Genomic DNA, 288,358 nt, shown 5'->3' with positions numbered 1-288,358 from the left:
GGTAGAGGAGTGTAAGAATTGTGCACTAGTGATCCTGATCTTGCCAGCTTGTGCCCTGCTGAGTCAGTGCCCCCATCCCCTGCAACATGGTGTGCAGAGTGCGCTGCTCAAGGCTACCTGTGTCCCCTGGCTTGTGAATCAGAGCGTGCAAGCAATGTGTCAGCGGTGCAATAATCGGGGATTCTTCCTGTGTGGCAATCGCTGTGTCTCATGTCTATGATGTCATCTAGTGCTGTCTTGAGACACAGCTGTATGATCCTGGGGAACATCTGGGGAGAGGCCAGGGGATGACTTGTACTGGAGGCACATCTAACTACTGTGGAGGGGGCTATACTGGGCCGGGAGTTTATACGCGAGTCAATCACTTTTTCCTGGTTCCTGAGGGGAAAGTGGGTACTTCGGCTTATACGTGGGTCGGCTTATATGCGAGTATATACAGTATATATTTATTTTAGTAGATTATCACTAAAAAAACGACAACTCAGGAGCACCACAAAAAATAATCAAAAGGAATGGTGTGCCTGGTCCTCACCCCTGTACCAGGGGGTCAAACAATAAAGAACCACAAAGGACCGGCACCACACAAGGTTTAAATAGCTCAGTGGATGTTTATTGCAGCATCTAGCAATAAAAGGGCAACGACATCCCGCTCTTTCGGCCTGTAAGGCCTTTGTCAAGTTGCACAAAAACACAGTGAAAAACACATGTATATATATATATACAATAACCCCGCCCCCTTAGGACATGAGCCAATCCAGTCTGAAGGAGATAGCGGACCTGATGGGAAACACTCTCCAAAAACATGCACCAATAGGCATATGGCGTATAAACATTTGAAAAGGAGAACTCACCAATCAGGGAGCACTGCACCGCCGATGTGACCCGTGCACGAGCGGCTACAGATGGCGTATCAAGCCCACGCCGCCATCCCTGTCATTGGGAAGCAGCAGTGATGACATCAGAGTCATGTGCATAAAGCACATGACTCAAGGGTCCAATCACGCGTGTTGTCCGGCCGCTCTGCATATAACACAAACGGCACTGGACAGTCAGCGGTGGGTGGAGCGGCAGGTGTTGCCAAGCAACATACAAACATAAACAGAGCCGCATACTCACAGTACCGCCGGCTGTCAAAGAAAAGATTAGCAGCACTCGCTCCTCATCACAGGCTGGATCTGTGAAAATAAAAACAAAAGTAGATGCATTAAAAAACTAGCACTAGGTATAAACCATATACATACAAATATGTATAATACATACAGATCGAAAGTGGTGGACATAACAAAAATGGACTGGTACATCATGACACACACTGTCATTTTTTGATCCAACGTCTTAGCATTGTATCGAAATACAATTACTTTGAGTTTGGGGAACGATACCATGGACAATGCCGTGGCACTGCCATGGGTTCGAAGTGGCCCCCTCCTACGCAAACCTATATATGGGATTATATGAGGAGTCATTTGTTTATCCCAATTCTCTGTTTCGCCGCCATGCGATTTGCTGGTAGCGATACATAGACGACATTTTCTGCGTTTGTGGGGGGCCGCGTTCGACATTGGATCAATTTATACAACAGGTCCACTCTCAGTTTCCCCCCATCAAGCTCACTGTGAATTGGAGTTTAAATACTATTTATTTTCTTGATGTGCTTGTGTGTAGACGTGATGGTACCATATTCATGGACTTATATACCAAGCCCACAGACAAAAACTCCACCCTACATTACCGGAGTTTCCATCCAGCAGGGGTCAGGGACAGCATCCCGAGTAGTCAATTTAAGAGGATAGATTCCATTGTTAGTGAGCCTGGGTTGTGTCAAACGCGCAAGATAGAACTTGCTCACAAATTTCGTTTGCGAGGTTATCTGGAGGGGACGCTGAATATGGAATCTGTCGCACGACGTGATAGACCCAGGAGGAACTTTAATCGGCTTCCTTTTGTGACTACATACAATGTCTGCAGTGACATGATATCTAGAAGTTTACGCAGACATTGGCATCTTCTCCGTGATGGCCTTCCACTAGTACTTGAATTTCGCTATCCTCCCCTCATGTCATTTAGACATGCACCTACGGTTAGAGACAAATTGTGTGGTCGAGCTGTTTCCACGACCCAGGCTCCACCCTCTAAGTGTGGTATATTCCCATGCATGTCGTGCCACATGTGTGGCAACGTCATGCGCGGGAATACATTTCGACATTCTTCCTTGGGCACTACATACCACATACGGGGTAGATTCACTTGTGATTCTGCCTATGTGGTTTACCTTATTAAGTGTCCATGTAGCTATATTCATGTGGTCATGACCACAAAGAATTTGAGGGTACGCATTTCTGGACACAAAACAGCAATTCGCAATAAAACTGCAGGTCCCAAGCTGTGGCTGAGCATTTTACTCTCTGTCATCATAGTGTGGCTCAGCTACGAGTGATGGCCATAGATGGAGTGCCATCTTCTTGGAGGGGTAGCGATCGCACTAAAGAATTATTAAGGAGGGAGGCGGGGTGGATCAGGCGCCTTTGACGCCATGGGTAGAGTTGGCCTTAACAGGGAATACGACTTGAATTTTTGTATCTGATATGGTTGATTATTACATAGAGTAATTTTTGTTATGTCCACCACTTTCGATCTCTATGGGTTACAGTATATATATATATATATATGTATGTATATGGTTTATACCTAGTACTTGTTTTTTAATGCATCTACTTTTGTTTTTATTTTCACAGATCCAGCCTGTGATGAGGAGCGAGCGCTGCTAATCTTTTCTTTGACAGCCGGCGGTACTGTGAGTATGCGGCTCTGTTTATGTTTGTATGTTGCTTGGCAACACCTGCCGCTCCACCCATCGCTGACTGTCCAGTGCCGTTTGTGTTACGTGCAGAGCGGCCGGACGACGCGCGTGATTGGACCCTTGAGTCATGTGCTTTATGCACATGACTCTGATGTCATCACTGCTGCTTCCCAATGACAGGGATGGCGGCGTGGGCTTGATGCGCCGTCTGTAGCCGCTCGTGCATGGGTCACATCGGCGGTGCAGAGCTCCCTGATTGGTGAGTTCTCCTTTTCAAATGTTTATACGCCATATGCCTATTGGTGCATGTTTTTGGAGACTGTTTCCCATCAGGTCCGCTTTCTCCTCCAGACTGGATTGGCTCATGTCCTAAGGGGGCGGGGTTATTGTGTATATATACATGTTTTTTTCACTGTGTTTTTGTGCAAACGAGATAAACAGAGGAACACCAAGAGCCCCAATAGTGTAGTATGTATTGACAAAGGGGGTAATGACAAAGAGTAATAGTTGTTATACTCACAAGTCAGGGTCACCAATAGGCAACCACTGTAAAGGCAGGTGGGGAGATTATCCTGACCCCACTCAGGAATAAGAAGTCGCTCTCTGTAGATAGTAGAAAAGGGTCGCAACCCTCCACCCATGGTGGATACAATTCTATATAAGAGAGAACAGAGGCGCCACAAGGATAAAAGGGGTTTTAAATGAGCTTAAAAGCCAAAAATTTGGTAATTAGAGGAGGCAGTGGTGGACTTACCTCCTCCAAGGAGACACAACACGACTGTACATTCAGTCTATTTATTAACGTCAGAGGTGCCGAGTGCTAGATGCTGTAACTCCTTTTTCTATTGCCTGAGGAAGCGGGCACTGACCCGTGAAACGCGTTGCTTTGTTTTATCTGGAGTTCGTTAATAAATAGACTGAATGTACAGTCGTGTTGTGTCTGCTTGGAGGAGGTAAGTCCACCACTGCCTCCTCTAATTACCAAATTTTTGGCTTTTAAGCTCATTTAAAACCCCTTTTATCCTTTTGGCGCCTCTGTTCTCTCCTATATAAAGTGTTTTTGTGCAACTTGACAAAGGCCTTACAGGCCGAAACAGCGGGCTGTCGTTGCCCTTTTATTACTAGATGCTGCAATAAACATCCACTGAGCTATTTAAACCTTGTGTGGTGCCGGTCCTTTGGGGTTCTTTAGTAGATTAACACTATATTGGATATTGTAAGGGATTGCGGAGATGCCGCCGCATCAGAGAGTGGCATGGCGGCTATCTCCGCGTCTCAGCCGGCGGTTTCCGCCGCGCAGATACATGATGGAAATATGCCTGAGATTGTGGGGAATGAGGAGGAAGCCGCCGCAGCGCTGAGTGGCATGGCAGCTGTCTCCGCGACTCAGCCAGCGGCTTTCGCCGCATGGTCGCATGGTGGAACTTTGCCTGCTCCTTCAGTCGCATATAGACAGGATCTTTATGCAAGCAGAAGGGGAGTCAGCTGATCTGCCGGTCAGCTGACTCCAGCACTGATCCTGATTGGCTGAGTGACAGGGGCGGGGCTCAGGAGCGCTCCCAGTATATATAGAACAGGCCTGTCAGTTGTTCCTCGTCTGCTGTTGCATATGCTACGTGTTAGCACTCAGACCCATAGTCAGATCCGAAAGTGTGCCTAGAACCAGCAGGAGCTGGGGATACACACTTAGACAGATTCTGTTGATAGCTTAAAGTACTAATTGAATTGTATTATTTGTTATGACCCTCTGCAAGCCTTGACTACTCTTCTGTCTTGTGATTCTGTGCCTTGCCTATCTGATCCGGTTGCCGACTTGGCTATCCCTTACTCTGATTCTGTCTTCCGCCTCTGTACCGTATCTGTCCGTGTGTTGCCGAACCTGCTTGTCTGACTCTTCTGCCCTCACCAGGGAGCTAGTCCTGGTGAGGGGTTCTCAGTTTAGTTATCACCTGCTCCTCAGGTTGATAGCTGCAGTATAGTCTGAATCACCTGCTACTCAGGTTGATAGCTGCAGTATAGTCTGAATCACCTGCTCCTCAGGTTGATAGCTGCAGTATAGTCTGAATCACCTGCTCCTCAGGTAGATAGCTGCAGTATAGTCAGAGTCACCTGCTCCTCAGGTTGATAGCTGCAGTACAGTCTTAATCACCTGCTCCTCAGGTGACTAGCTATCATTATATGCTGTCTGCGTCTCCTGCCCCTCAGGGGATCACCTGTTGCAGTACAGTCTGAATCACTCGCTCCTCGAGTGATCTCGCTACATTGTCTTACTGTGCATCACCCGCTCCTCGGGTGAACCTATCATTACTCCTCAGAGTCTCCAGCTTGCTGGAATACTGATTACTGTGTTGGTCAGAGATACCCCCTTCACCAGCTCCTCTGGACAGTGGGTATCTCCATCTATATTTACTGTTGCACCAAACACCATCTTACATCTTTGTATCCTGTGTGTCTTGCTATACTTGTATTATTGGTGATTCTGCAGATCACCACATAATCAGGTATAACATGTGTATTATTGGTGATACTGCAGATCACCAATAATCAGAAAATCTGTTCTGGCTGACACCGATCGTTACAGATATGGGGCTATTCAGCTAAGTGGTGTACCAATAGTTGTATTGATGACTGATGTGAGAATTATTGATCCTTAGGTTGATCATATATGTAGATGTGTTTCAACGTGAAATTCTATAGGGTTTATTAACACAAGTGTTCGTCATATGTATGCAACCTCAGTGGGCTTTTTGCTATCAATAAATCAATGTTGGCAGTTGAACGGCAAATAATGTTAGTGTGGTATCATTGGTGTTAGGTAGAAGGTGATGGAGTATAAAATAAACTTTCAGATTGAATTATACATTTTTTATGTACATAAATTAGGTTAATTTTTGGCCAGTGATGAACACTTTACCTTCAGGGCCTGTTTAGATTCATATAAAAAATCACTCTTTAAAGGTTTCTAGCAGCTTGTTATTCTAACTAGTAAAACTGCCCCGGAAGGCTCACATAACAGAGTGCAGCGGAGATTTGCTGGAAGGAGGCAGAGTTGGCAGGCTGGACGCAGATCGAATGAGGCGCCCCAATCTGCCTCTCTCCCCCCGGGCCCCCACCCCGCCGGCCCGCTGTCTTAACACGGCCCCTCACATCCCGCGGCTGAATAAAGACTGGATTCTCCAAAGTAAATGGGCTGCGGATATGGCGGATGGGCGATTGCGGACCTGTGATTCTGGGAACGCTCGCGTTCCGCTCGAGGTAACGTCTGCTGCTCCGAGAGACAAATATTATCACATTAAATATTGAGCTTCTTAATTGAACTTGGGAGATTTACAGTGTGATACCAAAACCTCCAAGTTTTAAACTTTAAAGGCTGAAAACTTCTCAAAACATGATGGAATTTTTATGAGGTTTTGTAGCCCCGGCCCAAAGAGGCCCCTCATGTGGGGGGAGGAGGGGGGCTATGGCGTTTTTTGTGGCCTGCGAGATAAATACAGACTCTGTGATTGGGACTGGATGGCAAAAGGTCATCACAGTCCAGAGATTGCCCTGATCTGGATGGAGGCACCTGGTAGTCCATATTTAGTGTAAAAATTCACTTCAAGCCCTCAGTACAGGTAGAGTTTTTTCATATTTACAGAGGCCCTGTAGTGACATATAGTAGAATGCAATATATATGTTCAGGATACCCACTTTTTCCTTATTTCAGCATCAGAAACACTTCCTATATCTATATATTGCTGTATATTAGTAGGAAGCCCCGCCATCCCAGTGAGGCTTAATGGGAAGGTCCGAGCAACCTAAAAATAAAAAATCCACTTACCTGGGGCTTCCTCCAGCCCCTAGCAGCCATCCTGTGCCCTCGCCGCAGCTCAGTACTGGCAGGGGCTGGAGAAAGCCCCAGGTAAGTAGATTTTTTTTATTTTTCGGTCGCTCGGATGTATCCTTTAACCACTTTACCCCCCGTGGTACGAATTTCTCCGTCCCTTTTATCCCCCCTAAAAAACCAGGGACGGAGAAATATGTACCTTTAGCGCTACCACCATTGTCCGCGCTCCTGCCGCTCGTGCACGACGCCGCCCGCTCGCCCGGAGATTAATGAACGGGAAAATCCATTCTGGACGCTTACAGGTCGCATGTAAACAAACACACTGTGGCCATCTTGTGGCAAAATAGTAAAACTACACCCTAAAGCATTTTACATATACAAACACATTAGTTTTACACAATAAATTAACTCATTACCTCCCACACTCTCCGAATTTTTTTTTTTTGTAATTAAAAAAAAAATACAATTAAAAAAAAACATAAATAGTTACCTTAGGGACTGAAATTTTTAAATATTTATGTCAAGAGGGTATAACACTGTTACTTTATAAACTACGGGCTTGTAATTAGGGATGGATGCAAAACTGAAAAAAATGCACCTTTATTTCCAAATAAAATATTGGCGCCAAACATTGTGATAGGGACATAATTTAAATGGTTTTATAAAGGGGACAAATGGGCAAATACATTTCATGGGTTTTAAGTACAGTAGCATGCATTATTTAAAAACTATAATGGCCGAAAACTGAAAAATAATAATTTTTCCCCACATTTTTTCCTATTTTCCCATTAAAATACATTTAGAATAAAATAATTCTTGGCATAATGTCCCACCTAAAGAAAGCCTAATTGGTGGCGAAAAAAACAAGATATAGTTCATTTCATTGCGATAAGTAATAATAAAGTTATAGATGAATGAATGGAAGGAGCGCTGAAAGGTGAAAATTGCTCTGGTGCTCAAGGGGTAAAACCCCTCAGTGGTGAAGTGGTTAAAGGATACCAGATGCGAAAGGCTCTGGTAAAAACTGAAACTGTACTGGGTAGGGGGCATAATCAAATACTCACCGTGCCTCCTGTTCCCCTCCATCCCCCGCTGCTCTTCTCTGGTCCGTCCCGTTGTCGTGGGCAACTTCTGCGACTCCAAAACCGGACATACTGCTCCGCTCTTTGTTACAGCTGATACAAATCCTGCAATAAATATGCAATATGTCCACTTCCTGCCTTTATGGAAGCAGACAAAGGGTTATCATCCTTTGTTTACATATTAGCTGTACCTGCCAAGGACTGCTGAATTTCTGTGCTGACACAGCTGAGAGATCAAATTACACTTGTGATTACTTACAGATGAGGGGGAATTAGATCGGCTCTTCTCTCTAAAAACGCACAGGGCACATTTCTCTCTGTTTTCCTTGGGTCCTGTGCAAGAGTTCACCTCCACTTTAGTTCCACTTATTACTGAATGCTGTAGGAATGTTCCCATGTTCACCTGAAAATGCCCTCAGAGTAAGATAAACTGAGGCGTTCCCCGCCCATCGCTGATGAGTTCCCTGAAACTTGTAAAAAAAAGGTCACTGCCTCTTCCGGACGAGCATAAATACTGGAAGCACCGCCAACGGCCAAGCCTCGGACTCAATGGCTGAAATTGACCGTAGATCGCCGGTCCCTCCCCCTCCTTCGTGTTAATGAGCTGAACGGGAGTTAAGTAGGAGAGATTTTCCACCTGGTTTATTTTTATGCCCCTTTTAAATTTTTACTATTGAAAATGTGTTCTTAGGATTTGGAAAATATATCATTTGTAATGCCTGGCTTCTTTTATGGAGCTCTGGCACCTTGGCCAACGGCCTGTCAGCGTGGAGAGGAATAATACGGCTAAAGGCATTGGCCCGCGTATCGCCGGGGCCCGTATTTTCACACCTGCTTCACGAAAAAAAACACAACAAAAACCAACTTTGATAAATGAGCCTTTTGCTTTGAGTACGGCCTGGTCGAAAAAAAAAAGAGAAAAAAACCCAGCAGAGTTTGATTTGTTTCGTTTGGCTGTCACCCTCGGACTCTCTCCTTGTAACAAAAATATATAATTTGGGGCACAGCGGGCCGCCTTCTGGTTTTCTCTCTGTCAAACACACGCAGGTATGTTTAATCGCTGTGCTCCGATGGCGAGGCACAAAGTCGGCCCTGTGCAGAGTCTTCAATTTCCTGTTGTGTCTTAATCTGTAATTAAAGTGTGCCACGGGTGGAGGTGCCAACAGGATGTCCCCCTCCTCCTTACCCCTCCAGATGTTTCACAGAATCAGCAAGAAAACTGGCCCGGGCAGTAATAATTCAACCATCAATCAGGGAGTGTTTTTGCGCATAATTGGAGTGTTTGTGTTGCGTTGCCCTGCTCTCCACAGGATGTGGCGGCGAGGGGCACCCAGTAGGTACAAGAAAGGCCCCAGTATTTCTGAGGAATACAGCCGTGCCGGGCAGATCGTGAAGATGCTTGTGGTGGACTCAGAAGCTTCTGGCCAGGGGGTATCCACATCAAAGTCCTTCGACATGTTCTCCTTGAATGGTCAGTATTGCCTGACTGTGCCAATCATCACCTCACGGCTAGAGGAATGTGCGTTTTTATACCAAGACCAGCATTAGCATTAAATCACAGTGCACATTGCAGATACTGCATGAAGCCTCCATTTGGACCATTGTAAATTTCCTTCCACAACACAATGTTGTTTTCATATCGAAGCTACATTTAAAAATATCAAGATGATAAAGCTAGCTCTGGCTTGGTGGCCATTTGGACAGTTTAGTAGAAGCAGAGGACCTAGCATGTACCCGAAAGTTGTAGCATTAGTTGTGTACCTAGGTGACCATGGGACAAGTGCAATTGTACTGCTGCTCTCTGGCCCAGTACCACTCACCCTTCCTCCCCCAGTACTGGAGTACTGCCACCCACTCTCCCTTCCCAGTATTGCAGTACTGCCATCCACCCTCCCTCCCTCCCTAGTACAAACACCTACCCACCCTCCCTTCTCAGTACTGCCACCTACCCTCCCTCACTCACCAGTACTGTAACCCACCCTTCCTCACCCAGTACTGCCCCCTCCCTTTCCAGTACTGCAATCCCCCCTGCCCAATACTGCCACCTTTCCTCCCTGCACAGTACTACCTCCCTACTTTCCCAGTACTGAATTCCAGTCTCCCCAGTACCGCCACCCAACCTCATTTCCTAGTACTACTACATATCCTTTCTCCCCGGTACAGCCACCCACTAAACCTTCCCTGCTTCCCCAGTATTGCCATGCCCATCCCCCTCCCTAGTACTACCACTCACTCTCCCTCCCTAGTACTACCATCCACTCTCCCTCCCTAGTACTACCACCCACTCTCCCTCCCTAGTTCTACCACCCACTCTCCCTCCCTAGTACTACCATCCACCCTCCCTCCCCAGTACTGCCACATACCCTCCCTCACTCACGAGTACTGTAACCCACCCTTCCTTCCCCAGTACTGCCCCCTACCCTCCCTTCCCAGTACTGCAATCCCCCCTCCCCAATACTGCCACCTAACCTCCCTGCACAGTACTACCACCCTCCTTTCCCAGTACTGAGTTCCAGTCTCCCTTTCCAGTACTGCCACCCACCCTTTCTCCCCAATACAGCCACCCACTTAACCTTCCCTCCCTCCCTAGTACTACCACCCACTCTCCCTCCCTGTACTTCAACCCACTCTCCCTCCCCAATACTGCAACCCACTCTCCCTCCCCAATACTGCCATCCCCACTACCTCCTTAGTACTGCCATCCCCACTACCTCCTTAGTACTGCAAGCCTCCGTCCCCAATAATAACATCCACCCTACCTACCTCCCAAAACCGCCGCCCACTCTCCCTCCCCAGTACTGCCATACATAATATTTTAGACGGCGGATTCAAACTGCACGGGGGAAAAAAAAACACTTAATGGAAAGGATACAGTGAAGTGTGTTTTTATGTAAGACACAGAAATGCAGAATATGCATTTCCTGTAAGAACCATCTTACTCCAACCATCTCAGTATGTCACAAGAAAAAAGAGAGACGCAGCAAGCCAGGGCTGCATTGTTCACCACTTATTTTGCTGCAACAATTTTAGTTTTTTATTTTTGTTTTTTTACTTTTCTTCCGGAAAGAATCAGAACGGATCGGAATGGAAGTGAACGGATCCTATGCAAAGGAATAGGATCCATTCACTATAGTCTGTTCAGAATGGATCTATTCCACAGCCTACCGGATAAGTGATGTTCATTCGGATTTTGCGGAATTGGAATTTCTGCATTACCAATCGAAAATTGACATTTCCGATCTGAGAACTAAATCGGATTACTACAGAAATACCGCATTACTTCAAACAATAATCTTATCCCAATCACAGAACTCAGAAGCATTGAACCAATCAGAGAATATAGAGTCAACTCAAAAGTATTTGGCCAATTAGAGAATGCAAAAAATTGCCCCCCCCCCCCCCCCCCCCAAAAAAAAGAACAAAAAAGAACAAAAAGAAAAAAGAAAAGAAAAAAGGACTCCTTGGAAATCAGAAATGGGAAATTTGTGGCATCGGTATTTGGCATTGGTGGAAAACAAAATTTCCATGGAATCTAAAATTTCCACTATAGGCGAAGCAGATTAGGACGGTGGCTGAAGAATTAACGCTAGCCCATAAGAATGGACAGTGTCCATTCTCACTAGGCTGCTCGTGGAGTATCTTTTGCAAAAAAATGTACCAGCCGTCGACTATTCAAGTCCTCCATCAATGCTGTCGCCATCCACTTGGGTCCCTGCATGCTAGAAATGCCAGAATATAGAGCCCAGAGCCCCATCCGAAGCATCAAGCTACAATAGATTTGCAATAGGCCAATGAAAACTGTTCCTCCCCAGGGAGGAGTCTCTGAGTAGTTATCCAATGAAAATCCACCCTAGTGCTCAGGAGGAATTCCCATTGGTCTTTTGTAAATCAAATGTAGCTTGATGCTTTTGATGGAGCTCTGGCATCAAACAGTAAGCCTAACATGGTGAATCTGGCGACTGGTATCGAGCCGGTGGCGACAAATATAGAACTGAAAACCAGATGAAAAACTGATGCCTAATATAACAAACTAATCCTTATAAATCGAAAACGGTTCAGTTTTTAACAGGATCAGTTTTTCACCTGGTATAGTGTTATCGTGACCACGCCTCCCAGTATACCTGGGCCATGTCCAAGAATTAGGGTCCCCGGCAAAAACGCGTCCTAATGTCCCAGGTGGGCCACCAGACCTCCTAGGTGAGCTGCCAAATGTCCCTGACGCAATTGGCTCCCATGCTCTCTTCATTTTTTTTTTTTTTTAAGTTTATTCGATAAAATGAGGAATTGCATTGTACAATCTAATTCATCTTTTCTTTCTACCCATTTTATAGAAAATTCTGTAAGTGTCTGATTATTTCTGGTTGAGAGCAATTTAGCCAGGAAAGACAGTGATTTCCAGAGCAATTTTAGCAAATGCGATTTTGGCCCCTGTGGGTTATTAACCACTTCAAGACCACAGCTTAGGGCCTGTACACACTGCTGCGCTTGCGCTGCGTTTTTAAAATCACATTGGAAAATGCCTACCAAGTGTGCCCTGAAAACCCAACCTTACTACAGGCCAGACCAACCCAGCCAGATTCATTTTACCTGGGTGGTGTCTCTCTATGCTTACATTAAAAAATAGTGCAGCAAAAAGAGTTGCACAGGGCGATGCTGATAAAGCCATCTTGCTACTATTAGAAATTTCCTAAAACGTTAAATTTCCTTAGTAATAATACATCATTACTGGCATCTGCATACATTACCTGGTCCTGGCGATCATGTCTCCTCCTCCACTTCCTGGTTAGTGTGCAGGTGTCCGGCAGCCAACCAATCACCATGCGGGAACTGAGGACAAGTGGTGATTGGCTGGCTGTAGGACAGCTGCAAACTGACTAGGAAGGGGAAGAGACGCGATCCTGGGGAGCAGGTAATGTATACCTATACCTCTGCCCTACCCTCACACTGAACCCGCCCATGTGCCTAACCCTAACCAGTCCACCCCCACTGTCTCACCCTGGACCACGCCACCCTTGTTGCCTCACCCTGGACCACTCCACCCTTGTTGCCTGACCCTGGCCCACTCCACCCCGGCAGCCTAACCCTAATCCCCTGTACAGCAATAGTAAAAAAAAACGCAATTAGAGGGAAGGGAGATTAAATTATGGTGCCCAATAAATAGCGGTTGCTGGGTGACCACTATTTATCGGGTGCCACAATTTACCCCCTTGTCGCTAATCGCAGTTTGAACTGTTGCCGCCTATGGCGATACCATTTTTATCGGAGCTTGTTCTGCGCCATTTTTATCTGCTCTCCTCTGTACGCCTCATGCCTGCCTTGGTTCAGGGCAGTGAGCCTTACTTCCTCTAATAAATAGCGTGCTGTTGCACAAAACCAGTTGGTTGACATTTTCAAGAGACCCTGTAACAACCCCCCCCCCCCTTTGGGATACTTACCTCGGGTGGGGAAAACCTCAGGGTCCCAATGAAGCTTCCCCTTCCCCTGTAGCTTGGGGAATCCAGCGCTGGGTCCCCTGAAAGTCCCTCAACAAGGCTTGACAAGAGTGCGCAGGCGCAGGCGCAGGCAATATTTACTTACCGCGATCCTGCGCAGGCACACTAGCAGCTCTTTGTTCGGGTTAAGGCGAAAAAAGCCAAACCTGATCGGATCCGCTCTACTGCACAGGCTTGCACATTAGAGTGGATACGATCGGGCTCGGCACTTTCCGCCTTAACCTGAACAAAGAGCACTAGTGCGCCTGCGCAGGATTGAAGTAGGTAAATATTGACCCCGCCGCTGTTCAGGGGGGTGCAGCGCTGGATTGCCGGGACACCGGAGGACGGGGAAAGCCTCATTAGGATCTAGATGCTTCCCCCTCTCGAGGTAAGTATCCCCAGAGGTTTTTTTCTTTAATTACAGGTTTTCTTCCAGGCTCTATCCATTGACCATTTCCTTGATAGATTCAGTCCTCGCGCTGGTCAGGAACGGGTTAAGTCAAAGTCTCCGGGAGATTATTCCTCTCCATAAGGGCCCCTCTCATCTGTAATAAGCGGTTTCTGGAACGTTTTCATGACTCACGGGCCCGGCCAATATTAATGTTCCCATTTACTCAGGTCCCGTATTGAACAAACCACATCTGGATGAAATCTGGCCACGCTAACGCTCAGAAATATCCAGCCAGCTATTTTTATTGCCAAAGAAAAACACCAATCTCAACATTTGCAGCCTTTTTGCCTCAGCTTGAAAACAAAGGAAAAAGAAGTGGAGACTTGGGCAGGATGCTTGTCTCCGCTCCAGAATTGTTGATGGATTAGTGGAAAATGCGTAACATGGCAGCAGATCATCAACTCTCTTCCAGAGCTGACACAGAATAGCGACCGGGAGGCAAAACCAAACGTATTTATCACTGATTACTCCGAAAATAAGGAAAAGATGCTGAGGGCTTCAGAAACTGGGTACGGAGGTTGTGGTCGGTTTCCTTATGAGAAAGAAGGAAAATGAAACCTGAAACCACCAGTAGTAGAGCACATACCTGAGTGAGGGCAGAGCAATGTCCAAATAGTTTGAGATGATTTTAGGGTGGAGAATCTAAGGAGGTATTCCAGGATTTCCCCCTCCCTTCCCAGAAGACGAATCAAATTTCAAGGACAGGTCCAAGCAGGGGCATAACTAGAAATCACTGGGCCCCCCTTTGAAAATGTGGATGCCCCCCCGGGCTCGCTCCATTTTGGAGGGCAGGAGGGGTCAAAGTATGAGGGGAGAGCATTGGCCGCCACATCGGCGGGAGTTGCCCCCGCCTCCTCACCTCGGGCACTCCCCTCAGCGCGCTCCCCTCTTGCATTAATGTTGCCCACCTATTAATGCAGGAGGGGAGAACGCTGAAGGGAGAGCCCAAGGTGAGGAAGGGGGGGGGGGGGAGAGTGCCCCCCTCCCCACCGATGTGGGGGCCAATTCTCCTCCATCATACTGCGACCCCTCCCGCCCCCCAAAACAGCCCTGAGCGGCCCTTCTTCCCCACGGGTGCAGGGGCTGCAGGCAGCCCCTATTGTTATGCCACTAGGTCCAAGTAATAAAAAGATCTTCTTATCCGGGGCTTCCTCCAGCCCCTGGCAGCCAATACGTCCCTCGCTGGTGTCCCCAAATCATCTCCGTTGCAGATGCCAACCTTGCCTGGTCGGCATCTACTGCACCTGCGCAGGATGCTCCAGGCTATGTGAGCGACTGGGCGCAGGCACAGTAGATGCCGACTTGGTGGGGTCGGCATCTGCAACAGAGGGGATCCGGGGACACCGGAACTGAAGCGAGGGACATAAAGGCTGGAGGAAGCCCCGGGTAAGTAGATCTTTTTTTTCCCTCGGATGTTTTCTTTTAGGACTTAACCCTTGCACCCCACAAGAAGAATATAATTTAGGGACTTTACCCTCGCACCCTGTGAGAAGAATCTAATTCCAGACTTCATCCTCGCACCCCACAAGAAGAATCTAAGCAGGGCTTGAGCTTCCATAGGGACACACCGGGCAATCAATTGGAAAACTGTTGGCAGGCAATAGATCCCTCTCTTATCATATTGGAGTGATCTATCTGATGGTCGATCCGGGGGCAGATTGACAAGTGTATGGCCATCTATAGATTTGGTAAGTTTATACAACCGAGAATGCATTGATGGTCACCCTAAAGGATACCCGAGGTGACATGATGAGATAGACATGTGTATGTACAGTGCCTAGCACACAAATAACTAGGCTGTGTTCCTTTTTTTCTTTCTCTGCCTGAAAGAGTTAAATATCAGATATGTAAGTGGCTGACTCAGTCCTGACTCAGACAGGAAGTGACTACAGTGTGACCCCCACTGATAAGAAATTCAAACCATAAAACACTTTCCTAGCAGAAAATGGCTTTTGAGAGCAGGAAAGAGAAAAAAAGGGCCAATAGTTCATACAGTGGGATGCGAAAGTTTGGGCAACCTTGTTAATTGTCATGATATTCCTGTATAAATCGTTGGTTGACACACACAGGATATTTGGATATAGGAGACACACACAGTGATATTTGACAAGTGAAATAAAGTTTATTGGATTTACAGAAAGTGTGCATTCATTTATAGTAAAATTAGGCAGGTGCATAAATTTTGGCACTGTTGTCATTCTATTGATTCCAAAACCGTTAGAAGTAATTATTGGAACTCAAATTGGCATGGTAAGCTCAGTGACCCCTGACCTACATACCCAGGTGAATCCAATTATGAGAAAGAGTATTTAAGGGGGTCATTTGAAAGGTGGTGGTGGTTCCATCATGCTGTGGGGCTGCATGGCCAGTGCAGGGACTGGGAATCTTGTCAAAGTTGAGGGACGCATGGATTCCACTCAGTATCAACAGATTCTGGAGACCAATGTTCAGGAATCAGTGACAAAGCTGAAGCTGCTCCAGGGCTGGATCTTTCAACAAGACAACGACCCCAAACACTGCTCAAAATCCACTAAGGCATTCATGCAGAGGAACAAGTACGATGTTCTGGAATGGCCACCTCAGTCCCCAGACCTGAATGTAATTAAAAATCTGTGGTGTGAGTTGCAGAGAGCTGTCCATGCTCGGAAGCCATCAAACTTGAATGACTAGAGATGTTTTGTAAAGAGGAATGGTCCAAAATATCTTCAACCAGAATCCAGACTCTCATTGGAACCTACAGGAAGCGTTTAGAGGCTGCAATTTCTGCAAAAGGAGGATCTACTAAATATTGATTTCATTTCTTTTTTGTGGTGCCCAAATTTATGCACCTGCCTAATTTTGTTTAAACAATTATTGCGCACTTTCTGTAAATCCAATAAACTTAATTTCACTTCTCAAACATCACTGTGTGTGTCTCCTATATGATATACTAGCTGATGACCCAGCGTTGCCCGGGTATGTATTTGGTTGGTGTTAACTCCATGCACTTTTTCTAACCCTAACACACAACCAAGTTTGTGAGCTTTGGAGTCTTTGGCATCAATAATTTGTATATTCCCATAAAAATCAAACAAATCAGATAGGCTGTTTTTGGCACCGCCCCTCTCCAGCATTTGAACCCCAGTCAACCAATGACCAACTGTAGCAGGTTTGAGGCATCTGCTATTAACAGTCTAAAACTGGCAGCAATTCAGATATTCCCCTTGAAAATCAACAAATGCATTTTGATTGGCTTTTATAGGCTCCACCCACTACCCTGAATATTAATCAGTCACCCAGTGATCATCTGGGCAAAGTTTGAGAACTCAGCCATTTACAGTGTAAAAATGACTGCAGTTTATATTTTCCCAGTAAAATTTGTTTTTGGCTCTGCCCACTTTTTTGTAACCTGGACACACAGTCACCCAATGACCAATTTTGTGAGCTTTGGGGTCCTTGACATCAATAATTTGTATTTTCCCAGTGAAATGAAACAAATCTTATTGGCTGTGGCTCCGCCCCCTTTTCTGAATTTGAACCCCAGTAACCCAATGACCAACTGTACCAGGTTTGAGGCTTGTGCCATTAAGAGTACAAGAATGGCAGAAATTTCAATATTCCCCTTGAAAAACATCAGGTGAATTTTGATTAGCTTTTTTAGGCTCAACCCACTTTTCTGAATATTTATCCCAGTCACCCAGTAACCAGCTGTGCAAAGTTTGAGAACCCTGCCAATAACAGTGAAGAAGGGCTGCAGTTGACATTTTCCCAGGTTGTAACTTCAGTCACCAAGTGACCAACTGTGCCAAGTGTGGGGACTCTGGCTTGAATACTGTGAGAATGGCAGCCTTTGCTGTTTGTAGCTCCACCCACGTGTGCAGGGGGCTGCGAGACCCCCAGAACATATCATCCCAGGTAGTAAGGGATCTGTATACCAAGTTTCGTTCAAATCGGTCAAGCCGTTTTCGAGGGATCGCGGCACATACACACATACATACACATTTAACTGACATTTTTTATCGTAACAACCAACAATTTATACAGGAAATTCATGACGATTAACAAGGTTGCCCAAACTTTCGCATCCCACTGTACATTTTAGCTCTGGCATACTTCAATGAATGTGTCATTGAGCAAAAACAATAAAACAGTTAAAACTTAAAAAAGTAGATTTAAACATAAAATGAAACTGTGGAACATCTTAAAAAGTCATTTTTAGGAGAAGGAAGATAGATACAATAGTTTATTTAATTTGTTTATTTCCGCCTCGGGTGTCCTTTAAGTGATTTGTTTTTCCAGCTCTGAGCAGGTCACTTGAGAAGGCAAAAAGGATCTCTGCATCTTATGTGACAACAGATTTCTGGAGATCAGCTTGCTTCACCTACCCATCCGAGTTAGGCCTCTTGCACACTGCACGCGATTCCGATTCAGATTCCGCTTTTTAATCAGTTTTTACATCCGATTCAGATTTTGATTTGCAGTTTGCTCCCTGCACACTGCAAATCAGAATCTGAATCGGATGTAAAAACTGATTAAAAAGCGGAATCTGAATCGGAATCGCGTGCAGTGTGCAAGAGGCCTTACGGTGGAGACTTCCTCCCAGTATTAAGCCTGGCTGGAAAGTAACTCAGATGTTGGGAAACAGGAGATGGGAAATCCCCGGCGACTGACTGCGGCACCTACAGCTCATACATCAGTCATGTGCCTGATACGAGAACCTTAATCCAAGGCATATCATAGTGCTCATTCCAGCACTTCCTCTTACGGTACAATAGTGAGATACAGAGCACCGAACGGGTACCAAGTACACATACAACGCCAAACATAAAAACACACAATGCAAACCTTATATAACCACAGCCAGAAGCACCGAAACTTCACCTAGCTACACAGGTAATTATAAATTCAGATGTGCACATAATCTATGCTATACTTTTACTCCTGAGTTGTCCCTGTGTGATACCTTTCACATAAAACCACTGCAGAGTAAACAGAAACTGTGCATGAGAATATAGGAGAATATACTGTATATACACAGATACATAATTACCACCAGCATTGGTAATATCTACTCAAGTGATAGGCAATGCGAATTCTGAGGAGATGCCAGTGCTACAGTCATGGCCGAAATAGTTGGCACCCCAGAACTTTTTCCAGAAAGTCAAGTATTTCTCACAGAAAACTATTGCACTACAACATGTTTTGCTAAACACATGTTTATTCCCTTTGTGTGTATTGGAACAAAACAAAACAAACAGAAGGGAGGAAAAAAAGCAAATTGGACATAAAGTCACACAAAACTCCAAGAATGGGCTGGACATAATTCTTGGCACCCTTAAAGTGGATCCAAAATAAACTTTTACTCATTGGATAATTGTGTCCCGTAAATATAGTTTATTGGGCATTCCAGTGAACCTTAAGTCAGAAAAAAAATCCTCTGGTCCCCCGCTGCCAGCTAGTTTCGTTTTTGCCGATAGGCCCGTCAGGACTGGCCACGCGTAGCTTTTTCCGCATTCCCGACTGTAATTAGCGCTATTGCGGGCCGCAACATGTACAAAAATACACGTTGGCGCATATCTATGCGTTCGTAATGCGGCAACGCGTTGCGGCCCGCAATAGTGCTAATGCGCAAAAAGCTACGCGTGGCCAGTCCTGACGGGCCTTTTCTGGCAAAAATGAAACTAGCTGGCAGCGGGGGACCAGAGGATTAGTGAGTGGCTGCGAGGGCACAGGACTGCTGCAGGGGGCTGGTAGAAGGTGAGTAAAACTCTTTTTTTTTCTGGCTTAAGTGTCTCTTTAAGCCAAATACTGTTTTTGTTTGTTTGTTTTAATACACTAATTCCTTATAAACTAAACAAGCCTCGCCCACAGCTTTTCACAGTGCCTTGGCATTCTGAGTTCCAAGTAGCAAGTGCTCATGGGAGCTCAGTCTTTGCAGGAGGAGGCTTTTCCCGAAGAAGGAGGAAGAGGTGTTACTAGCCAGAGATATCAGAGGCGAGGGGGCGGAGAGGGGAGGAGGAGTGGCATTTTCACAGCTTAAGGGTGGAGATACAGGGCAGCATTTACTGTTGAAGCTGTTTGCAGCTAGTTTTGGCTGTGTAAACTAAAACTAAACTATCTAAACTTTAGATAAGATATATAGACAAGTTACTTGTTATAGTTAGCTTTTCATCTCGGATACGCGTTAACTTAAAGGACTACTGTGGGGGTAGGTGGAAAAAGAGTTGAATTACCCGGGGCTTCTAATGGTCCCCCGCAGACATCCTGTACCCGCGCAGCCACTCACCGATGCTCCGGCCCCGCCTCCGGTTCACCTTCATAATTGGCCTGCGCCAATACACTCCTGTTGATGTCAGCGGGAGAGCGGGCGCAGTGATTTTCCGACTTTAAAGTCCCAAATTTCGGAAGTGGGGAAAAAAATCCCAGAAATTCCACGACTCAGTACTGCGCACTTCCTCCTTCCGGACGAAGTAGGAAGTGCGCGGTACTCAGTAGTGGAACGCATCCCATTGGACGCGTGTGAGGCCGTGTGATACGCAGCTGGTTAATTAACCCCCTCTGTCCCAGCCGCACACCTGACCCAATTACACCTCATTAGAATCACAAATTTGAGTAGCTAGCTACTCGTTATTTCTCGTGAGCTCATCACTATCTGGGGTGCCAACTATTTCAGCCATGATTATATAGTAAGAATAAGTTTGTGAGCTCCTCTGAGGACAGTCAGTGACATGACTATGTACTCTGTAATGTGCTGCAGAAGATGTCACTGCTATAGAAACACATAATAATAATATGGTAGGAAATTACACTATGACTATGGTAGGATTAGAGTGTGAGCTCCTCTGAGGACCGTCAGTGACATGACTATGTACTCTGTACAGTGCTGCAGGAGATGTCAGTGCTATATAAATACATGATAATAATATGGTAGGACAATAGACTATGACTATGGTAGGATTAGAGTGTGAGCTCCTCTGAGGACCGTCAGTGACATGCCTATGTACTCTGTAATGTGCTGCAGAAGATGTCAGTGCTATATAAATACATAATAATAATATGGTAGGACATTAGACTATGACTATGATAGGATTAGAGTGTGAGCTTCCCTGAGGACAGTCAGTGACATGACTATGTACTCTGTAATGTGCTGCAGAAGGTGTCAGTGCTATATAAATACATAATAATAATAATACCGTATAACATTAGACTATGTTGCGAACTGTGGAACAACACATTCACTGTCATATCTCCCAACTTTTTGAGATAAGAAAGAGGGACCCTTTAAGACACACCCCTGGCACACCTCTAACCACGCCCCCACCACACCCCTTGTCATGCATACCAGAAAGAATTTAGAAGCCAAAGTTTCAGGTGTATTATTCAAACCAAACTGGTCCTTTCTATCATTAAAGAAAACCTGAACTGAAAATTAAAAGTCAAAATAAGCATACACAAGTCATACTTACCTTCCGTGAAGTCTACTCCTCAGTGTCTTTCTCCTGTCCCACGTCCTGTTTGTTCACTGTGATCAATGGAATTCTCCGTCCTCCATTTTGAACAACAGAGTAACCAAGCAGCTCAGGGTGACCCACACTACTAAGAATGTATAGTGGGAAAAAAGGAACCAAAAAGACCTCCTACTAAAAAGCAAAGCATGGTGCAATTTGCCTTCTTAAAACAGAAGGAAATTTGCAATAATTCAGCTATAAGTGAACATTTGTGGTTACCCACAATGCACTACTACACATTCCTAGTAGTTTGGGTCACCCTGAGCTGCTTGGTTACTCTGTTGTACTGGTCCAAGCCCTATCTCATACAGCTGTATCAATCCCTGCCATGTACTGATGAGGACCAAAAGTTTGAAACAGGCTGTCTACATGTGGGTTTGATATGGCTGTGTAAAACTTAAAGCTATAGGCTTGCTATACACCAGCGGTTCTGGATGCTTGCTTTGCTTAAGGGGAACCTTAAAAAGAACACGAGGTGTGTTTAAAGAATGTTATCTGCATACAGAGGCTGGATCTGCCTATACAGCCCAGCCTCTGTTGCTATCCCAAACCCCACTAAGGTCCCCCTGCACTCTGCAATCCCTCATAAATCACAGCCGTGCTGTGAGGCTGTGTTTACATCGTTAGTGTCAGTCTCAGCTGCTCCCCCTCCTCCTGCATAGCTCTGGTCCCTGCCCCCATCCCTTCCCTCCAATCAGCAGGGAGGGAAGGGATGCAGGCGGGGACTGGAGTTCTGCAGGAGGCGGGGAGAGCAGCAGACTGACACTGTAGAGATAAACACAGCCAGCTCTGACAAGCTGTTTGTCAGCAGCATGGCTGTGATTTATGAGGGATTGCAGAGTGCAGGGGAACCTTAGGGGGGTTTGGGATAGCAACAGAGGCTAGGCTGTATAGGCAGATCCAGCCTCTGTATGCAGATAACATTCTTCAAACACACCTCGGGAGAAGGATATGGATGTTTCCTTTTAAACAATACCTGTTGCCTGGCAGTCCTAATGCTCTCTTTGGCTGGAGTAGTGGCTGAATCACAGACCTGAAACAAGCATGCAGCTAATCCAGTCTGACTTCAGTCAGTGCACCTGATCTGCATGCTTGTTGAGGGGCTGTGGCTAAAAGTATTAGAGACACTGGATCAGCAAGAGAGTCAGGCAACTGGTATTATTTTAAAAGGAAAAATCTGTATCCTTGTCAGTTTAGGTTCCCTTTAACAAGGGCGAAAAGGGATAATTTGCATATTTAGTAGTAGTGCATTGTGGTTAACCACAAATGTTCATTTATAACTGAATTATTGCAAATTTCCTTCTGTTTTAAGAAGGCAATTACACCAAGCTCCATTTTGAAAATGGCCATTACCCATAACAGCTTTCTGGTCAGCACACAGTTAAACTGTAACATCGCCCACTTGAGCCATAGGGAAACATGGACATTACCTGGTACATCAGTTTTCCTCTCAGAAATAACTGACAGCAACTGATATTTTACTGACAGCAACTGATATATTTCAGATCTGACAAAATATTGTCAGAAGTGGAAGGGATTATTGTCAGAAGAAAATGGTGAGCTTCTGAGAGGAACTGATGGCAAGCTAACTATGAAATGTTCATTTGAAGTTACCTCATGTGTTTATTTTAAATACTTTTACTCAGTACAGGTTCTCTTTAAAGTGAACCAGAGATGAAGCCCCCCCCATGTATTTTACCATATATATCAGTGGGGACATTAGAGAAGACACCTACCCTGCTCTCTGTTTCATTCTGCACTGCACAGCCTGCTTCTAATCAGCCCTGATAAAATCCCCAACTGAGCATTCAGTCTGGATTTGAAGTCTGGCTTTGCTCAGAAATCATAATAGCTGAGTCTGTCTTCTGTGATGTATTTTCCAAGCCCAAGCCTGCCCCCTTCTGTCTCTGCTTATCAATCATTATAGCTGAGTCATTATAGCAAAGCCAGACTGAATGCTCAGTCGGGGATTTTATCAGGGCTGTTAAGAAGCAGGCTGAGCAGTGAAGGATGAAACAGAGAGCAGGGTAGGTGTATTCTCTAATGTTCCCACTGATATATATGGTAAAATACACAAGGGTGCTTCGTCTCTGGTTCCCTTTAGTAGTTTAAAAATAAGAAATATACTGTATAAATTTAAAGGACAATTTAAAGGATAGGAATACAGTTTAGAGCCAGTTAGATGCATTTTTTTAGTAGAAAAAAATCATATTTTTTTCAGAGATCTGCATAACCCCCAACTGTCCTTTTGGAGTGACAGTCCCTCTCTGGGAGCCCTGTCCCTCTGTCCCTCTGTCCCTCTCTGGGAGCCCTGTCCCTCTGTCCCTCTCTGGGAGCCCTGTCCCTCTGTCCCTCTCTGGGAGCCCTGTCCCTCTGTCCCTCTGTCCCTCTCTGGGAGCCCTGTCCCTCTGTCCCTCTCTGGGAGCCCTGTCCCTCTGTCCCTCTGTCCCTCTCTGGGAGCCCTGTCCCTCTGTCCCTCTGTCCCTCTCTGGGAGCCCTGTCCCTCTGTCCCTCTCTGGGAGCCCTGTCCCTCTGTCCCTCTCTGGGAGCTCTGTCCCTCTGTCCCTCTCTGGGAGCCCTGTCCCTCTGTCCCTCTCTGGGAGCCCTGTCCCTCTGTCCCTCTCTGGGAGCCCTGTCCCTCTGTCCCTCTGTCCCTCTCTGGGAGCCCTGTCCCTCTCTGGGAGCCCTGTCCCTCTGTCCCTCTGTCCCTCTGTCCCTCTCTGGGAGCCCTGTCCCTCTGTCCCTCTCTGGGAGCCCTGTCCCTCTGTCCCTCTGTCCCTCTTTCAGGACTGGTGTACAGATCTGTGTAAATATATGTATTTTTCTATTGAAAATGTGTTTAATTGACTCTAAACTTTATTTCCATCCTTTAAATTGATATGTTTTTATTTTCAAATGGTAATGTAAAGGAAAATGAACCAGGATAGAGAGGACCAGTAACGTTTGAATTATAAAATAACATGTTTTTCTCATGAATTCTTTATGGTATGTATGACTAGGGGGGTGTCAAGTGTGTAATAAGGGGTGTGGCTTAAGTGTCCCTCTTTCTTATCTCAAAAAGTTGGGAGGTATGGACAGGGCCATTTTAAGTAATTGGGCCCTAGGGCAAATTTAGCCTAGGGGCCCCCCAACAGACACCACTCGACCAAAAAGCGTCATTAGAGGCCCTTTGTTGCAGCCAAATTTTCCTCCTGGGCCCCTGAGCTGGCTGCTGATCCTCCCCCAATCCCCTCCCAACTTAACAGACTCTGCAAAGTCCCTGGGGAGCAACAGTTAAGATGGGGGAGGGACACCTTGGGGGCCCCTACAGGCTCTGGGGCCCTGGGGCAATTGCCCATTTTTTTCCTGTGGTAGCTCAGGCCCTGGGTATGGATCTGTACACCAGTCCTGAAAGAGGGCCAAATGAGGGAGAAAGAGGGACAGAGAGGGACTGGGTTCCTAAAGAGCTACTGTCTTTCCAAAAAAGGTGCAGTTGGGACCAGCATTAGTTATGATCAGCATTAGTTTCTATGTCTAGTATGTCCTTATAGCAGAGGAATTGTACATGAATTGCAGCTTTCTCTAGGGACGAAGGGCTGGATTCCATTAAGTCACTTTTGCATATTTTTAGCGGCCGCATCACTGAAATGCTTCCTTCTTTCAGATCCATCAGACAACTGAGTGTTCCCAAGTGTGTGATTACAAAGGCTGATATCATACACAGATCACATCATCAGCCAGCCGTTCCTTTGCCCATACACTCGTCAGATTGGCAGCAGACAGATAAGAAATGCATCTGATGATCTATCTGATGCGTTTTTAGAACATTTTTTACCAGTATAGAATTCCAATAGATTTCAGTTTGAAATCTGTTGAAATTCGATCTGATGGCATTTTTTTGCCATCAGATTTCCATTAAGGCCAATGCAAACTGATAAGCAATCTCATCAGATCGACCTAAATTTTCCACCCTGCAAGTTCGATGGAAATCCATCGAAATCGATCGAAATCGGCCGTCGATCGGTCGATTGGCCAACCGATTTGCGATCGATCGATCGATCGATCGACCGCGATCGATCGGTCGGCCAGAAAATCGGCTGAGTGTATGGGCTGCTTTAGTCACTGTCCTCCATAGACAGGACTCTGTGAGGATGTCTCCCTCATAACTGCTGTACAGGCCAGATCAGCAAGGAACTTAATAGACACAGCGGCCTGGTACAACAGCTGCACTACAATGGCACAACAGCCTGGTACAACAGCTGCACTACAATGGCACAGCGGCCTGGTACAACAGCTGCACTACAATGACACAGCAGCCTGGTACAACAGCTGCACTACAATGGCACAACGGCCTGGTACAACAGCTGCACTACAATGGCACAACAGCCTGGTACAACAGCTGCACTACAATGGCACAGCGGCCTGGTACAACAGCTGCACTATAATGACACAGCAGCCTGGTACAACAGCTGCACTACAATGGCACAACGGCCTGGTACAACAGCTGCACTACAGTGGCACAACAGCCTGGTACAACAGCTGCACTACAATGGCACAATGGCCTGGTACAACAGCTGCACTACAATGGCACAACGGCCTGGTACAACAGCTGCACTACAATGGCACAACGGCCTGGTACAACAGCTGCACTACAATGGCACAGCGGCCTGGTACAACAGCTGCACTACAATGGCACAATGGCCTGGTACAACAGCTGCACTACAATGGCACAGCGGCCTGGTACAACAGCTGCACTACAATGACACAGCAGCCTGGTACAACAGCTGCACTACAATGGCACAACAGCCTGGTACAACAGCTGCACTACAAGGGCACAGCAGCCTGGTACAACAGCTGCACTACAAGGGCACAACAGCCTGGTTTAACAGCTGCACTACAATGGCACAACAGCCTGGTACAACAGCTGCACTACAATGGCACAGCGGCCTGGTACAACAGCTGCACTACAATGGCATAATGGCCTGGTACAACAGCTGCACTACAATGGCACAACGGCCTGGTACAACAGCTGCACTACAATGGCACAACGGCCTGGTACAACAGCGGCACTACAATGGCACAACGGCCTGGTCCAACAGCTGCACTACAATGGCACACAGCAGTCTGGTACAACAGCTGCACTACAATGGCACAACGGCCTGTTACAACAGCTGCACTACAATGGCACAACGGCCTGGTACAACAGCTGCACTACAATGGCACAACGGCCTGGTACAATAGCTGCACTACAATGGCACAACGGCCTGGTACAACAGCTGCACTACAATGGCACAGCGGCCTGGTACAACAGCTGCACTACAATGGCACAACGGCCTGGTACAACAGCTGCACTACAATGGCACAACGGCCTGGTGCAACAGCTGCACTACAATGGCACAACGGCCTGGTACAACAGCTGCACTACAATGGCACAACGGCCTGGTACAACAGCTGCACTACAATGGCACAACGGCCTGGTACAACAGCTGCACTACAATGGCACAGCGGCCTGGTACAACAGCTGCACTACAATGGCACAACAGCCTGGTACAACAGCTGCACTACAATGGCACAACGGCCTGGTACAACAGCTGCACTACAATGGCACAACGGCCTGGTACAACAGCTGCACTACAATGGCACAACAGCCTGGTACAACAGCTGCACTACAATGGCACAACGGCCTGGTACAACAGCTGCACTACAATGCCACAGTGGCCGTAGGGCAGCAAAGACAGGGGGAGCGACACAGGCATGCAGTGGCCCCGCCAGCGTACTGGCGAGCCACGCCCCCACTTGGGGCCTCATACTAAGGCCGGTTACACACTGAAAGCGTGCAGGAGAACGGCTCCTGCAGGCGTTGCGGCGTGTCGTCGGGAAACTCCGGTGCGACGCTGAGTAGCGGCGGTAGTAGTTAATTAACCCGAAGGGGAAACGGCGATTCCCGACGATAAAATGTGCCGGGACGCTTCGTACCACAACGTATCGAAACGCAGTGTCGGGTGTGAAAGGTAAAAGGAAAGTCTATGAACTTTCCTTTTACCTTGGTTAACGCAAAGTATAGACTTTGCGTTAAAACGCCAAAAGAGGGCTCTGGTGTGAAAGAGCCCTAAGGGGGGCCTTGCTCTGCTGCTGGCAGCTCCTCCCAGGTGTAGGCGTCAGGCAAAGTGGCAGGAGCCAGAAGGGTGTGCGCAGCGGCGGAGGGGAGTGGGCAGAGTGAAGTTTCAACTCACTTGCCTCGATCCCCACACGCAGCCTCTATCTTCATCTTGCCCCGGTGTCTGTCGCTATGGTAACAGCGCATCCATCTGAAAATGGCGCCTGTGAATAATGGCGCACAGTGTTGCCGCTAATCCGTTTGCCGCTTATCGCTATTTAACGTTAAAGCCTTATTGTTATTTAGCGTTAAAGCCTTATCGTTATTTAGCGTTAACACACAGAACCCTCTCTGTACCTATCCCTAACCCCTAAACCCCCCCGGTGGTGCCTAACCCTAACCACCCCCCTGGTGGTGCCTAACCCTAACCACCCCCCTGGTGGTGCCTAACCCTAACCACCCCCCTGGTGGTGCCTAACCCTAACCACCCCCCTGGTGGTGTATATTGTACTGTAACTATACCTAACCCTACTCTCACACAGAACCCTCCCTGTACCTAACCCTAACCACCCCCTTGGTGGTGCCTAACCCTAAGACCCCCCTGGTGGTGCCTAACCCTAAGACCCCCCAGTGGTGCCCAACCCTAACCTTGACAGTGTTACATTAAATCCATTCACTGCTTTGCAGTTAAATAACTTCTGCAGTTTGGCTTATGTAGGGCGCTATTGATAAATAACGTTAGTGTGTGCCACTATTGATAAATAACGTTAGTGTGTGCCACTATTGATAAATAACGTTAGTGTGTGCCACTATTGATAAATAACGTTAGTGTGTGCCGTTTTTCTTCTTTTTTCCCTGTGCGCCATTATTATGCAGTACTAACGATAAATAGCGATAAGCGTATCTTTTTAATGCGGCGCCATTTTTATGCATAGGCGCTGGGCGCCATTATTCACTGATCCCGGTAACAGCGCCCCCTGTGATGACGTAACCGCATGTCATCACAGGGGGAGCGCTTACCGATGCAGTGGACGATGGGTCAGGAACATGCAGGATCGAGGAAGGTGATTTGAAACTTCGCTCTGCCTGCTCCCCCCACCCTCTGCTGGAGACACCTACCTATCTAACCTATACTGGGGGCTTTTACCTAACCTATACTGAGGGGCACCTACCTATCTGACCTATACTGTGTGCACCTACCTATCTAATCTATACTGAGGGGTACCTACTTATCTAACCTATACTGAGGGGTACCTAACTATCTAACCTATACTGGGGACATCTACCTATCTATCCTATACTGAGAGGTACCTACCTATCTAACCTATACTGCGTACACTTACTTATCTAATCTATACTGGGGGTATCTACCTATCTAACCTATACTGCGGGCACCTACCTATCTAAACTATACAGTGGGCACCTACCTATCTCATCTATACTGCAGGCAACTCTACGGGCTACATATACTGGGAGGGAGTTAAATTAATTGGCTTACCCCTAAATTGGCCCTAGACTACGATACATACACCACACTACATGATATAGACATATGACTATGGTAGGGACTAGATTGTGAGCCCCTCTGAGGGACAGTTAGTGACAAGACAATATACACTGTACAGCACTGCGTAATATGCCGGCGCTATATAAATACTTAAAATAAGTAAACCCCACATCATGTTTTGATTACGCCCATTTTTTTCCTTTCATGGAGGGGGGCGGGCCTCAAGTTATGGACTGCTTGGGGCCACCAAAACCTTAGCTGCACCCCTGCAGGCATGATTGCTGCTTACCAGGATGTAAATAGTGGCATACTCAGCTAACATTTCTCCTCCACCCAGCTCTGCCCTCCCTGCTCTTGTGTGCTCTATTCCCTCACTAAGCAAACTTTAGTATCTGCTATATAATCCTCAGTGCTGCCTGCATCCCTGACTGTTCACCTGCCTGCCCTGGTGGTACCTGTCCTGTTCTCTGCCTCCTCCAGCAGCCTGATCATCACACAGCCACACAGCTCACAGCCAGACTACAGGACGCTGCAGCAGGTACGTGTACCATGGGGATTGTGAGCTGTCTTCTGCTGATCTCCACTCTCCTCCTGTGTGCAGGGGCGTAACAATAGACCCTGCAAGGGATGCAGCTACAGGGGGGCCCAGAAGCAGCAGGGGACCCCATGGGGGAGGGAGAAGTTTATTTTCCTTGTTCTGAGACACTGACAACTAAGGGGACGGAGACAAAAAGCTTTCTGCTCTCTGCACAATTGTTCTAATTACTACCTCTGCTCAGCCACTGATAAGAAATCATACAAAGTTTTGCAGACAATGATTTGTAGACAGCCCCTATTCAGTGTGCAGCAGGGTCTTGTGTGCAGTGCCGCTCCCCCAACCTCTCCACCCCCTCCCCAAGTGCTCTGTGCTGTAGTGATGCTGGACGAGTCTGCAGAGCCAGTTCTGCTCTATCAGAGATGGACAGAGTGAGTGTGATAAGCTGAGGCTGGGAGCGCACTCGCCTGTCGGTTTTTTCTATGCATTTTCCGCGTGAACGCGCGCAAACGTTTGTTATAGCGCACGTAATGTTTTATGCGCAGAATAGCGCGGCCAAGCTATGAGTTAGCACGGCTTTGTGAATCAACCCCATGTGTGAGAGAGGGGGAGAGAGGAGGGGGCCCCATCCAAAGATTTGCAGGGCGGCCCAGTGATTTCTAGTTACGCCCCTGCCTCAGGGGCATAGCAATAGGGGGTGCAGAGGTTGCGACAGCATCGGGGCCCTTGGGCCAGAGGGGCCCTCCCTCAATTGCAGTATTAGCTCTCTATTGGTCCTGTGCTCATAATAGTCACCTCTATAGATACTTTGAATAGTGGTAATTATTAACACACTGCTCCCCATCCCCTTCTTGCACCTCTGACACTGTAGTTGCCATTGGCAGGGATTGCTATGTATAGAGTGCTTGGGGGTAATCAGTAACAAGCTGCTCCCCATCCCCTTCTTGCACCTCAGACCCTGTAGTTGCCATTGGCAGGGATTGCTATGTATAGAGTGCTTGGGGGTAATCAGTAACAAGCTGCTCCCCATCCCCTTCTTGCACCTCTGACACTGTAGCTGCCATTGGCAGGGATTGCTATGTATAGAGTGCTTGGGGGTAATCAGTAACAAGCTGTTCCCCATCCCCTTCTTGCACCTCTGACACTGTAGTTGCCATTGGCAGGGATTGCTATGTATAGAGTGCTTGGGGGTAATCAGTAACAAGCTGTTTCCCATCCCCTTCTTGCACCTCTTGTAGTTGCCATTGGCAGGGATTGCTATGTATAGAGTGCTTGGGGGTAATCAGTAACAAGCTGTTCCCCATCCCCTTCTTGCACCTCTGACACTGTAGTTGCCATTGGCAGGGATTGCTATGTATAGAGTGCTTGGGGGTAATCAGTAACAAGCTGTTCCCCATCCCCTTCTTGCACCTCTGACACTGTAGTTGCCATTGGCAGGGATTGCTATGTATAGAGTGCTTGGGGGTAATCAGTAACAAGCTGTTCCCCATCCCCTTCTTGCACCTCTGACACTGTAGTTGCCATTGGCAGGGATTGCTATGTATAGAGTGCTTGGGGGTAATCAGTAACAAGCTGTTCCCCATCCCCTTATTGCACCTCTGACACTGTAGTTGCCATTGGCAGGGATTGCTATGTATAGAGTGCTTGGGGGTAATCAGTAACAAGCTGTTCCCCATCCCCTTCTTGCACCTCTGACACTGTAGTTGCCATTGGCAGGGATTGCTATGTATAGAGTGCTTGGGGGTAATCAGTAACAAGCTGTTCCCCATCCCCTTCTTGCACCTCTGACACTGTAGTTGCCATTGGCAGGGATTGCTATGTATAGAGTGCTTGGGGGTAATCAGTAACAAGCTGTTCCCCATCCCCTTATTGCACCTCTGACACTGTAGTTGCCATTGGCAGGTTTTGGTGCACCGTATTAGTTTTTATGTATAGAGTGCTTGGGGGGCCCCATTGTAAAACTTGCATCAGGGCCCCCAGCTCCTTAGATACGCCACTGTCTAGACACACAGCCCACAATCCAAGCCTATAACTGGTAACACTCATCTCCCACCAGCAGAAACAATGGTTCAGTGGACTGCCGAAGAAAGAGCCGCCATTTCTTCCTCATGGGCCAAGGTTGACCAGGACAACGATGGTCACAGCATGCTGCAAAGGTACGTCCTACAAGAGATTTTCTATAAAGTTTGTAATGTAGTAATAACTTTAACCAGGGCAGGATTTACCATAAGGCAGTATAGGCTCGTGCCTACAGGCGCCTGATGATGGAAAGGCGGCTCCCTCCCCTCCCCGAGTGCCTCCCTCCCTCCTCCCCTATGCAGAATCTTGAGCAGAGTGTAAATGAGAGGTTACTTACCCGGGTCTCGTCATTCCACAGACCAGATCTACCTTCAGTTGGGGGCACCGCTAGCTACCTAATACTTGGGGGCACCAGTACTACCTATGACAGGCAAGTAAGTAGCCAGCCAGTACATTTGTAGGTTTAGGGAGGGTGAAGTCTAGGGTGCCAGAACATCGATCTGTGCCTATAGGCTCCTGTGACGTAAAATTGGGCCTGACTTTTACTGTATTTTATTTCAAAAGGCATATGTAATGAAAAGCGGAGATGCCGCCGCATGGACAAGCGGCATGGCGGCTATCTCCGCGTCCCAGCCGGTGACTTCTGCCGCGCAGCAGCATGGGGCTGTCTTGCCTGGTCCTTCTAGTGCACACAGATGGAGATCTACGCGCGCGCCAGGCGACAGGACCTTCATGCTGCTAAAAGGGGAGTCAGCTGATCATGCCGATCAGCTGACTCCAGCTACGATCCGGATTGGCTGAGTGTCTGGGGCAGCACTGGTGAGCGCTGTTAGTATATATAGGACTTGCTGGTCACTTGCAAGTTGTCTGCTGTTGCGAACATATACGTGTGAGCGCTCAGACCTGAGTCAGATCCCACAGTGTGTTAGAACCAGCCGGAGCTGGGAATTCACACTGAGTCAGAATCCTTTGATCGCTTTAAAGTTATATTGCTTGCTACTGTTTATTTGTTAGACTAGTTCCCAGGTGTTGAGACCAAGGACCTCACACCTAAGACTAGGAGTTTGCTATATTGTTATTATCATCTGTTAGACTAGTTCCCAGGTGTTGAGACCAAGGACCTCACACCTAAGACTAGGAGATTGCTATATTGTTATCATCTGTCAGACTAGTTCCCAGGTGTTGAGACCAAGGACCTCACACCTAAGACTAGGAGTTTGCTATATTGTTATTATCATCTGTTAGACTAGATACCAGGTGTTGAGACCAAGGAGGACCTCACACCTAAGACTAGGATTGTGAGATATTACTGTCTACCCGTTATGACCTTTGGCTTTCCTGATTACTCTCCTGTTCTCTGATTTGTTACTTCTGCCCAACTGACTACCTGTTGCAAACCTTGCCTGTACCTGGATACCGAATCAGCCTTCCGCTTCTGTACTTTGTCTGTCCGTGTGTTGCCGACCTGGCTTGTCTGACTTTCCTGTCTGTCACCTAGCCCTTGGGTGAAACAGCCTTACTGTACTCCTGTGACACCTGCTCTTCAGGTGGTTACTAGCTGCTATATCTGGCCTATGGTCACCAGCTCCTCTGGAAAGTATCGTGCAGCACAGCTAGTGGGCCTCTACCTCTCTAAGGTCCACTGGCTGCAGTACAGTCTGATTCCCTGCCTCTCTGGGAATCCTTGGCTGCAGTACAGTCTGATTCCCTGCTCCTCAGGGAATCCCCAGCTGCAGTCCTATCCTCACTACTTCACTCCAGACAGTGGTCCCTGCCCCTCAGGTACTCACTGGCTGCAGTACAGTCAGATTCCCTGTACCTCAGGGAATCCTTGGCTGCAGTAGTGTCTGTATCTCCCGTTTCTCGGGAGATAACCTCTCCTATTACTGTTGCACAAAACACTATATCACATTGGGTGTCCTGTGTCTAGCTATACTGGTATTATTGGTGATTCTGCAGATCACCACATAATCTGGTATAGCATCTGCATTATTGGTGATACTGCAGATCACCAATAATCAGAAAAATCTGTGTTGCTGACACCAATCGTTACAGCATAGTTCCCAACGGTCCCTCTTTCGGAGGAACAGTCCCTCATTGGGAGCCCTGTCCCTCTTTCCTCCTCATTTTTCCTTCTTTCAGTACTTTGTCCCTCTCTCTATGTAAATATATGTATTTCTCTACTAAAAAATGTGCTTGATTGACTCTAAACTTTATTCCCATCCTTTAAATTAATATATATTACAAATTTTAAAATGTTAATATGAAGGAAAATGAACCAGGATAGAAAGGACCAGTGTGCTTTGTATTATAAAACAACATATTTTTCTTATGAATTCTTTACGGTGTCCGTGACTAGGGGGGAAGCGGGAAAAAAGGGCGCAGGCCGCTAGTGAACAAAAAGGGCGCCGCCATTCACTCTCATAATAAATAACGTTTAATGGGCGCCGAGCAGGAAAAAAGGGCGCAGGACATAAATAACGTTTACAAACGGCGCCAGGAGATTTTTAATGATTTACAAGTGTGCTTGTGGTGATTTACGTTTATAAAAATGCACCCGTGCCGAATAACGTTTATAAAAATACTAAACATATTAATCTTATTTAACTAATTAAAACATTATTTAAAGTTTTATCCCTTACTGTTTGTATAACATTATTATTCACAAAATAAAGCGATCAGTACGTAACGTAAATTGCAAAATATTTTTTGCATCCACAATTAGTAAAACATTATTATCCACATAATAAAGGGGAGTCTTAGGTTTAGGCACCACCAGAGGGGTCTTAGGTTTAGGCACCAATAGGGGGGTCTTAGGTTTAGGCACCAACAGGGGGGTCTTAGGTTTAGGCACCAACAGGGGGGTCTTAGGTTTAGGCACCAACAGGGGGGTCTTAGGTTTAGGCACCAACAGGGGGGTCTTAGGTTTAGGCACCAACAGGGGGGTCTTAGGTTTAGGCACCAACAGGGGGGTCTAGGGGTTAGGGGTAGGTACAGGGAGGGTTCTGTGTAAGAGTAGGCTTAGGTATAGTTTTAGTAATAATTACTAATGTTTTACAACACTTATTACGAATGTAGTTATATTTATATCATCGTTATAAAGAATATTTACAGATTTTATTATAAGAACAAACCGTAAATGAAGGTTATTCACAATAATATAGAATTATAACAATTAAACATATATTATTGTTTTTTTAATAAACGTAATTATAAGTTTAACTTTAGAAACAGGGAAGATTAACGTTTTCACAATTTCCGATTTCATAAACATTACTAGCTGATTGCCCGGCGTTGCCCGGGTATGTATTTGGCTGGTGTTGGCTCCACATACTTTTTCTAGCCCTAACACACAATTACTCAATGACCAAGTTTGTGAGCTTTGCGGTCTTTGGTATCAATAATTTGCATTGAAAGGAAAAAAAACTGAGGGGCTGTTTGTGGGTCCACCCCCTTTTCTGAATTTGAACCCCAGTCACCCAAAAACCAACTGTACCAGGTTTGAGGCTTGTACCATTAACAGTGCAAGAATGGCAATTAAATATTCCCCTTGAAAAGCAATAGGTGAAGTTTGATTCACTTTTGTAGGCTCCACCCACTTTTCTGAATATTAATCCCAGTCACCCAGTGACCAACTGTGCAAAGTTTAAGAACCCTACCATTAACAGTGTAAGAATGGCTGCAGTTTACATTTTCCCAGTGAAATTTGTATTTGTCTCCACCCACTGATTGCCCGGCGTTGCCCGGGAATGTATTTGACTGGTGTTGGCTCCACCCACTTTCTAACCCTAATGCACAAACACTCAATGACCAAGTTTGTGAGCTTTGGGGTCCTTGGCATCAATAATTTGTATATTCCAATAGAAATTAAACAAATCAGATTGACTGTTTGTGGCTTCACCCCCTCTCCAGCATTTGAACCCCAGTCACCCAATGATCAACTGTAGCAGGTTTGAAGCATCTGCTATTAACAGTGGAAAAATGGCAGCAATTGAAATATTCCACTTGAAAATCAACAGGTGAATTTTGATTGGCTATTATAGGCTCCACCCACTTCCCTGAATATTAATCTGGGCAAAGTTTGGGAACCCTGCCATAAACAGTGTAAAAATGGCTGCAGTTTACATTTTCCCAGTGAAATTTGTTTTGGGCTCCACCCACTTTTTGTAACCTGGACACACAGTTACTCAATGACCAAGTTTTTGAGCTTTCAGGTTCCTGGCATCAAAAATGTGTGAATGGAAGCAGTTTATCCACCAAGGAAATCTGATTGGCTGTTTGTGGCCCCGCCCCTTTAGTGAATTTGAACCCCAGTCACCCAATGACCGACTGTAGCAAGTTTGAAGCCTCTGCCATTAAAAGTGTAAGAATAGCAGCAGTTTAAATATTCCCCTTGAAAATCAATAGGTGAATTTTGATTGGCTTTTGTAGGCTCCACCCACTTTCTTGAATCTTAATCGCATTCACCCAGTGACCAACTGTGGCAAGTTTGAGAACCCTGCGATTAACAGTCTAAGAATGGCTGCAGTTTACATATTCCCATTTAAAATGAATGGCTGAAATTTGATTGGCTGTTTTATGCTCCGCCCACTTTTCCTGGATTTGTAACCTTGGTCACTAAGTAACCAACTGTGCCAAGTGTGGGGACTCTGGCTTGATTACTGTGAGAATGGCAGCCTTTTATATTTTTTCCATTGACTTGAATGGGTGAAATCTGATTTGCTGTTTGTAGCTCCGCCCAGGTGTGCAGGGGGGCCGCGAGACCCTCAGAACATATCATCCCAGGTAGTAAGGGATCTGTATACCCAGTTTCGTTCAAATCGGTCAAGCCGTTTTCGCATGATCGCGGCACACACACACACACACACACACACACACACACACACACACACACACACACACACACACGCACGCACACACGCACGCACGCACGCACGCACACACACACACACACACACACACACGATTTTATATATATAGATTTAATGATTTATAATTTTGTTAAACATTATTTGTAAACGAAATATAGCACACTATTTTTATAAACCCTATTAATGATTAATTATTATTTAGAGTTTACACCCCGCGCCCTTTTTGTCCGGGCGCCCTTTTTGTACGTACGCGACTAGGGTTGTGATGGGGGCGTGATCAGGGGTGTGGCAGGAGCCTAAGTGTCCCCTTTTCTCATCTCAAAAAGTTGGGAGGTATGCTAAAGGCACTATTTTAAGTGGAACTTTACCGATAGTAGTAGGGGAAAACAAATCAAGACTTAAAGAGAAACTCCAACCTAGAATTGAACTTTATCCCAATCAGTAGCTGATACCCCCTTTTACATGAGAAATATAATGCTTTTCACAAACAGACCATCAGGGGGCGCTGTATGAATTATATTGTGGTGAAACCCCTCTCACAAGAAGCTCTGGGACCGCGGTACTTTTGGCAGTTTGTTACAATGTAACAAGGTTCACAGACAGGAAATAGCTGTTTACAGCTGTCTCTAACAGCCAGAACAGCTAGGAGCAGCTACATAACCTGCCCACAGTAAAAATGTCACCATGTGATAAATGTCAGAATGTAAATCGGGGAGAGGAAAGATTTTACAATGAGCAAACACTGACTAAATCATTTATACATAATTATTGTAAAAATGAAGCACTTTTTTACTACATTATTTTCACTGGAGTTCCTCTTTAACAATCCGAAACAGTCTGTATGCATGTTGGATTATTATGGCTCTGTACAAATTAACAAGCTGACACATCATTGCATTCCAGCAGATCTGGAGGTGTGTTTAGCTTCTAAGGGTAACAATGGTTAATTTGCATATTTTCAGCAGTGGTGCCTGGGAGACATCTCGAGCTCACTCCAACCTGAATTATCGCAAATTCTTTCTGTTTTAAGAAAGCAAACTTTTGTTTTTAAAGGGGTTCTTTCACGAAAAAAGTAGGCAGTTAAAAAATGTGACAGATGACAGGTTTTGGGCCAGTCCATCTTTTTAAGGGGGATTCTTAGGGTTTTCTTTGTTTTCAACAGCATTTCCTGAACAACAGTTGCAAAGTCTAACTGACAAAATAGTGTGCAAGTGAGTAGGGAGGCTGGCTGGTATCTTACTATGTTGGCAGTTAAACTGCTGTTCAGGAAATGCTGTTGAAAACAAAGAAAGCCTTGAGAATCCCCCTTAAAAAGATGGACTGGCCCAAAATCTGTCATCTGTCACATTTTTTAACGGCCTACTTTTTTCGCGAAAGAACCCCTTTAATAACTCTTCTGAGCTGTTTTACAGTTATCACCATGGTGATATAATTGTGATAACTGTAAAACAGCTCAGAAGAGTTATTAAAGACAGGAGTTAAGCTTAGTGAATTGAGGCCATTGCAAAGTGAGAAGTTACAAAACAGAAGACAGATCAAGATATTATTGATATTCGCCATGGTTATCCACCGTGAGCCTGCAGGTTGCCACTGTTTTATATATATATATATATATATATATTATACAGTATATACGGAGGGAGTTACTGCTTGGGGGACAGTTGTTAACAGCCACTATTTCCCACAATGCAAAAGGCTTTGACATCACACTGTGGGCAGGGTTTCGCCACAATATCTGCCACACAGACGTCCCTAATGATCTAAAGGGAGTATTGACTACTGATTGGGATAAAGTTGAACAGTGCGTTAAAGTTCTTCTTTACTGTTTGCGTGTATCCCAGTAACTAGATCCCTATAGACTTTCATTATGTGCGTTTTTGAAAAATATACAACAAAACCAGTGTTTTAAAAAATGCAAGTTATAAAACGCATACAAAACGCATATGCGTTTTTTAATTGCGTTTTTTGGTGCGGCCCATTTACTACCAGTACAGGGGAAAACGCTGCATTTTCCGCAATGCATTTCTTCTAAGTGTGTTCCCAGCCGTACAGATCTGTGTAAATATATGTATTTTTCTACTGAAAACTGTGTTTAGTAGACTCTTAACTTATTCCCAGCAATTAAATTGATGTATTTCTTATTTTTAAATGTTAAAATGAAGAAAAACTACTGATGATAGAAAGGATCAGTGAGGTTTTAATGATAAAACTACATCTTTTGGTTCAGAATTCTTTGTGGTATACATGGGTGTGGTGAGGGGTGTGGTGGAGGCGTGGTTAGAGGTGTGGCAGGGGTGTGTCTTGAATTGTCCCTCTTACTTATCTCAAAAAGTTGGGAGGTATGCTTATAATTAATTTGGATAGAGATAACTGTAGTTGAGAAAAGGGACATAACAAGGACCTAATTGAACTATTTATACCCGCCGTCATAGTTTAGTTTTATTTCATTAGGGTGTTTCTTACCTATCCCTGGACCCAGAGGTACTTCGGCGGCTTTGGGGATCTGTCCAGTCCTGTCGCCATCGCTGGTAATGCCAAGGTCCACGCTCACGGCAAGAAGGTCCTCTCTGCCATCAACAAAGCTGTTCACAACCCGGACGACATGAAAGAGACCCTGGCTGCCCTGAGCCAGCTGCCCGCCCAGGAACTCTATGGGAATCCGGAGGATTTCAAGGTATAGAGATAACTACAAGGGAATGTTTTACTGTCTAACTAGAGGAGTAGCGATATCTGTTACATACACTGTGGCTGCGCGCCGATGGTGCACTCAAGCAGGAGGGAGGGGGGGGGGCATGCGAATGGGGTATACAAGTTGTCATAGCCTAGATATGCCTGCTTAGGTTGGGGAAGAGGGCATCACACCTTTGCTATAACGCCCACAATGTCTAGGTACATTACTCTCTCTAAGGGCTTGTTTACACTAAGGGCGTTTTCGCCTTCTTTTAAGTGCCAGCGATTTTCAAAATCGCCCTAAAAGCGCTTGTGCAATGATTCCCTATGAGAGTGTTCATATCTGAGCGGTTCAATTCCGATCCGCTCACTAAAGCGCTGCCTGTACCATTTATTTGAAAATCGCGAAGTGATTGAAAAATCGCTTTGTATATCGATTTACCCAGTGCTTTTAAGAATAAATACATTGTAATAATAAATACATTTCCGGGTGAAAGAGGTCACTTCTTGACCGACGTCAGGAAGTGAAAAAATGAATCGCTCTACAAAAGCGCTTCGAAGAGCGCTTTATACAAAATCGAAGCGCGCAGGTAAGCGCCCCGGGATGGGGAAAAAGTCACGCAGAAAAAAAAATCAAAGACCGCTGGCGTCAGCGGTTTCAAATTTAGATCAGATGTGGACAAAGCGTAAAAGTGGCCACGCAGCATACAAAAAAAATCAGATTTTATGGCAGTTCGGTAAAACTGATGCACCGAAAAACCGAGAGCTTTTTTTTTTTTTAATTCAAATTTTATTGAATTTCTTATTTTGTTCTTTAATAAAAACTCGATGGAGAGTAGCAAAAATTTCTGTACAATATTGCTGAAGATTAACCACTTGAGGACCACAGTCTTTCTACCCAGAGCCTTTTTCTCCATTCAGACCACTGCAGCTTTCACGGTTTATTGCTCGGTCATACAACCTACCAGCTAAATGAATTTTTCCTCCTTTTCTTGTCACTAATACGGCTTTCCTTTGGTGCTATTTGATTGCTGCTGCGATTTTTAGTTTTTATTAACTTTCTGTGATAAAATTTGTCAAATAAATATAATCAAATAAAGTAAAATTTCTGTATACTTTTTTGTCCAAATTTATTCTGCTACATGTCTTTGATATAAAAAAAAACTCATTCAGTGTATATTTATTGGTTTGGGTAAAAGTTATAGCATTTACAAACTATGGTGCCAAAACTGAATTTTCCCATTTTGGAGCATCTGACTTTTCTGAGCACCTGTCATGTTTCATGAGGGGCTAGAATTCCAGGATAGTATAATTACCCCCCCCCCCCCCCCTCCCCCCAAATGACCCCATTTTGGAAAGAAGACATCCCAAAGTATTCACTAAGAGGCATGGTGAGTTCATAGAAGATTTTATTTTTTGTCACAAGTTAGCGGAAAATGACACTTTGTGACAAAAAAAAGTTTCCATTTCTGCTAACTTGTGACAAAAAAAAAATGAAATCTGCCACGGACTCACCATGCCCCTCTCTGACTACTTTGGGGTATCTACTTTCCAAAATGGGGTCATTTGTGGGGTGTGTTTACTGTCCTGGCATTTTGGTGGGTGCTAAATTGTAAGCACCCCTGTAAAGCCTAAAGGTGATCATAGGACTTTGGACCCCTTAGCACAGTTAGGCTCAAAAAAAGTGCCACACATGTGGTACCGCCGTACTCGGGAGAAGTAGTATAATGTGTTTTGGGGTGTATTTTTACACATAGAAATGCTGGGTTGGAGAAATATCTCTGTAAATGAGTTTTTTTTTTCTTTTTACACACAATTTCTCCCACCCAGCATGGGTATGTGTAAAAATACACCCCAAAACACATTATACTACTTCTCCGGAGTATGGCGATACCACATGTGACACTTTTTTGCAGCCTAGGTGCGCTAAGGGGCCCAACGTCCTATGAGTACCTTTAGGATTTCACAGGTCATTTTGAGGTATTTGGTTTCTAGACTACTCCTCATGGTTTAGGCCAGACTATACGCGCTGCCGTGCGCATTTTGGCAGCGCGTATAGTGTGCGACACGCAAGAACGGTAGAAGGACATAGACAGCCCTTCTACCGTTCCCATCATATGCGATGCGTGGCAGCGCGATTGCGCTATCGTGTACTGCACGCATTTTTGTGAATCGCAGCGCAGATCCCATTCATTGTAATAAATGGGATCTGCAGCGCAGCGCATAGGCGCGCAGATGGCGTGCGATTGGACGCGTTGCGTTCCGATCGCACAGCCATCTGCGCTAAATGATGTGAACGAGGCCTTAGGGTCCCTAAAATGCCAGGGCAGTATAGGAACCCCACAAGTGGCCCTATTTTAGAAAGGAGACACCCCAAGGTATTCCGTTAGGAGTATGGTGAGTTCATAGAAGATTTTAATTTTTGTCAGTTGTCCTTTAATAATAATAATAAAATGTTTGGTTAAGCAAAGCTAAAATACTGTAAATACAAACAGCAAATGAGGTGGAGCTGCAGTATTTGGCCTGGACACAAATAGAGACAGTTTACACCCAACATAAAAGAGCAACTGTAGTCAAAATAACAATGAATAAAAAAAAAAAAAATTTGTATTTTTTTACAAGATTAATTTATAAATTATTTAGTCATTGTTTGCCGATTGTAAAATCTTTCCTTTCTCTGATACATTTTGAAATTTATCACAGGTGGGGACATCTCTAGTCCTGTCAGATGTATCTCTGCGGAATGTTTTTTTTTTCTGAGAGCTCTGTAGCCAGTGCCACTGATACCTGGTCTTCCAGAATCTGTGAAAATGCCAATATTCTTTTTGCATTAACATAGTTTTGGACCTGTGTCAGGGATGCAGCGAAAAACGTCACTTCTGTTGCGAAGCGCCGTAAAAATGCCACACTGCCCCTGTGTGAAAGGGCCCTGAGTGGGAGTGAAGGGCGGGGCAACATACCAATGTACAGCAATATATAGGTATAGGAAGTCTTTCTGCTGCTGAAACTTGGATATTTAAAGAGACACTGAAGTGAACAAAAATTGCTATTTTTACCTTCTAGTTCGCTACAGTACTCTCATTAGATGTAAACCGCCGCATCCCCGCCGCAAAACGAGGGCTTTAGACTCCCCAAATCTCCAGGGGCAATCCTGCTGGCGCTTCCTCAGAGGCAGAGCTTTCTGCTGTAGCTCTGCCTCTACTGATGTCAATCGCCGCATATCGCTGCCTCTCCCCGTCCCTCTCACTCTTCCTTCACTGAGAGGGGCAGGGAGAGGCGGAGATCCGCACGGCGATTGATGTCAGGAGAGGCAGAGCTGCAGCTGAAAGCTCTGCCTCTGAGGAAGCGCCAGCCGGATTGCCCCCCGGGGATTTGGGGGGTCTAAAGCCCTCGTTTTGCGGCGGGGATGCGGCGGTTTACATCTAATGAGACTACTGAAGCGAACTAGCAGGTAAAAACAGCAATTTTTGTTCGCTTCAGAGTCTCTTTAAAGGAATGCTGTCGATTAACACAACTTTTTTTTATGCTATATGTTAGGGCACGTATTACCACAAGTACTAGGAGCAGTTTCCTTCCTCACACAGCTCTGCCTCTCTGCTGTAAAATCCTCCATCAGTTATAGATACAAAAGTGCCGGGCTCTTAGAGGGCTAGACCATGTTACTGCACAGGGGGTTGCTATCAACTCCTCAGTGTATAGTTTAATAATCACCTTGCTGAAAGAATGTTATGCTGGGTACACACGTTGCATTTTTACATTCGACAGATGCATTCGATTGATAATTTCCATCATGTCCGAGATTACTTTCAATCGTTTTATCGTTTTACCGCTCGATTTGTCATAGAAGTGAATGGAAATTGATAAGAAAACATAAAAGAATAGAGTGGGAAATCGAGAGGAAAAAAAAGAATCGAAAATCGATCGAATGGAAAATGGACCCGAAAAAATGCATTGGGCCTGATTCACAAAGCGGTGATAACTCAGTTATCACACCTAAAAGACTTTAGGCGTGATAACCTTTGCACTGCTGAGTTAGCACCGTTTTGTGCTCTTTATCACGCAGTGCCCATAGGGTTTAATGGGCGAATCGCGCGCACTGCACCGTGCGCCGCGCGATTGCGTGCGCAAAACTTTGCGCGCGGGAATTTCACGCGAGTTTCATTTTATCACGCCTAAACTGAGTTTAGGCGTGATAAAGGGCTTTTCACAGGCGTGCAAACACTTTGCACCGCTTTGTGAATCAGGCCCATTGTGTGTACCCAGCATTATTCAGATGGTGGTAAAGGGTTAAAGTTTCCAGCAATGTGTGTTTATAATCTTTGCTTCTCTGACTGATATAGATCCTGATAATGCCTTTGTAAACAGTGTCTCTCCCTCTCATAGCAGCCTACAAAGTAGATGCAGCCTGGAGTGTAACTTCACAAGCCAGTCAGTTAGTCAGGAGTAGTGTGTATACACTACCCGACTGCTAGTTATATTTCAGCAATATTACAGCTCATCTAGTTAGCTGTTACTTCCTCATGTCTCCTGCATGCTGTGACACAGTGAGGTATATTTGTGAGCTGTGTGAGGAATGAAGGGGGATTTTTAAGCAGGGAGAGAGGGAGAGAGAAGTGGATGAATAAATAAAGTGCCCCTAGCACTAGTGGTAATGTGTACCCCAATATAGAGTATTAAAAAATATTTTTAATTAGTGGTTCCTTTAACATAAAATTGTGTATCCTGAATAATTGACTGCATTCTACTATGTGTCACAGTGGCTTATAGTTGATGCACTTATCTGCTTGCCTAATTAGTCATTTCTGTCTTTTCTGTCTGCAGCACCTGTGTGAGTCTTTGGTGATCCTTCTGGCCGCTAGGTTGGGAGCTGAGTTCACCCCTCAGGTCCAGTCCGCCTGGGAGAAGTTTGTTAATGTCCTGGTGGCAGCTCTGACCCACGGCTAATATTAAAGTGGAGCTGAACTCTTGCACAAGACAGAAGGAAAACAGAAAGAAATGCACCCTGTATGTATCCAGAGAGTTTAGCCTGTCTAATTCCCCTTCATCTGTGACTAATCTTAAAGTGAACCAGAGACGAAGCATCCTTATGTATTTTACCATATATATCAGTGGGAACATTAGAGAAAACACCTACCCTGCTCTCTATTTCATCCTTCACTGCTCAGCCTGCTTCTAATCAGTCCTGATAAAATCTCCGACTGAGCATTCAGTCTGGCTTTTATCAGGAATCATTATAGCTGAGTCTGTCTTCTGTGCTGTCTTTTCAAGCCCTAGCCTGCCCCCTTGTTGCTCTGCTCAGGAATCATTATAGCTGAGTCATTATAGCAAAGCCAGACTGAATGCTCAGTCGGGGATTTTATCGGGGCTGTTAAGAAGCAATCTGAACAGTAAATAATGAAACAGAGAGTAGGGTAGGGGGTTTTCTCTAATGTTCCCACTGATATATATGGTAAAATACATGAGGATGCTTCGACTCTGGTTCCCTTTAAGCTGTAATTTGATCCTCCCCTGTGTCACATGTCTGCCTATGGCAGATAAGCAGATAAGCCCATTTGAAAGCACAGGCTGTAACCAATATGTCTGCTTCCATGAATCGGGAAGTAGAAACTGTGCAGATTTATCTTAGTACTAGCTGATGACCTGGCGTTGCCCGGGTATGCATTTGGCTGGTGTCGGCTCCACCCACTTTTTCTAACCCTACCACTCAATTACTCACTGACCTAGTTTGTGAGCTTTGCGGTCTTTGGCATCAATAATTTGCATTGAAATGAAACAAATCTGGTTGGCTGTTTGTGGCTCCACCCCCTTTTTCTGAATTTGAACCCCAGTCACCAAATTACAAACTGTACCAGGTTTGAGGCTTGTGCCATTAATAGTGCTAGAATGGAAGCAATGCAATATTCCCCATGAAAATCGATAGGCGAATTTTGATTGGCTTTTGTGGGCTCCTCCCACTTTTCTGAATATTAATCTCAGTCACCCAACGACCAACTGTGCAAAGTTTGAGAACCCTGCCATAAAAGTGTAAGAATGGCTGCAGTTTACATTTTCCAGTGAAACTTGTATTTGTCTCTGCCCACTTTTTGGCTATAGGCATATAAAGTATCCTATATGCTATTCCAGGTAATGTACTATGTGTGTGCCAAATTTAATTCAAATCCATTCAGCCATTGTTGTGTGATCGAGTAACAAACATCCAAGCATTCAGATTTATAATATTTGTAAGATTTGTATCAGCTGTAAGAAATAAATACATTGTTTCTGTAAAGGTTATTATGCTGTTGTGTATCTTTTATAGCAGAGAGGAGTTCTGAGTTCAGGTCCGCTTTAATACTCTGACCCAATATTACTTGTGAAAATTATCTCCTAGTATGGGAAAAAAAAATAACCTTTAAATGTAATTCTATGGTTCTCTCTGTTTCTTCAGATTATTTCAGTGATTAACAAATATATGCGATAGAAAGATAAATTATTATGTATTTATATAGCACTGACATCTTCTGCAGCACATTACAGAGTGCATAGTCATGTCACTGACTGTCCTCAGAGGGGCTCACACTCTTATCCTACCATAGTCATAGTCTAATGTCCTACCATATTATTATTATGTATTTATATAGCACTGACATCTTCTGCAGCACATTACAGAGTACATAGTCATGTCACTGACTGTTCTCAGAGGAGCTTACACTCTAATCCTACCATAGACATAGTCTAATGTCCTACCATACTATTATTATGTACTTATATAGCACTGACATCTTCTGCAGCACATTACAGAGTACATAGTCATGTCACTGACTGTCCTCAGAGGGGCTCACAATCTAATCCTACCATAGTCATAGTCTAATGTCCCACCATATTATTATTATGTATTTATATAGCACTGACATCTTCTGCAGCACTTTACAGAGTACATAGTCATGTCACTCACTGTCCTCAGAGGAGCTCACATTCTAATCCTACCATAGTCATAGTCTAATGTCCTACCATACTATTATTATTATGTATTTATATAGCACTGACATCTTCTGCAGCACATTACAGAGTACATAGTCATGACACTGACTGTCCTCAGAGGAGATCACACTCTAATCCTACCATAGTCATAGTCTAATGTCCTACCATACTATTATTATTATTATGTATTTATATAGCACTGACATCTTCTGCAGCACTTTACAGACAGGGCCGGTCCTGGACTTTCTGCTGCCCCTGAGGCAAAGATCATGAAGGCGCCCCCCGGTCGACCCCCCACCCCCAACTCAGCAATCATGAGGCCCCCAACAAGACAAATTTAGCAATCATGAGGCCCCCAACAAGACAAATTTAGCAATCATGAGGCCCCCAACAAGACAAATTCAGCAATCATGAGGCCCCCAACAAATCATGAGGCCCCCAACAAGACAAATTCAGCAGTCATAAAGCACATAAATAGACAGCATTTCACATAAATTTGCAGAATGCCCCCTTAATATGGTAGACACCTCTCACCTGGCAGCAGTTCCCCAAAATACACTGAATCTGACAGCAGTGGATCCCCAAAAATAGGTAGCCCCAGGTCTATAGGTGTCCCCAGAATAGGTGGCCAGCAGTATAGATGTCCCCAGAACAGGTAGCCAGGGGTAGAGATGTCCACAGAACAGGTAGCCAGAGGTATATGTGCCCAGTATATGTAGCCAGGGGTATATGTGCCCAGTATATGTAGGCAATGGTATATGTGCCCAGTATATGTAGCCAGGAATATATGTGCCCAGTATATGTAGCCAGGGGTATATGTGCCGAGTATATGTAACCAGGGGTATATGTGCCCAGTATATGTAACCAGGGGTATAATATGTGCCCAGTATATATAGTCAGGGGTATATGTGCCCAGTATATGTAGTCAGGGGTATAATATGTGCCCAGTATATATAGTCAGGGGTATAATATGTGCCCAGTATATATAGTCAGGGGTATATGTGCCCAGTATATATAGTCAGGGGTATATGTGCCCAGTATATATAGTCAGGGGTATATATGCCCAGTATATGTAGGCAGGGGTATATGTCCCAGTATATGTAGCCAGGTGTATATGTGTCCCCAGTATATGTAGGCAGGGATATATGTCCCCAGAGTAGGTAGCCAGGTGTCCCTCCCAAGGCAGGAGGGGAACAGCACAGAGATGAGGGAGAGTTGTGCGGACGGCGGGGAAGGGGGGCAATCTCCTTCCTCCTTCCCTCACCTTAGGTGCTCTCCCTCCCTCGCTGTCCCCTCCATTACTGTCCGGGTGGCTGGCAGCGGTGGGCGGAACTTACCTCCGTCTCGTCGCAGCGACGGATGGATCTGCCGCTACTCCGGTCTGGTCCAGACCAGAGCAGCGGCTGCGCACCCGAACTTCCGGCGCTGGAGCGAGACGGAGGTGAGTTCCGCCCGCTGCGCCAGCCGCCTGGACAGTAATGGAGGGGACAGCGAGGGAGGGAGAGCACCTAAGGTGAGGGAAGGAGGGGGAGATTGCCCCCCTTCCCCGTCGTCCGCACAACTCTCCCTCATCTCCGCGCTGTTCCCCTCCTGCTGGGACCGTGTCAATCAGGCAAGGCCAGGGCAGCAGAGCGGGCGGCAGCCGCCGCCATCAGCAGGCTTAGACAGCGCTGCGTCACAGCCTTGGAGGAGACAGGAGAGGCAGCAGAGCTCGGAGTCGTCGGACTCGGAGGCCGGGCCCAGCGGCATCATGGGTGGCACATGGCAGCAGAACTGGCAGGCGGTGCACACAGCCTAATAGGGGGCGGCCGCGGGTCCCAGAACACAGTCCAGGCAGACTCGGTCTCAGCGGAGGGCCACTCACCGTGTGTGCAGTGCAGGCACGGGGTCGGAGGCGGGCTCGGGCACCACAGGAGCAGCCGGACTTCACTGCAGAGTCTGCACTGCAGCCTGCACTCTCTCTCCTCTCCGCAGTCACACCTCTTTATGTCTGGTGCCGCCCCTCCACTTTCTGCCGCCTGAGGAACCCGCCTCACCCCGCCTCATGGGCGGGCCGGCCCTGATTACAGAGTGCATAGTCATGGCACTGACTGTCCTCAGAAGAGCTCACACTCTAATCCTACCATAGTCATAGTCTAATGTCCTACCATATTATTATTATGTATTTATATAGCACTGACATCTTCTGCAGCACATTACAGAGTACATAGTCATGTCACTGACTGTCCTCAGAGGAGCTCACAAACTAATCCTACCAGAGTGGTGAGGGTGTGTGTGAAGGAGCACCTGACGGGAACAGTAAATTCGGGCGCCTGAGGCTAGTGGACAAATCGGGCGCCGCCATTCACTCCTATAATAAATATCGTTTAATGGGCGCCCGATAGGAAAAAAGGGCGCCGGAGAAAAATAACGTTTTAAAAGCGGCGCCCGGAGACTTAATGTTTTATTACTGTTTCTCATGATTACACATTATTTAATGATTTATACATTTTTAAAGTTTATTTTTAAACGAAAAACAGTACAATATTTTTTTAAACATTACTTTTAAACGAAAAACAGTACATTTTTTTTTTTTACATTATTTTTAAACGAAAAAACCAACAGGGGGGTCTTAGGTTTAGGCACCAACAGGGGGGTCTTAGGTTTAGGCACCAACAGGGGGGTCTTAGGTTTAGGCACCAACAGGGGGGTCTTAGGTTTAGGCACCAACAGGGGGGTCTTAGGTTTAGGCACCAACAGGGGGGTCTTAGGTTTAGGCACTAACAGGGGGGTCTAGGGGTTAGGGGTAGGTACAGGGAGGGTTACTTAGGCACCAACAGGGGGGGTCTTAGGTTTAGGCATCAACAGGGGGGTCTAGGGGTTAGGGGTAGGTACAGGGAGGGTTACTTAGTAAATTTTGTTTTTAAACGTTATTATACGTTTCACTATTTAAACGAAAGATTAACGTTTTTACCATTGCCGATTTAATGCACATTATTTAAAGGGATACTGTAGGGGGGTCGGGGGAAAATGAGCTGAACTTACCCGGGGCTTCTAATGGTCTCCCGCAGACATCCTGTGCCCGCGTAGCCGCTCACCGATGCTCCGGCCCCGCCTCCGGTTCACTTCTGGAATTTCTGACTTTAAAGTCAGAAAACCACTGCGCCTGCGTTGCCGTGTCCTCGATCCCGCTGATGTCATCAAGAGTGCACAGCGCAGGCCCAGTATGGTCTGTGTCTGCGCAGTACACTCCTGGTGACATCAGCGGGAGCGAGGACACGGCAACGCAGGCGCAGTGGTTTTCTGACTTTAAAGTCAGAAATTCCAGAAGTGAACCGGAGGCGGGGCCGGAGCATTAGGGAGTGGCTGCGCCAACACAGGATGTCTGCGGGGGACCATTAGAAACCCCGGGTAAGTTCAGCTCATTTTCCCCCGACCCCCCTACAGTATCCCTTTAATGATTTATACCTTTATAAAACATTAATTTTAAACGAAAAACAGTACAATATTTTTTTAAACGTTATCCATGCTTATCGTTAAAAACCCGGCGCCCTTTTTTCCCAGCGCCCCTTTTTAACGTACGCGCTCCTGACTTCCAGTGGTGGATCTTCAGTGGTGGAATTTTTAGCCAAACTTCGTGCCAGTTCTTTGGACAGGAGTGGACTGGAGGCCCCTGCATGGAGGCCTTGGCCTAGCAGAGACCTTTCCTGTGCTAGCCAGCTGCTCCGGAGATGGAGCAGCCGGCTCATACCCCCCCTAGCCTGGCTTACCTGGGGAGTGGAGAAGTGGCTGGCAAAGCTGTCGTCGATGATGTTGTGGAGTGGATAACGGCTGTGAACGGCTGTAATACAGAACTCACACAACTGAAATTCAGTTTTGTAGAAATCAAACACAAATATGGTGTGACATGGAACGACTAGTGTTGGGCGAACAGTGTTCGCCACTGTTCGGGTTCTGCAGAACATCACCCTGTTCGGGTGATGTTCGAGTTCGGCCGAACACCTGACGGTGCTCGGCCAAACCGTTCGGCCATATGGCCGAACTAAGAGCGCATGGCCGAACGTTCCCCGAACGTTCGGCTAGCGCTGTGATTGGCCGAACGGGTCACGTGGTTCGGACCCGAACGCGCTCTGATTGGCCGAACGGTCACGTGGTTCGGGTAAATAAATACCCGAACCACGTCATATCTCCGCCATTTGTCTGTGGGTTTAGCTTTGGGTAGGCAGGCAGGGTAGTTCGCGCTCCAGCCACGCTAGCCAGGGTCCCCCCTGTCATTGTGTCACTGCTGGGAACAGTAGTACACCGCTTGCTCAGCCACACTATATAGCATTCTGTTTACTGCCACTCTGTGTACCTCGCTCAGCCACACTATATAGCATTCTGTTTACTGCCACTCTGTGTCTGCTGGGAATAGTAGTACACCGCTTGCTCAGCCACACTATATAGCATTCTGTTTACTGCCACTCTGTGTACCTCGCTCAGCCACACTATATAGCATTCTGTTTACTGCCACTCTGTGTCTGCTGGGAATAGTGGTACACCGCTCGCTCAGCCACACTATATAGCATTCTGTTCACTGTTCTGTGTCTGCTTGGAATAGTGGTACACCGCTCGCTCAGCCACACTATATAGCATTCTGTTTACTGTTCTGTGTCTGCTGGGAATAGTGGTACACCGCTCGCTCAGCCACACTATATAGCATTCTGTTTACTGTTCTGTGTCTGCTGGGAATAGTGGTACACCGCTCGCTCAGCCACACTATATAGCATTCTGTGCACTGTTCTGTGTCTGCTGGGAATAGTGGTACACCGCTCGCTCAGCCACACTATATAGCATTCTGTTCACTGTTCTGTGTCTGCTGGGAATAGTGGTACACCGCTCGCTCAGCCACACTATATAGCATTCTGTTTACTGTTCTGTGTCTGCTGGGAATAGTGGTACACCGCTCGCTCATCCACACTATATAGCATTCTGTTCACTGTTCTGTGTCTGCTGGGAATAGTGGTACACCGCCCGCTCAGCCACACTATATAGCATTCTGTTCACTGTTCTGTGTCTGCTGGGAATAGTGGTACACCGCTCGCTCAGCCACACTATATAGCATTCTGTTCACTGTTCTGTGTCTGCTGGGAACAGTAGTACACCGCTCGCTCAGCCAGAGTATATAGCATTGTGTTTACTGCCACTCTGTGTACACCGCTCAGCCAGACTATATACCATTGTTTACTGACACTCTGTGTACACCGCTCAGCCAGACTATATACCATTGTTTACTGACACTCTGTGTACACCGCTCAGCCAGACTATATACCATTGTTTACTGCCACTCTGATTCTGCTGGGAACAGTAGTACACCGCTCGCTCAGCCAGACTATATACCATTGTTTACTGACACTCTGTGTACACCGCTCAGCCACACTATATAGCATTGTGTTTACTTCCACTCTGTGTCTGCTGGGAACAGTAGTACACCGCTCACCCGCCACTGTATAGCATTGTGCTCTGTGTCACTGCTGACAATAGTGGTACACCGCTCACCCACCACTGTATAGCATTTCTGTACTGCCACTGTACTGCTGCCAGTCAGCGTGTACTTTAAGGATAAGTGAAATGAGGAAGAAATCCGGTGAAAGAGGGAGGGGCAAGGGAAGAGGTGTTTCCCCTGACGGTTCACGTACAGGCCACAGGGGAGCACCCAAGAAAACCCACTCAATACTGCCCATGTTGTCCAGGACAACAACCCTCACAGATCCAAAAGAACAGGACCAGATAATTACTTGGATGACCTCTCAAGCGTCCAGCAGTGGGTTAAGCAGCACCAGCACATCACGCACGAGGTCCGAGTCCTCAGCCAGTTAAAGTCTGGGCTTTCTTTGAAGACTGCACTGAGGATGTTACCATGGCGATTTGCAAGGTGTGCAAGACCCGCCTGAGCAGGGGGAAAAGTATTAACAACCTCTCCACCACCAGCATGAGCCGCCACATTCTATCCAAACATCCCACTCTGTGGGCAAACGCGGCAGGACAGGGTACCACCAGCAACACTGCCTCCCTTGGGTTCACCAGACTCACCACCAGACCCGCCTCAGCAGCAGCAGTAGCCCAGCCATTGCGTGGTTCACAACATTCACAAACATCAGACGATGCTGACACTGTCACTTTCCGGACTAGTGCTCTTGAGGTCTCCCAGTGTTCATCAAACACAACAACCAACAGCCCTTCGGTGTGCAGCGCTACGGTTGAGTTGTCTGTCTCTGAGATGTTTGAGCACAAGAGGAAATTGCCAGCAAATGACCCCCGGGCCGTGGCAGTAACAGCCAGCCAGCATAGCCAAGCTTCTGGCCTGCGAAATGCTGCCATATCGAGTGGTGGAGACAAACAGCTTCAAGGGCATGATGTCAGTGGCCATCCCACGTTACGTTGTTCCCAGCCGCTACCACTTTGCGCGCTCTGCAGTGCCTGAGTTGCATGAGCACGTGGTCAGCTAAATAACCCGAAGCTTGAAGAATGCCGTTGCCTGCAAGGTTCACCTCACCACTGACACCTGGACGAGTGCGTTCGGCCAGGGTCGATACATCTCCCTTACCGCGCACTGGGTGAACCTTGTGGAGCCTGGCAGCGATTCCTCACCTGCTACGGCGCGGGTGTTGCCCACGCCGCAAACAGCTGGATAACAACAGCAGCACCTACCTCTCTGACTCCTTCTCCTCCAACGCATCTCAAAGCTGTACCTCATCCGGAAATGCTAACCCAGCACCAGCAGCAGTAGGATCGTGGAAGCAGTGCAGCACAGCTGTTGGCATGCGTCAGCAAGCGTTGCTGAAGCTGATCTGCCTTGGGGATAAGCAGCACACAGGGGAGGAAATTTGGAGGGGAATAAAGGAACAGACGGATTTGTGGCTGGCACCGCTGGACCTGAAACCGGGCATGAAGCTAGACACCTGGCACGAACTGGCAATGTACGCAATAGAGGTGCTGGCTTGCCCGGCAGCCAGCGTTATGTCGGAACGCTGTTTCAGTGCTGCCGGAGGCATCATCACAGATCGGCGTATCCGCCTCTCCACAGAAAATGCAGACCGTCTGACTCAAATTAAAATGAATCAATCCTGGATTGGAAACGACTACGCAACACTCCTGGACCCCAACCAAGTAACATGACCGATGAACATCTGGGATGGTTTAGCGTTTCCGGTCCCTGTTTATTGAACCTCTCATCTGTATTACATTTATGACTGCATGGCGGCAAAAAGCATTGCTGCTATATCCGCACGCTTTTTGTCCTCATGCAAGGCCTGGGTTGTTGTGTCTCACAAAGCGTGGCCTTCTCCTCCTGCGCCTCCTCCTGTTCCATCACGTGTGCTGCTGCTGCTGCTGCTGCTGCTGCTGCTGGGTTACCGTTGCCGGTCCCTGTTTATGGAACCTCTTATCTTTATTACATTTATGACTACATGGCGGTACAAAGCATGCTATCCGCACGCTTTTTGTCCTCATGCAAGGCCTGGGTTGTTGTGTCTCACAAAGCGTGGCCTTCTCCTCCTGCGCCTCCTCCTGTTCCATCACGTGTGCTGCTGCTGCTGCTGCTGCTGCTGGGTTACCGTTGCCGCGTGGTCCCTGTTTATGGAACCTCTTATCTTTATTACATTTATGACTACATGGCGGTACAAAGCATGCTATCCGCACGCTTTTTGTCCTCATGCAAGGCCTGGGTTGTTGTGTCTCACAAAGCGTGGCCTTCTCCTCCTGCGCCTCCTCCTGTTCCATCACGTGTGCTGCTGCTGCTGCTGCTGCTGCTGGGTTACCGTTGCCGCGTGGTCCCTGTTTATTGAACCTCTTATCTTTATTACATTTATGACTACATGGCGGTACAAAGCATGCTATCCGCACGCTTTTTGTCCTCATGCAAGGCCTGGGTTGTTGTGTCTCACAAAGCGTGGCCTTCTCCTCCTGCGCCTCCTCCTGTTCCATCACGTGTGCTGCTGCTGCTGCTGCTGCTGGGTTAGCGTTGCCGCGTGGTCCCTGTTTATTGAACCTCTTATCTTTATTACATTTATGACTACATGGCGGTACAAAGCATGCTATCCGCACGCTTTTTGTCCTCATGCAAGGCCTGGGTTGTTGTGTCTCACAAAGCGTGGCCTTCTCCTCCTGCGCCTCCTCCTGTTCCATCACGTGTGCTGCTGCTGGGTTAGCGTTGCCGCGTGGTCCCTGTTTATTGAACCACTTATCTTTATTACATTTATGACTGCATGGTGGTACAAAGCATGCTATCCGCACGCTTCTTGTCCTCATGCAAGGCCTGGGTTGTTGTGTCTCAAAGCGTGGCCTTCTCCTCCTGCGCCACCCTCCTCCTGTTCCATCACGTGTGCTGCTGCTGGGTTAGCATTACCGGTCCCTTTTCCTGGAACCTCTTATATGTATTACATTTATGACTGCATGCCGACAAAAAGCATGTTACCTGTGCAAAGAAAACAGACATTTCCCGCATTTAAAAGACAGTTTTCCCTTTGAAACTTTAAAATCGATTTTCTCAAAAACTATAAGCTCTTTTTGCTAAATTTTTTTTTCCTCTTGTACCCACTCCCAAGGTGCACATACCCTGTAAATTTGGGGTATGTAGCATGTAAGGAGGCTTTACAAACCACAAAAGTTCGGGTCCCCATTGACTTCCATTATGTTCGGAGTTCGGGTCGAACACCCGAACATCGCGGCCATGTTCGGCCTGTTCGGCCCGAACCCGAACATCTAGATGTTCGCCCAACACTAGGAACGACAAACTGCTGCGCACGGATAGAAGGTTGGTGGAAATAAAGAAAAAGTATAGTGAGCAAAAACTTTACTTAAAACAGCTGGAAGAAAATGGTGGTCTGTTTAAAGAAACCTTAAAGTGCCAGAGAAGATTCAAGCCTCTAATCCCAGTGGAAGGTTTGGACAGCAGTGAGGAGGAGGAAGAAAACTCTGAGCAAAGCCTGGAAAAAGATATGGTGTCCTTTGTGAATGAAACTCCCACACAGACATCTGTCATTCATGCTGAGACAACTGGGGGTATTGTAAATGAAAGTGCCCCTGGGAGTTCTGGTATGGGTGTAGAGGGTGCGAGTGGGGTAACCAGGAGAGCATCATTAAGGATTGCGCATAGGGAAGAAAGAAAGGCTGTGGAGTGTGGAAACCTCAATCAGATGGCTAATGTGAGTACCAAGAAAACGGAGGGTACCGTGTTGCAAGGTGCCACTAAAGACCAAGGAGTCAGCATCGATGAAATATCGAGTGGAAGAAAGGAGGAAAGTAAAGAAAAAGTCTACCTGGTGGAAAAGGAGTCTGCTAAACAGGAGTCCCAGGAGAGCACTAATGGTGTTGGTGGACATCGGGAGGAGGAGTATATTGCGGAGCCACATGTTTGCCCTGATGTGACTGCTGCAGGTGCCCAATCTGCAGTAACAATTGGGGTTCTTTCATCCGAGGGACGGTATGCTGGCATAGAACCAGTGTTCACCTTGTTCTCCCCGCAAAATGGCGCTGAGGAGAGCGGAGAACTCCAGGGGGCGGGCCTTTCCGAGAGGCTGGCATTGTGTCACTGCAAACCGGAAGTGGCCGCTAGTGAAGTGCAAAGCGGACTTCCGTTTGCGGAAGGAAGTACGCCTGAGGGGGAAGGTACTGTGGAGTCAGGTGTACTTTCTGAAAGTCGTCTGAGACAAAATGATAAGAAGGAGGAACTTTCTCGTGAGTACATTAACCTCTTGACGACCAGCTAACGCCGATTGGCGTAAACTGGTCGTCTGCGGGTTACCATGGAAACGGCCGCTCGATCGAGCGGCCTTTCCATGTCAGTTCACGGAGGGTGTCTCCGTGAACAGCCGGAGAGCCGCCGATCGCGGCTCGCCGGCAAAATGTAAACACGCGGGGAAGAAATCCCCGCTGTTTACATCATACGGCGCTGCTGCGCAGCAGCGCCGTAGGGCAGATCGGCGATCTCCGGCCTCTGATTGGTCGGGGATAGATGGCATCTGATTGGCGGAAGCCTATCCTTCAATGCGCAGGACGGAACTCCGTCCTGCGCATTACGGAAAGAGGGAGGGAGGGAGGTAAGAAGGCAGAGGGCGGAAATGGCTGCGGAGGGGGGCTTTGAGGAGCCCCCCCGCAAAACGCAGATGGCCGGCGGCGATCAGACCCCCCCCCGGCAGGACATCCCCCTAGTGGGGAAAAAAGGGGGGGGAAGTCTGATCGCCCTGGCATAATACTGATCTGTGCTGCGGGCTGGAGAGCCCACGCAGCACAGATCAGGCAAATCACCCCTGGTCGGCAAGTGGTTAATGCTGGGAATAAGGTGGTGTGCAGCGCTGGTCCCGCACAGCAAGGGCTGGGTAATACACAGGTAGAAGATGGTCCTATCAATATGTTTGGGGAGATGTTCCCTTCAGAAATAGAGAAAGGTTTGTGTGGAGACAATGACAAACGTGAGTCTATGGACATAGATATGAGTGCAGCGGATACCTCTATATCTGTTTCATTAGGTAGCGGTTGTTTAATGCCTTCTAAAGATTTGTTAGATAAAAATGATATTATTGTTGATGAGAATGCTCCCTTTTCACAAGATGTAGAATGTGAGGGGAAAGGAAGTGCAGAATCTCTCTCTGTGGATAACGAATGTGGAAAACAGGGGGAAGATGTTTCTTCTTTTTCAGAGAAAAAAGAATCTGAAAAGAAGAAACACAAGGGTCATAACAAATCTGCTAAAAATTAATGTCCAGCGCTGCGTAATATGTTGGCGCTTTATAAATACAACAAATAAATAAATAAATAAATAAATAAAAAATGAGCTTGTGTTAGCCGATACTGAAAATGTGGTAATTGAATCTACGTGTAATCAGGAGGGCGAGAATAACAATGATAGTTCTGCATGTAATCAAGGAACACCGAATGAGGATCGATATAAGAAAACATTTTTTAACCACTTTACCCCCGCCCGTACGAATTTCTCCGTCCCTTTTTCCATCCTTTCACCCCCAGGGATGGAGAAATCCGTACTTTCCGCGCTCCCGCCGCTGCCCGCGCTCCCACTCGCTCTAGCGCGCACTCCCGCGGGAAAACACGCCACCTGCCGCTCGCCCGGAGATCAATGAACGGGAAAATCCATTCCCGTTCGTTGATCTGAGCCTCGCAATGATCCGCTGCTTTTCCGCTACGTGAAAAAAAAAAAACTTACCCAGCCTCCTGGTACTTCCTCCAAGCGTCCAGAAGGACACTTGAAGGTCGCATTAAACAAAAAGTTACTGTTGCCATCTTGTGGCCAAATAGTAAAACTACACCCTAAAGCCTTTTTCACATACAAATCATTACTTATACACAAAAAAATAACTCATTACCTCCCACACTCCCCATTTTTATTTTTATTTTTTTTTATAATTAAAAAAAATTAAACAATTTACAATTAAAAAAATACATAAATAGTTACCTTAGGGACTGAACTTTTTAAATTTTTATGTCAGGAGGGTACAACACTGTTACTGGGCTTGTAATTAGGGATGGATGCAAAACTGAAAAAAATGCACCTTTATTTCCAAATAAAATATTGGCGCCAAACATTGTGATAGGGACATAATTTAAACTGTTTTATAACCGGGACAAATGGGCAAATACATTTCATGGGTTTTAATTACAGTAGCATGCATTATTTAAAAACTATAATGGCCGAAAACTGAAAAATAATGAATTTTTTCCCACATTTTTCCTATTTTCCCATTAAAACATATTTAGAATAAAATATTTCTTGGCATAATGTCCTACCTAAAGAAAGCCTAATTGGTGGCGGAAAAAACAAGATATAGTTCATTTAATTGCGATAAGTAATGATAAAGTTATAGACGAATGAATGGAAGGAGTGCTGAAAGGTGAAAATTGCTCTGGTGCTCAAGGGGTAAAACCCCTCAGTGGTGAAGTGGTTAAAAGGATTTCTGTACTACACAAAATGTTTGAAAAAAACCCTTTTTCAGAACGTAGTGAAAGGAAAATAGCTTGCCATAGAGAAATGGCAGGAGACGAGGTTGTGTCAGAGGAAGAACCACCTGAAATAGTCTTAGAAGATATTATTACAGAATTTTGCTCATTTGAAACAATTTATAGAATTGAAAAGAAAAGATTTATTATCTTAGATGGTCACTTGGATGATGTTATGATCCATACGTTAGAATGCGGAGGTACATTTGAGAATATTCATACAGTAGGTGCGGGTGATCCCCAGATATTGGTTTACAAGCTGATTTCAGGGCGGGGAGTCAGAGATTTATTATTACAGGTGATAGGATTCTCTGGCACGATCAATCGGGAAAACAGGTCTTTGCAGATTCAATAATAGGGTTGGGTAGGCATGCTCCTGAGGAAATCAGGGAAGCTTGCAAAAATCACATCCCAAAACGCCTTCAAGTTTTGCAGGATATAGAAAAAGCCAAAGCAATTGTGGATTTGTAGAAACCTGTGGAGTCTATGACATTGGAGGTGCTGGGTTTGGTGGGTGTAATCAGGGGTGGAGATTTCCCGCCCCTGGGGCCACTCTCGGATTTGACAGCCCTTGTTCTCCCTGATAACCAAACTCAAAAAACAAAACCTTTGTCCTATGCTAAGGCTGCCAGAAGTGTGCCTAGTGGAAGAAGAGTTCCAGCCCCCCTGGAGATGCAATTAGAAACAGGTGTGCCAGGAAGAAGGAATGTAGTACGTCTTAAATGGGATAGTGAAGGGGTCGTTCCCAATAAGAAAGTTTTTGTATCCTTTCTTTTGGATATGGGGTTTAGGCCAGCTGATCTGTTTGCTATTTTAGCTCCAGGAGTTCCTCCTGCTTACTATGACATAAGTTTCATGTCACAACATGGGCTAGATTCCTTCATGGAAGAAAGACTTAAAAATACAATAAACAATAAATGGCATGGGTTTACAGTAATCCCATTATCAAGGCAGTCTTTAATTAAAAAAGCCCATGTTGTGACCATGAATGAGAGTATCCCTGTGCGTGATATCCTGACATGGGTCCAGCACTTCTCTGACGTCATGGACCCTCCACAGCGAGTCCTGGATGACATGGGGATATGGTGGGGGGAATATGAGGTGACCATCAAATTACGTACCAAAGATGGGGTGGTCACCCATATTCCCCGGTCATCTTTGATAGGGAGAGATCGCATCACTGTGTTTTACCCCGGTCAGCCCAGGACTTGCAACCGTTGTGGTAGGAGGGGCCATTTCGCCAGTAGCTGTCCTAACCCGAGGTGCAATCTGTGCCAGGAATTTGGACACTCAGCCAAAGAATGTAAGGCTATTAAATGTAATTTTTGTTTTGAGATGGGTCACCCCTATACAGAGTGTCCGAATTCCTGGTGGCAGATGCCCTCGGAGTTAAAAAAAAGCTGTGCTGGCCTCAATGGAAGAGGAAAGGTGTGAGTCTGCCCAAGCTATTCTTGATGTTTCTGTCCTGTCAACTTCCAATGTGTCCCCTCCCAAGTCAGTTTTACCTAGTTCTTCTGATTCTAATTCCTCTGATATTCAGGTCGGCACGGCCACAGCGAAGGCTGGGCCCGTGAAGGGATATCACGTCAGGGATGCAGCAGGAGGTGCCATGGACTCTTCTTCCACTGGGCAGCAGTCCAAATCTCAGAGAGGTTCAAGGGGCAGGGGCTGTAGGCAGCCTGTACCTTCTACCTCTTCTGGAGAAACCACAAATCTTACCCCATCCCGTCCTCACACCCGTTCCCATTCCCTTCCAAGATCCCTTTCCGCATCCCAACCTACCCCTCAACCTAAACCCCAATCTGGTTTCTCTTTTCGGCCATCGTCTGGGGTGTCTGGTGATTCTCGGGCAGAAGATCCTCGTGCCCGGGATGATCCGGACTATCCAGAGGACAGACTGAAAAAAGTTAATAAGAAAGGCAAAACAGTTGCCGAATTAAGAGATTTAGCAAGAGCCGAAGCTACTCGTAAAAGATCTGACATAAAGTTGTCAAATAGGTTTGAGACCTTACCTCTTAACCAGGGTGAAAACCTTTCTTCAGAGGAGGAGGCTATGGATGTGGGTGGGTCACCACCTGATCAAGGAGATACTGTCTGATGTGTGTATGTTCTTTGTTGTATAGATGTTGTGCTTTTATTTTTATTTTTTGTCTCTTGTCTAGGAAGCACAAAGGGAAACTTCAACTATCTTGATGGCTGCTCCCCCACCACTCATGTTGGCAACAATCAATGTTGCCAGCATTAAAAATCCCAGAGCTCGAAAATTGGCTTTTTCAATTCTGGTCAGCTTTGATGCTGATATTTTTTTCCTGCAGGAGACTAGACTCACCTCTACAGCTGACCTCTGGCTGGCTGAGAGGGACTGGAGGACTGGTCTGAGTTTCTGGTCTCTTGCGGGAGAGCCTGCCAGTGGTGTGGCAGTTCTTTTTAGAACTGATATGGTAACATGCCGGCGGTTAGTTGAAGTAGAATTGGGGAGGTGTTTGGTCTTAGACGTCTGTGTGAGGGGGCAGAATCTCAGGCTTATCAACATCTATGCCCACCCTCAATCCAGGGGGGAGAGAAAACGCCTTTTCACACAGATCAGGCCTTTCCTTTTTTGTGCCTACCCGGTTATCCTTGGTGGTGATTTTAACACCGTTACTAGGGCTAGGGACAGGTCAAGTACCAGGGACCGGGTGGACATTGATAGTAGGTATTTAGTTAGACTGGTTAGTGAGGCTGATCTGGTGGATGTACATATTCGACATTCACCAGATCTCACGGGTTTCACGTTTATTAGAGGTAGTCATAGGAGCAGATTAGATAGGTTTTTTTGTTTCTGAGGGTCTCACTACTTCAGCCCCAGGGCTGTTGGCGGTGGAATTCTCGGATCACCTTATTCTATCGGTGTGCTTGAATACTGCAGATGCTCCTCCCAGAGGTAGAGGTATTTGGAGGATGAATTCGTCCCTGCTGTTGGAAAGGAAAATAAGACAATCCTTTGAGGAATTTTTTCATGCACAGGTTTCCATCCTGGACTGTTTTAACAGTAGGTCTGAGTGGTGGGAACTGGTCAAAGGGCGTGTGATTAAATTTTTCAAGGGTCTAGCATTAAGCAGAAGTATTGATAAAAACACTGCTTACCAGCAACTAAGGAAGAGGTTGAACGTTCTCGTTTCTGAAGGCGGAGATCCGGGGGAGATCTCTGAGGTCAAACTTCGCCTCAAGCAGCAGCAATATGACCGGCTGACTTCTTTGATTCTGGAGAGGGATCATGGTAAATACCACTCGCCTGACCCTTACCAGAATTACAGAGTTCAGCACTTAAAACGGTCAACGGTCTCAGAGATGGATCGGGGTCTCTGGCAAAGTCCAGGCTGGGGATCTTATCCATCGCTAGAGAGTTTTACGCTGATCTGCTTGGAGAGAAGCCACTTGACGAAACGAGGATGGAAGATTTCTTGGCTTCCACACCGGGTGTGGGAAATGTGAATGTTTCTGCTACAAATTTGACAGGAGAAATTACTGTGGAGGAAGTCGCGAAGGCCATTGGAGGTCTCGCGCCGAAAAAGACCCCGGGTCCAGATCGGTTGACGGCTGAATTTTACAAGGCTTTCACACCCATCCTGGCTCCTCAATTGGCTGGCGTTTTTAACGACTGTCTTGCTGAGGGCCAGCTACCGCCCTCCATGAGACAATCTGCGGTTATTCTCTTGTCAAAAGGACGTGATCCTGAGATGATTGAGAATTGGCGTCCCATCAGCCTTCTCAACATCAACAGGAAGATACTGGCAAAAATTTTATTCTGGCATCTGTCCCAGGTAACGAATATGCTTTCCCGCCATCAGCACTGTTCTATTTCAGGTAGGAGCACACTCTCAGCATTATTAGCTGTCCGGGAAGTCCTGGAACGGTGCAGGGCTGAATCAGTCAAAGGATCAGTCCTTGGATCAGTCAAAGGCTTTTGATCGAGTCAATCATAAGTATCTGTGGCGTCTGCTTTGCGTTTACGGTTTGCCGGGTAGGTTTGTTAACTGGCTACAGACACTATACAAAGGGGCTGAAAGTTTCATGCTCATCAATGGATGGGTCAGCCAGCCTTTTGAGGTGAGTTCTGGGGTCCGCCAGGGTTGCCCTCTAAGTTCTCTACTATATGTGTTTGCCATTGACCCTTTCGTAAGGAGGCTAGATGGCGGCACGCTTGGTGGAGTTCCGGTGGGTGTCCCTGGTGTCTTACCTCTGAAGGTGTTGGCGTATGCTGACGATGTTACTGTAGTGATCTCGGGGGCAGAGGAGGCGTTGGTGGTTGCCGAAGAGATCGCTCGGTACTCGTTAGCATCAGGTTCAAAGATCAATCCAGATAAAAGTGAAACTTTCTGGATGGGAAAGGATGGAGAATCCTTTGAACTTCCTGGTTCCTTCCCTGTGCCACAACCAGAAATAAAAATCCTTGGCATCAGATTCGGCCCAGGCGATTATGGCCTGCGAAATTGGGAAAGCAAACTGGAGGATGTCAGCGCAAAAGTAGTACGTTGGAAGAGTTGGAGTTTAACTCTTAGAGAAAGGGTTGACTTGATCAAAACCTATCTGGTTCCAATCATGTTATACGTCAGCTAAGTTGCAATTTTTCCAGCATCCCTGTATACCAGGATCAATGGCTTGTTCTTCCAGATGCTCTGGGGGAACAAGCTGAACCATGTACGCAGGAACATTACTTTCAAAAGTAGGCGGGAGGGTGGCCTAGGGATGGTCAACCCGATTGTTTTTTTCTCTCTGATATTCATTAAGTACAATGTTGGTAATATGCTTGCAGAGAGTCCGCCTTGTTGGGTTAGTATTTTTCAGACCTGGTGTGAGCCTTTCCTTACAAGTTGGAAGAGCGGAGGCCTAGTGAAAAATTTGAGAGCACGCCATGGCTACCTTCCAGCCTACGTTATGCCTTGTATGAAGAAATTATTGCAGTGGGGATTGATGGTGGAAGATATCAGATCGGCCGAGAGGAAAGCCCTCTTAGTCCGGGTGATGGATTCTTACTATCATGACACACTGGCCTTGAGAGATTGCCCAGGCACAATCTTAGAGGAGGGATTACGAGTGCTTAACTCGTCGCGAATTCCGAATAAATTGTGGGACATTGCCTGTCTTACTTTCCAAGGCAAGCTTTATGTTTGGGGGAACATGAGGTGCAGGAGTGTGGTGGAACGTGTTTGCCCTCGACAAGGGTGCAGTGTTGAGGAGAGCAGAGGCGGGACAAGGTCCTCCAGCACCCAAGGCTGAGACACCAAAATGCGCCCCTCCATCCCTGCCACCCAGCCGTCACACACTGATTGCTATTAGACTAAGAGGCGCCACAGGGCCCACAACCTCCCCAACACCTTAATATCTAGTTATCTGGCTTGCAGTCACTGCCATGTATCCCCTTTTCTTATTTCTTTCTGCTTCAAACACAATTAGGAATGACAGCTGAATGAATTGTGCGCCCCCTCCTACACTGCGCCCTGAGGCTGGAGCCTCTCCAGCCTATGCCTCGGCCCGGCCCTGGAGGAGAGCATGGACCATTTCCTGTTGTCGTGTCCTTTCAATATAGAGGTGTATAAACAAGTGGGTGGGGCCCTCAATATCCCATTTCTGGAGCATCTTAGTTATGCTGAGTGGGCATATGGAGCTTTTAACCAACGCCACGGTTATGATTTGTGCACTTTATATATAGTCAGTTTAGTGGTTAGGCGATGCACTTGGTTAGCACGGTGTGATTTAGCTATTAGACAAAAAATCTTGCCTGTCCAGGTGGTGGTGAGCAACATACTCGGTGAGGTTGGGCAAATTCGGTACTTGGAGAGGCGTAAGCTGGGAAGAGGGGCTTGGATTCTGGCATGGCAGAATATCAGGCCTCCTTAAAGAGACTCCGTAACAAAAATTGCATCCTGTTTTTTATCATCCTACAAGTTCCAAAAGCTATTCTAATGTGTTCTGGCTTACTGCAGCACGTTCTACTATCACAGTCTCTGTAATAAATCAACTTATCTCTCTCTTGTCAGACTTGTCAGGCCTGTGTCTGGAAGGCTGCCAAGTTCTTCAGTGTTGTGGTTCTGCTATGAACTCCCCCTTCCAGGCCCCTCTATGCACACTGCCTGTGTATTATTTAGGATTAGAGCAGCTTCTCTCTTCTCTCTTATCTTTTACAAGCTGGATAAATCGTTCTCTGAGCTGGCTGGGCTTTCACATACTGAAGAATTATAAACAGGCAGAGCTGTCTGCACTCTGCAGGAAGAAACAGCCTGACACTTCAGTGGAAGATAGCTGCAGGGGGAAAGAAACACACAAATGATCTCTTGAGATTCAAAAGGAAGGGTGTATACAGCCTGCTTGTGTATGGATGTATTTTCTATGTGTGGACATACTGTACATCAACCTACTTCCTGTTTTGGTGGCCATTTTGTTTGTTTATAAACAAACTTTTAAAAACTTTTTTTAACCACTTTTAATGCGGCGGGGAGCGGCGAAATTGTGACAGAGGGTAATAGGAGATGTCCCCTAACGCACTGGTATGTTTACTTTTGTGTGATTTTAACAATACAGATTCTCTTTAACCTGGTGGAGTATCTCTTGGTGATGGGTCTTTTCTGTTCCTTACTCTTCCACTGTAGTTTTTGACTTTGTTTTGGTTAGTTTTTTGAAGATAGGCCGCAAACACAGAGGAGTTATCCCTTTGTGTTTCCTCGTGTATGTATTTGGTTGAGGTTTTATTATTTTTCATTTTATTTGGTTTTCTTGCACTGTCATGTGATTCTTTTTTCTTGATTTGGTCTTGTTTCCGTGTTTGTCTTTAGTCCTCTGCATTCTAATTTATGGACGTAAAAGTTCCGTAGTTGACTGTATGGGCAGTGTGTGTAACTCTATGTTGGTGCTGTTATTTGAGCGTGACTGTTGTAATGTAGGCGCTGTGTTGTTTTTTTTGGTTTTTTTTCTGTTGTGGTGGGTTAGGTCCTGTGTAGTATGATCGAGTATGTATGGGTATCTCCTTGGCGGTTTTTCTATGGGCCAAATATAATTTTGATGTGATTGGTATTTCTAAGGAAAATATCCTTATGTAATATTTCTTTTTGTGCATACTTTTATTATTATTTATGTGTATGGTAATGCATTCTTCTTTGATTATTTTCAAATAAAATATCACAATCTAATCCCTACCATAGTCATAGTCTAATGTACTACCATATTATTGCATAGCCGGCCTTTGACCTGTGCGACCAGAGCGGTTGGTCAGGGCGCCGGCTTCCAAGGGGGCGCCTATAGCTGGCTACCTTTACTGAGGCCACCAACACATGGTTACCTATACTGGAGGCACCAATACCTGGCTACCTATGGGGGCGATGGAGACCTTCAACTGACTTCCGATACTGGGGGCACCTATGCTTGGCAACCTATATTGAGGGCACCTACACATGAGATCCTATACTGGGGGCACCTATACTGAGGGCATTTTTTTTTGGGGGGGGGGCCCACTGCGGCTATAACGTGTGGTGCAAATTGTTGTTGCTGTGCTATCATTCAAAATGGGGGGGGGGGGGACTGTCTCACTGATTGTTTTTATTAATATTTCTGCAAGGTCCTAGCCTTCATTTTTAAGTATATTCAGGATAATGCACTCTTTTCATCCATTTGTGGCTATTAATAGTATTTTTTCTATTATACATATGTGGCATGTCATGGATATCTGAGCATTTGCGTGATGTGTCACAACGTCAAAAAGGTTGGGAACCGCTGTCCTAGGAGATATCTCAGGAGGAAAGGTGAATTGCATATGGGCCTGTGTGTGTGTATACATGCGTGCGTGTGTGTATATGCACGTGGGAAGAGGATGAAGGGGGGGCACAAAAATCAGGTTTCGCTCAGGGCGCTGTGCAACCTAAGGCCGGCCCTGTTATTATGTACTAGCTGATGACCCGGCGTTGCCCGGGTATGTATTTGGCTGGTGTTGGCTCCATCCACTTTTCCTAACCCTAACACACAAACACTTAAATAACCAAGTTTGTAAGCTTTGGGGTCTTTGGCATCAATAATTTGTATATTCCCATAGAAATCAAACAAATCAGATAGGCTATTTGTGCCTCCGCCCCTCTCCAGCATTTGAAACCCAGTCACCCAATGACCAACTGTAGCAGGTTTGAGACATCTGCTATTAACAGTATAAAAATGGCAGCTATTCAGATATTCCCCTTGAAAATCAACAAATGCATTTTGATTGGCTATTATAGGCGCCACCCACTTCCCTGAATATTAATCAGTCACCCAGTGATCATCTGGGCAAAGTTTGAGAACCCTGCCATTCACAGTGTAAAAATGGCTGCAGTTTATATTTTCCCAGTAAAATTTGGTTTTGGCTCCGCCCATTTTTTTGCAACCTGGACACACAGTCACTCAATGACCAATTTTGTGAGCTTTGGGATCCTTGAAATCAATAATTTCCCAGTGAAATGAAACAAATCTGATTGGCTGTGGCTCCGCCCCTTTTCTGAATTTGAACCCCAGTGACCCAATGACCAACGGTACCAGGTTTGAGGCTTGTGCCATTAACAGGGCAAGAATGGCAGCAATTTCAATATTCCCCTTAAAAAAACAACAGGTGAATTTGGATTAGCTTTTTTAGGCTCAACCCACTTTTCTGAATATTAATCCCAGCCACCCAGTAACCAACTGTGCAAAGTTTAAGATCCCTGCCATTAACAGTAAAGAAGGGCTGCAGTTTACATTTTCCCAGAAAAATCTGTTTTTGACTCCACCCACTTTTTGTAACCTTGACACACAGTCACTCAATGACCAAGTTTTGAGCTTTCGGGTTCCTGGCATCAAAATGGTGTGTATGGAAGCATTTTATCCAGCAAAGAAATCTGATTGGCTGTTTGTGTCCCCGCCCCTTTAGTGAATTTGAACTCCGGTCACTTAATGACCGACTGTAGCAGGTTTGAAGCCTCTGCCATAAACAGTGTAAGAATGGCAGCAGTTTCAATATTCCCCTTGAAAATCAATAGATGAATTTTGATTGGCTGTTGTAGGCTCCACCCACATTTCTGAATATCAATCCCAGTCACCCAGTGACCGACTGTGCAAAATGTGAGAACCCTGCCATTGTAAGAATGATTGCAGTTTATAATGTCCCATGTAAAAAATGTAGTTGTTGGCACCGCCCACCTTTTCTAACCTTGACATACAATCAGTCAGGGCCACCATCAGAAATTTTGGGGCCCCTCGCACATCATCAGGCCTGGCTCCCCTCCCCCCCCTGGGCCCACCCACTAGTTGCTGTGCTCGCCCACTAGCCACCCTACGCCCCGTGTCTGTGCGTGAAGTGCGCTGCGGTGAAAATGTGCATGGCTCCGACACTGAAGAAAGCGGCATGCTCAGCGTGGTGCGGCAAAAAGTGGGCGTGACCATGGCATGTTGTGGGTGGAGCCAAATACTAGCAAAATACAGGTAGTCCCCGGTTAACAATTGAGATTGTTGTAGGTCTTGTAGGTCTGTTCTTATCCTTTATTCGTTCTTTTTTGTCCCCCTCTTTTCTTCCTGTGCCTCTTTTGTACCCCTCTGTCTCACCTCAGTTTGTGCCTCTTTTGTGTCCCTTTGTGTGACCTCATGTTCCCCTCTCATCTCTATTCTCCCTGTGCCTCTTTTGTGTCCCTCTGTGTGACCTCATGTTCCCGTCTCTTTTCTCCCTGTGCCTCTTCTGTCCGCCTCTGTTCCCCCTCTGCCTCTTTTATCCCCCTGTGTTATCTCTTGTCCCATTCTGTCTCAGCTCGTCCCCCTGCCCTAGCCAGGTATAGGTGCCCCCAGTATAGGTAGCCAGGTATAGGTTCCCCCATTATAGGTAGCTAGGTATAGGTGGTTCCAGTCCCAGTATAGGTAGCCAGGTATAGGTGGGGGCCCAGTATAGGCAGCTTGTAGCCAGATATAGGCCCAGTATAGAAAGTCTTCTGTATAGTGTAATGGTTAAGGGCTTAGCCTCTGACACAGGAGACCTTGGTTCGCATCTCCGCTCTGCCTGTTCAGTAAGCCAGCACCTATTCGGTAGGAGACCTTGGGCAAGTCTCCCTAACACTGCTACTGCCTATAGAGCGTGCCCTAGTGGCTGCAGCTCTGGTGCTTTGAGTCCGCCAGGAGAAAAGCGTGATATAAATGTTCTGTGTTTGTTTGCTTGTTGCTGTAGCGGGCTCACTCACCTGCTCCTTGCGTTCAGCGCTGATGTCACTCTTCTCTCAGTGCTGGAACGTGGTGTGCTAGTTGGTGAGCCACAGGCCCGCAGCCAGCACATGGGGCCCTTCCAGTGCTTTGCGGGGCCCAGGGCCCTCAGAAGCCCTGGGCCCCTCACTGCAGTGTCATTTCTCCCCCCCTGATGGCTGCCCTGCAATCAGTCAATTACCAAGTTTATGAGCTTTGGGGTCCTTGGTATCAATTTGTATATTCCCATTGAAATTAAACAAATCTGATTGGCTGTTTGTGGTTCCGCCCCCTTTCTGAATTTGAACCCCCAGTTACCCAGTGACCAACTGTACCAGGTTTGAGGCATCTGCTATATACAGTGTAAGGTCCCGTTCACACTGCACGCGTTTCGGGAACGCATGCAGGAGGCCGACACACACGACATCAGACAGTGCATAGACTGCACTGTCTGATGTTCACACTGCATGTGTTCAGTGAATGGGATCAGCCACACAACACATACAAACGCGGATGGCGTGCGTTCATACGCGTTGCGTTCCGAACGCACGGCCGTCCGCATTTGTAATGTGTACGGGGCCAAAGAATGGCAGAAATGTAAATATTCCACTTGAAAATCAACAGGTGAATTTTGATTGGCTGTTGTAGGCTCCACCCATTTTTCTGAATATTAATCCCAGTCACCCAGTGACTAACTGTGCAAAGTTTGACAACCCTGCCATTAACAGTGTAAGAATGGCTGCAGTTTATATTTTCCTATTGAAATTTGTTTTTGGCTCCACCCACTTTTTGTAACCTTGACACACAGTCACTCAAAGACCAAAATTGTGAGCTTTCAGGTTCCTGACATCAAGAATGTGTGAATGGAAGCAGTTTATCCAGCAAGGAAATCTGATTGGCTGTTTGTGGCCCCTGCCCTTTAGTGAATTTGGACCCCAGTCACCCAATGACCGACTGTAGCAAGTTTGAAGCCTCTGCCATTAACAGTGTAAGAATAGCCAGGGCCGGTTTAAGCAACAATGGGGCCCCAGGACAAAATAAACCTGCCCCCCCCAACAGATACCCCGGAGCAAAAATTGGCATTAAGGGACCTTTTTTGCAGCTGGTATAGTCAGGGTTTGAAGCCCCAATCGGTCGGAGCTCCACATTCTGGCTACCCCAGCCTGCATCAGGGACAAGGGGTTAAAAAGTTTCAGGAGGGGGGCCCCACATAAGTAAAAAAAAAAAATTCCCACACTATAAACATAAAAAAAAGTTGGGTAAATAGGAAAAAAATGCCAGGGATCTTCATGCAGCCATATTGGGGCTGTATAGCGATCCCTGGCCAAAGCGCTGCGGCTGCGTATGGACCCCCTGGAAACCCCGTCAGGAAATGTATTGCTCTTTCTTTTGATGCCTGCAAAATTGCACTACCGTTAGGTACTAAAAGTGACATTTACCGCATTTAAAAGTATACTTTTTTCCTTCGAAACTTTAAAATCGATTTTCTCAAAAACTATAAGGTCTTTTTGAAAAATTGTTTTTTCTTCTTATTCTCAATGATCTCCTTAACATATCCTGCAAATTTAGGGTATCTAGAATTTAAGGTGGATTTGCAATTAACCATTAAAGTCGGCTGGTTTTTAAATGTGTATTTTTTTTCCTTTGAAACTTTAAAATCGATTTTCTCAAAAACTATAAGGTCGATTTGAAAATGTTTTTTTCCTCTTGTAGCCACTGGGGGCCCCTACAAGCTCTGGGGCCCTGGGGCAGCTGCCTCCCTTGCCTCTATGGTAGCGCCAGCCCTGAGAATAGCAGCAGTTTAAATATTCCCCTTAAAAAAACAATAGGTGCATTTTAATTGGCTATTGTAGGCTCCACCCACTTTCCTGAATCTTAATCTCATTCACCCAGTGACCAAGTGTGCCAAGCTTGAGAACCCTGCGATTAACAGTCTTAGAATGGCTGCAGTTTACATTTTCCCATTAAAAATGAATGATTGAAATGTGATTGGCTGTTTTATGCTCCGCCCACTTTTCCTGTAACTTCAGTCACCAAGTGACCAACTGCCAAGTGTGGGGACTCTGGCTAGATTACTGTGAGAATGGCAGCCTTTTACATTTTTTCCATTGACATGAATGGGTGAAATCTGATTGGGTGTTTGTAGCGCCGCCCACGTGTGCAGGGGGGCCGCGAGACCCCCAGAACATATCATCCCAGGTAGTAAGGGATCTGTGTACCAAGTTTCGTTCAAATCGGTCAAGCCGTTATACATACATACATACATACATACATACATACATACATACATACATACATACATACATACATACATACATACATACATACATACATACGGCAGCATGGTGGCGTAGTGGTTAGCTCTCTCGCCTTGCAGCGCTGGGTCCCTGGTTCAAATCCCAGCCAGGGCACTATCTGCAAAGAGTCTGTATGTTCTCTCCGTGTCTGTGTGGGTTTCCTCCGGGCACTCCGGTTTCCTCCCACATTCCAAAAACATACGGATAAGTTAATTGGCTCCCCCCTAAAAAATTGGCCCTAGACTACAGTACTTACACTACATAATATAGACATATGGCAATGGTAGGGATTAGATTGTGAGCTCCTTTGAGGGACAGTTAACGACAAGACAATATATATATATATATATGTATATATATATATATATATACACTGTACAGCGCTGCGTAATATGTCGGTGCTATATAAATACTAAATAATAATAATAATAAAAATACATACATACATACATACATACATACATCTGATTTTATATATATAGATTACATTTATATACATTAGTATGGAGACACAGCAGGCTGGGCTGGCTGAGGTGTGTATGAGAAGTTACAATGTATGGAGACACAGCAGGCTGGGCTGGCTGAGGCTCTGGAAGTGGCAGTTGGGCACAGGAATACTTTGTATGAGAAGATACAATGTATGGAGACACAGCAGGCTGGGCTGGCTGAGGTATGTATGAGAAGTTACAATGTATGGAGACACAGCAGGCTGGGCTGGCTGAGGTGTGTATGAGAAGTTACAATGTATGGAGATTGGAGACACAGCAGGATGGGCTGGCTGAGGCGTGTATGAGAAGTTACAATGTATGGAGACACAGCAGGCTGGGCTGGCTGAGGTATGTATGAGAAGTTACAATGTATGGAGGCAGGAGGCTGGGCTGACTGAGGCTCTGGAAGTGGCAGTTGGGCACAGTAGTGATGGGAATTCCGGCTCTTCTCGGAGAATCGGCTCTTCTGAATCGGCTCCCATTAAAGAGCCGGCTCTTACGGCTCTCAATCGGCTCCCTATTAAATATCAATAGACACCGCTCAGAATCGGAGTAAAAGCCCCGCCCCCTTCTCCATGACAACTTCAGACTGCTTCTCTGACTTGGGCAATCTCTCTTGCTACTGCTCTGCTCCCCCCCATACACTCGTACAAGCTGCAACTACAGGACTACATCTCCCAGCATGCCTCAGCGCCCTTTATTGCAGAGCTGTATGGGGCGTCTGAGGCATCGGCTCTTTCAAAACTGAGAACCGGCTCTTGTCGTTCACAGCAAAGAGCCGGCTCTTAGAGCCGGCTCGTTCGCGAACGACCCATCACTAGGGCACAGGGATACTTTGTATGAGAAGATACAATGTATGGAGACACAGCAGGCTGGGCTGGCTGAGGTGTGTATGAGGAGTTACAATGTATGGAGATTGGAGACACAGCAGGATGGGCTGGCTGAGGTGTGTATGAGAAGTTACAATGTATGGAGACACAGCAGGCTGGGCTGGCTGAGGCTCTGGAAGTGGCAGTTGGGCACAGGGATACTTTGTATAAGAAGTTACAGTGTATGGGGTTGGCATGCAGTGAATGAGTGCCCAGCAGTGGGCAGGGTGACACTGTGTACAGCATGAGGAGGGGGAGGAGAGGAATGTGAAGTGATGACTCACTGGCAGTATACAGGGAAGGGTCAGCAGCCCCCTACAGGAAGACCCCCCTCCCGTCCTAACACTACTCCGCCTGTCCCAGCACAGGAGCCCGGCCTGGCAGCACGCAAGGGGACACACATGGGGCCGCATGGACCGGTGACTCCGTGACACAAGCTGGAGAGTCACACAGACACATTCCTCAACACTGCCGGGAGACCCCCTGAGGGCACCATGGACCCCTGAGCCAGAAAACTCCACAGAGACGTCACACAGGAGACCCGGCTGGCTGAGAGCCTTACAGGCAGCCTGTCCAGGATCAAAACAAGACTCCCGAGGGGAGGGGAGACCCCCACCTCTATACACTGACCTCAGGAGAAGCGAAACCCCTGCAGGAAGAAGACAGACCCCAATACACAGACCTGCAGGAAGGAGAGAGACCCCAATACACAGACCTGCAGGAAGGAGAGACCCCAATACACAGACCTGCAGGAAGGAGAGAGACCCCAACACACAGACCTGCAGGAAGGGGAGATACCCCAATACACAGACCTGCAGGAAGGAGAGAGACCCCAACACACAGACCTGCAGGAAGGAGAGACCCCAACACACAGACCTGCAGGAAGGAGAGAGACCCCAATACACAGACCTGCAGGAAGGAGAGACCCCAATACACAGACCTGCAGGAAGGAGAGACCCCAATACACAGACCTGCAGGAAGGAGAGAGACCCCAATACACAGACCTGCAGGAAGGAGAGAGACCCCAATATACAGACCTGCAGGAAGGAGAGACCCCAATACACAGACCTGCAGGAAGGAGAGATACCCCAATACACAGACCTGCAGGAAGGAGAGACCCCAATACACAGACCCGCAGGAAGGAGAGACCCCAATACACAGACCTGCAGGAAGGAGAGACCCCAATACACAGACCTGCAGGAAGGAGAGAGACCCCAATACACAGACCTGCAGGAAGGAGAGACCCCAATACACAGACCCGCAGGAAGGAGAGACCCCAATACACAGACCCGCAGGAAGGAGAGACCCCAATACACAGACCTGCAGGAAGGAGAGACCCCAATACACAGACCTGCAGGAAGGAGAGACCCCAATACATAGACCTGCAGGAAGGAGAGACCCCAATACATAGACCTGCAGGAAGGAGAGACCCCAATACATAGACCTGCAGGAAGGAGAGAGACCCCAATACACAGATCTGCAGGAAGGAGAGAGACCCCAATACACAGACCCGCAGGAAGGAGAGACCCCAATACACAGATCTGCAGGAAGGAGAGAGACCCCAATACACAGACCTGCAGGAAGGAGAGACCCCAATACATAGACCTGCAGGAAGGAGAGACCCCAATACATAGACCTGCAGGAAGGAGAGACCCCAATACATAGACCTGCAGGAAGGAGAGAGTCCCCAATACACAGACCTGCAGGAAGGAGAGACCCCAATACACAGATCTGCAGGAAGGAGAGAGACCCCAATACACAGACCTGCAGGAAGGAGAGACCCCAATACACAGACCTGCAGGAAGGAGAGACCCCAATACACAGACCCGCAGGAAGGAGAGACCCCAATACACAGATCTGCAGGAAGGAGAGAGACCCCAATATACAGACCTGCAGGAAGGAGAGACCCCAATATACAGACCTGCAGGAAGGAGAGACCCCAATACACAGACCTGCAGGAAGAAGAGACCCCAATACACAGATCTGCAGGAAGGAGAGATACCCCAATATACAGACCTGCAGGAAGGAGAGACCCTGCTAGAGAGAAGAGTGACCCCCATATACTGACTTCTGGAGAGGAGAGACCCCTATGAACAGGAGGGGGACCCCCACACACAGGATACAGAGAGGACCAAGACAGCCATAAACTGATCTTTGGGGAGGAAAGATCTGTTTAGAGGGGAGGGGGGACCCTATGTGCAAACCCTTGGGAAGCCCCATACATAAATATACACCTCTGGAAAGGGAAGGAGAGACCCCCAGAGACGAGTCTGCATGCGGGACCCCACCATGGAAATTATAGCTGGGTGACCCCTGGGAAGAGAATAAGGTAACACATTATTATTTACCTATCTGTGCGCCCCTGACCCTGCATAACCCTAACACTACAGGTAGCTGCGGATCCCTGTACATACCTGCATATACGATATATATATGTATACTAGTGATGAGTGAGAATGCTTACATTCTTTCCACACTAATTTCCGCAACAATAATAAAAGATTCGACTTTCAAGAGAAAATACCTGTGGAAATGATTTAGGAATACATGCTTGTGTTTTTCCCCCATTTTTTTATTTGAAAAAGTGTAATTTTCTATTGACTCAAATGGCACGGCCGAACAGATTGCGGTCTTGTATCACGCACGTCACCGCGAATGACGTGCGTCTGTGAGACAAGGGGACGATCTGCACTGCCGTGCCATTTGAGTTATCAACCAATCACATTTCTTAAAGTGTACCTGAGACGAAAACCATCTAAGGTACCATACTTACCTGGGGCTTCCCTAAGCCCACTTGAGGTTGCTTGCTCTCTCGCTGTCTCCCCAGGTGGCTCCTGTCCCCCGCTGGACGGCCCACTAGCCTGGCTGAGTCACGCTTCATTATGCATGTGCAGCCCGGCCACACGTGCGTCCAATGTTACTGCACAGGTGCATACGAGACAAAGTGCAACTCGGGCAAGCTATCGCGCCGCTCAGTGGGGCACAGGAGCCACCTGGGGAGAAGCCAAGAGACCAAACAGCCCCAGGTAAGTATGGAACCTGAAACTTCTTTTGTCTCAGGTTCCCTTTAAAGGGCAACTGAAGTGAGAGAGATGTGGAGGCTGCCATATTTATTTACTTTTAAGCAATAGCAGTTGCTTGGCTATCCTGCTGATCCTCTGCCTCTAATACATTTAGCCATAGCCCCTGAACAAGCATGCAGCAGATCAGCTGTTTCTGACATTATTGTCAGATCTGACAAGATTAGCCGCATGCTTGTTTCTGGTGTGATTTAGACACCATTGTAGCCAAATAGATCATCAGGGCTGCCGGGCAACTGGTATTGTTTAAAAGGAGATAAATATGGCCTCCATAATCACTCTCACTTCTTTTCCCCTTTAAGTGGAAAAATGCAAAAACATTACACAAGGGGCTACTTTTTTATATGTTGTGTTCTTTGACATGTTTCCTTACATACAGGGTTTTCACAAATATATTTTTGAAATCGAAGATAGCATTTTTGATGTGAAAATAACTTAGGAGAATATTCGTAAGCAACAGTGATACGTGGATTGTTTAGTGTCCATTCATTATGTGGGATACACAATAAGAGGTGATATGAGGTATAGCCTCTGCATTCCTGCTCTATTGGTGGTGGCTGTTGTGACATTCTGCCTCCTATACGTTGCTATTCGGTGTTGCGTCTCCAAGCTGCCAATATTTTCACAAATCAAGGTGTTTCTACACTAAAGGACTTACGAGGCCTGTTTTGTAAAAAAAAAACATAAAAAAAGTTAGATACCTGTGTCTGTTTGTAAGGCACGGAGGACGCCGTCCGCGCCCTCCGTGCCGTTCCGCCGGGTCCCCACTGCACAATATCCCCCCGAACGTGCCCCAACCGCGCGGCCCGGGTCGGCTCTCCAGCCTGTACAAAGATGGCGGCCGGAGGTGGCCGCGGCTGCGCAGCTCTAAAGCCAACCCCCCCGATCCACGCTACTGTTACGTGGATCGGGGGGTTGGCCTTAGAGCTGCGCAGCCGCACTCGCGGCTATGCGGACTGCACAGCCGCGGCCAGCTCCGGCCGCCATCTTTGTACAGGCAGGAGAGCCCGACCCGGGCCGCGCGGTCGGGGGACGTTCGGGGGGATATTGTGCAGCGGGGACCCGGCGGAACGCCACGGAGGGCGCGGACGGCGTCCTCCGTGCCTTACAAACAGACATAGGTATCTAACTTTTTTAATGTTTTTTTTACAAAACAGGCCTCGTAAGTCCTAAGGTGTACACTGGGGTTTATAGGAGCCAACACAATATAGAGTCCAATAAGGTATCACTATCTTCATTTCTTTCTGGATAAAATGGAGAACAAATTCAGGTTTAACAAGGAGAGCATGCAAAAACAGCAAAACGGCCTAACACGTTTCGCTGAGAGAAGCTGCTTCATCAGAGGCACATGATATATATAAAAATTAACTGTGGACTGTAGAGCATGAGACCAGTTCTGTGATACTATACGTGTTGGAGAAAGGACGCCAGACATTTTGCTATGTTTCTATTGGTTACTTCTGGCTGCATCGTCTCCAGTGGATATACCGCATGTACGGCGCATGGTGCATAAACGTCTCCTGAAATAATCAGTGAACATTCTGGGTAACAGTTTAGGTGCAATTGCTGTACAGACAGGTGGCTGGGCACTTGTAGTTTTCAAGCTGGTCTTGGGGCTCATTCACACAAAAGGTTTGGTGATATTTTTCCTGGCAGATTTCCTTTTCATAATCCATTGGTTTACCACCAGGAAAATAAGCTCCGTCAGGGCCCCCGATGACTTCTGTCACAATTGGGCCTTTTAAGTAGTAAAACTTAGTAGCCTTTATTTGGGTCATATCCGAGCATAGTGTACATTGCCGAAAGACTAGCGTATCAGCCAAAACTCAAATGCATCAAGAAAGCTTGTTTAAATAAAGCAACCAATCAGCAGGCCCGATTGTGACAGTCTGTGGAGGCTTCAGAAACACCTACAAGCTGTAGGTTTTAATTACAGCCAACATACACAAGGACAAAACATTTGTAAAACACTTCTCCCTCAGGAACCAAAGCGCATAAGCTTGTCCCAGATCAGTAGGAAGTGATGCATACGGGAAAAGTCATGTGATCATAAATGCCAGACTAAACCGATGACTTTTCAGTTTTGATTTAAACGTGTCCAGGGTTGGAGCTGTCTTGATTAAGTTTCCACAGGGTAGGGGCAGCATGACAGAAAGCTCTGGCTCTAAAAGTTTTTAGTTGGACTCTGGGGGTGGTCACTGGTCAAGTTATTGGATGCTTTAGATCTGAGGTTATGGGAGGTGTGACGCAGTTGGAACAAATCCTTCAGGTATCCGAGGCCTATGTTGTGTAGGGATTTGAATGTTAGCATGCCAATTCTGAAAATGATTCTCCATTTTATGGGTAGCCAGTGGAGTGAGCGAAGGATTGCTGTTATGTGTGATATAGTATAGATTCCTGATATTTCTCCACCTCTTTCTGACTTCCGTCTGGTTGTATGATGTTGCTCCACACTCACGCATGCGTTGTAAAAGGCCTGAGCAGACTTGCACGCTTCTGTGCAATTTTCAGCAACACATCAATGTTACAGGCCGATGTGCATTGCTGAAAATTGCACAGAGGCATGCAAGTCTGCTCAGGCCTTCACCATTCATATGCATTAAAATGTTGAGGCCAACGCCGGTCGTAAAACACTTGCGAGGGAAAAGCAGCGAATAGGAGGACACCTAAATTGAAGCAGAGTGTTGATTAACATTGGCTGTCAGGTCTTATCAGCAGCTGTGGTTATTGGACTGTACTGGTGATATTGCATGCCAGGGGCTGTACAGACACATAGCTAGCCTTTAGGCTATGAGGGGAGGAGGAGGGCCAATGGAGAGGCGCGGGAGTGATGTCACACTGTGGGCTCGTCACTAGTGGAGGCATTGGGGGGATCAGAGGTTGCTGTACACAGGGGTGAATTCCAGCCAAAGGCGGTTGCTTTTGTGTTCTTAGTGAGTGATTATATGCACTGTCTTTTGTTCTACCTTCTGTCACCTTCATCTGTTACCCTCACCTGTCACCTTCATCTGTCACCCTCACCTTCTGTCACCTTCATCTGTCACCCTCACCTTCTGTCACTTTCATCTGTCACCTTCATCTGTTACCCTCACCTGTCACCTTCATCTGTCACCCTCACCTTCTGTCACCTTCATCTGTTACCCTCACCTGTCACCTTCATCTGTCAACCTCACCTTCTGTCACCTTCATCTGTTACCCTCACCTGTCACCTCCATCTGTTGCCCTCACCTGTCACCTTCATCTGTTACCCTCACCTGTCACCTTCATCTGTTACCCTCACCTGTCACCTTCATCTGTTACCCTCACCTGTCACCTTCATCTGTCACCCTCACCTTCTGTCACTTTCATCTGTCACCTGTCACCTTCATCTGTTACCCTCACCTGTCACCTTCATCTGTCACCCTCACCTTCTGTCACCTTCATCTGTTACCCTCACCTGTCACCTTTATCTGTCAACCTCACCTTCTGTCACCTTCATCTGTTACCCTCACCTGTCACCTCCATCTGTTGCCCTCACCTGTCACCTTCATCTGTTACCCTCACCTGTCACCTTCATCTGTTACCCTCACCTGTCACCTTCATCTGTTACCCTCACCTGTCACCTTCATCTGTCACCCTCACCTTCTGTCACCTTCATCTGTCACCCTCCCCTTCTGTCACCTTCATCTGTCACCTGTCACCTTCTGCCACCTTCATCTCTCACCCTTACCTTCTGTCACCTTCATCTGTCAACTGTCACCTTCACCTGTTACCCTCACCTGTCACCTTCATCTGTCACCCTCACCTTCTGTCACCTTCATCTGTCACCCTCACCTTCTGTCACTTTCATCTGTCACCTGTCACCTTCATCTGTTACCCTCACCTGTCACCTTCATCTGTCACCCTCACCTTCTGTCACCTTCATCTGTTACCCTCACCTGTCACCTTCATCTGTCAACCTCACCTTCTGTCACCTTCATCTGTTACCCTCACCTGTCACCTCCATCTGTTACCCTCACCTGTCACCTTCATCTGTTACCCTCACCTGTCACCTTCATCTGTTACCCTCACCTGTCACCTTCATCTGTCACCCTCACCTGTCACCTTCATCTGTCACCCTCACCTTCATCTGTCTCCTGTCACCTTCTGTCACCTTCATTTCTCACCCTTACCTTCTGCCACCTTCATCTGTCAACTGTCACCTTCATCTGTTACCCTCACCTGTCACCTTCATCTGTCACCCTCGCCTTCTGTCACCTTCATCTGTCACCCTCATCTGTTACCCTCACCTGTCACCCTCACATTCTGTCACCTTCATCTGTTACCTGTCACCTTCATCTGTTACCCTCACCTGTCACCTTCATCTGTTACCCTCACCTGTCACTTTCATCTGTCACCCTCACCTTCTGTCACCTTCAACTGTTACCCTCACCTGTCACCTCCATCTGTTACCCTCACCTGTCACCTTCATCTGTTACCCTCACCTGTCACCTTCATCTGTCACCCTCACCTTCTGTCACCTTCATCTGTCACCCTCCCCTTCTGTCACCTTCATCTGTCACCTTCTGTCACCTTCATCTCTCACCCTCACCTTCTGCCACCTTCATCTGTCAGCTGTCACCTTCATCTGTTACCTGTCACCTTCTGCTGTCATCTGTCACCCTCACCTATTACCCTCATCGGTCACTTTCTGTCACCTTCTTCCTTCATCTGTCACCTTCACTTTCATCTGTCAACCTCACCTTCTGTCACCTTCACCTTCTGTCACCTGCTACCTTCATCTGTCACCTTCACCTTCTGTTACCTGCTACCTTCTGTCACCTGCTACCTTCATCTGTCACCTGCTACCTTCATCTGTCACCATCACCTTCTGTCACCTTCATCTGTCACCTGCTACCTTCATCTGTCACCTTCACCTTCTGTCACCTTCATCTGTCACCTTCACTTTCATCTGTCAATCTCACCTTCTGTCACCTTCACCTTCTGTCACCTGCTACCTTCATCTGTCACCTTCACCTTCTGTCACCTTCATCTGCTACCTGCTACCTTCATCTGTCACCTTCACCTTCTGTTACCTGCTACCTTCTGTCACCTGCTACCTTCATCTGTCACCTGCTACCTTCATCTGTCACCTTCACCTTCTGTCACCTTCATCTGTCACCTGCTACCTTCATCTGTCACCTTCACCTTATGTCACCTTCATCTGTCACCTTCACTTTCATCTGTCAATCTCACCTTCTGTCACCTTCACCTTCTGTCACCTGCTACCTTCATCTGTCACCTTCACCTTCTGTCACCTTCATCTGTTACCTGCTACCTTCATCTGTCACCTTCACCTTCTGTCACCTTCTACCTTCATCTGTCACCTTCTGTCACCTTCACCTTCTGTCACCCTCTACCTTCATCTGTCACCCTCACCTTCTATCACTTTCTACCTTCATCTGTCACCTTCATCTGTCACCCTCACCTTTTGTCACCTTCACCTGTCACCCTCACCTTCTGTCACCTTCACCTGTCACCTTCACCTTCTGTCACCTTCACCTGTCACCCTCACCTTCTGTCACCTTTTACCTTCATCTGTCACCTTAACCTCCTGTGACCTTCTTCCCGCTTCTGCTGCTATTAGGGACAAACACTGCAATACTGACAGGAGGATTCTCATTGGTTTGCTTCCGTCTTTTGGGGATAGTGGTTTATTACACTTTTGCTGGGGCTCCCTCCAGAATTGGGCCACTTGTCCCATTGGCAGTGGTAGCAGTGGATCCCACCCTGCAGCAGCAAAACCTGAGCGACAAACAGCGAGGAATGCACCACAGCGTATCTACATAGAAATCACTGTGAATGCAGTGCATCCGCCATGTTTCTGTGCTTCGTGGTTGCAATAATAGCAGACCAGGAAATGTCACCAAGCCACGCCCCTCACACAGCCCTGCCCTCCCCGCCATCTGCTGCACTGTCTGCTGCCACTCACTGTGAAAGCCTCCAGTGTCACCCAGCCATGCTCTGCCAGTGGCACTGTGCCACCTATGCCCGATGCAGTTATAGCCCCACCCATATTACACTTATCAATGCCTCACTCACTGCTGCTGGCCTTTACCCACAATGCCCTTCTGTGGCCACCACTCGTGTTCCAGTAGACACCTGCAGCACCCGCTAACTGCATCCACTGTCCTGTACCTGCTTATACCGGCTAAACTACCCATCTGTGGTTATTCAGCACATCCGCAGCATCATTGTTAAGGTGCCCATTAACTATCCAATCTCCCAAAGGATCTGAATAAACCAGATTTTACATTACCCTTAAACCGGATCTGAGATGAAAAACTAACTATAACAAGTAACTTGTCTGTATATCTTATCTAAAGTTTAGATAGTTTACACAGCAAACAGTTTCAACAGAATATGATTATTTATTCCTATGATACAATGAGGGCAGCCATGTTCTGTTTGTCACATTGTCACAGGCTGAGGACTGGAGATGCTATCAGCTTGCTTGTGTGTAAATTCAGTCCCCTCTCCTCCTCCCCTCTGCCTCTGAAATCAATGGCTAGTAACCTCCTCCTGCCCATACTGAGCTCCCATAAGCCCTTGCTACAGTGCCAAGGCACAAAAGGAGCTGTGGGCAAGGCTTGTTTAGTTTATAGGGAATTAGAGTATTAAAACAAAACAAGTATTTGGCTTGAGGAATGACCTATAAACTATATGAAAGGAACACAATTATGCAATGAGTAAAAGTTTATCTCGGATCCACTTTAAACTGAAAATAAGAATATGAGACTTCAGTAGAAGCTGTATTAAACATTAGTAATACACAATTCATGATCTCATAAGTTTATGGCTACTTCACGTTTGCTTTAGGGATGACATTGCTCTAGCACTGTAATGGGTATTTTTGGGTATATTTTTGAGTTGTAGAAGCTGTTTTAAATGGAAGGAAAAGATTTGAGTGTGCTGATAAAGGCATTTTAAAGATAAAATGTCTTTATCATAAGAGAAACAATCAGGTCACGATGAACAAACAGCGTCCCAAGCTTCCAGGAACAATGAAATGTGACAGCCAGTCAGCCAGTGCGGGATGGTTGGCGTCTGTGCAAGAAGCGCCTGTGTTTTATTTGTGACCCAGATGAACAGCAGTGAGGTTGTACAGAAAACCAGCTGGCATCTGACGGACGCAGTTTTGGCCTGGCCAGTCTATTGTCACCCATGGGGTCACCAACGCTAGATGGGAGCTAGGGGGGGGGGGGGGGTCACTGGACACCCAGCAGAAGGGGTTATTCTGTATTATAACTCTTCAAGCTCTTCACTGGCTGCCAATTAACCAGCAGGATGTGGTTCAAACTCTTAATCCTAACCTACAAAGCTCTCCACAATCTCTCTCCCCTGTACATCTCCTCACTAATTATCAGATACCAACCCAACCACAATGCCAGATCTGCACCTGAACTACTATTGTCCTTCTCTAGAATCACCTCCTCACATTCACGTATACAAGACTTCTCACATGCCTCACCCCTCCTCTGGAATCCAATTCCCACAACACATTTGTCACTCTCCAACCTTTGATATCTTTAAAGCCAATGGGTACCGTTTCTAAAAACAAAAAGTCAGATACTCACCTAAGGAGAGGGAAGGCTCAGTCCTAATGAGCCTTCCCTCTCCTCTCCCGGTGCCCTCCGTGCTGCGCTGGCTCCCCCGTTCGCGTCCGCCGCCGCAGGGACTTCGGAGGTCTTCGGGAGCAGTCGGGCTTCCGAAGACGGGCCGCTCCATACTACGTACGCACGAGCGCGTCATAGAGGGCGCTCGCGCATACGTAGTATGGAGAGGCCGCGTCATCGGGAGCCCGAGTGCTCCCGAAGCCTTCCGAAAGCTCCCTTCGGCATGCGGAAGTGGCAGTATTTGACCGAACTGGTCGAATACTGCCACGGGGGATTCTGTGCGGGATCGGGCACCGGGAGAGGAGAGGGAAGGCTCATTAGGACCGAGCCTTCCCTCTCCTTAGGTGAGTATCTGACTTTTTGTTTTTAAAACCGGTAAACATTCACTTTAAATGCTCCCTTTTTCCGACAGTTTTTCCAACAAGCATACACTCTACTTTAGGTAATTCCCTCTTCGGCCTAAGGCCAAGTTTCACTCCTACTAGATATCCTAAAAACACACTGCCTCTAGGTATGTTTATTGTATACTACCCCTCCTCTTGTCCTCCTATTCCTGTAGATTGCAAGCTCACAAGGGCAGGGCTCTCTCTCCCTTTTGTGTCTTGGAATTTGTTATGCATTCTATTCATCATGTTACATTTATCACTGTCATTACCAATTCTGTATTTTGTATTGATTCTGTATTTTGTCACCAATTACCGTATTTTTCGGACTATTAGGCGCTCCTGACCATAAGACGCACCGAGGTTTGGAGGACAAAAGCCAGGGGAAATATATATATATACTAAACCTGGTGCATCCATGGTGAAGGGGCATCTTGTGGATTATGCCCCCTTTGTACCTCATGACCCCCCCTTGTACCTCTTGTGTCTCCCTGTGTCCCCTCTGCCCTCCTGTGTCCCCCTCTGTCCTCCTTGAGGCCTCCTCTATGCCCCTTTGTGTCTCCCTGTGTCCCTGTGTCCCCCGTTTGTCCCCCTGTGTCCTCCTCTGCATGGACACAGTACAGGGAGTCCCCGACATTGTGGCGGATTGGAGGTTGGTATTGGCCGGCGTTCACAAGTCAGGAACTCCCTGCATTTGGACTATAAGACGCAGTGACTTTTCCCCCCCACTTTTGGGGAGAAAAGTGAGTCTTAGGGCTCATTTCCACCAGTGCGGTGTGCGTCTGCGAGATGCACGCCGGCACTGAGCGGGTGGGCGGGATTGCAGGCGAATCCCATCAGCCGTGCCATGGCTTAGCCTCAGCTGCGAATTCTGCGGGGGGTTCCGGCCGAATCGCTACAGCAAGCGATTCCGCTGGCGGCACCATTCTCCCCTATGGCAGAGTTTCCCCGTGCGATTCATGTGTCCACCCTAGTGGAAACGGGCCCTCATAGTCCAAAAAATACAGTACGTATTTTGTATATCGTTGAATACCATTGTCTGTATTATTACGTACCCATGTATGTTTCTTACCTTGTACAGTGTTATTGAATATGTTGGCGCTTTACAAATCAATAATAATAAAAACAGCAGACTTCTCAGCGTTAGGCAGATATAATATGTATGGGGGAATTATTACACAATGCAATAACGCACGCTGTCTCCCTATGGCTCACCCGCGTTGTATAAACACCATTGTGGTTTTCAATTCACCATTGATTCATACAATCGCCCAGCAAGAGTGAATTGCATTCAGCGTGTGCCAATGGGGCGCATTCGTTTTCGGTTTTTGCATGCATTTAAATGTATGCGTTTTATGCAAATTAGGCCCGGTGATGTATTTCCTGCCTCAATTTTCCTGGTATTTATCTTCTGTGCAAGTTGCAGCAGAGAAAAACGCACATGGAGAAAATGCAAACACAGGAAAAATGCATAAAAACACACTGAAAAGCGCGCAAATGCATATATGCTGGCACACATACATGTTCATAGCGGCGAGAGGGGTCCTGTACAGCAGCTGCATTTTGCTGTTATTTGGATTAATTATTCAATGAGATGCAAAGAATTGAATGCAAATTGTATGCAGCCTGGCAATGGTCCAATCGAAATCTGACGCTCGCCAGAGGGTCTCGCAAGGATGGGGTCGGCACAGGATGACTCCAGGGGGCTGAGGGAAGCCCAAAGTAAGTTAAACTTTTTTTTTTCTTCAACATAAATAACCCTTTAAGGCTGGGAGCACACATAGCAGGAATGCTAGCGTTGCGTAAAACGCTGTGTTTTATGCAGCAATGTTAGTCAACGGGATGCAGAAAAAGATGCGGAGCCCTGCGTTTTACAGTATGCGTTTGGCGAATGCTGGTTTTGTTGCATATTATGCCAGGGCTGTGGAGTCAGTACAAAAATCTTCGGACTGCAACTCCGACTCCTCAGTTTCTGAAACCACGACTCCGACTCCAACTCCGACTCCGGGTGCTCAAAATTGCCCCGACTCCTCGACTCCAACTCCGACTCCACAGCCCTGTATTATGCAGGCTGGCTGCCAAAACGCACATAATGAAAGTCTATGGTAACGTATATGCGTAGCGTTTTAATGCTTTTTTATGCGTTTTTGTTGCTTGTGTTGATGATGTATTTCCGACTCCTCTTTACTTCCTGGGTAATTTGGATTAAGGGCAGGTAAAAAAACGCATTCAAAACGCATATAAAATGCAAATGCGTTTTTAATGAGCGGACCGCAAACGCACCGACAATGCAAACAAATGCAGTCAAATCGCACCTGCGAATCACAGATGCAAATTGCAATAAAAACGCAATTCAAAAACGCAAAGCACCCCCATAAAGCCATAAAACGCACCCTTTTCACGCTATGTCCTATGTGAACCCAGCCTAAGGCATTTGCGTCGTAGGCAGTGCACCAGCAGGCAGCAGAGCCTTCATCCTATAATAGCAGGCTGGTACAATAGACGTGGCAGGTTATCCTATTACTGAACCCCGAGCTCAACAATCACTGCTTCAGGCTTTTAATAGCTGCAGTGCGGATTTCAGGAAAGTATTACAGAGCGTCACCGCAGACGAGGCCCAGCCTGGGGGGTGGGGGGGGGGGGTGTTATGGAGAGAAAGTTTCCATAGTAAATGGTGAACTTTACTGACTGACTGAGGCCAGTGTGTAGAAGCACTGATCTCACCCCTACAATCACCAATCACCAGGGAAGCACAAGAGTGGGGTCAGCTAACAGTCTCAGGCCCAGCCGGATAATACATACCTTTACTCAGAGCCGGGACATGGTCCTCCAGCACCCAAGGCTGAGACACCAAAGTGCGCCCCTCCACCCCTCCCACCCCAGCCGTCACACACTGATTGCTATTACACTAAAGATAGCCATACACTGGTCGATTTGCCATCAGATTCGACCAACAGATAGATCCCTCCCTGATCGAATCTGATCAGAGAGGGTTCGTATGGCTACCTTTACTGCAAACAGGTTGTGAATCGATTTCAGCCTGAAACCGTTCACAATCTGTGGTTGGTGGTGCTGCCGCCGCTCCACATCCCCCCCCCCCCCCCCCCCCCCGCATACATTGCCTGCTCCGGATCCAGCAGGCTTCACTTCTTCCTGTCTGGGGAAGTTTAAACAGTAGAGCACCCTCTACTGTTTAAACTTCCTGCTGGGTCAGGAAGAAGTGAAGCCTGCTGGATCCGGAGCCCAGCGCGGAGAAGAAGACAGCGGAGACCTGGGGGGTCGCGCAGGCGGAGCAAGTAATGTATTGCAACTGTATTGCGTCGGTCGTTGGGCACTCGAACGCCGCTAGCGACGCGCTCCCTACCTGCGGTGATCGATGGTAATTTCCCGCACGCAGCGATCGACGGGACCGATCTATTTCGGGACGAAATAGATCGAAATTTAGCGTTAGCGTTAACGATTTGACAGCAGATTTCCGATACCAGTGATCGAATCTGCTGTCGATCGGCGGGGAATCGGCCTACTGTATGGCCAGCTTAAGAGGCGCCCCAGGTCCCCCAACACCGTAATCTCCAGTTATCTGGCTTACAGTCACTGCCATGTATCCCCTTTTCTTATTTCTCTCTGCTTCAAACACAATAGGGGAATGATAGCTGAGTGAGTTGTGCGCCCCCTCCTACACTGCGCCCTGAGGCTGAAGCCTCTCTCACCTCTGCCCGACCCCGCCCTGCTCCACCCCCTCCTACACTGCACCCTGAGGCTGGAGCCTCTATCGCCTCTGCCTTGGGCCTGCCACCTCCTAAACTGCACCCTAAGGCTGGAGCCTCTCTCGCCTCTGCCTTGGCCCGGCCCTGCCTTTACTTACAGCTCCAGAAAAGGCATCTCATAAGATATTATTTAAAATGCATTGCGAGAACGCGGCCTTTGATTAAACTATAGAAACCAGCTTCTATATAACATTTTCATGTTTCTGCCTATATATCAGGTACACGCTCATAGCATACAGATGTGGCGGACGTTGATAGAAACTGACACAGCAGCTTTCGAACTGTTTAGGGAGTTCACAAGGACTTGCCGGGCCATTTTTTGGAATCTATCAATTCATAATGACATGGTGCTTAAAGGATCCCCGAACTGACATATGACATGAGGAGATGGACATGTGTATGTACAGTGCCTAGCACACAAATATCTATGCTGTGTTCCTTTTTTTCTTTCTCTGCCTGAAAGACATATGCAATCAGTTATGCAATTGACAGTTCAGGTCGCGACTCGGTTGGACTATAGCATAATTCTCATGTATAAGGAATTACAGCCATAAAACACTTTCCTGGCAGTAAATGGCTTCTGAGAGCAGGAAAGAGATAAAAAGGTTCAATAGTTCATAGATTTTAGCTCTGGCATACTTTATTGAGACAATGAAACAGTAAAAACGTAAAAAGTAGATTTAAAAATAAACACACTGGCCTCAATTCACTAATCTTAACTCCTGTCTTTAATAACTCTTCTGAGCTGTTTTACAGTTATCACAATTATATCACCATGGTGATAACTGTAAAACAGCTCAGAAGAGTTATTAAAGACAGGAGTTACGCTTAGTGAATTGAGGCCAATGTGAGATATCCCCCCAAAAAAGGTTATTTTTTGGAGGAGAAGTATAGAAACAATCGTCTCTCATCAGTTTATTTTTACTTTGTGTTTCCTTGAAGAATACGCCGGCTTGCAGCTTGTAGTATGGTTTCCTTGGCAATATGAAACTGATGCCTGAAGGTGGCCACACACCATACAATTTTTTAAAATAATAATATACAATATATAATAATAATAATCTGACCAATGTACCACACACCTATGTTCAATTTTTCCCCAATCATGAATAAAATAATTGAAAGCTCAGAAATAATTGATTGGAACTGTACATCAAATAATTGACAATCCTTCACACACCATACAATTCGTGATAAAGTTGGTCTATGCATATGACCCTGCCCAGCAGGAAGTACATCACTAAGCCAGGGGCGGCGCTATGCATATGACCCTGCCCAGCAGGAAGTACATCACTAAGAGGGGGCGGCGCTATGCATATGACCCTGCCCAGCAGGAAGTACATCACTAAGCCAGGGGCGGCGCTATGCATATGACCCTGCCCAGCAGGAAGTACATCACTAAGCGGGTGGCGGCGCTATGCATATGACCCTGCCCAGCAGGAAGTACATCACTAAGAGGGGGCGGCGCTATGCATATGACCCTGCCCAGCAGGAAGTACATCACTAAGAGGGGGCGGCGCTATGCATATGACCCTGCCCAGCAGGAAGTACATCACTAAGCGGGGGGCGGCGCTATGCATATGACCCTGCCCAGCAGGAAGTACAGCAGTAAGCGGGGGTTGTGCTATGAATATGACCAGGGGCGGCGCCAGGGGGGTGCAAGGAGGTACTCGAGCACCCCCTAGAATTGTCCAAGCACCCCCAAAGCACCCCCTGGAGTGAACTGACTTCAGGCGTCTAAAAGACGCCAAGTCAGTTCACACATCGGCAGCACGGAGCAGCAGGCAGGGCTACGGTAAGATGGCCGCCCGGAGCCCTGCTTTGCAGACTTCGGGCGGCCATTTTCCTGTAGCCCTGCTTTCTGCATGCAGGCAGGAAGTCTCGTCGTGACGTCGGGAAGGAAGAGGATCGTGGGCGCGCGGGCGCTGCGCGCCACAAGGAGGTCGGGACAGGAGGTCGGGAAAGAAGGTCTTCGGCTGTAGGTGAGTAAATGGGTTTTTCTTTTCTTTTTCAGGTGGTGCTTATTGGGGTCATATCTGCTACGGATTGTGCATATTGGGGTCATATCTGCTACGGATTGTGCATATTGGGGTCATATCTGCTACGGATTGTGCATATTGGGGTCATATCTGCTACGGATTGTGCATATTGGGGTCATATCTGCTACGGATTGTGCATATTGGGGTCATATCTGCTACGGATTGTGCATATTGGGGTCATTTCTGCTACGGATTGTGCATATTGGGGTCATATCTGCTACGGATTGTGTATATTGGGGTCATATCTGCTACAGATTGTGCATATTGGGGTCATTTCTGCTACGGATTGTGCATATTGGGGTCATTTCTGCTACGGATTGTGCATATTGGGGTCATATCTGCTACGGATTGTGCATATTGGGGTCATATCTGCTACGGATTGTGCATATTGGGGTCATATCTGCTACCGATTGTGCATATTGGGGTCATATCTGCTACCGATTGTGCATATTGGGGTCATATCTGCTACCGATTGTGCATATTGGGGTCATATCTGCTACCGATTGTGCATATTGGGGCCATATCTGCTACCGATTGTGCATATTGGGGCCATATTTGCTACCGATTGTGCATATTGGGGCCATATCTGCTACCGATTGTGCATATTGGGGCCATATCTGCTACCGATTGTGCATATTGGGGCCATATCTGCTACCGATTGTGCATATTGGGGCCATATCTGCTACCGATTGTGCATATTGGGGCCATATCTGCTACCGATTGTGCATATTGGGGCCATATCTGCTACCGATTGTGCATATTGGGGTAATTGGATGTGTTTTTTGTTAAAATCTGCTCACATTACGTGTATTTTCTTGAGAAAACCTGCACAATTATGTGAATTTTCTGGGGAAAGGGTCACCAAAACTTGGGCCCTCTTTGCATTGCACTTTTAGAGGGAACCCGAGGTGAGAATAATATTGAGGCTGCCATATTTATCTCCTTTTAAGTAATACCAGCTGCCTGGCTGCCGTGTTGGTCCTCTGCCTCTAATTCTTTCAACCATAGACCCTGAACAAGCATGCAGCAGGTCAGGGGTTTCTGACAATATTGTCAGAACTGACAAGATTAGCTGCATGCTTGTTTCTGGTGTAATTCAGTTCACTACTACAGCCAAATAGATCAGCAGGGCTGCCAGGCAACTAGAATTGTTTAAAAGGAAATAAATATGGCAACCACCATATCACTCTCACCCTGGGTTCACTTTAAATTACAGTTAGCCCCGCCCTCATCCGGTCATGACCACGCCCATTTTTTCGCCGCGGCGCGCTTTGCGCGCCACAGGTTGTAGCCACACCCGTTTATTGCAGGTCGTCAGCTCCCCCAGAAATTGGTCCAGCACCTGCATAGCACCCCCTAAAAAAATTTCCTGGAGCCGCCACTGAATATGACCCTGCCCAGCAGGAAGTACATCACTAAAGGTGCCCATACACTCGTCAGATTGGCAGCAGATAGATAAGAAATGCATCTGATGATCTATCTGATGCGTTTTTAGAACATTTTTTACCAGGATAGAATTCCAATAGATTTCAGTTTGAAATCTATTGAAATTCGATCTGATGGCATTTTTTTGCCATCAGATTTCCATTAAGGCCAATGCAAACTGATAAGCAATCTCATCAGATCGACCTAAATTTTCCACCCTGCAAGTTCGATGGAAATCCATCGAAATCGATCGAAATCGGCCGTCGATCGGTCGATTGGCCAACCGATTTGCAATCGATCGCTCGATCGATCGATCGGGATCGATCGGTCGGCCAGAAAATCGGCTGAGTGTATGGGCTGCTTAAGTGGGGGGCGGCGCGATGCATATGACTCTGTCGGCACTCTTGCCGCAGGGTGACCTAAGCGCTGCATAATATGTTGGTGCTTTAATAATACAATAAATAAATAAATAAAGTGAGGGTTTTTTTTGCATTGCGATGTGTCAGGAGCACGGCATTGCACCGCAACACAAAAACAAATGTGAAACCGGCCTCAAGCAGGAGTTGTGGGTGGAGCAATCCTCTGATTGCTGTTTTGTAAAATGACCCTTCTAGACTGGTGTAAAAAGACGCTATATATAAACTTATAGTCAGAGCGCCGTGTATGAGTGAGGCCCTTAAACGTTTTACAAGCGCTGCTCAGAACACTGATGATCTCATTGCAAGTCAGGCCAGTGCAGTACTGACGCGTGTCCTCCCATAACTGATCTATCAATCTATCTATAGTATAACCATCACCCGTGTACCAGGAACCAGTGTCACACTACACAATCCATATCTGACAGTAACACTGATCTCCACTCACTGGTGGTTACTGCTTATGGGAACCACTGCTTGTCAGTTGTTAGACAGAGGATGAAGCACAGAGTATATCAGGAGAGGAGAGTCCTCCAGCCGCACAGAGTATATCAGGAGAGGAGAGTCCTCCAGCAGCACAGAGTATATCAGGAGACGAGAGTCCTCCAGCAGCACAGAGTATATCAGGAGAGGAGACACCTACAGCAGCACAGAGTATATTAGGAGAGCAGAGTCCTCCAGCAGCACAGAGTATATCAGGAGAGGAGAGTCCTCCAGCCGCACAGAGTATATCTGGAGAGTCCTCCAGCAGCACAGAGTATATCAGGAGAGGAGAGTCCTCTAGCAGCACAGAGTATATCAGGAGAGGAGAGTCCTCCAGCAGCACAGAGTGTATCAGGGAAGTAGCGTTGTTGGAGGGAGTCCTCCAGCAGCACAGAGTATATCAGGAGAGGAGAGTCTTCCAGCAGCACAGAGTATATCAGGAGAGGAGAGTCCTCCAGCCGCACAGAGTATATCAGGAGAGGAGGGTTAGATAAAGGAAGGAGTAGAGTCCTCCAGCAGCACAGAGTATATCAGGAGAGGAGAGTCATCCAGCAGCACAGAGTCTATCAGGAGAGGAGAGTCCTCCAGCAGCACAGAGTATATTAGGAGAGGAGAGTCCTCCAGCAGCACAGAGTATATCAGAAGAGGAGAGTCCTCCAGCAGCACAGAGTATATCAGAAGAGGAGAGTCCTCCAGCAGCACAGAGTATATTAGGAGAGGAGAGTCCTCCAGCAGCACAGAGTATATTAGGAGAGGAGAGTCCTCCAGCAGCACAGAGTATATCAGAAGAGGAGAGTCCTCCAGCAGCACAGAGTATATTAGGAGAGGAGAGTCCTCCAGCAGCACAGAGTATATTAGGAGAGGAGAGTCCTCCAGCAGCACAGAGTATATTAGGAGAGGAGAGTCCTCCAGCAGCACAGAGTATATCTGGAGATGAGAGTCCTCCAGCAGCACAGAGTATATCAGGAGAGCAGAGTCCTCCAGCAGCACAGAGTCTATCAGGAGAGGAGAATCCTCCAGCAGCACAGAGTCTATCAGGAGAGGAGAGTCCTCCAGCCGCACAGAGTATATCAGGAGAGGAGAGTCCTCCAGCAGCACAGAGTATATCAGGAGAGGAGAGTCCTCCAGCAGCACAGAGTATATCAGGAGAGGAGAGTCATCCAGCAGCACAGAGTATATCAGGAGACGAGAGTCCTCCAGCAGCACAGAGTATATCAGGAGAGGAGAGTCCTCCAGCAGCACAGAGTATATTAGGAGAGGAGAGTCCTCCAGCAGCACAGAGTATATCAGGAGACGAGAGTCCTCCAGCAGCACAGAGTATATCTGGAGAGTCCTCCAGCAGCACAGAGTATATCAGAAGAGGAGAGTCCTCCAGCAGCACAGAGTATATTAGGAGAGGAGAGTCCTCCAGCCGCACAGAGTATATCAGGAGAGGAGAGTCCTCCAGCAGCACAGAGTATATCAGGAGAGGAGAGTCCTCCAGCAGCACAGAGTCTATCAGGAGAGGAGAGTCCTCCAGCAGCACAGAGTATATTAGGAGATGAGAGACCTCCAGCAGCACAGAGTATATCAGGAGAGGAGAGTCCTCCAGCAGCACAGAGTATATCTGGAGTGGAGAGTCCTCCAGCAGCACAGAGTATATCAGGAGAGGAGAGTCCTCCAGCAGCACAGAGTATATCAGGAGAGCAGAGTCGTCCAGCAGCACTGAGTATATCAGGAGAGCAGTGTCCTCCAGCAGCACAGAGTATATCAGGAGAGGAGAGTCCTCCAGCAGCACAGAGTATATCAGGAGAGGAGGGTTAGATAGAGGAAGGAGCAGAGTCCTCCAGCAGCACAGAGTATATCAGGAGAGGAGAGTCCTCCAGCAGCACAGAGTATATCAGGAGAGCAGAGTCCTCCAGCAGCACAGAGTATATCAGGAGAGGAGAGTCCTCCAGCAGCTCAGAGTATATCAGGGAAGTAGCGTTGGTGGAGGGAGTCCTCCAGCAGCACAGAGTAATTGACTCTGGATATGATGTTGCGGTTTGCTGAACTTGCAGCTGGAAATGCAGCTTAATGTGATAATGAGGGTCATATTTGGATTTTGTGGCCATTACATAACAAGGGTCGGAGGGTCAGTTTGTTCCGTTGCGAGGGACGAGTTGTGGGTCCCGCCGTATCCGGTTCCAGGATTTACTCCTCAGCTGGAGATCTCCCTGGCTGGCAGTCCCTGGCACGGCCTGCCACCCAGGCACAAGTGACACCCATGTGACAGGAGACCCCCTGCGGTGCCAGTTTCCCAGGCTCCCTCTAAATATTTGGCATCCGTGGGCCGGGGCAGCGAGAGAGGCTGGAAAATGCTGCCACTCACAGCTGCTTTTAGATTTATTGTTCCTGAGGAACGCAGAGAACATCCAGCAGTACACAGTGTACTTTACACACCTCCTCACAGGACACACAGCAATAGTCTCACCTCAGAGCCAGCAGGGGGCAGTGCAACCCCTCTCTGCTGCTGGAGAACTACAACTATCAGCTGGGAGAGTCACCTAGCTTTCAGGGTCTGTATGGGTGGTATAATGGCTTCAATTCAATCCACATCTTGTGAAAGCCTGTATGGAAAAGTAAAATGACTGACTTGTGCGGTAAATACCTCATAAATGTCAATTCACCAATATTAGAGCATTCAGTAAACCAAGTGAGGTGTTCTGTATTTTATCTCCAGTCTGGAGATGCCGGTAACTAACAAACAGCCTTTCAGTAAACTGAACAGGCAAAGCAGCCACCCTAACTACCCACCCCAATGGGACCGATGTACTGGCGGGCGGGACATCAGAAAGTAAGCAAAACACAAGATTCAGGAGCAGGGCACATTCGTTGAGGTTTCCCTCTAACACTTAAGAAGTGCACAGGTAAAGACTGATACAGAGAATCAGAGGGACAGGAGGAGGCATGCAGACCTAAAGGGGCACTGGGGATGCCTTTTACTCTTGTAGGACAAAAGCAGCTACTCGCAAAGGAATGGTTAATGTTTTTGGCACACCGCTTGTTCCAGAAGAATCAGCACAGCTCTGGCCAGAAGTAGGAGAACATCACAACAGCAGGAGGCAGCCTGTGTTCTGTGACCTTGTCCACAGCTGGATACTAGACTTCTACTTTTTACTTAACAGGACTATAACTGCATGTGCGAAAAGTCTAAAATACTGAATGCCAATGTGTTATCAAGTTAGTGTGTTGTCACCACCAGAAAAGAGCTGCCTAATATGGAATAGAAGTTCAATATTTGGCCCCTCCTCCCCCTTACTGGCCTTAAAGCGGTATCGTCACCATAAAAATCAAATTTCAACAGCAACTGGTCTGAGTGTATTAAGTGATAAAGATGCTAATCCTGCATTCAAAACTTTCAAAATGTTTTCTGCTGTTATGGTTTGGAGTTATCACATACTCAAAGTGTACCTTAAGTGTCCCAAAAAAATGGAGTTTTACTCACCTGGGGCTTACCTCAGCCCCCTGCAGCTGATCGGTGCCCACGACGAGTCGCTCTGATGCTCCGGGTCCCGCTGGTGGCCACTTCTGGTTTCGCCGTCAGGCTGGGGAACGCGGCTGATACTACGCATTCCCAGCCAAAATAGCACCCCTATGCGGCCATATGTCCGCATAGGCACCCGTTCCCTATTTTGGCTGGGAACGCGTAGTATCAGCCGCGTTCCCCAGCCTGACGGGTCCTGACGGCGAAACCGGAAGTGGCCGGCAGCGGGACCCGGAGCATCAGAGCGACTCGTCGTGGGCACCGATCAGCTGCAGGGGGCTGAGGTAAGCCCCAGGTGAGTAAAATCAATTTTTTTGGGACACTTAAAGTACACTTTAAGGAACACTGGCCCTTTAGTAGTCGTGCCAAAGAATTGCATGCTGGGGTTATTTTTATCTATAATATATTCCTCCTCTTCCCTTTATTTCCCTGTCTGCTGCTTATCTGAAACACGATCCCCTACTCACTTGTGTTTACAAGCAAGGCTGAGGTGACTCAGCGATTGGAGGAGACAAGAAAAAAAGTAAAGGGCAGAAATGACATCACGAGTTAACCTTTACTGTGGGCAAAAGACATGGCCCCCACCAGGAACAGAATTCTCGTCATTTACTATATAACATTCACTGAAATCAAAACGTGGACAGTACAATACATGTGTTATGTAAGTAGATCAAGTATTTATCTACTTATATATGTGTTTTTTTTCCTTGGAATAGTATGGCTGATCCTAGGTTACTTTGAGAGGATAGCCTGAGTGCTTAAATCTAGCGGTAAACCGTGTGACCATGTGATACATGAGGGACAGAGGGTGAAACCTCAGTTTGCTGATAAGACGAAGAACTTGTACACGAGATGCAGTATTTTCTCCCCGTTGATGAATGATCCAAGCAAAATGATCTGATTGTCCTATTGGAAGTGAGTGTTTCTGCCGTTTACCCACAGTTATTGGGTATGTGTTCAATTATGAGTGATTTTTTTGATTTTGTGCCTAATACACATAACACACAATGATCATGTTTTTGAAAACATCAAGGAGGTAGGGTACACACTAAGCAGAAATGCTAGCGTTGCGTAAAATGCAGCGTTAATGAGTTTAATGTTAAGTCAATGGGAGGCATGAAAATATGCATGTGAATGTGTTTTTTAAAACACTGGTTTTGTAACATATTTTCAAAAACACATAAAACACGTACATAATGAAAGTCAGTGGTGACACAATGTAATGTATTTTTAATGCGTTTTGCATAGGTTTTTATTGAAAAAAAAAAGTTTTCCGATGCTCAGCTTTTATGAGGTAGTGAATGCTAATATGGATATTGGGAATGTAGATGTGATATACTTGGACTTTGCAAAGGCCTTCGACACTGTTCCCCACAGAAGTCTGGTGCAAAAGTTGAGGATGCAAGGACTGGGGAAGAGTCTGTGTGCTTGGATAGGGAACTGGCTTTTCTGGACAGAAAACAAAGGGTTGTGGTCAATGGATCATACTCAAAATGGGAGACTGTTAGCAGTGGGGTCCCACAGGGGTCTGTACTGGGTCCATTGCTCTTCAATTTATTTATTAATGACCTAGTAGATGCAGTAGTGAGCAATGTTGCTATTTTTGCAGATGATACAAAATTGTGCAGAATCATCAACTCTCAGGAAGATAGTGTCATATTGCAACAGGATCTGGATAGGATGGCTATATGGGCACATACATGGCAGATGAAATTCAATGTTGACAAATATAAAGTCATGCATTTTGGACGTACTAATGGTCTAGCACCATACAAAATAAATGGGATACAGTTGGGGACATCAAACTTGGAGAAGGACTTAGGACTACTCATCGACAACAAGTTAAATAATCGTACTCAATGCCAAGCCACTGCAGCTAAAGCTAACAAAATTTTGGGATGCATTAAAAGAGAAATAAAAACTTGAGATGCTCGCATAATATTGCCCCTGTTTTACTCTCTAGTAAGACCACATCTGGAATATGGAATTCAGTTCTGGGCACCACATTACAAAAAAGATATTGCAGTTTTAGAGCAGGGTGCAGAGACGAGCTACAAAATTGATACGTGGGATGGAAGGTCTCACTTACCAAGAAAGGTTAGATAAACTGGGTTTATTTAGTCTAGAGAAAAGACGCCTTAGAGGAGATCTAATTAACATGTATAAATACATCAGAGGGCAATATAATAGCTTGGCGGATGAGCTTTTTGACCCTAGGCCTTCTCAAAGGACTAGAGGACATGATCTGCACATGGAGGAAAAACGTTTTAGCCATTTATTTAGGAAAGGGTTCTTTACAGTAAGAGTGATTAAGATGTGGAATGCATTGCCACAGGAAGTCGTTATGGCAAACTCTATACCTGCATTTAAAGGGGGCTTAGATGCTTTCCTTGCGTTGAAAGACATCCATGGCTACAATTACTAGGTAATGCCTAATGATGTTGATCCAGGGATTTTATCTGATTGCCATCTGGAGTCGGGAAGGAATTTTTCCCTTTGGGGGCTGGTTGGGCCATGCCTTGTAAGGGTTTTTTCGCCTTCCTCTGGATCAACAGGGATATGTGAGGGAGCAGGCTGGTGTTGTACTTTATACTGGTTGAACTCGATGGACGTATGTCTTTTTTCAACCAAAATAACTATGCAACTATGTAACTATGTATTTCCGCTTCTGTTGACTTACTAGTGATTTGCGTAAAACGCAAATAAAAAACGCATGAAAAACGCATAAAAATGCACAAAAAACGCATGTGCGCGAAGAAACCAATGGTTAATGATTAATGGTTGCTTCTTCAACCAGTTCTTTAAAAAGGACCTTAAACTTAAACACCCCCATGAAGAGGGGAGGCTCTGGAGAGGCTTCCCATGTCCTTGTCGCCAATACTGCCACTAGCCTGGATCCTCGGGAAGATTCCGGGCCACTCTCCTCTTCATTCACAAGCATGCTGCGCCTGCACAGTAGCATACGGAACTCATGCACTAGCAGCTTACCCCGCAGGCATGGTCGTACTCCTGCAGGCACAGTAGTAGGCCACGTCGGTGCATGAAGGGGAGTGCAGCCCAGATCTTCAATCTGCCAATGATTGATTTTCTTTCAGGGACTCATATGGGGCAGTGGTCCAGAGGGCGGCCGGTGTGAGAAGCCTCTGCTTAGGTAAGTTTGTGACTTTTGACCTCAGGAACACTTTCAGATAAAACAACGGTAAGGCGAGTGTTGAGAATTAGGTTTACCATCCTCTGCTGTGGCCCTGTTTAGTGGGTGCCCCACAGGGGTGTAACTAGAAAACACTGGGCCCCCCTGCGAAACTTTGGATGGGCCCACCCCATGTTTCGTTGCTGGAGGGGGGAGCGTTGATGGTAGCCGGAGGGGGGACGTCTGTCCCCCCTCCCTGCTGCTATTTGTGCCTGCTCCTCCCCCTTCCTGCACTGCGCCCCCTCCTGCCCTTAAAATGGACCTGAAGGGCCCCAGAGCCAGGAGCCCCCTCTCAGGCATCTCCCCCTAAGGGCCCCCTTGCCGGGCCTATTGTTACGCCCCTGGTGCCCCAGACTTCCCCCTCCTCTGTGACACTAAGGGGACTTGCAGGGTCAAAAGAAGAGATGAGAAAACCCATCCTACACGTCTGTAAGCTGGTTTCGCACACCCATCCGAGGGTTTACCTTTTGGGAAACCAATTACTCTAAAAACACCCCACTGATCCCCTCTGTGCTTCCAGTAGTTCTGCAGGAAACAATAGAGTCCCCCAAGGGATAAAGAAAGAAGCTGTGAAGGGCTGATAGAGTACTGAGGTCCGTGGAATCCTAACTTATAGTGTTTAGGACTGAATTAAGTCAGCCAATGAAAAGACAGCTTGTCCACACAGTGTGACAGAGTGGAGAACTTTACTGGTCTCTCCCTGGGTTGGGAGCTTCAAGTGTCTAAGTACAAGAGTAAGTTACATTACTTGCAGGGAATAACTACAACTCGTTGCTATAGGACTTGGGTAGCACAGAGTATACAGAAAAGGGGCCTCTTTAGAGAGGTAAATTAAAGAAAATCACAAGTGCAGGCCAATGTGGGTTGAGATATAAAAAGGCCGCAAGTTTCCTAAGAGACAGAGGTTGAAACATCACTGCCTTCTATAATACCATTGTTGACATTCATAAATAATCATCTTCTGGACTCATTTTTGTCAGCCAAATGTAAGAAAGTCTGTGAAGTTCAAAGTGTGCTTGAAATATCCATTTTACATACGTATGGCCACAAGGGGCTTGATTCACTAACACAAATAGCTTGCCTTAAGTTAACACGCCTTATCAAAGTTAACACGCCTTATCAGAGTAGCATATAGCAAACTTATGCCTGCTAATTGGCAATAATGAGAGCTCCACCCGTCCTGCCCTGAGCTTCTGCGGGTTTGTAGCGCTTGCTGTGCTACTCTGATAAGGCGTGTTAACTTTGCTAAGGCGTGCTAACTTTGATAAGGCATGCTATTTGTCTTAGTGAATCAAGCCCAAGGAGTGTGACTTTATAAAGAACATGACTAAGTTCTTTAAGTCACAGAGGATGAACCCATCACTGGTGTTAATAATAATGACTTCCATTGATTATATAATAATAGTTTCTGTTGCATGGTTGTCATAACCAATCAGCTTCTGAATGTACTCAACACTGCATAGCTGAGGGTACATGGAGAAATATATGGCGCTGTGCTGTGTGTGTTCTCTAAGCTGGTTTATAAATCATGCCTGTCGTAGGCGAATCTTCCATTGCAACAGAGTAGAACTGTGCCGCTTTCTACAATAGCCAGACCTTCCTGTATTCCGTATGACGCCATCACCTGGCGGGGCGGCAGTGCCCTGCTCTCTCTCCGCTGCTCTCCAAACTCCAGAAGAGAGAAAGTTTAAACAAACACTCTTTCGTCCTTTCCATTATGAAGAGTCTAATTACTCTGTGAACTCGGTCTGGAAGCTGAACAGCTGGCCGTCCGTATAACCGATCTGTTATCGTAGTAAAGAGATCTCTCCAGCTCGGTGGGCCCTGCCCTGCTGGAATCCCCTGGCACCCTACAAATTATACCCTGCCGAATCTGGTTCTGTAGATATTCTATGGGAGTATTTTGGATCAGTGACATAACTCCCCCCCCCCCCCCCCCCCCCCCTTGTTCACACCCCTACCCTTGGTGCCCTTCCCGGTGTTGGGGACACATCTCACAAGGGTCATATAGCAGCTGTGGCCATCATGCTCTTTACACCCATTACAAATGTAGCCACAGAAACACCTGATCTGAAGTATAGTCCGCTGTATGGGAGGAAGGGAGGGGTTAGTAGTCAGGGCCCCCCACAGCTCTGGGGCCCCCTGCAGTCGCAGCGGCTGCTCCCCTCTAGTTGCGCCCGTTTTGGCTGACCTTCTGTCTGTAGAGGTGTACCGTCTTCTGTACTCACCAAAGCATTGATACCTATTACCTATCAGTCAGCCACAGAGCTGGTCTGTCTGTCTGTTATGCTGTCCTGACGAAGGGTTCTTAGAGGCTCCGAAAGGTTAGATTTTGGAATTCATTACTGCTAATTCACTATCATGTACCTTTCCCCATTTTTTGCACTATTAGCAATCAGTCGTGGAGGAATTTTTCAGCTGATCAGTTTGCTCATGTATGGATTGGGAAGCCTCCAGCCTCCCCCCCCCCCACCCCACCCCCGACCCCTCTTGGTCATATTGTTCTTTCCACCCACTTGTCTCCAGCGTGACATCACATCTTCGTCGCTCTGTTGACCCTCCCCGCTTAGCATTGCAACAGAACATGTTGCTAGTCTGCAGGTTAGCAATGTGTCTGCAATGTCTCCCAAGGGATCGGGTCCTGATCCGCGCTGGGCCACATCCATCTAGTGTGTGTGTACAGCCTTACTTGTGTGTACAGGTCTCACTTCTCCGGCCGCAGATATCCAGTATTCATATGAAGCTTTATTCTCTTCTCTCTCACTTTCTCTCCTTTCTTTGCACTTTCTCTACTTTCTGAAATCCATAAATAAATAAGCTACCTCTTGGCAGCATCACCTAGATTCTGTCAGGGCCAAGGCCAGTGGAAAATTCTTTAAAAGAACTGCCTGTGTCAAAGTGGTTCTGAATTTATTGAGATTGTTGGAATCTTTTTTTTTTTTTAAACGTAATAAAATTTGTTTAAGTTAAAGAAACATTTTGTTTAATTTAAAGATTTCCCTCAGTCCTGTTTATTTCTTAGTGACCCCCCCTCCCCCGTTTCCTCCTTTCAGCCTCTCTCTCTGCCCCCACCCCCACCAAATCCAAATCCAAATCCAAATCCAAAAAAGCTTTATTGGCAGGACCAAATACATTTAGCATTGCCAAAGCAAAATAGAACATTAATGTGGGGGGGGGGGGGGGGGGGGGATTGTGGGAATAAGGGAAGGACATGGGTATACAGTCCATAGGAGGATGTACGGGATGGTATGGGGGGGATGGGGTATATAGTCCATAGGGGAGGGGGGTATAGGCATACAGTCCATAGGGGAGGGGAGTATGGGGTTATACAGTCCATGTGTTATCATGTTCCTCTCAGTTGGTGGCAGGCCGTGACATATCGGGCAGCTATTTGCACAGTTTCTTCCTCTTCCCCCAGTATGATGTAGAGTTTCCTCTCCTCATCTGTGGAGGTGAAATCTGCAATGTGGGCGGAGAGTCTTTGGAAATGGGCGGTCCTCAACGGTGTATATTTGCTGCAGTGTAGCAGGAAGTGGGCCTCATCCTCCAGGACCCCCTGGTCACATTGCCTGCACAGTCTCTCCTCCCGGGGCTTCCATGTCTGTCTGTGTCGTCCTGTCTCTATCTCCAGGTTGTGGGCACTCAGACGGTACAGGCTCAAGGCCTGTCTATCTTTGTGGTGGTGTAGCCTCTCCAGATATGGGGCCATTGTGTACTCCCTCTGTACACCATCCTTCTCTGTATACAAAGAGTTAATGGCCTCCTTTCACTTTCAAGTTCATGGTGAGATGAGTCACTGGCTGAATCTCTGGCTGGCTTTGTCCTTCAGTGAAAGGAGGGACAGAATGAGGTGTTGGATGGAGTGAGGCCCCCTGATGACTGATTTGAACTGATGGCCCCCTGGAGACCACCAGCCTGGCATGTGTCACTTCCCCTTTAAGGCTCTGCCTGCAGTCTAGCAGCAGAATTCTGTGGAGGGGATGAATGATGTGCTGTTGTGTAATGGGGAGGGCCCCTTATGTCACTCCAGGGTCATATAAAACCCAGCGCTGCCTGGAAACCGGCCCGATGTCCATCAATGTCATGTGACTACTGCGGGGAAGAGCGTTTATTATTATACATTATGCATAGCAGTGACTTCTTCTTCAGCGCTTTACAGAGTACATAGTCATGTCACTGACTGTCCTCAGAGCAGCTCACACTCTAATCCTACCATAGTCATAGTGTAATGTCCTACCATATTATTATTATGTATTTATATAGCACTGACATCTCCTGCAACACTTTACAGAGCACATAGTCATGTCACTGACTGTCCCCAGAGGAGCTCACAATCTAATCCTATCATATAGTCTATTGTCCCACCATATTATTATTATGTACTAGCTGGACACCCGGCGTTGCCCGGGTATGTATTTGGCTAGTGTTGGCTCTGCCCACTTTTCCTAATCCTAACACACAATTACTTAATATCCAAGTATGTGAGCTTTGCGGTCTTTGGCATCAATAATTTGCAATGAAATAAAATTAATCTGATTGGATGTGGCTCCACCGCTTTTCTGAATTTGAACCCCAATCACCCAATGGCCAACTGTATTAGGTACAGGTGATTAACAGTGCAAGAATGGCAGCAATTAAATATTCCCCTTAAAGAGAACCCGAGGTGTGTTTAAAGAATGTTATCTGCATACAGAGGCTGGATCTGCCTATACAGCTCAGCCTCTGTTGCTATCCCAACCCCCCCTAAGGTCCCCCTGCACTCTGCAATCCATCATAAATCACAGCAGTGCTGTGAGGCTGTGTTTACATCTATAGTGTCAGTCTCAGCTGCTCCCCCACCTCCTGCATAGCTCCGATCCCTGCCCCCGTCCCTTCCCTCCAATCAGCAGGGAGGGAAGTGATGCAGGCGGGGACTGGAGTTCTGCAGGAGGCGGGGAGAGCAGCAGACTGACACTATAGAGATAAACACAGCCAGCTCTGACAAGCTGTTTGTCAGCAGCGCTGGCTGTGATTTATGAGGGATTGCAGAGTTCAGGGGGACCTTAGGGGGGTTTGGAATAGCAACAAAGGCTGGGCTGTATAGGCAGATCCAGCCTCTGTATGCAGATAATAATCTTCAAACCCACCTCGGGTTCTCTTTAAAAATCAATAGGTGGATTTTGATTGGCTTTGATAGGCTCCACCCACTTTTCTGAATATTAATCCCAGTCACCCTGTGACCAACTGTGCAAAGTTTGAGAACCCTGCCATTAACAAGGTAAGAATGGCTGCAGTTTACATTTGCGCAATGAAATTTGTATTTTTCTCCACCCACTTATTTCCTAACATTGTTCAGGTATGTATCTGGCTGGTGTTGGCTCCGCTTACTATTCCTAACCCAACACACAATTACTCAATAACCAAGTTTGTGAGCTTAGCGGTCTTTGACATCAATAATTTGCATTGAGATTAAACAAATCTGATTGGCTGTTTGTGGCTCCACCCCTTTGTCTGAATTTGAACCCCAGTCACCCAATGACCAACTGTACCAGGTTTAACGCTTGTGCCATTAACAGTGCAAGATTGGCAGCAATTACATATTCCCCTTGAAAATCAATAGGTGAATTTTGATTGGCTTTTGTAGGCTCCACCCACTTCTCTGAATATTAATCCCAGTCACCCAGTGACCAATTGTGCAAAGTTTGAGAACCCTGCCATTAACAGTGTAAGAATTGCTGCAGTTTACATTTTCTCAGTGAAATTTGTATTTGTCTCCGCCTACTGATGACCCAGCATTGCCCGATTATGTATTTGGCTGGTGTTGGCTGCGCCCACTTTTCCTAACCCTAACACACAATTAATCAATTACTCAATGACCAAGTTTGTGAGCTTTGCGGTCTTTGGCATCAATAACCTGCATTAAAATGAAACAAATCATATTGGCTGTTTGGGGCTCCACCCCCTTATATAAATGTAAACCCCAGTCACCCAATTACATAGTGACCCCCCTTAAATACTCTTTCTCAAAATTGGATTTACCTGTGTATGTAGGTCAGGGGTCACTGAGCTTACAAAGCCAATTTGAGTTCCAATAATTAGTTCTAAAGCTTTTGGAATCAATAAAATGACAACAGTGCTCAAATGTATGCACCTGCCTAATTTTATTTAAACAATTATTGCACACACTTGCTGTAAATCCAATAAACTTTATTTCACTTCTCAAATATCACTGTGTGTGTCAGAGGCGGGACAAGGTCCTCCAGCACCCAAGGCTGAGACACCAAAGTGCGCCCCTCCATCCCTCCCACCCTAGCCAGCATACACTGATTGCTATTAGACTAAGAGGTGCCACAGGGCCCACAACCTCCCCAACACCTTTATCTCTAGTTATCTGGCTTGCAGTCACTGCTATGTATCCCCTTTTCTTATTTTGTTCTGCTTCATACACAATTAGGAATGACAGCTGAATGAATTGTGCGCCCCCTCCTACACTGCGCCCTGAGGCTGGAGCCTCTCCAGCCTATGCCTCGGCCCGACCCTGGTGTGTGTCTCCCATATGATATAATTTACCTGACATTTTTTATTGTAACAACCAACGAGTTATACAGGAAAATCATGACGATTAACAGGGTTGCCCAAACTTTCCCATCCCACTGTACGTAGCAGTTATGCCACTGACTGTCCTGAATGACGACATTATCGATCATGTGGAAATCAGAGGAATTTTGTGGCACACAGATTGGTAATTCTGGGTATTATTGATAGATTGTATATAAGTCGTATTGTGTGAACCAGCAATTGACAAAATGGGGTAGGAGCAGGAAATTGCTCTGAAGTAAACGATCAGAGAGGTTGGGTGGAGGGTGTGCAAGCCTGGGGAAAAGTTACTGAAAAGTTTCAGGGCCCTTTCACACTTACACACAAACAGCGACATCTTTTGTGCTGACAGGTGATCTCTGCAGAATGTTTGTTTACTGAGAGGTCCAAAGCCAGTGAAAAGAATGCCTGGTCTCCCAGAATGCTGAGGGAGGAGAATTCCGCATAGCTAAACAGCCTAAGCTAAGGATCACTGTTAGGGCTACATACAAATATGCAGCAATATAGAGATATAAGAAGTCTTTCTGATGATGCCAAAACCAGGAAAATGACCGTAAAAGTGGATATCCTGAATAATTTACTGCATCCCACTATATGTCACTACAGGGCCTCTTTAAAACTCAAGCGCATATCAAGTTTAATAGGAGTAAAGGAAACTATTGAACGCATGTTAAATATACAGCATAATTCACATTATACCCACAGTGTGTACACTGCTTGTATAACATGCTACTGGCCATCAAACTGTGACCATGTCAGCCAGTAATGTATGTTATACAAGTAATATATACATTATTAGAAGGTACACTGTTTATGTAACGGATGTTAAAGTGGATCCGAGATGAACTTTTACTCATTGCATAATTGTGTTCCTTTCATATAGTTTTTTAGGGCATTCCTCAAGCCAAATACCGTACTTTTGTTTTGTTTTAATGCTCTAATTCCCTATAAACTAAACAAGCCTCGCCCACAGCTCCTTGTGTGCCTTGGCACTGTAGCAAGGGCTTATGGGAGCTTAGTCTGGGCAGGAGGAGGAGGAGGTTACTAGCCAGAGATTTCAGAGGCAGAGGGGAGGAGGGAGGAGGAGAGGGGACTGAATTTACACACAGGCAAGCTGATCGCATCTCCAGCCCTCAGCCTGTGACAAACAGAACATGGCCACTTTCATTGTATCACAGGAATAAATAATCATAAACTGTTGAAGCTGTTTGCAGATAGATTTGCTGTGTAAACTATCTAAACTGTAGATAAGATATATAGACAAGTTACTTGTTATAGTTAGTTTTTCATCTCCGATCCGCTTTAATAGTGTTCATAGACAGTGCAGTTTAAAGAGGAAATTTAACCCAGGATCGCAATTCATCCCAATCAGTAGCTGATGCCCCCTTTACCCTGAAGAATCTTTACCTTTTCTCAAATAGATCATCAGGGGGTCTGTATGGCTGTAAACCTCATTGCATTGTGGGAAATAACAGCTTTTACCAACTGCCGAGCAAGAAGTATCTTCCTCTGTACATATCTCAGTAACGAACATTCCGTACAGATCACCTGGCAGAACCAAAGATGTCACCACCAGTGATCAATGTCTTAATGTACATCATTCAGGGAGAGGAAAGATTTTACAATGGGCAAACACTGACTAAATCATCTATAAATGAATGTTGTAATACATTAGCAATTGTATTCATTGTTATTTTCACTACAGTGAAAAAGTGGACCTGAACTCTTGCACAGGACAGAAGGAAATCATAGAGCAATGTACCGCAATGGCTGTCTAATTCCCCTCCATCTGTGATTAATGACAAGTTGCAATTTCATTTCTCCTCTGTGCCAACTGACTACCATGGCAGAGATGCTAATTTGTAAACACAGGATGTTAACAACATGTACGCTTCCATGAAAGCAGGAAGTAGACACACTGCAGATTTATTGCAGGAATTGTATCAGCTGTAACAAAGAAATCTTTTTCTATAAAGGTTATTCTGCTGTTGCTTCTCTCTTAGAGCAGAGAGGAAGTTCTGAGTTCAGGCCCGGTATAATATAGAGTCCTGCATAGTGTACACAGGGCCTTCATTCTACTTGGCTGTTTATCTGATCCCCTCCATGGTGGTTATTTTTCCGGTCAGAGACGCTGCGTTTACTCCTCACTTCGTGTTGCGGCATGTTGGAAATGATTGCGGTCTCCAGCGATCGGACTGGGCCTCAGAGTACAATTATCATTATCTCCAGTATCTTTGCTCCCCCCCCCCCCACCACCAGCCTACCCTCATACGCCCTGGAGGCGCGTGGCGACCGTCCACACTGAGCTCAGCAGCCTGCTTACAGGAAGACTGGAGAAGGAACGCAATTGAAAGACGGACATTTTTGTTATTTTCTTTTGACACAACATTTTTGTAACAGAGTAACCAAGCAGCTCAGGGTGACCCAAACCACTAGGAGTGTATAGGGGGCTAAGAGAGACCGAAAAGCCCTCCTACTAAAGAGCAATGCTTTGTGCAATCTGCCTTCTTAAAACAGAAGGAAATATGCAATAATTCAGCTATAAGTGAACATTTGTGGTTACCCACAATGCACTGCTACTGAATATGCAAATGATTTCTTTTCCCCCTTAGTAAGCCAAGCAAGCAGATAGGGCCGATAGGGCAAAGCAATCCTTATTCCTTTGCCCTATCGGCATTGTGCCCATCTCCAAAATGGCCACCATGGGACTTCCGCCCTTAAATTTACCCAGCAGCCTTCCGCTGCTTCCTGCCCAACAATACATTGCCCAATTACAAACGTCCACGTCAGACTGGGCGTGCCTCCGGTCGCCTGCCACTCAACAGCAGAGCTCCAAATCGCCCTCACTCTGGACATAGTGAGGCTCCGCCCCCCGCATCATTCCGTGGACGTCATATGGAATATACGAAATCGGCTTGTAGAGCCAATTAAAAGCCAAGAGGCAGCTCCTGTAAAGTACCAACAAGCTTAATAGATGGCTATACCCTCTCCTCAAACCCCGATGGGCAAAACGATCTATTTAACACAGCATATACAAATCGATCATAGCATATTAACTATCTACCTAATACATAAGCCAACTAACTAAATATTAATCCGGCAACATTAATAATGATATACCTCCAGACAACATATGACAGGTTCATGCCCTGCAGTGCAAATATACATCAAAATGCAATTTTTAATACAATTTTTAAATAACTATGTTTAAGTTCCACCTATTATACTCCTCCCACAACACCCAACTCATGGATATATAAGGACATATGCATCCCCCAATAGGTCAAAGGAACGGGAAAAAAAGGAACGGGAAAAAAAGGGGGGGGGGGGGGAAATACACACACACAGGAGGAAAGAGGAGATGGAAGAAAAGGAGGGGGGGGGGGGGAAGGAGGAAGGGGGGGGGGGGGCTTCGGGGAAAGGAGGGGGATCGGGCAGGGAATGAAAAGCGGGGAGAGGAAGGGCCTCGATAACAACCAAAGGGGGCATATATTAACCCCATATCCCCCACCTAATCATCTGATATAAAGCAATTGAGGTCAAACTCAATATTCAGACCCCTAGGATGCAGGGTTTTCATCTCATATATCCAACGCGATTCCAGCTTAGATAATTCCCTCACCTTGTTACAACCCCTCCATTTCCATGTTAATTTCTCTATTCCACAAAACCGCAGCCCTGTCGGGTCCCTTGCATGATGTTCAGAAAAATGTTTGGATAAATTATGTGCCTCATTACCTTATTTTCTTATGAATGATACAAACACGGAGTGGAGGAGATACATGTGAGCGCAGGATTATTTTGACAGGGATCAATATAGCTGTGTGGGATAAGGCTTGGGTCAGTACAACAGAGTAACAAAGCAGCTCGGGGTGACTAGGAATGTATAGAGGGATAAAAGAGACCGAAAATCCCTCCTATTAGTAAGCAATGCTTGGTGAAATTTGCCTTCTTAAAACAGAAGGAAATTTGCAATAATTCAGCTGTAAGTGAACATTTGTGGTTACCCACAATGCACCACTACTGAATATGCCAAGTATCCCTTTTCACCCCCCTAAGTTCCTTCTAGGGCAAGGGTGTCAAACCAGTCCTTCGAGGGCCGAGGTCCTCACACATCTTTGACACAGCTCAAATGAATTGATGGGAGTGAATCAGGAAAGGTGAGGTCCATCAGGTAGAACATATTCCTCTTTCTCAGTCCATCCTAAACACTGGCATGGATCTGGCCCTCCAGGCCTGGAGTTCTATCCACACCTGTGATCTAGGGGGAGGGGGGAGTCAGCAGGAACATTTTTAAACACATTTAAAGTAGGATAAATGTCTGACCTAACATTCAATAAAAATGTGTTTTCCTGCTTTTTATTACCCATACAGTTATTATATTTGCTTTCGTGCACAAGTAATATGGTCTGTTTAGAAATTTAAAAAAAATCCCATAGTACAGTTTATCTGCTCTGAAAGCTGCCATTGCCATTGCATTTTATTACATAGCAGAGCTGCTATGTTTATACATTAAAATTATGTAAACATCACATACTTCAGGCTCATATGGACACAGCGTAAAACCAGAGTTCAAAGGTTAACTATTAGAGACAGACAACACACAATATCTACAATGCAATACATTATTGTAAAAATTAAATGTGGCATTGAAATTCTGTCATCATCCTACAAGCATGAAAAATGGCTATCCTTGTTCTACAGTTCTGAACTGATGTATAAATAATGGGCTCTATTCACTAAGAGGCAAAAACAACGCAAAATTTTACCGCTAAATTTCTGCCAGCGGTAAACTCCGCATTTTTTCAGCATTCACCAACATTTTCCGCATGTTTTCCGCATGCGGTAAAAAAGATGCGGAAACAGCCATTATTCATGCGGGAATCATGCGGTAAAAAGGTTGCATGAAAAAGTGTTTAAAAAAAATGTTAAAGTCCAGCAAGCACAGCCCTTAAAGAGAATCTGTACTCTAACATTTTTACAGCAAAAAGCATACCATTCTATTCATTATGTTCTCCTGTGTCCCTCTGTGCTGTTTCTGCCACTCCCTGCTGCAATCCTGGCTTGTAATTAACAGTTTTAGGCAGTGTTTACAAACAAACTAACCAGCTTGTGATAGGCTCACATAAGCAGAGTGTGTGAGTCATACAGAGCCTGGAGGGGGTGTGTATAGCTTCTACCAATCACAAGCAGCCCTGCACATTCCACACATTCCAGCTTTAGCTCACTGTGCCAACAGAAGGAAACAGATTAGATCATATAACAGAGATAACACAGCCACTGTGCAATTAGGAAAAGCTGCAGTAAGCCAGAGCACATTAGAACAGGCAAAGGAACTTATAGGATATAAGAACTAAGGCTGAAAATTTTGTTACAGAGTCTCTTTAAGCCTCCAGACTTCATTAAAGTCAATGGGATGCGGAATATATCACCTACTACTTGTAGGTGATAAAAAATTGGTAAATAACGACGAAATGATGCGCCTGAACAGTTTTGAGAATTGATTTTTTGTTGCCAAAAATAACGACTTTTGCGGAAACTATTCCGCATGAATCCCGCACATTTACTGCATGCGGAAAATTTAGTGAATTTCAATGTGGCAGTGTTTTGGTCGGTAACTTCCCGCATGTCCTTTACCGCATGCGGGAAGTGATTGAGAATAGAGCCCATTGTCTCTCTTGTTATGCTGGGTACACACGGTACGATTTTCTGTGCGATAGATGGATCAGATAGATAAAATCCCTCATGTCCAATATTGCTCCCGATCGTCTCCACGCTCGATTTCTCATAGCGGTGAATGGAAAAAGATAAGAAAAACGAATGAAGATAAGAGAAAAAATGATTGGGTGGCAAAATCGCGAAAAAACGTAACGTGTGTACCCAGCATGAGTCTTTCTTTATGTTGCTTGAAGCCACGAGAAGATCGCCTCAACTATGTCCCCACAAGCAGAAATGTGCACCATTATTTTCTTGATAGCCAATTTGTAATTGCGCACAGTTTTGCATAATTATGGAACATTATGATTCATTTCCACATCATTATTTTTGTAATTCCAAAACGTGAAATGAAACACGAAATTTCGATTTAATGCAAAATTATGATGCAACATTATGAATTGCAATTAAATGAATTACAAGTTTTCCGAAAATAATAAACTATGATTTTGTGTCGCAATTGCAAATTACGCAAGCGCAAACATGTTGCCTTATCGCTACTCGGGTTCTCTTTCAGTCTTCTCCAAAGAGATCATTTTTCAACTTCTGTTTGCAATAACTTTTCACCTTTCTGCAACTGAACAAGTACCATAAAGCAGGTGAGAAAGTACTGTCAAAGCTATTCTGAGTATTTTCTGAGTATTTTCTTGCTTGCCGGTGGCTGAAAAGGCATTTTATTAATAAGGTATAATAAGGAAAGCAGACTTCCCAGAGTTCAGCCAATCAGTAACCTGTGAAGCTGGGGATCAGCATGACAGCTGGCTCTATGAGATGTCAGCATCAGCAGCTCTTGTGTCACAGCAGGGTCTCGGGTGCTGATGAGACGGTATCTGGTGATGTCAGAGGCTGGCAGTGGTCACATGATGGCGCAGTGCTGGGGAGAGGAGACACGTTGGATGTCGCACAGTAGTCACACGTCCCCGTGTAGTGGCAGCCGGGTGATCACGGTGGTGGGCGGGTAATCCTGACTCCGCAGCCGCGGCTGTGACATTCTTGCCTTTACATGGAGAGCGGATCTGGCTCCTCTGCCCCTACATGGAAGAGAGATGGAGGGCTGGATACACTTAGCTGGATTTATCATCCCAAACACTGGAGGCGTCTCGGGGGCGACTCTCATACCTGAGCTGATAGTTGTATATATGCAGATTAAGGATAGTGAGGCCTGTGCTGCAGCTAACCCTTCCTGTGCCAGGAGAGTCAGCTGTGTCGTGTACTGAGTGCACTGATAGGCTGCCACCTGCAGGCAGAAGATCATACTCCACCTGTGTCCTAATAGGCTTCCCCCTGCAGGCAGAAGATCATACTCCACCTGTGTCCTAATAGGCTGCCCCCTACAGGCAGAGGGTCATATTACACCTGTGTGCCGATAGGCTGCCCCCTACAGGCAGACATTCATACTCCACCAGTGTGCTGATAGGCTGCCACCTGCATGCAGAAGATCATATTACACCTGTGCGCTGACAGGCTGTCCCTTACAGGCAGAAGATCATACTCCACCAGTGTGCTAATAGGCTGCCTCCTGCAGGCAGAGGATCATATTACACCTGTGCACGGACAGGCTGCCCCTTACAGGCAGAAGATCATACTCCACCAGTGTGCTGATAGGCTGCCTCCTGCAGTCAGAAGATCATATAACACCTGTGTGCTGATAGGCTGCCCCCTACAGGCAGAAGATCATACTCCACCAGTGTGCCGATAGGCTGCCTCCTGCAGTCAGAAGCTCATATAACACCTGTGTGCCGATAGGCTGCCCCCTGCAGGCAGAGGATCATACTCCACCTGTGTGCTGATAGGCTGCCCCCTGCAGGCAGAGGATCATACTCCACCTGTGTGCTGATAGGCTGCCCCCTGCAGGCAGAGGGTCATATTACACCTGTGCACTGATAGGCTACCACCTGCAGGCAGAGGATCATACTCCACCTGTGTGCTGATAGGCTACCACCTGCAGGTAGAGGATCATATTACACCAGTGTGCTGATAGGCTGCCTCCTGCAGGTAGAGGATCATTTGTTACCCCCCCCCCCCCCCCCCCATAGAGCAGCACTCTCTGTACTCACAGATGAAATGCAGCACTTTGTGATCCCCTCTCCATAGTACAGAGCTCTCTGTACTCTCACATGAAATGCAGCACTTTGTGACCCCCTCTCCATAGTGCAGCAGTCTCTGTACTCTCTGATGAAATACAGCTCTTTGTGATCCCCCTCTCCAAAGTGCAGCATTCTCTGTGCTCTCAGATGTAATGCAGCACTTTGTGGTCCCCCCCCCCCCCCCCCACTCCATAGTGCAGCACGCTCTGTACTCTCACATGAGATGCAGAAAGTTGTGGTCCCCCCTCTCCATAGTTCAGCCCTCTCTGTACTCACAGATGAAATGCAGCACTTTGTGATCCCCACTCTCCATAGTGCAGCACTCTCTGTGCTCTCAGATGAAATGCAGCACTTTGTGCCCCCCCTTGCTCTCTATAGTCCAGCAGTCTCTGGTGATCTTGGCTTGCAGCAGTGCAGATTTCCCTATGTGAGTTCTCCTTTAGGTAGATAGCTGAAGGATTTATGAGTCAGTAAATCTGCCAGTGGTGGAATCCATTGTATCTGCTCTGCAGAGCATGGCTGCAATCTAAACACTCCATAGATCCTCCAACAAACAGTCCTGACGTTCCTGAGCAGCAGCCATGGAGAGAAGGTCATATAGAGACAACAGGATGGGCAGCATCCCTCCATTCCTGCATTATAAATATCCTAGGGGGGGGGGGGGGGGGGCTGAGAATACTCCCCCGGTTAGAGGGGAGTCCTGGCAGTGTAGAGGAGAGTTGTACATTGCATATGCGCTGTGCTGGGGCATTGCACACATTACACACCGCACAGCTTCTGTACAATGCTTGTGGGGAGACCTGGCTGTGTGTGGAGGAGAGTTGTATTGCAAGTGCGCTGTGCTGGGGCATTGCACACTTTACACACCGCACAGCTTCTGTACAATGCTTGTGGGAAAGCATCCATCTGAAAATGGCGCCTGTGAATAATGGCGCACAGTGTTGCCGCTAATCCGTTTGCCGCTTATCGCTATTTAACGTTAAAGCCTTATTGTTATTTAGCGGTGAAGCCTTATTGTTATTTAGCGTTAACATACAGAACCATCTCTGTACCTATCCCTAACCCCTAAACCCCCCTGGTGGTGCCTAACCCTAAGACCCCCTAGTGGTGTATATTGTACTGTAACTATACCTAACCCTACTCTCACACAGAACCCTCCCTGTACCTAACCCTAACCACTCCCCGGTGGTGCCTAACCCTAAGGGCTCGTTCCCACTGTTGCGAAGCGATTTCGGCCGCATTCCGACGCTTGTAAAAACGCATGCGGATGCGTTTCCGCATGCGTTTTTACCCGCGATTTCGCATGCGATTTCGCATGGCAGGGTGCCATGCGAAATTAACCATGACACTGCCAGGGCAAAATAAAATTGAAAAAGGTGCGAAATCGCACGCGAAATCGCGGGTAAAAACGCATGTAACAAACGCATGCGTTTTTACTATTAAATACATTAGCGGCGATTCGCACGGATTCCCGACGCAGGCGAAATCGTTGGCTCTTTTGTGCGTTTTTTTCACGCTGAAAAAAACGCACCTCAACAACGCTACAGTGGAAACAGGCCCATCCACTTGCATTACATGTGCGGATCTGCATGCGTTGGACGCATGCAGATTCGCGATAGTGGGAACGAGCCCTAAGACCCCCCAGTGGTGCCCAACCCTAAGACCCCCCCCCCCCCCAGTGGTGCCTAACCCTAAGACCTACCAGTGGTGCCCAACCCTAACCTTGACAGTGTTACATTAACTCCATTCACCGCTTTGCAGTTAAATAACGTCTGCAGTTTGGCTTATGTAGGGCACTATTGATAAGTAACGTTAGTGTGTGCCACTATTGATAAATAACGTTACTGTGTGCCACTATTGATAAATAACGTTAGTGTGTGCCGTTTTTCTTCTTTTTTCCCTGTGCGCCATTATTATGCAGTACTAACGATAAATAGCGATAAGCGTATCTTTTTAATGCAGCGCCATTTTTATGCATAGGCACTGGGCGCCATTATTCACTGATCCCTGTGGGAAATCCTGGCTGTGTGTGGAGGAGAGTTGTATTGCACATGCGCTGTGCTGGGGCATTGCACACTTTACACACCGCACAGCTTCTGTACAATGCTTGTGGGGAGACCTGGCTGTGTGTGGAGGAGAGTTGTACATTGCACATGCGCTGTGCTGGGGCATTGCACACATTACACACCGCACAGCTTCTGTACAATGCTTGTGGGGAGACCTGGCTGTGTGTGGAGGAGAGTTGTATTGCACATGCGCTGTGCTGGGGCATTGCACACTTTACACACCGCACAGCTTCTGTACAATGCTTGTGGGGAGACCTGGCTGTGTGTGGAGGAGAGTTGTACATTGCACATGCGCTGTGCTGGGGCATTGCACACTTTACACACCGCACAGCTTCTGTACAGTGCTTGTGGGGAGACCTGGCTGTGTGTTGCGGAGAGTTGTACATTGCACATGCGCTGTGCACAGTGGCATAGCAATAGGGGTTGCAGAGGTCTCGACCGCACCTGGGCCTGTGGGCCAGAGGGGACCCCGTAGGACCCTCCCCCAAAGCAGTATTAGCTATTTATTGGTCCTGTGCTTATTACAGACAATTCTATAGATTCTTTGAAAAGTAGGAATCATTAACACACTGTTCCCCATCCCATTCTTGCACCTCTGACACTGGGGTTGTCCTTGGCAGGTTTTGGTGCGCCGTGTTAATTATTATGTATAGAGTGCTGGGGAAGGGACATGTAAAACTTGCACCGGGGCCCATAGCTCCTTAGCTACGCCACTGACTGTGCTGGGTCATTGCGCACATTACGCACCGCTCAGCTTCTGTCCATTGCTTCCAGCCGATGAGAGATAAGGGGGGACCAGGAAGGGAGGTTCTCTTTGTTTATGAAGTGTTGAAGTTGTTTTTCAGCCATTCTCACATCCGCTGTTTCTTAACACTCTTATCTGGGAAATTCCTGTTTAGTGAATGGCGGGGACGGTCACCCGTTGGACACACCGCGGCTCATGTTATCCGTGAGCGAATCACGTCGTCCGCTGATGCGATGAAAGATGGATGAGCTGTTGCTTCTCCGGACGGCCTGTGCTGTCTTCCGGTGAGAAGTGGAAAGTTTGGCTGTGCGCTGTATACTACCTGCTGTGTGATTCAGAGAAAGAGGACAGAATACCCAGAGAGCTTGGGGTGGCCCAGAACCACTAGGAGAGTATAGGGGGCTAATAGAGTCTGAAAAGCCTTCCTAATAAAAAGTAATGTTTCCAGAACTCAAATTAAACTCAGCTCGCTTTTTAGTAGGAGGGCTTTTCGGTCTCTTTTAGCCCCTTATATTCTCCTAGTGGTTCTGGGACACCCTGAGAGCTCTTGGTATTCCAAAATTTACATGAACTCAACAGAAGTCTAAGTAGGCCTGCCCAGAAAAACATTGGATGAAGCCTCCTCTCCATAATACAAAACAAAAATGCAGCATATCACATAAATAGGCAGTGTTACTTAAACAAAACTAGGTAGTTACCTGGCTTCTGGCTGGTCTAGATTTCTGTTGGGTGAGCTGGCCTGCTGCCAGTCCCCCCCCCCCATAGCGCTCCCTGACCTTCTAATGGACCCCCTCCCATGCTCCCATGGGCTGTATTTATAGCTGGGATAAGGGTCCAGCTCTGTGCTGTTTCTCCCCCTGCACTTGTTCCATCCTCTGGAAACATCTCCCTCTCCATTGTCCCCCGCTGGGCCTCAGTGCCATCTCCTCTCCATTGTCCCCTGCTGGGCCTCAGTACCGTCTCCTCTGCATTGTCCCCTGCTGGGCCTCAGTACCGTCTCCTCTGCATTGTCCCCTGCTGGGCCTCAGTACCATCTCCTCTCCATTGTCCCCCGCTGGGCCTCAGTACCCTCCCCTCTGCATTGTCCCCCGCTGGGCCTCAGTACTGTCTCCTCTCCATTGTCCCCCTCTGGGCCTCAGTACCGTCTGCTCTCCATTGTCCCCCGCTGGGCTTCTTTAACGTGTCCTCTCCATTGTCCCCCGCTGGGCCTCAGTCAGTACCATCTCCTCTGCGGTGTCCCCCGCTGGGCCTCAGTACCATCTCCTCTCATTGTCCCCAGCTGGGCCTCAGTACCGCCCCCTCTGCTTTGTTCCCCGCTGGGCCTCAGTAATGTCTCCTCTGCGTTGTCCCCCGCTGGGCCTCAGTACCGCCCCCTCTGCTTTGTTCCCCGCTGGGTCTCAGTACCGTCTCCTCTCCGTTGTCCTCCGCTGGGCCTCAGTACCGTCTCCTCTCCATTGTCCCCAGCTGGGCCTCAGTACCGTCTCCCCTGTGTTGTCCCTCGCTGGGCCTCAGTACCGTCTCCTCTCCATTGTCCCCCGCTGGGCCTGAGTACGTCTCCTCTCCATTGTCCCCCGCTGGGCCTCAGTACTGTCTCCACTCCATTGTCCCCTTCTGGGCCTCAGTACGTCTCCTCTCCATTGTCCCCCGCTGGGCCTCAGCACCGTCTCCCTGGCATGTTACCGTTATTGCGTTCGGTCTGCACAGATAGGATTGTGCTCTGGGAGTGGGACGGCTGCAGTGATTGGTTGATGGACTCGCGGTCGATATGTTGGGGGTCAGTGAGTCCGGCTTTCTGATAAGGATAGAGTCGGGATTACGCAGTGCAGGTAACGCGATCCCGGCAGAGTTTGTGGATGTGAAGAGCTGGGATTATCCTGATCCCCCCGGAACAGCAGGTGGGTCCGGTATGTGTTCTGAGGCTGCTGGAGGGCTTAGCATAGCGCCTGCAATAATTGCTGGCTTATCTGTTCTTCCCACAGAAATCTTCCAATTCAGCTGCTCGAGGCTTAAAGTGAGAGGAACATGGAAGGAGCCATTGCTAACTCCCTTTTATAAATGCTACTTTCCTTTTATACCTTCTAAATTACTGAATGAGTCTGCAGATCAGGTGTTCTGACTCCACTGGCTGCATGCTTGTTCCAGGTGTGACTATGCTGGCTGCATGCTCCTTCCAGGTGTGACTCTGCTGGCTGCATGCTTGTTCCAGGTGTGACTCCGTTGGCTGCATGCTTGTTCCAGGTGTGACTGCACTGGCTGCATGCTTGTTCCAGGTGTGACTCCACTGGCTGCATGCTTGTTCCAGGTGTGACTCCACAGGCTGCATGCTTGTTCCAGGTGTGGCTCCACTGGCTGCATGCTTGTTCCAGGTGTGACTCCACTGGCTGCATGCTTGTTCCAGGTGTGACTCCACAGGCTGCATGCTTGTTCCAGGTGTGGCTCCACTGGCTGCATGCTTGTTCCAGGTGTGACTCCACTGGCTGCATGCTTGTTCCAGGTGTGACTCCATTGGCTGCATGCTTGTTCCAGGTGTGGCTCGGCTGGCTGCATGCTTGTTCCAGGTGTGACTCCACTGGCTGCATGCTGGTTCCAGGTGTGGCTCGGCTGGCTGCATGCTTGATCCAGGTGTGGCTCCTATGGCTGCATGCTTGTTCAAGGTGTGGCTCGGCTGGCTGCATGCTTGTTCCAGGTGTGACTCCACTGGCTGCATGCTTGTTCCAGGTGTGACTCCATTGGCTGCATGCTTGTTCCAGGTGTGACTCCATTGGCTGCATGCTTGTTCCAGGTGTGACTGCACTGGCTGCATGCTTGTTCCAGGTGTGACTCCATTGGCTGCATGCTTGTTCCAGGTGTGACTCCACTGGCTGCATGCTTGTTCCAGGTGTGACTCCACTGGCTGCATGCTTGTTCCAGGTGTGACTCCACTGGCTGCATGCTTGTTCCAGGTGTATGGGAGAGAGCAGGTAGGCACTCGGAGTAACAGGCCAAAATCAGAAAAAGTACCCAGTACACTATGTGCTCAAGACTGACAAAGGAAAGATTTCTGCAGCAAACAAAAAGCATGGGAAAAAAAGTCTGGCACTATAGTGTTTAACCACCTCGGCGTTCTGATTCCCAAGGATTTCTGTGCAAAAAGCGGTACATTTAATTTTCAGCACCTTTTTTCTGTAACTTACCAAAATGAGCCAAGCAGAGTTTAGTATACATTCTGAGTATAATAAAAGTGTCAAACACTAATTCTTGTCAAAAATAAAATAAAATTTATTAATGACAAACTGAAATACATTGCATTTTTCCTCAATGCAGAAATATAAAGAAAATGCAGAAATAAATAAATCAATGCAGAAATAAATAAATGAAGGCAGAAACAAAATTATACAGGGTACAAGTGTACCTTAGAACACTTCTTTAGTGTGGTAGATCTTGAAGCATGGTAATGCGCAAAGTGGCACGTCACAATCTGGGCAATAAGTGCGGGTCTCCTTCCGCATCTTTTTGCCATCCTTGTCCTTCTTATTGCAGCAAACAACACACCTTCCTGTAGGGTTTGCTTTCTGTGGGGTCGGTGGCAAGTACTCCACAAAGTGTCTCCCTGAAAGCCGTGCCGGATTCACGACATATGATGCCCTGCGCCCCGGTCTAGATGTTTACTCTGGTGGGGGGTACTTCATGCAGATTGCTTCCGTCAGCTGCCAGACAAAGTCATGGTGGGGTACAGGCCTTACACAGCTTTTCTTGTAGAGCACATAGCCATTCCACAAGCACTGCTCAAGTAAGTGGCGGAAATTTTTTTTATAATATTTCCGCTGCTGCTTGCGGACAGCCGGGTAGAAGGTCATGGCTCCATCAGCCCTGTCCACACCCCCCATAGTGTTGTTGTAATCCAGTATGGCTTTGGGCTTATCCACCTCCTGTTTACTCCTGTTGGTGGTGCGGACAGTCTCGGCATTATGAATAGTGCTGAGGACACATACATCACGTTTGTCCTTCCACCTCAGAGCCATCATTTTGCCTTTCTGCCAGGCAACGACCTCCCCCTTCTTCAGCTTCCTGGCAGAAAAGGCCGGCGGCAGATTGCGACGGTTAGCCCTCAAGGTACCATAGGCATCGGTTTTATGCTGGACCAGGTAATCAAAAAATTCAGGGGAGCTGTAGAAATTGTCTGTCGTCAGGCAGTACCCCTGATCCAGCAATGGCTCAATTAGGGTTAGGACAGAGGAGGTGGCACACCCAAACTGGCTGAACTGAGGGGCAAATTTGGTGCCTTTGCCCGTGTAAATTACAGAGTTCCAGATGTACCCGGACTTGGCCTCACAGAGCATAAACGACTTCACCCCAAAGCGTGCCCTTTTTGATGCAATAAATTGCACCCAGCTCAGTCTCCCCTTATATGCCATGAGGCTTTCGTCAACCGTGATGTCGCGATCTGGAACATACACAGCCTTGAAGTTCGCAACAATCATCTGGTATAGGTCCCAAATTTTTTTCAGCTTGGGTGCGGGATGGGTGGCCTCATCAAACTCCTCGTTGTTTCCGAAGTGCAAATACTTCATGATGAAGGTGTACCGTGGCTCGGACATAACAGATCCAAAGAAGGGCGTACTGAGGATCTTATTAGTGGTCCAGTACCACTTCTGCAGGGGCTTACCAACAACTCCCTGGAGGATGACGAGCCCCAGGAACACCCAGATGTCGTTGCTGGTCACAGGTTCCCACTTCCTGCTCCGCGAGAACCTGGGTAGAGAAGATTCCTGCTGATGTTGCGCTGCATAGCGATTCGTCTCCTCAACGATCTTGCGGATGACGTCATCAGTCAGGAAGAGCTCCAGAAAGGACAGCGGACTCTCGTCGCACGCGATCTTCTGCCCGGGTGCCCCTGTGAAGGGGAACCTGGGTGGCGGAGCTTGAGTGGGGCTCCCCAGCTCACACCAGGTGCGTGCGACCGTCACTGGCTCCTCGGCTTCCTCATCACTGGTCTCCGTCTCCGAAGACAGGTTACCGGGAACCTCGCTGTCTGTCGATTCCTCTAGGAGCTCGTCTTCGCTGTCGCTTGCCTCGAGGACATCCAGCAACTCCTCGTCACGCACACGCCTCCGGGAGGACGAGGCCATGACCCCAAGCAGGGTACGGGGTCACGGGCAGCGACAATAAAAAAAACAAAAAACAGCAAAAGCAAACGCACAGGGATCACAGCGTCTTGAAAAAGACGGAAAGCAATACGCAATCTGACAGTAATATGAACGAAGCTAAGGCTGGAAAAAAGCAGTAATCGCACAGAAATCGCACAGAAATCACAGATGATAGCTGACAACAGACTAACACTGGACGCTGAGGACTCTGAAAGAGGGAGAGCCAGTAACGGTTCAGGGCTTTTATTGAGAGCTGACAGGTGTTTATGTTTGTGCAAACAACTTTTTGAATTACAGTAGCATGATTGGATTACATAGAGTTTGTTTCGGTATGTAATCTAATGATGCTGTTGCCGCGACGGACACTGGGGGGCGCAGGAGCCGGCGTCAGAGGAAGTGGCTGGGCTGCGCCATCTTCCCTGACTGCCGGATCTCCGGAGAATTGCGGAGAGAAGAGGGGAGCGGGGACCGGAGGATCGGGGGAGCCGGGGACCGGCGATCAGAGCCCAGCAGGAGGGAGAGGGAGCCCCGCAGCAGCCGCAGCAGCACAGAGAAGGCGGCCGAAATCACGCGCTGCACAGCGGTGAGTGGGGGAAGTGCTGGACGAGCTGAGCTCGTCCAAAACACTAGCAGCAACTTTTTCTTGGACGAGCTCAGCTCGTCCAGAACGCTAGGGTGGTTAATGTACAAAGATGATTTCACAAAGGTGAAAATAAAGTGCATCAGCAGGCATGGTATGCATTGGTAAAGTGTGCAATGGAAACATACCAATAGTTGTCTTCGTACGTGGCTGGGTACAGATGGGAGGCGGCGGTGGTGGATATCTTTGTACATTAAACACTATAGTGCCAGACTTTTTTTCCCATGCTTTTTGCTTGTTCCAGGTGTGACTCCGCTGGCTGCATGCTTGTTCCAGGTGTGACTCCATTGGCTGCATGCATGTTCCAGGTGTGACTCCACTGGCTGCATGCTTGTTGCAGGTGTGACTCCACTGGCTGCATGCTTGTTCCAGGTGTGACTCCGCTGGCTGCATGCTTGTTCCAGGTGTGACTCCGCTGGCTGCATGCTTGTTCCAGGTGTGACTCCATTGGCTGCATGCTTGTTCCAGGTGTGACTCCACTGGCTGCATGCTTGTTGCAGGTGTGACTCCACTGGCTGCATGCATGTTCCAGGTGTGACTCCACTGGCTGCATGCTTGTTCCAGGTGTGACTCCGCTGGCTGCATGCTTGTTCCAGGTGTGACTCCGCTGGCTGCATGCTTGTTCCAGGTGTGACTCCATTGGCTGCATGCTTGTTCCAGGTGTGACTCCACTGGCTGCATGCTTGTTGCAGGTGTGACTCCACTGGCTGCATGCATGTTCCAGGTGTGACTCCACTGGCTGCATGCTTGTTCCAGGTGTGACTCCGCTGGCTGCATGCTTGTTCCAGGTGTGACTCCGCTGGCTGCATGCTTGTTCCAGGTGTGACTCCGCTGGCTGCATGCTTGTTCCAGGTGTGACTCCGCTGGCTGCATGCTTGTTCCAGGTGTGACTCCACTGGCTGCATGCTTGTTGCAGGTGTGACTCCACTGGCTGCATGCTTGTTCCAGGTGTGACTCCGCTGGCTGCCTGCTTGTTCCAGGTGTGACTCCACTGGCTGCCTGCTTGTTCCAGGTGTGACTCCGCTGGCTGCATGCTTGTTCCAGGTGTGACTCCGCTGGCTGCCTGCTTGTTCCAGGTGTGACTCCGCTGGCTGCATGCTTGTTCCAGGTGTGACTCCGCTGGCTGCATGCTTGTTCCAGGTGTGACTCCGCTGGCTGCCTGCTTGTTCCAGGTGTGACTCCGCTGGCTGCATGCTTGTTCCAGGTGTGACTCCGCTGGCTGCCTGCTTGTTCCAGGTGTGACTCCGCTGGCTGCATGCTTGTTCCAGGTGTGACTCCGCTGGCTGCATGCTTGTTCCAGGTGTGACTCCGCTGGCTGCATGCTTGTTCCAGGTGTGACTCCGCTGGCTGCATGCTTGTTCCAGGTGTGACTCCGCTGGCTGCATGCTTGTTCCAGGTGTGACTCCACTGGCTGCATGCTTGTTCCAGGTGTGACTCCACTGGCTGCCTGCTTGTTCCAGGTGTGACTCCACTGGCTGCATGCTTGTTCCAGGTGTGACTCCATTGGCTGCATGCTTGTTCCAGGTGTGACTCCACTGGCTGCATGCTTGTTGCAGGTGTGACTCCACTGGCTGCATGCATGTTCCAGGTGTGACTCCGCTGGCTGCCTGCTTGTTCCAGGTGTGACTCCACTGGCTGCATGCTTGTTCCAGGTATGACTCCGCTGGCTGCCTGCTTGTTCCAGGTGTGACTCCGCTGGCTGCCTGCTTGTTCCAGGTGTGACTCCATTGGCTGCATGCTTGTTCCAGGTGTGACTCCGCTGGCTGCCTGCTTGTTCCAGGTGTGACTCCACTGGCTGCATGCTTGTTCCAGGTGTGACTCCGCTGGCTGCATGCTTGTTCCAGGTGTGACTCCGCTGGCTGCTTGCTTGTTCCAGGTGTGACTCCGCTGGCTGCATGCTTGTTCCAGGTGTGACTCCACTGGCTGCATGCTTGTTGCAGGTGTGACTCCACTGGCTGCATGCATGTTCCAGGTGTGACTCCACTGGCTGCATGCTTGTTCCAGGTGTGACTCCGCTGGCTGCATGCTTGTTCCAGGTGTGACTCCGCTGGCTGCATGCTTGTTCCAGGTGTGACTCCATTGGCTGCATGCTTGTTCCAGGTGTGACTCCACTGGCTGCATGCTTGTTGCAGGTGTGACTCCACTGGCTGCATGCATGTTCCAGGTGTGACTCCACTGGCTGCATGCTTGTTCCAGGTGTGACTCCGCTGGCTGCATGCTTGTTCCAGGTGTGACTCCGCTGGCTGCATGCTTGTTCCAGGTGTGACTCCGCTGGCTGCATGCTTGTTCCAGGTGTGACTCCGCTGGCTGCATGCTTGTTCCAGGTGTGACTCCACTGGCTGCATGCTTGTTGCAGGTGTGACTCCACTGGCTGCATGCATGTTCCAGGTGTGACTCCGCTGGCTGCCTGCTTGTTCCAGGTGTGACTCCACTGGCTGCATGCTTGTTCCAGGTGTGACTCCGCTGGCTGCCTGCTTGTTCCAGGTGTGACTCCGCTGGCTGCCTGCTTGTTCCAGGTGTGACTCCGCTGGCTGCCTGCTTGTTCCAGGTGTGACTCCGCTGGCTGCATGCTTGTTCCAGGTGTGACTCCGCTGGCTGCATGCTTGTTCCAGGTGTGACTCCGCTGGCTGCATGCTTGTTCCAGGTGTGACTCCGCTGGCTGCATGCTTGTTCCAGGTGTGACTCCGCTGGCTGCATGCTTGTTCCAGGTGTGACTCCACTGGCTGCATGCTTGTTCCAGGTGTGACTCCACTGGCTGCCTGCTTGTTCCAGGTGTGACTCCACTGGCTGCATGCTTGTTCCAGGTGTGACTCCATTGGCTGCATGCTTGTTCCAGGTGTGACTCCACTGGCTGCATGCTTGTTGCAGGTGTGACTCCACTGGCTGCATGCATGTTCCAGGTGTGACTCCACTAGCTGCATGCTTGTTCCAGGTGTGACTCCGCTGGCTGCATGCTTGTTCCAGGTGTGACTCCGCTGGCTGCATGCTTGTTCCAGGTGTGACTCCATTGGCTGCATGCTTGTTCCAGGTGTGACTCCACTGGCTGCATGCTTGTTGCAGGTGTGACTCCACTGGCTGCATGCATGTTCCAGGTGTGACTCCACTGGCTGCATGCTTGTTCCAGGTGTGACTCCGCTGGCTGCATGCTTGTTCCAGGTGTGACTCCGCTGGCTGCATGCTTGTTCCAGGTGTGACTCCGCTGGCTGCATGCTTGTTCCAGGTGTGACTCCGCTGGCTGCATGCTTGTTCCAGGTGTGACTCCACTGGCTGCATGCTTGTTGCAGGTGTGACTCCACTGGCTGCATGCATGTTCCAGGTGTGACTCCGCTGGCTGCCTGCTTGTTCCAGGTGTGACTCCACTGGCTGCATGCTTGTTCCAGGTGTGACTCCGCTGGCTGCCTGCTTGTTCCAGGTGTGACTCCGCTGGCTGCCTGCTTGTTCCAGGTGTGACTCCGCTGGCTGCCTGCTTGTTCCAGGTGTGACTCCGCTGGCTGCATGCTTGTTCCAGGTGTGACTCCGCTGGCTGCATGCTTGTTCCAGGTGTGACTCCGCTGGCTGCATGCTTGTTCCAGGTGTGACTCCGCTGGCTGCATGCTTGTTCCAGGTGTGACTCCGCTGGCTGCATGCTTGTTCCAGGTGTGACTCCACTGGCTGCATGCTTGTTCCAGGTGTGACTCCACTGGCTGCCTGCTTGTTCCAGGTGTGACTCCACTGGCTGCATGCTTGTTCCAGGTGTGACTCCATTGGCTGCATGCTTGTTCCAGGTGTGACTCCACTGGCTGCATGCTTGTTGCAGGTGTGACTCCACTGGCTGCATGCATGTTCCAGGTATGACTCCGCTGGCTGCCTGCTTGTTCCAGGTGTGACTCCGCTGGCTGCATGCTTGTTCCAGGTGTGACTCCGCTGGCTGCCTGCTTGTTCCAGGTGTGACTCCGCTGGCTGCCTGCTTGTTCCAGGTGTGACTCCATTGGCTGCATGCTTGTTCCAGGTGTGACTCCGCTGGCTGCATGCTTGTTCCAGGTGTGACTCCACTGGCTGCATGCTTGTTCCAGGTGTGACTGCACTGGCTGCATGCTTGTTCCAGGTGTGACTCCGCTGGCTGCATGCTTGTTCCAGGTGTGACTCCACTGGCTGCCTGCTTGTTCCAGGTGTGACTCCATTGGCTGCATGCATGTTCCAGGTGTGACTCCACTGGCTGCATGCTTGTTCCAGGTGTGACTCCACTGGCTGCATGCATGTTGCAGGTGTGACTCCATTGGCTGCATGCTTGTTCCAGGTGTGACTCCACAGGCTGCATGCTTGTTCCAGGTGTGACTCCACTGGCTGCATGCTTGTTCCAGGTGTGAATCCACTGGCTGCATGCTTGTTCCAGGTGTGACTTATCTGGCTGCATGCTTGTTCCAGGTGTGACTCCGCTGGCTGCATGCTTGTTCCAGGTGTGACTCCACTGGCTGCATGCTTGTTCCAGGTGTGACTCCACAGGCTGCATGCTTGTTCCAGGTGTGACTCCACTGGCTGCATGCTTGTTCCAGGTGTGACCCCACTGGCTGCATGCTTGTTCCAGGTGTGACTCCGCTGGCTGCATGCTTGTTCCAGGTGTGAATCCACTGGCTGCATGCTTGTTCCAGGTGTGACTTATCTGGCTGCATGCTTGTTCCAGGTGTGACTCCACTGGCTGCATGCTTGTTCCAGGTATGACTCCACTGGCTGCATGCTTGTTGCAGGTGTGACTTATCTGGCTGCATGCTTGTTCCAGGTGTGACTCCACAGGCTGCATGCTTGTTCCAGGTATGACTCCACTGGCTGCATGCATGTTCCAGGTGTGAATTCAAGAATCTGTGCAAATAGAGGCATTTTTATAATTTGAATAAACATGGCAGCACCATGTTATTTGCTTCTTCTGCCTTTTAAAAACTGTGCAATGGATTGAATAAACATACCCTGTCATGCTGCTGTGTGTTTTGAAAGAACACCAAAATCAGTTTGTTCTGCTGTTGTAGCGGTCTTCTACTGTGGCATGAGCTTAAAGCAAAACTGAATTGAAAATTAAAACTCAAAATAAACATACACGAGTCACACTTGCCTCCCATTAACTCATCAATCTCTCTCTCCTCTCCTGTGTCCTGTTTGTCCGATGTGCTCATTGGAATTCTCCGTCCTCCATATTGAAAATGGCCATTACACCATAACAGCTTCCTAGTCAGCACACTGTTAAACTGTAATATCTCCCACTTGAGCCATAGGGAAACATGGACATTACCTTGCACATCAGTTGTCCTTTCAGTTATAACTGACATCAACTGATATTTCAGTTCTGACAAAATCTTGTCAGAAATGGAAGGAATCGTTGTTAGAAGAAAATGGTGAGCTTCTGCGAGGAACTGACGATGAGGTAAGTATGTAATAATCATTTGCAGGTGCGTCATGTGTTTATTTTAAATAATTTTACTGGATTCAGGTTCCCTTTAGACAATTCTTTGTTGGGCCTTATCTGCTGTGCCTCCTCCAAAACTGTCAGCAATGATGAGCAATTTCATGCAGTGTGAACCCGCCCTGTCACTAAAGCTATCTGTTATCTCTCAGGAGCAGTTTATATTACCTCAGAAACTGTTTGTACAGCCTCAGGAGCAGTCTATATTGCCTCCAGTGCTGTCTATATTGCCTCACATGTTGTCTAAATTGCCTCGAGAGCAGTTTATATTGCCTCAGCAGCAGTCTATATTGCCTCTTGTGCTGTCTATATTACCTAAGGAAATGTCTATGTTGACTCAAGAGCTATATTGTCTTAGGAGCAGTCTATATTGCCTCAGGAGCTGACTATATTGCCTCAGGAGCAGTCTATATTGTCTTAGGAGCAGTCTATATTACCCTCAGAAGCAGTCTATATTGCCTCAGGAGTAGTCTATATTGCCTCAGGAGTAGTCTATATTGTCTTAGGAGCAGTCTATATTGTCTTAGGAGCAGCCTATATTACCCTCAGGAGCAGTCTATATTGCCTCAGGAGCAGTCTATATTGTCTTAGGAGCAGTCTATATTACCCTCAGAAGCAGTCTATATTGCCTCAGGAGTAGTCTATATTGCCTCAGGAGTAGTCTATATTGTCTTAGGAGCAGTCTATATTGTCTTAGGAGCAGTCTATATTACCCTCAGGAGCAGTCTATATTGCCTCAGGAGTAGTCTATATTGCCTCATAAGAAGTCTTTATTGCCTCACATGCTGTTTATATCGTCTCAGTTGCTGTCTAAATTGCCTCGGGAGCTGTGTATATTGCCTCCATTACAGTACATATTGTCTCTGCAGCTGTCTGTTTTTCTCTTTCTGTACCCTGATGGATAGACTCCAGCGGCCTCAATGAGCAGGTTAAGTGTGCAATGTTTCTGTACCGCGATGGGTAGATGTTCTGTCACTCCAGCGGCCTCTGTGAGCAGATTACATGTGCGCAATGTTTCTGTACCGCGATGGGTAGATGTTCTGTCACTCCAGCGGCCTCTGTGAGCAGATTACATGCGCGCAATGTTTCTGTACCGCGCTGGGTAGATGTTCTGTCACTCCAGCGGCCTCGGTGAGCAGATTACATGCACGCAATGTTTCTGTACCGCGATGGGTAGATGTTCTGTCACTCCAGCATCCTCTGTGAGCAGATTACATGTGCGCAATGTTTCTGTACCGCGATGGGTAGATGTTCTGTCACTCCAGCATCCTCTGTGAGCAGATTACATGCGCGCAATGTTTCTGTACCGCGATGGGTAGATGTTCTGTCACTCCAGCATCCTCTGTGAGCAGATTACATGTGCGCAATGTTTCTGTACCGCGATGGGTAGATGTTCTGTCACTCCAGCGGCCTCTGTGAGCAGATTACATGCGCGCAATGTTTCTGTACCGCGATGGGTAGATGTTCTGTCACTCCAGCGGCCTCTGTGAGCAGATTCCATGCGCGCAATGTTTCTGTACCGCGATGGGTAGATGTTCTGTCACTCCAGCGGCCTCTGTGAGCAGATTACATGCGCGCAATGTTTCTGTACCGCGATGGGTAGATGTTCTGTCACTCCAGCGGCCTCTGTGAGCAGATTACATGTGCACAATGTTTCTGTACCGCGATGGGTAGATGTTCTGTCACTCCAGCATCCTCTGTGAGCAGATTACATGCGCGCAATGTTTCTGTACCGCGATGGGTAGATGTTCTGTCACTCCAGCGGCCTCTGTGAGCAGATTACATGCGCGCAATGTTTCTGTACCGCGATGGGTAGATGTTCTGTCACTCCAGCGGCCTCTGTGAGCAGATTACATGTGCGCAATGTTTCTGTACCGCGATGGGTAGATGTTCTGTCACTCCAGCGGCCTCTGTGAGCAGATTACATGCGCGCAATGTTTCTGTACCGCGATGGGTAGATGTTCTGTCACTCCAGCGGCCTCTGTGAGCAGATTACATGTGCGCAATGTTTCTGTACCGCGATGGGTAGATGTTCTGTCACTCCAGCATCCTCTGTGAGCAGATTACATGCGCGCAATGTTTCTGTACCGCGATGGGTAGATGTTCTGTCACTCCAGCGGCCTCTGTGAGCAGATTACATGCGCGCAATGTTTCTGTACCGCGATGGGTAGATGTTCTGTCACTCCAGCGGCCTCTGTGAGCAGATTACATGTGCGCAATGTTTCTGTACCGCGATGGGTAGATGTTCTGTCACTCCAGCGGCCTCTGTGAGCAGATTACATGCGCGCAATGTTTCTGTACCACGATGGGTAGATGTTCTGTCACTCCAGCAGCCTCTGTGAGCAGATTACATGCGCGCAATGTTTCTGTACCGCGATGGGTAGATGTTCTGTCACTCCAGCGGCCTCTGTGAGCAGATTACATGTGCGCAATGTTTCTGTACTGCGATGGGTAGATGTTCTGTCACTCCAGCATCCTCTGTGAGCAGATTACATGCGCGCAATGTTTCTGTACCGCGATGGGTAGATGTTCTGTCACTCCAGCGGCCTCTGTGAGCAGATTACATGCGCGCAATGTTTCTGTACCGCGATGGGTAGATGTTCTGTCACTCCAGCGGCCTCTGTGAGCAGATTACATGCGCGCAATGTTTCTGTACCGCGATGGGTAGATGTTCTGTCACTCCAGCGGCCTCTGTGAGCAGATTACATGTGCGGAATGTTTCTGTACCCTGATGGGTAGATGTTCTGTCACTCCAGCAGCCTCTGTGAGCAGATTACATGCGCGCAATGTTTCTGTACCGCGATGGGTAGATGTTTTGTCACTCCAGCGGCCTCTGTGAGCAGATTACATGTGCGCAATGTTTCTGTACCGCGATGGGTAGATGTTCTGTCACTCCAGCGGCCTCTGTGAGCAGATTACATGTGCGCAATGTTTCTGTACCGCGATGGGTAGATGTTCTGTCACTCCAGCGGCCTCTGTGAACAGATTACATGTGAGCAATGTTTCTGTACCGCGATGGGTAGATGTTCTGTCACTCCAGCAGCCTCTGTGAGCAGATTACATGCGCGCAATGTTTCTGTACCGCGATGGGTAGATGTTCTGTCACTCCAGCATCCTCTGTGAGCAGATTACATGCGCGCAATGTTTCTGTACCGCGATGGGTAGATGTTCTGTCACTCCAGCATCCTCTGTGAGCAGATTACATGCGCGCAATGTTTCTGTACCGCGATGGGTAGATGTTCTGTCACTCCAGCGGCCTCTGTGAGCAGATTACATGTGCGCAATGTTTCTGTACCACAATGGGTAGATGTTCTGTCACTCCAGCAGCCTCTGTGAGCAGATTACATGTGCGCAATGTTTCTGTACCGCGATGGGTAGATGTTCTGTCACTCCAGCATCCTCTGTGAGCAGATTACATGTGCGCAATGTTTCTGTACCGCGATGGGTAGATGTTCTGTCACTCCAGCAGCCTCTGTGAACAGATTACATGTGCGCAATGTTTCTGTACCGCGATGGGTAGATGTTCTGTCACTCCAGCATCCTCTGTGAGCAGATTACATGCGCGCAATGTTTCTGTACCGCGATGGGTAGATGTTCTGTCACTCCAGCGGCCTCTGTGAGCAGATTACATGTGCGCAATGTTTCTGTACCGCGATGGGTAGATGTTCTGTCACTCCAGCATCCTCTGTGAGCAGATTACATGCACGCAATGTTTCTGTACCGCGATGGGTAGATGTTCTGTCACTCCAGCATCCTCTGTGAGCAGATTACATGTGCGCAATGTTTCTGTACCGCGATGGGTAGATGTTCTGTCACTCCAGCATCCTCTGTGAGCAGATTACATGTGCGCAATGTTTCTGTACCACAATGGGTAGATGTTCTGTCACTCCAGCAGCCTCTGTGAGCAGATTACATGTGCGCAATGTTTCTGTACCGCGATGGGTAGATGTTCTGTCACTCCAGCATCCTCTGTGAGCAGATTACATGTGCGCAATGTTTCTGTACCGCGATGGGTAGATGTTCTGTCACTCCAGCATCCTCTGTGAGCAGATTACATGCGCGCAATGTTTCTGTACCGCGATGGGTAGATGTTCTGTCACTCCAGCGGCCTCTGTGAGCAGATTACATGCGCGCAATGTTTCTGTACCGCGATGGGTAGATGTTCTGTCACTCCAGCGGCCTCTGTGAGCAGATTACATGCGCGCAATGTTTCTGTACCGCGATGGGTAGATGTTCTGGTACTCCAGCGGCCTCTGTGAGCAGATTACATGCGCGCAATGTTTCTGTACCGCGATGGGTAGATGTTCTGTCACTCCAGCATCCTCTGTGAGCAGATTACATGTGCGCAATGTTTCTGTACCGCGATGGGTAGATGTTCTGTCACTCCAGCATCCTCTGTGAGCAGATTAAATGCGCGCAATGTTTCTGTACCGCGATGGGTAGATGTTCTGTCACTCCAGCGGCCTCTGTGAGCAGATTACATGTGCGCAATGTTTCTGTACCGCGATGGGTAGATGTTCTGTCACTCCAGCATCCTCTGTGAGCAGATTACATGTGCGCAATGTTTCTGTACCGCGATGGGTAGATGTTCTGTCACTCCAGCATCCTCTGTGAGCAGATTACATGTGCGCAATGTTTCTGTACCGCGATGGGTAGATGTTCTGTCACTCCAGCATCCTCTGTGAGCAGATTACATGCGCGCAATGTTTCTGTACCGCGATGGGTAGATGTTCTGTCACTCCAGCGGCCTCTGTGAGCAGATTACATGTGCGCAATGTTTCTGTACCGCGATGGGTAGATGTTCTGTCACTCCAGCATCCTCTGTGAGCAGATTACATGCGCGCAATGTTTCTATACCGCGATGGGTAGATGTTCTGTCACTCCAGCGGCCTCTGTGAGCAGATTACATGTGCGCAATGTTTCTGTACCGCGATGGGTAGATGTTCTGTCACTCCAGCGGCCTCTGTGAACAGATTACATGTGCGCAATGTTTCTGTACCGCGATGGGTAGATGTTCTGTCACCCCAGCGGCCTCGGTGAGCAGATTACATGTGCACAATGTTTCTGTACCACAATGGGTAGATGTTCTGTCACTCCAGCAGCCTCTGTGAGCAGATTACATGTGCGCAATGTTTCTGTACCACAATGGGTAGATGTTCTGTCACTCCAGCGGCCCCGGTGAGCAGATTACGCGTGCACGTCTGCGCAATGTTTCTGTACCGCAATAGATAGACGCTCTGTTCCTCCAGCGGCCCCGGTGAGCAGGTTACTCATACGTTTTTGCGCAATGTTTCTGTACCGTGATGGATAGACGTTCTGTTTTTCCAGCGGCCCGGGTGAGCAGGTTACGCATGCGTGTCTGTGCAATGTTCCTGTACTGCGATGGATAGACGTTCTGTCACTCCAGCGGCCCCGGTGAGCAGGTTACGCATGTGTGTCTGTGCAATGTTCCTGTACTGCGATGGATAGACGTTCTGTCACTCCAGCTGCACCGGTGAGCAGGTTACGCATGCGTGTCTGCGCAATGTTTCTGTACTGCGATGGATAGACGTTCTGTCACTCCAGCGGCCCCGGTGAGCAGGTTACGCATGCGTGTCTGCGCAATATTTCTGTACTGCGATGGATAGACGTTCTGTCACTCCAGCTGCCCCGGTGAGCAGGTTACGCATGCGTGTCTGCGCAATGTTTCTGTACCGCGATGGATAGACGTTCTGTCACTCCAGCGGCCCCGGTGAGCAGGATATGCATGCGTGTCTGCGCAATGTTTCTGTACTGCGATGGATAGACGTTCTGTCACTCCAGCGGCCCCGGTGAGCAGGTTACGCATGCATGTTTGCACAATGTTTCTGTACTGCGATGGATAGACGCTCTGTTCCTCCAGCGGCCCCGGTGAGCAGGTTACGCATGCGTGTCTGCACAATGTTTCTGTACCGCGATGGATAGACGTTCTGTCACTCCAGCGGCCCCGGTGAGCAGGTTACGCATGTGTGTCTGTGCAATGTTTCTGTACCGCGATGGATAGACGTTCTGTCACTCCAGTGGCCCCGGTGAGCAGGTTATGTATGCGTGTCTGCGCAATGTTTCTGTACTGCGATGGATATACGTTCTGTTTTTCCAGCGGCCCCGGTGAGCAGGTTACGCATGCGTGTCTGCGCAATGTTTCTGTACCGCGATGGATAGACGTTCTGTCACTCCAGCGGCCCCGGTGAGCAGGTTACGCATGCGTGTCTGCGCAATGTTTCTGTACCGCGATGGATAGACGTTCTGTCACTCCAGCGGCCCCGGTGAGCAGGTTACGCATGCGTGTCTGCGCAATGTTTCTGTACCGCAATAGATAGACGTTCTGTCACTCCAGCGGCCCCGGTGAGCAGGTTACGCATGCGTGTCTGCGCAATGTTTCTGTACCGCGATGGATAGATGTTCTGTCACTCCAGCGGCCCCGGTGAACAGGTTACGCATGCGTGTCTGCACAATGTTTCTGTACCGCGATGGATAGACATTCTGTCACTCCAGCTGCCCCGGTGAGCAGGATACGCATGCGTGTCTGCACAATGTTTCTGTACCGCGATGGATAGATGTTCTGTCACTCCAGCTGCCCCGGTGAACAGGTTACGCATGCGTGTCTGCACAATGTTTCTGTACCGCGATGGATAGATGTTCTGTCACTCCAGCGGCCCCGGTGAGCAGGATACGCATGCGTGTCTGCACAATGTTTCTGTACCGCGATGGATAGACGCTCTGTTCCTCCAGCGGCCCCGGTGAGCAGGTTACGCATGCGTGTCTGCGCAATGTTTCTGTACCGCGATGGATAGACGTTCTGTCACTCTAGCGGCCCCGGTGAACAGGTTACGCATGCGTGTCTGCACAATGTTTCTGTACCGCGGTGGATAGACGCTCTGTTCCTCCAGCGGCCCCGGTGAGCAGGTTACGCATGCGTGTCTGTGCAATGTTCCTGTACTGCGATGGATAGACGTTCTGTCACTCCAGCGGCCCCGGTGAGCAGGTTACGCATGTGTGTCTGTGCAATGTTCCTGTACTGCGATGGATAGACGTTCTGTCACTCCAGCGGCCCCGGTGAGCAGGTTACGCATGCGTGTCTGCACAATGTTTCTGTACCGCGATGGATAGACGTTCTGTCACTCCAGCGGCCCCGGTGAGCAGGTTACGCATGCGTGTCTGCACAATGTTTCTGTACTGCGGTGGATAGACGCTCTGTTTCTCCAGCAGCCCCGGTGAATAGGTTACGCATGCGTGTCTGCACAATGTTTCTGTACTGCGATGGATAGATGTCTGTCACTCCAGCGGCCCCGGTGAGCAGGTTATGCATGCGTGTCTGCGCAATGTTTCTGTACCGCGATGGATAGACATTCTGTCACTCCAGCGGCCCCGGTGAGCAGGTTACGCATGCGTGTCTGCGCAATGTTTCTGTACTGCGATGAATAGACGTTCTGTCACTCCAGCGGCCCCGGTGAGCAGGTTACGCATGCGCGTCTGCGCAATGTTTCTGTACCGCGATGGGTAGATGTTCTGTCACTCCAGCGGCCCCGGTGAGCAGGTTATGTGTGCACGTCTGCGCAATGTTTCTGTACCGCGATAGATAGACATTCTGTCACTCCAGCGGCCCCGGTGAATAGTCGTAGCCCTGCAGCAGTCAGTGATTGTAACGTTACACTGATTCTCCATGAATCACATCACAGATCCGCTATGGGTGTATCGTGTGTCCTGCGGCTCTCAGCTTGTCATCTCTTATTAATGGCTCGTCACCCAACACCGGCCCCAGACGGCTGCGCAGCAGTGGTGGTGTATGCGGCGTGCCACCATACGTGACAATTCATAGCTCTGCAATCTGCCAGCAGGGCCACGGAGAGGAAGATCAGAGAGAAAAGGGAAGAATACAGATTTTATGTACAGTATTTATTTTTTGTATGGCGCGCTTAACGGATACATCCGGCAAATTAAAAAATAAAGGTTTTGCTCGTCTGGGGCTTCTTCCAGTCCTTAGAAGTCTGTTCGGTCCCACGCCCTGCTCTGAGCCAGGCCTCTGCTCTCCCCTGCGTAAGATTGCGACCCGCGGCTGGGTCGGGATCTTCTGCGCATGCGCGGGGGAGCCGTATGCCTTTCCCGTCGCTGGGAGTGCTCTGCGCTTGCACAGTTCCATTCTCTGCCAGCGAGAGCAGAGGCCTGGCTCAGAGCAGAACTGCGCCTTTGGACCTCACAGAATTGTAGGGCCTGGAAGAAGTGAAGTCAGAGAAACTTTTATTTTTCAGATTGCTGGTGGAGTCTTATACAGGTCAGGGTGGAGTGTTATATTATTCGAGGTGGAGTTTTATACAGTGTAGGGTGGATCGTTCCTGTCAGTGCTGATAATCCGGACTCTGGGGTATATTTAGCACGTGGCTGTGAAATAACAGCAGACAAAACATGTTTGTTGTTGGTGATCTCTGAATAGCGGATTAATCCTCATGTGTGGCGCAGCATCTGGGAAACATGATGCAGGTTAATCCCAGCTAACCCCCCTTCATCCTCCGCACACTGCTGCTGCTTATTCTCCTCTGTTGTATCCCATTTCCACGCCCGCCGCACCTGTCTCACACGAGAAATCACAGCATCGAGACTGCTAAACACGGGATTTAAATGGCCTCTGGAAGGTGTTAGTCACCTCATCCTGAAGTGACAACAAAGAGCTGCTGGGAAAATCAGAGGGACAATTGTATACTCAGGGAGTACTTGGGGGGCACCTTCTAAATTCCGCTAACACCAATGATTGCATAGCTGCACCTTGAAGAGGGATAAGGGGGGACACTGATATGCTGCATGAGATTTGGGGAGTAATTGCTGCATTTCATATGTGTAGTGGTTGCTCCACTGTGGGGTAAGTGTTGCACTTCATATATGGGGGATTTCTTCACTTTGGGGTAATTGTTGCAATTCATATGTGGGGGGATTGCTGCACTGTGGGGTAATTGTTGCACCTCATATGTGGGGGGATTGCTGCACTGTGGAGTAAATGTTGCAATTCATATGTGGGGGATTTCAGCACTGTGGGGTAATTGTTGCACTTCATATGTGGGGGGATTTCTGCACTTTAGGGTAATTGTTGCAAATCATATGTGGGGGGATTTCTGCACTGTGGGGTAATTGTTGCACCTCATATGTGGGGGGATTGCTGCACTGTGGAGTAAATGTTGCAATTCATATGTGGGGGATTTCAGCACTGTGGGGTAATTGTTGCACTTCATATGTGGGGGGATTGCTGCACTGTTACATAATTGTTGCAATTCCTATGTGGTGGGGATTGCTGCATCGTGGGGTGATTGCTGCACTGTGGGGTAATTGTTGCACTTCAGATGTGGAAGTGATTGTTGCATTTGTAATATGGGGTAGTGATTGCTGCATATGTAATATGACAATGGCATTATTATTAAACAAGAGGTGTATAATAGTAGGTAGAAGTCAAAAATCATGAAAATGGTGCGATTTTATCCAGGGGTTCACTGAGACCTGAAACATTTTGTAGAGGTTCCTCAACTAATGTCGCATAACGTGCCCCTAACGCAACGCATGTTAGCTTTGAAGTTGGACGTTACATTGCACTGCGTTATGCGTCTCTTGATGCGTACGTAATGCATACTTTTTGACGCATGCAGATCAAACAAAAATGGCGCATGCGGCACATTTAAAAAAAAACAAACAAACATTACTGAGCATGCGCAAACAGTCTAACGCAGCGAAATACGAGTATAATGCACAGCACGCTGCACTGTCATTTAACGTGCAGCATTATACTCCAACGCAAGGTGGGCACTGTGAACAGCCCATTGATTTTACATTACTGTGAGTTGGGCTGCGTTACTGGCTGCTGTAACGTGCGCCTGTAACGTCCCACTGTGAAAGCAGCCTAAAAGGTTGAGAAAGACTGATCTAAGTTATATGTATTTCTTTTCAGGGCAATCTAGCGTTCTGGAAGCTTTGATCTCCCTCTACTAGCAGAAAATATAGAAGCTGAGAGCAGAAGTCCTCTGTTATTGTCTCACACTGCCCCCTAGTGACAAATGGCCATAAATACACTTTACAGCAGTACTAATTACAAGCAAGGAACTGTAACAAATAAGAAATAAAAAATGTGATCAAATAAATTGGCCCGGAGCGCTTGCAAGCCTCTATATAAATTGGCTGCTAAAGGGTTAATAGATCTCTCTCTGATCAGATGTCGATCAGGGAGGGATGCGTCTTTCGAGCACGTCGGGTGACAGTATGCCAGTGAATGACTTTTATAGCCACTACAGTGTGTTTATTTAGCCTGGAGTTATGCTCTAAATCTCTTCTGCTTTTTATTTAGTGAATAATGCCTTTCTGTAGAATAGCGCGGCCTCCCTCCCCGTCATATGGAAAGATTTATGTTTTTGAGATTAGATGCGAGTTGGCTGAGAATTCCTCGCAGGGCTATGAGTAACTATTTCCCCTCATTCTCTATAGAAAGCAGACCTTTTATAGAGCCCATTTTCCCATACTGCTTTATACAATATGGCCATAGCTCCCAACTGTCCCTCTTTTGGAGGGACAGTCCCTGTCTGGGACCCTGATCCTCGGTCCCTCTTTCCTCCTCATCTGTCCCTCTTTTAGCACATATTTACAAATATTACAAAACTCCCCCCATCATAAAAGGCCCCCGTTAGAGCTCTAACTGGGGCCTTTTATGATGGGGGGTGTTGTGTAATATTTGTAAATATGTGGTGTAGGATGTTATTGTAACTACTGTATATATGTAGTGCACTTTCTGATGAAGCCTGTTGGTGAAACATGTCCATGTTAAAGTCTATGTACAGCACTTAGCACCGATTGTAATGTCTTATACCCACCCATTATTTGGTCAGTTGGCTGGGGGGACCAGACTCTAGGTGGACGCACCACTCCAGTACTTCTCTCATACTGGTCAGGTAGCGCTCCACTGTCCCTCCCTCAACTGTTACTGTGCAGGCATCTGTCTACAGTGTGGGATAGCTACACCTTTCCTCTATAGTGCGGCAAAGGGGGATGAGCAAAGACCCCCACACCTCAATATAGACACTCATTTGAGACCTCCACAGTAGAGTATCCACAGCCGTGGTATCTCAACTTTTTAACTCATACTGTTTTGTATATATAAGTAAAATTATCACGTTTTTACTATTGTACCTATAGGGTCATGTGCTTCTGGACTTAAAGAGAGTCTGAAGCGAGAATAAATCTCGCTTCAGACCTCATAGATAGCAGGGGCATGTGTGCTCCTGCTAAACCGCCGCTATCCCGCGGCTTAACGGGGGTCCCTTTACCCCCAAATCCCCTCTGTACAGCCGTGGAGCGCTTCCTGGTTGGGGCAGGGCTAACCGCCGCAGCCCTGCCCCACGCGCGTCTGTCAGCGCGCATCTCCGCCTCTCCCCCGCCCCTCTCAGTCTTCCTTCACTGAGAGGGGCGGGGGAGAGGCGGCGATGCGCCGCTGAAAGACGCGACTGGAGGCAGGGCTGCAGCCGTTAGCCCTGCCTCCAGGAGCGACCAAGTCTGCGACCAAGTTTTGCAGTGGGGGGTTTGGGGGTGAAGGGACCCCCGTTTAGCGGCGCGATAGCGGCGGTTTAGCAGGGGCACACGTGCCCCTGCTAACTATGAGCTCTGAAGCAAGATTTATTCTCGCTTCAGAGTCTCTTTAAGTGTGTGGTTACTATTTCCCTGGTACTCCAATCCATTCGGGTAGTGTTTGCTGATAAGAGGACCAGTAAAAAAAAAAGTGTTGTTTTTCCTTACTTGAAAATCCAATTACCTGGTGCGGCAGTTTATTGCTGCTGGCCTCGAAATTCTCACTCCTTCAGCCGCCTTCAGTGATGCTGTGATGTAGCGGGTGAAAGGGGGTGGGGACAGTGCGCCTTCTGCTGAAACCACACCTCCTTGCTACAGACTGACTGCCGTGATAGGCTGTTGGTGCCTAGGAGGTGTGGTTACAGTGGGCAGAGCAGCGAGTTGCCCCGCCTCTGGCCGCTCTCCCTGCTGTGGGCTAGTGACTGCATACAGCGCATCACTGGCAGGCAGCTCAGGCCCAACTGCTGCACCAGATACTTGGATTTTATTTCCATGGTAAAACTGCCACCTTCACACTGACAAAAAGTAAAATGCTTTAAATAATAAATCATTTCAATCATGATTCATGGATCAAATAGCTACCTGAACATCAACAAGCTAATTATCTTAAACTCTTACTATGCAGCGTTTAAAAACCAGCGCCTGGGGCTATGAGGAAATAAATAAGTGTGTGCATTCCCTGCAGAAGGCTGTCACAGATTCAGATGGAGGGGCCGGAGGGTGGCCCTGGGGCCATAGATTGCTGGGCCCTGCTGTAATATATCAGACTGTCATCGTGCAGGCAGCATTCCTATTCTGGGGACATCCTACAGCTGATCCTGTAGCAGAGAGAGGTCAGCTGTGCTCAGGTGATCTACGTCATGGCAAGAAGGAATGTCATACCTCTGCGCTCCATCTGTGACCTCTGAGCTGACACTCCATTCATCTGATCTGCTCTCCATCTGCACACTGTCCATCCTTGTTCTCTTCACTGACACTGCAGGTCTGTCTATGATTCATAGCAGATGTGAAAACCCCATACAGACTGCAGGCAGCACTGTCTTATGGAGAGGGGAGGAGAGGCAGGAGGCTGCATGTACTGGGCTATGGAGAAGGGAGGGGAGGCAGGAGGCTGCATGTACTGGGCTATGGAGAGGGGAGGAGGGGCAGGAGGCTGCATGTACTGTCCTAGGGAGGGGAGAGGCAGGAGGCTGCATGTACTGTCCTATGGAGAAGGGAGGGGAGGCTGGAGGCTGCATGTACTGGGCTATGGAGAGGGGCAGGAGGCTGCATGTACTGTCCTAGGGAGAGGAGAGGCAGGAGGCTGCATGTACTGTCCTATGGAGAAGGGAGGGGAGGCTGGAGGCTGCATGTACTGGGCTATGTAGAGGGGAGGAGGGGCAGGAGGCTGCATGTACTGTCCTAGGGAGGGGAGAGGCAGGAGGCTGCATGTACTGTCCTATGGAGAAGAGAGGAGAGGCAGGGGGCTGCATGTACTGTCCTATGGAGAAGGGAGGGGAGGCTGGAGGCTGCATGTACTGTCCTAGGGAGAGGAGAGGCAGGAGGCTGCATGTACTGTCCCATGGAGAGGGGAGGAGAGGCAGGAGGCTGCATGTACTGGGCTATGGAGAGGGGAGGCAGGATGCTGCATGTACTGTCTTATGGAGAGGGGAGGAGAGGCAGGAGGCTGCATGTACTGTCCTATGGAGAGGGGAGGAGAGGCAGGAGGCTGCATGTACTGGGCTATGGAGAGGGGAGGAGAGGCTGGAGGCTGCATTTACTGTCCTATGGAGAGGGGAGGCAGGAGGCTGCATGTACTGTACTATGGAGAGGGGAGGCAGGAGGCTGCATGTATTGGGCTATGGAGAGGGGAGGCAGGAGGCTGCATGTATTGGCCTATGGAGAGGGGAGGAGAAGCAGGAGGCTGCATGTACTGTCCTATGGAGAAGGGGGGGAGAGGCAGGAGGCTGCATGTACTGTCCTATGGAGAGGGGAGGAGAGGCAGGAGGCTGCATGTACTGTCCTATGGAGAGGGGAGGAGAGGCAGGAGGCTGCATGTACTGTACTATGGAGAGGGGAGGCAGGAGGCTGCATGTACTGTCCTATGGAGAGGGGAGGCAGGAGGCTGCATGTATTGGCCTATGGAGAGGGGAGGAGAGGCAAGAGGCTGCATGTACTGTCCTATGGAGAGGGGAGGAGAGGCAGGAGGCTGCATGTACTGTCCTATGGAGAGGGGAGGAGAGGCAGTAGGCTGCATGTACTGTCCTATGGAGAGGGGAGGAGAGGCAGGAGGCTGCATGTACTGTGCTATGGAGAGGGGAGGAGAGGCAGGAGGCTGCATGTACTGTCCTATGGAGAGGGGAGGAGAGGCAGGAGCAGGGCCGTTTTTTGGGGCGTGCGGAATGTGCAACTGCCCGGGGCGCAGTGCAGCAGGAGGGAGAAGGGGCGCTAGCAGAAGTACAACCAGCAGATAGCAAGACTGTGACACGCAGAAGACTGGCGTGATCACCTCTCTGCACTCCTCCTGGGCGTCCTGTTGCCTTGCCAGCCGTGCCCAACGTCAAGTGAACACCACATGACCAACGCGTGGTGACACTGACGTACAGTAGGGGTACTGCAGGTGTCAGGGCGCCCTAGAAGATGACTTGCTGCAGACCACGTGTGTTTCCCTGCCTGGGTCCCCGCTGCATCCTCTCTCCTGGATGGTCCCTGAAATGTGGCAACAGAGGCAGGAGCCACCCCGGTCAGTGGTTAGCTCCACTCTTTATCTATCTGACCTGTCGCTCTCCTCCCGATATGACTGACTGCTCTCAGTTGGAAGGGAAAGGCGCAGCCGTGCAGGTTCCAGTCAGCAGCCGGAATGACTGATAGTGTGGTCAGGCAGGGGGCTCTTAAAGCGGTATCGTCACCATAAAAATCAAATTTCAACAACAACTGGTCTGAGTGTATTAAGTGATAAAGATGCTAATCCTGCATTCAAAACTTTCAAAACGTTTTCTGCTGTTATGATTTGGAGTTATCGTATACCTTAGGAGCACTGGCCCTTTAGTAGTCGGTGCCAAAGAATTGCATGCTGGGGTTTTTTTTTATCTATAATATATTCCTCCTCTTCCCTTTATTTCCCTGCCTGCTGCTTATCTGTAGAGTTGGGCCGAACCTCCGATTTTAGGTTCGCGAACCGGGTTCGCGAACTTTCGCGAAAGGTTCGGTTCGCGTTAAAGTTCGCGAACCGCAATAGACTTCAATGGGGATGCGAACTTTGAAAAAAAAAAAAAATTATGCTGGCCACAAAAGTGATGGAAAAGATGTTTCAAGGGGTCTAACACCTGGAGGGGGGCATGGCGGAGTGGGATACACGCCAAAAGTCCCCGGGAAAAATCTGGATTTGACGCAAAGCAGCGTTTTAAGGGCAGAAATCATATTGAATGCTAAATGACAGGCCTAAAGTGCTTTAAAACATCTTGCATGTGTATACATCAATCAGGTAGTGTAATTAAGGTACTGCTTCACACTGACACACCAAACTGTTCACTGAACAGAACAGGTATACAGTGGCGGGTTCACTGAACAGAACAGGTATGCAGTGGCGGGTTCACTGAACAGAACAGGTATACAGTGGCGGGTTCACTGAACAGAACAGGTATGCAGTGGCGGGTTCACTGAACAGAACAGGTATGCAGTGGCGGGTTCACTGAACAGAACAGGTATGCAGTGGCGGGTTCACTGAACAGAACAGGTATGCAGTGGCGGGTTCACTGAACAGTACAGGTATGCAGTGGCAGGTTCACTGAACAGGTATGCAGTGGCAGGTTCACTGAACAGGTATGCAGTGGCGGGTTCACTGAACAGGTATGCAGTGGTGGGTTCACTGAACAGGTATGCAGTGGTGGGTTCACAGAACAGGTATGCAGTGGTGGGTTCACAGAACAGGTATGCAGTGGTGGGTTCACAGAACAGGTATGCAGTGGTGGGTTCACAGAACAGCTATGCAGTGGTGGGTTCACAGAACAGGTATGCAGTGGTGGGTTCACAGAACAGGTATGCAGTGGTGGGTTCACTGAACAGGTATGCAGTGGTGGGTTCACAGTACAGGTATGCAGTGGTGGGTTCACAGAACAGGTATGCAGTGGTGGGTTCACAGAACAGGTATGCAGTGGTGGGTTCACAGTACAGGTATGCAGTGGTGGGTTCACTGAACAGGTATGCAGTGGTGGGTTCACAGAACTGGTATGCAGTGGTCGGTTCACAGTACAGGTATGCAGTGGTGGGTTCACAGAACAGGTATGCAGTGGTGGGTTCACAGTACAGGTATGCAGTGGTGGGTTCACAGAACAGGTATGCAGTGGTGGGTTCACAGAACAGGTATGCAGTGGTGGGTTCACAGTACAGGTATGCAGTGGTGGGTTCACAGAACAGGTATGCAGCCAGGGACAAGCTAAGCCTAACTAATCTTTCCCTATGAGAGAGAGTGTGCAGCAGCTCGCCCTACTCTCACTAATGCAGGCACACGAGTGACCGTAATGGTCGCCGCTGCCTGCCTTTTAGTAGGGGGGGAGTGGCTCCAGGGGCTAGTGTAGCCTAATTGGCTACACTGGGCCTGCAGACTGTGATGTAGAGGGTCAAAGTTGACCCTCATGGTGCATTATGGGGCGAACCGAACTTCCGCAAAAGTTCGCCTGCGGGACGCGAACGCGAACCACGGAAGTTCGCATGGAACCGTTCGCAGGCGAACCGTTCGGCCCAACTCTACTTATCTGAAACCTGATCCCCTACTCACTTGTGTTTACAAGCAAGGCTGAGGTGACTCAGCGATTGGAGGAGACAAGAAAAAAAGTAAAGGGCAGAAATGACATGACGAGTTAGCCTTAACTGTGGGCAAAAGACATGGCCCCCACCAGGAACAGAATTCTCATCATTTACTATATAACATTCACTGAAATCAAAACGTGGACAGTACAATACATGTGTTAAGTAAGTAGATCAAGTATTTATCTACATATATATATATATATATATATATATATATATATATATATATATATATATATATATATATGTGTGTTTTTTTCCCTGAAATAGTATGGCTGATCCTACTGCTTTAAGTGCAGGGAGGCTGGGTGGCAGGGAATGGGCTCAGGGTGGAAGAGCGGTGGGCAGAGAAAACACAGAGCTGCAGGCATGACACTTGCCTGCAGGTCATCTGACAGCCTCAGATCAGGGGCGTAGCAATAGGGGGTGCAGAGGTAGCGACCGCATCAGGGCCCTTGGGCCAAAGGGGCCCCGAAGGGCCCTCCCTCAACTACAGTATTAGCTCTCTATTGGTCCTGTGCTCATAATAATCACTTCTATAGATACTTTGAATAGTGGTAATCATTAACAAACTGTTGCCCATCCCCTTCTTGCACCTCTGACACTGTAGTTGCCAATGGCAGGTTTTGGTGCGTCGTATCAATTGTTAAGTATAGAGTGCTTGGGGGGCCCCAATGTAAAACTTGCATCAGGGCCCACAGCTCCTTAGCTACGCCACTGCCTCAGATAGTAACTTCCTGAAGTTCTTGAAGAGAGGGTCCCAGCCCAGGCAGTTTCTTCCTTCTCTCCTCCCCTCCCAGCCCAGAGTCCAGACTGCAAAGCATGGTGTCAGGGGAAGGGGAGAGTGTTCAGCCAAACGACAGGATGTGTCTTAGAGATGGGAAGTTCGGATCTTTTCAATGATCCGGATGATTCGAATCGGATCATTGAAAAGATCCGGATCTTTGATCCGAATCTCGGATCATTTTACTACGAAGCATTCGGGGTGAAATGAACAGCAGGACAGGTCTGTGGACAGGAGAAGGGGAGGGGGTGGACACACAGAGAAGGGGAGAAGATGGACAGAGGGCAGGGATTGGACAGAGAAGGGAGGAGGGACGAGCAGAGAGCAGAAATGTTTGCACACAATACCCACATGCTGCAATCATATGCTTTACATGTATTTCACCTATATGCTCATCTGTGTTGCACAGTGAAAGAAAGCATTCCCCAAAGCATTCCCAGAAGTGAAGTGCAGCTGTTTAGAGGGAGTGCAGGAGGATCATATTGCGCTGCCTGCAATCACAGTGCCTGCAAAGTTGCTGAGCTGTGCGGAGCTGAGCCAAAAGCTTCCAATGTGTTCACTGTGCAGCACTACGGAACAGACAGCCTATAATGTGCAGCACATTATGGCCAGTATGTGTGCTCTACACATATCTGGCAGTGGCACTGATGTCCCCTCTCTCTCCTCTACCTGTGGCTGTGCAAGGCTGGCTCCCCTCCAACACAGCTATCCATCTCTGCTCTGCTTCCACTCCGCTGCCCGCTGAGAGGGGGGCGTGTCGCTCCTGGCCCGCCCCTTTTGCGATCCGAATCACTCATTTTGATGATTCGGATGATTCGATTCACAAAATGGATTCGGATCAAAGATCTGAATCGTTCATGATCCGGACAACACTAATGTGTCTGTGTCTCTGCTGCCTGTGTCCCCCTGGCCTGCATGCTGTAAGTACCTGTCCTGCTCCTCTGTCCTGACAACCGCTTCCCCACCCCACAGCATTAGGGGCCAATTTATTCCCTTCTCTATCAAGGTAGCACCACTGCTCCCAGCAAGCCCCCCTCCCCTTTGTATAAAGGTACCACTGCTCCCAGCAAGCCCCCCTCCCCTTTGTATAAAGGTACCACTGCTCCCAGCAAGCCCCCCTCCCCTTTCTATAAAGGTACCACTGCTCCCAGCAAGCCCCCCCTCCCTTTTGTATAAAGGTACCACTGCTCCCAGCAAGCCCCCCCTCCCTTTTGTATAAAGGTACCACTGCTCCCAGCAAGCCCCCTCCCCTTTGTATAAAGGTACCACTGCTCCCAGCAAGCCCCCCTCCCCTTTGTATAAAGGTACCACTGCTCCCAGCAAGCCCCCCTCCCCTGTCTATAAAGGTACCACTGCTCCCAGCAAGCCCCCCTCCCCTTTCTATAAAGGTACCACTGCTCCCAGCAAGCCCCCCTCCCCTTTCTATAAAGGTACCACTGCTCCCAGCAAGCCCCCCCTCCCTTTTGTATAAAGGTACCACTGCTCCCAGCAAGCCCCCTCCCCTTTGTATAAAGGTACCACTGCTCCCAGCAAGCCCCCCTCCCCTTTGTATAAAGGTACCACTGCTCCCAGCAAGCCCCCCTTCTACAGAGGTACCACTACTCCCAGCCTATACAGATTACTACAGCTGCCAGCATTTCCCTCCCCTCTGTAGAGGCATCAAAGCTCCCAGCAAGCCCCTTCCTCCCTCCCCTTTATAGAGGCATTACAACTCCTAGCATGCTCCTCTCCTCCACAGAGGCACCACAGGTCCCAGCATGCACCTTACTTCTCTAAAGGCACCACAGATCCCAGCATGCCCCTTATCCTCCATATAGTATTGTGATTTCCCTTAGGGCCCCAGAGCCCAACTGGCGAACCCCCCTGGTCTCCCAGTGAATAGTGGTCCCTTGGAGCTTCTGAGTATTCATAGCAGAGCACACAGACACCTGTCTGGATGGTGCGCTCCTCTGCGAGTTTTTCGCTTTTCACCTTCACATACACCTCATTTCTGACACCACTAGAGTATGTTCATGCCATCAGGTCAGATGAGGCGCCCACCAGTATGAAGCACATAGAGGAGCAAGCCAGCCGGACAGGACAGTGCGCTCCACTGAAAATGTTCTGCAGGGGACCACAATTCACATTGGGCAGCCATCTTTTGAGGCCCTAGGGACAATCCAATACTATATGGACTCTGTGGTGCCTCTATGGAAGACGATGAGCATGCTGGGAGCTGTGGTGTCTCTGTGGAGGGAAGAAGCATGCTGGAAACTGTGGTACTTCTATAATGGTGGTAGGGCTTGCTGGGAGCTGTGGTGCCTCAACGGAAGGGCAGGATAGTCCAGGGGTTTCCTATATCTTCCTTTCAGAACGCAAACGAGTGTGGGCGAATGTATCTGTTCTGGGCATGCACAAGCAAGGTCCGCACATGCCCAGTAAAATTAAGTGCTTGTGCACAGAGTAAAAAAGACTTGCACAAGTGCCTTAGTTCTACTAGGCATGCACAGACTTTACTTGTGCATGCCCAGTATGGATACGCTCGCCCACGCCCGTGCTTGCGCTATGAAGAAACCTACATGAGCAAAGAGCGTCCCAGTGCTGGAACGGTGGGATGTAAAAAGCTTTCTTTTGTAGTTTCAGGTACTGTTCTTTTTCTGTTAGTGTTTTAGAGGGAGGGTTTGGAATATGTGTATTGATGTGTGGGCATCTGGTGACAGAGGGCCTCGGGCGGTAAAAAGTACAAATCTAGCCATGGGTGTGTTTTAAAGTGTCCCCTGCTTCTCATCTCAAAAAGTTGGGAGTGTGGCTGCAGCTTCCAGCAGCTCTAGCCCAACACTCCTCCAATTGCAGGCAGGAGCCAATCATTACGTGTATTGATTTCTCCCTTCGCGCAATGCTGTGCTTGCCCACAACATGTCACTGAACAGGTGGGACCGGTGACAGCGGCCTAAACTCTTTAGGGCCTGTACACACTAGTGCACTTCTGTCTGCTTTTCAGCAACGCGGAACAATCTGTAACATTGATGTGCTGATAAAAAAACGGACAGAAGCACACTAAGTGCAGTTTGCAGCATTTTAGTTTTTTTTTTTTTTTTGGGGGGGGGGGGGGGGGGGCGTATTTTTGATACTCGCCCTGAGAGCAATTTAACTTAGAAACTGCACTGGGCGGGAGGCTGCATGTACTGTCCTATGGAGAGGGGAGGAGAGGCAGGAGGCTGCATGTACTGTCCTATGGAGAGGGGAGGCAGGAGGCTGCATGTACTGTCCTATGGAGAGGGGAGGAGAGGCAGGAGGCTACATGTACTGTCCTATGGAGAGGGGAGGAGAGGCAGGAGGCTGCATGTACTGTCCTATGGAGAGGAGAGGCAGGAGGCTGCTTGTATTGTCCTATGGAGAGGGGAGGCAGGAGGCTGCATGTACTGTCTTATGGGGAGGCAGGAGGCTGCATGTACTGTCCTATGGAGAGGGGAGGATAGGCAAGAGGCTGCATGTACTGTCCTATGGAGAAGGGGGGAGAGGCAGGAGGCTGCATGTACTGTCCTATGGAGAGGGGAGGAGAGGCAGGAGGCTGCATGTACTGTCCTATGGAGAGGGGAGGAGAGGCAGGAGGGTTGCATGTACTGTCCTATGGAGAGGGGAGGCAGGAGGCTACATGTACTGTCCTATGGAGAGGGGAGGAGAGGCAGGGGGCTGCATGTACTGTCCTATGGAGAGGGGAGGAGAGGCAGGAGGCTGCATGTACTGTCCTATGGAGAGGGGAGGCAGGAGGCTGCATGTACTGTCCTATGGAGAGGGGAGGAGAGGCAGGAGGCTGCATGTACTGTCCTATGGAGAGGGGAGGAGAGGCTGGAGACTGCATGTACTGTCCTATGGAGAGGGGAGGGGAGGCAGGAGGCTGCATGTATTGGCCTATGGAGAGGGGAGGCAGGAGGCTGCATGTACTGTCCTATGGAGAGGGGAGGAGAGGCAGGAGGCTGCATGTACTGTCCTATGGAGAGGGGAGGAGAGGCAGGAGGCTGCATGTACTGTCCTATGGAGAGGGGAGGATAGGCAGGAGGCTGCATGTACTGTCCTATGGAGAGGGGAGGCAGGAGACACATAAGACCGCTGGCATGCTTCCCGCACACTTTCTGTCCCTCTATCAGTGTTTACCTGACGTAGGTGTTTGCTCAGGGACAGAGAGGTGACATTGAGCAGCGCTGGACGTGAGCTTGGCGTCAATTCTATCGCCCGGTACCCACAATGCACCGGCGTTTGTTTAGCCTCGGGATCGGCGCCTTTGTCCACAGTATAATGCTGTGTGATAAACAGCTGTCGTTTTCCCCCGGGGATGTGTAATTAACAGCTGAGCCTGCGTCTATCTCGCTTTACACAACCGTTACAATTAATCAGCGTAGGCGGATTACCAGAGAGGTCATATAAATAGATCTGGATGCTTTTATTCAGCAGAACAGCCAATAAATGTGTTAATCAGCTGCAGTGATGAGTGTGAAGGGGGCAGCAGTATCAGTCACTTGGCTGCCCGCTGCAGTGTTATGTAGCATGACAATGGGCATTGCTTATAGCCAGCAGGTGGGTAATATCACACTGGCGCTGGGCATAACACTCTCACCTTGCAGCGCTGGGTCCCGGGCTTGAATCCCAGCAAGGGCACTATCTGCATGGAGTTTGCATGCTTTCCTCGTGTCTGCCTGGGTTTCCTTTGGGCACCGTAGTTTCCTCCCACATCCTAAAAACATACAGATAAGTTTATTAGCTTCCCTCTAAATTTGCTCCAGACTACATTTGACTTATGATTATAGTAGGGATTATATTGTGATCTCCTCTGAGGACAGTCAGTGGCATGACTATGTACTCTGTAATGTGCTACAGTCAGATGTCAGTGCTATATAAATACATAATAATAATATGGTAGGACATTAGACAATGACTATGGTAGGATTAGAGTGTGAGCTCCTCTGAGGACAGTCAGTGACATGACTATGTACTCTGTACAGTGCTGCAGGAAATGTCAGTGTTATATAAATACATAATAATAATATGGTAGGATATTACACTAGGACTAGTTAAATAATCGTACTCAATGCCAAGCAGCTGCAGCTAAAGCTAACAAAATTTTGGGATGCATTAAAAGGGAAATAAAAACTCGAGATGCTAGCATAATATTGCTCCTGTTTAACTGGGAACAGTAAATTCGGGCGCCTGAGGCTAGTGGACAAATCGGGCGCCGCCATTCACTCCTATAATAAATATCGTTTAATGGGCGCCCGATAGGAAAAAAGGGCGCCGGAGAAAAATAATGTTTTAAAAGCGGCGCCCGGAGACTTAATGTTTTATTACTGTTTCTCATGATTACACATTATTTAATGATTTATACATTTTTAAATTTTATTTTTAAACGAAAAACAGTACAATATTTTTTTAAACATTATTTTTTAAACGAAAAACAGTACATTTTTAAAACATTATTTTTAAACGAAAAAACTAACAGGGGGGTCTTAGGTTTAGGCACCAACAGGGCTTAGGTTTAGGCACCAACAGGGGGGTCTTAGGTTTAGGCACCAACAGGGGGTCTTAGGTTTAGGCACCAAAAGGGGGGTCTTAGGTTTAGGCACCAACAGGGGGGTCTTAGGTTTAGGCACCAACAGGGGGTCTTAGGTTTAGGCACCAAAAGGGGGGTCTTAGGTTTAGGCACTAACAGGGGGGTCTTAGGTTTAGGCACCAACAGGGGGGTCTTAGGTTTAGGCACTAACAGGGGGGTCTAGGGGTTAGGGGTAGGTACAGGGAGGGTTACTTAGGCACCAACAGGGGGGGTCTTAGGTTTAGGCATCAACAGGGGGGTCTAGGGGTTAGGGGTAGGTACAGGGAGGGTTACTTAGTAATTTTTTTTTTTAAACGTTATTATACGTTTCAGTATTTAAACAAAAGATTAACGTTTTTACAATTGCCGATTTAATGCACATTATTTAATGATTTATAACTTTAAAAAACATTAATTTTAAACGAAATACAGTACAATAAATTTTTAAACGTTATCCATGCTTATCGTTAAAAACCCGGCGCCCTTTTTTTCCCAGCGCCCCTTTTTAACGTACGCGTTTAACTCTCTAGTAAGGCCACATCTGGAATATGGAATTCAGTTCTGGGCACCACACTACAAAAAAGATATTGCAGTTTTAGAGCAGGTGCAGAGACGAGCAACAAAATTGATACGTGGGATGGAAGGTCTCACTTACCAAGAAAGGTTAGATAAACTGGGTTTATTTAGTCTAGAGAAAAGACGCCTTAGAGGAGATTTAATTAATATGTATAAATACATCAGAGGGCAATATAATAGCTTGGCGGATGAGCTTTTTGTCCCTAGGCCTTCTCAAAGGACTAGAGGACATGATCTGCACATGGAGGAAAAACGTTTTAGCCATTTATTTAGGAAAGGGTTCTTTACAGTAAGAGTGATTAAGATGTGGAATGCATTGCCACAGGAAGTCGTTATGGCAAGCTCTATACCTGCATTTAAAGGGGGCTTAGATGCTTTCCTTGCGTTGAAAGACCTCCATGGCTACAATTACTAGGTAATGCCCAATGATGTTGATCCAGGGATTTTATCTGATTGCCATCTGGAGTCGGGAGGGAATTTTTCCCTTTGGGGGCTGGTTGGGCCATGCCTTGTGGGGTTTTTTTTCGCCTTCCTCTGGATCAACAGGAATATGTGAGGGAGCAGGCTGGGGTGGTACTTTGTACTGGTTGAACTCGATGGACATATATCTTTTTTCAACCAAAATAACTATGTAACTATGTGACTATGTAACAATGGTAGGATTAGATTGTGATCTCCTCTGAGGACAGTCAGTGACATAACTATGTACTCTGTAAAGTGCTGCAGAAGATGTCAGTGCTACATAAATACATAATAACAATAGGGTAGGACATTAGACTATGACTATGGTAGGATTAGATAGTGACCTCCTCTGAGGACAGTCAGTGACATGGCTATGTACTCTGTAATGTGCTGCAGAAGATCTCAGTGCTATATAAATACATAATAATAATATGGTAGGACATTAGACTATGACTATGGTAGGATTAGAGTGTGAGCTCCTCTGAGGACAGTCAGTGACATGACTATGTACTCTGTAATGTGCTGCAGAAGATGTCAGTGCTATATAAATACATAATAATAATATGGTAGGACATTAGACTATGACTATGGTAAGATTAGAGTGTGAGCTCCTCTGAGGACAGTCAGTGACATGACTATGTACTCTGTAATGTGCTGCAGAAGATGTCAGTGCTATATAAATACATAATAATAATATGGTAGGACATTAGACTATGACTATGGCAGGATTAGATTGTGAGCTCCTCTGAGGACAGTCAGTGACATGACTATGTACTCTGTAATGTGGACTTAAGGGTAGAAGAGAGTAAGCTGGCACATGCATGTCCTAATCATATAAAATAGCTTTATTTCATCCGGCTAGTTACATAAAAAACTTCATAGGTCAATAGCATTGTATTTTCTTGCCTAAATAAATACATAATAATAATATGGTAGGACATTAGACTGTGACTATGGTAGGATTAGAGTGTGAGCTCCTCTGAGGACAGTCAGTGACATGACTATGTACTCTGTAATGTGCTGCAGAAGATGTCAGTGCTATATAAATACATAATAATAATATGGTAGGACATTACATTATGACTATGGTAGGATTAGAGTGTGAGCTCCTCTGAGGACAGTCAGTGACATGACTATGTACTCTGTAACGTGCTGCAGAAGATGTCAGTGCTATATAAATACATAATAATAATATGGTAGGACATTAGACTATGGCTATGGCAGGATTAGACTGTGAGCTCCTCTGAGGACAGTCAGTGACATGACTATGTACTCTGTAATGTGCTGCAGAAGATGTCAGTGCTATATAAATACATAATAATAATATGGTAGGACATTACACTATGACTATGGTAGGATTAGAGTGTGAGCTCCTCTGAGGACAGTCAGTGACATGACTATGTACTCTGTAATGTGCTGCAGGAGATGTCAGTGCTATATAAATACATAATAATAATATGGTAGGACATTACACTATGACTATGGTAGGATTAGAGTGTGAGCTCCTCTGAGGACAGTCAGTGACATGACTATGTACTCTGTAATGTGCTGCAGAAGATGTCAGTGCTATATAAATACATAATAATAATATGGTAGGACATTAGACTATGACTATGGTAGGATTAGAGTGTGAGCTCCTCTGAAGACAGTCAGTGACATGACTATGTACTCTGTAACGTGCTGCAGAAGATGTCAGTGCTATATAAATACATAATAATAATATGGTAGGACATTAGACTATGACTATGGTAGGATTAGAGTGTGAGCTCCTCTGAGGATAGTCAGTGACATGACTATGTACTCTGTAATGTGCTGCAGAAGATGTCAGTGCTATATAAATACATAATAATAGTATGGTAGGACATTAGACTATGACTATGGTAGGATTAGAGTGTGAGCTCCTCTGAGGACAGTCAGTGACATAACTATGTACTCTGTAATGTGCTGCAGAAGATGTCAGTGCTATATAAATACATAATAATAGTATGGTAGGACATTAGACTATGACTATGGTAGGATTAGATTGTGAGCTCCTCTGGGGACAGTCAGTGACATAACTATGTACTCTGTAATGTGCTGCAGAAGATGTCAGTGCTATATAAATACAGAATAATAAGAATATGGCAGGACATTAGAATATGACTATGGTAGGATTAGATTGTGAGCTCCTCTGAGGACAGTCAGTGACATGACTATGTACTCTGTAATGTGCTGCAGAAGATGTCAGTGCTATATAAATACATAATAATAATATGGTAGGACATTAGACTATGACTATGGTAGGATTAGAGTGTGAGCTCCTCTGGGGACAGTCAGTGACATAACTATGTACTCTGTAATGTGCTGCAGAAGATGGCAGTGCTACATAAATACATAATAACAATAGGGTAGGACATTAGGCTATGACTATGGTAGGATTAGAGTGTGAGCTCCTCTGAGGACAGTCAGTGACATGACTATGTGCTCTGTAATGTGCTACAGAAGATGTCAGTGCTATATAAATACATAACAATTTGGTAGGACATTAGACTATGACTATGGTAGGATTAGAGTGTGAGCTCCTCTGAGGACAGTCAGTGACATGACCATGTACTCTGTAAAGTGCTGCAGAAGATTTCAGTGCTACATAAATACATAATAATAATATGGGAGGACATTAGACTATGACTATGGTAGGATTAGAGTGTGAGCTCCTCTGAGGACAGTCAGTGACATGACTATGTAATCTGTAAAGTGCTGCAGAAGATGTCAGTGCTATAGAAATACATAATAATAATATGGGAGGACATTAGACTATGACTATGGTAGGATTAGAGTGTGAGCTCCTCTGAGGACAGTCAGTGACATGACTATGTACTCTGTAAAGTGCTGCAGAAGATGTCAGTGCTATATAAATACATAATAATAATATGGTAGGACATTACTCTATGACTATGGTAGGATTAGAGTGTGAGCTCCTCTGAGGACAGTCAGTGACATGACTATGTACTCTGTAATGTGCTGCAGGAGATGTCAGTGCTATATAAATAATACATAATAATAATATGGGAGGATATTAGACTATGACTATGGCAGGGATTAGAGTGTGAGCTCCTCTGAGGACAGTCAGTGACATGACTATGTACTCTGTAATGTGCTGCAGGAGATGTCAGTGCTATATAAATACATAATAATAATATGGTAGGACATCAGACTATGACTATGGTAGGATTAGAGTGTAAGCTCCTCTGAGGACAGTCAGTGACATGACTATGTACTCTGTAATGTGCTGCAGAAGATGTCAGAGCTATATAAATACATAATAATAATATGGTAGGACTTCAGACTATGACTATGGTAGGATTAGACTGTGAGCTCCTCTGAGGAGAGTCAGTGACATGACTATGTACTCTGTAATGTGCTGCAGAAGATGTCAGAGCTATATAAATACATAATAATAATATGGTAGGACATCAGACTATGACTATGGTAGGATTAGACTGTGAGCTCCTCTGAGGACAGTCAGTGACATGACTATGTACTCTGTAATGAGCTGCAGGAGATGTCAGTGCTATATAAATAATACATAATAATAATATGGGAGGATATTAGACTATGACTATGGCAGGGATTAGAGTGTGAGCTCCTCTGAGGACAGTCAGTGACATGACTATGTACTCTGTAATGTGCTGCAGGAGATGTCAGTGCTATATAAATACATAATAATAATATGGTAGGACATCAGACTATGACTATGGTAGGATTAGACTGTGAGCTCCTCTGAGGACAGTCAGTGACATGACTATGTACTCTGTAAAGTGCTGCAGGAGATGTCAGAGCTATATAAATACATAATAATAATATGGTAGGACATCAGACTATGACTATGGTAGGATTAGACTGTGAGCTCCTCTGACAGTCAGTGACATGACTATGTACTCTGTACAGTGCTGCAGAAGATGTCAGTGCTATATAAATACATAATAATAATAATAATAATAAACATAATATGGCAGAACAGTAGACTATGGCAATGTTGTTAGACCTCCTTTCCCTCCATCTGGGTGGCTACAAAGTATCTCCACCACATTGTGAGCTTCTCTGTAACATTCCTCATATCTCTTTCCCCCAGCATATTACGGCAATCACAGCTTTGCATCCATCTCTTTGTCTCAGCAGTTCCTCTCAGACTTGTCTTGTGCTCTCATTGATAGCGCAACAATATTGCCACGGTATATTTCATACGTTTTCTGCTATGAACTTCCTATGAAAGTCTTCTCCCCTCTCCAGCTCTGCTTCATCAGTCTTGGCTACCCGGCTATTGCAAACATGTTCCTGTCATCCATATCTCAAAGGTTTCTAATTCTGTTCACTTTTGTTTAAATAAAGTCTGGATAACAGCGGCGGGGGCCGTGCAGGACTCGGATCCAGCCAGGATACCGGCTGCAAGTAATTTGCTTCCTACATAAATAAATTGCTCCTAGAGAGGGTCGGGATGTTAGATTGTGGGCTCGTTTCAACTGTTGCGGTGCGGAATCGCCTGGATTCCACCGCGGACAAAATCGCATGCGGATGCGTTTCCGCATGCGGATTTCCCCGCGATTTCGCATGGCAAGGAGCCAGGCGAATTTAACCATGTCACTGCCTGTGCAAAGTTCCATTGCATTTCATGCGAAATCGCACGCGAAATCGCAGGGAAATCCGCATGACAAAGCCGCATGCGATTTCCCTATTAAAAGCATTGCGGGCGATTCGCCCGCATTCCTGCCGCACGCGAAATCTGACGGCTCTGCCGTGCAGATTTCCCCCACACGCCAAACCGCACCCGCACGACGCACAAGTGGAAACAATCCCATCCACTTGTATTGACTATGTGAATCCGCATGCGGTGCCTGCATGCGGATTCGCTATAGTGGAAACGAGCCCTGTGAGCTTCACTTACACAGGAACTGATAACTAACATATGAGACAACTCACTGTAGGAGTAGTAGTAATGATAAATAGATCTTTTCCTGGAGTCTCATAATTCTATTTTCAGTTTAAGTATAAATAAAGTGAAGTGTAAACAGCAGCCATGACAATGTCAGGTACAATCTGGCTCATTCAGCTCCCACATAGAATTAGCAGTAGGGTGTCGTACCATGTTAGCCATCAGTAAAAGCAAGAAGTTTTTAAATCAGGATAATACCATTTATTGGCTAACTAAAAAGAATAAGAATAAGCAAGCTTTCGGCCTTGCAGCCTTCGTCGGGCTTACATCCTGTTTTGACATGTATTTATGCTTGAAAAAAAAATGTTTTCTCCCTTTTGATGTTGCATGTATAAAGCTGTCTGTACTATCAGCCTACAAGCAAACAGGATGTAAGCCCGACGAAGGCTGCAAGGCCGAAAGCTCGCTTATTCTTGTTCTTTTTAGTTAGCCAATAAATGGTATCATCCTGATTTAAAACTTCTTGCTTCCCACATAGAGAAATAATGACCACTTGAGGTTTTCATTGTTATCAGGATTCTGTGAGCAGACTGATAAAAGTGTTTTGCCTTATGTTTACTTTTCACGAGAGCTGCAGCTGCATTTAACTGCTGTCCACTGCCTCATTTGCATAAAGTTTATTGACTCTCACAATGCAAAGAAATAGAAAGAGGCCACAGTCAAGTTCTAAGTAGGCTTAGTATTATTATGTACCCATGTTTAACTCATCTTGTCACATGTCACTTTAGCTGCGCTTAAAGGGGAACTTCAGCCTAAACAGACATACTGTCATTAACCTCCTTGCCGGTCTAAAAAATCCGGCAAGGAGGCAGCGCCGCACATTTTTTAATTTTTTTTTTTTAAATCATGTAGCGAGCCAAGGGCTCGCTACATGATAGCCGCTAAGCGGCGGCATCCCCCCACCCACTCCGATCACCTTCGGCGATCAGAGTATGCAGGGAATCCCGTTGAGAACGGGATTTCCTGCAGGGCTTCCCCGGTCGCCATGGCGACGGGGCGGGATGACGTCACCAACGTCATGGACGTCGGGACGTCATAGGGAATCCCGATCCGCCCCTCAACGCTGCCTGGCACTGATTGGCCAGGCAGCGCAGGGCTCTGGGGCGGGGGGGGAGCGACTCGGCGCGGCGGATTGCGGCGGATCGGCGGCGATCGGAAGTTACAAGCAGCTAGCAAAGTGCTAGCTGCTTGTAACAAAAAAAAATTATGCAAATCGGCCCAGCGGGGCCTGAGATATCCTCCTGCGCAGGTTACCCCGAGCTGAGCTCGGGATAACCGGCAAGGAGGTTAAGTTACATTAGTTATGTTAATTAAAATAGATAGGTAATATAATCTCTTACCCACCCTGTTTTAAAAGAACAAGCAAATGTTTGTGATTTCATGAAGGCAGCCATCTTTTTGGTTGAAAGGACGTGACAGGGAGCATGAGACACAGTTCCCAACTGTCCTGTGTCCTGATCACCCATCCCAGTTGCTAGGCAACGAGAATAACAACATCAGATATCCCATCATGCTTTGCAAATCATCAGGGGAAAAATGCCCGGGCAGTTTTCTTTGTTGGGTCGGATCTTAGCTTCTGTGCAGCTAAAAATGAGACTTTGGTAAGAAAAACAAAGTTCTGATGCTGTGAAACTGTTAAAGAAACAGCAAGCCTTTTCAGTTATGCTGAGTAGATTTTTAGTTTGGAGGTTCACTTTAAAGGGTGAGTTAGTCATGTGACTTTGCTGTATAACTTTAAGGAACGCAATGCAATGATATTCCTGGGGCGTTCCACATCGAGTGTGGTGGGTTACAACACAGTAACACAAAGCATGCTGTGGGGTAACTGAGTAACTCATGTGTTACAGTAGCAGTGAGGCATATTTTCATTTCACTGTATAATTACACCCATGCTGTGTCTTTTTGGCAATGTTGCTTTGCGATCTCATCACCGCAATGGACGCGTTGTGGACGGCTCTTTGTCCTGCCTCATTCTTGATGTTATCATTGCGTTTATTAGTGAGGTTTGAAGGGTGTACTTGTCGCACGATTTTTATGGTGCCCATACATGGTATAATTTTTTTTTTTCGATTTAGATAATTTTGTTTGTTTATTCTGTTAAATTAAAAAAAAATTGTATAATTTTTTTCGAGGTACCATACACGAACGTTCGATTTGACAGAAAATTCTGAAAAAATGATTGTATATAAAGATTTTTCCAACGTTTGATCAGATTTTAATTGAAGAAACTGATTGAAAAAAAAGATTATTTTCGACTGTGATTTGATCATTTGGTCAAGTAAACAGGGAAAGAACAATTGTTTATTGTACCATGTATGGGCACCATTAGGCCCTTGTAAGATCACCGTTAACATCCTGGCCTCTTAAGAACAAACCTTGGCCTTCCTCAGCAATGATGATGTTGATTATTGCAGTGTTGTATATTTTATTTCCATGGGGGAAGGGGGGGGGGGGGGGGTGGAGTGGAGGAGCTGGTTAGAGCACAAGGCTGTGTAGGTGTCCCCAGGTCAGATTAGTAGTTAGGGTTCCTCTAGTCCGGCGGGATAGTGTGAGGATAGTGTGCGCTGGATGTACCGTTGCAGAGTTAGGGGCCATTTCCACGGCCTGTTGATCTGTGTGCTCAGCAAGCAGTTACCAGGCAGCAGCAAGCAGTTACCAGGCAGCAGCGAGCAGTTACCAGGCAGCAGCGAGCAGTTACCAGGCAGCAGCGAGCAGTTACCAGGCAGCAGCAAGCAGTTACTAGGCGGCTGTGAGCAGTTGTCAAGCGGCAGCGAGCAGTTGTCAGGCGTCAGCGAGCAGTTACCAGGCCGCAGCGAGCAGTTGTCAGGCGTCAGCGAGCAGTTGTCAGGCGTCAGCGAGCAGTTGTCAGGCGTCAGCGAGCAGTTACCAGGCAGCAGCGAGCAGTTACCAGGCGGCAGCGAGCAGTTGTCAGGCGTCAGCGAGCAGTTACCAGGCAGCAGCAAGCAATTGCCGGGCAAAAGCAGTTGTGAGAGTTTTTGCTGCCGATCAACTGTTTGTGGAAAAGGGCCCTTAGCGTTCTTGTTAGCTGCGCAGTGCGAGATCCAGGCCTTCTTCCAAGGTCTATTTAAATCCCGGCACAGGCCAGGCACCAGCATGCGGCCTGCTCCCAATTACCCGCCTGTGAAAGCCGTGAGATTAGCCGGGCCGCCCAGCGGCCACGTCTTCTCTTTCTGCTCCCTCCGGGCCGGCGAGCAGGAGTGGCGGCTGCGATGGGGTAAACACTCTGCCCTGGGTCACCGCTGGGTTACTCTGGAGCAGAATGTTTGGAAGGGCTTCCGTTTGCTCAGTATTTTTAGCCGAGTGGAAACTAACAGCAGCGATGGAATGACATCCTCGGAGAAGAAGAGGAGCAGGCTCTAATAAACTGGCCAAGCTTGCTTCTGTGCTGTGCCTCCAACAGGTCTTCTTATTCAAATCCAAAAGTGATGTTTCAGTTTCAGGTGGAAATGGTTTTACGCTATAGTGAGTGCAGATTATATCTTCGAGGTGTAATGCATATGAAGATCGATGAAGAAACAACAACAAACAAACACAGAACATTTATATCACGCTTTTCTCCTGGCGGACTCAAAGCGCCAGAGCTGCAGCCACTAGGACACGCTCTATAGGCAGTAGCAGTGTTAGGGAGACTGGCCCAAGGTCTCCTACTGAATAGGTGCTGGCTTACTGAACAGGCAGAGCCGAGATTCAAACCCAGGTCTCCTGTGTCAGAGGCAGAGCCCTTAACCATTACTCCATTCAGCCACAGCTTACTCCATTCAGCCACAGCAGAAAGAAAGAAATTGAGGGGGAGTGTTTTATTGCTATTTTCAGTTTCAGGTGGAGCCTGGTGGCCTCAAAAACCCGTGTCCTTCTCAAAACATCCTGGAGACTATGGTGGAAAGATCTTCTGCTCTACCTCTGGGCTCTGATTGTTGGAGATCTGAGACTCCTTATCCACTTTGAGATGTTCTTCAAAAAAAAGTCCAAGGTCCATGTCCAGCAGAATCCTCTGTAGGTTCTCCGTTCTCCAGATGAAGGACAGGGACTAACCAAAGGGAAAAATAAAGTATTTCCAACTGGCCACCTTCTTCTGTTCTAAAAGATGTTTCACCACTCTAAGGCCTCTTTTCCACGAACTGTTTACAGGCAGTGAAATGCCTCTCAAACTCTCACAACTGCTTGCTGCTGCCTGGTAACTGCTTGTTGCTTCCTGGTAACTGCTGACTGCTTCCTGGTAACTGCTGACTGCTGCCTGGTAACTGCTTACTGCTGCCTGGTAACTGCTTGCTGCTGCCTGGTAACTGCTCACTGCTGCCTGGCAACTGCTTGCTGAGCACACAGCTCAACAGTTCATGGAAGAGAGGCCTTACCGAGCAACATTTGTAACGTCTAAGTACAACTGATGTCGTTCCTCCTTATGGTAGCCACTAATGATCCAATCTTTTTCATCCAATCTTACCAAATCTATGTAGTATAAGGGTAAATTGAGTGAATATACGGAATGGATACTTTAGGCAGTTACCTTATATTACATAGAAATGGTAAGATTGGATGAAAAAGATTGGATCATTAGTGGCCACCCTTAGTAAAACAAGGTCCGCACTTTAGATTTACACAGCCAAAGAGGTTGTTCATGATTGTCTTGGGTGAAAATATAGAGTTTATATGAGTATCCCTCAGTGTTATTAAGAAGTTTGCTGGTAGTCCGGTTATGTTGGTTCACTACAATCCTTTTGCACTTGTTGGATCTTTTATTACGCTTACCCTCCCCCTCTCCTCAGGTGTAACGCATATACGCAAAATAATCCCATTCGTGAGGACAAATGCTGATCCTTTTGTACTCAAAACTAGAGATGAACAATGAGGTGCTATTACCTTATGCATGTGTGCAAAATTAATGCAAATTGTATGCAGTTTGGAGCTGAGCCAGTCCACGTTTAGGCCTCTTTTCCACGAACTGTTTACAGGCAGTGAAATGCCTCTCAAACTCTCACAACTGCTTGCTGCTGCCTGGTAACTGCTTGTTGCTGCCTGGTAACTGCTTGTTGCTGCCTGGTAACTGCTTGTTGCTGCCTGGTAACTGCTTGTTGCTGCCTGGTAACTGCTTGTTGCTGCCTGGTAACTGCTTGCTGAGCACACAGCTCAACAGTTCATGGAAGAGAGGCCTTACTGGGAGTAATTTGCAATAAATCTGCATGCAAGTTGGAATTTTGAGTATCTTGTTCACCGTCCCTAGTGTTAACGTTTTATTTGTTAATTTCAAAATAACAAAATGATTTTGCAACATAATTTTGAAAGTACCACTGAAGCGACTGTGAAAAAAAGTTAGATACTCGTCTATGGAGAGTCCTCATAGAGCCTTCCTGGTCCCCTCTCTCGTTGTCCTTATTCCAGCGCTGTCATCCCCATTGAAATGATTCAACTAACTGGTTGAACACACATTTGAGGATCCTCGGAAGACTCTGGAAGCACACATTCTGCGCATGCGCGGGCCTGCTTCCAAAGCCTTTCCGAAGGCTCCCAGAGGTGGCGTATTTGAACGGGGGCAGCCAGGGAACGAGGACACCGAGAGAGGAACGAGAGGCTCTTTGAGATACAGAGCCTCCCCTCTCCATGGGTAAGTACAGGAAGTCTCCGATTAATGAATAACAATGTTCTCTCCAGGCTCTTTTAGCTGGGTGCTCCACCCGGCTAATTTTGGTGAACACCCGGCTGTCATCTGCTTGCCTCCCCATCCTCCTCCTATGCTTTAAGCAGAGTTGCGCCAACCCTGCATTCTTCCCTCGCACCCCACCCAGTTACTCTTTCATGCCACCCGGCTGGAAACATTTCTGGGGAGAACACTGGAAAGAGATAGGGACTGTATGTTCGTTCTTAAAGGACACCCAAGGCGAAAATATACGAATATAATAAATGATTGTATCTATCCTCTTTCTCCTAAAAATGACTTTTTAAGATATTTCAGTTTTATTTTATGTTTAAATCTACTTTTTAAGTTTTAACTGTTTTATTGTTTGTGCTCAATTACACTTTCATTGAAGTATGTCAGAGCTAAAATCTATGAACTATTGACCTTTTTTATCTCTTTCCTGCTCTCAGAAGCCATTTTCTGAGTCAGGACTGAGTCAGCCACTTACATACCTGATATTTAACTCTTTCAGGCAGAGAAAGAAAAAAAAGGAACACAACATAGTTATTTGTGTGCTAGGCACTGTACATACCCATGTTTATCTCATCATGTCACTTCGGGTATCCTTTAACCTGAATCCATCCTTAACCACCCTGGCGTTCTGATAAGATCGCCAGGGAGGCTGCGGGAGGTTTTTTTTTAAATTAAAAAAAAACTATTTCATGCAGCCAACTGAAAGTTGGCTGCATGAAAGCCCACTAGAGGGCGCTCCGGAGGCGTTCTTCCGATCGCCTCCGGCGCCCAGAATAAACAAGGAAGGCCGCAATGAGCGGCCATCCTTGTTTTGCTTACACCGTCGCCATAGCGACGAGCGGAGTGACGTCATGGACGTCAGCCGACGTCCTGACGTCAGATGCCTCCGATCCAGCCCTTAGCGCTGGCCGGAACTTTTTGTTCCGGCTGCGCAGGGCTCAGGCGGCTGGGGGGACCCTCTTTCGCCGCTGCTCGCGGCGAATCGCCGCAGAGCGGCGGCGATCGGGCAGCACACGCGGCTGGCAAAGTGCCGGCTGCGTGTGCTGCTCTTTATTTGGCGCAAATCGGCCCAGCAGGGCCTGAGCGGCAGCCTCCGGCGGTGATGGACGAGCTGAGCTCGTCCATACCGCCCAGGTGGTTAAGTCGGAACACAGCTTTCTTCAGCCCCTGTACCACCTCTGTGCCCACCTGTGCCTCCAATGTCCCCCTCTGTGCCACCTCTGTTCCCATTCCCTTCATCTGTGGCACCTCCCCTCTGTGCCTCCACTGTGTCCCTCTGTACTATGTCTGCCCCCTTGCCCCCCTTTGTGCCTCCTTCTGTCCCCTTGGGGATCTGAGGTTTGCTTTAAAATGTCTAAAATGTGTATGCAGAACTTGGAACTCTCTATATAGTGTGTACTACAGCAACATGTCATTTTAATGAGTTAAAAAAACAAACATTTTTCTTTTTCTTTTTTTGGGGAAATTGATTCCCTCAAAATCTATAAGTTCCTTTTGAAAATTCTCATTTTCGTGCCGTTCGTAACGGCGGGCCGTAAGTCGGGGGACTGCCTGTATGACTGACTTGTTTCTTTGCTTTCAGTTGTAGGAGAGCTGTGGTTGTTTCTCCTGCACAGTTCAGGGCAGGCGTCTTTCCTTCACGCGGCGCAGAATCCGAGCGACACGAGCGGCCGCAGCACGGGGCGTCAGGGAAGTTTAATCTCTCTCCAGCTCAGCTCTGTAAAGTGATAGCGGTTATTAAGTACAAGTCGGGACTTTTCTCTGCGGTTTGGGAATAAGAATCAACCTCCTCATATTGCTTGGAAAAAAAAGAGCAATAAAGAATATATATTAAAAAAGTTGTTACAGTGCAGCTTATGCCGCCACCCCCCCCCCCTTTCCCCAACGCCGGCGGCACCCCTCCCCCCTCCCAATCCAGGAAAAGATTAAGACTGCAGAACCAAATCTAAATATACCCTCTGAGAGCTCAGCAAGCGCCGTCCTTTGTATTGTATCAATTGAGGCTTTTGTAGAAGAGAACCTGTTTCAAAAACTGAGTGACCTAAAAGCAGCAGTCCTGAAGTTGAGTTAACTGCAGGCTGTAATGTCTAGTACACACCATGCAATTTCCCATCAGATAGACTGGTCAGATCAGTTATTTCCGACAGGTCCGATCTGATTTCTGATCATTTTTCTGATCAATTTTGTATAGACGTGATCGGAAAATCCACCGGAATTAGGATGATGATGTCATCAGGATATTTAAAACAGTTTGAGACGTTCATTTTTTTTAATGGACAACTAAAGTGAGAGGTATAGGGAACTTGGAAGCTGCCATATTTATTTCCTTTTAAGCAATGCCAGTTGCCTGACTACCCTACTGCTTCTCTGCCTCTAATATTTTTAGCCATAGCCCCTGAAGAAGCATGCAAGATTAGCTGCATGCTTTTTACTGGTGTGATTCAGACACTACTGCAGCCAAATAGACCAACAGGGCTGCCAGGCAACTGGTATTGTTTAAAAAGAAAAAGATATGGCAGCCTCCATATTCCTCTCACTTCAGTTGTCCTTTAAAGTGAACATAATCACAGAAGGGTCAAAAATGTATGGGGGGAGTTTCTGGAGTCTGCAGAGATTAAATATCTACCAAGACTGTGACAAACATCAAGTACAGAGGAAAGGTGCGTACACACATCCAATCTTGATTGGCCAGTTGTAGCACTTCCATGCAATTGGATAGCTTATCTACACAATCTGCCCCTCATACTACATGGAAGCGTTAAAATCCACCAATCAAAATTAAAGAGAACCTTAACCAATGTGGGGAAAAAACCTCTCACTTACCTTTGGCTTCCACCAGCCCCCTGCAGACGTCCTGCGCCCGCGCCATCACTCACCGTACATCCCTGCCGTAGCTTAGTTTCATTTTTGCCAACTGACCAGTCACCGAGAAGTGTACCTATGTGGCTCTGGCTGCGCTCGTCCTCAATCGTGCTCCCGTCCCTGTTGCCGTCTTGCGCCTGCACAGTACCCGTATGTACGTATTACATATACTGCGCAGGCGCAAGACAGCAACAGGGATGGGAGCGCGATTGAGGACGCACATAGCCAGACATGCGAAGGCGCACTGCTGTAAACGAATCTAAACCACGGAGGGGGACTGGATGATCGGTTTGAGATGATGAGGGCGCAGGACGTCTGCAGGGGGCTAGTGGAAGCCCCAGGTAAGTTAAACTTTTTTTTCCATGTCGATTAAAAAGCAATACTCACCTGATGATGGATCGGGGGACATCACAGTGACGCCTCCTGAAGAACGATGTGCCGATCCATCTTCCTACCTGTGGGAACACGACGGGTGCGAAAGGGAAGTCAAGTGATCACGGGAGACTTGTGGATTTTGCTGGCAGATTCGATCATTATGATGGGGAGGAAGATGGGGAGAGTAGAGAGAAATGCCTAATTTCACACCACATAAACTCCCAAATGGGAGGAGGGGCTCAAAGCTTCAAGTTCAAGGATCCAGCCCAACACAAGTAACCCGATCGAAGTAAGGTCTTGGACCCCTCAACTGTAAGCTGTCATCTCTTAGACGGCTTCCATGGTTCAAGCTTCTTTATTCTACACTAGCTACCTCTTCTACGTGAGCTGGATCTGAATTCACTTCCAGAGTGGGCCAATCCTTCCAAAAGAATTTTAGAAAGACCCAATTTTTTAATTAATTTTCAAGAGCCACTGCTGTCCTGTAGGCCAAGTCTGCCAGTTGTTCCACCGAATTATAGGCTTTTCTTTTTATTCAGTGGAAAATCGTTACTCTGGGAGGTTCAGGGGAATCTGTCAGATGAATCAATTGGACCTTTGTCACTCTGTGATGTCTACTTTGGTGATTCAGGCCAGTCCTTGTCACTCGTTGGCATCTGTTTATTAGCCGGAGACACTGGCAATGGCCGGGCAGAGATCTTGGCAAAGGTTCTGCATCGTAAACACATTATATTTGTGTGTGTTGAATTCCTATTTTTACCGGGTCGGTCCTGTTCCTCCTCAACCACCCGCAATTGCTGTCCAAGAGTCCATAAATCTGTTAGCAAAGAATAAAGAAGTTTAAGGGCTCAGTAGACTTGTCCTAACAGTTGGAGCTGTTTGTCCTGGAGATGGTCGGAAACCACCAGTGCCCTGCCGTAAATCCACTCCAGAGTGGAGCTGCTGTGAGTCGAAGACTGAAGAGCGCTTGGCAGGACCTCCTGACTGGGCCATACTTGTGCCAAACCATACAAAACAGCCATGATGACAACTTTGGTTGTTGGTTTACAGAGCTGAGGGCCTCAAAGTCTTCCGGGCTTCGGAACTATGCCAAGCTCTTGGCAAGAGTGATCAGCCACGGGGAGTTGTTTTGGTTAGAACATTCTTTGGCAAGGAAGCTGTGGATTACTGTAAGGTTCAGAAACACTCACCACGCGGCGTAGCTCGGCGTTTAAGTCGTACGAGGGGTTTACGTTGTGGAGGCTATAGAATGACCCTCTTATTGTGGGAAAGAGGGGCTCTGACATCCCTACAAGCCTAACAATTGTTATACCTGGTGCCTTATACTTGATGATAAATTAGTGGGTAGAGGCACTCAAAAAATATGTAAAATAATTAAAAACGGTATCAAAAGAGAGGTAATGTTGGCTTGCCTCTCTCTGAAATTACACACCTGCCGTATACGGTGGAGTATTTCAATTTCATTTAAGCAAAAGGCCTAGAAACTAGACATGATCAGAAATGCCCATTTCCGGTAAATAGGATTTCCTCGGAATTATGTTTTCCGATTTCTGAATTTCACTCGGAAATGCAGATTTCTGATCCAAATCCAAAGTAGCATCCCCAATAGAAACCTTTCAACAACAGTAATGGCCAAGCCTAGTGTTTCCCTCCTCTCCTCGTGCCCCCCCCCCTCCCCCCAATCTCCTTAGAGGCAGTGTAGGCCACCCAAGCAATGTACAACTCTCATGGCACTCAATGCCAGCTCCAAGCTTGAGGGGTGTGGCGTATTAAGGTGTGAACTCAGCATAATGTTCTTTCAAATTTTAGTTTGAAAGATAATTATTACACAGTATTCCAGTAGTATGGGGGGAGGAGAGGGTGTGACAGTAGTTTTCTCACTGAGGCCATGTCCACTACCAACAGGTTTCTCACTAAGGCCATGTCCGTTTCCAGCAGGATACCAGGTACCACAAAGTATTTTGTCCTTTGCACTGGATTTATTACGTGGTGCGAGGGTGCTGCATGGTGGTAGAACAGTGAGGTCTCCTGGCACAGATAGGTGTGTTTCTGCCTGGGATCGGTGTGCAGAGGGAGAGAGAGATATCTTGGTAAAACATGTCATAGATCACCTCCAGGTATGGTGGAGGATGACATCACTCTACAGGGATCCTGTCTCCAGTATCTGCTGCCTGGGGGCTCTGCAGATTACAGGGGGAGAGCCGCGACTGAAGTCTGTCCAGGGATACCTGCAAATGCCACACCCACCGCGGCAGAGCGCTTACTCAAACACAACCAGCCAAGACTCCCAGCCAACTTCGCTTATCTCTGAAGCTGTAGCCTCTGCTGTTATGGGAGATGAGCAGAAAATTTGACAAGCATGCAAATTTTGGTTCATCAACAGAAGCTAGGATTTGCAGGCGGCTGACGCGGAACTTGGCTGGGGGTAATCACACTTAATTAACCAGAAGCTATTAAATCTGGTGGTGGTCTAAAGAGACATAGGCTGAATGCCAACTACAAGACCGCTCAGGGGAACTGCGGCGATGATAATTGCAACAAACCATTGTTCCCTAATCCATGTCCTGCAATTGCGTACCGTGGGAACAAACAACGGCGCAAAACGCAACTTTGAACAATCCCGGTAATTAGTGCAAGGGTCAATGGAGACCGAAACGACCGTCCACGACGCGATCTATCATGGAGGCCGTTCAAATTGACTGTTGCGGGTAATCTGCCGTTAATCGGTTAACGAACTTTCGTTGAACGAGGGTAGGCAACATCATGCACATGGTCGTTCGTCATTAACGATTCAACGCAAACAACTTCTGGTGGGTATGAGGCTTGGAGCAGCTGTATGCATGTTAGGGTCAATGCGCTGCTCTGTGCGTGAATTGCAATTGCAATAAATCAGGGACCACACTAAGGGCTGGTTCAGACGGACGACAGGGGGCGTTCAGGCGGCTGGGAAGCCGCGGTGTCATGTGACGTCTAGTTCGGGGGTGGCGGTACAGCGATTGTCGGCTTCGCGTTGCGATCAGCGTTTCTCGTCCCCGCAGTGGGACATGAAGCTGCGGTGGCTAGCCGGCCCTGGACGCCGCATGCTGCTTCTAGGGCCGGCCGAAACGACGCGTTAAATCGGGATCGGAGCGCCGCGTTTGCACAATCAACGGCAATCGCCAGTAACCGCGCGATGCTAATCGCTCCCATTCACTTGAATGGGAGCGTTTAGCCAGTGAGTCCCGAACGCTTGGCGGTAAACGCTACCAAGCATCCGTGTGAACCAGTCCTTATGCAGTTCGGCAGCGTTCTGCCTCAATGCAAAATCGCACAGGAAAACGCACGTATTGATTTTCTATGGGGCGGCTGCAATTTCAGGAGGCATCTGTAATTCTCCAAAGTGTTGAAAAAAAGATACAAAAAAGATACAACCTGCACTACTTTTCTGTACAATGCATACATTTTTTTTTATTTAAATCACTTGCTAACTACTGTCCCTGACTGTTCTCAGTGGAGCTCACAATCTATTCCATACATGTCATTAAGTGCCATTAAATTTGGCCCTCAAGTGGTTTCCCCACTCTGCATTATGTTTGGCCCACTCTTGACCACCAGGGAAGCTAAATTGGGGGTGAAGCCCCAGATCTCCAGGGAACAGTATAGGGGAGGGTTGGGGACTCTAGACACCAGGGAAGTGTATAGGGGAGGTTCTAGACAACAGGGAAGTGTATAGGGGAGGTTCGAGACAACAGGGAAGTGTATAGGGGAGGTTCGAGACAACAGGGAAGTGTATAGGGGAGGTACTAGACAACAGGGAAGTGTATAGGGGAGGTTCTAGACAACAGGGAAGTGTATAGGGGAGGTACTAGACACCAGGGAAGTGTATAGGGGAGGTACTAGACAACAAGGAAGTGTATAGGGGAGGTACTAGACAACAGGGAAGTGTATAGGGAAGGTACTAGACAACAGGGAAGTGTATAGGGGAGGTTCTAGACAACAGGGAAGTGTATAGGGGAGGCACTAGACACCAGGGAAGTGTATAGGGGAGGTTCTAGACAACAGGGAAGTGTATAGGGGAGGTACTAGACACCAGGGAAGTGTATAGGGGAGGACCACTACACACCAGGGAACTGTATAGGGGAGGAAGGACCACTAGACACCAATGAACTGTATAGGGGAGGAAGGACCACTAGACACCAATGAACTGTATAGGGGAGGGAGGACCACTAGACACCAGGGAAATGTGTAGGGGTTGGAGGGGGGCCATTGGACACATGGGAACCTTATTAGGGAGGAAGGTGGCCACTGGCCAGTAGACATTGAGGTTGGCCCACAGCTTGGTCCCAGTGTACAATTTTCGGGCCACTTTATATTTGAGTTTGATACCCCTAATCTAATCCTACCATAGTCACAGTCTAATGTCCTACCATAGTTTTATTACGTATTTATATCGTACTGATGGCGGTTGCTAAGTCTAGCTGCCAAAACAGTGTGCAAGTGAGTAGGTAGGATGGCTGGTATCTTACTACTTTGGCAGTTAAACTGTCCTTCAGGTAATGCTGTTGAAGACAAAGAAAACCCTGTGAATCCCCCGTGAGGAGATGGACTAGTTCAAAACCTGTCAGTTCTGTCAAACCTGTCAGATTTTAACTGCTTACTTCTTGCGCTGGAGGGGTCTTTTAAAAGAGACCATTATACCGCATCTATGGGATAGAAGCGGGGGTGGATATATAATAACAATTATTGGGACAGTTTTTTTTTTCTCTGCAAAAATGAAGTTTCATAAATTACGTCTTTGCTGACTCTAGAAATTGTATGGAGGGGTTTCGCTATAAGCCCGCTCTAAGCCTCTGTTAGTAGATTCTATTATGTCTCCTCTGTTCGCGGCGGAGGCGCCGCCCGTCCCTCGTCCCATGTGTTTCCACTTTGATCCGTACCCCTGCGCGCCAATAGACCAGCTCTGGCAGGGGACGCATCTACCGCCCGGATCGCTGTAATAACTGCGGGACAAAGGCTTCTCCAAGTGTCATGTGAGGGCCTTGCAGAGGGTGCCAGCGCAGAAACGCGATAGTCCCGCTCAACCAAACACAACTTCAGCAGCTGCTAGTGATCAGGGAGGTGTAATCCTCCCTCTCTCCAGCGGGGGTGCTGTATAGGTGCCATGCCTCAGGTATGCCAGATATTTGTCACTCTATGAAGGAAGATATGTGATGTTACATTGTCTCCAGTGACTGTGATCAGGCTGTACAGAATTCAGTTATTATTATTGATGTATTAACCACCAACATATTCCGTGGCGCGGTACAATGTAAGTAACGAACACAAGGTACATAATAATAGAGATAATGGTATACACAATATATACGCACTGGTACAGGGGTGTAACGAGAAGGGAGAAGCTCCTACGATCTCAGGGGGGCCCAGTGCTGTGGGGCCCCCCAGCTACTAACCTTCCCTTCCTCCCATACAGGGCACTATACTTCAGATCATGTGACTTGTGGCTACACTTGTTATGGGTGTGAATATCAGGATGACCACTCTTGTTTTATGGCCCTTGTAGGATGAGCACCAAGGCGGGGCAAGGAAAAGGTTGTAAACATTAGGGGTGGGAACATCAAAATTTCAATGGAGAGCTCGAACATTTCAAAGGTTGGAGAGTGACGGATGTGCTGTGGAAGGCAGTTCCAGAGGAGGGGTGAAGCACGTGAGAAGTCATGTATACGTAAATGTGAGGTGGTGATTATAGAGGAGGACAATAGAAGGTCATGTGCAGATCTGAGATTGCGGTTGGGTTGGTATCTGGAAACTAGTGAGGAGATGTACCGGGAAGAGAGATTGTGGAGAGCTTTGTAGGTTAGGGTTAGGAGTTTGAACTGGATCTTCTGGTTAATCAGCAGCCAGTGAAGAGCTTGACAGAGAGGAGCAGCAGAGGAAGAGCGGGAAGAGATGAATGAGACGAGCAGTACAGATTGGAGGGATGCCAGTCTGTTATAGTTAGTAGTCCATAAAGTAGTATGTTACAGTAGTCCAGCTGAGATATTATAAGAGCTTGTACTAATATTTAGAAGTGCCCTGGGTGAGAAAAGGACAGATGGATCCAGGGCTGGGTAATATGTTGGTGCTTTATAAATACTATAATAATATTATTATTATAAATACAATATTAATAGTAATGTGGGATATGTTTTTGAGGTGGAGATGACAGGAGGTGGTTAGGGAGTGAATGTGAGGAATACATGAGACATATAAAAGATTGCAGTAAATTATTCAGGATACCCACTTTTACTGTAATTTCCCCGGCTTCAGCATCAGAAACACTTCCTATTTCTAGATACTGCAGTATTTAAAGGGAAGGTTCAGGGAGTGTGCAAAAAAAATAAAAATGCACATCATGGGCGTCCGCAGGAAATTTTCCAGGGGGGGGGCAAAAAGGGGGGAGGAATAAGCGGGGCGGAGTGCGTAGCACGCCGTGGCGAACATTTGGGGTGGGGTACGGCGACGAAAAATGGGTGTGGTCATGAACCAGAATGTGGGTGTGGTCGTGGGTGGAGACAAGTTTACATGAACTAAGCAATGGTGGGACATTAGATTAGGACAGTGGTGGCGAACCTTTTGGAGGTCGAGTGTCCAAACTGCAAAGTCACTTTACTATCACAAAGTGCCAACAGCAATTTAAACTAAATACAAACGTTTTAACTCATACATGAACATTTTGGAAAATTCAAGTTGAAAATAAACTGTGAAGATAAACAATTTCATCCATCCGACTCCTGAAAAATGTATTCATTTTTTTAGAACCTCCCAGTTTCATTTTCTGTTTTAAAAAGCTGAAAAAGTAGGTTTAATGCTATTGTCTCATATGGTAATGATTCAGCTTTTCCCATAGTCTCGCAGTTAGCAATCATGTGACCCCCAACAAGACAAATTCAGCAATCATGAGGCCCCCCCCATCAAGACAAATTCAGCAATCATGAGGCCCCCAACATGACCAACTCCGCAATCATGAGGCCCCCAACAAGACAAATTCAGCGATCATGAGGCCCCCAACATGACCAACTCAGCAATCATGTGACCCCCAACAAGACAAATTCAGCAATCATGAGCCCCCCCCCCCCCATCAAGACAAATTCAGCAATCATGAGGCCCCCAACATGACCAACTCAGCAATCATGAGGCCCCCAACAAGACAAATTTAGCGATCTTGAGGCCCCCAACAAATCATGAGGCCCCCAACAAGACAAATTCAGCAATCATGAGGCCCCCAACAAGACAAATTCAGCAATCATGAGGCCCCCAACAAGACAAATTCAGCAGTCATGAGGCCCCCAACAAATCATGAGGCCCCCAACAAGACAAATTCAGCAATCATGAGGCCTGCAACAAGACAAATTCAGCAGTCATGAGGCACATAAATAGACAGCATTTCACATAAATAGGCAGAATGCCCCCTTAATATGGTAGACACCTCTCACCTGGCAGCAGTTCCCCAAAATACACTCAATCTGACAGCAGTGGTTCCCCAAAAATAGGTAGCCCCAGGTCTATAGGTGTCCCCAGAATAGGTGGCCAGTGGTATAGATGTCCCCAGAATAGGTGGCCAGTGGTAGAGATGTCCTCAGAACAGGTAGCCAGGGGTATATGTGCCCAGTATATGTAGGCAGGGGTATATGTCCCCAGTATATGTAGGCAGGTGTATATGTCCCAGTATATGTAGGCAGGTGTATATGTCCCAGTATATGTAGCCAGGGGTATATGTCCCAGTATATGTAGGCAGGTGTATATGTCCCAGTATATGTAGCTAGGGGTATATGTCCCAGTATATGTAGCCAGGGGTATATGTCCCAGTATATGTCGCCAGGGGTATATGTCCCCAGTATATGTAGCCAGGGGTATATGTCCCAGTATATGTAGCCAGGGGTATATGTCCCAGTATATGTAGCCAGGGGTATATGTCCCAGTATATGTAGCCAGGGGTATATGTCCCCAGTATGTGTAGCCAGGGGTATATGTCCCAGTATGTAGCCAGGGGTATATGTCCCCAGTATATGTAGCCAGGGGTATATGTCCCCAGTATATGTAGGCAGGGGTATATGTCCCAGTATATGTAGGCAGGGGTATATGTCCCAGTATATGTAGCCAGGGGGATATGTCCCAGTATATGTAGGCAGGGGGTATATGTCCCAGTATATGTAGCCAGGGGTATATGTCCCAGTATATGTAGGCAGGGGGTATATGTCCCAATATATGTAGCCAGGGGTATATGTCCCCAGTATATGTAGCCAGGGGTATATGTCCCCAGTATATGTAGCCAGGGGTATATGTGCCCAGTATATGTAGCCAGGGATATATGTGCCCAGTATATGTAGCCAGGGGTATATGTCCCCAGTATATGTAGCCAGGGGTATATGTCCCCAGTATATGTAGCCAGGGAGATATGTCCCAGTATATGTAGCCAGGGGTATATGTGCCCAGTATATGTAGCCAGGGGTATATGTCCCCAGTATATGTAGCCAGGGGTATATGTCCCCAGTATATGTAGCCAGGGGTATATGTCCCAGTATATGTAGCCAGGGGTATATGTCCCCAGTATATGTAGCCAGGGGTATATGTCCCCAGTATATGTAGTCAGGGGTATATGTCCCCAGTATATGTAGCCAGGGGGTATATGTCCCCAGTATATGTAGCCAGGGGGTATATGTCCCCAGTATATGTAGCCAGGGGGTATATGTCCAAAGTATATGTAGCCAGGGGTATATGTCCCAGTATATGTAGGCAGGTGTATATATCCCCAGTATATGTAGGCAGGTGTATATGTCCCCAGTATATGTAGGCAGGTGTATATGTCCCCAGTATATGTAGGCAGGGGTATATGTCCCCAGTATATGTAGGCAGGTGTATATGTCCCCAGTATATGTAGCAGGTGTATATGTCCCAGTATATGTAGGCAGGTGTATATGTCCCCAGTATATGTAGCAGGTGTATATGTCCCAGTATATGTAGGCAGGTGTATATGTCCCCAGTATATGTAGCAGGTGTATATGTCCCAGTATATGTAGGCAGGTGTATATGTCCCCAGTATATGTAGGCAGGTGTATATGTCTTGTCCCAGTATATGTAGGCAGGTGTATATGTCCCAAGAATAGGTAGCCAGGTGTGCCCCAGCAGGAGGGGAGCAGCGCAGAGAAGAGGTAGAGCTATGGACATAGTGGGGAAGGGCGGACGTCTCGCCCTTTTCCCTCACCTTAGGGGGCTCTACCTCCCTCGCTCGCTCTCCCCTCCGGAGTCCGGAACGAAGTGGGCAGCGGCTGGGCAGCGGGCGGAACTTACCTCTTCTCGTCGCAGGTGCCGGATGGATTAGCCGCTACTCTGGTCTGGTCCAGACCAGAGTGCGGCAACAGAACTTCCGGCGCAGGAGCGAGAAGAGGTAAGTTCCGCCTGCTGCCCAGCCGCTGCACACTTCGTTCCAGACTCCGGAGGGGAGAGCGAGCGAGGGAGGTAGAGCCCCCTAAGGTGAGGGAAGAGGGTGAGACGTCCGCCCTTCCCCACTATGCCCATAGCTCTACCTCTTCTCTGCTCCCCTCCTGCTGGCCGCATGGGCACGCGGCCAGGGGGGGGGCAGCGGGCGGCCAGGGTCGGGCAGATGCCCCAATTTGCCATACGTGCGGACGCCCATGATGCACATCCACTTACCTGGGGCTTCCTCCAGCCCGTGGCATGCAGGGTGTGCCCTCGGCGCCGCTCCGCAGGCTCCCGGTCTCCTCCGGTGGCGCACCCGACCTGGCCAGGCCGGCTGCCAGGTCGGGCTCTTCTGCGCTCCAATCTGCGCCTCCCTGGTGCGCGCAGACGTCATCGGACGTCTTCCGGGCTGTAATGCGCAGGCGCAGTAGTCCTGCGCCTGCACAGTACAGCCCGGAGGACGCCCGATAACGTCAGCGCGCCCGCGTGGGACGCAGAAGAGCCCGTCGTTGGAGCGCAAAAGAGCCCGACCTGGCAGCCGGCCTGGCCAGGTCGGGTCGGCCACCAGGAGCCTGCGGAGCGGTGGCGAGGGCACGTCCTGCCTGCCACGGGCAGGAGGAAGCCCCAGGTAATTTTCTTCCCATAGTATTTTAGTACAAAAGGTATATTTTGCACTGGCTTTGGAACTCTCCAGCAGCAGTAAAGATGTCGCCACCTGTGATAAATGTAAATCAGGGAGTGTAAATATTTCACAATGGACCACACTGACTAAATCATTTATAGATAAATAATGTAAAATAGAAGCAATGTTATGAATGACGTTCTTTTCACTACTGTTCCTCAACAAATATCCTGATTCTTGGTGGATGTTGGAGAGGTGCAGCACGTAATGGCATCCCCTATCTCTCAGGAACTCCAGTGATGGGATCTCTGTTCCTTTAGTTCCCAGCTCTGCGCCCTTGCCATGTCCGTCAAAAGGGGGAGCCCTGCCTTCTGCTAGGTGTACTCTCTGTAGGGAGAATGCAAGAATGGGTGGGAGGGGGGTGCCCAAACCCCCATAACCAGAACTATGACAGGGAAACCTCTATGCTAAAGTCAGCGAAGGTTATAAAACTCCACAAGTCTGCCCCTATCACTGAACAATCATTTCTGCATGGCGGAGTGACTCTTAAAACCATTAGCCGGTAGTAAAATAATAATCGCACATCACCTATATTTAGCCGCTTGCGGGAGACGGTGGATTCTTCGCAGTATAGAGGCCATTCTTCCTGATGGTGAATGCAGCTTCTGTATTGATCTGTGTAGAGGAAACGCCAAATAAATGGCAGACCGAGTCCCAGGTGCTTCCTGCGTTCACCTGAACAGAGAGCAGCATTCAGTACAGAGGTGGCCGGCCCCCCACCCCAGCGACCCTGCCTGCGGCTGCACGCAGTATATAGAGGAGCAGATATCACATGAGCAGCATTCAGTACAGAGGTGCCCTCCCCCCACCCCAGCGGCCCTGCCTGCGGCTGCATGCAGTATATAGAGGAGCAGATATCACATGAGCAGCATTCAGTACAGAGGTGCCCCCTTCCCCCACCCCAGTGGCCCTGCCTGCGGCTGCATGCAGTATATAGAGGAGCAGATATCACATGAGCAGCATTCAGTACGGAGGTGCCCCCACCCCCCACCCCAGCGACCCTGCCTGTGGCTGCATGCAGTATATAGAGGAGCAGATATCACATGAGCAGCATTCAGTACAGAGGTGCCCCCCCCCCCTCACCCCAGCGGCCCTGGCAGTATATAGAGGAGCAGATATCACATGAGCAGCATTCAGTACAGAGGTGCCCCCCACCCCAGCGGCCCTGCCTGCGGCTGCATGCAGTATATAGAGGAGCAGATATCACATGAGCAGCATTCAGTACAGAGGTGCCCCCCCCCCCCCCCCACCCCAGCGGCCCTGGCAGTATATAGAGGAGCAGATATCACATGAGCAGCATTCAGTACAGAGGTGCCCCCCACCCCAGCGGCCCTGCCTGCGGCTGCATGCAGTATATAGAGGAGCAGATATCACATGAGCAGCATTCAGTACAGAGGTGCCCCCCACCCCAGCGGCCCTGCCTGCGGCTGCATGCAGTATATAGAGGAGCAGATATCACATGAGCAGCATTCAGTACAGAGGTGCCCCCCCCCCCCACCCCAGCGGCCCTGGCAGTATATAGAGGAGCAGATATCACATGAGCAGCATTCAGTACAGAGGTGCCCCCCACCCCAGCGGCCCTGCCTGCGGCTGCATGCAGTATATAGAGGAGCAGATATCACATGAGCAGCATTCAGTACAGAGGTGCCCCCTTCCCCCACCCCAGCGGCCCTGCCTGCGGCTGCATGCAGTATATAGAGGAGCAGATATCACATGAGCAGCATTCAGTACAGAGGTGCCCCCTTCCCCCACCCCAGTGGCCCTGCCTGCGGCTGCATGCAGTATATAGAGGAGCAGATATCACATGAGCAGCATTCAGTACGGAGGTGCCCCCACCCCCCACCCCAGCGACCCTGCCTGTGGCTGCATGCAGTATATAGAGGAGCAGATATCACATGAGCAGCATTCAGTACAGAGGTGCCCCCCCCCCCTCACCCCAGCGGCCCTGGCAGTATATAGAGGAGCAGATATCACATGAGCAGCATTCAGTACAGAGGTGCCCCCCACCCCAGCGGCCCTGCCTGCGGCTGCATGCAGTATATAGAGGAGCAGATATCACATGAGCAGCATTCAGTACAGAGGTGCCGCCCCCCCCCCCCCCCCACCCCAGCGGCCCTGGCAGTATATAGAGGAGCAGATATCACATGAGCAGCATTCAGTACAGAGGTGCCCCCCACCCCAGCGGCCCTGCCTGCGGCTGCATGCAGTATATAGAGGAGCAGATATCACATGAGCAGCATTCAGTACAGAGGTGCCCCCCCCCCACCCCAGCGGCCCTGGCAGTATATAGAGGAGCAGATATCACATGAGCAGCATTCAGTACAGAGGTGCCCCCCACCCCAGCGGCCCTGCCTGCGGCTGCACGCAGTATATAGAGGAGCAGATATCACATGAGCAGCATTCAGTACGGAGGTGCCCCTCCCCCCACGGTCCTGCCAGTGCTCAGCGGATCGTTCACCAACAGCCTTATCAGTCCGCCCACTGTGTGTACACACGCACTACAGTCTGCTGAAAGTCCGCCCAGTGGGAGGGTCTGACGGACCCGTCGTTGGCGGCCGTAGTGCATGTGTACACACCTTTAGATTACCTGTGGATTGGACGGGAAATTGAATTGTGTGAATCCAGCATTGTAAAGACTGCTAATCCACTTACTCCAGCCAGCCAGCTAACTAATGTAGTTTACACTCATTATACAGGTGTTAATTGTGTAAGCCTGAGAAGGTTTGTCTTGTCTTTAAAGACACTGTAATTAAAAAAAACCCTGGGGGATACTTACCTGGGCAGAGGGAAGCCTCTGAATCCTAATGCGGCTTCCCTCCTCTGTCCCTCTGTTCCAGGGCTGGCTGTCCCTGTGGGCTGTGGCGCAGGTGCAGTAGCGCATGCAATATTTACCTTCCCGGCAGTGCAGTAGCGGCTTTCCAATCGGGCTCTGCTACTTCCGCCGGAAAGCCTCTGCATACATAGATATATGACTATGGTAGGGACTAGATTGTGAGCCCCTCTGAGGGACAGTTAGTGACATGACAATATACTCTGTACAGCGCCGCAGAAGATGTCAGCGCTATATAAATACTAAAAAATAATAATGTCATCCTTCAGCCTGAGAGTTTGTCAGCTCCCTCAATGTCTTGTTCGATCTGATCCGCTTTGCAGCTCATGATCCAGCGAGGTTAGGGGCCGCTATTCTTGGCTGCGCACTCCCTCCCTCATGCTGCCGGGCCAGGTGCGATTTTACCGCGATCCCAATTTTACCGCGGTTTTAATGTAAGTCAACGGGAGCATTTTTTAAAAAGCTCTCAGAAAGCTCTGATGGCTAAAACGCGCTCAGAAAAGAGCTTATAATGTGTCTGAGCCCTTACTGAGAGTTTTATGCACAGGAGGGAGATGCTGCTTGATTGGCAGTTGGAAAAAGCCGTTACTTCCCACAATGCAACGAGGTTCACAAACAGCAAACTGTCAGAGCCATGGTCATGACATCACACTGTAGGAGGGGTTTCACCACAATATCAGCCATACAGACACCCTGATGATCTATTCAAGAGAAGGTAAATATTTCTCATGGGAAAGGGGGTATCAGCTACTGATTGGGATAAAGTTTAGTCCTTGGTTAGGGCTTGTTGACACTATGAGCATTTGCGTATTTTTTTGTAAGCGATGGCGATTTTAGAAATCACCCTAAAAGCGTTTGTGCCATGATTCCCTATCAGAGTGTTCACATATGAGCGGTTCAATTACGATCCGCTCAACAAAGCGCTGCCTGTACCATTTTCTTAGCGCTTTGGCTTAATGGAAGGTATAGGTCAGGGGTCTGCAACCTTTAAGACATAAAGAGCCACTTGGACCCGTTTCCGAAAAGAGAAAAAAACTGGGAGCCGCAAAACCATTATAAAACAAATCTAACACTGCATATATTGTTTCTTACCTTAATGCTATATACAGGATCAGATATGACCCCAATATGCACAAATCGTTAGCAGATATGACCCCCATATGCACAAATCGGTAGCAGATATGTCCCCAATATGCACAAATCGTTAGCAGATATGACCCCCATATGCACAAATCGTTAGCAGATATGACCCCCATATGCACAAATCGTTAGCAGATATGACCCCCATATGCACAAATCGTTAGCAGATATGACCCCAATATGCACAAATCGTTAGCAGATATGACCCCCATATGCACAAATCGTTAGCAGATATGTCCCCAATATGCACAAATCGTTAGCAGATATGTCCCCAATATGCACAAATCGTTAGCAGATATGACCCCAATATGCACAATCCTTCAGCAGATCTGACCCCAATATGCACAATCCTTCAGCAGATATGAAAAGAAAAACCCATTTACTCACCTAGTCAGAAGACCTCCTGTCACGATCTCCTCCTGTCCCGACCTCCTTGTGGCGCGCAACTCCCACGATCCTCTTCCTTCCCGACGTCACGTCCTGCCTGCATTACACTGCAGGGCTACGGGAAAATGGCCTCCCTAAGCACCGCACTGGCGGCCTCTCTGATAGGCTGCCGGCCAGCGGCAGCACACGTCACGCGCGCCGCAGCCACTGACACACACTACCGGAGCCGCGTCCTAGGAGCCGCGGCAAAGGTGAAAAAGAGCCGCATGCGGCTCTGGAGCCACGGGTTGCCTACCGCTGGTATAGGTAAATCGCTAAGCGCTTTGTATAGCGATTTCCTGAGCGCTTTTAAGAATAAATACATTGTATTTATTATTTTTCGGGTCAGAGAGTTCACTTCCTGACTGACTGATATCAGAAAGTGAAAATCTCAATCGCTCATCAAAAGCGCTTACACAAAATCGCCAAACGCTCAGAAAACGCCGGGAATCGCTTGAAAAAACGCTCAGCGCTTGCGATTTATAATGTGAACATAGCCTTACAGTTCCTCTTGAAGTTATTTCCTCTGGAATGCATTTTTCTAGTATGAAGCACTGGGGAATATTGCGTGTTTAGCTCAGGAGCGGTCGCTGGGGCGGGAGGCGGGGTTTTCTATTTTTGCCTGAACATTCTGGCTGTGGGCATTGTTCCTGCGTGGAAGGTGGAGGGATGCCCCCTTAAAGTGACTGGGTGGGTCACACAACTGATGACCTGTGACTCAGCGAGCCCCCCGGCCCCGCCCACTCTGGGGGTTGTCCCATCTATTTATATCTGCTGTAATATTGTGTGTGAAATAATCTGTGTCACAGGAAATCACAGATCTGTCACATGACGTGATTCCCCCGAGACAAAGGACAGCGCCTGAGTCACGCCTGCCTGGGGCCCCCAGACATGGGCCAGTCACTGCTGTGCTGATGGGTGGCCTTGTCATACAGAACCCAGGGCCGGATTTACCATTAGGCACTGTAGGCACGTGCCTACAGGCGCCTGATAATGGAAAGGCGGCTCACTCCCCTGCCAAGTGCCTGTCTTCCTCCTTCCCTACACAGAGTCCTGATGAGCATGAAAATAAGAGAAAAGTAACAGCTGGACCAGCCAGCACACTTGCTGTGCAGTTTGGTGGGGGTTTGAGGGTTCATGGAGGGCAAAGTGTAAGGTGCCAGGACATCTGTGCCTATATGCTCCTGTGATGTAAATCCGGGCCTGACAGAACCGCTATGCTTTATATGTGAATCTGAATGCACAGGCTGCTGTATGAGTGGCCTTCCTCTTCCTGTCTGACCCTGATTCTATAGCCTCGTACACACGCCTAACTGAAGTCCGCTGTGGCGGCCAATAATGACCGCTGCAGCTGATAGTCAGGCATATGTGCAGCGCCCCCGACAGCCATTCCGTAAGTTATCCCCCCAGCCAATCAGCTTGGGCGAGCAGCGGTCAACTTCTTGGTTCATGGCGATCCCCTGCCTGCCATCACGTGACATCGCCCACCCGCCACTCTGCCGTCCCTCCGCCTCCCCGCACAGCAACAGAAGGCGTTGTTGGCTACACAGCTGACATGTGTCCGTACAGGCCGGCCCAGTGATATCACCCAATGGCGACCGGCGGCATCCATCAAAGGTTTGTAAGGAGCTTTAATTCTAAAGTTGCTGTATGAGTGCCCCTCCCCCTTCTGTCTGACCCTCAAAGGTGTACCTATAGCCCACCCCTGCAATGCCACCACCTCCACCACCTCCAATATATAGGAAAACAATACGTACAACACAACACAAACAGTTGGAATTACAGTACTGGTATAGGTCTGATCCTCGTTAGTAACAGACCCCGGTCATCAGTTAGTGTTCTTCCTGTCATGCAGGAACAGACCAATACTAATAATAGTCATGACAATAATAATAGTAATAATGATGGTGCTCTGTCTGTGTGGTTGTGTGTGTGCAGCTTAGCACGGTCTGTGTGGTTGGTTGTGTGTGTGTGTATGAGCAGCATAGCACTATCTCTGTGTGTGTTTGTGCATATGTGTGTGTGCAGCATAGCACTATCAGAGTGTGTGTGTGTGTGTGTGTGTGTGTGTGTGTGTGTGTGTGTGTGTGTGTGTGTGTGTGTGCAGTATAGCACTAGTCTGTGTCTGTCTGTGCATATGTGTGTGTGCAGCATAGCACTATCAGTGTGTGTGTGTGTGTGTGTGTGCTGCATAGCACTATCCGTGTGTGTGTGTAGCATAGCACTATCAGTGTGGCTGTGTGTGTGTGTGTGTGTGTGTGTGTGTGTGTGTGTGTGTGTGCAGTATAGCACTAGTCTGTGTGTGTCTGTGCATATGTGTGTGTGCAGCATAGCACTATCAGTGTGTGTGTGTGTGTGTGTGCAGCATAGCACTATCAGTGTGGCTGTGTGTGTGTGCAGTATAGCACTAGTCTGTGTCTGTCTGTGCATATGTGTGTGTGCAGCATAGCACTATCAGTGTGTGTGTGTGTGTGTGTGTGTGTGTGTGTGTGTGTGTGTGTGTGTGTGTGTGTGTGCTGCATAGCACTATCCGTGTGTGTGTGTAGCATAGCACTATCAGTGTGGCTGTGTGTGTGTGCAGTATAGCACTAGTCTGTGTCTGTCTGTGCATATGTGTGTGTGTGCAGCATAGCACTATCAGTGTGTGTGTGTGTGTGTGTGTGTGTGCAGCATATCACTAACAGTGTGGCTGTGTGTGTGTGTGCAGTATAGCACTAGTCTGTGTCTGTCTGTGCATATGTGTGTGTGCAGCATAGCACTATCAGTGTGTGTGTGTGTGTGTGTGTGTGTGTGTGTGTGTGTGTGTGTGTGTGTGGTGTGTGTGTGTGTGTGTGTGCAGCATAGCACTATCCGTGTGTGTGTGTAGCATAGCACTATCAGTGTGGCTGTGTGTGTGTGTGTGCAGTATAGCACTAGTCTGTGTCTGTCTGTGCATATGTGTGTGTGTGTGCAGCATAGCACTATCAGTGTGTGTGTGTGTGTGTGCAGCATAGCACTATCAGTGTGTGTGTGTGTGTGTGTGTGTGTGTGTGTGTGTGTGTGTGTGTGTGTGTGTGCGCAGCATAGCACTATCAGTGTGTGTGTGTGTAGCATAGCACTAACAGTGTGGCTGTGTGTGTGTGTGTGTGTGTGCAGTATAGCACTAGTCTGTGTCTGTCTGTGCATATGTGTGTGTGCAGCATAGCACTATCAGTGTGTGTGTGTGTGTGTGTGTGTGTGTGTGTGTGTGTGGTGTGTGTGTGTGTGGTGTGTGTGTGTGGTGTGTGTGTGGTGTGTGTGTGTGTGTGTGTGCAGTAGTGCAGTATAGCACTAGTCTGTGTGTGTCTGTGCATATGTGTGTGTGCAGCATAGCACTATCAGTGTGTGCGTGTGTGTGTGTGCAGTATAGCACTAGTCTGTGTCTGTCTGTGCATATGTGTGTGTGCAGCATAGCACTATCAGTGTGTGTGTGTGTGTGTGTGTGCTGCATAGCACTATCCGTGTGTGTGTGTAGCATAGCACTATCAGTGTGGCTGTGTGTGTGTGTGTGTGTGTGTGTGTGTGTGTGTGTGTGTGTGTGTGTGTGTGTGTGTGTGCAGTATAGCACTAGTCTGTGTGTGTCTGTGCATATGTGTGTGTGCAGCATAGCACTATCAGTGTGTGTGTGTGTGTGTGTGCAGCATAGCACTATCAGTGTGGCTGTGTGTGTGTGCAGTATAGCACTAGTCTGTGTCTGTCTGTGCATATGTGTGTGTGCAGCATAGCACTATCAGTGTGTGTGTGTGTGTGTGTGTGTGTGTGTGTGTGTGTGTGTGTGTGTGCTGCATAGCACTATCCGTGTGTGTGTGTAGCATAGCACTATCAGTGTGGCTGTGTGTGTGTGCAGTATAGCACTAGTCTGTGTCTGTCTGTGCATATGTGTGTGTGTGCAGCATAGCACTATCAGTGTGTGTGTGTGTGTGTGTGTGCAGCATATTACTAACAGTGTGGCTGTGTGTGTGTGTGCAGTATAGCACTAGTCTGTGTCTGTCTGTGCATATGTGTGTGTGCAGCATAGCACTATCAGTGTGTGTGTGTGTGTGTGTGTGTGTGTGTGTGTGTGTGTGTGTGTGTGTGTGTGTGGTGTGTGTGTGTGTGTGTGTGCAGCATAGCACTATCCGTGTGTGTGTGTAGCATAGCACTATCAGTGTGGCTGTGTGTGTGTGTGTGCAGTATAGCACTAGTCTGTGTCTGTCTGTGCATATGTGTGTGTGTGTGCAGCATAGCACTATCAGTGTGTGTGTGTGTGTGTGCAGCATAGCACTATCAGTGTGTGTGTGTGTGTGTGTGTGTGTGTGTGTGTGTGTGTGTGTGTGTGCGCAGCATAGCACTATCAGTGTGTGTGTGTGTAGCATAGCACTAACAGTGTGGCTGTGTGTGTGTGTGTGTGTGTGCAGTATAGCACTAGTCTGTGTCTGTCTGTGCATATGTGTGTGTGCAGCATAGCACTATCAGTGTGTGTGTGTGTGTGTGTGTGTGTGTGTGTGTGTGTGTGTGTGTGTGGTGTGTGTGTGTGTGGTGTGTGTGTGTGGTGTGTGTGTGGTGTGTGTGTGTGTGTGTGTGCAGTAGTGCAGTATAGCACTAGTCTGTGTGTGTCTGTGCATATGTGTGTGTGCAGCATAGCACTATCAGTGTGTGCGTGTGTGTGTGTGCAGTATAGCACTAGTCTGTGTCTGTCTGTACATATGTGTGTGTGCAGCATAGCACTATCAGTGTGTGTGTGTGTGTGTGTGTGTGTGCAGCATAACACTATCAGTGTGGCTGTGTGTGTGTGCAGTATAGCACTAGTCTGTGTGTGTCTGTGCATATGTGTGTGTGCAGCATAGCACTATCAGTGTGTGTGTGTGTGTGTGTGTGTGTGTGTGTGTGTGTGTGTGTGCAGTATAGCACTAGTCTGTGTCTGTCTGTACATATGTGTGTGTGCAGCATAGCACTATCAGTGTGTGTGTGTGTGTGTGTGTGTGTGTGTGTGTGTGTGTGTGTGTGTGTGTGTGTGTGTGTGTGTGCAGCATAACACTATCAGTGTGGCTGTGTGTGTGTGCAGTATAGCACTAGTCTGTGTGTGTCTGTGCATATGTGTGTGTGTAGCATAGCACTATCAGTGTGTGTGTGTGTGTGTGTGTGTGTGTGTGTGTGTGTGTGTGTGTGCGTGCAACATAACACTATATCCATGTGTGTGTGTGCAGCATAGCACAATCTGTGTGTGTGTGTCTGAGTATATGTGTGTGCAGCATAGCACTGTCTGTGTGATTGCATGTGTGTGTGCAGCATAGCACCATTTGTGTGGTTGTGTGTGCAGCATAGCACTAGCGTGTGTGTGTGTGTGTGTCTCTGAGTATATGTGTGTGCAGCATAGCACAATCTGTGTGTGTGTGTGTCTGAGTATATGTGTGTGCAGCATAGCACAGTCTGTGTGATTGCATGTGTGTGTGCAGCATAGCACAATCTGTGTGTGTGTGTGTGTGTGTGTGTGTGTGTGTGTGTGTGTGTGTGTGTGAGTATATGTGTGTGCAGCATAGCACGGTCTGTGTGATTGCATGTGTGTGTGCAGCATAGCACTATCTGTGTGTGTGTGTGTGTGTGCAGCATAGCACTAGTGTGTGTGTGTGCGCAGCTAAGCACTATCTGTGTGGTTGCGTGTGTGTGTGTGTGTGTGTGTGTGTGTGCAGCATAGCATGAATGTCTGTGTATGTGTGTGTGCAGCATAGAACTATCTGTGTCTGTGTGTGTGTGTGTGCGCGCAGCATAGCATTAGCTGTATGTTTGTGTGTGCAACAGGCAGTGTGTTTGTGAGTGCACACTGTATCACTATTAGTATATGTACACCAGTCTGTGTGTAGTATAGATATATCAGTGTGCATATAGCACAACAGTGACTGTGCTGTGTAGGATGATCAATATGCGTGTGTCTGTGTGTGTTATAGCAGTATCTACTATGAGTAGTATAGCAGTGTGTACTGTATGTACTACAGCGGTGTGTGTAGTACAGCCGTATGTATTGTGTGTTCAGTAAAGCTATATGCAGTGTATCTGTACTGTATATACACACTATAGTGTGTAGTATAGCAGTGTTTGTATTGTAACAGTCTGTGTAGTATGTTTGCATGTAGTATAGCAGTGTGTGTGGTATATGTGGGGGTGATCAATGAGATGAAAATTGTCCCAAAATTATGCAAAATGTTATGCAAACATATGCTGCTTGAAAAAGGACCAATCAATTTAAACGTGGGTTTTAAGGGCAACTGAAGTGAGGGGTATATGGCAGCTGCCATATTTATTTCGTTTTAAGAAATACCAGTTGCCTAACTATCCTGCCGATCCTCTGCCTCTATTACTTTCAGCCATAGACCCTGAACAAGCATGCAGCAGATCAGGTGTTTCTGACATTGTCAGATCTGACAAGATTAGCTGCATGCTTGTTTCTGGTGTGATTCAGACACTACTGCAGCCAAATAGATCAGCAGGGCTGCCAGGCAACTGGTATTGTTTAAAAGTAAATCAATATGGCAGCCTCCATATACCTCTCACTACAGTTGTCCTTTAAATTGATTGATCCATTTTCAAACTGCATACATTTGCATAAATCTGCATCAACTCAGAACAATTTGCATATATGATCATCCCTGTATAGGTGTGTAGTATATGTGTACAGTGTGCATAGTATAGCAGTTTGTATGTATTATATTATAGCAGTAAGTGCAATATAGCAGAGTGTATAGTGTGTGTAGAAGTACAGAAGTGTGTAGACTAGGGGCTCGATTCACAAAGTGGTGCTAACCCAGTTAGAGACTTTAGGCATGATAACCATTGCACCACGCTGGTGAAAAGCCAGTTTAGGGGCTCGATTCACCAAGCGGTGCAAAGTGTTAGCACCGTGGTGAAAAGGCCCTTATCACGCCTAAACTCAGTTTAGGCATGATAAGAAGGGCTTCGCGCGAAGTTACCGCGCGTACGCGCGTTCGCGCGTACGCGCGTAAGTGCGCGCGCAGCACCCGACGCTTCGCGCGAAGCTCCCATTAAACCCTATGGGACTTTCGCGCGAAGAGCAGGAAAAAGCGGTGATAACTCAGTGGTGAAAAGGTCATCACGCCTAAAGTCCTTTAGGCGTGATAACTGAGTTATCACCGCTTGGTGAATCGAGGCCTAGGCGTGATAAGTTTAGGTGTGATAAGTTTAGGTGTGATAAGTTTAGGCATGCTAAGTTTATATAAGTGTAGATAGCGTGCAAAGTTCCGCACACAAAGCAGCGCCATTAAGCTCCATGTGAAGTGCACCAGACTTTGCTAGCGCTAAACTTTTGATCAGCTGTGCACTGCGGTGCTAACGCAGTTGGTGCTTAAACTTATCATGCCTAAACTTATCACACCTAAACTTATCATGCCTAAACTTATCACACCTAAACTTATCACACCTAAACTTATCATGCCTAAACTGAGTTTAGGCGTGATAAAGGGCTTTTCACCAGCGTGCTAACTGTTAGCACAGCTTTGTGAATCAGGCCCATGGTCTGTGTAGCAGTGTGTAGTAAATCAGTGTGTAATATAGCACTGTGTGTGTAGCAGTGTTTATAGCATAGCAGTGTGTAGTACATTAGCAGTGTGTAGTACAGAAGTGTGTGTCTGTTGCAGTGTGTAGAGTATGTTTGTAGTTCAGATGTATGTAGCAGTGTGTAGTGTTTGTGCGTAGTACAGAAGTGTGTAGTGTGTGTGTGTGTGTAGTAAAGCAGTGTGTGTAGAGAGAGTGTGCAGCACAGTGTGTGTGTGTGTATAGCAGTGTGTAGTACAGGGTGTGTGTGCCTGTGTAGTATAGCAGTGTGTGTGTAGAGTATAGCGCAGTGTGTGTAGTATAGCAGCCTGTAGAGCGTGCAGCGTTCTGTAGTACAGTGTGTGTGTGTGTATAGTATAGTAGTGTGTGTGTGTGTGTGTAGTGTGTGTGTGTATATTATGCAGTGTGTGTGTGTGTGTGTTAAGAGAGAGTGTAGCAGTGTGTGTAGTATAGTAGTGTGTAGAGTGTGCAGCAGTGTGTGTGTGTGTGTAGCAGTGTGTGTAGCAGTGTGTGTGTTGAGAGTGTAGCACAGTGTGTGTAGTATAGCAGTGTGTGTGTGTGTGTGTGTGTGTGTATTATGCAGTGTGTGTGTTGAGAGTGTAGCACAGTGTGTGTAGTATAGCAGTGTGTAGAGTGTGTGTGTTTGTATTATGCAGTGTGTATGTTGAGAGAGTGTGTAGCACAGTGTGTGTAGTATAGCAGTGTGTAGAGTGTGTGTCTGTGTGTGTGTATTATGCAGTGTGTGTGTGTGTGTTGAGATTGTAGCATAGTGTGTGTAGTATAGTAGTGTGTAGCAGTGTGTAGTGTGTGTAGCAGTGTGTGTGTAGCAGTGTGTGTGTGTGTATTATGCAGTGTGTATGTGTGTGTTTAGAGTGTAGCACAGTGTGTGTAGTATAGCAGTGTGTAGAGTGTGTGTGTGTGTGTATTATGCAGTGTGTGTGTGTTGAGATTGTAGCACAGTGTGTGTAGTATAGTAGTGTGTAGCAGTGTGTAGAGTGTGTGTGTGTGTTATGCAGTGTGTGTGTGTGTGTGTTTGTGTTGAGAGTGTAGCACAGTGTGTGTAGTATAGCAGTGTGTAGCGTGTGTGTGTATTATGCAGTGTGTAAGAGAGTGTGTAGCACAGTGTGTGTAGTATAGCAGTGTGTAGAGTGTGTGTGTGTGTATTATGCAGTGTGTGTGTTTTGAGAGTGTAGCACAGTGTGTGTAGTATAGTAGTGTATAGCAGTGTGTAGTGTGTGTGTGTGTTGAGAGAGAGTGTAGCACAGTGTGTGTAGTATAGCAGTGTGTAGAGTGTGTGTGTGTGTATTATGCAGTGCGTGTGTGTCTGTGTAGTGTAGAGTGTGTGTGTATTATGCAGTATGTGTGTGTGTTGAGAGAGAGTGTAGCACAGTGTGTGTAGTATAGTAGTGTTCAGCAGTATGGCCTAGTGCACACCAGAGCAGTTCCGCTGCGGTTTGCGATCCGCTTGCGGGTGCGGATCCGCTAGGGTAATGTATTTCAATGGGCTGGTGCTCACCAGAGCGGGAGGCGTTTTGCAGAAACGCATACTCCCGGGCTGCTGCAGATTTTGGATTGCGGAGGCGTTTCTGCCTCAATGTTAAGTATAGGAAAAACGCAAACCGCTCTGAAAAACGTCTCTTCAGAGCGGTTTGCCAGGCGTTTTTTGTTACAGTAGCTGTTCAGTAACAGCTTTAAGCTGGCCACTAACGGTCCAATTTCTAGCGAAAAATCGTTCGAGCGATCAGAAATTCTGATCGGATTGGTTGTAAATAATCTCCATTGGTGGACACAATCGATTATGAACGAGTGAAAAAAATGTCGCCCGAATGAATTTTCGTCGAACGAAAATTTGGATTTTCTTGGTGGTCGTGATAGATAGGAAGCAATGATTGGTTAGTTGATGGTGTAGTGAACGATTTTTCGTCCGATCAGAATTTCTGATCGCTCGAACGATTTTTCGCTAGAAATTGGACCGTTAGTGGCCAGCTTTACTGTAACAATACATGAAATCTACTACACCAAAAACGCTTCCCAAAACCGCAAAATGCTAGCTGAAACGCTACAGAAAAAGAAGAAAAAGCGTTTCGAAATCTGCTAGCATTTTGCGGATCTGCTAGCGGTTTTTGGTGTGCACCAGGCCCATGTGTGCGTGCGTGCGTGCGTGTGTTTGTGTGTGTGTAATATAGCAGTGTGTAGTATAGCAGTGTGCAGCAGTATGTGTGTGTGTGTGTGTAATATAGCAGTGTGTAGTATAGCAGTGTGCAGCAGTATGTGTGTGTGTGTAATATAGCAGTGTGTAGCAGTATGTGTGTGTGTAGCAGTATGTGTGTGTGTAATATAGCAGTGTGTAGCAGTATGTGTGTGTGTGTGTGTAGCAGTATGTGTGTATGTGTGTGTGTGTAATATAGCAGTGTGTAGCAGTATGTGTGTGTAGCAGTGTGTGTGTGTAATATAGCAGTGTGTAGCAGTATGTGTGTGTGTGTAGCAGTGTGTGTGTGTGTGTGTGTGTGTAATATAGCAGTGTGTAGCAGTGTGTGTGTGTGTGTGTGTGTGTAGCAGTATGAGTGTGTGTGTGTGTGTGTAATATAGCAGTGTGTAGCAGTGTGTGTGTGTGTGTAATATAGCAGTGTGTAGCAGTATGTGTGTGTGCAGCAGTGTGTGTGTGTAATATAGCAGTGTGTAGCAGTATGTGTGTGTGTGTAGCAGTGTGTGTGTGTGTGTAGCAGTGTGTGTGTAATATAGCAGTGTGTAGCAGTATGTGTGTGTGTGTGTGTAGCAGTATGAGTGTGTGTGTGTGTGTAATATAGCAGTGTGTAGCAGTATGGGTGTGTGTGTGTGTGTGTGTGTGTGTGTGTGTGTGTGTAATATAGCAGTGTGTAGCAGTATGTGTGTGTGCAGCAGTGTGTGTGTGTAATATAGCAGTGTGTAGCAGTATGTGTGTGTGTGTGTAGCAGTGTGTGTGTGTGTGTAGCAGTGTGTGTGTGTGTGTAGCAGTGTGTGTGTGTGTAGCAGTGTGTGTGTAATATAGCAGTGTGTAGCAGTATGTGTGTGTGTAGCAGTATGAGTGTGTGTGTGTAACATAGCAGTGTGTAGCAGTATGTGTGTGTGTGTGTGTGTGTGTGTGTGTGTGTGTGTAATAAAGGCAGTGTGTAGCAGTATGTGTGTGTGTAGCAGTGTGTGTGTGTAATATAGCAGTGTGTAGCAGTATGTGTGTGTGTAGCAGTAGGAGTGTGTGTGTGTGTGTAATATAGCAGTGTGTAGCAGTATGTGTGTGTGTGTGTGTGTGTGTGTGTGTGTGTAATATAGCAGTGTGTAGCAGTATGTGTGTGTAGCAGTATGTGTGTGTGTGTGTGTGTGTGTGTGTATACAGGTGTGTGTTTGTAATATAGCAGTGTGTGTGTGTGTGTGGTTAGCAGTGTGTGTGTGTGTGTAATATAGCAGTGTGTAGCAGTATGTGTGTGTGCAGCAGTGTGTGTGTGTGTAATATAGCAGTGTGTAGCAGTATGTGTGTGTGTATAGCAGTGTGTGTGTGTAGCAGTATGTGTGTGTGTGTGTGTGTGTGTGTGTATAGGTGTGTGTGTGTAATAGAGCAGTGTGTGTGTGTGTGTATAGCAGTGTGTGTGTGTAGCAGTATGGGTGTGTGTGTGTGTGTGTGTGTAATATAGCAGTGTGAGTGTGTAGCAGAGCAGTGTGTGTGTATATAGCAGTGTGTGTGTGTGTGTGTGTGTGTATAGCAGTGTGTGTGTGTGTGTGTGTAATATAGCAGTGTGTAGCAGTATGTGTGTGTGCAGCAGTGTGTATGTAATATAGCAGTGTGTAGCAGTATGTGTGTGTATATAGGTGTGTGTGTGTAATATAGCAGTGTGAGTGTGTAGCAGAGCAGTGTGTGTGTGTGTGTATAGCAGTGTGTGTGTATAGCAGTGTGTGTGTATAGCAGGGGTGTGTATAGCAGGGGTGTGTATAGCAGTGTGTGTGTGTGTGTGTGTGTGTGTGTGTGTGTGTGTGTGTGTGTATAGGTGTGTGTGTGTAATATAGCAGTGTGAGTGTGTAGCAGAGCAGTGCGTGTGTGTATATATAGCAGTGTGTGTGTATAGCAGTGTGTGTGTGTGTGTGTATAGGTGTGTGTGTGTAATATAGCAGTGTGAGTGTGTAGCAGAGCAGTGTGTGTGTGTGTATAGCAGTGTGTGTGTATAGCAGTGTGTGTGTGTATAGCAGTGTGTGTGTGTATAGGTGTGTGTGTGTAATATAGCAGCGTGAGTGTGTAGCAGAGCAGTGTGTGTGTGTGTGTATAGCAGTGTGTGTGTATAGCAGTGTGTGTGTACAGTATAGCAGTGTGTGTGTGTGTGTATAGGTGTGTGTGTGTAATATAGCAGTGCGAGTGTGTAGCAGAGCAGTGTGTGTGTGTGTATAGCAGTGTGTGTGTATAGCAGTGTGTGTGTGTGTATAGGTGTGTGTGTGTGTAATATAGCAGTGTGAGTGTGTAGCAGAGCAGTGTGTGTGTGTATATATAGCAGTGTGTGTGTATAGCAGTGTGTGTGTGTGTGTGTGTGTGTGTATAGGTGTGTGTGTGTAATATAGCAGTGTGAGTGTGTAGCAGAGCAGTGTGTGTGTGTATATAGCAGTGTGTGTGTATAGCAGTGTGTGTGTGTGTGTGTGTGTAATATAGCAGTGTGAGTGTGTAGCAGAAGAGTGTGTGTGTGTGTGTGTGTATAGCAGTGTGTGTGTACAGTATAGCAGTGTGTGTGTGTGTGTGTGTGTGTAATATAGCAGTGTGAGTGTGTAGCAGAGCAGTGTGTGTGTACAGTATAGCAGTGTGTGTGTGTGTGTGTGTATAGGTGTGTGTGTGTAATATAGCAGTGTGAGTGTGTAGCAGAAGAGTGTGTGTGTGTGTGTGTGTGTGTATAGCAGTGTGTGTGTACAGTATAGCAGTGTGTGTGTGTGTGTGTATAGGTGTGTGTGTGTGTAATATAGCAGTGTGAGTGTGTAGCAGAGCAGTGTGTGTGTGTGTGTGTGTGTATAGGTGTGTGTGTGTAATATAGCAGTGTGAGTGTGTAGCAGAGCAGTGCGTGTGTGTGTATATAGCAGTGTGTGTGTATAGCAGTGTGTGTGTGTGTGTGTATAGGTGTGTGTGTGTAATATAGCAGTGTGAGTGTGTAGCAGAGCAGTGTGTGTGTGTGTATAGCAGTGTGTGTGTATAGCAGTGTGTGTGTGTATAGCAGTGTGTGTGTGTATAGGTGTGTGTGTGTAATATAGCAGCGTGAGTGTGTAGCAGAGCAGTGTGTGTGTGTGTATAGCAGTGAGTGTGTATAGCAGTGTGTGTGTACAGTATAGCAGTGTGTGTGTGTGTGTGTGTATAGGTGTGTGTGTGTAATATAGCAGTGCGAGTGTGTAGCAGAGCAGTGTGTGTGTGTGTATAGCAGTGTGTGTGTATGTATAGGTGTGTGTGTGTGTAATATAGCAGTGTGAGTGTGTAGCAGAGCAGTGTGTGTGTGTATATATAGCAGTGTGTGTGTATAGCAGTGTGTGTGTGTGTGTGTGTATAGGTGTGTGTGTGTAATATAGCAGTGTGAGTGTGTAGCAGAGCAGTGTGTGTGTGTATATAGCAGTGTGTGTGTATATCAGTGTGTGTGTGTGTGTGTGTGTGTGTGTGTGTGTATAGGTGTGTGTGTGTAATATAGCAGTGTGAGTGTGTAGCAGAAGAGTGTGTGTGTGTGTGTGTATAGCAGTGTGTGTGTACAGTATAGCAGTGTGTGTGTGTGTGTGTGTGTAATATAGCAGTGTGAGTGTGTAGCAGAGCAGTGTGTGTGTGTATATATAGCAGTGTGTGTGTATAGCAGTGTGTGTGTGTGTGTGTGTATAGGTGTGTGTGTGTAATATAGCAGTGTGAGTGTGTAGCAGAGCAGTGTGTGTGTGTATATAGCAGTGTGTGTGTATAGCAGTGTGTGTGTGTGTGTGTGTGTGTGTGTATAGGTGTGTGTGTGTAATATAGCAGTGTGAGTGTGTAGCAGAAGAGTGTGTGTGTGTGTGTATAGCAGTGTGTGTGTACAGTATAGCAGTGTGTGTGTGTGTGTGTGTGTAATATAGCAGTGTGAGTGTGTAGCAGAGCAGTGTGTGTGTACAGTATAGCAGTGTGTGTGTGTGTGTGTGTGTGTGTGTGTGTGTATAGGTGTGTGTGTGTAATATAGCAGTGTGAGTGTGTAGCAGAGCAGTGTGTGTGTAATATAGCAGTGTGTAGCAGTATTTGTGTGTAGCAGTATGTATGTGTGTGAGTGTGTAGCAGAGCAGTGTGTGTTGGAGGAGGGGCTGGGCAGCTCTCCCCCCGTGTCTGTGCATTGCTGCTGCTGCTCCCCCCTGTGCACCTCTGCCGGGCTCTGGCGCTTGGCTGGGGCCCAGGGGCTGGATTCAGGTTTCAGTTGCAGGGAGGGGGGTTTGGCAGCCGGGCTCTCCTCTCTCATATTTCTATTTTCCTTCCCTCTCTCCGAGTTCCTCCAGCATTTTCCAACACAGGAGCGGCGCTGAGCGGCTGCGGATCCGCTAGGATGAGCTGCGGGGACTGCGCTGCGGGGAGGTGAAGGTAAGCGGACCTGTCTGCAGCTGGGGGGGAGGGCAGTGCTGGGGGGGACACAGGCTACAGGGGGGCTCCGCAGACACTGCAGTCTAGAGAAAAGAGATTCCTATGGAAATCTTCAGTCTGAGATCCCGGGCACGACTCCGACCAATCGCCGATTTCTCTGGATATTCGCAGCTGTCCGTCTCTCAGATTCGCCACCACAACTTCTCTCCAACTTTTCCCAAACTTTTTCCTTCCTGCGGAACCTCCGAAGACCCCTCTGCAGCCCCCTCTGTGCTGGATCATCTCTGCCACCAATGTGATCATGTCATTGCTTGTCACCCCTTGTCCCCTCCTCTGATCATCCAAGCATGCTGGCCACACACACAGCAATCCGATACTTGGTCTCTAACCAATATATGTGGGGTAGGAGGGCTCTCTGTTCAAGGTCCTTACACACATCAGACCAACATTTTCTGGAAAGAACTTTAATAGATCATTGTTTCTCGATTACCCCATCTTTACACGACCAATCGTTATATGGTACACATGATGAGCGAGTTCTGCGCGTTGCATGCTACAATCGTTTTTCATCAGGCAATCAACGGTGCACGTTTCCGAGTAGCAACGACTGTCGGCTGACAGAACGGTTGATTCCAGATATCGGTAGTTTCTTGGCATCGTTGTACGTCAGTTGGAGTTATTTTATGAACTATTGTCAGTCGTTTTTACAGGCTCTGCAACAATTTTAATTGAATGTGTGTGTAGGTAAGGCATTAGTGTCACATTATATAGGGTTTACTATGGCAATAAATATGATATAAACAGTCTGTTTAATCCCTTACGGTCACTTTCAATCTCATATAAAGCGAGCAGTTGGCGTATGAAACCGACAGAAAGCTATTAGACAATATCCCCGAAAAACTTGATTGGATCGTACATAGATTGGGAATAAGATTTGTATTTTATACTTTCTAAAAACTTTTGTCTGTGGTGAGTTATCCACTGCGATTTTCACGCATTGTGTAGCGACTGGCCGACTAGTCTGAATTGTCTGGCGATAACCTGATAGATGGATTTGCGTTTTAGCGGCAGAACTTGCTATACACAAGTCGATATTTTAAAAAATCGGTGATGGAGTAGTAGTGGCCGATGTCCTGCCTGGCACCACTGGATCTGGCGAAATCAATTGCGCCCCTATTGCTGCTGGCGTTTTACCGTTTGATGCAGCGCAAATCTGTGCTGCTGACAGTCCCCTGCTGCTCCTCCCCGAACAGCTTCAGGAAAATGTATCGACACGCACAATCGCTTCACCATCAAGAATTGGTCAAAAATGTTGGTGGAAGACTCAAATAACGTATGCAGCAGAAGTCTTCCCCTGCCTATCAATGCCTGTTATCACAGCAGGGGTGTATCTAAACCTCAGTCCCAAAGTCAGTGTAAACTCTCTCTATAATTTACAGCGATTTCACTACATGAAAGGTTGGTTTCAGTGATATATTTCAAATCCTATTATAAGCAATGGAATTGATATAATGAAGGAGGGGAATTGATATAATGAATTTTGTGGCCAACAATTTTTGGAAGCTATACTATCTATACTGATACCTGTGTGCTAATAAATCTGCTTTCTCCAGTATGTGCAGTATAGGCTGTTACTCTATGCCCGTACTGATAGTAAACTAGCTGCAGTGTGTACTGATCTCTGCTACCTCCAGTATGTGCAGTATAAGCTGTTACTCTGTGCCTGTACTGATAGTAAACTAGCTGCAGTGTGTGCTGGTCTCTGCTACCTCCAGTATGTACAGTATAAGCTGTTACTCTGTGCCTGCACTGATAGTAAACTAGCTGCAGTGTGTGCTGATCTCTGCTACCTCCAGTATGTACAGTATAAGCTGTTACTCTGTGCCTGTAGTGATAGTAAACTAGCTGCAGTATGTGCTGATCTCTGCCACATCCAATATGTACAGTATAGGCTGTTACTCTGTGCCTGTACTGATAGTAAACCAGCTGCAGTGTGTGCTGATTTCTACTGCCTCCAGTATGTGCCGTATAAGCTGTTACTCTGTGCCTGTACTGATAGTAAACTAGCTGCAGCATGTGCTGATCTCTGCCACCTCCAGTATGTACAGTATAAGCTGTTACTCTGTGTCTGTATTGATAGTAAACTAGCTGCAGTGTATGATTATCTCTGCTACCTCCAGTATGTACAGTATAAGCTGTTACTCTGTGCCTGTACTGATAGTAAACTAGCTGCAGTGTATGATGATCTCTGCTACCTCCAGTATGTACAGTATATGCTGTTACTCTGTGCCTGTACTGATAGTAAACTAGCTGCAGTGTGTACTGATCTCTGCTACCTCCAGTATGTACAGTATAAGCTGTTACTCTGTGCCTGTACTGATAGTAAACTAGCTGCAGTGTGTACTGATCTCTGCTACCCCCAGTATGTACGGTATAAGCTGTTACTCTGTGCCTGTACTGATAGTAAACTAGCTGCAGTGTATGATGATCTCTGCTACCTCCAGTATGTACAGTATAAGCTGTTACTCTGCATCTGTACTGATAATAAACTAGCTGCAGTGTGTGCTGATCTCTGCTACCTCCCTCTAGTATGTACAGTATAAGCTGTTACTCTGTGCCTGTACTGATAGTAAACTAGCTGCAGTGTGTACTGATCTCTGCTACCTCCAGTATGTACAGTATAAGCTGTTACTCTGTGCCTGTACTGATAGTAAACTAGCTGCAGTGTATGATGATCTCTGCTACCTCCAGTATGTACAGTATAAGCTGTTACTCTGTGCCTGTACTGATAGTAAACAAGCTGCAGTGTATGATGATCTCTGCTACCTCCGGTATGTACAGTATACGCTGTTACTCTGTGCCTGTACTGATAGTAAACTAGCTGCAGCATGTGCTGCTCTCTGCTACCTCCAGTATGTACAGTATAAGCTGTTACTCTGTGCCTGTACTGATAGTAAACTAGCTGCAGTGTATGATGATCTCTGCTACCTCCAGTATGTACAGTATAAGCTGTTACTCTGTGCCTGTACTGATAGTAAACTAGCTGCAGTGTATGATGATCTCTGCTACCTCCGGTATGTACAGTATACGCTGTTACTCTGTGCCTGTACTGATAGTAAACTAGCTGCAGCATGTGCTGCTCTCTGCTACCTCCAGTATGTACAGTATAAGCTGTTACTCTGTGCCTGTACGGATAGTGAACTAGCTGCAGTGTGTGCTGATCTCTGCTGCCTCTAGTCTGTACAGTATAAGCTGTTACTCTGTGCCTGTACTGATAGTAAACTAGCTGCAGTGCGTGCTGATCTCTGCTGCCTCCAGTATGTACAGTATAAGTTGTTACTCTGTGCCTGTACTGATAGTAAACTAGCTGCAGTGTGTGCTGATCTCTGCTGCCTTCAGTATGTACAGTATAAGCTGTTACTCTGTGCCTGTACTGATAGTAAACTAGCTGCAGTGTGTGCTGATCTCTGCTGCCTTCAGTATGTACAGTATAAGCTGTTACTCTGTGCCTGTACTGATAGTAAACTAGCTGCAGTGTGTGCTGATCTCTGCTGCCTTCAGTATGTACAGTATAAGCTGTTACTCTGTGCCTGTACTGATAGTAAACTAGCTGCAGTGTGTGCTGATCTCTGCTGCCTCCAGTATGTACAGTGTAAGTTGTTACTCTGTGCCTGTACTGATAGTAAACTAGCTGCAGTGTGTGCTGATCTCTGCTGCCTCCAGTATGTACAGTATAAGCTGTTACTCTGTGCCTGTACTGATAGTACACTAGCTGCAGTGTGTGCTGATCTCTGCTACCTCCAGTATGTACAGTATAAGCTATTACTCTTGCCTATACAGATAGTAATGCTGTAGAAATGCACACACGGAAGGGCACATTTTCACTGGGAGGGGGAGGGCAACGCCGGGGGTTCTGTCTCTGGTCCCAATATCGCAAGCCATTGCCGACACGCTCCCGATGAAGCACATCGTCCGCCACATGCAGCCAGTCTCTACCCAAAATTGGTCCCATTGTCGATCAGCATGCTCTTAGCAGCACCATTTTTATCGGATTGGAGAATAATTAGCGGAGTGGAGTGATGTACGTCTTACAACACGTGCTGTACATTCTCTGTCATACCTGTGCAGATCTTATCACCACTGAGTCAGGCATACAGACCACTCAGGAGTCATTCCTCAGTGTAAACAATGTTAGTCACATGCCAGCATTTTAAAACTGTCATGAAAGCCCCATTGATCAGAATCTCATATGAAACCACTTAACCAACAAAGTACCCATGAAGGGGCCCAGAAGCGGTGGGATGGTTTTTTGCAAAGGATTGTATTTTTGATAAGCTCATTCAGAATAAACTAAAAGATTGTATTTAACCCATCCACAGCATTAAGGCCTCTTTCACACTCGGACGTTTGCGACAAGTGAGTGATGCCACGTTAAAGTCACAATGTAAATTACAACGCGACACCCCCAAAAAGTCGTAATGGAACTTAATGCCCCATTACGGTTGCATACAGTAGGCATAAAGGCAATAAAAAGTATGTTTCCAAGTCATTACTGAGCATGTGCAAACAGTCTAACGCAGCTAATAGCGTGTATAACGCACTGCATGCAGCACTTTCACCTAACCTGCAGCGTTAAGTCACCAACGCAACGTGTGCACTGTGAACAGGTCATTGATTTTTCATTGGAGTGAGTTATTCTGCGTTAAATTGTGTTTTAACGTGCGACTTTTAACGTCACACTGGGAAAGAGGCCTTAAAGAGGAACTGTAACGACAAAACGGCCCCGGGGGGGTACTCACCTCGGGTGGGGGAAGCCTCAGGATCCTAATGAGGCTTCCCACGCCGTCCTGCGTCCCTCGGGGGTCTCGCTGTAGCCCTCCGTACAGCCGTGACGCAATATTTACCTTCCTGGCTCCTGCGCAGGCGCTCTGATGGCTGTCGGCGCCGAAGTAGGCGGAAATACCCGATCGCCGTCGGGTCCGCTCTACTGCGCAGGCGCAAGTTTCCGGCGCCTGCGCAGTAGAGCGGACCCGACTGAGATCGGGTATTTCCGTCTATTTCCGTGCCGAAAGCAGCCACAGCGCCCCCGCTGGAGCCAGCAAAGGTAAAAATTGAAGCTACAGTTGGGCCTGTCGCCGGCTGTACGGAGGGCTGCAGCGAGACCCCCGTGGGACAGAGGACGGCGTGGGAAGCCTCATTAGGATCCGGAGGCTTCCCCCACCCGAGGTGAGTACCCCCCAGGGGAGGTTTTTGTTGTTACAGAGTCTCTTTAATGATCCAAATGACTCCTGATATTGGAACCAGTTGCTGCTGTACCTTTGAAAATGCATCTTGCCAATTAATTATCCAGTTTTTGAAAAAATGATGGATAATGTGATTGTTAGAAGGATCTATCGAGACCACTCTAATCCTTTTTGTCTTTTTATAGCTGGAGTGACACTGCAGCACAGGTCAGGATTACATGCAGGTTTGTCACATTGCTGTACATGATACAGATCTTGCAGAGTTTCGTCATAGTAGTTAAATGAGAGCACATACAAATCAATTTAAAGGATACCGGAGGTGACTTGAAGGAAACCTTAAGGGCCCATTCACACTACAAATCGCTAAACGCTAACGCAAAACGCTGAGCGTTTTTCTGGCGTTTTTTCCTAGCGTTTTCTCACTGTATAGAGAGCGTTTTTCCAGCGATTAGCGTTTTGCGTTTTCTACTTCAATTCAAATACTTTATTGAATCTCTAATCGCTCCAGAATCGCTCAGAAAAAGCTGCATGCAGCGCATTTGCGTTTCAGCAATTCGCAAAACGCTTAGATGAGAACACTTATTTATTTATTTATAAAGCACCAACATATTACGCAGCGCTGGACATTAATTTAGGTTACAGACAATATTTAGGGGTGACATACAACAATATGACAATACAGGAATACAAGAAAGACCAGATCACACAGCACAGTATGAGTACAAGGTAATGCTTAGTCACTGGAGGGGAGCATGGAGATCACCCAGCACAGTATGAGTACAAGGTAATGCTTAGTCACTGGAGGGGAGCATGGAGATCACACAGCACAGTATGAGTACAAGGTAATGCTTAGTCACTGGAGGGGAGCATGGAGATCACACCGCACAGTATGAGTACAAGGTAATGCTTAGTCACTGGAGGGGAGCATGGAGATCACACAGCACAGTATGAGTACAAGGTAATGCTTAGTCACTGGAGGGGAGCATGGAGATCACACAGCACAGTATGAGTACAAGGTAATGCTTAGTCACTGGATGGAGCATGGAGATCACACAGCACAGTATGAGTACAAAGTAATGCTTAGTCACTGGATGGAGCATGGAGATCACACAGCACAGTATGAGTACAAGGTAATGCTTAGTCACTGGAGGGGAGCATGGAGATCACACAGCACAGTATGAGTACAAGGTAATGCTTAGTCACTGGAGGGGAGCATGGAGATCACACAGCACAGTATGAGTACAAGGTAATGCTTAGTCACTGGATGGAGCATGGAGATCACACAGCACAGTATGAGTACAAAGTAATGCTTAGTCACTGGATGGAGCATGGAGATCACACAGCACAGTATGAGTACAAGGTAATGCTTAGTCAGTCACTGGAGGGGAGCATGGAGATTAGGCAAGTTAGGTTCACTCAAATGCATAGCATGGGTTCACAGTAATGGAGGTGCATGATCAGGTAGGACACAAAAGGAGGAGGACCCTGCCCAAAGGCTTACAATCTAGAGGGAGAGGTAGGGACACGAGAGGTAGGGGACCGGAGTTCGGCTGTGGGTTTAGAGCACTTGTGAGGGGTAGTAGGCCAGAGTGAAAAGGTGAGTTTTTTTAGGGCTTTCTTGAAGATGTTGAAGGAGGGGGCTGCCCTAATGGGTGGAGGTAGGGAGTTCCATAGTGTTGGAGCAGCTCTTGAGAAGTCCTGAAGGCGTGCATGGGACTGGGTGATGCGGGGGGCGGTTAGGCGAAGTTCATTGGAAGAGCGGAGTGAGCGGCTAGGTGTGTACCTCTGAGTAAGATCGGAAATGTAGGTTGGACAGGTTTTGTGGACAGATTTGTAGGTCAGACACAGTACCATATACTTTCCATATACAACACTTCCATATACTTTCATTGTGCACACGTTTTTGAAATCGCTAGCGATTTTCAGCAATGCTGAAATCGCTCTGAAAACGCACAAGTGTGAATGGGCCCTAACTGAGGGGACGAAATAGAGTTTTACTTACCTGGTGCTTCTACCGGCCCCCTACAGATGTCTTGTGCTTGCGCCGGGACAAACCGATCGTCCAGTCCCCAGCAGCGAGCCAGTTTCGTTTCCGGCGACTGGCCATTCGGTGGCCACTGCGCCTGTGCAGCCCCTGGCCGCGCACATCCTCAATCACGCTCCCGTCGCCATCCTGTGCATGCGCAGTACATGGAATCTAATACTGCACAGGATGGCAATGGGAGCGTGATCGAGGATGCATGCATGCAGAATTGAACCTAGGTTGCTGCGGGGGACCGGAGGATCGGTTTGTCCCGGCGCAGGCACAGGACATCTGCAGGGGGCCGGTAGAAGACCCAGTTAAGTACAAATCTTTTTTTCCCCCATCAGTTAAGGTTCCCTTTAATTTGCAGAAATGGGGGGAGCAGTCCTGTACGGGCAGCAGTCCTCATGCCCCCGTTCTGCTCCGTCTGCAAAAGCCCCCATAATTTGCGTACTACTGAGCAAGCATTGGCCCAGCAGCTGGTGCCCTTGATCGTGCTTCTGTGCCCTTTGCGCTTCTGCACTACGTGCTATTACATAGTGGCGAACCTGGCGCAAAGTACGCAGGCTTTTTCAAAGTAACGTAGGGAGACCGAGGTGAACGGTGGAACAAATCAAGTTGCTTTGGGTATCCTTTGAGCCATTTTTATAGTTTGTGTAAATGGGTGGTTCAGCTGTGTTTGGGCGTCAGTTGAACAGTAATTTTCTTGCATTGGAGTTTTCCAAACTCGCCATGTTCTATTCACCGCCGTTTGGAAATCTGAAAATGCAGTAAAACCGCGTTGCGAGTGCAGAACTTCCACAGTAGGAACACACTATGCTGTGGCACATAAGCAGTACAAGCATGGTGTGAATGCAGTAGACTGCAGTATAACACAAAACAACCATGGTACAAACACAGTACACTGTGGTACAGATGCAGTGCAACCATGGTACAAGTACAGTACACTGTGGTACAAACACAATACATTCATTTAGATGAACCCAGTACAGCGTCATACAGATGCACTACTAGCAATGATGTGAACACGGTAAACTGTGGTATAAATCAAATACAACCATGGCGTGAACACTGTACACCCTGACAGTGTCGTACAAACGCAGTATAATTGCAGTATGAACATATTACATTAGTGTATGGTGTTTTCAGTACCTGTACACCAGGGGTCAGGAACCTTTTTGGCTGAGAGAGCCATAAACGCCACATATTTTAAAATGTAATTCTGTGAGAGCCATACAATATGTTTCAAACTGGGACAGTAGGGCTCACGTCCCTGTTGCCATGGTGATGTGTATACAGTTGATCCGCCAGGCAGTGGCAGACTCGTCTTCAGCTTCTCTTGAGTTTCAGCAATTCCCCTGAGAGCCAAACAGGAGAAATACTGACTAACAGCTTGTACAATTAGCTAGCTGACTTGGGTTGATTCACTTTGTAGGACGAGATCCCCGCACTTTGGCCCAATAGGCTGCCTGTTAAGAGGCAGGCAGCCTGTTGGGCCAATCAAAGTGCGGGGATCTCATCCTACAAAGTCATTGGACCTGACAGGGTCCAGAGTGAGACAATTGGAGCAGCCGTTAATTTGGGGGGGGGGGGGGGGGGGCGGGGTAGTGTGAGTAAGTTAGTAGTGCATGCTGCAGCAGTAGCGTGCCTACTCTGAAAAGGTTACTTGCGCTTTCCCACTAAGCTGCGCTGCTTGTACAGTGTAGCTTAGTGAATCAACCCCTACTGATCTGTATGTGAGCCACATGCAGCCATCAGAAGAGCCACATCTGGCTCCCGAGTCATAGGTTCCCTACCCAATGTTCTCCCCAGAATTTTTTTCCAGCCGGGTGGCATGAAAAAGTAGCCGGGTGAGGCGAGATGAGAGAATGCAGGACCGGTGCTTCTTTGCGCAACTCTGCTTACAGCATAGGAGGAGGTGAGCCGATGACAGCCGGGTGCTCACCAAAACTAGCCGGGTGGAGCACCCGCCTAAAAGAGCCCGGGGAGAACGCTGCCCACCCGTGCTGTACACCATGGTTCCCGCACTCTGACGTTTACGCGAGACTTGCGCCCCAAGCGTTGGTCAAACAGATGGCAGAAAGTCCAGTGACTGGCTGAAACCACAAGCGTTGTTTAGAGAGGGGATTAAACGTGATTAACGAGGGATTTCAGCTGCAGTAAAACAACCTGTACATTTTTCCACTCTTTAGCCCGGTGTTTGTTTGTTTTTTTACAGCAGGATAAAAATGTTCGTGTTTTTCTGCCCCAGCAAAGGCCGCGTCTGTCGGGGATATCACGCCGTTTATGACCGGACTTACGCCTGCTGTAAAAGCGCAGAGGAGTTAATAATGAGGAGGTTTAATGAGGATGCTGGAGGGGGGACCGGAATAATGGAACCCAGACCAGACCCGACGCCAGGATGAAACGCACATGGGCAGAGCGTTAGTGTTCGGCGGAAATCAGCAGTTTTTCCATTTTCCTCCGTTGAGGTTTATTCAGACACCTGAAAGCCAACTGTAGCAAGAGGGCTATATGGGCTGCCATGTTTATTTCCTTTTAAGCAATACCAGTTGCCTGGCTGTCCTGCTGATCCTCTGCCTCTTATACTTTTAGCCATAGCCCCTGAACAAGCATGCAGCAGATCAGGTGTTTATGACATTATTGTCAGATCTGATAAGATTAGCTGCTGCCAGGAGCATGCCCAATCAACAATGCGACAAATGCAGGTATCGATCTGACAAGCTGGAAAATCTTGTGCCGGAATGCGCCCACACAACAGATCATTAGTGAGGCCCGAGACCCAAGCAGGATTGATCAACAGCCGCCGTACACCCAACAGTCACCGGCTGGAGCAGTTGTTATCGGTCGTTTTGGCTGACGGTTATCGCATGTGTGTATGTAGCTTAACACGCAGCAATACACTGGAAATCTGCTACCATCTATAACTACAAATCACCGTGACTTTTAGGCCTTGTTCACATTAAAAATCGCCAGCACTATTGCAAGCGCTGAGCGATTTTTACTTTTTTTTTTTTTCACAGTGCTTTTCGCTTAGAATAGCACTTTTCTAAGCGCTTTTATTCAGCGATGATTTTTTTCACTTCCTGAACTCTTTAACCTGGAAATGAATACATACAACATATTTATTCATAAAAGCGCTGGGGAAATCGCTATACAAATTGCTTTTTCAATGCTCTGTAATTTCCCTATACCTTCCATTGATGCAAAACGCTCAGAAAATAGCACATGTAGCGTGTTTACGATTTCAATAAAATCGAAATGCTTACGTGTGAACACCATCATAGGGAATCGTTGCACAAGCGCTTTTAGGGCGATTTGCAAAATCGCCAGCGCTTTAAAAAATCAGCAAGCTGATAGTGTGAACAAGCCCTTAAAGTACGTCTGAAGGGAGCGGAATATGGAGGCTGCCATATTTATTTCCTTTTAGAGGGGCACTATGGCGAAAAATTGTAAAATTTAAAAAATGTACAAACATAGACCTATAAGAAGTACGTTTTTTTCCCAGAGTAAAATGAGCCATAAATTACTTTTCTCCTATGTTGCTGTCACTTACAGTAAGTAGTAGAAATCTGTCAGAAGTGACAGGTTTTGGACTAGTCAATCTCTTCATGGGGGATTCTCAGGGATTTATTTATTTTCAATAGCACTTAGGCCTAGTGCACACAGAGCGGTTTTGGTAGCGTTTTTAGAACCGCTTGCGGCTATGAAAACGCGCAGGTAATGTATTTCAATGGGCTGGTGCACACCTGAGCGGTAGGCGTTTTGCAGATACGCATACTCCCGGGCTGCAGCATTTTTTGGATTTCGGAGGCGTTTCTACCTCCCATGTTAAGTATAGGAAAAACGCAAAACGCTTGATAAAACGCCAGATCAGAGCAGTTTTCCAGGCATTTTTGTTACAGTAGCTGCTCAGTAACCACTTTACTGTAACAATATCTGTAATCTGCTACACAAAAAAATGCTACACAAAACCGCAAAACGCTTCATAATAATAAGAAAAAAATGCGTTTTGCGGATCTGCTAGCGGTTTTTGGTGTGCATCAGGCCTTAGTAAATGGCAGTTGCTCTGTCTAACTGCCAAAAAACTGTGTAGCGAGCAGGGAGGCTGGCCAGCATCATTGTTTAAATCCTTTATCTATATAAAGAATAAAAGCCTTGCTGAGAATCCCTTATGAAGAGATGGACTAGTTTAAAACCTGTCACTTCTGTCAGATTTCTACCACTTACTGTAAGCGACAGCAACAAAGGAGAAAAGTAATTTATGGCGCATTTTACTCTGTGAAAAAATGTACTTCTTATTTGTCTGTTTGTACATATTTTACATTTTACAATTTTTCGCCACAGTGCCAGTACCAGTTGCCTGGCTGTCCTTTTTGATCTATTTCACTGTATCAGTAATGTCTGAATAACACCAGAAACAAGCATGCGGCGAATCCTGTCCCACTTCAGCCAGAAACACCTGATGTGCTGCATGCTTGTTCAGGGTCTGGTTAAAGTATTAGAGACAGAGGATCAGCAGGGCAGCCAGACAACTGGCATTATCTCTGCACTGCCATTGCCCCTCAGTGACCTTTATAGACATGTTACAAACTTTGCACTCTGCTCTCCCCTCCTGTAAGCCGCTTTTACAACAAGTTGCTCAGCTGCTGGGATGTAAGAAAGTCTTTCCTGGTTTTCTGGTGCAGCTTTTCCGCTGCGCTGACAGTCGGGCGTTGCGTTGGACAATACTGTATAATGGTATTGATAGCCCAATGGCATTATATTGTGATGGTACATTCACAATAGCACGTTAGCAGTGATGTGCAAGTACATCTCCCTGATCTTGCAGAGCAGCTAAACTTCATACTGTACCTCCTTCCAGCGGCAGGACCGGTCCTCTTCACTTCTTCCTCAGTGTAGCCTCTGTGCAGCCAATCATCTTGCGACTCCTAACACTGCATGTCATGTGACAGGCACCAGGAGCTGCAAGCTGATTGGATGCATGGCGGCTACACTGACGGGTAAAGAGAGAACCTGTCTCGCTGTCAGAAGTAGAGTATGAGGCTCAACTGTGGCTGCTCTGTACCCCAGGACCGGGCCCCCTTATCCTCCGGGCCCCCCTATGATGGCTATGGTTACACCCCTGCTAACTCCTCAGTGTGAACCCAGCCGTTTGGCAGCACAGTGTAATAAAGGACTGAGTATTCGGGAAACAATTTCATTTTGAAACTTTGAAATGCTGTCAGTGATTCTCTTCTGAATAGCCAGTCAATGAGAATCATCCGCATTCTGCGCCAGCAGCCACAGCAACAGATGCAGCCGGTTATTTTCCATTACTAACCTTCTGATTACTCCCTGAAAGCCATTTACAGCAACAGAGACTCAGATTGTAGCAACTCTGTCACTTACTATAAATCACTTGTGAGAAAGACTCCTAGTTACTGCACTAGTCTGCTACCCTGTGCCAAAGCCAAACTGGCTGTGAAGGGGAAGTTAGAGTGTAAGCTCCTCTGGCGCAGAGACTGATGGGAATGGGTCAGATAGCTCTGTACAGCGATGTGGAATATGTCAGAGCTATATAAATGTACTAGCTGGACGCCCGGCGTTGCCCGCTTATGTATTCGGCTGGTGTTGGCTCCACCCACTTTTTCTAACCCTAACACACAATTACGCAATGACCAAGTTTGTGAGCTTTGCGGTCTTTGGCATCAATAATTTGCATTGAAATAAAATAAATCTGGCTGTGGCTCCACCCCTTTTCTGAATTTGAACCCCAATCATCCAATGGCCAACTGTACCAGGTACAGGTGATTAACAGTGCAAGAGGCTTGTGCCATTAACAGTGCAAGAATGGCAGCAATCAAATATTCCCCTTGAAAATCAATAAGTGAATTTTGATAGTTTTTTATAGACTCCACCCACCTTTCTGAATATTAATCCCAATCATCCAGCGACCAGCTGTGCAAAGTTTGAGAACCCTCAGTCTAAGAATGGCTGCTGTTTACAATTTCCTAGTGAAATTTTTATTTGTCTCCGCCCCCTTTTTGGTTATGGGAATAAAAAGTATCCTATACTTTATTCCAGGTAATGTACTATGTGTGTGCCAAACTTCATTCAACTCTGTTCAGCCATTTTTGCGTGTTCGAGTAACAAACAGCCGAACTTTCCCATTTATAATGTTAGTGGGATAATAATAAGTGTGTGACTGTGGCGGGGACATTAGAGTGTAAGCTCCTCTGGTGCAGAGACTGATGGGAATGGATCAGTGATCTCTGTACAGCGCTGTGGAATGTCAGAACTATATAAATGTATAATAATAATAATAGTGTGTGACTGTGGTGAGGACATTAGAGTGTAAGCTCCTCTGGTGCAGAGACTGATGGGAATGGATCAGTGATCTCTGCTATGGGCTTTTCATATATAATAAACATTCTCAGCAGTGTGTGTACATAACATGGTAATATGTCAGAGCCATAAAAACACAGGAAATACATGAGATAGTTCTGTCAGTTGCCGCTGTAGGTTTGGTATACAGTTTATTTGGAGTCCTCGTCTTCCTCGGCGGAGCGTGTTTGTCCTGCAGATCTTTTGTTATTGCCAGCGAGGAATAGATGGAATAGCCGGGGTCGGTCGGTATGAGAATGCGAACAATGTAAACATCCTGGGTGGTTTGTAACGTTTTTTTCCCCCTTATGACTGCAGATGCCGGGTCCCCTGGCCAGTAACTGCCCCGTATAACAGCTGGGCCGCTGCGTTTTATAAGCGTGCGCGGCAGGACGCCTTCGTGCGAAACTTCCGAAACCTGCGCCGGACTGTCAGGAAACTCTACATGACCGCAGATCTCTCCCTGACCCCGGTATAAACATCTCTCCCGCCAGTGCGCTGTAAATCTCTGATTTCCTCTGCAGGAGAACGTGCGAGCGAGGAAAATCCGATACGTTTGTGAACTGAGGGACATTGATGGGCTCGTTACACGCTGGCCGGGGAACGTGTTGTGAGATCCGCTCTAGTGGTGACGTATGAAGGGCTGAAATCCATGAGGCTGCTACAGAGACCTGATAGGCCCAGAGTTTCCCAAAGGTTTGGACCAGTTACAGCAGGTGGGACTGAAAGGGCCGATTTACAATTAAAAGTAGCAAAACTTTAATGTTTTCGGCTTAGCGCTACCATTTGCATGGGTGATTTTATCGTGATTAGTGCGGTAAAATCACTCTACACTCTCGCAGTTTCAGATGATCAGTGCTTGTTTAACCTCTTGAGGACCACAGTGTTAAACCCCCCAAAAGACCAGGCCAATTTTCTCAAATTGGGCCACTGCAGCTTCAAGGCCTCACTGCAGGGCTGCACAACTCAGCACACAAGTGTTTTCCCCCCTTCCCTTTTTCTCCCCACCAACAGAGCTCTCTGTAGGTGGGGTCTGATTGCTCCCCCAATGCTTATTTTATTTTTTGTGTAAATATTTGTTTGATGATTTTATTAATACATTTCTCTTTGTGTTGTTTTGTTTCCCCCCCAGCCCTCCCTCCCCCCGCCAGCCAATCAGCGTGATCGGCTGTCATAGGCTTCAGCGATCACTTTTCTGCCTCTGGAGGGGAGAGCCATGTCACACAGCTGTCCCCAGTACAGCGCTGACTTAGATCGCAGTGCTGTACAGTGTAACAATCTCCTAGCGGCGATCGCTCCACCATCCAAGCAGGGATGCGCTCTCGATCTCCAGTAGACCACGCCCCAAGGTCCTTACGCTGATTGGCGTTAGGTGGTCCTGGAGCTGTCGCTGCATCCACGCCTATCGGCATGACGAGGTCGCCAAGTGGTTAAGCACTGTACCACGATCATCCGACTATAGCAGCAAAATACTGCAGGTAACACATTTTGCAGTTGCCGTTAATCATGAAACTCCCGCAATCGATGGCAATGGCGGCAGTAAGATCACTGCCATAGGGTTATAGTTTGTAAAGCGCTAGCGCTTTGCCGATTGGCGGGAATCGCCCGCTAATCACCATAGTGTGACTGGGCCCAAATAGCTCCTGTAGTGACATATAGCAGAATGCAGTAAAGAAGCCCTGTAGTGACATATAGCAGAATGCAGTAAAGAGGCCCTGTAGTGACATATAGTAGAATGTAGTAAGGAGGCCCTGTAGTGACATATAGCAGAATGCAGTAAAGATGCCCTGTAGTGACATATAGCAGAATGCAGTAAAGAGGCCCTGTAGTGACATATAGCAGAATGCAGTAAAGAGGCCCTGTAGTGACATATAGCAGAATGCAGTATAGAGGCCCTGTAGTGACATATAGCAGAATGCAGTAAGGTGGCCCTGTAGTGGCATATAGCAGAATGCAGTAAAGAGGCCCTGTAGTGATATATAGTAGAATGCAGTAAAGAGGTCCTGTAGTGACATATAGCAGAATGCAGTAAAGAGGCCCTGTAGTGACCTATAGCAGAATGCAGTAAAGAGGCCCTGTAGTGACATATAGCAGAATGCAGTAAAGAGGCCGGTGTAGTGATATATAGTAGAATGCAGTAAAGAGGCCCTGTAGTGACATATAGCAGAATGCAGTAAAGAGGCCCTGTAGTGACATATAGCAGAATGCAGTAAAGAGGCCCTGTAGTGACATATAGTAGAATGCAGTAAAGAGGCCCTGTAGTAACATATAGCAGAATGCAGTAAATTATTCAGGATACTCCCTTATATGGTATACACAGTATATCCTGTTTTTAGCATCACAAGCACTTACTATATCTATATATTGCAGTATATTGGTATGTAGCTCCGCCCTCTCAGTGATGCTTGGCCTAGGCTGTTTAATATGTGGAATCCCCCTCCCCTCCCCCCCCAGAGCATCCTGGGGGACCAGAGATCTATTCTACCGGTTTCAGAACTCTCATTAAACAGCCATTCCGCAGGGATCACCTGACAGGACTAAAGATGTCGCCATATGTGATAAATTTCAGGCAGAAAATCAGGGAGAGGAAAGATTTTACAATGGGCAAAAACTAAGACTAAATCATTTATAAAGGAGTGTTGTAAAATAATAAGCGATTGCGTTCATTGTTTTATTTCGATTGCAGTTCCTCTTTAAAGCACACTTGAAGTCAGAGGGATATGGTGGCTGCCATATTTAGTTTCCTTTTAAACAATGCAAGTTGCCTGGCAGTCCTCCTGATCCTGTGTCTTATGCTTTAATCCATAGTCTCTGAGGCCCTGTTCTCATCTGAAATCGGAAAAACTCTAGCGATTAGCGCGGTAAAAATCAGTGGACACGTCCGCGTTTCAGAGTGATCGCGATCAGTGCTTTATTAATCACTGTACCGCGATCGGTCCAGAATCCGGGCAACAAATGCTGCAGGTAACACATTTTGCGATTGGCGCTAATCGCAAAATGCCAGCGATCGGCACCAATCGCGGCAGTGAGAACACTGCCATAGGTTACAATAGAACTAGCGCTTTAAAAAGCGCCAGCACTTTTTATTTATTTGTTGTATTTATAAAGCGACAACCTATTACGCAGTGCTGTGGTAATTAGCGGAATCACCCGCTTATCGCTGAGGTGTGATTGGGCCCACTAGTGTGAATGTGTCTCCACTCATTAGTAAAGCTATGTACCCACATCACGATTTTACCAATGATTTTACCAACAACCTGCGAGTTTTTGGGGGTTTTTTTTGAGTGCTGAACGGTCATTTCTGTAATATCGCAGCGTGGGTACAGGCGCACGATCACGCGAACGCCGCTTAGCATCACACGGCGATAATGAATGTCACGTCAGATCGGATTTTGAAGATCCCTGACGAGTCCCGTGCAAAGTACCGCAATCGCTCCCGACGTGTAAAGTTGCATGACGTTGTGCATACCTGCCAGCAGGAAGAGGCGTCGCTGGACGACCGTCATCAAGCGGACGTCGCTGGACCTGTCGGGTGGTGAGTATGGAGCTTAAAGGGAAGGTCCAAGCAAAAAAAAAAATATGAGTTTCACTTACCTGGGACTTCTACCAGCCCCCTGCAGCCATCCTGTGCCCTCGTAGTCACTCACTGCTGCTTCAGTCCCCCGCTGGCAGCTTGCCGACCTCGGAGGTCAGGGCCACATTGCATACATTTTTACGCATTCCAGCTAGTGCAGGAACAAAAATGTACGCGTTGCACGACTAACGCGTAAAAATGTATGTGTTACTGTTCCTGCACTAGCGAGAATGTGTAAAAATTTACGCAATTCGGCCCTGACCTCCGAGGTCAGAAAGCTGCCAGCGGGGGACTGGAGCAGCAGTGAGTGACTACGAGGGCACAGGATGGCTGCATGGGGCTGGTAGAAGCAGAACTAGCTGGCGGCGGGGGACTGGAGCAGCAGTGAGTGACTACGAGGGCACAGGATGGCTGCATGGGGCTGGTAGAAGCAGAACTAGCTGGAGGCGGGGGACTGGAGCAGCAGTGAGTGACTACGAGGGCACAGGATGGCTGTATGGGGCTGGTAGAAGCAGAACTAGCTGGAGGCGGGGGACTGGAGCAGCAGTGAGTGACTACGAGGGCACAGGATGGCTGCATGGGGCTGGTAGAAGCGCCAGGTAAGTGAAACTTATTTTATTTTTGCTTGGACCTTCCCTTTAAGCGGAGGATGAATGGCTCTTATGTTCTATATCGGAGCTGTTCACACTTGTCACTCTGCAGTGCATCCGCGGGATCCGTGGCCGTAAGCAAACCGCACATCTGTGCAATCCGCAATAATCTCGGGCCAGTCGGATGCGTTCCCCCCCCAAATAGCCTATAGAGGGAGCGTATCTGCCCCGGGCTACAGCCGGATCACTGCGGACTATCAGAGCGGAGATGATACTGTCCCCTCCCGCCGGCCGCACGAGATCCGCGAGACAAGGGGGAGCGGAACCTGAATTGAAACTGAGTTTTGTTTACCTCTATTGATGGACCATGAGAACTGAAGCCCTTCTATTGTTCAGGCTCAGGGAGGTGGCATTGTCTGACTGTTTCACTGGTTTATCAGGATTGTTGGTGAAAGACATTTGACTGGTCAGTGAAGATACGGTCAGCAGTCATTTCACATGGCAGGAGAGTTACTGATTCATATACAATAGAGTCACATTACTGATAAGCTGCATAAACTGGTGAGATAAAACTTTTTGGAAAACAAAAGATCAAAGACCAATCAGGAGATAATCTTTGTAAAAAAAAAAAGTTTACAAAAGCCTTCCAAAAATATTTGTCTCTCAGTCTGGATTCCCACTTGCAGCCAGACCAGCCGGAGAGGACAATGTTGTGTCTGCTCCAATGGTCTATAAAGCCCCATCTACACCATACAATTTTTTTTGTTCGATTCATTGATTCGATTCAATCTGACATGTCCGATCAGGAGTCGATTCAATTTGCCATTGTTTTGCTAGTGAATCAAATTGAATTCCGATCGGACATGTTGGATTTAATCGAATCAATGAATCGAATTGGACGAAAAATTGTATGGTGTAGATGGGGCTTAAGTGCCCTTTTCCACCAGCGCTGGCTGAATCGCAAAGTCGCAAACCGCTAGCGATTTTACAATCGCTACGGTTTGCTTTTTAACATAGGAATCGCGGTAGGTCATTTCCACTACCGCGATTCGTTTTTTACAGCAACGCGAACGCGCGGCGGAGCGATATTTGCCGCGATTTTGCTATGCAGTGCATAGCATAGCAAAATCGCGGCCGCAAACGTCGGGAAATTGCTGGCTTTGCGATTCAGCAATCGCTAGCGTTCAGCGTGAACGCTAGCGATTGCAAGTGGAAAAGGGCCCTAAGGGCTGGGACCCACTAGGGTGATTTTGGCAGTGTTTTTGGATCGTCAGATTCCAAAAAAAATGCTTTGCCAATGTGGAACCCACCAGTGCGATTGTGATTAGGGTAATCGCAGTAGCAGAACATGCAGCATTTTGAGTGTTTGCGCTCAATGCTATGTATAGAAGCGCTGCAAAATCGATTTGAAAAGCGAGGGGGTTCCGGTGAGCAATGGGGGACCAGAGGACAGCGTTGGTACCCTCTGGAGGTTCCAGCCACCTCCCTCTCTTTAGGTAAGTATGTTTTTGACCTTGAGCTTTGGTGAGTATCTGTTTCTGTTCAGTGTAAATGAATGCACTTTTTGTAAAGCCTTTCTTTGTTGGAGGGTGACCCCAGATTTTCAGAATACACGGGCGTCAGGTTACCCTTATCTGCCGTATCAGTCGTTGCCGGGCTGTTTTATGAGCGCCCTTTTATCTCGCACCTTATTTCCATTACATTGTATCAACACACCGCGGCACTATTTCATCATCATTCCCTGTTATCTCTCACTCTCCTTTCTTTTTAATTTAATCTTTATTTAATGTTCCAGCAGTCACACATCCCAATAATAACATCATCATGTGACAGCGGAATGGCCGTGTAGCTAACAGCAGTCTTATTATTCATGGTGTGATTGCCCAGGCTTACCACCTGATAAAGGCATAAAACTAAGCGTAAAGCAACTCGCACAGAACATTTACAATGCCATTTAACTTGGGCTTCTCCCTGTTTCCCATTACAGATTAATTTTACCAAATGATGGGGGGGGGGGGATAATACACTGCAAAATGAGAAGTTAAAAAATAGACGATAGTTCAAGAAATGATTGATATTCGCTGTGTAATTTGTTCATGTTGTTCGATCCACCGTGACCCTGCAGGACATCATCTTTACTACTACTACTACTACTACTACTACTAACTACCACTAACAATGTCATAGGATGAAAGGTTTTGTTTTTTTAATATATGCTTGGTGAAATTTGCCTTCTGAAAACACAGTATATTCCGGCGTATAAGACGACCCCCCAACTTTTCCAGTTACAATATAGAGTTTGGGATATACTCGCCGTATTAGACTGCCCCTCTTCCAACGCACACCAACAGGCGATTGACTGGTTGGATTGGTCAACTCTCCCTAAGCGGATTGGTCAGCATCAATGACACCCGGCGTATAAGATGACCCCTGACTTTTCTGAAGATGTTTAAGGGTTAAAAGGAAGTCTGATACGCCAGAATATGCAGTATAGATATAGAGGGATATACTGCTTGCTTGACAGTCGGAAACAGCATTTATTTCCCACAATGCAAAGAGGTTTATAGACAGGAAACTTGTCAGGGCCATGACATCACACTGTGGGAGGGGTTTCACTACAATATCAGCCATACAGATGACCCTAATTATCTTTATAACAAAAGGTAGAAATTTCTCATGGGAAAGGGGTCATTGGCTACTAATTGGGATGAAGTTATATCCTGCGCTAGTTTCCTAATTTTATCTTTTAAGGTGGCCACTAAGGATCCAATGTCTAGTGAGAAATAATTTAGATAATTCTGATCGCAAGTGAAATATTGTAATACATTGTTTACTACACCATCAACGAACCAATCTCAAGTTCCAACTGAACACAACCGACAAGAAAATCCAAAATGTGGTTTGGTAAAAAATTCAATCGGATGACTTTTTTTTTTTCAATCGTTCGTTATCGATTGTGTCCACCAACTGAGAAAATTTACAACCAGTCTGATCACATCCGATCAGAATTATCTGATCACTTTTCACCAGAAATTGGACCGTCAGTGGCCACCTTAACCCTTTCCTAAAAACTGCATAGCACACATGTCTACTGTGACGCTCGGGTTTATGTGTGCAATCGAGATTTTTTTTACTAGTCCTCTCGCAGTTTGGGGAACACTGTCCTTTTGGGGTACTCTGGTGCTTAAGGGCCGCTCAGACAGCTGCCGTCTGTCCTCATCATTTACCACCGCGATCCACAACGTCCCACGTTAAAATGAATGGAAGCATTTATATTAATGCGCAAATGCCGTGGTCGATTGAATTTTCCAAGACAATGCATGTAGCTCCTAGCGTCATCTTTGCGTTTCCATATTCCCCTAGGGGCTCAAAATGCATCACAATGACAAATTGACAGTAAACTATACCAAACGCTCTTCTGCTCGGTAGCAGAAAATCGGTTGAGCTTGTCCAAAAAAGCCACCGGCAGCCGGACTTGTGAACCACCCCCTACGGCGGCCTGGCTTATAAAATTCAGACTCCTTTTACACTTGGGCACTTTTTTTTGTGTTGCATTACCCTTTCTGGGGCCTATACACTAACCACGTCACGTCGGAAGCTGGCATAAAATCAACCGTGTGTTACCGTGTGACTTCTGCTGAATAAATTGGTGACGGCAAAAAATTTAATTTGATGGCGGCGGTGCGCGGAACGACGGAAATACAACAGGGAAGCCAGGAACCCCAGTGACGTCCGGCAAGGAATACATCCTTGGGCAAAGCAGCATGCGGGGGGGGGGGGGGGGGTTGTAGGGGCACTATGCATATAACCCTGTTGGCACACTGTGGTGATATGTCGGCAAAGGGTCATATGAATCTAGTTTTTGCATTGTGATAGGATGGGTGTAAGACCGGCCCCAATGTAGAAAAATCATTTTTTTTCTGTGGTTTATAAAGTGGATGATGTGAAGTCACGGGGTCAGACTGAAGGATCTCTCTGCAGTATAAACAGATGAAGATGTGAACAAAGGAGACCACCCTGGATAGACATTCCTTTCCCGGCTGGGATATAATAGATTTCGGCAAGTCTTTATGAGCTCCGTCTGTCCACAGAGGCCGATCTGGGTTATTTTCCGAGGGAAATAATCCGGCTTATTAATGGAAAGAAAAAATGTCAGATTTCATATTTCACTTTCAGAAAAAAATTGCCCCATTTGTAAACAGTCCCCGTGATCTGGGCCCGGTGTTTACGCGGCCCTTGGACAGATGGCCGTGCGATATAAAGTCGTGGTATTTAGGCGTTTGGGATCCGCGGACGAGGCGCACCGAGGCTGCACTCCACATGTGTGTTTTGGAAAAAAATTATTTCTTGGAATCTGCAGAGATTTCCAGCGAGCCGAGAGCGGAAAGACACAGCCTGTACTATACGCCACTGGCATGTGTTCGCCGCGGCCCCCGGTCACATGGTCTGCAGGACCGAGGCCGCGAGCGGTGGCTCAGTGCACAAAACGTTTCTCATGATGATTCAGTAAAGCTAGGAGCACATTTTCGTTGCAAAAAAAACTAAGCTTTTTTTTTTGCATGCTTTTTTAATAGTTACATTCATATGCAAATTTTCACATGCAATTTTTTTCACTGCAGGTTATGAAGGTCAGTGGGAATTCACTTGCAATGTGCAAATTTCAGCAGAAGTGTGATTCTTCATTGACTTTCGATAGACGTGCGGCAAACGTGTTCTCACACATTTGCAAAACGCAAAGTGTGAGGCTGGGTGGTGAGTTGCATAGCAGACACATTATGAGTGTGAACTGCAATGGAGACTGGACATTGACTGTAAGGGCCCGTTTCCACTTGTGCGGTGCAAATCGCCACGGTAAAAATTTGCATGCGGATGCGAATTTCGCATGCGGGTCTATGCTAATTTGCATGCGAATTCGCATGGATGACGATGTATGCGAATTTAATCATGGCAGTGCTGGTGTGTTTTTCCATTGTTTCTATGCGAATTCGCATGAAAATTCGCATACCCAAACCGCATGCAAATTTCCTATTTTAATAGAAAATTCGCATGTGGTTTAGGTATGCGAATTTTCATTTAAAAATCTTTCTTTTTAGACATTGTATGCGATTCGCATAGCGGTATGCGATATGTGAATTCTGATGGTTCTGCCATGCGAATTTTTTCTGCACAGAAAACCGCAAAGGAATCCTGACAAGTGGAAACAGTCCCATTCACTTGTATTGCTATGCGAATTTGCATGCGAAAAACGCATGCGAATTCGCGATAGTGGAAATGGGCCCTAATACAAAGCCTGCATGCAGTGAGTTAACGAGATCAGTGACAACGCAGTGCTGTGAACAGGCCCATAGAATTGTATGGGCAGTGTCCTGACATGCAGAATTGTTCTGCAATGTATCTGAGCACTGTGAATGGGGCTTGATCCCTGCCCTAGTATTGGAGCACACTTGCGTTAGGCTGGGTGCACACATGGCTGTACGTGAAAGGGCGAGTTTTCTGTGATGAGCGGGTTTTTTTAGTGTGCGTTTTTGGTGCATTTGCATTTGTTTTCCGCATATGGGTTTTATATGCATTTTCCATGCGTTTTTCAATTGCATTTTATGCAAATCACTTGGAAGACAACAGGAAGTGGAAATACATCAGAAAACAATTTAAAAGCAAAAAAAAAAAATGAATATAAAAGCGCATACCATTGCGTTACCGTTGACTTTCATTATGTGTGTTTTTGATGCGTTTTTGAAATCATGCAAAAAAAACCAAAAAACCAGCGTTCTTTAACCTATTGCTGACCGCCGCAATAAAAATCTACGGCGGGCAGGGGCCGCTGCGGTTCTGACCGGACGTAATCTCTACGTCCCATTGACCGCGCGCCCCTGCCCGTCTCCGCCGATGTCCCCGCTTGGTCTGCGCGGAAATCTGCTGCCCTGCCGCCTCTATGACAGCAGAGCACTGTGAGCCGGGCAGGAGCCGTTTTCATTAGCTCCTGGCCCTGTCATTCTTGTAAGCCGTTCCCATTGGCTTACATGGAGTGACAGGGTCAGGAGCCAATGAAAGCTTCTCCTGACCGGCGCACTGCGCTCTGCTGTCATACCGACGGCAGAGAGAGCAGCCTGCGGCGGGGACAGAGCGACGTGCCCGGCGGGAGCGGCGGAGTTTAGCGGCGATTCGTCGGGAAGCGGCGGTTTACGGGACCAGCACCCTCCAGCCCCCTCTGGTCCTTAAGGGGGCAGAGGGTGCTGGTCCCGAAGTGGTTAAAAACACAAGTTTGAAAAGGCATATGCATTTTTTAAATGCGTTTTTTGATGCGGCCTATTGATTTCCATTAGCGGCAAAAACACTGTGTTTTCCGCAACGCTAGCATTTCTGCTATGTGTGTTCCTGGCCACAATCACGTGCGTTTTGCTACAGAGTGGAAACCGCAAGAAAAAAAAATCGCACATAAATGAAAGTCTATGAGCCGCATTGTTGTACTCTGCGATTTACAACGAATGGTTTTCAAATCACATAACATTTTGCTTCTATCTGTAAACAGTACGCAAGTTGCATAAAATGCTTTCCTTTTGAGCTGCAGAAATCAAATGAGAACTTTTTTTTTTTTCTTTTTAAATGTTTATTTTTTTAATGGTTGATGAGGCAGATTTTTATTTTTTTTTAAAAAGTGTTTTATAAAAAAAAATGCAAATGCTAGCGTTGCGTTGCGTATTACAAAGCGCATACCAATGGGCCGCATAAAAAAACGCATTGGTATGCGCTTTGTAATATGCGTTTTTAAAAGCGCTGGTTTTCTTGCATATTTTTAAAAAATGCATCAAAAAGGCACATAATGAAAGTCAATGGTGATGCAATGTAATGCGTTTTGTATGCGTTTTTCATGTGTTTTTTTAGAAAAAAACAAAACCATGTTTTCTGATGTATTTCCACTTCCTGTTGTCTTCCTAGTAATTTGCATAAAACGCAATAGAAAAACGCATTCAAGACGCATATGCGTTTTGTATATGTAAACGGCATACGCATTAAAACGCACGCAAAAAAAAGCAAACCCCAAACGCACTTAAAACGCTTTAAAAACTCACAAGGCAGAAAACATGACTTTTCACGCACGGACAATTGTGCAGCCAGCCTATAGCCTGGTACACACTATCAATTATGATTGGCCAATCACTGACCAACGTTACCACCCCCATGTAGTATGAGGGTCAGCAGATATTGAATACTATGAGCAGATTGTGTAGGGAAACCCACTGGGTAGGAACAAACTGAGTATTGTAGGAAAGATCGCATTTCGGTAGTGTTTTGCATTTCTGCTTTGCACATTTTACTCATGTTTTGCATGCGTTTTAATGCGTTTGCGGTTCACATATATAAATCGCATAGGTGTTTTGTATGCATTTTGCATGCGTTTTTAATGCGTTTTATGCAAATCCCTAGGAAGTCAACTGGAAGCGAAAATACATCATTAAACTTGGTTTAAAAAAAAATGCATACAAAAATGCATAAAAAATGCACTAAAACACATTGCCTCTGCTTCACCATTGACTTTCATTATGTGTTATATGTTTTAAATGCTTTTTGAAAAATATGCATCAAGACCAGAGTTTTTAAAAATGCGTATTGCAGAACGCTCACATCTGCCTTTTTTTCATGCGGCCCAATGACTAACGTTATACGTGTTAACTCTAGCATTTTACGCAAAGCTATCATTTCTGCCTAGTTTGCTCCTACCCTCCTACTACATGGAGATGGTAAAATTGGTTAGCGATTGCCCAATTAAATTGGAAGTGTGTACCAGGCATTAAAGCATACCGTAGCGGTCACAAATTTAAAAAAAGGGGGGAACAGGCATGTGCAGGAAGCAGTCCTCGTGCTCACCGCTCCCCCCGTTCTCTTCCGTCCCCCTCTGTTCTCTTCTAAAGGTCACGCGGAGTTACTCCCTGGTCGGTGAGGTTGGTGATTAGTGTGCAGGCGCTGTCCTGGTAGAGAGCATCCTTAAAGAGAACCAGAGATGAAGTAACCTCATGTATTTTACCTTATAAATCAGTGGGAACATGACAGTAAACACCTAATCTGCTCTTTGTTACATTGTTCTCTGTTTAATTTGCCTGTTATCACCTCTAAGATAAGAATCCCGACTAAGCAGTCGGTCTGGCTTTGCTACAGAATAATTATAGCTGAGACTGTGTTCTTTGCTGTCTTCAAGTCCAAGCCTGCCCCCTGCTGGCTTTGCTCAGGAATCATTATAGCTGAGTCATTATAGCAAAGCCAGAATCAATGCTCAGTCCGGGATTCTTATCTCAGCTAGATAACAGACACTTTTAGCAGTGAGGATGGAACAGAGAGCATGGTAAATGTTTTCTCTAATGTTCCCACTGATTTCTATGGTAAAATACACAAGGGTGCTTCGTCTCTGGTTCACTTTAACCCCGGGGAGCGATCTGCGCATGCGCACTACGTACTCTTGAGCTTGTTATATCATACGTATCATATCATCTTGTTATCATCACACTAGCAGTTGCTATCATACATCAAAGACAGAAATTTTATCTATCAATAAAATATTTGTTTTGACTATTTTCAGGGGCTTTAGCTCTATTACAGTGTTGTCAACTCATCCCTTTAAATACAGACAGTCAGACACCTATGTTATACAGGTCTTGTGGCTAGTTAATGGCAGTTCAGCCTGATTATCTGTAAGTAGTCCTGAGAGGAACCTACAAAGGGAAGTTAAATAGCGAATGGAATTGTGATAAGTGAGCACTCTAAGGTCTCTTTTCCATGGACTGCTGGTAGGCATTGAAATGCCTCTCAAACTCTCACAACTGCTCATTGCTGCCTGGTAACTGCTTGTTGCTGCCTGATAACTGCTCACTGCTGCCTGGTAACTGCTCACTGCTGCCTGGTAACTGCTCACCGCTGCCTGGTAACTGCTCACCGCTGCCTGGTAACTGCTCACCGCTGCCTGGTAACTGCTCACTGCTGCCTGGTAACTGCTTGCTGAGCACACAGCTCAACAGTCCATGGAAAAGAGGCCTAACTGTGCCCTCGCAGCCAATTGTGCTCAAGGCGGCAGCCTGGAGTGTCTTTGGCAAAAAACACCTCTGGCCCTGGAACCTGCAAAACTTAGGTTTGTCAGTATTCAAAGGGATGACTTTGAAACACTGATCTATTAGCTCGGACCTCTGGTGCTGATGTTTCAAGGAATTGCGTTATTGTTACGGTATAATGAAATGATCAGGAACATTGTGTATCCAGCTGTTGTGTAACATGTGGTCAGTGACCGTGCGATCTTTGTGTTTCCGCAGATGACCAGTACGGCATCATGTCTTAGTTGGGTGATTGTCCTTGCGGCTGCGCTCGCGGTCTCGGTGTCGTCACATGCATGGGAGGAGGACGGTAAGTACTCAGGAAAACACACCTTCCTATTTGTATTAATAAATGCATTGTTAGGAAGCACAAAATAAAAAAGTAATGATTTTACAAAATCTGTTCCAGGTGTTGTTTTTGGCAAGATCGGTGACACGATTACATTAAAGTGTGACGGCCATGATGAGAGGTAAGTCACTGAAACTGACTTGAGTTTCTTCTGTTGACCATCCTCTGTGTATCCCTCCATGTTGACCATCCTCTGTGTATCCCTCCATGCTGACCATCCTCTGTGTATCCCTTCATGCTGACCATCCTCTGTGTATCCCTCCATGCTGACCGTCCCCTGTGTATCCTCCATGCTGACCATCCTCTGTGTATCCCTCCATGCTGACCGTCCTCTGTGTATCCCTCCATGCTGACCATCCTCTGTGTATCCTCCATGCTGACCATCCTCTGTGTATCCTCCATGCTGACCATCCTCTGTGTATCCCTCCATGCTGACCATCCTCTGTGTATCCCTTCATGCTGACCATCCTCTGTGTATCCTCCATGCTGACTGTCCTCTGTGTATCCTCCATGCTGACTGTCCTCTGTGTATCCCTCCATGCTGACCATCCTCCGTGTATCCTCTATGCTGAACATCCTCTGTGTATCCTCCATGCTGACCATCCTCTGTGTATCCTCCATGCTGACCATCCTCTGTGTATCCTCCATGCTGACCATCCTCTGTGTATCCTCCATGCTGACCGTCCTCTGTGTATCCTCCATGCTGACCGTCCTCTGTGTATCCCTCCATGCTGACCATCCTCTGTGTATCCTCCATGCTGACCGTCCCCTGTGTATCCCTCCATGCTGACCGTCCTCTGTGTATCCTCCATGCTGACCGTCCCCTGTGTATCCTCCATGCTGACCGTCCCCTGTGTATCCTACATGCTGATCGTCCTCTGTGTATCCTCCATGCTGACCGTCCTCTGTGTATCCTCCATGCTGACCGTCCTCTGTGTATCCTCCATGCTGACCGTCCCCTGTGTATCCTCCATGCTGACCGTCCTCTGTGTATCCTCCATGCTGACTGTCCCCTGTGTATCCTCCATGCTGACCGTCCTCTGTGTATCCTCCATGCTGACCGTCCTCTGTGTATCCTCCATGCTGACCGTCCTCTGTGTATCTTCCATGCTGACCGTCCTCTGTGTATCTTCCATGCTGACTGTCCTCTGTGTATCCTCCATGCTGACTGTCCTCTGTGTATCCTCCATGCTGACTGTCCTCTGTGTATCCTCCATGCTGACCATCCTCTGTGTACCCTCCATGCTGACCGTCCCCTGTGTATCCTCCATGCTGACCATCCTCTGTGTATCCTCCATGCTGACCATCCTCTGTGTATCCTCCATGCTGACCATCCTCTGTGTATCCTCCATGCTGACCATCCTCTGTGTATCCTCCATGCTGACCGTCCCCTGTGTATCCTCCATGCTTACCGTCCCCTGTGTATCCTACATGCTCATCGTCCTCTGTGTATCCTCCATGCTGACTGTCCTCTGTGTATCCTCCATGCTGACTGTCCTCTGTGTATCCTCCATGCTGACTGTCCTCTGTGTATCCTCCATGCTGACCATCCTCTGTGTATCCTCCATGCTGACCATCCTCTGTGTATCCTCCATGCTGACCGTCCCCTGTGTATCCTACATGCTGACCGTCCCCTGTGTATCCTACCTGCTGATGGTCCTCTGTGTATCCTCCATGCTGTCCGTCCTCTGTGTATCCTGCATGCTGTCCGTCCTCTGTGTATCCTCCATGCTGACCGTCCTCTGTGTATCCTCCATGCTGTCCGTCCTCTGTGTATCCTCTATGCTGACCGTCCCCTGGGTAACCTCCATGCTGACCGTCCCCTATGTATCCTACATGCTGACCGTCCTCTGTGTATCCTCCATGCTGACCGTCCTCTGTGTATCCTCCATGCTGACTGTCCTCTGTGTATCCTCCATGCTGACAGTCCTCTGTGTATCCTTCATGCTGACCGTCATCTGTGTATTCTCCATGCTGTCCGTCCTCTGTGTATCCTCCATGCTGACCGTCCTCTGTGTATCCTCCATGCTGACTGTCCTCTGTGTATCCTCCATGCTGACAGTCCTCTGTGTATCCTCCATGCTGTCCGTCCTCTGTGTAACCTCCATGCTGACCATCCTCTGTGTACCCTCCATGCTGACCGTCCTCTGTGTATCCTCCATGCTGACCGTCCTCTGTGTATCCTCCATGCTGACCATCCTCTGTGTATCCTCCATGCTGACCGTCCCCTGTGTATCCTACATGCTGACCGTCCCCTGTGTATCCTACCTGCTGATGGTCCTCTGTGTATCCTCCATGCTGTCCGTCCTCTGTGTATCCTCCATGCTGTCCGTCCTCTGTGTATCCTCCATGCTGTCCGTCCTCTGTGTATCCTCCATGCTGTCCGTCCTCTGTGTATCCTCCATGCTGACCATCCTCTGTGTACCCTCCATGCTGACCGTCCTCTGTGTATCCTCCATGCTGACCGTCCTCTGTGTATCCTCCATGCTGACCATCCTCTGTGTATCCTCCATGCTGACCGTCCCCTGTGTATCCTACATGCTGACCGTCCCCTGTGTATCCTACCTGCTGATGGTCCTCTGTGTATCCTCCATGCTGTCCGTCCTCTGTGTATCCTCCATGCTGTCCGTCCTCTGTGTATCCTCCATGCTGTCCGTCCTCTGTGTATCCTCCATGCTGTCCGTCCTCTGTGTATCCTCCATGCTGACCGTCCTCTGTGTATCCTCCATGCTGTCCGTCCTCTGTGTATCCTCTATGCTGACCGTCCCCTGGGTAACCTCCATGCTGACCGTCCCCTGTGTATCCTACATGCTGACCGTCCTCTGTGTATCCTCCATGCTGACCGTCCTCTGTGTATCCTCCATGCTGACTGTCCTCTGTGTATACTCCATGCTGACAGTCCTCTGTGTATCCTCCATGCTGACCGTCATCTGTGTATTCTCCATGCTGTCCGTCCTCTGTGTATCCTCCATGCTGTCCGTCCTCTGTGTATCCTCCATGCTGACCGTCCTCTGTGTATCCTCCATGCTGTCCGTCCTCTGTGTATCCTCTATGCTGACCGTCCCCTGGGTAACCTCCATGCTGACCGTCCCCTATGTATCCTACATGCTGACCGTCCTCTGTGTATCCTCCATGCTGACCGTCCTCTGTGTATCCTCCATGCTGACTGTCCTCTGTGTATCCTCCATGCTGACAGTCCTCTGTGTATCCTTCATGCTGACCGTCATCTGTGTATTCTCCATGCTGTCCGTCCTCTGTGTATCCTCCATGCTGACCGTCCTCTGTGTATCCTCCATGCTGACTGTCCTCTGTGTATCCTCCATGCTGACAGTCCTCTGTGTATCCTCCATGCTGTCCGTCCTCTGTGTAACCTCCATGCTGACCATCCTCTGTGTACCCTCCATGCTGACCGTCCTCTGTGTATCCTCCATGCTGACCGTCCTCTGTGTATCCTCCATGCTGACCATCCTCTGTGTATCCTCCATGCTGACCGTCCCCTGTGTATCCTACATGCTGACCGTCCCCTGTGTATCCTACCTGCTGATGGTCCTCTGTGTATCCTCCATGCTGTCCGTCCTCTGTGTATCCTCCATGCTGTCCGTCCTCTGTGTATCCTCCATGCTGTCCGTCCTCTGTGTATCCTCCATGCTGACCGTCCTCTGTGTATCCTCCATGCTGTCCGTCCTCTGTGTATCCTCTATGCTGACCGTCCCCTGGGTAACCTCCATGCTGACCGTCCCCTGTGTATCCTACATGCTGACCGTCCTCTGTGTATCCTCCATGCTGACCGTCCTCTGTGTATCCTCCATGCTGACTGTCCTCTGTGTATACTCCATGCTGACAGTCCTCTGTGTATCCTCCATGCTGACCGTCATCTGTGTATTCTCCATGCTGTCCGTCCTCTGTGTATCCTCCATGCTGACCGTCCTCTGTGTATCCTCCATGCTGACTGTCCTCTGTGTATCCTCCATGCTGACTGTCCTCTGTGTATCCTCCATGCTGACAGTCCTCTGTGTATCCTCCATGCTGTCCTTCCTCTGTGTACCCTCCATGCTGACCGTCCTCTGTGTATCCTCCATGCTGACCGTCCTCTGTGTATCCTCCATGCTGACCGTCCTCTGTGTATCCTCCATGCTGACCATCCCCTGTGTATCCTCCATGCTGACCGTCCCCTGTGTACCCTCCATGCTGACCGTCCCCTGTGTACCCTCCATGCTGACCATCCCCTTTGTACCCTCCATGCTGACCATCCCCTTTGTACCCTCCATGCTGACCGTCCCCTGTGTATCCTTTATGCTGACCGTCCTCTGTGTATCCTCCATGCTGACCGTCCTCTGTGTATCCTTCATGCTGACCGTCCTCTGTGTATCCTCCATGCTGACCGTCCCCTGTGTATCCTCCATGCTCCTCTGTGTATCCTTCATGCTGACCATCCTCTGTGTATTCCTCCATGCTGACCATCCTCTGTGTATCCTCCATGCTCCTCTGTGTATTCCTCCATGCTCCTCTGTGTATTCCTCCATGCTCCTCTGTGTATCCCTCCATGCTCCTCTGTGTATCCTCCATGCTGACATCCTCTGTGTATCCTCCATGCTCCTCTGTGTATTCCTCCATGCTCCTCTGTGTATTCCTCCATGCTCCTCTGTGTATTCCTCCATGCTCCTCTGTGTATTCCTCCATGCTCCTCTGTGTATCCCTCCATGCTCCTCTGTGTATCCCTCCATGCTCCTCTATGTATCCCTCCATGCTCCTCTGTGTATCCCTCCATGCTCCTCTGTGTATCCCTCCATGCTCCTCTGTGTATCCCTCCATGCTCCTCTGTGTATCCCTCCATGCTCCTCTGTGTATCCTCCATGCTCCTTTGTGTATCCTCCATGCTCCTTTGTGTATCCTCCATGCTCCTCTGTGTATCCTCCATGCTCCTCTGTGTATCCTCCATGCTCCTCTGTGTATCCCTCCATGCTCCTCTGTGTATCCTCCATGCTCCTTTGTGTATCCTCCATGCTCCTCTGTGTATCCTCCAATCTTATCTGTATCCTCCATGCTGACCGTCCTCTGTGTATCCTGCATGCTCCTCTGTGTATCCCTCCATGCTCCTCTGTGTATCCCTCCATGCTCCTCTGTGTATCCCTCCATGCTCCTCTGTGTATCCCTCCATGCTCCTCTGTGTATCCCTCCATGCTCCTCTGTGTATCCCTCCATGCTCCTCTGTGTATCCCTCCATGCTCCTCTGTGTATCCCTCCATGCTCCTCTGTGTATCCCTCCATGCTCCTCTGTGTATCCCTCCATGCTCCTCTGTGTATCCCTCCATGCTGATCGTCCTCTGTGTATCCTCCATGCTCCTCTGTGTATTCCTCCATGCTCCTCTGTGTATTCCTCCATGCTCCTCTGTGTATCCCTCCATGCTCCTCTGTGTATCCCTACATGCTCCTCTGTGTATCCCTACATGCTCCTCTGTGTATCCTCCATGCTCCTCTGTGTATCCCTCCATGCTCCTCTGTGTATCCTCAATGCTTCTCTGTGTATCCTCCATGCTGATCGTCCTCTGTGTATCCTCCATGCTGACTGTCCTCTGTGTATCCTCCATGCTGACTGTCCTCTGTGTATCCTCCATGCTGACTGTCCCCTGTGTATCCTACATGCTGACCATCCTCTGTGTATCTTCCATGCTGACCGTCCCCTGTGTATCCTCCATGCTGACCGTCCCCTGTGTATCCTCCATGCTGTCCGTCCTCTGTGTATCCTCCATGCTGACTGTCCCCTGTGTATCCTTCATGCTGACCGTCCTCTGTGTATCTTCCATGCTGACCGTCCTCTGTGTATCCTCCATGCTGACTGTCCTCGGTATACCCCTCCATGCTCCTCTGTTTCCTCCATGCTCCTCTGTGTATCCCTCCATGCTCCTCTGTATCCTCCATGCTCCTCTGTGTATCCCTCCATGCTCCTCTGTATCCTCCATGCTCCTCTGTATCCTCCATGCTCCTCTGTGTATCCCTCCATGCTCCTCTGTATCCTCCATGCTCCTCTGTGTATCCCTCCATGCTCCTCTGTATCCTCCATGCTCCTCTGTATCCTCCATGCTCCTCTGTGTATCCCTCCATGCTCCTCTGTATCCCTTCATGCTCCTCTGTGTATCCTCCATGCTGACCGCCCTCTGTGTATCCACAGCTTGGTATCTCAGTGGAGATATAATGGTTCCCTGGAGATCCCATGGAGCTTTCTCACCAACCAGCGACACCTGCAGCTACTCGACCTCCATCCCTCGGTGATGGGTAACTACACCTGCCACGACCAGTCGGGGGAGCTGCTGAGCTCTGTGCAGCTCCGTGTGGGATGTAAGTAGATTCTGCAGCACTACATTCGTTTTTCAGATCTCGTTTCTTCCATACATTTGCAATAAGTTATCATAACATTTTCATTGGCTTGAAATTCTTTCATTTTAGTGTCAGTCCAGCTGGGAGGTGTGGCTTTAGGCGTTAGGGCGGTCACTCTTCCCACTGCATGCCCATGTGACTGAACGTAGATTGGTACAGACAGAAGCGGCGTGAGCAGGCAGAAGTTGGTTGCTTGAGGAGACTTCTTTGTATAAAGCCTACGAGGGCGCAGGGGAAGCGTTAAACCCGAAATATTGTATTTCTGCCTCCAGAGAAACGTGTAAAAGCGCATAATAAACACATGCGTTTGTGTGCGCTTTAGTGTGCGTTTGAGTGCGTTGTGGTGCGCACAAAAAGCATGTTTTGCTTATTGTAGCAGTTGCCAATAAAGCTTTGTTTTGAAAATATATTTTTTTTATTCAATTGCAAGTGCAAGAAACGCATGCACTTCTATGCGTTTCTATGCGCTAAAGAAAAAAGCGCACCCATTCACTTGCGTTGATGTGCGCTTTACAGCTCGCCGCACAGAAATGCAGCAACACTATGTTTTTGTAACGCCGCTCAGCGCAGCGCATAGATGTGAACGAGGCGCATTTAATTACATGGGAAAATCAATATCACAGGGCAATGCGCTGTGAAAAGCAGGGCTGTGGAGTCGGTACAAAAATGTTCCGACTCCAACTCTGACTCCGGGTGCCCAAAATTGCCCCGACTCCTCGACTCCGACTCCAACTCCGGCTCCACAGCCCTGGTGAAAAGTGCACAAAAACGTCCCTAGTGTGACGAGACCTAAGGACTGATGCACACTTAGGGCGATTCTGAGCGCTTTTCAGATCGCCAGCGCTTTGAAAAGCGCTTAGCTCCTGAAACCCTATGAGGGTGTTCCTCAGCAGCGTTGTGATTTTTCTAAAATCAGCATTTTTCAGAGCGATTCAGCTTGAGTGAATGATCAAAAATGCTCATACATACAAAAATCACTATCGCAAATCGCTTAGCTGTAGTGATTGCAATAGCGATTTTGGTGAGTACTAGCCCTGAATCAGGGAGAGAGAAGGGGCAAACATTGACTAAAATCATTTTATAAGTGGACATTGTAAAACCTAATCTATCTACTCCTAGATTAGGTAATCTAAAGGTGGCCATACACTGGTCGATTTGCCATCAGATTCGACCAACAGATAGATCCCTCTCTGATCGAATCTGATCAGAGAGGGATCGTATGGCCACATTTACTGCAAACAGATTGTGAACCGATTTCAGCCTGAAACCGTTAACAATCTGTGGTGGAGGTGGTGCTGCCGCCGCTCCCCCCCCCCCCCCCCCCCCCCCGCGTACATTACCTGCTCCGCCAGCGCGAGTCCCCACTGTCACTGCTGTCTTCTCCGCTCTGGTCTGGTCTGGTCTCCGGCATGCTACACTTCTTCCTGTCCGTCGGGAAGTTTAAACTGTAGAGCGCCCTCTACTGTTTAGTGAAGTGAAGTGAAGCATGCCGGAGACCAGACCAGAGCGGAGAAGACAGCAGAGACCAGGGGACTCGCGCCGGCCGGAACAGGTAATGTATACCTGCTGTATTGCGTCGGGCATTTGAACGCCGCTATCGATGCACTCCCGCCCCGCTGGTGATCGAGAAAAATCTTCCGCACGGAGGGATCGACGGGAACGATCGATTTCGGACGGAAATCGATCGTTCTGTCAGCGGTGTGCGCGGTGACTTCACAGCCGATTCGATCACTGCGTATATCGGCGGGAAAATCGTTAGTTGTATGGGCCCCTTAAGGGGACAAGAATGCCCCTGGGTGTGTGGTGGTGTTTGTTGTTCCTCTTTAACGCTCATAGGCCCATATGCAATTCAGTTTTTAACCTGAGTTTTCTCTTAGGAGATATTTTCAAACTTGTCAATAAAATGCCCTTGAAACCACCAGCAAGCAAACAATTTTTACCTACTTTTTGGTACTTTTTCCATTATAAAGTTGTGAAAAGTTATTCTAAATCGAAGAAGAAAAATGATCCCCTAGGAGAAAACTCAGGAGAAAGAGCTAATTGCATATGGGCCATAGTGTGTGAAATATGCATGATTCATTTTTTATAAGTTTTTGGTTACAGAATTCAGGATCTTGAGATTTTTTATATTCTACCACAAAAAAAAAAAGACACACAGCAATTCTTCCTTAGCTTTCGCAAGAGCGTGGCGCGGTCGGCCTGCGCAGGGTTAGAACCTCTCGAGGATAATTGGAGGGTAATTTGCAGTGTTTACGTAAATGCGAGGAAGGCCGAGCTCTGTCTATGGCCTCGTGTCAGAGCAGAGTAGTCCTGAAAGCCGTGTAACGGGGGCCGTTTGTGTGACTCAGCGCCCAGTCATCGCACGCCGAGCTAGAAACATGACACCACGCTGCCGGCTTTCAGCGCACATTTCCCAGCTATAAACACTTCCCGTCCATCGTCTTTCATGGCCCGCATTACCCAGAATCCCCCCGCTGGCCGATAACAGAGGAGCCGAGACTTGTGTGTCCACCTGCTGGCATTTGTCACTTGTCACATTGTGCAAACCGCTAAGAAATATCACAGCGTTCTACAAAAGAGCATCTGCCTCACGCTCTAGTAAATAAAGACTTCAAAGCTTCCGTCCAACCAGAAGGGAGACGTCGGTTCTTTGTGAATGAAGAATGGATAACGCAAATGTAACGTCAAATAAAGAGTCCAGCTATCGTAGAGCAAAGTGACAGCGATAACGGGACAGTCTGTCTAGCTGACCTGAGCACAGAACTTGCTTTCTGTTCTAAAAGATACACAACAGCATCGTTTTAGCCGTGTGCTGCACCCGGCTAGTTTTGGTGCGCACCCGGCTGTCATCAGCTCACCTCCTTATCTGCTATAAGCAGAATTGTGCAGAGAAGCGCCACCCTGCATTCTCTCATCTCGGCCCGCCCGGCTACTTTTTCATGCCACCCGGCTGGAAAAAAAAATTCTGGGGAGAACACTGAGCATAATAAGCTTTGAAGAATAACATTTCTTTGTTACAGCTGATACAAATCCTGCAATAAATCTGCAGTTTGTCTACTTCCTGCTTTCATGGAAGCAGACGTAGGGGTAACATTCTCTTTTTACAAAGTAGCTGCTCTGCCAAGGCAGCCAGCTGACACAGCTGAGGGATCTAATTACACTGGTGATTAGTCTTAGATGAGGGGGGATTAGACAGACTAAACTCTCTAAATACATACAGGGTGCCTTTCTCTCTGTTTTCCTGCTGTCCTGTGCAAGAGTTCAGCTCCACTTTAATCGAAGTTTTTTTTGCCAGTTTCACCTCCAGGCTACGAAAAAATCTCTGTAATTCTGATTTCCTGTAGTTTCACTGGTTACCCCGCTTGTGTGACTGACAACTGAAAGGTGGCCGTGCATTTAGCAATGTATGGGCAGATCTCTCTCTGATCTAATCAGAGATCTGTTGACTGCATATACACCGCAGACTGTTTCCCGATACATTTAAGCATGAAATCTCTCAGGAATCGGTCTAGCGCCGCCTGCCCAGCCGTTGTCCCGCCCCCAAGTGTCCCCGAGGTGCTTGTGCTGTGTTTATTCCCACCTGTCCTGCTGGCACATTACCGTGTGTGCTGCACCATGGGGCGAGCGTGCGATGTGACATGTGCTCCCTGCGTCACATGGTACAGGCACTCAGTAACGGGGTGACAACAGATGACGCCAGGAGTTGTGATAGCTGGGCAGGTGAGAATTTACACTGCACGGGGGGGGGGGGTTATTTTATAAGTATCGCACGTCGTACTGCCGCGCACATGATTGAGCACTTTCGACTGAGATTTTCCAGAATATGTCCGCTCAATGCATTTGACCAATTTTGAACTAGAAGCAATCAATCGATTCATCCATTGGACAGACTGTTACAAATTGTAATTTGGTACTTCATCTCCCTGAATTCTCTCTTATTTTTACAACAGATCCTCCTGGAATTCCCTTTGCCACCTGCAGAGCTTCCGATTATCACAACTTCTCCTGCTCCTGGAGGCCCAGCGTGGAGACCTTGCTGCCGGCTCGCTACATCGCCTCCTACTGGTAAGATGATTTATGCAGATGCACCAACTAACCCCTCCCTGCTCCTTCAACTAATCCCTCCCAGCTCCTTCAACTAACTCCTCCCAGCTCCTTCAACTAACCCCTCCGAGCTCCTTCAACTAACCCCTCCCAGATCCTTCAACTAACCCCTCTCTGCTCCGTCAACTAACCCCTCCCTGCTCCTTCAACTAAGCCCTACCAGCTCCTTCAACTAACCCCTTCCTGCTCCTTCAACTAACCCCTCCCAGCTCCTTCAACTAACCCCTCCCTGCTCCTTCAACTAACCCCTCTCTGCTCCATCAACTAACCCCTCCCTGCTCCTTCAACTAAGCCCTACCAGCTCCTTCAACTAACCCCTTCCTGCTCCTTCAACTAACTCCTCCCTGCTCCTTCAACTAACCCCTCCCTGCTCCTTCAACTAACCCCTCCCAGCTCCTTCAACTAACTCCTCCCTGCTCCTTCAACTAACCCCTCCCAGCTCCTTCAACTAAGCCCTACCAGCTCCTTCAACTAACCCCTCCTTGCTCCTTCAACTAACCCCTCCCAGCTCCTTCTAACTCCTCCCAGCTCCTTCCCATAGAAGTGAGCGTTCTTGTGAGTCAGATTCTAGCCTGGTGATGTTAGATGATTCTTGTTCTGCGATTCTGAGGATAATGGTGTGCCAGGGTTGTCTGATTAGACTTGGAGGTGACCTAATAGACCTTTGTAAATACATCCAAGGGCAATATAAAAGTGTGGCCGACGAGCTTTATCTATAGGTCTGTACAAAAGGGCATGAACTGCGTATGGGGGAGAGGAGAAAAGGATTTATTACAGTAAGTGTAGTTAAAGAGGCCCTGTAGTGACATATAGTAGAATGCAGTAAATTAATCAGGATGCCCAGTTTAGAGTACTTTTCCTGGTTTCAGCATTAGAAACATTCATGCTATCTATGTATTGCTGTATATTAAATGTAGCCTCGCCCCCCAGTGATGCTTAGCCTAGGCTGTATAGTTATGCGGAATACTCCCCCTCAGATCATTCTGGGAGACCAGGTATTATTATGACTGACTTCAGAATTCTCAGAAATAAACATTCAGCAGAGCTGCACCTGACAGGATTGTGATACATTTCAGAATTTAAATCGCGAAGAGGGAAAAATGGGGAAACCCTGACTAAATAAATTATAAATTAATACTGTAAAAAGATATGTAATGTTATGCATTACATTATTTTCACTACAGGTTCTCTTTGGAGTATCTCACACTGCAGGAAGTAGTTACAGTAAATGCTCCTCTTGCTTTATAGTAGGATTCATGTGTGCTGCAGTAACACACTACAGAATGTAACCTTGTGTACTTCTGTCATCAACATTACTTATTATTATTTAATCTGATATGATTATGGCCTCTCACATGGGGCCCCTTCATTTATTCTGCACCGGGGCCCGCTGTTGGATTTGTCTGCCACTGAATAAGAGACCCTCGCAGTGCATTTGAGCAGCTTAGTGAAAAGCCTTTTCATCTGTTTCCTCATCTCTGCTATATGTAGGTAGAAAAAAACAGTCTTGTAAAAGTAAAACTTTTTAATGGCTAACTGATAAAATTAAATAATGCAAGCTTTCTGGGATCTAGTCCCCTTCTTCAGCCATATTTCCAGATGTTAGCACAAGCTTTCTGGGATCTAGTCCCCTTCTTCAGCCATATTTCCAGATGTTAGCACAAGCTTTCTGGGATCTAGTCCCCTTCTTCAGCCATATTTCCAGATGTTAGCACAAGCTTTCTGGGATCTAGTCCCCTTCTTCAGCCATATTTCCAGATGTTAGCACAAGCTTTCTGGGATCTAGTCCCCTTCTTCAGCCATATTTCCAGATGTTAGCACAAGCTTTCTGGGATCTAGTCCCCTTCTTCAGGCATATTTCTAGATGTTAGCACAAGCTTTCTGGGATCTAGTCCCCTTCTTCAGCCATATTTCCAGATGTTAGCACAAGCTTTCTGGGATCTAGCCCCCTTCTTCAGCCATATTTCCAGATGTTAGCACAAGCTTTCTGGGATCTAGTCCCCTTCTTCAGCCATATTTCCAGATGTTAGCACAAGCTTTCTGGGATCTAGTCCCCTTCTTCAGCCATATTTCCAGATGTTAGCACAAGCTTTCTGGGATCTAGTCCCCTTCTTCAGCCATATTTCCAGATGTTAGCACAAGCTTTCTGGGATCTAGTCCCCTTCTTCAGCCATATTTCCAGATGTTAGCACAAGCTTTCTGGGATCTAGTCCCCTTCTTCAGCCATATTTCCAGATGTTAGCACAAGCTTTCTGGGATCTAGTCCCCTTCTTCAGGCATATTTCTAGATGTTAGCACAAGCTTTCTGGGATCTAGTCCCCTTCTTCAGCCATATTTCCAGATGTTAGCACAAGCTTTCTGGGATCTAGCCCCCTTCTTCAGCCATATTTCCAGATGTTAGCACAAGCTTTCTGGGATCTAGTCCCCTTCTTCAGCCATATTTCCAGATGTTAGCACAAGCTTTCTGGGATCTAGTCCCCTTCTTCAGCCATATTTCCAGATGTTAGCACAAGCTTTCTGGGATCTAGTCCCCTTCTTCAGCCATATTTCCAGATGTTAGCACAAGCTTTCTGGGATCTAGTCCCCTTCTTCAGCCATATTTCCAGATGTTAGCACAAGCTTTCTGGGATCTAGTCCCCTTCTTCAGCCATATTTCCAGATGTTAGCACAAGCTTTCTGGGATCTAGTCCCCTTCTTCAGGCATATTTCTAGATGTTAGCACAAGCTTTCTGGGATCTAGTCCCCTTCTTCAGCCATATTTCCAGATGTTAGCACAAGCTTTCTGGGATCTAGCCCCCTTCTTCAGCCATATTTCCAGATGTTAGCACAAGCTTTCTGGGATCTAGTCCCCTTCTTCAGCCATATTTCCAGATGTTAGCACAAGCTTTCTGGGATCTAGTCCCCTTCTTCAGCCATATTTCCAGATGTTAGCACAAGCTTTCTGGGATCTAGTCCCCTTCTTCAGCCATATTTCCAGATGTTAGCACAAGCTTTCTGGGATCTAGTCCCCTTCTTCAGCCATATTTCCAGATGTTAGCACAAGCTTTCTGGGATCTAGTCCCCTTCTTCAGCCATATTTCTAGATGTTAGCACAAGCTTTCTGGGATCTAGTCCCCTTCTTCAGCCATATTTCCAGATGTTAGCACAAGCTTTCTGGGATCTAGTCCCCTTCTTCAGCCATATTTCCAGATGTTAGCACAAGCTTTCTGGGATCTAGTCCCCTTCTTCAGCCATATTTCCAGATGTTAGCACAAGCTTTCTGGGATCTAGTCCCCTTCTTCAGCCATATTTCCAGATGTTAGCACAAGCTTTCTGGGATCTAGTCCCCTTCTTCAGCCATATTTCCAGATGTTAGCACAAGCTTTCTGGGATCTAGTCCCCTTCTTCAGCCATATTTCCAGATGTTAGCACAAGCTTTCTGGGATCTAGTCCCCTTCTTCAGCCATATTTCCAGATGTTAGCACAAGCTTTCTGGGATCTAGTCCCCCTTCTTCAGGCATATTTCCAGATGTTAGCACAAGCTTTCTGGGATCTAGTCCCCTTCTTCAGCCATATTTCCAGATGTTAGCACAAGCTTTCTGGGATCTAGTCCCCTTCTTCAGGCATATTTCTAGATGTTAGCACAAGCTTTCTGGGATCTAGTCCCCTTCTTCAGGCATATTTCTAGATGTTAGCACAAGCTTTCTGGGATCTAGTCCCCTTCTTCAGGCATATTTCTAGATGTTAGCACAAGCTTTCTGGGATCTAGTCCCCTTCTTCAGCCATATTTCTAGATGTTAGCTGTAGTAAAACACTGATGCAGGGAAGCTGCATGTAGATGGCAGTTGTACTGGTTGCTGTTTAGCAGTTAGATGTCAGGTGATCAGCAGGCTGGTCATCATCTCTGCTATAAACAGTCCTCCGGTGTCTGGTTGAGCTGGTTTTTATTTTTTTTCTTGCATGAAGTTGAAACCATATAGGGCATATTAATATGAATTGTATTAGTGAATATTCAAGAGATATATGCTAATTTCACAGATGTATTTACTGATGTGCTGAGAAATACCTGACAAGTTCCTCTACACATAGAACTCTCCTCACCAGCTATGAGTGGTCTCTTCTACTGATTAGTAAACTAACTGCAGTGTGTGCTGATCTCTGCTGCCTCCAGTATGTGCAGTATAAGCTGTTACTCTGTGCCTGTACTGATAGTAAACTAGCTGCAGTGTGTGCTGATCCTTGCTACCCCCAATATGTACAGTATAAGCTGTTACTCTGTGCCTGTACTGACAGTAAACTAGCTGCAGTGTGTGCCGATCTCTGCCGCCTCCAGTATGTACAGTATAAGCTGTTACTCTGTGCCTGTACTGACAGTAAACTAGCTGCAGTGTGTGCCGATCTCTGCTGCCTCCAGTATGTACAGTATAAGCTGTTACTCTGTGTCTGTACTGATAGTAAACTAACTGCAGTGTGTGCCGATCTCTGCTGCCTCCAGTATGTACAGTATAACTTGTTACTCTGTGTCTGTACTGATAGTAAACTAGCTGCAGTGTGTGCTAATCTCTGCTGCCTCCAGTATGTACAATATAAGCTGTTACTCTGTGCCTGTACTGATAGTAAACTAGCTGCAGTGTGTGCTGATCCCTGCTACCCCCAGTATGTACAGTATAAGCTTTTACTCTGTGCCTGAACTGATAGAGAACTAGCTGCAGTGTGTGCTGATCTCTGCTACCGCTAGTATGTACAGTATAAGCTGTTACTCTGTGCCTGTACTTATAGTAAACCAGCTGTAGTGTGTGCTGATCTCTGCTGCCCCCAGTATGTACAGTATAAGCTATTACTCTGTTCCTGTACTGATAGTGAATTAGCTGCAGTGTGTGCTGATCTCTGCTACCTCCAGTATGTACAATATAAGCTGTTACTCTGTGCCTGTACTGATAGTAAACTAGCTGCAGTGTGTGCTGATTTCTACTGCCTCCAGTATGTACAGTATAAGCTGTTACTCTGTGCCTGTACTAATAGTAAACTAGCTGCAGTGTGTGCTGATCTCTGCTACCTCCAGTATGTACAGTATAAGCTGTTACTCTGTGCCTGTACTGATAGTAAACTAGCTGCAGTGTGTGCTGATTTCTACTGCCTCCAGTATGTACAGTATACGTTGCTACTCTGTGCCTGTACTTATAGTAAACCAGCTGTAGTGTGTGCTGATCTCTGCTGCCCCCAGTATGTACAGTATAAGCTGTTACTCTGTACCTGTACTGATAGTAAACTAGCTGCAGTGTGTGCTGATCGCTGCTACCTCCAGTATGTACAGTAAGCTGTTACTCTGTGCCTGTACTGATAATAAACTAGCTGCAGTGTGTGCTGATCCCTGCTCCCTCCAGTATGTACAGTATAAGCTGTTACTTTGTGCCTTTACTGATAATAAACTAGCTGCAGTGTGTGCTGATCTCTGCTACCACCAGTATGTACAATATAACCTGGTACTCTGTGCCTGTACTGATAGTAAACTAGCTGCAGTGTGTGCTGATCCCTGCTACCTCCACTATGTACAGTATATGCTGTTACTCTGTGCCTGTACTGATAGTAAACTAGCTGCAGTGTGTGCTGATCTCTGCTACCCCCAGTATGTACAGTATAAGCTGTTACTCTGTGCCTGTACTTATAGTAAACCAGCTGTAGTGTGTGCTGATCTCTGCTGCCCCCAGTATGTACAGTATAAGCTATTACTCTGTTCCTGTACTGATAGTGAATTAGCTGCAGTGTGTGCTGATCTCTGCTACCTCCAGTATGTACAGTATAAGCTGTTACTCTGTGCCTGTACTGATAGTAAACTAGCTGCAGTGTGTGCTGATTTCTACTGCCTCCAGTATGTACAGTATAAGCTGTTACGCTGTGCCTGTACTAATAGTAAACTAGCTGCAGTGTGTGCTGATCTCTGCTACCTCCAGTATGTACAGTATAAGCTGTTACTCTGTGCCTGTACTGATAGTAAACTAGCTGCAGTGTGTGCTGATTTCTACTGCCTCCAGTATGTACAGTATACGTTGCTACTCTGTGCCTGTACTTATAGTAAACCAGCTGTAGTGTGTGCTGATCTCTGCTGCCCCCAGTATGTACAGTATAAGCTGTTACTCTGTACCTGTACTGATAGTAAACTAGCTGCAGTGTGTGCTGATCGCTGCTACCTCCAGTATGTACAGTAAGCTGTTACTCTGTGCCTGTACTGATAGTAAACTAGCTGCAGTGTGTGCTGATCCCTGCTCCCTCCAGTATGTACAGTATAAGCTGTTACTTTGTGCCTTTACTGATAATAAACTAGCTGCAGTGTGTGCTGATCTCTGCTACCCCTAGTATGTACAGTATAAGCTATTACTCTGTGCCTGTACTGATAGTAAACTAGCTGCAGTGTGTGCTGATCTCTGCTACCTCCAGTATGTACAATATAAGCTGTTACTCTGTGCCTGTACTGATAGTAAACTAGCTGCAGTGTGTGCTGATTTCTACTGCCTCCAGTATGTACAGTATAAGCTGTAACTGAGCACAACAGCCTCCATTCAGCCGTACCTGGCAGCTCCCTCTTTTTAGCAGGAGCGGTCTTGGCTGTACACTGGAGCCATTCATATGGGAGATCGTACACGGACCACCTCCCCGAGAGCCTCTATACCAGGGAGGGCCACTCTGAACCTTATGAGATAATCAGATGGATGGCGTACTGATGTAGGGTTTGAGCCTTTGAGCAGGGTTCAAATCCCAGCTCACGCTAGTATGTAAGTAAAATACTAAGGAGTCTTTGGGCAAGGCTCCCTAATGATCCTGGTCAAGAGCCACCGAGAGCATGCCTGATTGATGATGCGACCAATGTCAAGTCAAAATTGGTCGCATGTATTGTTGATCAGACATGCTGGAAAATCCCAGCATGCGCTATTGGTAACGGCGTGTGATAATCTTAAACGACAAACGTGATGGACACCCCCAGATGCTGACTCCTCCTAATGTTTTATTCCCTCCCCCCTGTGCCTGTGCAGATATACTTTACCTGTGACTCTGCCCTCTAGTGTCCAGCACGGTGTCTACCATACGTACGCATACTGGCCCCATAGCATGTGGGGTGCGTGTGGCAAGCTATAACGCCAGCAACCACTAGGGGGCAGAATGAGGAAGTATGAGGACGGAGGTAGCACAGAGTGCGGCAGGCAGAGCTGGATTAAGATGTAATGGGGGCCTAGGTAAGGTAGTAGATTTGGGCCCCCCTTGGGGTCCTTTTGGTAAGCTGAGGAGTAGAGAGCTCAGAGAAGTTTGCAGGTAGCCCCTTGACACCCACTAGGCCCCAAGCACCTGCCTAGGTTGCCTGGTGGATGATCCTGCTCTGGTGGCAGGTAAAGTATAACTGCACAGGGGATTTGGGGTGGGCATATAAAACAATAGGGGCACAGCAGCCGGGGTCAGTAAGAGGCGCTGTGGCTGCATCACAAGGCCAATTCCCACCAGATTTCAATCGACCTGCAGTTCATGTCGGCCAACAGAGCTTTTTCCAAACAATTCGATCAGAGAGAGATCTGTTTCTTAGTCGATCGGCCGCCAAAAGATGTATGGGTACCTTAAAGTGGAACTCCAGTGAAAATAACGTAATGAAAAAAGTGCTTCATTTTTACCATAATTATGTATAAATGATTTAGTCAGTGTTTGCTCATTGTAAAATCTTTCCTCTCCCCGATTTACATTCTGACATTTATCACATGGTGACATCTTTACTGCTGGCAGGTGATGTCAGTGGAAGGAGATGCTGCTTGCTTTTTTGGCAGTTGTAAACAGCTGTTATTTCCCACAATGCAACAAGGCTCCCACAGTGTGTGATGTCACAACCATGGTCCTGACATCACACTGGGAGGGGTTTCACCACAATATCAGCCATACAGCGCCCCCTGATGATCCGTTGGAGGAAAGGAAAAGATTTCTCATAGGAAAAGGGGGTATCAGCTACTGATTGGGATGAAGTTCAATCTTCAAAATCCTTCACGGTTTTTCTTTAACGTCTCTTTTATGGACATTATGCCGTTTTTATTGAGCGATCAACTTTATGGGGTACCCGAAAAAAATCCAACAGGTTGTCATGTTTTTGCTACTGCTGTAGAAACCCAAATGTAAATTTGCATTGAATGTAAACGATCCCCCAGACTTCCAATAACATACACATTTTTGTATGTGGAAATTAAAAATAGCAGAAATTCAGACGTAGCGTAAACAAGCCCTGATTGTCCTGTCAGTTGTTGCTGTGAAGTAATGGCTGTTAGAAGTCTTGTTAGATGGAAGAGACCATGTGACAGAGAAGGATTTTTGACACAAAGCTCTGTATAGACTGATGATGATTTAGGCTGCTTACACACCAAGACGTTACAGGCGCACGTCAGTGCGCCTGTAACGCTCCCCCAACGCACAGCAATGTAACACAAGTGGGCTGTTCACACAGCCCACGTTGCGTTACATGTAACGCTGCACGTTCTCCGCAAAGTGCAGCACGCTACGGCGTTGGAGCGGCTATAGCCACGTTAGACTGTTTGCACATGCGCAGTGGGGGGCGGAGAGGAGGCGGGGAGAGCCAGCTACAGTAGCCGCGCACATGGCTACTTAATATTCACTGCACTGGCGGGCGCTGATTGGCCGGCGGGACCACGTGATGCGGAGTGTCTCGCTCCGCATCACGTGGACCCGCTGGCCAATCAGCGCCACTCTGGGAGACATTATAGCAGGGCCGGGCCGAGGCATAGGCTGGAGAGGCTCCAGCCTCAGGGCGCAGTGTAGGAGGGGGCGCAGAATTCATTCAGCTGTCATTCCTAATTGTGTTTGAAGCAGAAAGAAATAAGAAAAGGGGATACATGGCAGTGACTGCAAGCCAGATAACTAGAGATTAAGGTGTTGGGGAGGTTGTGGGCCCTGTGGCACCTATTAGTCTAATAGCAATCAGTGTGTGACAGCTGAGGTGGGAGGGATGGAGGGGCGCACTTTGGTGTCTCAGCCTTGGGTGCTGGAGGACCTTGTCCCGGCTCTGCATTATAGGAATCACTCTACCGTCGGCTCTTGCAGCACCATACGTTGTGTTAGGTGCACGTTATGCGACCTTAACGTAGCACCTAACGCAACGTCTTGGTGTGCAAGTAGCCTTAAAGCAGTGTTTCTCAACATTTTATTGGTATGTACCCCTTTTAAAACCCTGTACTCACCAAGTACCCCCTAGCATAGTAAACATTATCACAAGTACCCCTTGACAAATATATATTTAAAGCTAGCACATGATAATTGGTTCTAAACTATTTCCAAGCCTTTACTATTGCTTTTAAATAGCTAATACACTAATTTGGTGTTGTTTAAATAGGATTTATCATTTTCTACAACTCTAAATTTGTTATTCTTGGTTAAGTATATAAAGCCCGAGTACCCCCTGGAACCATCAGAAGTACCCCCTGGGGTATGCGTACCACATGTTGAGAACCTAGGCCTTAAAGGACAGCCGAGGTGACATGATGAGATAGACATGTGTATGTACAGTGTCTAGCACACAAATAACTGTGCTGTGTTCCTTTTTTTTCTTTCTCTGCCTGAAAGGGTTAAATATCAGGTATGCAAGTGGCTGACTCAGTGCTGACTCGAAGTGACAGGAAGTGACTACAATGTGACCATCACTGATAAGAAATTCCAACTATAAAACACGTTCCTAGCAGAAAATGGCTTCTGAGAGCAAGAAAGATATAAAAAAGGGAAATTTCTTATCAGTGAGGGTCACACTGTGGTCACTTCCTGTCTGAGTCAGGACTGAGTCAGCTACTTACATACCTGATATTTAACTCTTTCAGGCAGAGAAAGAAAAAAAGGAACACAGCATAGTTATTTGTGTGCTAGGCACTGTACATACCCATGTCTATCTCATCATGTCACATGTCACTTCGGGTATCCTGTAATGGTGACTATAAGGACAGAATAGCGGAATGTCACAGTGCCGGCCCTTTAAGTCCGTGGAGCGTCCGCTGCTCTGGTGAAACAGGTTTGTAGCGCCGCCAAGACTTCATGTGGTTTAGTGGAGTTTAACTTTTAAAAACTTTCTTTTTAATAAATATATATGATTTTTTTCGAGAGAGACGCGCTTAGCCTGCCAATTTCAGGTCAGCACACAGCGAGATGCCATGCCAGGGCTTGCAAGGGATTGTGGGTAAGGAAAACACGGCTTGGAACATGTGTTTCTACTGCCGGCCGGATGGGGGAAGCTGGGCCTCACTGCAGCACAGGCCCCCTCTGTTCACCAGGCGTAAGGGGCGACCGTCGGGGAGCTGAGGAACCGCACAGACCTGCCAAAGATCTGCAGAATACTGCACACCCTATCAGCCAATCAGATTTCACATTACAGATGTCACAGCAGGCTAAGGGTCATTGCTGTTATAGCGGACCTGAACTCAGAACTTCCCCTCTGCTCTAAAAGATGTGCCACAGCATGCTAACCTTTACAGAAAAACATTTCTGTGTTACAGCTGATACAAATCCTGCAATAAATCTGCAGTGTGTCTACCTCCTGCTTTCATGGAAGCAGACGTACGGTTAACATCCTGTGTTTACAAATTGGCTGCTCTGCCATGGCAGTCAGCCAACACAGCTGAGAGATCAAATTACGCTAGCGATTAGTCACAAATGAGGGGGAATTAGAAAGGCTAAACTCTCTAAATATGTACAGGGTGTATTACTCTGTTTTCCTTCTGTCCTGTGCAAGACCATTTTCATGGCTCTTATATTGACTTCAACCACTGTTAACATATTCAGTCATGTCAAAAAGTAAGTAAACTATACCCATTTTTTTCTTTCATAAATGTGGACAAACATATACTGTACACTTATAGTACTAGCCCTACTAAGACATTATCTGAAGTCCCTTTTCTGTTTTCTGGTAAAGCAAGCATTAAAAACTGATGTTATCTATGCTAATGACCTTGTCAAATAGCTTGTGAATTCACTCCTGAAAAGTAAATAGAAGCCAAAAATAAAAGTTTATCTAAGTGAGAAAAGGCTTGTGATCAGTATTTTAGTGCTGGAAAGTACAAGGTTAGTTCTTATTAGTAGCTGTGACTAGACTGCAGGAGAGCTCTGCTTAGGTAACTCTCTATATAGTAAACACCGTAGTGAGAAGTATACGGAGCCTGTCATATACTGTATATTTCTTTTTACACAATACCAGTTGCCTGGCAGCCCTGATGATCATCTGCCTCTAATGCTTTCAGCCATAGACCCTGAACAAGCATGCAGCAGATCAGGTGTTTCTGACATTATTGTCAGATCTGACAAGACTAGCAGCATGCTTGTTTCAGGTGTGATTCAGACACTACTGCAGCCAAATAGATCAGCAGGGCTGCCAGGCAACTGGTGTTGCTTAAAGAGAGTCTGAAGCGAGAATAAATCTCGCTTCAGACCTCATAAATAGCAGGGGCATGTGTGCCCCTGCTAAAACGCCGCTATAGCGCGGCTTAACGGGGGTCCCTTCACCCCCAAATCCCCCTCGATACACCCGGGGAGCGCTTCCTGGTTGGGGCAGGGCTAACCGCCGCAGCCCTGCCCCACGCGCGTCTGTCAGCGCGTATCTCCGCCTCTCCCCCGCCCCTCTCAGTCTTCCTTCACTGAGAGGGGCGGGGGAGAGGCGGCGATGCGCCGCTGATAGACGCGACTGGAGGCAGGGCTGCAGCCGTTAGCCCTGCCTCCAGGAAGAGACAGCCAGCGACCTTTTCACGACACACTTTTGCGGGGGGTGGGTTGGGGGTGAAGGGACCCCCGTTTAGCCGCGGGATAGCGGCGTTTTAGCAGGGGCACACGTGCCCCTGCTATTTATGAGCTCTGAAGCGAGATTTATTCTCGCTTCAGAGTCTCTTTAAGGGGGAATACATATGGCAGCCTCCATATACAGTTCACTTCAGTTGTCCTTTAACCACTTGCCGACCGCCCACAGCCCATGGGCGGCGGCAAAGTGGACGCCTAAAGGACCGCAATACGCCTTCAGGCGGCGCGTCCTTTAGGCATGCCGGGGGAGCGATCGCGTCATTGATGACGCGCGCTTCCCCCGGCAACTGGCTCCGCCCACCCGCCGTAACATCCCGCCGGCCATACGGAAGCGCCGGCGGGATGTTAACCCCGCGATCGCCGCATACAAAGTGTATAATACACTTTGTAATGTATACAAAGTGTATTATACAGGCTGCCTCCTGCCCTGGTGGTCCCAGTGTCCAAGGGACCACCAGGGCAGGCTGCAGCCACCCTAGTCTGCACCCAAACACACTGATCTGCCCCCCCCCCCGCCCACTGATCGCCCACAGCACCCCTCAGACCCCCCCCTGCCCACCCCCCAGACCCCTGTTTGCACCCAATCACCCCCCTAATAACCCATCAATCACTCCCTGTCACTATCTGTCAACGCTATTTTTTTTTTTATATCCCCCCCTGCCCCCTGCCCCCTCCTGATCACCCCCCCACCCCTCAGATTCTCCCCAGACCCCCCCCCCCTGTGTACTGTATGCATCTATCTTCCCTGATAACCTGTCAATCACCCGTCAATCACCCATCAATCACCCATCAATCACCCCCTGTCACTGCCACCCAACAATCAGCCCCTAACCTGCCCCTTGCGGGCAATCTGATCACCCACCCACACCAATAGATCGCCCGCAGATCCGACATCAGATCACCTCCCAAATCCATTGTTTACATCTATTCTCTCCTCTAAACACCCACTAATTACCCATCAATCACCCATCAATCACCCCCTATCACCACCTGTCACTTTTACCTATCAGATCAGACCCTAATCTGCCCCTTGCGGGCACCCAATCACCCGCCAACACGCTCAGATTGCCCTCTGACCCCCCCTTATCAATTCGCCAGTGCATTAATTACATCTGTTCTTCCCTGTAATAACCCACTGATCACCTGTCAATCACCTGCCAATCACCTATCACCCATCAATCACCCCCTGTCACTGCCACCCATCAATCAGCCCCTAACCTGCCCCTTGCGGGCAATCTGATCTCCCACCCACACCATTAGATCGCCCGCAAACCCGCCGTCAGATTACCTCCCAAATCCATTGTTTACATCTATTCTCTCCTCTAAACACCCACTAATTACCCATCAATCACCCATCAATCACCCCCTATCACCACCTGTCACTGTTACCTATCAGATCAGACCCTAAGCTGCCCCTTGCGGGCACCCAATCACCCGCCCACACGCTCAGATTGCCCTCAGACCCCCCCCCCCTTTCAATTCACCAGTGCATTAATTACATCTGTCCTTCCATGTAATAACCCACTGATCACCTGTCAATCACCTGCCAATCACCTATCACCCATCAATCACCCCCTGTCACTGCCACCCAACAATCAGCCCCTAACCTGCCCCTTGCGGGCAAACTGATCACCCACCCACACCAATAGATCGCCCGCAGATCCGACATCAGATCACCACCCAAGCGCAGTGTTTCCATCTATTCTCTCCTCTAAACACTCACTAATTACCCATCAATCACCCATCAATCACCCCCTATCACCACCTGTCACTGTTACCCATCAGATCAGACCCTAATCTGCCCCTTGCGGGCACCCAATCACCCGCCTACACGCTCAGATTGCCCTCAGACCCCCCCTTATCAATTCGCCAGGGCATTATTTACATCTGTCCTTCCCTGTAATAACCCACTGATCACCTGTCAATCACCTGTCAATCACCCATCAATCACCCCCTGTCACTGCCACCCATCAATCACCCCCTGTCACTGCCACCCATCAATCAGCCCCTAACCTGCCCCTTGCGGGCAAACTGAACACCCACCCACACCAATAGATCGCCCGCAGATCCGACGTCCGATCACCTCCCAAGTGCAGTGTTCACATCTGTTCTCTACCCTAAACACGCACTAATTACCCATCAATCACCCCCTGTCACTGCTACCTATCAGATTAGACCCCTATCTGCCCCTAGGGCACTCAATCACCCGCCCACACCCTCAGAATGCCCTCAGACCCCAGCCCTGATCACCTCGCCAGTGCATTGCTTGCATCTATTCCCCCCTCTAATCACACCTTGAGACACCCATCAATCACCTCCTGTCACCCCCTAGCACACCTACCCATCAGATCAGGCCCTAATTTGCCCCGTGTGGGCTCCTGATCACTCGGCCAAACCCTCAGATCCCCCTCAGACCCCCTTCCGATCACCTCCCCAGTGCATTGATTGCATCTATTTTCCCCTCTAACCACCCCCTGAGACACCCATCAATCACCTCCTGTCACCCCCCTAGCACTCCTATCCATCAGATCAGGCCCAATACAACCTGTCATCTAAAAGGCCACCCTGCTTATGACCGGTTCCACAAAATTCGCCCCCTCATAGACCACCTGTCATCAAAATTTGCAGATGCTTATACCCCTGAACAGTCATTTTGAAACATTTGGTTTCCAGACTACTCACGGTTTTGGGCCCGTAAAATGCCAGGGCGGTATAGGAACCCCACAAGTGACCCCATTTTAGAAAAAAAGACACCCCAAGGTATTCTGTTAGGTGTATGACGAGTTCATAGAAGATTTTATTTTTTGTCAAAAGTTAGCGGAAATTGATTTTTTATTGGTTTTTTTTTCACAAAGTGTCATTTTTCACTACCTTGTGACAAAAAATAAAATCTTCTATGAACTCGCCATACACCTAACGGAATACCTTGGGGTGTCTTCTTTCTAAAATGGGGTCACTTGTGGGGTTCCTATACTGCCCTGGCATTTTAGGGGCCCTAAACCGCGAGGAGTAGTCTAGAAAACAAATGCCTCAAAATGACCTGTGAATAGGACGTTGGGCCCCTTAGCGCACCTAGGCTGCAAAAAAGTGTCACACATGTGGTACCGCCGTACTCAGGAAAAGTAGTATAATGTGTTTTGGGGTGTATTTTTACACATACCCATGCTGGGTGGGAGAAATTTCTATGTAAATGGTCAATTGTGTGTAAAACAAATCAAACAATTGTCATTTACAGAGATATTTCTCCCACTTAGCATGGGTATGTGTAAAAATACACCCCAAAACACATTATACTACTTCTCCTGAGTACGGCGGTACCACATGTGTGGCACTTTTTTACACCCTAAGTACGCTAAGGGGCCCAAAGTCCAATGAGTACCTTTAGGATTTCACAGGTCATTTTGCGACATTTGGTTTCAAGACTACTCCTCACGATTTAGGGCCCCTAAAATGCCAGGGCAGTATAGTAACCCCACAAATGACCCCATTTTAGAAAGAAGACACCTCAAGGTATTCCGTTAGGAGTATGGTGAGTTCATAGAAGATTTTATTTTTTGTCAAAAGTTAGCGGAAAATTGATTTTTATTGTTTTTTTCACAAAGTGTCATTTTCCACTAACTTGTGACAAAAAATAAAATCTTCTATGAACTCACCATACTCCTAACGGAATACCTTGGGGTGTCTTCTTTCTAAAATGGGGTCATTTGTGGGGTTCCTATACTGAACTGGCATTTTAGGGGCCCTAAACCGTGAGGAGTAGTCTGGAAATCAAATTTCGCAAAATGACCTGTGAAATCCTAAAGGTACTCATTGGACTTTGGGCCCTTTAGCGCAGTTAGGGTGCAAAAAAGTGCCACACATGTGGTATTGCCATACTCGGGAGAAGTAGTACAATGTGTTTTGGGGTGTATTTTTACACATACCCATGCTGGGTGGGAGAAATACCTCTGTAAATGACAATCTTTTGATTTTTTTACACACAATTGTCCATTTACAGAGTTATTTCTCCCACCCAGCATGGGTATGTGTAAAAATACACCCCAAAACACATTGTACTACTTCTCCCGAGTACGGCGATACCACATGTGTGGCACTTTTTTGCACCCTAACTGCGCTAAAGGGCCCAAAGTCCAATGAGTACCTTTAGGATTTCACAGGTCATTTTGCGGAATTTGATTTCCAGACTACTCCTCACGGTTTAGGGCCCCTAAAATGCCAGGGCAGTATAGGAACCCCACAAATGACCCCATTTTAGAAAGAAGACACCTCAAGGTATTCCGTTAGGAGTATGGTGAGTTCATAGAAGATTTTATTTTTTGTCACAAGTTAGTGGAAAATGACACTTTGTGAAAAAAACAATAAAAATCAATTTTCCGCTAACTTTTGACAAAAAATAAAATCTTCTATGAACTCACCATACTCCTAACGGAATACCTTGGGGTGTCTTCTTTCTAAAATGGGGTCATTTGTGGGGTTCCTATACTGCCCTGGCATTTTAGGGGCCCTAAACCGTGAGGAGTAGTCTGGAAATCAAATTCCGCAAAATGACTTGTGAAATCCTAAAGGTACTTATTGGACTTTGGGCCCTTTAGCGCAGTTAGGGTGCAAAAAAGTGCCACACATGTGGTATCGCCGTACTCGGGAGAAGTAGTACAATGTGTTTTGGGGTGTATTTTTACACATACCCATGCTGGGTGGGAGAAATAACTCTGTAAATGGACAATTGTGTGTAAAAAAAAATGAAAAAAATTGTCATTTACAGAGATATTTCTCCCACCCAGCATGGGTATGTGTAAAAATACACCCCAAAACACATTCTACTACTTCTCTTGAGTACGGCAATACCACATGTGTGGCACTTTTTTGCAGCCTAACTGCGCTAAGGGGCCCAAAGTCCAATGAGCACTTTTAGGCTTTACAGGGGTGCTTACAAATTAGCACCCCCCAAAATGCGAGGACAGTAAACACACCCCACAAATGACCCCATTTTGGAAAGTAGACACTTCAAGGTATTCAGAGAGGGGCATGGTGAGTCCGTGGCAGATTTCATTTTTTTTTGTCGCAAGTTAGAAGAAATGGATTCTTTTTTTTTTTCTTTTTTTTGTCACAAAGTGTCATTTTCCGCTTACTTGTGACAAAAAATAATATCTTCTATGAACTCACTATGCCTCTCAGTGAATACTTTGGGATGTCTTCTTTCCAAAATGGGGTCATTTGGGGGGTATTTATACTATCCTGGAATTCTAGCCCCTCATGAAACATGACAGGGGGTCAGAAAAGTCAGAGATGCTTGAAAATGGGAAAATTCACTTTTTGCACCATAGTTTGTAAACGCAATAACTTTTACCCAAACCAATAAATATACACTGAATGGGTTTTTTTTTAATCAAAAACATGTTTGTCCACATTTTTCACGCTGCATGTATACAGAAATTTTACTTTATTTGAAAATTGTCAGCACAGAAAGTTAAAAAAATCATTTTTTTGCCAAAATTCATGTCTTTTTTGATGAATATAATAAAAAGTAAAAATCGCAGGAGCAATCAAATAGCACCAAAAGAAAGCTTTATTAGTGACAAGAAAAGGAGCCAAAATTCATTTAGGTGGTAGGTTGTATGAGCGAGCAATAAACCGTGAAAGCTGCAGTGGTCTGAGTGGAAAAAAAGTGCCTGGTCCTTAAGGGTTAGAAAGACTGTAGTCCTCAAGTGGTTAAAGGGAACTGAGACAAGGAATATAAAAAAATATATACATAGCGGTGTCTTCCTCCAGCCCCCTCCGGTGGGATCGCTCCCTCGCCGTCCTCCTGCACCGCCTGGATCGTCCACTATTCGGCCCATAAAGTCCATCAGTCTTGGGTGTATTGTGCAGGCGCATACCAATCCTGGTAATGGGAGCGCAGTGGCGGGGGGAGGGGGGAACGAGCAGCCGGACTGTGCATGCTCCGACTGGCCCCCACTGAAGGACTTTACGGCCCAAATAGCGGAGGCTACAGGCGGCGCAGGACGATGTGAGGGAGCGATCAGCCTGGAGGAAGCCCCAGGTATGTATCATTTTTTTTATATCACCCAATCTCAGGTACACTTTAACCCTTTCAGTGCCTTCTGCAAAAGTGAAACCAAGTCAAACTTCAGTTTTTTGGATTTCCGTAAATTGTAGATAATTTTTTTTTTCCCATATCAGTTATCATGCTGGTGAAGAGCATGATAACTTTTAGAGCGGAGAGGGGAAGTTCTGAAGAAGATATGACTCTGTGTATGTGTATAATTACTGAAGGTACAGTATGTGCATTGGCTAATACTGGTGACCGTTATGCTGGGAATATATGCTTTTCTGGCTTACAGGGGCGAAAAGAGATAATTTGCATATTCAGTAGCAGTGCATTGTGGGTAACCACAAATGTTCACTTATAGCTGAATTATTGCAACTTTCCTTTTGTTTTAAGAAGGCAAATTTCACCAAGCATTGCTTATTAGTAGGAGGGCTTTTGGTCTCTTTTATCCCCCTTTACATTCCTAGTGGTTTGGGTCACCCCGAGCTGCTTGGTTACTCTCTGGGAATACACAATGAGTTTTTTTTTTTTTTTGTCAGAGAGATGGCTTGATAGATAATTTAATTTCTGACAGATCCAATCTAATTTCTATAGATTTTCTGATTGATTTAAGATAGAAGTGAATGGAAATCAATCGGAAAAACTATTGGAAAACCGATCAGAAAAATGATCGGAAAATCAACTGGACAGTATGTCTGCCGAAAAAAACTCATTGTGTATTCCCAGCATAAGATGTCACTCCTGTGCTGAACATCTGTGCGGAGCCAGCTGCAGTCACTGATCCATACACTGAACACTGCCCTGCAACCAGTAAACCTGTAATCACCACCCGGGACATTTACTGCATTGTAAACATCTCAGACTAGGGACTTCCATCTGCTGTCAGACCAGGGCCCACCATACGCTTGTAGGGGGCCTGGGTGATTGGCAGGGGCCCCCAACTGACTTTACACCAATATCTACCTGTGGGGGGCGCTGGAGGACAGGAAGTCCTGTAAAGAGTATGGGTGCATCATGCAAGTGCAATCATTCTATTCAGCTGAGGGACAACTCTGGGATATGCTAAATAAAAGTATTTTTGCAGTCAAAGCTTCAAGCTGATCCCTCAATCACATTTTTACAATTGAGTTGTACAGGAAATCATGCCGTCTGTGTAGACAATCGTCGTGAAACAATTCTATGTTAATTGGAATACAGAATTTTGACAATCAGAATGTTGGATTTTATGTACGTATTTGACTTGAAAAAGTGCCCAAATCAAGCCGTTTATGCAAATAATTGATAATTACATTCCGAATACTTTTGATCCCGCAAATCTGATCGAAAGATTGCGTCTGAGGAGAATATTGTACCATTATTGCGCACCTTAAAGAGAAATGGTAACCAAGGATTGAACTTTATCCCAATCAGTAGCTGATACCCCCTTTCCCACGAGAAATCTTTTCCTTTTCACAAACAGACCATCAGGGGGTTTGTGTGGCTGATATTGTGGTGAAACCCCTCCAGTGTGATGTCATGACCATGGTCCTGACCGTTTCCTGTCTGTTAACCTCGTTGCATTGTGGGAAATATCGGATTTTCTAGCTGCCAAGCAAGCAGTATCCCCCTCTGTGCATAGAACTCTCAGTAACGAACATTCCGTACAGATCACCTGGCAGAACTAAAGATGTTACCACCTGTGATACAGGTCAGAATGTAAATCAGGAAGAGGAAAGATTTTACAATGAGCAATCACTGACTAAATCATTTATTAATGAATATTGTAGACAATAAGCAATTTTATTCATTGTTATTTTCACTTTGGTTTCTCTTTAAATGGAGTGGAAGAGGCCCTGTCACGGCAGCTGGCAGAGTACCCGGGATTTCCGATGACAGCTGTTTTTTCCTCTGGATCTGGCAGCCGTCAGTGATGTCTGGACTCACAGACTTCTGATATGTTCACACAGAACACATTATCAGACACGGATGGTGCGCTGTCTGCACATGAATGGCGGGAAGATGGGCTGCAGGTTCCTATCAGGCAAAATGGAGAGCTCAGCGAGATAGACAAAGCTGGTTCTAAATATAGGGGCTCCGCTCAGCTAGGCTGATGTGCAGATATTTCCTGTTCAGGGGCTGGACCGGGACCAGGGATGTGGGACGATCTGACGGGTGATCGGTGCCAGAGGAATATCATCTCCTCATGCACGGCGGGAGCGATGTACAGGGCAAGAATGAGAAGTATCTGATTGCTGCTCTCTCATGTCCTGCCATAAAATCAGTCCAGCCTATCAGCTTCCTAGAAATCTGTGCACTTGTGATATTGCGGTCACATGCACACAGGGACCACTCTTCCCCATACTTGTAATACTGCGGTCACATGTGCAAAGGGACCGCTCTTCCCCATAAATTCCTGTAACTGCTTCCAAAGTTACCATAGGCCACTTGGCAGACTCCCTGCCCGGCATCCTAATCAGTCTTCCTTCCTTAACTGTATTTCTAGGGATTGATTATATATACAGTGTGTATATATATATATATATATATATATATATATATATATATATGTATGTATATGTATATACCATACCTTAACTTGTGCTTGTCCCCAACTGTATCTCTGACATCTTCTGTCACTACCTTGTTGTCACCAATGGTTCATTGTTTGCTTTCAGTTGCACTACCAAGCACTGGAATGCTGTAAAGTTGGCCATACTTTACACATGTATCAATCAGACATGCTGCAAAATCTCGGGCCGACCGCGCCTGATCGGGTCTGCGGTGATATTGGGACAAGCGATGAACACGACGGAACCCCCGGCGCTGTCCCCCCTAGTGTACAATGTGCCCCCACATATGTCCGCGCATGCATCCTTTACCTTTTGGTGTCCACCGCTATCTCCATCCTCTTCCTGACACACGCTTCAGTTGTTATCTATACAAAAGAGTTTCTGTGAGCTGTATGACTTTGTAAAGTCGTAGACAGCACTGTCTTTTGAAGCACTTATCTCAACTGTCTTTCAGGGCTCGTTCACACTAGGGGAGTTTTTGGCCTTTTTTCAAGAGCAAGGCAATTTTTAAAATCGCCCACAAAACGATTGTGCAACGAATCACTATGAGAAGGTTCATATCAGCGCGGTCCGTGCGCTGTGCATGCAGCAAAGCGGTACCTGGACCATTTTTGGGGTGATTTTGCCTCAATGGAAGGTATAGGAAAATGCAACACTCTCACAAAATCGCTTTGTGCAGTGATTGTGTTTGCGTTCTTAAGAATAAATACATTGTATTTATTCTTTTCCGGGTCAAAATTGGTCAAAAACCAATTCATTATATCATGAGTTGTTTTTTTTCCCTTTTAGTGTCACTGTAAAGGAGTCAAAGCTCATATGAGATATAGGGGAGGGGGGGGGGGGGGGGGGCAGACATGTATGGTGAGCCATCCTGACACTCCCTAACCCCCCCCCCCCCCCTTTTTCCTTTCTGCCCCTCTGCTGATTTTAAATGTCCTCTGGCACCTTCTTCCGGGCCCCGGAGTCGGGCATCACTGCGCCTGCGCTGGCCTGCATTCGTGCGTCCTACAGTGCCCGACTGCGGCTGGGACTGCTCTGCGCAAGCACATGACGTTATGATGTCATGCACGGAGCGCTCCCGGCCGTGGTCGCACGCTGTAGGATGCGCGCAGTGATACCCGACCCAGGCGACTGGAAGAGGGTGCTGGAAGGCATTTAGAATCAGCGGAGAGGCAGAAAGAAGAAGAGGGGGGGGGAGCAGGGGGCATCGGGGCGGCTCCCCATACATGCCAGCTCCTCCCGTTTCTCATATGTGCTTCGACCCTGGTGTCCTTTAACCTCTTCTGCTGCGCCTTGCACCCACCACACATAAGTTAGGCAAAACTGAATTTTGTACTCATGGGCTCATTCTTAAGGCCTCGTTCACATTGCGTTCCGATCACATTTGCGTTGGGCATTTTTTTTAGGCTTTTTTGTTTTTCTCCCTTCCCAGCGATTTCTGTGAGTTGGGCGGTTTTTTTAAGCGCTTGTGCAGAGCGATTCCGTTTTTTCACTTCCTGACGTTAGTCAGGAAGTGAACTCTTTGATCTGGAAAATAATAAATACAATGCATTTATTGTTAAAAACGCAAACGCAATCGTTGCAGAAAGCGATTTTGTGAGCGTTTCGCGTTTTTCCTATACCTTCTATTGAGGCTGAATCGCACAAAAAATGGCCCAAGAATCGCAAATCGGGATGGCAGGCGAACGGAATGCCCCCATAAGAACCATCTCGTTGGAAAGCTTGGTGACGGCGCTTTAAGGGCTATTTTAAAAAATCGCCAGTGCTTAAAGGAAGGTAAAAGCGCCTCTAATGTGAACTACCTCTAAAGGACATACAAGGTGACAAAATAAATCTATCTGTACCAGGGGCTTCTCCCAGCCCCTAGAAGTCATGTGTCCCTCGCGGCAGCTCCGGTGTTCTCAGAGTCTGCTGGTATCCTCTGCAGTATCGCTGATCCATTTCGGTGTTTTCTGCACATGCTGGGCGGAGGGGGGGCATGCGCCAACATCAGCGGGAGCGTACTCTGCCTGCGCAATACTACTGTGCAGTACGTGGTGGATGCAAAGAAGACTCTGACCCATCAGGGGTTGGCGATCCTCAGAGGCTGCCAGCGGGAGATGGGAGAAGACCGAGGCTACGGCGAGGGACAAATATGACTTCTAGGGGCTTAAATAAGCCCCAGGTAAGTAGAGCTGTGTTTATTTTGTCGCTGCGTATGTCTTTTAATCCAGAATCCTATTCTCACTACAACACACTTTCTATACCTGGGAACAGCAAAGCACAGTCGCCCTGCAGCAAAACCCACCGATTGAAGCTGCACACGGGAGCAGCGTTGTCTTTGAACGCCGTGAAGGTTGATGGACGCACACTGATGGGATTATGTACGGCGATCTCTTCCACATGTCTGTCTAGGAACTCTCAGATGTCTCCTGATACCCTCCAGGGCTTAGAAGTGATGATACTGACGTGACATTGACTCATTCCCTCCCGCAGTACGTGTAATACCCCGCCCCCACATTGCAATATGGCACATGCCTGGGACTGATGTGCAGCCGGGGGCCCCCTGCCTGCCTGCGCACACAATGTGGCAATCATAGCCAGATCTGCCATAAATCCTATCAGAGAGATTGCAGCCCTGCGTTTGATGTCTGAGCGATCGCTCGGGATAGATATAATTACAGGACGGCGAAGGGGCTCGGAATGTCAGCTATGCTGCATTGCTCATCTTTACTCAATTATCCCCTCAGTCATTGTGTGTGTGTCATGTTCTGTGAATGGTGGCAGCAGGCCAGACACGACTGAGAACCAGGCCTCCGACCCAGACTGACAAGAGCTGCTGCCCACATAGTGACAGTGGGGAGAGATACAGCTCAGCCTCTGACCCAGACTGACAACAGCTCTGCCTCCGACCCAGACTGACAACAGCTCTGTCTCTGACCCAGACTGACAACCGCTCTGCCTCCGACCCAGACTGACAACAGCTCTGCCTCCGACCCAGACTGACAACAGCTCTGCCTCCGACCCACGACTGACAACAGCTCTGCCTCTGACCCAGACTGACAACCGCTCTGCCTCCGACCCAGACTGACAACAGCTCTGCCTCCGACCCAGACTGACAACAGCTCTGCCTCCGACCCAGACTGACAACAGCTCTGCCTCCGACCCAGACTGACAACAGCTCTGTCTCTGACCCAGACTGACAACAGCTCTGCCTCCGACACAAATTGACAACCGTTCTGCCTCTGACCCGGACTGACAACCGCTCTGCCTCCGACCCGGACTGACAACCGCTCTGCCTCCGACCCGGACTGACAACAGCTCATCCTCCGACCCGGACTTACAACAGCCGCTGCCTCCGACCCAGACTGACAACAGCTCTGCCTCTGACCCAGACTGACAACAGCTCTGCCTTCTAACCCAGACTGACAACAGCTCTGCCTTCTAACCCAGACTGACAACAGCTCTGCCTCCGACCCAGACTGGCAACAGTTGCTACCTCTGACCCAGACTGACCACAGCTCTGCCTCTGACCCAGACTGACCACAGCTCTGCCTCTGACCCAGACTGACCACAGCTCTGCCTCTGACCCAGACTGACCACAGCTCTGCCTCTGACCCAGACTGACAACAGCTCTGCCTCTGACCCAGACTGACAACAGCTCTGCCTCTGATCCAGACTGACAACAGTTGCTGCCTCCGACCCAGACTGACAACAGTTGCTGCCACTGACCCAGACTGACCACAGCTCTGCCTCTGACCCAGACTGACAACAGATCTGCCTCTGACCCAGACTGACAACAGCTCTGCCTCTGACCCAGACTGACAACAGCTCTGCCTCCGACCCAGACTGACAACAGTTGCTGCCTCCGACTCAGACTGACAACAGTTGCTGCCTCCGACCCAGACTGACAACAGTTGCTGCCTCTGACCCAGACTGACAACAGCGCTGCCTCTGACCCAGACTGACAACAGCGCTGCCTCTGACCCAGACTGACAACAGCTCTGCCTCTGACCCAGACTGACAACAGCTCTGCCTCTGACCCAGACTGACAACAGCTCTGCCTCTGACCCAGACTGACAACAGCTCTGCCTCCGACCCAGACTGACAACAGCTCTGCCTCCGACCCAGACTGACAACAGCTCTGCCTCCGACCCAGACTGACAACAGCTCTGCCTCCGACCCAGACTGACAACAGCTCTGCCTCCGACCCAGACTGACAACAGCTCTGCCTCCGACCCAGACTGACAACAGCTCTGTCTCTGACCCAGACTGACAACAGCTCTGTCTCTGACCCAGACTGACAACAGCTCTGTCTCTGACCCAGACTGACAACAGCTCTGCCTCTGACGCAGACTGACAACCGCTCTGCCTCTGACCCAGACTGACAACCGCTCTGCCTCTGACCCAGACTGACAACCGCTCTGCCTCCGACCCAGACTGACAACCGCTCTGCCTCCGACCCGGACTGACAACAGCTCATCCTCCGACCCGGACTTACAACAGCCGCTGCCTCCGACCCAGACTGACAACAGCTCTGCCTCTGACCCAGACTGGCAACAGCTCTTCCTTCTAACCCAGACTGACAACAGCTCTGCCTCCGACCCAGACTGGCAACAGTTGTTTCCTCTGACCCAGACTGACCACAGCTCTGCCTCTGACCCAGACTGACAACAGCTCTGCCTCTGACCCAGACTGACAACAGCTCTGCCTCCGACCCGGACTGACAACAGTTTCTGCCTCCGACCCAGACTGACCACAGCTCTGCCTCTGACCCAGACTGACCACAGCTCTGCCTCTGACCCAGACTGACAACAGATCTGCCTCTGACCCAGACTGACAACAGCTCTGCCTCTGACCCAGACTGACAACAGCTCTGCCTCCGACCCAGACTGACAACAGTTGCTGCCTCCGACTCAGACTGACAACAGTTGCTGCCTCCGACCCAGACTGACAACAGCTCTGCCTCTGACCCAGACTGACAACAGCTCTGCCTCTGACCCAGACTGACAACAGCTCTGCCTCTGACCCAGACTGACAACAGCTCTGCCTCTGACCCAGACTGACAACAGCTCTGCCTCTGACCCAGACTGACAACAGCTCTGCCTCTGACCCAGACTGACAACAGCTCTGCCTCTGACCCAGACTGACAACAGCTCTGCCTCTGACCCAGACTGACAACAGCTCTGCCTCTGACCCAGACTGACAACAGCTCTGCCTCTGACCCAGACTGACAACAGCTCTGCCTCTGACCCAGACTGACAACAGCTCTGCCTCTGACCCAGACTGACAACAGCTCTGCCTCTGACCCAGACTGACAACAGCTCTGCCTCTGACCCAGACTGACAACAGCTCTGCCTCTGACCCAGACTGACAACAGCTCTGCCTCTGCCCCAGACTGACAACAGCTCTGCCTCTGCCCCAGACTGACAACAGCTCTGCCTCTGACCCAGACTGACAACAGCTCTGCCTCTGACCCAGACTGACAACAGCTCTGCCTCTGACCCAGACTGACAACAGCTCTGCCTCTGACCCAGACTGACAACCGCTCTGCCTTTGACCCAGACTGACAACCGCTCTGCCTCTCAGGGCCGGTTTAAGCAACAATGGGGCCCCAGGGCAAAATAAACCTGGGGGGCCCCCCCAACATATACCCCGAAACAAAAATCTGCATTAGGGGACCTTTTGTGCAGCTGGTATAGTCAGGGTGTGAAGTCCCAATCGGTCGGAGCTCCACATTCTGGCTATCCCAGCCTGCATGGGGGGCAAGGGGTTAAAAAGTTTCAGGAGGGGGGACCCCACATAATTTAAAAGGGAAAAAAAAAAAGTCCCACACTATAAACATAAAAAAAATTGGGAAAATAGGAAAAAATGCCAGGGATCTTCATACAGCCATATTGCAGCTGTACAGCGATTCCTGGCCAAAGCGCTGCGGCTGCGTATAGATCCCCTGGAAACCCAGTCAGGAAATTTATTGCGCTTTCGTTTGATGCATGTAAAATTACACTACCGTTAGGTTTACTACTAAAAGTGACATTTACCGCATTTAAAAGTATACTTTTTTCCTTCGAAACTTTAAAATCGATTTTCTCAAACTATAAGGTCTTTTTGAAAAATTGTTTTTTCCTCTTATTCCTAATGATCTCCTCAAAATATCCTGCAAATGTAGGATTTCTATCATTTAAGGTGGATTTGCTATTAACCATTAAAGTCAGCAGGTTTTTAAATGTGTATTTTTTCCCTTTGACAGTTTAAAATCGATTTTTTTTTCTCAAAAACTATAAGGCCGATTTGAATTTTTTTTTTCCCTCTTGTAGCCACTGGGGGCCCCTACAAGCTCTGGGGCCCTGGGGCAGCTGCCTCCTTTGCCTCTATGGTAGCGCCGGCCCTGCTGCCTCTGACCCAGACTGACAACAGCTCTGCCCCTGACCCAGACTGACAACAGCTCTGCCCCTGACCCAGACTGACAACAGCTCTGCCCCTGACCCAGACTGACAACAGCTCTGCCCCTGACCCAGACTGACAACAGCTCTGCCCCTGACCCAGACTGACAACAGCTCTGCCTCTGACCCAGACTGACAACAGCCGCTGCCTGCACGGTGACAGTGGGGATGTTTTAAAAATTGTATGGTGTGTTGCCACCTTTAGCCAGTGCCCAATAGTACAACATTGATAATTTGACTGATATTCTCTGCTTCCACTGGTGCCCAAATTGCCGCATAGCCAATTTTTCACGTATGCTAGTGGTCTGTCCCATGCTGGAGTGAGCATGCTGGGACTTGTAGTTCTCTGGCAGCAGTAGGGCCATGCTGGAGTGAGCATGCTGGGACTTGTAGTTCTCTGTTTCAATAGTAATGGGAATGAGCCCCGGATAGAAAAAGGGAGCTCTAGTGTAGCGATCCACACTGGAGCGCACCACTATGCTCAGGATAGTACCAGGTTTCTGTATAGGAGGATCGGTTTAGACAAATTGAAGCCACAAACCAGTAGTCTGCTTCCAGATTTTTAGTCTGAAACTTTATTATATTCAAAAAAATCTTTTTTCTTCAAAAAGGTAGCATTTTTTTTTTTTGTAAAAAGTAAAAATCCTTCATAGTACAAATATAGAAGATTAATAGATTGAGCAGATCGTAGACACTGTGTGCTTTGTTTGATGAAATAAAGTATTTCAAAGATAATCGTTCAGGCAATGGCACTAGTCCGTTTCGGGTAGTTAACCCTTCGTCAGGCCTTTACAAAGCATAAAGAATATCTTTGCCAAAGGGTATACACAGTTTAGAAGACCATAAATGAATGTTTTAATTTGGGGTATCTGTTCCGACCAGACACAGCCTGGCACCTGACTGATGGCTGGAATAGAGAAGGTCAGCTGCAAGCACACTGTGTTTGCAGCTGACCTTCTCTACGATCTGCTCAGTCTATCAGAGGCGTATCTATAGGGGTGCAGATATGGAATGTGCCATGGGCGCCTCTTACTGGGGTGCTGCTCTGTAGCATCCTTTGTGTTCTCCATACAGATTCTAGTTTTTATCTGGGGGATACTCTGCTGCTAGGTTACATCTTTTGGTGGGACAAGCTGCCTGTTATTAGGGGGATGCATTGCCATACTTTACTTCAAATACACGTTAAAATATTTGGTGCCCCCCATGGGGCAAATTTCAATGTTTGCCATAGGCGCTATTTTACCTAGATATGCCTCTGCAGTCTATTGATCTGCTATATTTGTATTACGAAGTATTTTACTGTTTTTTACAAAAAAAAAAAATTCTACCTTTTTGAAGAAAAAATATTTTTTTGAATATGATAAAGTTTGAGACTAAAAATCTGGAAGCAGACTACTGGTTTGTGGCTTCATTTTGTCTAAACCGATCCTCCTATACAGAAAACTTGTAGTTCTCTGGCAGCAGTAGGCCCATGCTGGAGTGAGCATGCTGGGACTTGTAGTTCTCTGGCAGCAGTAGGCCCATGCTGGAGTGAGCGTGCTGGGACTTGTAGTTCTCTGGCAGCAGTAGGGCCATGCTGGAGTGAGCATGCTGGGACTTGTAGTTCCTCCGGCAGCAGTAGGCCCATGCTGGAGTGAGCATGCTGGGACTTGTAGTTCTCTGGCAGCAGTAGACCCATGCTGGAGTGAGCATGCTGGGACTTGTAGTTCTCTGGCAGCAGTAGGACCATGCTGGCATGAGCATGCTGGGACTTGTAGTTCTCCGGCAGCAGTAGGCCCATGCTGGAGTGAGCATGCTGGGACTTGTAGTTCTCCGGCAGCAGTAGGCCCATGCTGTAGCGAACATGCTGGGACTTGTAGTTCCTCCGGCAGCGGTAGGCCATGCTGTAGCGAACATGCTGGGACTTGTAGTTCCTCCGGCAGCGGTAGGCCATGCTGTAGCGAACATGCTGGGACTTGTAGTTCCTCCGGCAGCAGTAGGCCCATGCTGTAGCGAACATGCTGGGACTTGTAGTTCCTCCGGCAGCAGTAGGCCCATGCTGTAGGCCCTGTTGTTGTGGGATGAAGACACACATTGCGGTGAGTCAGAGTCTTGCCATCCCAGTCACTGAATGAAGATATTCCCTGGGCCGCTCTTAACCTCCTGACTCCTGGAACCGTATTGTGTGTGTTTAATGAACTGGGAGGCCCCAGAGCTGAAGCCAGGAAAATCTATTCCTCATATGAGCTGGGCCAGGGCCAGAGAGGAGCTCCTCAGACATTGTGTGCTGCTGCAGGAATTTATATATCACATTCCTCTGTATTATTCTGCTGCTCCTGTGGGACACTGCGTCTGCCGCGTCGTTCCAGTGACCCGACCTCAGTATCCGGAGACTGCTGAGGCCCTTCCTACACAATGCCCCTTATACAGGGCGGCTCTCATGTAATTTATACAGATATGAAGTAACACGATCTGCCAGATCGTTTGATTTACAGGAGTTTGTTTATTTTGTTAAAATCACAAGTTATTCCAGTAAAGTACAGTAAGTATTCTGGAATGTCGGGAGAAGCGATAGTACACAAAGGGTTAAGGTGGCCAGTAATTTGATAAAAAAAAAACTATGGAATTTCCCAGAAGATAAAAAGAAAAAAATATATAATTTAAACAGGAAATCCCATTTTTTTTTTTAAATATAATTTGATCGGGAGTGGTGGATTTTTCTGATCAATTTTTATGAAAATCGGTGTAGGGTAGAATGTCAATTTCTTAATATATTTACTCAAGCAATTTTCTCAGAGTTTTCAATCATTTTTTTTCATAATTGGGGAAAAATTGGTCAGATCTTTTAAATATTGCCCTCTTTATAAAGATTCAGTATGGTAGTCTACAAAAATTCACTGAGATTGGGAGTTCCACAGAGATTCGGTGAGATTCGTAACTTCACAGAGATTCGCTGAGATTGGGAGTTCCACCGAGATTCACTGAGATTGGGAGCTCCACCGAGATTCACTGAGATTGGGAGCTCCACAGAGATTCACTGAGATTGGGAGCTCTACAGAGATTCACTGAGATTGGGAGTTCCCTCGAGATTCGCTGAGATTGGGAGTTCCACAGAGATTCACTGAGATTGGGTGCTCCACAGAGATTCACTGAGATTGGGAGTTCCACAGAGATTCACTTAGATTGGGGGTTTCACCGAGATTCACTGAGACTGAGAGTTCCACAGAGATTCACTGAGATTGGCATCTCCACAGAGATTCGCTGAGATTGGGAGCTCCACAGAGATTCACTAAGATTGGGATCTCCACAGAGATTCACTGAGATTGGGATCTCCACAGAGATTCACTAAGATTGAGAGCTCCACAGAGATTCGCTGAGATTGGGGGTTCCACAGAGATTCACTGAAATTGGGAGTTCCACCGAGATTCGCTGAGATTGGGAGTTCCACAGAGATTCGCGGAGATTGGCAGTTCCACAGAGATTCACTGAGATTGGGAGTTCCATAAAGATTCACTGAGATTGGGTGTTCCATAGAGATTCACTGAGATTGGGAGCTTCACCGAGATTCGCTGAGATTGGGAGCTCCACCGAGATTCGCTGAGATTGGGAGCTCCACAGAGATTCGCTGAGATTGGGAGCTCCACAGAGATTCGCTGAGATTGGGAGCTCCACCGAGATTCGCTGAGATTGGGAGTTCCACCGAGATTCACTGAGATTGGGAGTTCCACCGAGATTCGCTGAGATTGGGAGTTCCACAGAGATTCGCTGAGATTGGGAGCTCCACAGAGATTCGCTGAGATTGGGAGCTCCACCGAGATTCGCTGAGATTGGGAGTTCCACAGAGATTCACTGAGATTTAGCAATCCGTACCGTACAGATTGGACCTGTGATTGGTTCAGTTTTTACTGGGCCCTGTGCTATGCAAGGATTTGGATGTGCACTGTGGAATACTGTTGCCTACCATCCAGAATCACACCGGAATGCGTGTTGGACTGAATAGGCAAGGTTTCCCCGTCTGACTCGCATGTGGGAAAACACTGCCTATTTCAACTTAGAAGAAATTATCCCATACAGAGCACTGATAACGCGTTTATAAACTGCTGTTATGCATTTGTATATCTGCAGCACTTTACAGAGTACATAGTCATGTCACTGACTGTCCTCAGGAGCTCACAATCTAATCCTACCATAGTCATAGTCTAATGTCCTACCATATTATCTATATATATAATAGAGTAAGTGCCTCAACCTTCAAACAAGAAGAAGAAGTAGCGCCCTGCCCCCAGGGCCGGTCCAAGCAAGAAGGGGCTGGTCCAAGCAAGAAGAAGCAGTAGTGTCATATCAAACCAAGGGCAAAGAGGGATAATTTGCATATTCAGTAGCAGTGCATTGTGGGTAACCACAAATGTTCACTTATAGCTGAATTATTGCAGATTTGCTTCTCTTTTAAGAAGGAAAATTACACCAAGCTTTGCTTTTTTTAGTAGGAGGGCTTTTTGATTCTTTTTATCCCCCTATACACTCTTAGTAGTTTGGGTCACCCTGAGCTGCTTGGTTACTCTGTTGTACTGGTCCAAGCCCTATCTCATACAGCCATATCAATCCCTGCCATGTACAGATGAGGACTAAAAGTCTGAAATAGGCTGACACATGTGGGTATGATATGGCTGTGTAAAATTTAAAGCTATAGGCTTGTTGTACACCAGTGGTTCTGGATGCTTGCTTGGCTTATTAAGGGTGAAAAGGAATTATTTACATATTTAGTAGCAGAGCATTGTGGGTAACCACAAATGTTCACTTATATCTGAATTATTGCAGATTTGCTTCTGTTTTAAGAAGGCAAATTACACCAAGCTTTGCTTTTTTTTAGTAGGAGGGCTTTTTGGTCCTTTTTATCCCCCTATACACTATTAGTAGTTTGGGTCACCCTGAGCTGCTTGGTTACTCTGTTGTACTGGTCCAAGCCCTATCTCATTCAGCCATATCAATCCCTGCTATGTACTGATGAGGACTAGAGATGTCGCGAGCCTTCGATTTTCGGTTCGCGAACCTTCACGGAAGGTTCGCTTCGCGGAAAAGTTCGCGAACCGCAATAGACTTCAATGGGGATGCGAACTTTGAAAAATAGAAAAAATAATGCTGGCCACAAAAGTGATGGAAAAGATGTTTCAAGGGGTCTAACACCTGGAGGGGGGCATGGCGGAGTGGGAAACATGCCCAAAGTCCCGGGGAAAAATCTGGATTTGACGCAAAGCAGCGTCGTTTTAAGGGCAGAAATCACATTGAATGCTAAATTTCAGGCCTAAAGTGCTTTAAAACATCTTGCATGGGTATACATCAATCAGGGAGTGTAATTAGAGTTGTGCTTCACACTGACACACCAAACTCACTGTGTAACGCACCGCAAACAGCTGTTTGCGTAGTGACGGCCGTGCTGGACTGGTGCGCACCGTGGTCAGAGTGTAGGCCGTGGCGTTTTTCAAGGCCATATGGTCGCTGGGCTGTGGTAGCTCAATGATAGAACATCAGTGACTGTCCAGCTGATCAAATTTGGTCTGACCACAATGAAGCAACGACCTTATTATCTTTTGTGTCCCACCCCCACCCGAGACAATCAAATAGCCGGCGGTCATTGCTTCATTGTGATACGCAAGCCCCTTCACCGCGGTTCACTGAACAGTAAAGGTAGTTAGATGCAGTGAGCTGGGTTCACTGAACAGTAAAGGTACTTAGATGCAGTGAGGTGAGTTCACTCAACACAACAGGTAGTAGGATGCAGTGAGCTGGGTTCACTGAACAGTAAAGGTACTTAGATGCAGTGAGGTGAGTTCACTCAACACAACAGGTAGTAAGATTCAGTGAGCTGGGTTCACTGAACAGTAAAGGTACTTAGATGCAGTGAGGTGAGTTCACTCAACACAAAGCTAGGTATATGCAGTGATGAGGTGGGTTAAGTAAACACAACAGGTAGTAGTAGGATGCAGTGAGCTGGGTTCACTCAACACAAAGCTAGGTATATGCAGTGATGAGGTGGGTTAAGTAAACACAACAGGTACTGGGTATATGCAGTACTGGGCAGTACAATGTGCAGCTCCCTGTTACACACACAGGTAGTCACTGAATGTGCTGGGCTGCTGGCAGTGGCACACACACTATCAATTAGCAAGGCTGTGCATGCAACAAAAGTGTCACACAGAAGAAAAAAAAAAAGTACAGGATGAGCTCTGAAAAGAGCTATTGAGGGGTGCTATAAAAGCAAGAACAATCAGCCAGGAGCAAGATAAGCAGCCAAGAGCCTAACTAATCTGTCCCTAAGAGTACAAGTCTGCAGCAGCTGTCCCTACTCTGTCTCTAGCAGGCACACGAGTGAGGCTAATGGCCGCCGGAGCCTGCCTTATATAAGGGGGGGGGGGGGGGGGAGTGGCTCCAGGGCTTACTGTAGCCTGAATGGCTACAATGTGCCTGCTGACTGTGATGCAGAGGGTCAAAGTTGACCCTCATAGTGCATTATGGGGCGAATCGAACTTCCGAAAAAGTTCGCGAACCCCCAACGTTCGCCTGGAACCGTTCGCCGGCGAACCATTCGCTACATCTCTAATGAGGACCAAAAGTCTGAAATAGGCTGTCACATGTGGGTTTGATATGACTGTGTAAAATTTAAAGCTATAGGCTTGCTATACACCACCGGTTCTGGATGCTTGCTTGACTTACCAAGGGTGAAAAGGAATAATTAGCATATTTAGTAGCAGAGCATTGTGGGTAACCACAAATGTTCACTTATAGCTGAATTATTGCAGATTTCCTTCTGTTTTAAAGAGAACCCGAGGCGGGGTTCTCACAGCGAAATCCACATACAGAGGCTGGGTTTGCCTATAGAGCCCAGCCTCTGTTGCTAATCAGATCCCCCCTAAATTCCCCCTGTGCTCAGCCAGACCCCATAAATCACAGCCGCGCTGTGTGGGCTCTGTTTATCTTTCTAACGTCAGTCTCGGCGCTCCCCCTGCCTCCTGCAGAGCTCCGTCCCCGCCCACGTCCCTTCCCTCCAATCAGCGGGGAGGGAAGGGACGCGGGCAGGACCAGAGCGATGCAGGAGGCGGGGGGAGCGCCGAGACTGACGCTCCAAAGGTAAACCCAGCTACTGCTGACACTCTGCGTGTCGGCAGCGCGGCTGTCATTTATGGGGTATTGCCGAGCGCAGGGGGGATTTAGGGGGATCTGATTAGCAACAGAGGCTGGGCTCTATAGGCAGACCCAGCCTCTGTATGTGGATTTCGTTGTGAGAACCCTGCCTCAGGTTTTCTTTAAGAAGGCAAATTACACCAAGCTTTGCTTTTTTTAGTAAGAGGTCTTTTTGGTCCCTTTTATCCCCCTATACATTACGAGTGGTTTGGGTCACCCTGAGCTGCTTGGTTACTCTGTTGTACTGGTCCAAGCCCAATCTCATACAGCCGTATCAATCCCTGCCATGTACTGATGAGGACCAAAAGTCTGAAACAGGCTGTCTACATGTGGGTTTGATATGACTGTGTACAATTTAAAGCTATATGCTTGCTATACACCAGCGGTTCTGGATGCTTGCTTGGCTTACCAAGAGTGAAAAGGGATAATTTGCATATGTAGTAGCAGTGCATTGTGGGTAACCAGAAATGTTCACTTATAGCTGAATTATTGCAGATTTCCTTCTGTTTTAAGAAGGCAAATTACACCAATACAGTGGCGGCAGTGCAGGAAGTGACGACAGTGGAACGCACGCTGGAACGCGGAAGAGGTGAGTCATCCCCACCCGCTGCCTCTTACTAATAGTGGCGGCTGCTACTGAGCTTAAGCAGGAGGGGGAGCGCCCATGGGGACCCAGGTGAGGGGGGGGGGGGGGTCCTGCTGAGCTTAAGCTGGAGGGGGAGTGCACATGGGGACCCAGGTGAGGGGGGGGGGGTCCTGCTGAGCTTAAGCTGGAGGGGGTGTGCACATGTGGACCCAGGTTAGGGGGGTTTCTGCTGAGCTTAACCACTTAAGGACCAGGGGATTTTCCCCTTATCTTTGCTGCGTGGGCTCTTCAACCCACAGCACAGATCGTGTTTCAGTCAGGGCGATCAGACTTCCCCCCCTTTTTTCCCCACTAGGGGGATATCCTGCTGGGGGGGGGGTCTGATCGCCGCCGGCTGTTTGGGTTTTGCGGGGGGGGGCGGGGCTCATCAAAGCCCCCCCCCCCCCCCCCCCCGCAGCGCTATTCTGCCCTCCGTCCCCTTCCCTCCCTCCTTGCTGTGGGTGGCACAGGACGGCGATCCGTCCTGTGCTACCTCTGATAGGCTTTAGCCTATCAGATGCCGGTGATCCCCGGCCAATCAGAGGCTGGGGACCGCCGATCTCCTTTACGGGCCAGATTAATGTAAACACCGGGGATTTCTTCCCCGCGTGTTTACATTTCGCCTGCGAGCCGCGATCGGCTGCTCGCAGGCTGTTCACGGTTACACCCTCCGTGAACTGAGCGGCCGTTTCCATGGGAAACCACTTGCGACCTGCCGACGCCTATCGGCATTAGCTGGTCGTTAAGTGGTTAAGCTGGAGGGGGAGCGCCCATGGGGGACCCAGGTGAGGGGGGTCCGACCCCGCTCCCCTCCGCTGTGCCCAATACCCCCTTCCTGCCCTCTACCCCCTTATGCGGCATATGCTACGCCGCGGGTCGGCTAGTTATTTTGTATTTATATAGCACTGACATCTTCTGCAGCACATTACAGAGTACATAGTCATGTCACTGACTGTCCTCAGAGGAGCTCACACTCTAATCCTACCATAGTCATAGTCTAATGTCCTACCATATTATTATGTATCTATATAGCACTGATATCTCCTGCAGCACATTACAGAGTACATAGTCATGTCACTGACTGTCCTGAGAGGAGCTCGCAATCTAATCCTACCATAGTCATAGTCTAATGTCCTACCATATTATTATTATGTATTTATATAGCACTGACATCTTCTGCAGCACGTTACAGAGTGCATAGTCATGTCACTGACTGTCCTCAGAGGCGCTCACACTCTAATCCTACCATAGTCATAGTGTAATGTGCTCCCATATTATTATTATGTATTTATATAGCACTGACATCTTCTGCAGCACATTACAGAGTACTAAGTCATTTCACTGACTGTCCTCAGAGGAGCTCACACTCTAATCCTACCATAGTCATAGTCTAATGTCCTACCATATTATTATTATGTATTTATATAGCACTGACATCTGCTGCAGCACTTTACAGAGTACATAGTCATGTCACTGACTGTCCTCAGAGGAGCTCACACTCTAATCCTACCATAGTCATAGTCTAATGTCCTACCATATTATTATTATATATTTATATAGCACTGACATCTTCTGCAGCACTGTACAGAGTACATAGTCATGTCACTGACTGTCCTCAGAGGAGCTCACACTCTAATCCTACCATAGTCATAGTCTAATGTCCTACTATATTATTATTATGTATTTATATAGCACTGACATCTTCTGCAGCACTGTACAGAGTACATAGTCATGTCACTGACTGTCCTCACACCTTTCTGGCACATCTCAAATTAATAGATGGTAGTGAATAAGGAAAGTTGTGATTCATCAAGTAGAACGCATTTCTCCCTTTCTCAGTCCATCCTAAACCCTGGCACGGGTATGGCCCTTGCGGACTGGAGTTTGACACCTGTGCTCTATAGCATTGGATAATTCTCAGACACGGTGTACTTCCCCACAGCTTGCCCCCCATGTCCTCTGCACATCCGAGGGGCGGTCAGCAGAGGGTGACTATTCCCCCTGCTCCGTAGCTTTGATGCTGCAGTCACTCTGTGCCGGGGCCAGGCTGTGGTCGGGGCCAGGCTGTGGTCGGGGGGCTGAGTCTCCAGTGGTTTATAAGGTCATATCAGAAAACCACCATCCAGCCTCTGGTGCAATCTGTGAATCACTCAGACTCTTTATAGCCCTTCACATTAAACTCTGGCGGTTCCCGGGAATTAAAGCAGTGTTGTGATTTCACAGATGAAGTCTTTATCCTGAGCGGACGGCGCGAAGCTGCAGTCGCCAGCCCTGGAGAAGACATGGCGGGCGGGAGAAAGAATGCTCTGTGTGCGTCTGATTATATCTGCTTTATTCAGTGACAGTCTGACTGAATACATCATTGTCTGGAGGAAATGTTGCTGAAACACATTGTAATTCACCGCAAAACCATCCGGTTTCCTTCTGAAGTCCCGCCCCCTTCTGGCTGCATCCAACGCTTACTCATGCAAGGGCTGAAAAACGTCTGGAAAAGGGAGTGTGATGTGTTTGTATACAAATATCCAGGCCTGTTGTGCTTAAAGAGGAACTTTGAGCAAGGGTTGGACTTCACCTCAATCAGTAGCTGATACCCCCTTTCCCACGAGAAATTTATACCTGTTCTCTAATAGATCATCAGGGAGGTCTGTATGGCTGATATTGTGGTGAAACCCCTCCCACAGGGTGATGTCATGACCATGGTCCTGACAGTTTGCTGTCAGTGAACCTCATTGCATTGTGGGAAATAACAGCTTTTTCCAACTACCCATGAAGCAGTATCTCCCTCTGTGCATAGAACTCTCAGTAACAAACATTCCGTACAGATCACCTGGCAGAACTAAAGGTGTCACCAACAGGGATAAATGTCAGAATGTAAATCGGGGAGAGGAAAGACTTTACAATGGACAATCACTGACTAAGTACGGTAATCTGTAAATTGACTATTGCAACAAAAATAAAAAAAAACTATTTGATTCATTATGATGTTTTCACTACAGTTTTTAATTTCATCTCCTTACTTACTGATCAGGCGGCCTGCTCAAAAGCTTTGCTTCTGCTTCTAAATGCTTCCTTAGCGGGTGGGATATAGCATAGGCTGCAGAGGTGCTAGGGAAAGAATCTGAGGGCGAAATGAATCTGAGAAAACAGAGAGCTTCTGACCTGGCAGTGTGATCAGTGAGTTAGGGCCCGTTTCCACTACCTTCCGCATGCGGCTGCGAGACGCACGGCGGCACTTCCTGGTCAGCGGTACGCAGACGAATCCCATCAGTCAAGCCATGCACGGCTATGGGATTCGCAGCCTCCTGCAGGAAAGCTGATGGCAATGTCGGCCGAATCGCTAAGGTAAGGAATTCGGCCGGCATCACCATTACTTCCTATGGCAGAGTTTCCCTGTGCGATTTGCCTGCGGGGAAATTCTGCGGATTCGGCCCGGTTTCCACGCTACTGGAAATGGGCCCTGAAACAGAATACCCACGCAGCTCAGGGTGACCCAGATCTACTACAAGGCTTGGAACACACTTACCAGAAACGCTGCGTTTTTGCCGCTAATGGAAGTCGACGGGCCGCAGGAAAAAAACGCATATCAAAAACGCATTTTTTTAAAAACGCAGGTTTTTGTTGCATAATATTCAGAAATGCATCAAAAACGCACATAATGAAAGTCAATGGGAACGCAATGGTATCTGGTTTTCCATGCGTTTTTATATGGGTTTTTTTTTGTTGTTGTTTTGTGATGTATTTCCGTTTCCTGTTGTTTGCCTACTGATTAGCATAAAACACAATTGAACCAATTGAAAAACACATACGAAACGCATAAGCGTTTTGTATAAATGTGAAATGCAAACGCATAAAAATGCATGCAAAATACTGGAAAACGCATCTGCAGGGAAAAAACGCAAATGTAGTAAAAACGCACACACAAAAAAAAAACCCTGCACATGACAGTAAACGTGACCTTTCGCGCCCTGTTATCTGTGAACCCAGCCTAAATGTATAGGGGACTAAGAGAGGCCGGAAACTAATCCTACTAATACGCAAAGCTCAATGTAATGTACTTCCATTTGCCTCCTTAAAACAGAAGATGTATTATTACCAGGCCCAGAATCTGGGGATATAGACAAGCTGTATAAACAAAGTGTATGTAAACAATAGGGCAGAGCTGTCTTCTCTTTTCTTAAATTGGACCTGATCTCTTTTCAGGATCGAAGGAAAACAGAGATAAATGTACCCTGTATGTACTTAGAGAGTTTAGCCTGTCTACTTCCCCCTCATCTGTGACTAATCACAACTGTAGTTTGATTTCTGAGCTGTGTCAGCTGACTGCCATGACAAAGCAGCTAATTTGTAAACGCAGGATGTTAACAGTGTGTCTGTTTCCATGAAAGCAGGACGTAGACACACTGCAGATTTATTGCAGGATCTGTATCAGGTGGAACTAAGGAATCTTTTTCTATAAAGGTCATTATGCTGTTGCTTATCTTATAGAGCAGAGGGGAAGTAATGAGTTCAGGTCCGGTGTAATGTAGAGGGTCTGCATACGAAGGGGTATTTCCTCAGCAAGCGATCAGCCTGTCTCCCTGCTGTGTCTTTATATGCAGTGAGGATGGTGAGGGTTGTAGTGTGTACCAGTAATGTGTATATGGTTGTGTTATATAACAGGGTGAACAAGGGAGACCCCGAGGTCTGTGTTCAGGACCCCGCCCAGCCCAACACCTGCTCCGTACAACACTCCAAGGTGTGGACCCCGTACCGCATGAACATCACCGAGGTCAACCCGCTGGGGTTCAACTTCCGCATCCTGGAGTTCACCGTCCAGTCCATCGGTGAGGACCAATGCTTATCTGTCTGTCTGTGGCACCACATGCAGTGTATTGAGTTCCTTGTGTGCAAAATGTATTTTATTATATCTATGTAAAGTGCCAACATCCGTATATAATAGTATAATAGATTAGTAATGGGTTTAGACCTGTCCCATCAGGCTTATAATCTAACAGGTGAGGGAACACAGGATACAGAAGGAGGAAAGAGGACCTGTCCCATCAGGCTTACAATGTAAGATGTGAGGGAACACAGAATACAGGAGGAGGGAAGAGGACCTGTCCCATCAGGCTTACAATCTAAGAGGTGGGGGAACACAGGATACAGTAGGAGGGAAGAGGACCTGTCCTGTCCCATCATGCTTACAATCTAACAGGTGAGGGAGCACAGGATAGAGTAGGAGGAGAAGAGGACCTATCCCATCAGGCTTACAATCTAAGAGGTGAGGGAACAAAGGATACAGTAGGAGGGAAGAGGACCTGTCCCATCAGGCTTACTATCTAAGAGGTGAGGGAACACAGGATACAGTAGGAGGAAAGAGGACCTGTCCCATCAGGCTTACAATCTAAGAGGTGGGGGAACACAGGATACAGTAGGAGAGAAGAGGACCTGTCCCATCAGGCTTACAATCTAAGAGGTGGGGGAACACAGGATACAGTAGGAGGGGAAGAGGACCTGTCCCATCAGGCTTACAATCTAAGAGGTGAGGAGACACAGGATACAGAAGGAGGAGAAGAGGACCTGTCCCATCAGGCTTACAATCTAAGAGGTGGGGGAACAATGGATACAGTAGGGAAGGAAGAGGACCTGTCCCATCAGGCTTACAATCTAAGAGGTAAGGAGACACCGGATACAGTAGGAGGGGAAGAGGACCTGTCCCATCAGGCTTACAATCTAACAGGTGAGGGAACACAGGATAGAGTAGGAGGAGAAGAGGACCTATCCCATCAGGCTTACAATCTAAGAGGTGAGGGGACACAGGATACATGAGGAGGGAAGAGGACCTGTCCCATCAGGCTTACAATCTAAGAGGTGGGGGAACACAGGATACAGTAGGAGAGAAGAGGACCTGTCCCATCAGGCTTACAATCTAAGAGGTGGGGGAACACAGGATACAGTAGGAGGGAAGAGGACCTGTCCCGTTAGGCTTACAATCTAAGAGGTGAGGGAACACAGGATACAGTAGGAGGGAAGAGGACCTGTCCCATTAGGCTTACAATCTAAGAGGTGAGGAGACACAGGATACAGTAGGAGGGGAAGAGGACCTGTCCCATCAGGCTTACAATCTAAGAGGTGAGGAGACACAGGATACAGTAGGAGGGGAAGAGGACCAGTCCCATCAGGCTTACAATCTAAGAGGTGAGGGAACACAGGATACAATAGGAGGGAAGAGGACCTGTCACGTTAGGCTTACAATCTAAGAGGTGAGGAGACACAGGATACAGTAGGAGGGGAAGAGGACCTGTCCCATCAGGCTTACAATCTAAGAGGTGGGGGAACACAGGATACAGGAGGAGAGAAGAGGACCTGTCCCATCAGGCTTACAGTCTAAGAGGTGAGGGAACACAGGATACAGTAGGAGGGAAGAGGACCTGTCCCATTAGGCTTACAATCTAAGAGGTGAGGGAACACAGGATACAGGAGGAGAGAAGAGGACCTGTCCCATCAGGCTTACAATCTAAGAGGTGGGGGAACACAGGATACAGGAGGAGAGAAGAGGACCTGTCCCATCAGGCTTACAGTCTAAGAGGTGAGGGAACACAGGATACAGTAGGAGGGAAGAGGACCTGTCTCATCAGGCTTACAATCTAAGAGGTGAGGTAACACAAGATACAGTAGGAGAAGAGGACCTGTCTCATCAGGCTTACAATCTAAGAGGTGAGGTAACACAAGATACAGTAGGAGAAGAGGACCTGTCCATCAGGCTTACAATCTAAGAGGTGAGGGAACACAGGATAGAGGAGGAGAAAAGAGGACCTGTCCCATCAGGCTTACACAATCAAAGAGGCGAGGGAACACAGGATACAGGAGGAGGGAAGAGGACCTGTCCCGTCAGGCTTACAATCTAAGAGGTGAGGTAACACAAGATACAGTAGGAGAAGAGGACCTGCCCATTAGGCTTACAATCTAAGAGGTGGGGGAACACAGGATACAGAAGGAGAAAAGAGAACCTGTCTTACCAGGCTTACAATCTAAGAGGTGAGGGAACACAGGATACAGGAGGAGGGAAGAGGACCTGTACCATCAGGCTTACAATCTAAGAGGTGGGGGAACACAGGATTCAGTATGGGGACTTGAGGTGGGGAATACAGGAAGAATGCTATGTGTAATGGAATAGGTAGACAGGAAGGTGGGTAGGTGTAGCTCCAGAAGCTCATTTAATCACCAGAAAGACTGAAATTGGACATCACATCAAGTATCCCATATCCAATATTCCGGCTATTTTGGGTGTGTTTCCCCAAACTATTGGACCCTTCCTAAAGAAACCTGTAATGAGTAAGATCCTGTACTGCCCCCCTTCCCCCAGGGACACGTCTGTCCTTAATGGAGGCGATGTGATTGGCTCCACACGCTTGGGAAAGTGGATGATGACATAAGGGATGGACGGTCCATGAAGTTACTCCGTTCTATATTTAGGACAGGATTTCAGCACTTTCAGGCGGTATGAGAAATGACTAATATGTTTTCTTCCTATCTGGAGATATAATGATTTTCACGTGTTATAAACTTGCTGAACTGATGAATTTCTGTCACACGATGAGGCAGTGCGAAGGTAGCAGAGAGTTCAGCAGAGAGATAGGAATGTGGGTGCAACAGGTTCCTGGGATTCTGGGAAATGGGATACAGGCAGCGCTCTATACATCTATACAGGTGGCAGCCAGGGGCGCAGCTAGAAATCTTAGGGCATCATAGTAAAAATTGGATTGCACCCCGCCACCGCCCCCCCAAAAAATATATATGGTACCTTAGTGCCACAGGTAACCCCCCCTAAATAGGGAGCTAGATATAAGCCCAGCAGTAGGCCAGCCCCAGTATAGGCAGACACAATATAAGTAGCTAGAGGTACCCCCAGTATGGGTAACCAGATCAGCCCTCAGTATATGTAGCCAGATCAGCCCTCCCCAACCCAAGTAGTGATAGCCAGAATACGCCCCCCCCCCCCCCCCCCCAAAAAAAAAAAGTACAGGTAGCCAAATTATCCCCCCCTTTCCTTAAAGTATAGGTAGCCAGATTAGACCCCCCCCCAAAGTATAGATATTTAGAATACTCCCCCACAAAAAATACCGTATAGGTGGTCAAATTACCCCCCCTTTCCCTAAACTATAGATAGCCAGATTTCCCCCTCCCCCTTTATATGCAGAGTTAGTGCGCAGAGAGGTTGCATATATCTCCAGGCTCCACCAATCGTCTTCTTTTCCCATGCCTTGAGTCTCTATGATTACAGCGCCCTCTATTGTCACGTAACCCATGTGATGAGAGAAGGCGTTGTAGTCATAGATACAAGGACATTACACTGATCGATGGATCTTTGAGAGGTATGGAACTTCCCTCCAGCGCTCTGCTCTCTACCCTGCAATTCAAGGGGCCTGCTGTGGGTCTCCATAAGGCTCACAGTGGGCCCCCCTATTAGTGCCCGAGATCACTGGGGCCTGCTCAGCTACGGGCCCCATAGCAGCATCTATGGCTGCTATGGTGATCCCTACACCACTGGTGGCAGCCATGATGGATTAACAGGTTTATCCCCCTGCAGCAGTCACATGACCAGGCAGGGATCACAAGATCAAAACCAGAAATTATATTATTTAAAAAAACCACTACATTTAAAAAATGTTTGATTTTTGCAATGTAAAAGGTGTAAGTTGGTTTAGGTTGGCCGCGGTTATCAGGTCCGTACCCCGGACACCCTGCAGCTTCCTCACACTAACTTTGTCGTCTTAGTTTCTGTATTGTTGCTTATACTCAGTTCATGTCAAGGGGATTGGGCCAAATGCAGTAACCCCTCCTCCTCCTCAGTTAGTGTGAACCCAGGCCATGATAGGCTGCCAGAAAGGTGGGGCTTCGCTTGAGAAAGTACTGGGGAGATGTTTCAGGCTAGCTGGGTGTGAGCAGGCACCTGTCGGCTGCGGAGGATCTATTTGCTACCGCAACGGGCAGGTTTTAAAAATATTTTTATTTGTTACAAAATATTTTATACGGTTAATGAACTAAAAATATACATCAATGTTTTCAAACCATCCGTCAATATATCTCGTCTTGTCTTTTGCTTTCAGTGAAGCCAGATCCTCCGGAGAATCTGTCGGCCGAGCCGATCCCGTATGCTCCGCGCCGGCTGCGGGTCACCTGGGATTACCCGCCCACCTGGCCGCAGGAGGTCCACTTCCAGCTCAAGTTCCGGCTGCAGTACCGGCCCGTCCTGCACATGGCCTGGTCCATGGTGAGTGGGTGGTCCTTACATAGAATAATAAATAAACATGAGGTACCTTTCTGTCCGGCGCCCTCACATATCCTGGTATCCAGAGGAAGGCTTTTTAAACTTTAAAGCAGGATAGTCAGGCACAAAGTCAAATTCCAATTACGCACTGCTCTGTGTTTATTATGAAGTCTACATGAAGTTTGCATTCCAACGTAATCATAAATGTTTCTGCTGTAATGAATCTTTTCCTAGTCAGCCTGGCTCTATTCTGGTACATTGCCAGGGAGAGGGAAGCTTGTTATCTCCCCTCCCACTTTCCTGCTCCTCACTGATTGGCTGAGGGCGGTTCAGTGTGATAGGAGGCTGAGAAGGGAAATACACCTCACCCCTCTGCAGAAGCCGATCTATGCTGTGCTCACCGGTATTTACAAAGCAAGCCAAATATGGAAAATGCCTGGTACAGTTTTCTCTTTATTAACTAAATTAATTTCACTGAAATCAAAACGTGGACAGTACAATACATGTGTCATGTAAGTAGATCAAGTATTTATCTACCTATATATGTGTTTTTTTTATTTTCCTGGGATAGTATGGCTCACCCTGCTGCTTTAAAGGGATACTGTAGGGGGGTCAGGGGAAAATGAGCTGAACTTACCCGGGACTTCTAATGGTCCCCCGCAGACATCCTGTGTTGGCGCAGCCACTCACCGATGCTCCGGCCCCGCCTCCAGTTCACTTCTGTAATTTCTGACTTTAAAGTCAGAAAACCACTGCATCTGCACGCCCGTGTCCTCGCTCCCGCTGATGTCACCAGGAGTGTACTGCGCAGACACAGACCATACTGGGCCTGCGCTGTGCGCTCTTGATGACATCAGCGGGAGCGAGGACACGGCAACGCAGGCGCAGTGGTTTTCTGACTTTAAAGTCTGAAATTCCAGAAGTGAACCGGAGGCGGGGCCGGAGCATTGGGGAGTGGCTGCGCCAACACAGGATGTCTGCGGGGGACCATTAGAAGCCCCAGGTAAGTTCAACTCATTTTCCCCCGACCTCCCCTGCAGTATTCCTTTAAGGGGAAAAAATCCTTTCTGACTCCAGGTGGCAATCAGATAAATCCCTGGATTAATGCTGGGCATACACGGCCCAGATTCTTCTTATCAATCGAGCCACTGATGGCTCGATTGATCATTTCTGACATGTCCAATCACCGCTTGGATTGATTCCCGGCTCGATCCCCGCGGGCAGACAAAAGGCAAAAACAAAGCGCTGATAAGCGCTGAGAAGGAAGTGCCCACGGGGACAAGCAGGAATCGATCCGCCCGGACGAGCGGTGACGCTCCGGCATCGAGCCGCTGGCTCGATTCCAGCGCATGAACGTGCCGTGTATGCCCAGCATAACTCTGCTGGGAATTACTTGGACAATTATAGCCAGGGATGTCTTTCAATGCAAGGAAAGCATCCAAACCTCCTTGAAATGCAGATATAGAATTTATCATAACTACTTCTTTTGGCAAAAAATATTCCACATTGTAACAACTCTTACTGTAAAGAATCCTTTCCTAAATAGATGGCAAAACCTTTTTTTTCTCTATAGATCTTGTCTCGTGTACAACCCTAGGGACAAAAAGCTCGTCTGCCAAGCCTTTGTGTTACCCTCTCATGCATTTATACATGTTAGCTCAGTTTGTCCAACCTTTCTGGTGAGATCTTCCATCTCTCTGATTAATATAGGTGCCCAAAACTGTATCCCATACTCCAAATGTGGCCTCACAGGTGATTTATACAGAGGAAGTAGTACACTAGCTTCTGGTGATTTTTTTTAATTTCCTGTTTTATGCATCTCAGAATTGTATTTGCTTTAGCTGCTGCTGCTTGGTATTGAATCCGGGTGTTTTACTTGTTGTCAGCCAGTTGGCCATGTGTTGCGGTAGGAGGCCGGCCCTGCATGACCCGCCTTCTCTCTTTCTCGCCCAGGTGGAGACGGCTAATTTGTCAGACGTGATCACTGACGCCTTCGCGGGGGTGGAGCACATTCTGCAGGTCAGCGCCAGAGACTTCCTGGATGCTGGAAACTGGAGTGAGTGGAGCCCGGAGACCCGAGCCACACCGTGGATCAGCAAGGAGGCGTCAGGTCTGTACACAGTGCCACGGCTGTCATGTCCACACAAACATTTCTCAGTTTATAATTGATGCAGAGTAGTTGGTTCCAGATGGAAGGCTCTGACTCCACAAAGTGAAAAGATCTGATACTTACCCTGTGCTTCCTGCAGCCCTATAAGTGCTGCTAAGTTCCTCTGCAGTCCTCCTGTGTGCTTCCATTCTCCGGCTATTGGTCCCGAGTAAGTGGCTCAGTTGTGCCAGTTGGTCTCTTCTGCGTGTGGGTGGCCCCTCCGCACATGTGCAGAAGAGCCGACTGCCGCGACTGAGCCAGTTACCGGGACCGATAGCCAAAGAATGGAAGCAATCAGGAGGCTGGCGTGGGACGCGTCGGTGCTTATTGGGCTAAAGGAAGCCCCGGTTAAGTATCATATCTTTTCACTTTGTCGTCTCAGGTTTTCTTTAAAGAGGAACTCCAGTGAAAATAATGTAGTAAAAAAAGTGCTTCATTTTTTACCATAATTATGTATAAATGATTTAGTCAGTGTTTGCTCATTGTAAAATCTTTCCTCTCCCAGATTAACATTCTGACATTTATTACATGGTGACATTGTTACTGTGGGCAGGTTATTTAGCTGTTTCTAGCTGCTCTGTCTGTTAGACAGCTAATAACAGCTATTTCCTGTCTCTGAACATTGTTACATTGTAGCAGTTTGCCAGCAGTACCGCGGTCTTCAGAGCCTCTTGTGGGAGGGGTTTCAGCACAAAATCAGTCACACAGCGCCCCCTGATGGTCTGTTTGTGAAAATCATTGTCTTTCTCATGTAAAATGGGGTATCAGCTACTGATTGGGAAAAAGTTCAATTCTTGGTTGGAGTTTCTCTTTAAGGACCTGTTTTTTATTTGTTTTTGGTTTTTTTCACTTTTCCTCTGTGATCACTGTGATTGGCTCACAGTGATCACAGGGTCAGGAGGCAATGAAATGAAACAATGATCAGCCCGTCATTAGACAGCTGAGTGTAGTGACGACCGCGGCGGGAGCGCGCGTAGACGGGCTATTGAAATTTGCTCTCTGGAAGAGGTTAAAGTGTCTATACACAGGGCTTAAATTTCAATTTGCCTCTTGATGGTGCGGAGACTTCCCAGAACCTCTTACAGCCCACTGTTCCAGCGCAAGGGTCCCAGTAAGCTTATTCCACTCACACCAGTCCAATAAGCTTCCTCCGCCTGCTCTCCCAGCCATGGCTGAGCAGTTCTAAACTGGGCATGTGCAAGTGAGGTCTGGGCATGCCCAGTAGAATGAAGCCACTCATGCATTTCCTCTGTGCACTAGTGCTTTGTTTTAGTGGGCATGCGTGGACTGTACCTGCGCCTGCCCAGCCAGGATGTGCTTGTCCACAGCCCAGAGCACAGCCAGAAGACACATACTTGACCAGCATAAAGAGAATGTTTACACTGGAACGATGGTCCATACAGAAGCTTCCCACTACTGTGGTAGGTATCTGACACTACTGACCAGACGATCAGCAGGGCTGCCAGGCAACTGGTATTGTGATATTGTTAAAGAGGAAATAAATATGGCAGCCTCCATTTCCCTCTCACGTCCGTTGTCTTTTAAGAAGGTGGATATTTTATTAAGACATTGTAAGCATATATATATATATATAAACAAACACTTTAAGGCCAACTCTGACAGTAAGAAAGAAACCACTTAGTCCCAGCGTGAGGTAAATGGGGGTTTCAGGGGCAGGAAGTGAGTCAAAATTGCTCCAACAGAGCTCAGACAACAGTAAAAACAGAAAAGAGGTTTTACTCACTGTTCGCATTATCTACAACTAGAATTACTTCTTTATTGGACTCGGCCCTTAATTCTGTCCTTATTTCTGCCTTATGAAAGTTATACAATAAAAGCAAATTTTGCAAAACAGATTTGTGCTAATAAATTAGATTTTTCTTTTTCTTGTGGTTTATGGAATGTTATCTCTTCTCCTTATTCAGTATCCGTCCCGGACTTCAGTAATGACACCTTCACAGAGGAACCAGAACCTGAAATCAGGGAATCATTTGGTAAGTTGATGCTGGTAGGTGTTATGCATTCTGGGAAATAACAAATGGGTCATGTATGGCCTCTAAGGAATGGCGAGAAAAAGCAAAAAAATCAACTGCAGATGACAGTTTAGCCCACTTATACTCGCTATAATAATTTATTCATGCCTGAGGTACCCTCTGCTATTGGCATAATAATTCCCAACTCAAACTGGTTGGGCAAATAGTGTCTATGGAGTAACATCATACTGCCAGAACCTTGGGGGCGTGATCCTCAGGCACCACTTAGACCCCTGCCCTGCACCCGGCCCCTCCCCTGCAGAGCTGGCTGACAGCAGAAGAAGGTGAATGCCAGGGAGATGAGGGGTAATAATAGAGTAGGTGTCGGGCAGCGATTGAGATGAAGGGATTGTGTCATACTAATGATGAATAAGAAGATGGTTTGTCAGGCAGATAGTCATGTGGTAAGAAGAAGGTGGTGTCAACCCATATAGTGTTATCTCAGGTATAGTTGGAGTTTGATAAGTTATTATTTTCTGGATTCCCTCCACCATAGTTCTGGCCACTGTGGCCTGTTCTAGGCACCTGACTCTGACTGCGCCCTCTGGTCACATGATACTCTGCACACCCTTTATGATTTTGTACCACGCCACACATTCACTGTACTGACTCTTGTCCATGTTGTCTCCTTGAAGCAGATTTCTGTTGTCCCACACACCAGAGTGACCCTGCGGAGAAAGTGGCTCTGCTGATCTCACTGGGGATTTTTGCATTCGTGGTTCTGGCCCTTTTTCTGATCCTCGGCGCCCTCATCTGGTGAGTCTTAGCACTACATATCTCTGCCTGTGTCACATGAGGCTCCTGCCTGTATCACCTGAGCTCCTCCTCATGCTTCTGTTTGTCACCTGAGCTCCTCCCTCCTGCCTGTTTCACCTAAGCTCCTCCTTCTGGCTTTGCCTATGTCTTCTGAGCTCCTCCTCCTGGTCATGCCTGTGTCACCTGGGCTCTTGCTCTGGCCTGTATCGACCGAGCTCCTCCTCATTCTCCAGCCTGTATCACCTGAGCTCCTCCTCTTGCCTATGTCACCTGAGCTCCTCCTCTTGGTCCTGTCTAAGTCACCTGAGCTTCTCCTGACTGTCACCTGAGCTCTTGTCTGTGTCACCTGGTCTCCTTCTGTTCCCTGAGCTCCTCCCCTGGCTCCTGCCTGTATTTCGGGGATGCACACATGTAACATGTCTCTCTGTGTGTCGCAGGGTGAGAGTGGGGCGGACAGTGAAGGACGGTGGCATTAAGCCTGATTTCCTGACGGCCATCCACATGAAAGCATTGCCAAGTAAGTGTTACTGGGGGATGGGACACTTGTCTTGTTCTTGTCACTTTTGTGTAGCAGCCACTGTCCTCCTCATAATAGTGCTGTACAGATGTGGTGTTTTGCTCCGGCATGATGTGACATGGCTATGAACTCTGTAAAGTGCTGCAGAAGATGGCACTACTATATAATTATACAATAATAATATTTTCAGGACATTAGACTATGACTATGGTAGGATTAGATTGTGTGGTCCTCTGAGGACAGTCAGTGACATGACTATGTACTCTGTAAAGTGCTGCTGAAGATGTCTGTGCTATATAAATACATAATAATAATATGGTAGGACATTAGACTATGACTATGGTAGGATTAGAGTGTGAGCTCCTGTGAGGACAGTCAGTGACATGGCTATGTACTCTGTAAAGTGCTGCAGGAGATGTCAGTGCTATATAAATACATAATAATAATATGGTAGGACATTAGACTATGACTATGGTATGATTAGATTGTGAGCTCCTGTGAGGACAGTCAGTGACATGACTATGTACTCTGTAAAGTGCTGCAGGAGATGTCAGTGCTATATAAATACATAATAATAATATGGTAGGACATTAGACTATGACTATGGTATGATTAGATTGTGAGCTCCTGTGAGGACAGTCAGTGACATGACTATGTACTCTGTAAAGTGCTGCAGAAGATGTCAGTGCTATATAAATACATAATAATAATATGGTAGGACATTACACTATAACTATGGTAGGATTAGATTGTGTGGTCCTCTGAGGACAGTCAGTGACATGACTATGTACTCTGTAAAGTGCTGCTGAAGATGTCTGTGCTATATAAATACATAATAATAATATGGTAGGACATTAGACTATGACTATGGTAGGATTAGAGTGTGAGCTCCTGTGAGGACAGTCAGTGACATGGCTATGTACTCTGTAAAGTGCTGCAGAAGATGTCAGTGCTATATAAATACATAATAGTAATAATATGGTAGGACATTAGACTATGACTATGGTAGGAATAGAGTGTGAGCTCCTCTGAGGACAGACAGTGACATGGCTATGTACTCTGCAAAGTGCTGCAGAAGATGTCAGTGCTATATAAATACATAATAATAATATGGTAGGACATAATAGACTATGACTATGGAAGGATTAGATTGTAAGCTCCTCTGAGGACAGTCAGTGACAGGACTATGTACTCTGTAATGTGCTGCAGAAGATGTCAGTGCTATATAAATACATAATAGTAATAATATGGTAGGACATTAGACTAGGACTATGGTAGGATTAGAGTGTGAGCTCCTCTGAGGACAGTGACATGACTATGTACTCTGTAATGTGCTGCAGAAGATGTCAGTGCTATATAAACACATAATAATAATATGGTAGGACATTAGACTATGACTATGGTAGGATTAGATTGGGAGCTCCTGTGAGGACAGTCAGTGACATGACTATGTACTCTGTAATGTGCTGCAGAAGATGTCAGTGCTATATAAATACATAATAATAATATGGTAGAACATCAGACTATGATTACGGTAGGATTAGAGTGTGAGCTCCTCTGAGGACAGTCAGTGACATGAGTATGTACTCTGTACAGTGCTGCAGAAGATGTCAGTGCTATATAAATACATAATAATAATATGGTAGGACATTAGACTATGATTACGGTAGGATTAGAGTGTGAGCTCCTCTGAGGACAGTCAGTGACATGACTATGTACTCTGTACAGTGCTGCAGAAGATGTCAGTGCTATATAAATACATAATAATAATATGGTAGGACATTACACTATAACTATGGTAGGATTAGATTGTGTGGTCCTCTGAGGACAGTCAGTGACATGACTATGTACTCTGTAAAGTGCTGCTGAAGATGTCTGTGCTATATAAATACATAATAATAATATGGTAGGACATTAGACTATGACTATGGTAGGATTAGAGTGTGAGCTCCTGTGAGGACAGTCAGTGACATGGCTATGTACTCTGTAAAGTGCTGCAGAAGATGTCAGTGCTATATAAATACATAATAATAATATGGTAGGACATTAGACTATGACTATGGTAGGATTAGAGTGTGAGCTCCTCTGAGGACAGTCAGTGACATGACTATGTACTCTGTAATGTTCTGCAGGAGATGTCAGTGCTATATAAATACATAATAATAATATGGTCGGACATTAGACTATAACTATGGTAGGAATAGATTGTGAGCTCCTCTGAGGACAGTCAGTGACATGACTATGTACTCTGTAAAGTGCTGCTGAAGATGTCTGTGCTATATAAATACATAATAATAATATGGTAGGACATAATAGACTATGACTATGGAAGGATTAGAGTGTGAGCTCCTCTGAGGACAGTCAGTGACAGGACTATGTACTCTGTAATGTGCTGCAGAAGATGTCAGTGCTATATAAATACATAATAATAATATGGTAGGACATAATAGACTATGACTATGGTAGCATTAGATTGTGAGCTCCTCTGAGGACAGTCAGTGACATGACTATGTACTCTGTAATGTGCTGCAGAAGATGCCAGTGCTTAACGGAAACCTGAGACTACAAAAATATTTTTATACTTACCTGGGGCTTCCTTCAGCCCCCTGTGGGCTCCCCCGCCATCCTCCCAGGATGCTCTGATCCTCTGCTGCCCCCCCCCCCGCCAGTCACGCCATACTGCTCATGTGTGGCCCAGCAGTGTGCACGCCCCATTGCGCTCTTGGCGCTCGGAGCATTCTGCGCCTGCAGAAATAAATTGTGCGCTTTAAGAGTTTAACTTTTAGGCTTATTTTACTCTACAAATCACAATTCTGATTTGCGATTCCGATTTTCACTGAATGCCAGCAACACAACATGTTGAAAAATGCTGAAAAAAAAAATCAAAACTCAGAATTGCATGTAATGTCAATTGTAAGCACTGAATTGTGTATTTTCTGGTGGTTGGCGAGTTGATGTTTAGGAAAGTCTGACCTCTGCTGGCAGAAACTTGTAATGCACCATAATGCAAAGTCCCGCTTCACACTTGCACAGATATGATGCTGATCCATGATCTGTGGAATGGAGCAGTTTTTTAAGACACTGAAGCGAAAAAAAAATATGATATAATGAATTGGTTGTGTACTATGAATAATTACTAGAAGATTAGCAGCAAAGAAAATATTCTCACACTTTTATTTTCAGGTGTATAGTGTTTTTTCTAACATTGCATCATTCTATAATATGTGCAGATTACACAACACTCAGCATTCAAAATGATTCTTTCAAAGCAGTCTGTGAAGTAATGACCTCTCCTCTAGCAGAGAAAAAGTAAACAGTTCACTTACAGTTGAGATAATAAAAGTCAGATCATAGCCCTCTCCATGACTAACTTAGTCGTAGAGATTAATGGCTTTTTTGCATAGAGATAACAACTGGAGTTTCTCAACTCTTCCTGTACTGGAAACAATTAGACTGATGTATCTGATTTTAATGTTTTATTTCTTAGCTGTACTACACATACAAATCATAATATCATAGTTTTTTTTTTCGCTTCAGTGTCTCTTTAAAAGGCCTCAGCTTTGCATCAGTGACCCTCCATTCCGTCAATCCGAAAAACATCAAACGGAGCAACGTGAACGCATCCTGTTGATTAGCGTAGGATCTGACGTTCTCCTCTGTTAGCGTTCCGCTCTGTTACCATCCGCTAAATGGACCATATTTTACGTCTGTAGGTGTAAACCAAATAAGACCATGAGATTCCAGGAAAGCACTTTTTAAGTTCATTTTTTATCTCATCAGTTTATATTTACTTCACGTTTGCTTTAAAGTGAACCAGAGACGAAGCACCCTCATGTATTTTACCATATATATCAGTGGGAACATTAGAGAAAACACCTACCCTGCTCTCTGTTTCATTCTTCACTGCTCAACCTGCTTGTTATCAGCCCTGATAAAATCCCCCACTGAGCATTCAGTCTGGCTTTGCTCAGGAATATTTATAGCTCAGTCTGTGTTCTCTGATGTCTTTTCAAGTCCAAGCCTGCCCCCTGCTGGCTCTGCTCAGGAATCATTATAGCTGAGTCATTATAGCAAAGCCAGACTGAATGCTCGGTCAGGGATTTTATCAGGGCTGAGCAGTGAAGTATGAAACAGATAGCAGGGTAGGTGTTTTCTCTAATGTTCCCACTGATATATATGGTAAAATACATGAAGGTTAGTCTCTGGTTCACTTTAAAGAGGCCCTGTAGTGACATGTAGCAGAATGCAGTAAATTACTTTGAAACCAGGAAAATTACTGTCATACTCGGTATCCTGCTTCAGAAACACTATATACTGCCGTATATTGTATGTAGCCCCGCCCTCCCAGTGATGTCACAGCCTAGGCTCAATAGCTATGTGGAATTCTCCCCCCAGAGCATTCTGGGAGACAAATTACTGTAGTGGCTTTGGCAATCTCAGAAACAATCATTCTGCAGAGCTGCACTGGACAGGGCATACCTATGAAATCACTGGCGGGAGACTTGAACACAGGATACAGCCGATATGGCTCACCCTGCTCCTGCACTTGTCCTGGTGGCGTTAATTACTATTCCCCCTCCGAGTCCACATGGATAGTGGGAATAATGTAATTCGGCTTCCAGCTATTGCTGGCGGCCGAATTAGTGTTTTAAAAAGAACTTTAGTTCCGTCTTCTGACAGCGCCGAAGTTACTGTCTGAGCGCATTATAGCTGTAATTCCTATTACAGTCTATGATGGCGCCGGCTGCGCCCAAATCTCCTGCGTTGTAATTACAGCGCTCGTCTGACAGGACCAAAGATGTCGCCACCTGTAGTACATTTCAGAATGTACATTTAGGATGAGGAAAGACCTTACCATGGGCAAACACTGACTAAATAATCTATAAATTAATCATGTGAAAATAAGCTATTTTATTCTATTATCTTCATTTTAGGTTTGCTTTAAGTATATTGCTTTTCACAACAGTCTTTTTTTTAACCCTTTCCCTTCTGCAGAAACCCAGATCCTGTAACTCCACAGAGTAGAAGGAAACACTCCACATCTGACAAGCTAACAGGAGAGGCGACGCCGCGGAGGACCTCACCCACAGAGGAAGCTGCCGATCAGCCAATCAAAACCGCTCCTGCTGAGATGTCATAAACTCCTGTACTGTACAGTGGATGCATCGCAGTTCAGTCTTCCTCCACCAGGTGGCAGACTACGATCAGGAACCAGGAGCTGGCATGGCCGATGTTATTTTGCAGAGGGAGTAACTCACAGGTCGATCTTTTGCCCTAAACTTCCTGGGAATATCTTCACAAAACACTACAATAAGTACAGAAGACAAGGAGACTAAAACTGAACACTAATTGTAAGCCGGACGGTTTGCGGGGAAAGTTAGACTGCGGAATCAGCGCATCGAGTTAAGCTAAAACTTTTCTCTGGCTGTGGATGGAAGTGACCGCCGACTCTCCCAGCATGCCTCTTGGTTCTCCGTCCGTCTGTCCATCCTTCTCACCCGACCGGCCAGCCGATGGCTTCGGACTCTGCTTCCGTTATCTAATCATTGCTGCTAATACACAGACTTTTCCGTTTTGGAGTCGGACGCTGAGATCATCATATGGACAAAACGCTCGCGGACGCAGCCCGCGGCGGAGAGGCTGCCGATCCTCCGGACTCCCCACACTGCCACATCGTTTTTTTAAATCTTCCACAAACCTCAGCCCCATCCTTCCTACAATAAGCAGTTGGTAAAGCTAGATATAACTGTCACGTCTTGCACGCAGTTTGCTGGTGGACGCCCTGGGGGCGTAGGGCTGCGGCCTGCGCTCCACAAAGGGACAATATGACGGCTGTTTGGCCAGTGTATACATTACAGAGACAGTGACGTGGTGGGGAGGGGTCATTCAATAAGGGCGCTAGTCTAGTTTAGGAGACCCAGCAGGAAACCACAGGGGAATTCCTCTAACGTGATTGGATGGACGGCACCCTCATGGACTGCTAGGCTTCAGATAGGTTGTAGTAAACTCCGCCCACACTATTCTGCCAATCACAACGCTTTGTGCTGTAGAGGGAGCTGTGACTGGAGAACTGTTCCCTATGAGGTTTCATGCTGGGTGGCCTAAACTAGACTAGCGCCTCAATAAGCGAGCAGACCGTTATCTGCCAGTCAACAAAGAGGACCTGCCACCATTCTTTGTAATGTAAGATGAAGAAATGGAGGCTGTAATTTCATATGTTTGCAAATGGAAGCGTGTGCTGCAACATCCAGCCTCAGCATTGCTCAGTCTAATCCTACACACACAGTCAAGATCTAAATAAACTATGGGAAATATGTATATATTTTTATGGGGGAAACCGTTGAAATGAAGAGGTATTGCAGTATCAGTACCAATAGTGTTGTCCTTGTTGTTAGTTTTGTCATGACACGGTGTGATGTCATCAGGATGCTTTGCATAGCTCCGCCTCTGTGCATTTTCAGCTTCTTGGATTGGCCGTGCAGCTATAAAGTGCGGACACGCTGTACCGGGCTGGAGGTGCGATGCAGCATCCGCTGATGCTCCAGGCCTGCTGTGTGCCATGCTATTGGCTGAAACACAACCCCTCAATTTTTCCAAAACCTCATGCCTCGGGGGGGGGCCCCCTTTCGGCCAAAATGTACCATCCTGTCTGATCTACAATTTTGATTTTGGATGGAAACCAATGGAAATTACGATTGGCCATGTTGGGGCATTCAGTCTTTGACAGAATCGATCAAATACAGCCCCCCCCCCCCCACCCCCAAAGAAAAAAGAAAAAAGAAAAAAAAAAGCATAGCAGAGATTAAATGACTTCTCCCTAAAAATTAGCCCTGGGTAGAGACATCAGACTCTGAGCTGTGCTGAGTGACAGTGATGCAAATCAATCAGTATTCTCTGCAAGAAACGCATCAGCACTAAAAATAAATTCTAATCCGATGAAAACAGATCAGCACTTGCTGCGGGCGACACAAGCATCTTATTATAGGTGCGGTTACTGGAACAATTATTGGATCAGGTGGACAATCCCTATCAGCCCCGCCCGACTTGCTATCATGACAGACCCATTTATATAGAAGGCCATGGAATGTTCCTTGTGATGTCATCACTCAGCGACAGCGATACACTGCCATATCCCATCACTGATGTCTGCTACAGTGACCGCCATTCTCCGCCCTTCTCCGCTGCCATGTGCCTCAATCATAATGTCCTCCTAGCAGGTTCCGTTGGCGTTTCATGCGACGAGGACAGGACCGTTACTTTGTAAAGCACTTTACACCCCCCGAGAGGACTCAAAGCCTCTATATAAAGAATGATGAATTGGTATATAAAGGAAATGTATTATAGTTTTTCCATGTTTGTTTTGTGTATCCTGTTTAGTGCTAAACAAAGTTTTGTTTTTGTTTTTTTGTAAAAAAACAAATATCTGGTTTCTTTTTTTAAATCTTAAAAAAATATGAAACATTAAAGCTAGGTACCCACCGGCAGATGCGGCCAGACGGACGGGGAAAACCTCTGCCAACGAACAATCTTTACATTCGGGGCTCCCCCTGCTGTCTCTTTTTCCAAGTAAAAAGGAGTCTTACTTTACTGGTGTTGTGGACCTGTCTATCCACTAATGAATTCCTAATGTACACTCTAGAAAAAAGCAACAAGGTCACTTAGCAACATCACCACCAGAGGGAGCTCTGAACACATGGGATATACTCATTGGAGAAACCGCATATCTTTAGAAAGGAAAAACAAAACAAAAAAAGTCTGTTTTAGTACTAAAACCTCTTAGCTTTCTGAAAAACCTCAATGTGTTGGGAATATTAAAGGACACCCGAAGTGAGAGGGATAAGAAGGTTGCCATATATATTTTCATTTTTCCTACTGAACAGAGGCCTCTAATACTGTTAGCCAATGTTAGTGTTGCTTAAATCCGGATCCGGGAGACACCCGGATAGTTGCTATCCGGATATCTCCCAGTAAACCTCTGCGGGGTGGGCGGAGCGGGGGGGGGGTCAAGCTTACCTGTCTGACGTCTTCTTCATCCTTCCCTCGACGCCTCGCACGATGCGTTCCACTCCGGCGGTCACGTGACTACAAACACTTCCTCCTTCCGGGTTGAAGGAGGAAGTGTTTGTAATCACGTGATGCACGTGGAGCGCATCGTGGGAGGTGCCAGGGACAGACGAAGAAGACGTCAGACAGGTAAGCTTGACCCCCCCCGCTCCGCCCACCCCGCAGAGGTTTACTGGGAGATATCCGGATAGCAACTATCCGGGTGTCTCCCGGATCCGGATTTGACCATCACTATTAGCCACAGCCCCTGAACAAGCATACAGCAGATCAGATGATTCTGACTGAAGCCTGACTGGATTAGCTGCAGCTTGTTTCAGGTGTGTCATTCAAACACTACTGCAGTCAAAGAGGACAGCAGAGCCGCCAGGCAACTAGTGTGGTGTAAAAGGAAATAAATATGGCAGCCTCCATATACCTCATTTCAGGTGTGCTTTAAAGCCGACCTGAAAGCAGAACTTCCTCTCTGCTCTAAAAGATATGCAACAGCATAATAACCTTTAAAGAAAAACATTTCTATGTTCCCTCTGATACAAATCCGCAATAAATCTGCAGCATGCCTACTTCCTGCTTTCATGGATGCAGACTTTAGTGTTAACAGCCCGTGTTTAAAAATTAGCTGCTCTGTCGAGGACTGTTGAGATTCCTGAGCTGACACAGCTGAGAGATCAAATTACACTTGTGATTAGTCACAGATGAGGGGGAATTAGACAGGCTAAACTCTAAACACACACAGGGTGCCTTTGTCTCTGTTTTCCTTCTGTCCTGTGCAAGAGTTCATCTCCACTTTAAGGAATGCAAAAGGTTGAACTTCCTTTTAAAAATACAGTATCTTCTTTCAGCTGGAGGCGTAATATCAGATTTTACCAGCAGGGGGGAATCTGTAATAGCAAATATCTAATATCTGAAATGATCAGAGGAAGGGGGGTGGGGTTAAGCCGGCAGGTAGGATTACAGGTGAACAAGTTCATACGCAATCCATGTTCCTAACATGTTTTTTTATTCTTTCAGATAAGTTTAAATTTCAAGCATAAAAAATGATTTTTCAACAACTACATAAAAAATTACTACAAGTTCAATCAACTAGCGACAGCCGAGGATGGCCGT

General features: G+C 47.4%; 2 protein-coding genes across 7 annotated transcripts; both read left to right on the top strand.

The window, feature by feature from the left end:
- Positions 1-29,143: 29,143 nt before the first annotated feature.
- Positions 29,144-43,865, top strand: LOC137561119 (hemoglobin subunit beta-3-like). Of its 2 annotated transcripts, none has more exons than XM_068272385.1 (4): positions 29,144-29,241; positions 31,298-31,394; positions 38,580-38,802; positions 43,620-43,865. In XM_068272385.1, exons 2-4 carry the CDS (start codon positions 31,303-31,305, stop codon positions 43,740-43,742), a joined length of 438 nt encoding a protein of 145 aa, XP_068128486.1. In that variant the 5' UTR covers positions 29,144-29,241; positions 31,298-31,302; the 3' UTR covers positions 43,743-43,865. The 2 variants fall into 2 exon arrangements, with proteins under 2 accessions (XP_068128486.1, XP_068128479.1); XM_068272378.1 differs by having other exon boundaries at positions 31,295-31,394.
- Positions 43,866-73,445: 29,580 nt separating this feature from the next.
- Positions 73,446-286,536, top strand: IL11RA (interleukin 11 receptor subunit alpha). 5 transcript variants are annotated; one of them, XM_068252951.1, is made up of 12 exons: positions 73,446-73,908; positions 219,284-219,374; positions 219,474-219,534; positions 225,583-225,749; positions 229,739-229,853; positions 269,145-269,308; positions 273,575-273,738; positions 275,689-275,845; positions 277,810-277,878; positions 278,553-278,673; positions 279,111-279,190; positions 284,186-286,536. In XM_068252951.1, the coding sequence occupies exons 2-12, from the start codon at positions 219,284-219,286 to the stop codon at positions 284,200-284,202; spliced, it is 1,206 nt and encodes a 401-aa protein (XP_068109052.1). In that variant the 5' UTR covers positions 73,446-73,908; the 3' UTR covers positions 284,203-286,536. The 5 variants fall into 5 exon arrangements, with proteins under 5 accessions (XP_068109052.1, XP_068109059.1, XP_068109043.1 ...); XM_068252958.1 differs by lacking the exon at positions 73,446-73,908 and adding an exon at positions 134,484-134,759; XM_068252942.1 differs by lacking the exon at positions 73,446-73,908 and adding an exon at positions 192,007-192,191.
- Positions 286,537-288,358: the final 1,822 nt, after the last annotated feature.

Source organism: Hyperolius riggenbachi, chromosome 1 (genome assembly GCF_040937935.1).
Source record: "Hyperolius riggenbachi isolate aHypRig1 chromosome 1, aHypRig1.pri, whole genome shotgun sequence".
Taxonomy (NCBI): Eukaryota; Metazoa; Chordata; class Amphibia; order Anura; family Hyperoliidae; genus Hyperolius; species Hyperolius riggenbachi.
Note: the sequence above shows the minus strand (reverse complement) of the source record. Positions and strands in the feature narration are given on the sequence as shown.

Bases quoted from the DNA above. Each gene is read 5' to 3' on its own strand.
- LOC137561119 (XM_068272385.1), top strand. From the start codon at position 31,303: ATGGTTCAGTGGACTGCCGAAGAAAGAGCCGCCATTTCTTCCTCATGG. The intron at 31,395-38,579 runs GTACGTCCTACA...TTATTTCATTAG, and splicing joins GGTCACAGCATGCTGCAAAG to GGTGTTTCTTACCTATCCCT. The intron at 38,803-43,619 runs GTATAGAGATAA...TTCTGTCTGCAG, and splicing joins GGAATCCGGAGGATTTCAAG to CACCTGTGTGAGTCTTTGGT.
- IL11RA (XM_068252928.1), top strand. The intron at 275,846-277,809 runs GTCTGTACACAG...CTCCTTATTCAG, and splicing joins GATCAGCAAGGAGGCGTCAG to TATCCGTCCCGGACTTCAGT. The intron at 277,879-278,552 runs GTAAGTTGATGC...GTCTCCTTGAAG, and splicing joins TGAAATCAGGGAATCATTTG to CAGATTTCTGTTGTCCCACA.